Raw genomic sequence first — 241,295 nt, 5'->3', positions numbered from 1 at the left:
CATAATACTTCTGTCAGTGGGGGAGTGGCCATTTTATTTGCAAAGAATTTTAGTCCTGTGTCTTACGTAGTTGATGAAATTGTTAAAGGTAGGCTCTTGAAAGTTAGAGCAGTTTTTGAAAATTATGTGTTTGTCTTTATTTGTGTGTATGTTCCTGCTGTACCAGTTGAACGATTAGTTTTTTTAGACACATTGTGCTCGACTTTGCAAAATTGTTGCACTGAAGATTTTTTTATTTCTAGGTGGAGATTTTAATTGTACTGAGCTCAATTTACACAGAAATCACATTGGGCCTCATTTATTTTCTCGTAACCGTCTTATTCATATTATAAAAAAATATGAATTATGTGATATCTGGAGATCTTTGAATGGCAATGAAAGGCAGTACACTTGGGTTCACACACGTGATAATGTTATTTATTTGGCCAGACTGGATAGATTTTATAGCTTTAATTTTCATCTTAACATTTTTAGTAAGTGTTATATTACACCAGTAAGTTTTTCGGATCACAGTATGGTGCAATGTAAATTTATTCTAAGCTCAATTAAACCCAAAAGTGCATATTGGCATTTTAACATTAATCTACTAAATGATAATTTTTTTAAAGAATCATTAAAGTCTTTTTGGGAAGTCTATAAAACATATAGTCTATAAAAGTCTATAAAAGTCTTCTTTTCATTCATTACAACAATGGTGGGATTTTGGTAAGATCCAGATAAAGCAGTTTACACAACAGTACACTCACAATGTCACTAAGGAGTTGGCTCGGTCATTAGAACTTTTGGAAAGAGAAATACTTGAATCTCAGAACTTAGCTCACTCTACTGGTGAAACTAGACACATGGAAGATTGCTCTAAGAAGAAAGCACAGTTAGCAGATCTACTGGGGTATAAAACGCAGGGGGCTCTGGTTCGTTCACGCTTTCAAAGCCTTGACCAGATGGATGCACCATCCAAATACTTCTTCAGCTTGGAAAAAAAAAGAATGGGCAGAGGCGTTTTATTTATTCACTGCGTTCTGAAAATGGCGTTTTGTTATCTGACTCTGCTAAAATTCGGAGGAGAGCAGTTCTTTTTTTATCAAAATCTGTACAGAAGCGAGCTTGATTCAGGGTGCTGTGTGGAAAGTGTCTTCTTTGAAAGCTTACCTAAAGTCTCTGTGGAGGCTAATGTGGAGCTTTCAGGAGTGTTGACACTGGGAGAACTTTTTAAGGCTCTTCAAAGCATGGAGTCTGGGAGGGCTCCAGGAGTGGATGGCCTCCCAGTTGACTTTTATAAGGCTTTTTGGGTGGAACTGGGAGAGGATCTGCTTGAGGTACTCAGTGCCAGCTTGTTAGAGGGTAGGTTGCCGCTGAGTTGCCGGAGGGCAGTTATCACCCTTATTCCAAAAAAAGGAGACCTTACTGACATTAAGAACTGGCGCCCTGTCTCGCTTCTTTGCAGTGACTACAAACTGCTTTCCAAGGTTTTGGCTAATAGGTTGGTTGGAGTGTTGGATCAGGTCATCCAGCCGGACCAGATGTATTGTATCCCAGGTAGATCTATTTTTGATAATGTTTCGTTAATTCGTGATATTTTTCATGTTTCTAAATTGTTAAATCTAGATTGTGGACACATTAGCTGCTTTTGGTTTCTGTAAAGAAATTATAAATCTGATCAAAGTACTCTATTGTGACGTTGAGAGTGCACTGAAAATAAATGGTGGCTTATGTGCTCCTTTTCGGGTTCTTAGGGGTGTCAGACAAGGTTGTTCCTTGTCTGGAATGTTGTACTCTTTGGCTATTGAGCCTCTTCTCCAACAGATAAGAATAAATTTAAGTGGTTTGTGTCTACCAGGTTGTAATAATAATATTCACCTGTCAGCTTATGCTGATGATGATGTGGTGTTCATTTGTGAACAAAGAGATGTAAATTTTTTACTTAACTTAATCAAAGATTTTAGAAAATTGTCTTCTGCTAAGGTAAACTGGCAAAAAAGTAATACTTTATTGTTGGGTCAGTGATCTAATGGGATACCTTGTCTGCCTGATGGGTTGTGTTGGGGCAGGGGAGGCTTAAAATATTTAGGAATTTATTTAGGAGATGATAGTTTTTCACAGAAAAATTGGGAGGGGGTATGGGAAAAAGTAAAAGGGCGTTTGGATAAATGGAAATGGTTACTTCCAAATATGTCCTACAGAGGGCGGGCTCTTATTGTCAACAATCTAGGTGCTTCCTCACTTTGGCATAGATTGGCCTGTGTAGACCCTTCTTCACAGTTTTTATCTGTAGTTCAAGCCACTCTTGTGAATTTTTATTGGGATAAACTACATTGGGTTCCACAGAGTATTTTATACCTTCCCAAAGAAGAAGGTGGACAAGGGTTAATCCATTTACAAAGTAGAGTTGCTGCTTTTCGGTTGATCTATCCGCTTGCTCGCACAGTTTTTAACAAAGTTAAGACTCTGTTTTACAGTTGAGGAAGAACATATGTTGAAGGATTTTTTTTGCAGGGGTTAGTGTTCCTGATACTGAGGATCCTTTTCCTTGTTTATTCGTGCAACCCATTCTTGATGAGAATATAAGCCTTAATTTTCTGTTAAAATCATATGAATCTTTGGTTTTAGATTTCTTATCATGTGAAGGTAAAAAACTGTATAGAGCTTGTGTTTTGGTTTTTAACAAGAAGTCTTTGGTCAGCAGAATTGATACACCATGGCGTTCTGTTTTCAGTTTGGAAAATGATGTAAAACCCGAATGGAGATCTTTGTATAAGCCACCATCGTCAAAGAGGGTAGGTGATATACAATGGCGAGTTTTGCATGGTGCCATTGCTGTTAATTCTTTTATCTCCGTGATGAACCCAGAAGTTGATCCTGGATGCCCTTTTTGTCTCCAAAGAGAGACTATTTTTCATGCGTTCATGCACTGTTTTAGATTACAGCCTTTATTTGTGAAGCTAAAAGAATTGTTTGGTAGGTTTAATGTAAATTTTTCAATTGAGACTTTTATTTGGGGTTTTAAGTATTTCCAGAAAAAACGGTTTGTTTGTCAATTGTTGAATTTCATATTAGGACAAGCAAAGCTGGCTGTGTACATTAGCCGGAAGAATAAGATTCTGCAAAGGTCTGGTAATGATGTTTATGTGTGTTTTCTGACTTTGGTCAAATCGAGGGTATTGATTGACTTTAATTTTTATAGAGCCATGGATGATCTTTCAACGTTTGAACAAATTTGGTGTAGTCATGGTGCTTTGTGCACATTATCCGAAGATGAGTTGGTTTTTTACTTATAATCCCATAGTGTTTTCTTGTCTTTAATGTGCTTGCTGTATGTTTTTGTTTTAAGTCATTTGTGCAGTGTGTTTTGAGTATTTGTAAATAAAGCTTTTTTTTCAAAATCAAATCAATCTCTCTCTCTCTCTCTCTCTCTCTCTCTCTCTCTTACACACACACGCACACACACACACACACACACACACACACAGACACAGACACAGACACATACACATTATATTTGTGTATATAAATCATTTTTTTTACTTACCATGCTTTTAATGTCCTATAAGGTATTTGATTGGCTTAGAATGAAACAAATTGTTCCACTCTTTCCAATTACAGTGATTGCTGTCCTATTTAAGTGGCGGTTAGAATGCTGGTTTTAATGGGATTATACAAGGGACAAGAAACAGACATGGGAGCGTATAGCACAAACTATTAACGGTTCTTTCCCCCTGTTTGTGCGCACATATAAGCCTGCTAAATTCATAAATGCAGTTTTTTGAGCCTGTAAGGTGGGAATGTCCAGTGGAAACTAAATGAACTGCAACACAATAAGATGTTCTGAAAGTGCTTTAATTGTTTGTGTGATCACTCTGCTTACAGAAGGTTGTGACAGACCCAAATCATCACTATTGCATTGTTGCATTTTCCCAGTTGCTAAATATCATAATGTAGTGATCACTTATATAATCTATACCGTCTTATTAACTCACTTTCATCCATTGTCTGCAACACATTTCTTCTGCCTCTTATCTTTCTGCCATTTTCTCATCTGCTAAAGAAACTCTTAAGCCTCTTAAAAGTCCTTGTCTATGCTTATAACAAGTTTGACCTTAAGACCTCTTTTAAGGGTTAAGATGCTTTCTGAATTAATTTTTTTTCTTTACTAGGATTTTTACATTAATTTTAAGAGTAAACGCCTGCATTTCTAAGAATTTTCTTAGAAATTTGTCTTACTTTTTGCTTTAAGATTCTTTATGAATACTTTCTACTATAAAAGATAAGAGTAAAAAATCTGTAGATCTTTCTTTGTAAATATTCATGTATTCATATAGTATCCAACTTTACCAATTTTTTTTTTCTCTATAAGCAATTCATTCTAATTCCTAATTTATTTAGGAATAAATTATTCCTAAAAAACTCCTAATTTATTTTATGATTCTTCAAAAAATTTACTATTATATTGAGTCTGAAGGGTATTGTACTTGTGGTTTTCTCACTCATGACTCATGTCACTTTTCTTAATACTGTGTTGATTGCCAGAAGCTGCTCTGTACCTTACCCATTATACTCTGCAAAAATATCATTATGATTGTGTACAAAAATGTATATATTTTGTTTATGAAGATGAAATTATTAAAATAATACCAATTAAAATGTTCTCAAAAACTAAAAAATCCATCCATCATCTCAAATCTAGAACCAGTGGTACTGACAGCAGACAGCAGAAGTGACTGAATGCAGTTCTGTTTGATTGACACAGATCATATATTCCACCTTAAACATGATGATCATATTAAAACACTGAATCATTCTCTTGAGAAATACAAGATATTATGAACTTACATTAACATCAGATGTAGACTTTTGCTTGAGTCTGCTGCTTCTCAGATTTTCCTGCTGAGACAAAAACTCTAATACTCTCACATTTATCTACTCTAAAGTTTAGAAGAAATCTCAAAAGCTTTACAAAGTGTTCACCAATTCAAATGTCTCAATAGGAAATCAAACATTTCTTATTTATCATATAAGATATGTATTTACAATCAAATAAATACTCTATTCTCATAATGTAGGTAATAATTTGTGTCTACTTGTATTTCTTCTATGGGATTCTAGGAAAACATCTGAAATGCTGTTGACATGAGCAGCATTTCAGAGAGACATGTTAATAGATAAGTCACATGGATAAGTTTTTTAAGTGTATTTATGCTTTGGTTTGAAAGACAACAGCACAGAGCGGCTGACACAGAAGAGGAATGATTTGGAGAGACACAGAGGAGAGGAATTATTGAATAAAGTCATTATTTTTGTTTTCTTAATATACAAATAGTATTCTCGCCGTTTTGTAACGTTACAATTGAATCACAGATGGGAGATACCATACCTACACAATATCTTCAATTGTGTTCTGAAGAGGAACAAAGCTTTTATGGGTTTGGAACGACATGGGGGTAAGTGACTAATGACCCAATTTGCATTTTGGGATGGAGTATCCCTTTAAGAAAACCAACCACTGTGCAATTAATTTAAGTTCATATGAATGGAGTGAAAGGTAAAAGCAGGGTTTCTCAAATATGGTCCTCAAAATCCACTTTTCCTGCTGAGTTTAGGTTTGGAGCTAAACTCTCGAGTCAATGTGATGAAACAGGACCTGGAAATCACAACTGTCAAACCTGTGAAACTGCTGTTAAAAACAAATCAGACCAATCCATACATTGTTATTATTATTATGTACGTTATATTTAATAAATGATCAGTTAATGACCCCTCCTCCTGAGATACAGATGGAGTTTGATACATTTATTTACATTTATAAATTTATTCAGACAAAAGACTGAGAATGTCTCCACCTAGAAGTGAATGTGCATCATTTCATTGTGAAGCGCTTCAGTACAATTTGGAGAATCTTATCTCCCTGATAAGTGCCCAAGAGTGTGTCTATGTTCCCTTTGAAAAATAATTACTTTTTTGTTTCTAAACGCCCACCTTGTTGGCAGAGGCTATGTTCTGTACAATAACTAACTAAAAACACACTTGTTCTTCAACAGCAAATAATAATAATAATAATAATAATACATCAAACTTGTATAGCGCTTTTTTGGACACTCAAAGACGCTTCACATGGGGAAACAAACAAAACAAAACAAAACAAAACAACAAGGGTTTAGGGAAAAGCTAGTTTGAACAGGTGGGTTTTGAGTACTGATTTGAAGTTTGGCAGTGAGTCCGAGTTTCTGATGGATGTAGGGAGTGAGTTCCAGAGGGTGGGGGCAGTGATAGCGAAGGCTCGATCCCCCAAAGTCCGTCGGTTAGTGCGGACGATCGGAGCAAGGCGGTTTGTGCCAGCTGAACGGAGGTGGCGGGTGGGTTGGTGCTGTTCCAGGAGCTCAGTGAGGTAGAGTGGGGCCAGGTTATGGAGGGACTTATAGGTGAGGAGAAGGAGCTTATATTGAATGCGATAGTGAACAGGTAGCCAATGGAGCTGACGGAGAACGGGGGTGATGTGTTCTCTTGACCGGGTGTGGGTTAGGAGGCGGGCAGCTGAGTTTTGGATGTATTGCAGTTTTTGTAGTTGATTGGTAGGAAGTCCGTATAGAAGGCTATTGCAATAGTCAAGTCTTGAAGTTATGAATGCATGAATGAGAATTTCAGCTGTTGCCAAGGTAAGGGAGGGGCGAATGCGAGCAATATTGCGGAGGTGGAAAAAGGATAGTTTAGTGATATGGTTGATGTGTGTTCGGTATGAGAGGGTGGGGTCCATTATGATGCCAAGGTTTCGGACAGAGAGGGAGGGGGTGACAATATGTCCGTCGATAAGGAGAGTAAAGTTCTGAATAGAGGAGAGGAGAGATTTTGGGCCCGTGATAAGGAGTTCTGTTTTACTGCTGTTGAGTTTAAGAAAATTATTGTCCATCCAGGTTTTAATGTCAGAAATGCAATCGGTGATGGTGGAGAGAATAGCCGGGGAGATGGATTTGGTGGAAAAGTAGATTTGGGTATCATCTGCGTAGCAGTGAAAATGGAGTCCATGGTTGCGGATGATCTGACCGAGGGGAAGCATGTAGATGGTGAAGAGGAGGGGGCCGAGAACGGAACCTTGGGGGACGCCATGGGTGACAGGGGAGGTGTGGGAGTTGCAGTTATTAACAGAGACAAAATGGTGACGATCAGAGAGGTAAGATGTGAGCCAGCGAAGTGCTGTACCAGAGATGCCAATAGATTGAAGACGATGGAGAAGGACAGTATGGTCAATAGTGTCAAATGCAGCGGAGAGGTCGAGGAGAAGGAGGATGGATATGAAACCAAAGTCGGCAGCAATGAGGAGATCATTTGTGACTTTAAGAAGGGCTGTTTCTGTGCTGTGGTGTGGACGGAATCCGGATTGAAATGTTTCGAAGAGTTGAGAGGAGTGGAGATATAGATGGAGTTGTGTGTTTACGGCGCGTTCCAGAATTTTTGAAAGTAACGGAATATTGGAGATGGGTCTGAAGTTATCCAAATTATCAGGGTTGAGGCCAGGTTTTTTCAGGAGGGGTGTGATGGATGCAAGTTTTAGCGGGGATGGAACAGATCCAGACGTAAGGGAAGTGTTGATGATGATGGTGATGAGAGGAATAAGGGTTTCTTGACAGCTTTTGAAGAGAGGAGAAGGGATCGGGTCAAGCTGGCAGTTTGAGAATTTCATGGTCGAAAGGAGTTTGGAGGTGTCAGAGGGAGACAGTGGAGAGAAGGAGGAAAAGCTGTGGTGTGTGAGCAGAGGGAGTTGATATTCAAAAGGAGGAGAAGCGGAGGAAGTGGATGCTAGTGAACAGTGTATTGTATGGATTTTGGTATGGTAGGATGACAGAAAGTTATTGCATTTGTCTATAGTGAATGTGGAGGTTATATTGTCCTTGGGTTTGGTCAGTTTTGCAAATGTGGAGAATAATGTGCGGGGGTTAGAAGAATTTGAGTGGATGAGTTGTGAGTAGAAATTGGACCGGGCAGTTTTGAGAGCAGAATTGTATGTGGTTATGGCGTGTTTGTAGGCTTGTGCATGGACAGTGAGACCGGATTTTTTATGGATCCTTTCAAGTTGTCTTTTTTGTCTTTTGAGAATGTGAAGATCTGGGGTGTACCAAGGAGCAGAGGTGGAGAAGGAGACTGAGGCAGTTTTAAGAGGGGCTATTTGGTTGAGACAGGTGGAGAGTGTGTGGTTGTAGAAATTGACTAGATCAGAGGCAATCGGATCAGAGGGAAGTGAAGAAGTAGAGATGGCATGGGATATGGATGAGTTGAGAGAGATGGGACTAATAGATTTCAGGTTTCGAAATGTAATTGTTCTTGTGTGTTTGATGGTAGGAGAGGGGGTAATGACATCCAAGGTGATGGCCAGATGATCAGAAATTGTGAGGTCAGTCAATGAAAGGTTATGTATGGTGAGGGAGGGTGTGGAACAGACCAGGTCCAAGATATGTCCATGATTATGTGTGGGTGAGGTGACATGCTGGGTAAGGTTGAGGCAGTTTAAAATGTCCAAAAAGTCAGATGTGAATTTTGCTGTCGGAGAGTCGATATGAATGTTGAAGTCACCAATGAGGAGAACGGACGGAGAAATGGAAGACAGCTGAGTTACGAAGTCTGTGAAATCAGAAAGAAATGATGGACAAAGTTTGGGAGGGCGGTAGATGACTGCAGCAGTGAGTGATTGGGAACCAGGAAGTCTGAAAGCCAAGTGTTCAAATGAGGATACAGCCGGGATGGGGATGGGGCGGATGGAGATATCGCTGCGGTGAATAACTGCGATGCCACCACCTCGCCGGTCCAGACGGGGGTTGTCAATGAAGGAGTATCCAGGTGGGGTGGTCTGATTTAATGCAAAATAATCCATAGGTTTATGCCAGGTTTCGGTAAGACAGAGAAAATCCAGTTTATTGTCAGTAATGAATTCACAGAGGAGCAGGCTTTTATTGTTGAGTGATCTTGTATTGAATAGCGCTGTCTTAAGAGGCTTTTGTTTTGAAATCCAAATGGCGGAAGTTGAGACGGGCAGGAGGTTAGATGAAGTCGCGTGAAGAGTGCGCGGATGACGTATGCGGATGTTGTTGTTGCGCCAGTTTCCAGGCTGGAGTGAACTTCGGCCGGACCAGAAAGATGGAATACTGTTTTCGGCACTGAAGTAGTAGTGAAGATTACGACGGGAGCCTCGGTGGATATAAGGGCGACGACGAAGAAGACAGTGTTGTTGCAGAGTAGAGATGATGTCCAGTGAAGGAGGTGCGCGGTGGTTAAATCTGAGAAGCTGCAAGGTCGTGTATCGAAGTGCCATGGTCAGAGCCGTAGATGACAGAAAGGCCAGCAGGAAAGTCATAAACAGTAGTAGCCGCATAGCTGACAGGCTGCTCCGGAGTGCAGGCCGGCCAGTAACCGGGCTGTAATCCACTGCTCGAGCAGAAAATAGCGGGGATGGGCCGAAGGCAACCCCGGGGGCTAGCTTGTTGATGGTCACAGCAGAATCACAACGTGACGGGCAGCAGATGCGGCGACCAGGCAAAGACACAATCCTGATCTTGAGGTAGGAACAGATACCACCGGTACTAAACAAAGTCAGTAGGTAAAACCGTTTTTGTTACAAACAAACTTTTTCGTCCGGAGTGAGAAGCGGCAGCCAAAACGCGCCAGCGTCCTCTCAGCGTCACATCCGGAAATGTAGCGTATGAGATAAGATGCCGAACTATAGTCAACCCAAGTTCAATCCACCTTTTTGCCAAACATAGTTTCTACTTTTCCCATCACATATCAGATTAAAAAGGCATTCCCTTTCAATAGAAATAAAGGAAATACTCCAAACGTGGAAATAAAGCACCTCACTGGTATTTAATAATAAAGTGTTTATCTGGTGTTAGTAGGTGTAGGGATCCCCGTAGGAAAAATGTGTTGCTCAGTGGTTGCTTTTCCTAAGAACACGAGACTCAGATGAGATCCTCAAATAACTCTCATTTTAGTATCAACAGCATTTCAGATGTTTCTCCTAAAATTCCTTAATTGAGACATGAGAAATATTTGAGAAAACAAAAGGTCAAAACTGAGAATGTGGTGGAGGAAACATAGAATATCTCTTTGTTGTATTTCTGTAATCTCTATCCAGACTCCATTATAGGAATATTTTATTGCTCAGTGGTTTCTCTTTCTATCCTCAGGAGAATTAGTTGTGATTCTCATGTATTTCTCATTTTAGCCTCCACAGTGTCTCAGATGTTTCTCCTAAAAATCCTTAGGAGAAATAAAAGTAGACACAACTGAGACATGAGAACGTTCTGAGAGAAAGGAATCCAAAAATACAATGGGAGAGAAACGTGTGAGAAACAAGAGAGATCTCTCTAATCTCTTGCTAGACTCAATTATAAAACGTTTTACAACTCAGAGGTTTATTTTTCTATTGCAATGGGGGTTTTCACTTTTAATAGTCAGAACAATAGAAGTGGAGACAGGAAATAATAGGACAGGTGAGAACTGAACAGGAGCAGGAATGTTACTTTAGTTGGGACTTGAACCAAAGGCCTAGGCTACATACACAAGTTACCTGTTAGGGCCTCGGCCTGGGGTAGAGCTCAAGGCTTAGAATCAGGAAAGATTCCTTTAAAGGGATACGGCAAAGAGCCTCGCATTTTATACTAAGTCTTGCCTGTCACACAGGGGCTAACACTTGCACTTGCATAAGCTTTCTGAAGGAGCTGTCATCTCTCAACAGATCTCTCGTAGCAACACCCTGTTTAGAAAGGTATCCGAGGATACAAAGGTGGTGCCCAAGTAGAAGGGGCTTTTACCAACTGAAGAAAGGCAAGAAGCAAACGCGCAAAGCCCTCAACATATATGATTTTAGAAAGAATGCAGAGCACTAGTGTGCGAACTTACCACAGTGTGGATTTCAGAAACTGTGCAAAGACTTCTCGTGCACAATTACCATAGCATGGATTTTAAATACTGTTCTAATGAGGGGCTCTCGTGGCACTCTGATAGAGCAACTCATAGATGGAATGGTGCACCTCAAAACAATATTTTGAGAGTCATCAACTCGATCAATAGTAATAATGCTTGAGCACTTTTGACTCCATTTCACATTGCCATTCCCGTAAATACAGGGGTAAAGTGTTCCTGCAATTATTCCCAGGTCACTAGATTTTGCACTTTCACACTGCCAGTGATGATATGTGCGTGCTTTCACACACAACCCTTGAAGATCCCGTAACGACACGTGACATCAGCGCGTGACGTGTAATGTACGAGTCGACAACGCTAGGCACGTTATACTTTCACTGAAGCAGGCAAACGATCTCTGCGTCAGCGCGGAAAGTGATCTCTGCTTCATTACAGTTTGCACATATGTTTTCATCGCGAACGTTGATCTTCCTTCAAAACAGCCGGTAAAAGAGTCACGCAATAACACGCTTCATCACTTCGACACGGAATTAGATCTGGCTTTTGTTCACACAGCGCTCGTCCCAGGTTGAACCCCGCAATATTACTAGGTCCCCGACCCGGGTTCAATTCGGTAATCAATCCCGGGACGTGGTTGCTCTCACACAGAAGGCGACCCGGCAATGTTCCGGAAATATTGCGGGTCCGACGTGCAGTGTGAAAGGGGCTTTGGGGAAAAACAGAGAACTCAATCTCATATGAGAGGAGAACTCCGAATTCAGGAAAAGAGTTGCGCACTCATAGGTGACCCTTCATAGTAAAGGGGAGGGCTACTAAACTACCACTAGAATTGCCCAAATAGCCCCTCATGTTGAGGGAAGCAATGCTTGAAGTGTATAAATAAAGACACACTGGCTGAGTGGAGCCCAGGAACCAAAGTCTAATCATCTCAAAGAAAGGGAACAAGGAAGAGCGCGTAACCCTTACTGTACAGGATTTAAGAAAGTGTGCAGAGTCTTGCGTGCACACTTACCACTTACTTGGATTTTAGAAAGTACACAGAGATTAGTGTCTGTACTTAAAGTTTCCTAAGCATTGCAAAGGTGTTGAACCACACAGGAGAGGCAAGCTCAAATTTTACAAACCTCTGGCGAGGGGAGCATCACCTGAGGCAGAATATACAAGAAGATTCCTGCAACTGCCACCTTCACTTCCCCCTGGATGTGTCAGCAAGAAGGGATATCCAAGCGACCAGGAAGCCCCTCAGTGTTACAAAGCAATGAGACTGTACTTCACATTTTTTAAATGTTACTGTTCGCTTATTGCTGAGAGGAATAAGACATAATTCACCTCAATAAGACAGATGAGAGGAATAAGACTTAGATCACCTGAAAAAGAAGAAGTGATCCAGCAGAGATCATAAACAATTTTTTTTATTATTACTATTATGAATCTATTTGTACTAGTTTTCATTTAACTTGAACACATTTTACAAGTTAGACTTTTCCAAAACTATAAATCCTGACTAAATGTATAATTAAGTGAATCATTATAAAGTTTCATTTACATCATATCAATGTTTCACGATGCCAGGAAGGTTTTTATTTTTTATTTTTGTATGTTCTATAACAGACAACAATATGATATAAAAGTAATATGAGTTATAATTAGTTTTTGGCGTTAACGTGCTGCGTTAACATGAGACTCTTATTGGGCGATAAAAATATATCGCCGTTAATCTATTCTCAAAGTTGGGTTGGGAGCTGGGTAATACTAAGCAATAATACTAAGCATTAATACTAAGCAAGCTATGATGACTTTCACCTTGATATATTATATAACCGACTGGCTGAGGCCAGCTTAAAAAGATGCTCAGGACAGTTGACAGGCCACTGCTGCGCATCGTCACTAAAGCTCATCTTTCTCACGTGTTTTAAGCCTTAGCGCTTGTCAATTTAAACATTAAAGCATCCAAACACAGTTACTCGCGCGCTGTGTTCGGTGAGGAGAGAGAGAGAGAGCCGCATATCACGGACAGTGACACTGAACCGAGCTCTGTTCTGCGAAGTTCTCCTCAAAGTCCCTCCTGCACCTGAACGAACAAATACAAACCGCAGTTTGAACAAACAAAAAGATGTGAAAGAGCCCAATTCAGTACTCGCGGTGATCTGGTGTTCAGGGCTCGCAGAGAAAGGCGTCTCTTGAACATCGAATTTGCTTATTTTTGCTCTTGTGCCGACAAAAAATAATACAAAATATGTAAAAATATCCACCTTGTAAATCATGCTCCAAAAACTGTCAGTTATTTCTTAAGTGAAAGTAAACAGTTGAGGAAAAAAATGGGATGTGTATTATATTGGATGTGTTCATCGTCTCTTAAAGTGACAGCGCCTAATTTAGCTACTGGCTGCTGTAATGTTAATCCAAGAAACTGAAAAAAAATCACTCACTGCTCTTGACTGAATTACTTGGTTTTAACAGTCAAACCAAAAATTATTCAGACACCAGATATATATTTATATATATAGCAAAACTGTAATAATGTGAGAAATGTTAAAGGTTTGCAGTCCGCTGCGTAAACGCAAACGATCACTGCACTGCTGCAGACGCAACGCTCGTGGAACGCAACTGGAATCTGTTAAAATATATGCAACGCATACGCACTGCAGACAGAGTATGTGTGAAACAGGCGTATGGTTGTTTGCACTTCGTGCAATGTGGAATTAGTTTACAGCTTTTTCAAGCACTTTGTGATGCATTTTGGAAACAGGAGATGAGACCCTTTTCTAATGCACCACCTAGCTTGATAAACCCCTTCTCAAAGACTTACTGTTTGTCAATTTTATTTGGGTAACACACATATTCTGAATGCCGTCGGCAGAATTCGAATGAGCCATTTTAATCTTGATTAAAAAAAAATTATCTATGCCCACCTCTAGTTATAATATTGCTAACTTAAAATGTCAGTAAGAATGATTAAAATCATTAAAAAAACTTTACTGTGAACTTCGCTATTCTATGTTCACGAATGTATCCATATATGTTTATAACTATATATAGTATAGACCCACATACAAAGCATGCTTGTGTTTTTAAGAATGGAATTAAGCTTCTCTTCATGAATATCTACTCGGGTGTAAATATTTTGAATGTGTTATACCCCATCACTGGTGTTTGAAATCATCTGAGGTAAATACCATAGATAATAAATTTGCTTTGTGGTAATTGCGTAATTTTTTTCCTATTATTAGTGACGAACGCAATAATGTTAATAATGCAGTTTATTTGTGTAAACAGTATGCTTACTTTTGTATTTTAGATATAAAGGATAACCTTTTACAAAGCGAGCCAGTGCAAATAAACAGCCCACTCAGGAACCTGGAACACAGCTTAGACCAAACGAGGCACACACACACACACACACACACACACACACACACACACACACACACACACATCTCTTCAAAATCTCAGTTATACACCTGACTGAAAGGCTCATTATGCAGCTCATTATGTGGGCTTTTGTCTTCTCGGGTGTAAATCACACTAATATTCTTGGCAATCACACCTAATGACATATGCACTTTATAAACCAAAAGTATCTTAGAAAATTTAAATCAATCTACTGTTTTCTGTGAGTGAGTAAACAAGATGATTTTCACATAATTTTCACATTATCTCAACAACCTGGAGCTTAACACCCTCAAAACAGTGGAGATAATGGTGGACTTCAGGAGAAACCCCCCTGCACTCCCCCCACTCACCATCATGAACAGCACAGTGACTGCAGTGGAGTCATTCAGGTTCCTGGGAACCACCATCTCTCAGGACCTGAAGTGGGACATTCACATTGACTCCATTGTGAAAAAGGCCCAGCAAAGGTTGAACTTCCTTCGCCAGCTGAGGAAGTTTAACCTGCATAGGATCTGCTGAAACAGTTCTACTCCACCATCATTGAATCCATCCTCTGCACTTCAGTAACTGTCTGGTTCAGCTCAGCTTCTAAATATGACCTCAGAAGACTACAGAGAGTAGTCCGGACTGCTGAGGGAATCATCGGTTCAACTCTCCCATCTATTCAAGAACTGTACTTGTCCAGAGTGAGAAAAAGGGCTGTCAAAATCACCTTGGACCCCTCACATCCAGCACACTCCCTCTTTGAACTGTTGCCATCTGGTCGACGCTACAGAGCACTGAGCACTAGAACGACCAGACACAGGACCAGTTTCTTCCCTCAGGCAATCCATCTTATGAACAGCTGATAATAACGGCGAACACACTACACTTTATATTTATATACACACACACTTTATTTATCTAACACACATACTTAGTATACACTTAAATTTTGCACGTAATATATATGTACATACATAACTGCATTTTGTAATATACCTGCCTACAATTGTCAATTTGTATATTGTCATTCACTATCGACTTATTTGTATTTTTTTATTCTTTTATTATGTGTTTTATGTTCTGTCGCCGTCATTCTGTTGTACTGTGGAGCTTATGTCACGAAAACAAATTCCTCGTATGTGTAAACATACCTGGCAATAAAGCTAATTCTGATTCTGATTCTGATTTAAAAAGAAAATGTCTAGGCTACAAGATCCAGTTCTCAACAGTGCGTTGAACAAATGTGCTATATGTGTTTTATGTTATTATTCAAGTGATTTAAAATGTTTAGTTTATGTGCATATCACAGAAATTTTCAGAAAAATTAATACAAGACGTAGTCCACCAGATGATGAACATTATTAACAGCAGTTATTATATGATACAGTCAGACCTGTAGCAATATTAGGTGGTTCTGTATGTTTTAGGGTTGGCATGTAAAACTGGACAGGATTTATAACAGCTTGACCTGCTACCTAATTAAATGATCTTCTTATTAAATGATGAATAAAAATTTTATGTGAACTCTTCCTTTTAATGTAAAAATAAAATGAATTATGTAAATGCTGTAAGTTAACATCTGATCATAAGGAGAAGTAGTATGAATATTAGTCCATCTGAAGACACTTTCCAGGTCAAAGAGGTCTCTTCGTTCTTTTTGATAGAAACCCAACATTCTTCAAAATATCTGCTCCGATAATAGAACATACAGAATTAATTCAACATCTATAAAGTTAGATAATATAAAAATACATCTTGATATTTCTGTATAGGGGGGGGGGGGGAATAGACCTGGTCATGTGGAGACTGACAACAACAGCAACAAAGTTATTTGACTGTTTAATTTAAGTTTAATTTTCACTCATACTGTGTGTTTCAGTCTTTGAAACCAGCCTAAAGCACAGCTGCTCTCCCAGAAGAAAGAGGAACTGAAAATGGGATATCGTTGACATCTCAAATATTTCTTCTAGTATAAAATGAGTTTACATGAACACCAAATGTAAACTTTTGGTTTAGTCTGTTGCTTCTCACATTTTCCTGCTGAGACAAAAACTCTAATACTCTCATAGTCTCCTCTAAAGTTTAGAAGAAATCTTAACAGCTTTACAAAGTGTGCACCAATTCAAAAGCCTTAATATGAACGAAAATGTCTTATTTTCCTAAATAATGTTGTTCAGTTGCTTTGACACAGTCAGTTTTGTATAAAGTGCTGTATAAATAAAGGTGACTTGTCTTGACTGTAATGAGTCTAATTTTCATTGTTTGATTTCACTTAAAAACATCAACTGCTTTGAGACCGTGCTGAGGTTGTGATGATGCTCTGCACCACTAGAGGCAGACGAAGACAAGACAAAACCAAGAGTCACCTTGACCAGCTGAGTAAATGAAAGTAAAAGAAGGGAGAACATTCTGAGGTTTCAATCTATACCTGGACTCTTAAGTGGCAGCTGATTGTGGTAAGTGCTGAACATATTCTTATGTAATAATCATGTAGATAATTAAACAAAAATTACTTAGTAAAGGTGATTGTAACTGTAAGTTGTTGCGAGTCTGAAGTTATTTCACTGTCAGAACAATTGTACTAATTTACTATACAGTAAAAAGACTGGAAACAATATCAGTGAAGAATTTTTCACTTTATCAAAATTTATATCTAACTCAATAGTGAGAAATGATTATGAACCTTATATATAAACAAGGTACAATAAAACTTAATATGTTTGAAATTTACTGAAAAAATATATCTTACAGCTCAGCACCATTTTCATTATACTATTGCAATATGCCACATATATCTACTAAATTATTAAAAATCTATTTGTACTAATATGAATTAATATTCTCTTTGGATTCACACTGTAAATGCTGTATGGTAAAGTTCCTAGCTCATGCTGATCTTGAGTTAGTTTTGAGTTTAAGTTCACCAGTAGTTAGGGGTTTTAGTAAGCTTTGTCTGTGTGCAGTCTCAGAACAGAACTGAATGGAGTGAGTTGATTTGAGTAAAAGCTCAAAACATTTGTCATTGTGCAGAACAAAATCAATATACACCAGACTTCACTTAAAGGATGAACATGCAAAGCTGCTAAACTGTATATAATTATTTTTATATGTCTATTTAACTTGTTTTTAACTTTCTTTTCCATTGTTGTGTTTCCACAAAGATCTGCAGTCATACTTTTGAGACACGGGAGCAGGAAGGCAGTGCTTCAAACATGAGCTTCCATGAGGAAAGAGACAATGAAGACACTATGTCTGAAATGAGATCTCCTTCTCCCAGATCAAGCAGTACATCTTTGTCTAATAATTCCATAAACATTCTGCCCCCTGACATCAGTGATGAAACAGAGACCTCCAGTGACTCCAGGTATGACTTTAGCAGTTTTGTAACATTTTATCAGAGTGACTTATATCTCTGAAGTTCAAAAAGTAGAGCACAACTCTCACTCACTAAACTATGTGAGTTTGATTTTTATTGGCTTTTTCACACTACATTAACAGATGTTGACCAGCACTGACGCTATTTGTTGGATTTTGTCAGATCAGTGTGTTACCAATGCCGGCGTCTGTCATGTTCAGTCTGTATTTATTGGGTTGTGGAATTTCTGAGAAGTGATAAACTGTAATCTGTTGATTGATAGTTATTTGTATTTCTATCTGAATTGAGACAAAACCAAATGTTGGCAGGGCTTAAACCAGAAGTTTGTATATACTAAATAAAAAGCCCAATTTAAATTAAATTTTGTTGGTAATGTAGTTTGCACATAACAAATGTACCATGTATAATACACAAAATTGCTTATTCTTGTTTTCTACTAAATGTATGTACTGTAAATATATTTAATAACTAATTACAAAAATAATTCAGCTTTTAATAACTGCCTGAATGTTTAATAAAATGGAAAAGTTATATATTAAGAAAATATTTGTCTGTTACATATCAAATAGTAGAAATGTGTATTATACAGTATCTTAATATACAATAATACTGTGTATATGTGTGTGTATAATATACAAACTTGTTTATCTTTTGTCAGAAACAACAGGAAGAAAAGATCAAAATCTCCAGAACCCAGCGGTGTCTCTGTGAATAGCACAAGATCCATGCATTTTCCCATTCAATTCAGTGATGGAACAGTGACTTCTGCCCCACTGTTAGTATAAATATTTAGTTGCTGATTTACTGTAATTTACCTTGATTAAATAATGTTTTAAGAAACCCAATGAATACCAAATGTTCTCCAAAATATACAACATACAGTATACAATCCATATTGTTATGTTTCTTAAAATGTTAAACAAACATTGTAATTACTGTTATTGCCATTTTTGCTATTCTTTATTTTAATTCCAGCATTGAGGAGATAGATGACACAATTGCATCCTACGATCAGACCCACATCAAGCAGAAAAGAACTGAAGCAGTCCTGCAGAGAGTCAAAGACCAGCACAAAACCAGCATGAAAAACAAGTTTGGCTGCTTATTTGAGGGAAACAAACTACAAGAGAATGAAACCCTCTTGAACAGGATCTTCACACAGCTCTACATCATAGAAGGAGAGAGAGAAGGAGTGAATGAAGAACATGAGGTTTTACAGATGGAGAAATCATCCAGAACACAACACTCACAACAAAATCCAATAAACTGTAATGACATCTTCAAAGCCTTATCTAAACCAGGATATGAGGAGAAAGACAAAATCAAGACTGTTCTTACTAAAGGCATCGCTGGAATTGGAAAAACAGTCTCTGTGCAGAAGTTCATTCTAGACTGGGCAGAGGGAGAAGCCAATCAGGATGTGGATTTCATGTTTGTGTTTCCATTTCGAGAGCTGAACTTGATTCAAGATCGTCAGTACAGTCTTCACAGACTTCTGCTGGACTTCCATCCTGAGCTTCAAGATCTGGACTCAAAGATTTATGAGGAGTGTAAAGTTGTGTTTATTCTAGATGGTCTGGATGAAAGCAGAATGTCACTGTTTTCAGATGATGAGAACGTTTGTGATGTGAATAAGTCTTCATCAGTGGGTGTGTTGATGTCAAACCTCATCAGAGGAAATCTGCTTCCCTCTGCTCTCATCTGGATCACCTCTAGACCAGCAGCATCCAATCAGATCCCCTCCAAATGCATCAACCGTGTGACAGAAATTCAAGGTTTCAATGACCCTCAGAAAGAGGAATATTTCAGGAAAAGAATCAGTGATAAGCATCAAACCAGCAGAATCATCTCACACATCAGAAGAGCAAGAAGCCTCCACATCATGTGCCACATCCCCGTCTTCTGCTGGATCTCATCCACTGTGATTGAGAAGCTCCTGGAAGAAGATCTGAGAGCAGAAATCCCTCAAACTTTTACTGAAATGTACATCCACTTTCTGCTGATTCAAATGAGTAAGTATGAAGAGAGAGATCCACAGAAACTCCTAAAGACCAAAAGAGAAGTGATTGTGAAACTTGCTGAAGTGGCTTTCAAGCAGCTGATGAAGGGCAATGTGATGTTCTATGAGGAGGACCTGAGAGAGAGCGACTTAGACATCCCTGATGCGTATTGTGGTATTTGTACTGAGATCTTTAAGGAAGAATCAGTGATTCATCAGAGAAAAGTCTACTGCTTCATTCATCTGAGTGTTCAGGAGTTTCTCGCTGCTTTCTATGTGTTTTACTGTTATTTAAGCAGCAACATGGAAGCCCTTAAGACCTTTGATTCAATGCACAATTTGCATAAAGGTGCAATAGATAAAGCCTTAGAAAGTAAAAATGGGCATCTGGATCTGTTCCTGCGGTTCCTGCTGGGCATCTCAATGGAGTCCAATCAGAGACTCTTACAGGATCTACTGACAAACACAGAGAACAGCTCAGAGAGCATCAGGAGAACCACACAGTATATTAAAGAAAAGATCAAATATGAACAAGGACTCTTAACTGAAAGATATATCAATCTGTTCCTCTGTCTGCTGGAAGTCAAAGATCAATCTCTGTCCAGAGAAATTCAGGAGTTTGTGAAATCAGAGAAACACAAAGAAAAAAAACTCTCTCCATCTCACTGCTCAGCAATCGCCTACATGCTTCAGATATCAGAGGAGGTGCTAGATGAGCTGGATCTCAAGAAATACAACACATCAGATGAGGGCAGAAGAAGACTGATACCAGCTGTGATCAACTGCAGAAAAGCTCTGTGAGTGTTTAATCATGTGTCACAATAAAAAGTTTCTTCTGAATGGAATTGCACTGTTTCTGTTTTACTTATTTTACAATGTACAGATTTTTTTTACAAGAATTAAACAGATATAATTTAAATGATAATTGTAGAATAAGAGTAATTATTTAATTAGTTTGTGTTCTGTTCTGTTTCAGTCTTGCTGGCTGTAATCTCACTGGTCAGTCCTATGAAATTGTGTCATCAGCTTTACAATCCTCAAACTCTGTCCTGAGAGAGCTAGACCTGAGTAACAATGACCTGCAGGATTCAGGAGTGAAGCTACTCTCTGATGGGCTGAAGAGTCAAAACTGTCAGCTGGAGATATTAAGGTATTTTGGAACATTATACATTTATAATTTCTCAGGTTTCTCTATGTTGTCAAGGCAACAGATATGTCATTACTATCAGTTATTGCCAACTACTCTTCCCCTCTTTCTTTTTTTATTTTTATTAGGAGTGCAAAAACATACAATATAGGGTGAACACAAAACACAACAAAACACAAAAACATCAATAAAACAACAATGATTGTAACAGCAATGAAAAATTAGCAGAAATGACAAATGAGTAATATAAGTAATAGTAAAAAGTATTTAAATAGTAATAACATGTATAATAATAATAATAATTATTATTATTATTATTATATTTTGTGATTGTGGCAACAGTAATAATAATAACAATAGTGATACTAAAGATGGTGCTGAATAGTTGTGTAGATGGAAATAGTCAAATAAATAATAAATAATAATAATAGATAATATTGATAAAAATATGAATAACATTAGTGATACTAATACTAAAGATGGTGATGATAATATTTTGTGTTGACGGAAATAGTTATATCAATACTACTAATAATAATATTTTTATATTAATTATAATAGTAACAACAGTAATATTAAATATGGTGATGATATAATACTTTTTTTTATTGACAGCAGTAGTAATATCAATAATAATATAATAACATTAATAGCAACATCAAGAATAATAATAATAATATTAATAATAAAATGGTAGTAATAACAATAGTTATGCTAAAGATGGCGATTATGATAATATTTTGTGATGACGGCAACAGTAATATCAATCATGACAGTAATAATAATTATAATAATGATAAAATTACAATAGTAATAGTAGTAATGAAATAGTGACAGATATCTAAAACTTACCACTCCTCTCCTAGCTTCTGTGTCAGTTTTTTCCCTCCTTCTCATTCACAGTACAGTTACTATTGTATGCATGCCTAAGCTGAGGTGGTGCATTAAAAGAAGGGTGTGGTGCATTAAAATAAATATCTTTCCCTCTTTCTGCTGAGTTAAATCTATGAAATCCAGTAGGAAGGCCAGTATGAGGGGTTTACCTGAAAACTTGATGTCTGACTCAACACCTCAGAAAGCCCAACTTTTTGCAATGTCTGCAGATTACACCAATATAATAATAAGTGAACAAACTATTTTCCTTAGCATGACCAAAGTTCAGCACTCAGCGTTGTGTTTTTAATGTGCTGTATCAAGTAAAAAATAGTTATTTTAAAAGAGCCTGTTGCGAGATGTTGTGTTGCATTTTACTCCTGTCTTAAACTCACTTTAGAGTGAATGTCCTGTATCTGTCTGTGTGATGAATGATCATGACTGATTATCATTTCGTGATCTCTGGTGTCACTTTCAGTGTATTAATGCATAAACAGTACCTTGATGTAATGAGGACGCCAGTAAGGACATGCATAATTGATTTTAAACTGAGATCAACAATGATTGCTCAAGTGTTCGAGAGTTGAGGGCTTCACAGATGATGTAATCTTCACTGTTGTGTCTATCTGTAGGTTGTCTGGCTGTATGGTGACAGAGGAAGGCTGTCATTATCTGTCTTCAGCTCTGAGTTCAAACCCCTCACACCTGAGAGAGCTGGATCTGAGCTACAATCACCCAGGACAAGCAGGAGTCCAGCTGCTTTCTGACAAACTAAAGGATCCAAACTGCTCACTAAAAATACTCAAGTATGTTGGATACAATTTAAGAAATATTGATGTCTTCAGCACAAAACAAAATATTGCTTCGAAATCAAAATAATAACTTATTTTTCTGATACTTCTCATCTCTGCATGTACTACCTTAGATCCCTATGTTATCTCAGAAATGTAGTTCTGTCATGACAGCTCTCAGAGGGATGGTAATGTACATGACAATATCAATGTATTTGGTCTTGGTGGAATAGTTCTGCTACGCTGTTGCTGCTAGTGCTGCGTTAGATACAGTATAGAGACTTGCTACTGCCATGCCAATACATCCACAACATACTGCTTTGAGCATGAAAGAAATACTGTCCTGCAAATATAACATACATGAAACAACCTCACAGTATACATGAATCACCTCGTAACAGACGTATACATGTGGAGCTGTGAAAGGTGGAGGGTTTCTGAAGCAAGCTGCACTTCTTACAGCAAACTCTAGTCATATATTTAAATGCTGAGCTGCGAGCTCATTGGCTACCGATTCAGGAATGTACCAATCAGCTGTGCCATGTGATGATGTCATTACGTCAGATTGAATTAGACCTATTAGACTCCACAATCAGAGTTTCATGCCAGAACTCTGTGGTCCTATTGCCATTTGTAGAAAGTCATGCGCTCCAAGTAAGAAACAACCAATCAGAGCTGCGGTCCGTAACTTTGTTTGTGTTCAAAATGTAGAAAAATGAACATAATAAGCGAGTACACCATGAATCCATTTTCCAAAAAGTGTTTTTGGCTTGTCCTGAATCACTAGGGTGCACCTATAATAAGTGTTTATATTCGGACTATTTTAGATTGCTTCGGGGGTACCGCGGCGGAGTAACCCAGTACCTTTGTGATTCTTCATAGACATAAACAGAGAGAAGTAGTTCCGGCTACAATGTTCTTCCGCAAGACGCAAGCAGTTCTGTTTATTAACCGCTAGAGCGTCAAAAGTTCCCTACCGCAGCTTTAATGAGTTAAGAAAAAAAATGAAGATAAACGTGTGTGTGTGTGTGTGTGTGCGTTTATGCGTGTGTGTGTGTGTGTGTGTGTGTGTGTGTGTGTGTGTGTGTGTGTGTGTCTCATTGTAGTTTGGACCATGGAGAGCCTTTCAGGATCCGACCAGGTCTACAGAAATGTAGGTTCTTTCTCTGACACTCTTTAAGATTTAGTGACAACAAACAAAAATGTACAACTGTTTTTCCTCTCTTCTTGTGTTCAGATTTCTGTGATCTCACACTGGATCCAAACACAGCAAACACTCAACTCATTCTGTCTGAGAACGGAGAGGTGAAATATGTGGAACAGCCGCAGCCGTATCCTGATCATCCAGAGAGATTTAAAGATATTCCTCAGGTTCTGTGTCGAGAGAGTCTGACTGGACGTCATTACTGGGAGGTTGAGCGGACTGGCTGGGCTCGTGTATCAGTGGCCTACAAAACAATCAGCAGAGAAGGGACTGTAGGTAAGTTTGGATACAATAACAAGTCCTGGTGTCTCTTCTGTATTAGTGATGGATTTGTTTTCTGGCACAACAATCGGAACAAAAACATTCCTGCTCCTTCAGCCTTCTATAAAAGAGTAGGAGTGTATCTGGACTGGCCGGCCGGCATTCTGTCCTTCTACAGTGTCTGTGACAAACACACACTCACACACTTACACACATTCAGCACCACATTCACTGAACCCGTCTATGCTGGATTTAAGGTTTTTGATTGCTCACTCTCACTTTGTAAAATTACACAACAGACAAACAACTGACTTCTTCTTCTACTTATTTCCTAATCATGGTCACATGTCCCTTTATGAAAAGATTCATTGTATGAGGTATATAATGTATTAATCTAAGGGTGTACTCACACTAGCCAGTTTGAACTGTGCCCGAGTGCGTTTGACCACCAAAGCGCGGTTCGTTTGACTAGTGTGAGTGCTCCGAATCGTGCCCGGGCGCGGCTCGATTAGCCGGCCCTGGCCAGCTTGAAAGAGGTGGGCCAGGGCACGGTTCAGTTGGACTCGGGCGCGGTTCGCATGCAGTGTGAGCGCTAACCGTGCCGGAGCACGGAGAAGGACACGTTGCGTCACGGTTTTGCAACGCTCCAAAACCAACATGGCAGGGAAAGGGTCGCTTTGGTCTACGGCAGAAGTGCAAAACGCATAAAAACAAACGTACTCGGGTCCAGTTCATGGCAACCGTGCCTAGTGTGAGTATACCCTAACTGAAATAGTACATGAATATTGTACTTTCAAATATTCTTAAACATGTGTAAAATTACTATGTACTGTATATTCAGTCCCACTTTATATTAAATGACTTTAGATTACTACTTATGTTAAAAAAATAAAAAAACCTTACTGTGTTGATGTTGTATTGCAAAACAGTTTCTGCTATTGATGTGCGATACGGGTGAGGTTAAGGACAGGTTTTGTGGTATGGTTAAATTTGAATTATAGACATAACTACAGAAATTAGAAACAGAAGTAATATTTATGATTAATAAGAGAGCATATTTAAGAGAGCAAATACACATTTTTGTTGTACATCATTCAAGTTATTTCTTTATCTCTTCCACATTACTTCCTACATGTATATAACATATATGCACTGCAGTCATTTCAATCATTAGTGTTATTTTTCTCTTACTGTAATCCTAACTGTATGTTGGGTATAATAACACTTGTTGCATTTATTTTAATCAGACAATGTTTAACTGAACACGAAAAGAGATGCAACTAAGATGACTCAATAAAATATCTACTATATAACTAACTACTATCACTTCATCTCCTGAATTCTGAACGCACCAGCTGCTTCCTGCTTTAGGGCTGACAGAATTATTATTTATTTTTATTTTTTCAGCAAATTGATATGTGTGGTATTTTGAACTGCAGAGTCACTGAGATCCTTCTGTCTTCTCAGACTCGAATATGAGACAAATGTGAATGAACCGGTTTCTCCAGATGAATGATCTATTCCTGCAGTGTGTTCACTGTAAATCTGCAGGGTGTTTACTGTGTATTTTACAATGATCAACTTGTCCCTTTTCTACCCACAGAGTCCAGTCTAACACAATACAGATCATGTACCTTCAGTGTCTTCATTAATTAATGAACTTTCATTTGGGTTTATTTAATCTTTGAAATGGCAAGTCAAAACAGAACGAAAAGTTATCACTTCAAAATTAAGCAAATTAGTAATTCAGTAAACTGCATTAAACTGCACTTAATTAAATTATTATTCTCAGTACAATTAATCTTAGAATCACACGGGGAGAGATTGTAAAAGAAATACAATGCAATAATATCACATTTTAATATTCTGTATTAGGTCTGGGCTATTTAATGCTCAGGTGTTGCTGATCGGGGATTCTGGTTTACTTGTGGCTGAAAATAGATACCAATGCTAAAACCTATTAAGGCCCAGTGTAGGGCCACTTATGGGCTATTAATTGGCTGAGATTCGGGCCAGTTATGAACCATGTGTAGCCCTTGTCTTTAATCCAGATCTGGGCCACTCCAGGGCCGTCATTCTTTGTGGTATGTGGGCCAAGAGAAATGGTTTGTGTAGACCAGAGCTGGGACAGAAAAAATATTGCTATGCGGGCTGCATGAGACTGGACGTTTTATGGTGATTTGGATTAGAGCCTGAGCACTCTTCTATCTTTGGTGAACATGTAGCGCCCCCTTCTGGAAAGAGAAAGAACAATCTCTTTTTTTTTTTTTTTTTTTTTTTTTTTTTTTAGAATGAAATTTAAATGTTTGAATTTGAATTTAATTCATGGACAGGAAACCTTTATAATCATATTATATAATTATGTAATTATAATATAATTATAACTATGTAATTATAATAAAATAAATGCAGATATTGTGCATGCTAAGCATATTTTAAATATAATATTTATACAAAGTCTTACAAAACATTAGCTGTTTACTTTCTACTTTAAAAGAGAAGTGTAAAAAAAATCTTTCTTTGTGAATATTCATGTTTTCATGTAGTCTCTCACTTTTCTCATTGATTCTCTATTTAAAAGTCTATAAGCATTTAATTCAAATTCCTAATTTATTTAGGGATAAATTACTCCTAAAAACTCCTAATTTATTTCATTGTTCTGCAAAAATGTACTATTATATTGAGTCTGGAGGGTATTGTACTTGTGGTTTTCTCATGACTCATGTCACTTTTCTTAATACTGTGTGATTGCCAGAAGCTGCTCTGTACCTTACCCATGATACATTTTTATTTTGGGATGGAGTATCCCTTTAAGAAAAGCAACCACTCAGCAGTTAATGTAATTTCAGATGAATGGAGTGAAAGGTAAAAGCAGGGTTTCTCAACTCTGGTCCTTGAGATTCACTTTTTCTGCTGAGTTTAGGTTTGGAGCTAAACTCTCGAGTCAATGTGCTGAAACAGGATCTGGAAAACACAACTGTCAAACCTGTGAAACTGCTGTTAAAAACAAATCAGATCAGTTCATAAATTATTATTATTATTATGTACATCATATTTAATAAATGATCAGTTAATGACCCCTCCTCCTGACTCTAGATACGGACGGAGTTTGATACATTTATTTACATTTATACATTTATTCAGACAAAAGACTGAGAATGTCTTCATCTAGAGGTGAATGTGCATCACGACACAGAGACATTTCATTGTGAAGCACTTCAGTACAATTTGGAGAATCTTAACTCCCTGACAAGTGTCCAAGAGTGTGACTATGTTCCCTTTGAAAAATAATTACTTTTTATTTACATTTTATTTACAATAAAAATTAAAATATATTGTAGTTGAAATGTTATATTAAAGGCAATTGGTTGATCTTTAGGATGTTTCTGACCAACTTCCATAGTACTTAAGTACATCTGTAGTTTCAGAATTTCAGGCCTAGGGGGTTGCCGTCCACTCCCTACACTCCATGACACCAAAATACACATAACTTGCTAAAGATCCTCTTAATTGTTGTGTTTTTCTTCTTACTTGTGTATATTATAATATGTAATATTTATAAATGAAATAATTATTTACATTAAGTGTAAAAGCCCACCTTGTTGGCAGAGTCTATTTTCTGTACACTAACTAACTAAAAACACAGTTGTTCTTCAACAGCGAATGTGGTGTAGGAGATAAGATGCTGAACTACAGCTTTTGACCCAAGTTCAATCCACCTTTTTGCCAAACATATTTTCTCCTTTTCCCATCACATATCAGATTGAAAAGGCATTCCCTTTCAATACAGATAAAGGAAATACTCCAAAAGTGGAAATAAAGCACCTCACTGGTATTTAATAATAACGTGTTTATCTGGTGTTAGTAAGTGTAGAGATCCCCATAGGAAAAATGTGTTGCTCAGTGGTTGCTTTTCCTAAGAACAGGAGACTCAGATGAGATCCTCAAATATCTCTCATTTTCAGATGTTTCTCCTAAAATTCCTTAATTGAGACATGAGAAATATTTGAAAAAAAAAAAAAAAAACGTCAAAACTGAGAATGTGGTGGAGGAAACATAGAATATCTCTGTTGTATTTCTGCAATCTCTATCCAGACTCCATCATAGGAATATTTTATTGCTCAGTGGTTTCTCTTTCTATCCTCAGGAGAATTAGTTGTGATTCTCTTGTATTTCTCATTTTAGTCTCTACAGTGTCTCAGATGTTTCTCCTAAAAAATCCTTAGGAGAAATAAAAGTAGACACAACTGAGACATGAGAACGTTCTGAGAGAAAGGAATCCAAAAAGACAGTAGGAGAGAAACGTGTGAGAAACAAGTGAGATCTCTCTAATCTCTTGCTAGACTCAATTATAAAACGTTTTACAACTCAGAGGTTTATTTTTCTATTGCAATGGGGTTTTTCACGTTTAAAGGTCAGAACAATAGGAGTTGAGACAGGAAACAATAGTATAGGTGAAAACTGAACAAGAGCAGGAATGTAACTTTAGTTGGGACTTGAACAAAGGCCTAGGCTACATACACAAGTTACCTGTTAGGGCCTCGGCCTGGGGTAGAGCTCAAGGCTTAGAATCAGGAAAGATTCCTTTAAAGGGATACGGCAAAGAGCCTCGCATTTTATACTAAGTCTTGCCTGTCACACAGGGGCTAACACTTGCTCTTGCATAAGCTTTCTGAAGGAGCTGTCATCTCTCAACAGATCTCTCGTAGCAACACCCTGTTTAGAAAGGTATCCATGGATACATAGGTGACCAAGTAGAAGGGGCTTTTACCAACTGAAGAAAGGGCACGAAACAACCGCGCAAAGCCCTCAACATATAGGATTTTACAAAGAATGCTGAATGAGAGGCATCAACATGATCAATAGTAATAATGCTGGAGCACTCTTGGGGAAAACAGAGTACTAAACCTCCTGAGACCCTATAGATTGCCTGTTGTGCATTTTAGAATTGTTCTTGCTATTTGGGATATGTAGGACCTAATAAGTATAATACCAAAAATTTGTTTTTGTACAGGAAGTAGTTTTCGCAGAAAAATATGTCCTCATGTGAGGACAGTGGGTCTATCTTAATGTGAAATGATGCAAAGCAGTTTCGTTCACTTTGCAAGCACAGATGCAAATTGCATGTCATGCATCGCACACAGGATTTTCCAGTGCAGCCTTGTGCTCTGCATTCATGTATTTCACTCATAAGTTATGTTATGTCCTCCGTATAGGACATCGGGACTTAATGTCTTTAAAAAAAAAGGAAAAGACATGAATGGAAATGCATAGGCAAAAACAATTTTTTAAAATCACGAATACATTTTTAATGTTCAAGATTTTTTATTTTATTTTTTTTAACCAAACTTTGTATAAAGATCATTCTCAACTATGGTATAACATAATGATTCAATATACTATTTTTCTTTCTGCAAAATGTGTGTTAAATTACAATTAATGGGTTTTCTCATTGTATACAATGTATCTATAAACTAAATCTAATTTGCATATTAATGTGTTTTTGGGGCAACATGTAATGAAAAAAGAAGTGTAATAATGGGAGTAATAATTGACAAGATTTTCATAATAATATATAATATTTCATAGAATATTGAAATATTATTTCTTTCTCTATTCATTTGTTATGTCTCCAAAAATGCCTAATAAGCATGCGTTTAGTCCCGGTGTCCTCATCTGAGGACATGTATGAAATCAATGTCCTGTTTAGTAACAGAAAGTCATATTTTGATTTGAAACCCCATAACATATTTCTGAGATGTTGATTTATGACACAGAATTTAAAAATTAGACAGATTTAAATGATAACTTCAATATATTATAGAAATATTATCATAGTGTCACTAAATTAATTTCAGACATTTTGATGACCAAGGAGAGGGAGTGGTCATGTGAAACATCCAATCATTTGGTATCTCTGAAAAGCCCTGAATGTGCTCTGTACAGGACATCCAGATCTAAAACTGTGGCATGAACAGACTCAGAGAAATTCACAAAAATATAATGTCCTCATATGAGGCCAAAGGGTCTCAAGAGGAATAAGAGGAGAACTCCGAATTCAGGAAAAGAGTTGCGCAGTCATAGGTGACCCTTCTTAGTAAAGGGGAGCGCTGCTAAACTACCACGAGAATCCCCCAAATAGCCCCTCATGTTGAGGGAAGCGATGCTTGAAGTTTATAAATAAAGACAGACTGGCTGAGTGGAGCCCAGGAACCAAAGTCTAATCATCTCAAAGAAAGGGAACAAGGAAGAGCGCGTAACCCTTACTGTACAGGATTTAAGAAAGTGTGAAGTCTTGCATGCACATTTACGAAAGTGTGCAGAGTGTTAAAGGTGCATACTCACCACCATATGGTTTTCAGAAAGTACACAGAGATTAGTGTCTGTACTTAAAGTTTCCTAAGCATTGCAAAGGTGTTGAACCACACAGGAGAGGCAAGCTCAAATTTGACAAACCTCTGGTGAGGGGAGCATCACCTGAGGCAGAATATACAAGAAGATTCCTGCAACTGCCCCCTTCACTTCCCCCTGGACGCGTCAGGAAGAAGGGATATCCAAGCGACCAGGAAGCCCCTCAGTGTTACAAAGCAATGAGACTGTACTTCACATTTTTTAAATGTTGCTGTTCGCTTGATGCTGAGAGGAATAAGACATAATTCACCTCAATAAGACAGATGAGAGGAATAAGACTTAGATCACCTGAAAAAGAAGTGATCCAGCAGAGATCATAAACAAGTCTTTTATTATTATTATTATTATTATTAATCTACTTGTATTAGTTTTCATATAACTTGAACACATTTTACAAGTTAGACTTTTCCAAACTATAATTCCTGACTAAATGTATAATTAAGTGAATCATTATAAAGTATCATTTACATCATATCAATGTTTCACGATGCCAGGAAGGGTTTTTTATGTTCTATAATATAGACAGCAATACAATATAAAAGTAATATGAGTTATTATGTTGCTAGCTTAATGTCAGTAAGAATGATTAGACAAAACTTTACTGTGAACTTTGCTATTCTATGTTCACGAATATATCCATATATGTTTATAACTATAGATAGTATAGACCCACATACAAAGTAAACAAGATGCAATAAGAGCTGGGGGTGAAAACTTTTGAACACGATGAAGATGGCCAAATTTGTCTTATTTTGTTGAAATATAATTTTTTTCTATTTAGTTCTGCCCTTCGTAAGCAACAGAAGATACTTGTATGTTTCCCGGTACACAAATTAAGTACAATTTACCTTGATCTTCAAATTCCAAAAGTTTTCACCCCCCAGCTCTTAATGCATCTTGTTTCCTTCTGGAGCATCAGTGAATGTTTGAATCTTTTTAAATAGTTGTGTTTGAGTCCCTCAAATGTCCTCAGTCTGAAAAGATGCATCTCAAAATTATACAGTCACTGCTGGAAAGGGTTCAAATATGCAAAGATGCTAGAAAACTGGACAATCTGCTGGACCTTAAAGATTTTTCTGAAGAACGCTGCTCAGTTTAACTGTTCAGAACAAACAAGGGACTCATGCTCAACCATCACAAAACAGAAAGACAGTCGAGGATCATCAGGTAACAAAACACAGTACTAAGAACCAAGGGTTCCCAAACTTTTGAGTGGGGTTATTTTAATAATTTCAGCTATTTTTTTGTCTGGTGGACTAAATGTTAATATCTTTTATATACAATTTCTTACTCAGGACAGTACTAAATAAAAAATAAAATGCATTTAGTATGATCTCTCTTATTTTTTGAAAATTACTCATATTTTCACAGATTCTGCAAGGGGTGCCCAAACTTTCGAGCCCCACTGTATATATGTGATTTTCAAATATATTGTTATTTTGTAAAGAATCAAAGTATATGAATAAATACATTAAGGATATTTTACACTAGATGAGGTAATAACATTATTTCAACACACAAAAGTTAACTGTATCAGACTGGAAGATTTATGATGGATTGGATTAGAGTCTGAGCACTCTTCTATGATGAACATAGCGCCCCTTTCTGGAAAGAGAGAGAGAACAGTCTATTTAATTTAGTTTTGTTTAATTAAGTTTTATGTCCACCATTCAGAATTAAACTGAATTGTTTTGTACTTTTTAATTTTATTTAAGAAAAGGAAACAATCTGGATTCAGAATAAAATAATACTTATTTGTTTGTTTTTTAAAATTATTAAAAAAATTATAAAAATTCAGATTTTGCACATGCTCAGTAGGGTTGCTCTTCCTATCTGTATATGCCAAAGAAATTGCATGCTTTAAATATAATATTTATAAAAACCAGTCTCACAAAACATTAGATGTTAGCTTTCTGCTTCAAATGATAAGTGCAAAAATCTGTAGATGTTTCTTTGTAGTGATTCATATAGAATCTCACTTTTCTCATTGATCCTCTGTTTAAAGGACTATAAACTATAAATTAATGTGAACCATTATAAAAAAATTACCTTTGCTGTAATTGTGGTTTTCTCACTCTCATGATTCACTTGTCTTAAAATGTTGTTTACCTGTCACGTTCGATGATACAGGAAACACAGGAGAGATCCAAGTGCAGGTAAGAGGTTTATTGAGGGGCAATCCAAAAGGGTAAACAGTCCAGGCAGGGTCAAAACCAGAATATACAATAAACATTAAAAAACAAAACAAGAACACACGGCAAGAGCAGACTATGGATAGTATCACACATAAGACAAGGACTCCATGACACAGACTCAGACAGACCGGGTATAAATACATAGAAGGATGATGAGGGAACTGGAGACTGGTGGGGAACAATCAATTAACTCAAACAAGGAGGAAGGTGACCAAATAAGGGAACAGGAATTGATAAGGTGACAGACACCGTGGAAAAGGAGGACACCTAGTGGAAACCCAGGGAACACAACCCAGACACTGTGACAGTACCCCCCCTCTACGGAGCGGCTCCCAGGCGCTCCACGACAGACACAAAACAGAGACCAGGAGGGAGGCGGACAGGTGGAGGCTCAGGAGGAGGGACGGAGGGCCAGAAAAGAAAAACATGGGGGACAGGCACCAGAATGTAAACACAAAACAGGGAGACCAGGAGGGAGGAGGACTGGAGGAGTTTCAGGGGGAGGGACGGAGGGCCAGACTAACAGAGAGGAATGCCGATGCCGATTCCCCCAGGGCGGAGCAGAAGACCACCACACCCCTGTGGTTGAGGCCAGAGTCCCCCAGGGCTGAGCAGAAGACCACCACAGCCATGTGGTCAAGGCGGAAGCCCTCCAGGGCGGATCAAACCTCTGTGCGGCTGGACCAGCGGAACGACGAAGCTCTGGTAATCCCCTGGTGTTTTTACTGGACTCCAGAAGATCAGTGCTGGACTGACTCTGCTCTCAAAGATCATTGGTGACTGGCACTTGTTCATGAAAATCACCGGTGACGTGACTCAGTCCTTGAAGATCACCTGTGACTTGACTTGACTCTGAAAGGTCAACGGTGACCAGCCTTGTCTCTGTAAAGTCCATGGTACCTAGCCCTGACTCTGGAAGGTCCTCGGTGACTAGCCCTGACTCTGGAAGGTCAGCAGTGACTAGCCCTGACTTTGGAGGGTCAGCGGTGACTAGCCCTGACTCTGGAGGGTCAGCGGTGACTAGCCCTGACTCTGGAGGGTCCACGAACACCTGACTTGACTCTGGAGGGTCAACTGGAACCTGACTCGACTCTGGAGGGTCAACTGGAACCTGACTCGACTCTCTGGAGGGTCAACTGGAACCTGACTCGACTCCAGAGGGTCAGCTGTGACTGTCATCCTGTGCAGCTGCATTGGGCTGGCGGCCATCTTGGGTTGTGGTGCTGGACAGGTGGCCATCTTGTGCTGTAGCGCTGGACCGATGGCCAATTTGGGCATTGACGCTGGGTTAGCTACCATCTTGTACTGTGGCGCTGGGCTGACAGCCATCTTGTGCTGTGGCGCTGGACTGGCAGCCATCTTGTGCTGTGGCGCTGGACTGGCAGCCATCTTGTGCTGTGGCTCTGGACCAGTGGCCATATTGGGCATTGGCGCTGGGTTAGCGGCAATCTTGTGCTGTGGTACTGGGCTGGCGGCCATCTTGGGTTGTGGTGCTGGACCGGTGGCCATCTTGGGCATTGGCGCTGGGTTAGCGGCCATCTTGTGCTGTGGTGCTGGGCTGGCGACCACCCGGTGCTGTGGCGCTTGGCTGGCAGCCATCTTGGGCTGTGGCACTGGCTCAGCAGCCATGATGTGAACCGTCTTGGGAATCTCTAGGATCTTTGACAGCATATTGAAGTAATCGAGAAATGTGTCAGCGGCCATCTTGGGCATTGGCACTGAGCTGGCAGCCATCTTGCACCGTGGCGCTGGACTGGTGACCACTTTGTGCTGTGACGTTGTGCTGGCGTCCATATTGCCTCGTGGCGCTGGGTTGGTGGCCATGCACCGCAGCGGCGCTGGATTGGCGGCCATCTTGTGCTGTGGCGCTGGACCTGCGGTCATCATGGGCAGTGGCGCTGGCTTTCTCCTTCTGCCATGGTGAGACGGCGGCTCTGGTCCCTCCCACATGAGCCCCGAGTCGAAGGGGGGCCATGGTGGAGAGCGATGCTGAGCTTCCTCTCGCCCACCTCCTCCTCGGCAACCTCTCTTGGTCCTGCGAAACACGACCAGGCGGGTTCCCTCAAACCGATTGCTTCTCTCCCGCTCGGTGGCTAGAGAAGAAGCGTCAACCGACATACCGCTGGATCTCAGGGTGACGGAGTCCTTCTGTCCATTCGGTGATACAGGAAACACAGGAGAGATCCAAGTGCAGGTAAGAGGTTTATTGAGGGGCAATCCAAAAAGGTAAACAGTCCAGGCAGGGTCAAAACCAGAATATCCAATAAACATGAAAACAAAACAAGAACACACGGCAAGAGCAGACTATGGATAGTATCACACATAAGACAAGGACTCCATGACACAGACTCAGACAGACCGGGCATAAATACACAGAAGAATGATGAGGGAACTGGAGACAGGTGGGGAACAATAATATACTCAAACAAGGAGGAAGGTTACCAAATAAGGGAACAGTAAGTGATAAGGTGACAGACACCGTGGAAAAGGAGGACACCTAGTGGAAACCCAGGGAACACAACCCAGACACTGTGACAATACCAGAAGCTGCTCTGTACCTTACCCATGATACTCTAAATAATAATGATGTCTATACATAGCAATCTGTAAAAAATATATATATTTTGTTTATGAAGATGAAATTATCACAAATAATACCAATTAAAATGTTATCAAAAACAAAAACCAAATCCATGATCTCAAATCCAGAACCTGCCGTTCTGACAGTCCAGACAGCAGAAGTGACTGAATGCATTATGTTCTGTTTGATAGACACAGATCATATATTAATTCAATTCAGGTATTTCAATTCAAGTTTATTTGTATAGCACTTTTTATGATACAAATAATTGCAATGCAACTTACAGAAAATTACAATTCTACAATATTTAGTAGTAGCTTATCAGTGGTGATTCTCAGTTTATGTGCATATGACAGAAATTTCTGAAAAAATAATACAAAATGTAGTCCCCCAGACCATGAACATTATTAACAGCAGTTATTATATGATACAGTCAGGCTTATTTTGGGAATATTTGGTAGTTCTGTATGTTTTAGGGTTGGCATGAAAAACTGGACAGGATTTATAACAGCTTGACCTGCTTCCTAATTAAATGATCTTCTTATTAAATGATGAAATACATTTTTATGTGAACTATTCATTTTAATGTAAAAATAAAATAAATTATGTACATGCTGTAAGTTAACACCTGATCATAAGGAGAAGTAGTATGAATATTAGTCCATCTGAAGACACTTCCCAGCTCAAAGAGGTCTCTTCGTTCTTTTTGATAGAAACCCAAGATTCTTCAAAATATCTGCTCTGATAATAGAACATTCAGAATTAATTCAACAGCTATAAAGTTAGATAATATGAAATACATCTGACTTGACTCAGTCCTTGACAATCACCGGTGACTTGACTTGACTCTGAAAGGTCAACGGTGACCAGCCTTGTCTCTGGAAAGTCCATGCTAACTAGCCCTGACTCTCGAGTCAATGTGCTGAAACAGGATCTGGAAAACACAACTGTCAAACCTTTGAAACTGTTGTTAAAAACCAATCAGATCAGTTCATACATTGTTATTATTATTATTTAGATGTTATTTTTAATAAATTATCAATTAATAGTTGTGACTCTAGATACAGATGGAGGAGTTTGAGTTCCTGGAAGAGGAGCAGACAGGAGTCTAAACACTATCCACAGTGCTGACAACAAAAAAGCTCTTATTTGTCTTATGAAACAAACACCATGAGCATATCATGATAGCTAGTTCCTTTCCTGAACTTCCACTTCATTCACAGTGATATCATTGATTTAAAATGATTTCACAGATACTATTTAAACTGAACTCATCTGAATGATGACATCACTGAATTCATTAATGAACTGCCTTTAACTGTCATTTTGCATTATTGACACACTTGTTTCCTAAATGATGTTGTTCAGTTGCTTTGACACAGTCAGTTTTGTATAAAAAGCTATATACACTAAATAAAGGAGACTTGACTGTAATGAGTCTAATTTTCATTGTTTGATTTCACTTAAAAACAGCAACTGCTTTGAGACCGTGCTGAGGTTGTGATGATCCTCTGCACCACTAGAGGCAGAAGAAGACAAGACAAAACCAAGAGTCACCTTGACCAGCTGAGTAAATGAAAGTAAAAGAAGGGAGAACATTCTGAGGTTTCAATCTATGCCTGGACTCTTAAGTGGCAGCATATTGTGGTAAGTACTGAACATTTTCTTATGATTACATATGTGTGTGTATATATATATATATATATATGTATATATATATATATATATATATGTATATATATATATATATATATATATGTATATATATATATATGTATATATATATATATATATATATATATATGTATATATATATATATATATATATATATATATATGTATATATATATATATGTATATATATATATATATATATATATATATATATATATATATATGTATATATATATATATATATATATATATATATATATATATATATATGTATATATATATATGTATATATATATATATATGTATATATATATATATATATATATATATATATATGTATATATATATATATATATATGTATATATATATATATATATATATTACATGTAGATAATCATACAAAAAATACTTAGTAAAGTTGAATGTAACTGTAAGTTGTTGCGAGTCTAAAGTAATTTCACTGTCAGAACAATTGTACTAATATACTAAATATACTATCCAGTAAAAAGACTGGAAACAATATCAGTGAAGAATGTTTCACTTTATCAATATTAATAATATCTGAATCAACATTGAGAAATTATTATGAACCTTAGTATAATAAAACATTGAAAACAATTTCTTATGTTTGAAATGTATGGAAAAATATTTCTTACAAATTATACAATGACAATATGCCACATATATCTACTAAATTATTAAAAATCTATTTGTACTAATATGAATAGATATTGTCTGTGGATTCACACTGCAAATGCTGTATGGAAAAGTTCCTCACAAATGCTGATCTTAAGTTAGTTTTGAGTTTAAGTTCACCAGTAGTTAGGGGTTTTAGTAAGCTTTGTCTGTGTGCAGTCTCAGAACGCACTGAATGGAGTGAGTTGATTTGAGTAAAAGCTCAAAACATTTGTCATTGTGCAGAACAAAATCAATATACACCAGACTTCACTTAAAGGATGAACATGCAAAGCTGCTAATGTGTATTTAATTATTTGTATATGTCTATTTTACTTGTTTTAAACTATCTTTTCTATTTTTGTGTTTCCACAAAGGTCTGAGGTCATACTTTTTGAGACACGGGAGCAGGAAGGCAGCGCTTCAAACATGAGCTTCCATGAGGAAAAAGAGAATAAAGACACAATGTCTGAAATGAGATCTCCTTCTCCCAGATCAAGCTGTGCATCTTTGTCTGATAAATCCATACACATTCTGCCCCCTGACATCAGTGATGCAACAGAGACCTCCAGTGACTCCAGGTATGACTTTAGCAGTTTTGTAACATTATATCAGAGTTACTTATATCTCTGAAGTTCAAACAGTAGAGCACAACTCTCACTCACTAAACTATGTGGGTTTGATTTTTATAGGCTTTTTCACACAACATTAATAGATGTTGACCAGCACTGACGCTATTTGTTGGATTTTGTCAGATCAGTGTGTAACCAATGCCGGCGTCTGTCATGTTCAGTCTGTATTTATTGGGTTATGGGATTTCTGAGAAGTGATAAACTGTAATCTGTTGATTGATAGTTATTTGTATTTCATCTGTATTGAGACAAAACCAAATGTGGGCAGGGCTTAAACCAGAAGTTTGTCTATACTAAATAAAAAGCCCATTTTATTTTTTTTTATTTTTTTGCCAATGTAGTTTGCACGTAACAAATGTACCATGTATAATTCACAAAATTGCTTATTCTTGTTTTCTGCTAAATGTATGTAAATATCTTTAATAACTAATTACAAAAATAATTCAGCTTTTAATAACTGCCTGAATGTTTAATAAAATGGAAAAGTTATTTATTAAGAAAATATTTGTCTTTTTGACATATCATATAGTAGAAATGTGTATTATACAGTATCTTAATATACAATAATACTGTGCATGTATATGTGTGTGTATAATATACAAACTTGTTTATCTTTTGTCAGAAACAACAGGAAGAAAAGACCAAAATCTCCAGAACCCAGCGGTGTCTCTGTGAATAGTACAAGATCCATGCATTTTCCCTTTTCATTCAGTGATGGAACAGTGACTTCTGCCCCACTGTTAGTATAAATATTTAGTTACTGATTTTATGTAAGTTACCTTGATTAAATAATGTTATAAGAAACCTAACAAACACTAAATGTTCTCCAAAATATACAACATACAGTATACAATACATAATGTTATGTTTCTTAAAATGTTAAACAAACATTGTAATTACTGTTATTGCCATTTTTGCTATTCGGTATTTTAATTCCAGCATTGAGGAGATAGATGATAAAATTGCATCCTACGATCAGACCCACATCAAGCAGAAAAGAACTGAAGCAGTCCTGCAGAGAGTCAAAGATCAGCACAAAACCAGCATGAAGAACAAGTTTGGCTTCTTATTTGAGGGAAACAAACTACAAGAGAATGAAACCCTCTTGAACAGGATCTACACACAGCTCTACATCATAGAAGGAGAGAGAGAAGGAGTGAATGAAGAACATGAGGTTTTACAGATGGAGAAAACATCCAGAACACAACACTCACAACAAAATCCAATAAACTGTAATGACATCTTCAAATCCTTATCTAAACCAGGTTATGAGGAGAAAGACAAAATCAAGACTGTTCTTACTAAAGGCATCGCTGGAATTGGAAAAACTGTCTCTGTGCAGAAGTTCATTCTAGACTGGGCAGAGGGAGAAGCCAATCAGGATGTAGATTTCATGTTTGTGTTTCCATTTCGAGAGCTGAACTTGATTCAAGATCGTCAGTACAGTCTTCACAGACTTCTGCTGGACTTCCATCCTGAGCTTCAAGATCTGGACTCAAAGATTTATGAGGAGTGTAAAGTTGTGTTTATTCTAGATGGTCTGGATGAAAGCAGAATGTCACTGTTTTCAGATGATGAGAACGTTTGTGATGTGAATAAGTCTTCATCAGTGGCTGTGTTGATGTCAAACCTCATCAGAGGAGATCTGCTTCCCTCTGCTCTCATCTGGATCACCTCCAGACCAGCAGCATCCAATCAGATCCTCTCCAAATACATCAACCGTGTGACAGAAATTCAAGGTTTCAATGACCCTCAAAAAGAGGAATATTTTAGGAAGAGAATCAGTGATAAGCACCAAGCCATCAGAATCATCTCACACATCAGAAGAGCAAGAAGCCTCCATGTGATGTGCCACATCCCCGTCTTCTGCTGGATCTCATCCACTGTGATTGAGAAGCTCCTGAAAGAAGATCTGAGTGCAGAAATACCTCAAACTTTTACTGAAATGTACATCCACCTTCTGCTGACTCAAATGAGCAAGTATGAAGAGAGAGATCCACAGAAACTCCTAAAGACCAAAAGAGAAGTGATTGTGAAACTTGCTGAAGTGGCTTTCAAGCAGCTGATGAAGGGCAATGTGATGTTCTATGAGGAGGACCTGAGAGAGAGTGGCTTAGACATTACTGACGCCTCAGTGTATTCTGGGATTTGTACTGAGATCTTTAAGGAAGAATCTGTGATTCATCAGAGGAAGGTCTACTGCTTCATTCATCTTAGCGTTCAGGAGTTTCTCGCTGCTTTCTATGTGTTTTACTGTTATTTAAGCAGCACCATGGAAGCCCTTAAGACCTTTGATTCAATGCACAATTTGCATAAAGGTGCAATAGATAAAGCCTTAGAAAGTAAAAATGGGCATCTGGATCTGTTCCTGCGGTTCCTGCTGGGCATCTCACTGGAGTCCAATCAGAGACTATTACAGGATCTACTGACAAACACAGAGGACAGCTCAGAGAGCATCAGGAGAACCACACAGTATATTAAAGAAAAGATCAAAGATGGACATGCACTGTTCATTGAAAGATCTATCAATCTGTTCCTCTGTCTTCTGGAAGTCAAAGATCAGACTCTGTCCAGAGAAATTCAGGAGTTTGTGAAATCAGAGAAACACAAAGAAAAAAAACTCTCTCCATCTCACTGCTCAGCAATCGCCTACATGCTTCAGATATCAGAGGAGGTGCTAGATGAGCTGGATCTCAAGAAATACAACACATCAGATGAGGGGAGAAGAAGACTGATACCAGCTGTGATCAACTGCAGAAAAGCTCTGTGAGTGTTTAATCATGTGTCACAATGAAGAGTCTCTCGGAATTGGAATTGCACTTTCTGTTTTGCTCATTTTTATAATGTTCTGATCTGTTTTACAAGAATTAAACAGATGTAATTGGAATTATAATTTAAGAATAAGAGTAATTATGTAATTAGTTTGTGTTCTGTTCTGTTTCAGTCTTGCTGGCTGTAATCTCACTGGTCAATCCTCTGAAATTGTGTCATCAGCTTTACAATCCTCAAACTCTGTTCTGAGAGAGCTGGACCTGAGTAACAATGACCTGCAGGATTCAGGAGTGAAGCTACTCTCTGATGGGCTGAAGAGTCCAAAATGTCAGCTTAAGATATTAAGGTATTTTAAAATATTATGCATTTCTAATTTCTCAAGATGTTGTCAAGGCTGCAGATCCGTACTAACTATCAGTTGTCGCCAACTACTCTATGTCTTCCCCTCTTTCTTTCTTTTTATTAGGAGTGCAAAAGTAAAAAAAAATATATTAATACTAACAATAGTGATACCAAAGACGGAGCTGAAAATAAGTTGTGTAGATGTCATTAATGATATCAATAATAATAATAGATAACATTGATAATAATATCAATAAAATTATTGATACTAATATTAAAGATGGTGATGATAATATTTTGGATGGAAATAGTAATAATAATAATAATAATAATAACATTTATATCAATAATAACAGTAACAGTGATAATAATAATAATTATAACAATAGTAATACTTAATATGGTAATGATGATAATATTTTGTATTGACAGCAATAGTAATATCAATAATAATATAATAACATTAATTACAACAACAATAATAATAATAACAACAATATGAATGCTAAATATGGTGATGATTTTAATATTTTGTGATGACGGCAACAGTAATATCAATAATAATAACCGTACGTATAATAATAATAATAATAATAATAATCATAATAATGATAAAATGAAAATAGTAATAGTAGTAATGACAGATATCTAACACTTACCACTCCTCTCCTTGCTTCTGTGTCAGTTTTGTTTCCTCCTTCTCATTCACAGTACAGTTACTATTGTATGCATGCCTAAGCTGAGGTGGTGCATTAAATGAAGGGTGTGATGCATCTTTCCCTCTTTCCGGCCAGTATGCATATTATGATTTTAAGGATATGCATAGTTGATTTTAAACTGAGATCAGGAATGATTGCTCAGGTGTTTGAGAGTTGAGGGCTTCACAGATGATGTAATCTTCACCCTTGTGTGTCTGTAGGTTGTCTGGCTGTATGGTGACAGAGGAAGGCTGTCATTATCTGTCTTCAGCTCTGAGTTCAAACCCCTCACACCTGAGAGAGCTGGATCTGAGCTACAATCACCCAGGACAAGCAGGAGTCCAGCTGCTTTCTGACAAACTGAAGGATCCAAACTGCTCACTAAAAATACTCAAGTATGTTGGGTACAATTTAAGAAATATTAATGTCTGTAACACTAAACAAAACACTGCTTACAAATCAAAATCATAATTAATTAATAGATCCCTATGATAATAGATTAATAGATCCCTATGCTATCTCAGAAATGTAGTTCTGTCATGACAGCTCTCAGAGGGATGGTAATGTAAATGACAATGTCAATATATTTGGTCTTGGTGGAATAGTTCTGCTACGCTGTTGCTGCTAGTGCTGTGGCAGAGAAAGTATAGAGACTTGCTACTGCAATGCCAATACATCCTCAACATACTGCTGTGAGCATGTAAGAAATACTGTTCTGCAAATATAACATACATGAAACAACCTCACAGTATACATGAATCACCTCGTAGCAGACGTATACATGTGGAGCTGTGGAAGGTGGAGGGTTTCTGAAGCAAGCTGCACTTCTTACAGCAAACTCTAGTCATATATTTAAATGCTGAGCAGCGAGCTCATTGGCTACCAATACAGGAAAGCACCAATCAGCTGTGCCGTGTGATGATGTCATTACGTCAGATTGAATTAGACCGATTAGACTCCACAATCAGAGTTTCATGCCAAATCTCTGTACTTGTACCATATTCTTTAATGTTGTGTTCATATTTAAAAAGTGTTTACTGAGATTAAAACTGTAAAAGGCAATTAATGAATAAAGAAAAAACAATGAAGATAGAGATAATGTGTGTGTGTGCGTGTGTGTGTGTGTGTGTGTGTGTGTGTGTGTGTGTGTGTCATTGTAGTTTGGACCATGGAGAGCCTTTCAGGATCCGACCAGGTCTACAGAAATGTAGGTTCTTTCTCTGACACTCTTTAAGATTTAGTGACAACAAACAAAAGTATACAACTGTTGTTCCTCTCTTCTTGTTCAGATTTCTGTGATCTCACACTGGATCCAAACACAGCAAACACTCAACTCATTCTGTCTGAGAACGGAGAGGTGAAATATGTGGAACAGCCGCAGCCGTATCCTGATCATCCAGAGAGATTTAAAGATATTCCTCAGGTTCTGTGTCGAGAGAGTCTGACTGGACGTCATTACTGGGAGGTTGAGCGGACTGGCTGGGCTTGTATAGCAGTGGCCTACAAAACAATCAGCAGAGAAGGCACTGTTGGTAAGTTTGGATACAATAACAAGTCCTGGTGTCTCTTCTGCCTTAATGATGGATTTGTTTTCTGGCACAACAATGAGAACAAAAACATTACTGCTCCTTCACCCTTCTCTGAAAGAGTAGGAGTGTATCTGGACTGGCCGGCCGGCATTCTGTCCTTCTACAGTGTCTCTGACACACACACACTCACACACTTACACACATTCAGCACCACATTCACTGAACCCCTCTATGCTGGATTTAAGGTTTTTGATTCCTCACTGTCACTGTGTAAGATTACACAACAGACAAACTACTGACTTTTACTTATTTTACTTATTACTTATTTTTACTTTTATTAATCATTGTCACATGTCCGTTTATGAAAAGATTTGTTTTTGAGGGATAGCATTTATGAATTTAACTGAAATAGTAAATGCATGTTGTACTTTCAAATGTAGTTAAACACAAATGTGTAACATTACAATGTATAATTAGTGCCACTTTATATTAGATGACTTTAACTACTACTTAACTACTTAACTAAAAAAAAAAGAGATGCAACTAAGATGACTAAAATATCTACTATAAGTAACTACTATCACTTCATCTCCTGCATTCTGAACGCACCAGCCACTTCCTGCTTTAGGGCTGACAGAATTATTATTATTTTTATGTTTTTAGCAATTTGATATGTGTGGTATTTTGAACTGCAGAGTCACTGAGATCCTCCTGTCTTCTCAGACTCGAATATGAGACAAAAGTGAATGAACCGGTTTCTCCAGATGAATGATCTATTCCTGCAGTGTGTTCACTGTAAATCTGCAGTGTTTAATGTAAATCTGCAGGGTGTTTCTGTTTACTGTATATTTTATAATGAACAACTTGTCCCTTTTCTACCCACAGAGTCCAGTCTAACACAATACAGATCATGTACTTTCAGTGTGCTCATTAATTAATGAACTTTCATTTGGGTTTATTTAAACTTTGAAATTGCAAGTCAAAACAGAATGAAAAGTTTAAAATTAGGCAACATTGTAAATCAGTAAACTGCATTAAACTGCAATTAATTAAATTATTATTCTCAGTACAATTAATCTTAGAATCACACGGGGAGAGATTGTAAAAGAAATACAATGCAATACTATCACATTTTAATATTCTGTATTGGGTCTGGGCTATTTAAGACTCAGGTGTGGCTCAGTTTTGGGGCTTCTGGTTTACTCTGCTGAAAATCGATACCAATGCTAATTGCTTTGCGGTATGTGGGCCAAGGGAAAACGGTTTGTGTAGACCAGAGCTGGGACAGAAAAAAAAAATAATAATAATAATATTGCTATGTGGGCTGCACCAGAATGGAAGTTTTATGGTGATTTGGATTAGAGCCTGATCACTCTTCTATCTTTGATGAACATGTAGCGCCCCCTTCTGGAAACAGAAAGCGCAATCTCTTTATTTATTTATTTAATGTCCACCATTTAGAAGTGTGAAAAGGAAACATTACAGGATTCAGAATTCAGAATAAAATATTATTTGTTTTTTTATATAATTATAATAAAATAAGTGCAGATATTGTGCATGCTAAGCATATTTTAAATATATTATTTATACAAAGTCTTACAAAACATTAGATGTTTACTTTCTACTTTAAAAGTGTAAAAAATCTGTAGATCTTTCTTTGTGAATATTAATGTATTCATGCAGTCTCTCACCCTTCTCATTTTTTATTCTCTATAACCATTTAATTCAAATTCCTAATTTATTTCATGATTCTGCAAAAAATTTACTATTATATTGAGTCTGAAGGGTGTTGTACTTGTGGTTTTCTCACTAATATCTCATGACTCATGTCATGTTTTCTTTTCTGCTGTATGTTGATTGCCAGAAGCTGCTCTGTACCTTACCCATGATACTCTACAAAAAATATCTTTATGATTATCCACAGAAATGTATAAAAATGTATATATTTATCATGATTATGAAGATGAAATTATCAAAACAAATACCAATTAAAAAGTTTAGAACTAAATCAAATCTAGAACCAGTGGTTCTGACAGCAGACAGCAGAAGTGACTGAATGCAGTCTGTTCTGTTTGATTATCACTGATCATATATTACACCTAAAACATGATGATCATATTAAAACACTGAATCATTCTCTTCAGAAATACAAGATATTATGAACTTACATGAACATCAGATGTAGACGTTTACTTGAGTCTGCTGCTTCTCAGATTTTTTTGCTGAAACAAAAACTCTAATACTCTCACATTTATCTACTCTAAAGTTTAGAAGAAATCTCAAAAGCTTTACAAAAGTGTTCACCAATTCAAATGTCTCAATAGGAAATCAAACATGTCTTACTTCTTGTATAGGATATGTATTAATAATCTAATTAATACTCTATTCTCATAATTTAGGTAAGAATTTGTGTCTACTTGTATTTCTTCTAATGGCTTCTAGGAAAACATCTGAAATGCTGTTGATATGTGGAGCATTTCAGAGAGACATGTGAAAATCAAAACTAAGCCTTCTGAACTTAAAGGGATACTCCATCCCAAAATAATTTTTTTGTCATTATTCACTTACCCCCATGTTGTTCCAACCCGTAAAAGCTTCTATGTCAACCACGCCACAAGGATATGTTTTTTACGTGTATTTACGCTTTGGTTTCAAAGACAACAGTGCAACAGCACAGAGCGGCTGACACAGAAGAGGAATGATTTGGAGAGACACAGAGGAGAGGAATTGTTGAATAAAGTAGTTATTTTTGCTTTCTTCACAAAAAGTAATACTTTGTCACTTCATAATGTTACGGTTGAATCACTGATGGCAGATGGACCATTCCTACCTGTTTACATCCAAAAAACCTTTAATTGTATTCTGAAGATGAACAAAGCTTTTATGGGTTTGGAACGACATGGGGGTAAGTGATTAATGACCCAATTTGCATTTTGGTATGGAGAATCCCTTTAAGAGAAGCAACCACTCAGCAGTTCATTTACAGTTATTTACTATCTGTATTTTTTCAATACCTGTAACAAGTTTCCTAAACTCTTAACACAGTTAGCACAACATCTGTCTTTTAAGGCTATACAATTAACACATTTCTTTTTGCTTTGATACAAAATGCATAGAGTTAACCCAAATGTAAAAGTCTTGAACTTATTTTACACACAAGCTCAACCGAGACCAAAACAATGTAATTTTACAGTCAAATTTACAAATGCTTTCACACTGTATGTCAGAACAGATAAAATCATGTTCTAAGACTAACTTACAACTAACTTGCAAACGTAGAAGTTTGGGCAGATTAGATCACATTTATTTATTTACTTTTTATTCTACTGTGTCTTTTTCTGTTCTGTAAATTTAGTATTTTAACATTATGACATAAATTATAAATAAATCAGAGCTATATTGCATTTTTTACTTGTATTTTTGTTTTCTTTCCTTTTCTAATGTCCTGTTGCAAATAAAGTATTTACTGCAGCAATTCTGTGCCTGTATTTTTTTTTTTTTTTACATAAACTGTGCATTGTATAAAGCTACTCTGAGATGGTCATTAATTTTTTGTATTGAATTTCTGCAGCAAAAGAAACAAAATGCACACATTTACTAAACCCAACAAAACAAAAATGTTGAGAGGCTTCAAAAGACAACTACAGTGCAAAACAATACAATTACAATACAATATACTGTCTACTGTATAAGGGCAGACCTGACACATAAAATAATGCAGTTTCTGTAATTTCAGCTGATGATAGTGTTTTTTTGTCATTGTGTTATGATTGACTAAATATTCCTGTTGGAAGAAAACGTGTGTTAGTGTTTTGAATAATTATTTGATTTTGAAACATGTTTGAAATGTTTTGTTAGACATAGTGTTTTGTTTTAGTTTATTATTGTATTTTGAAAATTAGTTTTGGGGTTTAGTTTACAATGTGTGATTTTGAGCATGAAATTAACCGTTTTGCCAGTTGTGTGTTTTAGGTGTGTTGGTGCAGTTTAGAGTTTAGAAAACTTGTTAAATGTATTGAGAAAACTGTCATAGCGATTGTAAAAAACTGTAGTGAGGGGGGCACTTTTCCACACAAGATTTTCCACACAAGATCAGGCCAAATAGGTCCTCTTTTACTGTATACCGTATGATTATGCGAGAATCTTAACACCTGAGTATTTTTCCTAGATGGGAATCAGCTTATATATTTTCAAAACTTTAATCAGCTGTTTATCATTACAGTTTTTTACAATCACTATAACAGTTTTTTCAGCATTTGTCTAAAATCTTATAATGTCTTGTTTTGTCTTTAACATACTGTTCATATCCAGAGAGAGCAGACTCCATTTTACAATGATTGAAATCGCCGGGAATAAAAACAGGTGTATGTTGAAGATGGATATCTCTTATGATGCTCACTGCGTTTCCTGCTTTGCCCGACGGAAGGACATACACAACACAGATCAAAATATTCCCAAACTCTCTAGATAGAAAGGTCTCAAACTTAAACATAAAAGTTAAATGTCCGAACTACATACTGTGGATTCGTATGGCTACAGTGGTCATTTACGAACAAACAGAGGCATCCGCCGCCTCTGCTCTTCCCCGAGGTGACAGATCTATCTGCCCGAATAAGAGAAAAACTTTTGTACCTCTATCAACGAGCTGAGCATCTCAGGGCGAGGCCAGGTTTCAGTTAGCACCAGAAGATCTGCATCCAGGTGTTGTACCCAATTTCGTCCCCCCTGCCGAAATATTACATAATTGGGCACAACATCAAAACTCAAAATAAGCTTTAGATTTATTGTTAAGTTCTTCTATCTTCTGTTGTAAAGATCTAAAGTTGCTCAAGATTATTGCTGGTAATGGCGGTTTGCTCCTCCTGGACGCCATCATGTGCGAATAATTGACTGATATCTGGTGAGCAATAATCAACCCAGTAAAGAGCCATATAAGTATCGCCATTTCGACAACTTACTTAAAAAAATTAACCAAACTTAAAAAAAGAAAAAACATAAACATAAAACTGAACATAAAAAGTTCAGACTTTATCAGATTTGTGAGATAAATTCACAATTGCAAGAAATAAATGTCAGAACTGTGAGATAAAAAAAAAGTCATAATTTCCAATTACCTTTTATATTCGAGGACAGAAATAAGCTTTTATAGGATCCACATGTGTAAGAGGGAAAATAAACAAAAAAAAACATAAAAATGCACAGTACAAGCACACATTTTTAACCCTCGCTTACATCTCCCTTTTTGTGATCCAACTACTCCTCTCCCTCTCCCAGGCTTTATTTTTCTCTCTCTGATTCTTGGTGTTGTTTTGCATCCACTAAACCATTTTACATTTTACTCTATGTTGATGTTATGGAAAGAGCATCAACACCTGACTATTCCTCGAATAAATAGGCTGGAATCAGCTGTTTCTAAATATTTTAGAGATCTTTTTCTTAAAAATGCTTATTAGTTGTTAAAATATTTTATATAGAGCAATTTTTTTCAATAATTTTGAGTTGCTGTTGTTGCAGAAGTAGAGGCTTTACACTATATTTAAAGTTTGGAACATTAGGTCATTTCTGTCATGCTGTGTTTAAAAGGTTACTTCACCGCAAAATGAAAATTCACTTACCCCCATGTCTCTCCAAGCCTGTAAAAGCTTGTTTGTCTTCGAAACACAATTTAAGATATTTTGGTTGAAAACTGGTAGGCTTGAGACTGTCCCATTGACTGCCAAATAAATAACACTGTAAAGGTCAGTGTTGGTCATCTTACTTAAGTAATTAGTTGCAGTTACAAATTACTTCTCCCAAAATGTAATTGAGTTAGTAACTCAGTTACCACATTGTAAAAGTAATTAGTTACTCAGCAAAGTAACTGTGACGTTATTTTTTATGTTCTATAACGCTATTATGTCCTTTAACATCTTAAATATATAAGATGTTTATATTAACTTGAAGAATAAAAACACTAAGTATTTTAGAAAATGCTGTATTTATTTGAACTCAATAGATTGCAGCCTACCATATGATATGCATAGAAATAAAAACATATAAAAAATATATTGAAAATAAAATTCAAATGCAAAATTAAGACAAACCAATTTAAACGTGGGTAAAAAGAAACAAAGGGAAACCTGGCCATAAGTGCAAATCTCTGTAACTGTATATTAGGCCCAAGTTACTGCTAGTGATGGGAAGTTCGGATCATTTTACCGACTCTGACTTTTGAGTCACGTTCAGCAAAATGAACAAATCTTTTTTCGATTCATTTGGTTCATTTCGTTCATTTTAGCAAAATGAAATTAAAATGTTATGTGTTACTTCCCCAACAGATCTCTAGTACTTATGCAAATGTTGATCACACTACAAACAATACAAAATTAAAATGCTATAAGATACAGAAAATGTTAATTCATTGTTTACCTGGGTCTTCAGTCTGTGATTAGCTCACCTCACCTCTAATCTGACAAGTCTTCGGGTTCAAGTCATTCCTTAATAACGTGACAGACCCATACGCTACCAACGCAGTCTTGAGTCAGAAAGAGAATTGATTAGTTCATCTCATGAATCTTTGGGTCGAGTCAATCCTTAATCAAGTGACAAACCCATACGCTATTTCTGACATTTCTATCACTGTGTTTTGTTACCATTTCTTCAGGATCTGTGGTGTGTTATTATTTAATAAATAAATAAAACCCTGTTATAAATAAAATATTGATTACTTTGTCTTTTTGACTGTCTATCAGTAAATAAACAGTAGGTTAAATAATAATATATTAATACAAGCCTACAATACAAAGTATTTATAGCCTAGTTTGTTCATTTTTAATCAAATTTTGAGTTTGCTGGTATAATAATTGCTTTTCCTAGGCAAACTTGACATTTTGGTCTAATATATGTACAAGAAGATTGCTCAAAAAGGACATAATGACATAAATAAAAAGCAAATATCAACAAAAATATCATACAACAAGGTAATTTTTGAAGATTAGAATCCACTGTAAAAAAGGGATTTCGCCATCATATGGACAACATTTAAAGCATAATTATTATAAAAAGAATAATAAGTACTATGCTCCCATTTGTAAGGAAGGTTGTAAATTAACTAATTACTCTAGCCAATGATGTCACGTCACGTGACAAAAGAACGAACAACCTGAAGACCCGAAAGATTAACTAATCAATTCTCTTTCAGGCTCAATACTGCATTCTTTTGCTGTCTATGGTTTTAGCGTATGGGTCTGTCACGTGATTGAGGTATGATTCGACCCGAAGACTCATGAGATTAACTAATCAATTCTGTTTCCGGCTCAGATTGCATTGGGTTTAGCCTATGGGTCTGTCATGTGATTAAGGAACGAGTCAAAAACCTGATAGACCCGAACTATGAACTAATCCATTCTCTTTCCGGCTCAAGACTGCATTGACTGACACAGGTGAATTACTCATAGACAGTAAAAGAAATGGACACAGCGACCCCATTGGATTCAACGGAGATAAGTGAAGTCAATTAGAAGCACGGACTTCCTGGGGATCGAGCGTACTGCGCAGACACAAACTGAGGTTGATGACGTAGATGTCACGTGAGCAACCTGTAATTCTTCTAATCGCTGTGCCAAGAGAAATCTGAATCACCCACCGAATCTTGCAGAGAAGGCGAGCGTGAACAGCAGCAAATTTTGGTAAGTATTTTAATGAATTATCTCCATTGACTTTATGCCTCCACGTCCCACCGAAAGCCTCATAGACAGTAAAAGATTGCCTGCGAGCTTCTCCTCCTGTCCATACAGTAATTTCTCTACTGTGCGACAGAGAGTTGCTGGTTATGACGCAATCGTTAACCTATTTTTTACAAAAACTGATTCTACGGGACCATAACGTAAAATACAAGGTAATGGAGCCATTTACATTTTTGTGTTTCTTTAGAAATAATTAATGGAAAAATGTAGTCTTTAAACACCTCAGATGTAAAGTTTTTCGCTGTCAAAGTGACGCAATAATGAATGGGAGTCAATGGAATGCTAACAGCAGGTGGGGGTCCGCAAGCCAAATGCTTCAAAAAAATATGAAACCCTGCCCTCCTGGAAATACTACTAGCAGAACAGAACCGATAGAATATTGCACATGCGCGACTGAATGAATCATCCCCTGAGACGACTGGTTCTTCCCGAGTCACATTAAAGATTCGCTCAAAATGAACGAATCGTTCAAGAATGACACATCACTAGTTACTTTACATTATGAACTGAACACTATCCAACTCTTATGGTGCATGAATAGAGCATCTGGCACGAGTGATTTCAATGTTAAGTCAATGCAATGACGCGAATAGACAACCTCCAAAAATCACCGAAAAACATTTTTAAATAGATGCTGTCTTTATAAATAAATAAAGGTCAGTTAATTCTCAGCACATAGAGACTCTTTCACCTAGATACCACACTATAGAGACTGTGTCTGTTCCCCGAACTAGAAAATACAAAAAACGTCCAAACCAAGTTAAGGCTAACAATTTAATTGAGGTTCAACAAATAAAAAACAAATGCAATATGGATAAACAAATGATAAAGATTGGCTTATTGAATATCAGATCCATTTCTACGAAAACACTTTTTGTAAATAATATGATAACTGATCATAATATAGATGTGCTCTGTTTGACAGAAACCTGGCTAAAACCTGATGATTACATTATTTTAAATGAGTCCACCCCCCAAGATTATTGTTATAAACATGAGCCGCGTCTAAAAGGCAAAGGGGGAGGAGTTGCTTCAATTTATAATAACGTTTTCAGGATTTCTCAGAGGGCAGGCTTCAAGTATAACTCGTTTGAAGTAATGGTGCTTCATATAACATTATCCAGAGAAACAAATGTTAATGATAAATCCCCTGTTATGTTTGTACTGACCAGGGCACCATACAGACTTTATTAAAGAGTTTGGTGATTTTACATCTGAGTTAGTTCTGGCTGCAGATAAAGTCTTAATAGTTGGTGATTTTAATATCCATGTCGATAATGAAAAAGATGCATTGGGATCAGCATTTATAGACATTCTGAACTCTATTGGTGTTAGACAACACGTTTCAGGACCTACTCATTGTCGAAATCATACTCTAGATTTAATACTGTCCCATGGAATTGATGTTGATAGTGTTGAAATCATTCAGCCAAGTGATGATATCTCAGATCATTATTTAGTTCTGTGTAAACTTCATATAGCCAAAATTGTAAATTCTACTTCTTGTTACAAGTATCGAAGAACCATCACTTCTACCACAAAAGACTGCTTTTTAAGTTATCTTCCTGATGTATCCAAATTCCTTAGCATATACAAAACCTCAGAACAACTTGATGATGTAACAGAAACTATGGACTCTCTCTTTTCTAGCACTTTAAATACAGTTGCTCCTTTACACTTAAGAAAGGTTAAGGAAAACTGTTTGACACCATGGTATAATGAGCATACTCGCACCCTAAAGAGAGCAGCCCGAAAAATGGAGCGCAGCTGGAGGAAAACAAAACTAGAGGTATTTCGTATTGCTTGGCGGGAAAGTAGCATATCCTACAGAAAAGCATTAAAAACTGCTAGATCTGATTACTTTTCTTCTCTTTTAGAAGAAAACAAACATAACCCCAGGTATTTATTCAATACAGTGGCTAAATTAACGAAAAATAAAGCCTCAACAAGTGTTGACATTTCCCAACACCACAGCAGTAATGACTTTATGAACTACTTTACTTCTAAAATCGATACTATTAGAGATAAAATTGCAACCATTCAGCCGTCAGCTACAGTATCAAAGTCAGTGCACTATAGACCCCCTGAGGAACAGTTCCACTCATTCTCTACTATAGGAGAGGAAGAATTTTATAAACTTGTTAAATCATCTAAATTTTACAACATGTATGTTAGACCCTATACCATCTAAGCTCTTAAAAAAGGTGCTTCCAGAAGTCATAGGTCCTCTTCTGACTATTATTAATTCCTCATTGTCATTAGGATATGTCCCCAAAACCTTCAAACTGGCTGTTATTAAGCCTCTCATAAAAAAGCCACAACTTGACCCCAGAAAACTAGTTAATTGTAGACCAATCTCGAATCTCCCTTTTCTGTCCAAGATACTAGAAAAGGTGGTATCCTCACAATTATATTCCTTATTAGAGAATAATGGTATATGTGAGGATTTCCAGTCAGGATTTAGACCGTATCATAGTACTGAGACTGCTCTCCTTCGAGTTACAAATGATCTGCTCTTATCATCTGATCGTGGGTGTATCTCTCTATTAGTTTTATTGGATCTTAGTGCTGCATTTGACACAATTTACCACAACATTCTTTTGCATAGACTTGAACACTTTGTTGGCATCAGTGGAAGTGCATTAGCATGGTTTAAATCGTACTTATATGACCGCCATCAGTTCGTAGCAGTGAATGAAGATGTATCATATCGATCACAAGTGCAGTATGGAGTACCTCAAGGCTCAGTTCTAGGGCCGCTACTCTTCACGCTTTATATGTTACCCTTGGGAGATATCATCAGGAAACATGGTGTTAGCTTTCACTGTTATGCTGATGATACGCAGCTCTATATTTCCTCGCAGCCCGGTGAAACACACCAATTTGAAAAACTAATGGAATGCATAGTCGATATAAAAAATTGGATGACGAGTAATTTCTTACTACTAAATTCAGAAAAAACAGAGGTGTTAATCATAGGGCCTAAAAATTCTACTTGTAATAACCTAGAACACTGTCTAAGACTAGATGGTTGCTCTTTCAATTCTTCGTCATCAGTTAGGAACCTAGGTGTGCTACTTGATCGCAATCTTTCCTTAGAAAGCCACGTTTCTAGCATTTGTAAAACTGCATTTTTCCATCTAAAAAATATATCTAAATTACGGCCTATGCTCTCAATGTCAAATGCAGAAATGTTAATCCATGCATTTATGACTTCAAGGTTAGACTATTGTAATGCTTTATTGGGTGGTTGTTCTGCACGCTTGGTAAACAAACTACAGCTTGTCCAAAATGCAGCAGCAAGAGTTCTTACTAGAACCAGGAAGTATGACCATATTAGCCCGGTCCTGTCCACACTGCACTGGCTCCCTATCAAACATCGTATAGATTTTAAAATATTGCTTATTACTTATAAAGCCCTGAATGGTTTAGCACCTCAGTATTTGAATGAGCTCCTTTTACATTATACTCCTCTACGTCCGCTACGTTCTCAAAACTCAGGCAATTTGATAATACCTAGAATATCAAAATCAACTACGGGCGGCAGATCCTTTTCCTATTTGGCGCCTAAACTCTGGAATGACCTACCTAACATTGTTCGGGAGGCAGACACACTCTTGCAGTTTAAATCTAGATTAAAGACCCATCTCTTTAACCTGGCATACACATAACATACTAATATGCTTTTAATATCCAAATCCTTTAAAGGATTTTTAGGCTGCATTAATTAGGTAAACTGGAACCGGAACACTTCACATAACACCGTACTTTCTACATCATTAGAAGAATGGCATCTACGCTAATATTTGTCTGTTTCTCTCTTGTTCCGAGGTCACCGTGGCCACCAGATCCAGTCTGTGTCCAGATCAGAGGGTCACTGCAGTCACCCGGATCCAGTACGTATCCAGACCAGATGGTGGATCAGCACCTAGAAAGGACCTCTACTGCCCTGAAAGACAGCGGAGACCAGGACAACTATAGCCCAGATACAGATCCCCTGTAAAGACCTTGTCTCAGAGGAGCACCAGGACAAGACCACAGGAAACAGATGATTCTTCTGCACAATCTGACTTTGCTGCATTCTGGAATTGAACTACTGGTTTCGTCTGGTCAGAGGAGAACTGACCCCCCAACTGAGCCTGGTTTCTCCCAAGGTTTTTTCTCCAATCTGTCACCGATGGAGTTTCGGTTCCTTGCTATTTCAACTGAACAGAGATGACATAACTGAATTCAATGATGAACTGCCTTTAACTATCATTTTACATTATTGAGACACTGTTTTCCAAATGAATGTTGTTCAGTGCTTTGGCGCAATGTATTTTGTTTAAAGCACTATATAAATAAAGGTGATTGAAACCGCATATTTGAGTTTAAGACAACTTTATTCTAGTATGAAATACTTTTAAAACTACATTTCATGACACGATAACAGTAATATTTAGCCCCCCCATGACGCATTTGTTGTGAAGTTAATTTCACGCGCGAATGAAGCGAATGATCTCAAAATATTCAAGCGTCCAACTACGCATGAATATCGCAATTTATTCATGAAAGTCGCATCTGATGTGAACACAGCATTAAATATTCAGTACAGTAACCTTTTAGCATTTGTTGATGTGAGGTTGTTCATAAGATTTGAGTTGCTTGAGGCAGATGTGGATAAGGCATTCTCAGTAAAGATAACGACGTTGCAACAATGGGAAAAGTAATTAATTAGATTACTCCGTTACTGAAAATTAAACTCCGTTAGTAACACCATTATACTCCCAACACTGGTGAAGGTCACTGTCAAAATATGAAAAGCATCTTCAGAATAGTCCATCTGCCATCAGTGGTTCAACCGTAACATTATGAAGCTTTTTTTACATGAAGAAAACGCCTCTAGCTTACGAATGTAACCCTAGTTCCTCAAAGGAACGAGACGCTTCAGCTTCGAGTAGGGAAGCAAGCGCCAGCAGAGGTGCCGAGAGTATGGCGATGCGACGCAGTGTCTTGTTCCTTGGAGGAACTAGGGTTACATTCATAACCTAGAGCTGTTCCTCTTCAGGAACTCGAGCTGCATCAAACGCATTGGGGAACGATGTGCGTGGACCATCCCGCAGCATTGCAGATGTCCAAGAGGGACACACCTGCTAAGAAGGCCTTAGAGGCCGCCATACCCTGTGTAAAGCGAGCCTTGGCTCCCAACGGCAGGGGAAGACCAGAGGATCCATAGGTAATGTTGATAGTTTCAACTACGCAACGACACCAGACACCAGAAGGGACGTGGTAAGCTACAATGGCCGCCACGTAAACCTTTAGGTGAAGTGGGTTAACCATGCAGAGAGCCTGGCTTGTAGAAACTACAGAACTATACCAACTGGGCAGTTAACAGGGTCAAGCTAGCGATCTCTGCACCATGAGGTGAAGAGTTTCTACCTCAGGGCGTACAGTTTCCTCGTTGACGGGAGCTCTGGATTGGAGAAAGGTCTCAACAACCTCGGTTGAGAGACCAGATGCTGTGAGTTGTGCCCCCTCAAGGGCCACACCCACAGTTTACACAACTCCGGGGCAAGGGTGAATTAATTTGCCCTGCGCCTGAGAGAGTAGATCTGTCCTGATCGGAATCTCCCACGGAGAGCCGTCAAGAATAGAAATCAGATCTGCGAGCCATACTGGGCCCGGTCAGTGACTTGCCTTTTCTGACTCTCTTGACTGAGGTAAGGATTGACTCGATCCGAGCTTGAGACAGATTTGCATGCATCGTGATCGAATCCCACACTACGCCTAGATAGTTGGTTCTTTGAACTGGAGAAAGTACACTCTTCTTGGCATTCAGTCTCAATCCCAGCTCCCCCATATGTGCGAGAACAACATCTCGATGTCGAACCACCATCTGCTCTGATTGAGCTAAAAATCAACCAATCATCGATATAGTTCAGAATGCGGATGCCCTGCATACGGAGGGCACAGCCGCATCTACACATTTTGTGAACGTGCGGGGTGAGAGTGCAAGGCCGAAGGGAAGTACTCGATATTGGTAGGCTTTGCCCCCGAAAGCGAACCCCAGAAACTTCCTGTGTTGTGGAAGGATGGATATATAGAAGTATGCATCTTCGAGATCTATTGTGACAAACCAGTCCTCGGATCTGATTTGAGCTACAACCTGTTTGACGGAGAGCATTTTGAACTTCAGTGACATTACTGAGAGGTTTAGATGACGTAAGTCTAAGATCGGATGCAACCCCCCATCCTACTCCCTGTCTTGAGGAGGGACCACCTCGATGGCCTCCTTCCTTAATAGGGTATTCACTTCTTGTTCCATCACCAGAGCCTGCTCGGTGCCGACTAATGTCGGTGTAACCCCATTGAATGTCGGTGGTGGATGGCCGAACTGAATGCAATAGCCTCTTTCTATTGTGTGCAGGACCTATTGAGATACATTTGGCAGTAGTTTCCACGCTGCTAAATAATGTACTAAGGGAATCAGTCTCTCGAGACTGACCTCTGGTGTAAGAGGTCCTCGAAGGGGCGGCGAGGGTCCCAGCTCCGCTACGCTCGCGGGCGGAAATAACTGGGAGTAGCGCTCGCTGGAGACAGCTGTGCCCTGAAACTCTGGCAGGGTTTGGCAGACCGGCCTCCAGAGGGCACTGAAGTTTGTGCATTTTTGACCTTTGGGTTTCCATAGACCAACCATGATTGAGGGTGTACTCACACTAGGCACGGTTGCCATGAACCGGGCCCGAGTACGATTGTCCCCCCTCCCCACTCCCCCTCTGGCCTGCACTCACATATAGCGTTTCAGCATTCGTGCCGGAGCACGCTTACGTCATTATGGTGCGACGGTTTCGGGATAAACAGGAAGAGCGGCGCTCTCTGAACGCAATGGAGTACATCGCTCTGTTTTCTTTGTGGATAATTTTGTGTCGTTTGGTCCACAGCCCTCTCACAGCCTGTTGTTAAACAGATGTGTCGCCCTAGTTGCGCGAAAATTTTCACATAATCGCGCTGCTTGTATGAGGATGTTTGCAATGTACCAGCTGAAGTGCAGCAAGGACTTTGCAGACTTTGCAGGACAACGCGTCCTTTTCGGTGCTCCGGCACGGTTAGCGCTCACACTGCATGCGAACCGCGCCCGAGTCCAACTGAACCGTGCCCTGGCCCACCTCTTCCAAGCGGGCCAGGACCGGCCAATCGAGCCGCGCCCGGGCACGATTCGGATTACTCACACTAGTCAAACGAACCGCGCTTTGGTGGTCAAACGCACCCGGGCACGGTTCAAACTGGCTAGTGTGAGTACACCCTGAGACACTAGGCTGGTTTGAAATCTGCGCAGAACCGATCACCATTGATCCAAAATGCATGCTGGTTAGAAATTTCAGAGGGCTGTCTGCCTTACTCTGATATCATGCTGACATGAGCCAAATATCTCTCACAACAGCGAGTCAGCCGTGTAGTCAAGCGCAGTTGGCAGATGTTGTAAACTGAATTCAGTGACTTCTCTGGCAAATTTTCCATTTTACTTTTTCCAATACATTTGTGCAACGTTTGGTGCAAAATAAAAAATAAAATAAAATTACATAATTTTAATTTGCCATTTCATACACTAGTTTTAATATGTAAAATAAATACTAATTTTAACACTTTATAAGTTGCAAAATTAAAATTAAAATGTATTACAGAAATGATTAGATATGTGTAACATGATCAAGTAAAAACTTATAATTCAAATGGTATTTTTCTTAATTGCATTAACACTTACGACTGCATTTTCATTCAATGTCCCACAATGAATGTAGCAAAATTCAATGTGCACATTGAAAATGCATTCCGAGCCGATCACGTCTCCGCCTCCTCGCGCCACGTCAATCACTGCGTGAACAAGGCGGGGCTTGCAGAAGCTCAAGAGACTGAAGACTTAAGAAGATTCAAGTGAGAGAACATGGACAAGACAGTTGGTCCGTCTACGTTTTAATCATTTTGGTTTATGGCTTCAATATTTCATTCCGCTTGTGGGCGGAGATGAAACGTTGCTTTCATCTGATTGGTTGAATCACTCCGCCTTCAGCTCGGTCTTTTCATTCTTTCAGGCAGAATAAGAGTCAGTGCGAGTGAAGCACTGTAATGTCTGAAACCACCGCTCACTGTTAATTAGCATAATATTTGAATCAGATGTGGCTGGACACATAATTTGTGCTGCTGAGACCTGCAAATTATTTCTATGTTGTAGTATTGTATGAATATTGTCCCACTGATAAAAACAGTGCAACTTTTCAATGTGCACATTGAATTTTGCTACATTCATTGTGGGACATTGAATGAAAATGCAATCGTAAGTGTCTTGACAGTGAGTGTTAATGCAATTAAGAAAAAAAGCATTTGAAAGATAATTTTGCCACAGTTTTTGCTTGAACATGTTATACATATATAGTCATTTCTGTAATACATTTTCAAATTATGTATTTAATTTTAATTTTAATTTTGCACCAAACGTTGCACAAATGTATTTGAAAATGTAAATGTAAATGCAGAAATGCATTGCCATTTTACATATTGCATTGTCATTTTGCATATTTAATTCCAAATTGAATATTGCTACCCATAAGCTTCCATAAAAACGTGTGTAAACTCAAAAAATAGTTCAAACCAAAAGTATTGTATAGTGTAAAACGTGTTGAAGATTATCCGATAGGCTGTCAATTCATTCAATTATAATCTTTTTCCTCTAAAAAGCTGTTTATTCAGTATAGTGAAACTCCTCCTCCATTAAAATCCATTTAAAAAAATATATCAGTCATTGTCTTTTTGTGGTTATTAAGGCACACGTGATCCAAGATCCGTTATGCTTTCTCCAATAGTAAGTAATACCAACATCCCCTTAAGGCAAATCACGTAACTTGGTGGTCATCTTGGGAATGCAAGTGCAGCTCTTATCTCTTTGAATGGGGAAACTTCTCCAAAATGGTTAAGCTTAAGATTAAATTTCATGTTTAAAATCACCAATGGAATCTAAAAAACAAATGTAATAAATGTTGTTTCATATTGATTATTGCATTTTGCCCATTCAAGACTATAAGAGTGACTTGTCTTGGGTATTCTATAGTATTTGGTTATACAGAACCTCATATCTCCCAATAGCAGGAGACCTTTTCATATTACATCAAAGTACCATGAGAGTGAATCAAAAGGGGTCATTGCATGCTACAGTACTTGAACTTTTACAAGTTATTGAGGTGTTCTGTTGCTGGATGTTATAATGAACACAGCAGTTGTCATTTACTCCCAACATCTGAGCCACTGAAAACGCAGTGGATTAGGTTTTTTTTTTTTTCTTGAAGGGAATGTGCCACAAGTCTACCTAAATGCATATATGTTCGTGTGAACAATTTGTGTTCCAGCTTTACCCACAGGAGAAGTGAGTATAAGCTTTTTTAATGAATCTTTTCGAATCGCCTTTCATAATAATGTGCTACTTAGCAAGTTTCATGATGAATGCTGCTGATGTAAACAGTCCCTCGGAGAGCAGCTAGGAAAAAGGAGTGGGGTCAGCAGAGCCAACTGTTTTTTTGAAGGTAAAAAAGTGTTTTTTACAGTACCATTGAGAAATTTCAATCAAACTATGTTACAGACTTTTCATTAAGACCCTAAGGAATCATAACAACTTGTGGAAAATGGGCATCCGATGACCCTTTTAAAGATTCTGCTCTCATCTCGCTCTTAGAAGGGAGCTGACTCATTCGAGTTTCAAAAAGGAAGCTGCACATAAAGCTAGTGAAGAAGTAGAAGGAGGAGCCATCAGTCACTCAGACCTGCTGTTTTCACATTTCCATGTCAGACTTCGCCAATTCAGAAAGGATAAAGTAATAAATTAACAGAAGTAAGTACTATCAGTTATGTCGTTACATATAGTGCATCTTGATTCAGAATTATGTCATATGCCATAACCATAATTAATTTACTTCTATATTCATTTACTTCTGTAATAATTATGTTTGCTATAATTATATGTCAATAATTATGTAATCTTTAAAATATCTGTGATGTCTGATTTGACTGGACGTTTCAAACTGACAATATTTTGCAGTATTTGTGAGAAAAGTTGGGTTTTACTATAGTATTGCAAGTAGTAGCAGTTCTATGAGCTTGCGAAAGATTACCAGGTCAAAGTAAACCTTTTTAAGACAATTACTTCATTAAAATGTTTAATTACAAAGGAGACATGATTTTTAGCTTATAATGTGTTGTAAACACAGCAGCAAGCTCAAGATGGAAGGAGATTTCACAATGAATTTCCTGTTTATAGTTTCCGATTAAGCTGATTGTGAAAGTAACTTTGGGTGACTTGGAATTCTTCCAGAGAGGAAGTCTAAAATTAACATGTCATAATAATATTTAATTTTCTGCAATTATTTGTGGTATCCTTTTCGTCAGAATATTTTATTATTATTATTAACATTATAATTTTGTTATTATTATTTAGCATTTTAAATCATGTTCCAACCAGAACATTGGTTTTAGCAGGAATGAGGAAATGCTTGCTTTGGTTTGATGGCATAACTTTCAGTTCCACTTTTTATTTTTATTTTGCACTACTGACACATTGTTCTCCTAATTAATATTGTTCAATCTTATAAATAATATAATATATATAAATATACATATAAAGGTGACTTGACTTTTATTATAATGCAGGCTATGTGTGAGGAATACATGCCATAAAACTTTTTACAATTTCAACATGACTTATTGCCAGTATTTCAGCTGATCTGTTTTTCCATTATTGCATTCAGAAGTTTCTACACACACACACCACACACACACACCACACACACCACACACACACACACACACACACACACATACAGTTATGAAATTTAAGTCACTGTATTACCTTGCATTGACATATTTCTGCTAATCTCTACATTTTTTATGACATCCATAATTTTGAGAGATAAAATGCAATACAGGAAACCATTTCAATTATGTTTTTTTAATAGATTTAAATAATCAAATAATGTTAACCAACGTAAACCTTGAACCCTGAGAGGAGGGAATGAGACATTTTATATAATACTTTTACAGACGCTGAAGCCTGATTGAATCAGAATCACTCTATTGTACCGCAGTAGTAATGGCGTTCAAGCATTCACCTGATTGGCGATGTCAGGCACAAATTCATCTTTTTCACGTGATGTCACACTCTTACAGGAACGCCCACGTTTTTCCCTTCACTGACCGCCATTTATTTTTACAAGGTTTGCATTAAGTAGTAATGTATTAAGACAATCAATTAGGCAATCAGATGAACCCAGAATATATAGACAATGTGCAAAGTTTCACATTAAATGTTTTCCCATAGCAAACTGTTATAAAGAAAACGTTTAACCATTTAGTGCATTGCATTCATTTCCCAAGCTGCGTTCCTGCAGGAAGGTCCAAATAGTGGGGATATCACAACTCACCAGGTCCTCTTGTCTGCTAACACACCAGTTCACAAACATTTCCCATCTCAAACCATATAGATGCCTCCCTCAAAGGGGCTTCAGGTTAGATTACCGTGTACAGTACTCGCTGTGCAACAATAAGCTGGTTTACTTCACACTGACTTGCCACACATGCAGGTCCCACAGCTCCGGCTTGAGAAGCCAGATGGTGTGAAACTATTTTGACCGGAGGAAATGCTTATTCCCACCCCTTGGGCCAGTGGCTCAACAACATGTGCACTTCCAAGGGCACCTTTGTTGGCGAGAAAAATAATGGGCAGTGGGCTTTCTCCTCTGAAGTGAAGAGGTCGATCTGCTTTGCCAAAGAGGCTCCAGATCATCTTTACTGTCTGAGGATTTAGTCTCCACTCTCTGTATAGAAATACCTTGAGTGCTAAGTGAACAGCTTCCATTGCCAGCCAGTTTATATGCCGCTGAGTCTCAGGGGGCAAAAGCGCTGGATTCATGTACATCTTGACCAGAGCCAGCCTGATCGGTAACACTTTGAATTGATATGCAACACCGTCAAATGTAAATAACAGGATTTGCATAATGATTTGTGTTTCACTGTAATAATTTTGAATGTGTGTTTCGCCAGTTCTTTGTTTAGTGGTCGTAAATCCAATATTAGGCAAATGCCCCTGTCCTTTTATTGGGGTGGGTGGGGGGGCAAGGAAGTAGTGGCTTTATAGCCTGTATAGCACGACCTGTGCTCCTCAGGTACTCTACTGCCTGTCTGGCTAAGAGAGAGGAGATTTCTGCTCATAACAGTGGAGCACTCTGTTCTGACACTTCTGACCTAATCTGTGAGTGAAATGAAGTATATAGCTGTACTTTACAGTGTTCTCCCAATCTGACACTACAGGGAGTGCTGCCTATATGCACTGCCTAAGTGAATGACAGGTGATGGGTCTGCGGCTAGCTGTATGGGGACACATGAGCGCCTCACTGAGACAGGAGGCTGCTTGTGCCACATGAGTTAAAGAGTAGCCAAAGTGCATCTGTAGACTGTGCACAGCTGACCACTGCTCCAAGGCAGAGGCCACTTATAACACGTGACTAATCGAGTGACTGGAACTTCTCTGTTTTCTATACAAGGTTGGCCACTGTTCAGAGGAAAGGGGCTACTGATATCCTGTGAATTAGTGAGCAATTGGAACTCCTCTATGCTCTGCACACAGATGGCCACTGCTTTGAGGCAAGGGGTTGCTAATATTGAAATTGTCTCTGAATGAGCAACCGAGCAACTGGAACATCTCCGTGCTCAGCACATGGCGGGCCACTGCCGTTTTCCCGCAAATGAGTGAGTGCCTGGAACTTTTCTGTGCTCTGCACACATCTGGAAGCTGTTTTGAGGCAAGGGGCTGCTGGTATTGTGCGAATGAGTGATCAAGTGACTTGAACTTCTCTGTGCTCTGTACATGTCAGGCCACGTCAGGCCACTGCTCTGAGGTAGGGGGGTGCTTGAATCATGCAAATGAGGGTCTTTGATCCCTTGTAAACCTTCTCTCATAGACAGCATTGTCAGTGACATGGCTATTTTTCCGGCAACTTCAGGTCCTGACTTAGGGAGGAAGGATGAAAACGTGGGAACTGGGCCCATGTGGCTCTTTACAGAAGTCCTTGGGGCCTCGTTTACTGGAGCGTAGACAAACTCAGGGTGCACTGCATCAAAAATAGGGGCCGCCCTGCTATGGATGGCAATCAGGGCACCTTCCACTGAAAAGCATATAATGGTGAGTGATAAGAGACTTCTTGGAAACAGCATTGTTAAGTGAAAGAGAAAGATTCTGAGGTAAATTGGATCCCAGCATCATATAGCAGCTGAGCCTCCCAATCAGGTAATTGCTTGAATATTAATGGCTATTGCAGATCAGTAGTGATTAAATCAGGCTTCAGCATCTCGGAGGGAAAGGGTATCCCCATACATGTCAAGACACCAACTTGAGTTTTATCACTGAGGTGCCATATACATTTATTTTTACAGATATCCACATGAGAAACAATTACAGTCTAAATAAGAATGAGATTAATATTGATATTTTTTCATTTTGCCTTTTCCATTTGTTTCACAAATTGGTTTGTATTTATGTTTTAAAAACAGTGCATTTTATGTTTCAGAATCAGATCATTTTTTGAAAATCATCAAAAGATCATAATGCTTCAGTCATTCAGGATAATGAATCTGAGAAATATTTATTTTTTTAATTGTTTTCATTCTCAGCTGCAATGGATATCATAGAACCAATCCTAGCCATTGCAGAAAAGCTGTACAGCCTATGTGAGGAAGTGAAGGCCAACAAGAAGCGCTGCAGACGTCTGGCTCACCGCGTGTCTACTCTGGCTGAGCTGGTGAAATCCGTGAAGGTTCATGGCTTTGGGACTGAGCCTCAACAGGTTATAAATGGACTTGAAAATCTTAAACTCACTCTGGAGTCAGCAGAGAAGATAGTGAAGAAATACACTTGCTTCAGCTATTTGAGACGCGTCGCCAAAGCGTATGACCTCGGCGAGGAGTTCAGCTGCCTAAATGAGAGGCTAAACGATGCAGCTCAGCTGCTTTCTCTAGCACTTCATTTCGAGCACAGAGTGTGTATCGATAAAGTGTTTCAAGAAGCAACGAGGCGGCGGGAAGATGAAGAGGACAGGCAGAGTGACTCTTTGGAACTTCGAGAATGTAAGATGTATGGATTAGAATTGGAATAAACTGGCTACTTCCAGGAAACAACTGAAAGCTTTAGACCAGGGCTGTCCAAACCTGTTCCTGAAGGGCTCCAACCCTTATTAAACACACCTGAACCAAAAAAATCAAGATCATCAGACTCTCTAGAAACTTTCAAGGAAAGTGAATGTTAGCTGGTTGGAGCTAAACTCCAGGAGCAGGATTGGACACCCTTGCTTTAGACGAAGTATTCACACAGTATAAATTTATCTCCTATAGTGCTCCAGTCTTTAGCTCAGGAGAGCAAAGGAACGAACACGATGGTGGACGCCGTGCAAAAGACAGTTGACCAAACTCAAAAAGATGTGCAGGACATTAAAGAGATCCTGGAATCAAGTAAGTACAAATAAATGAAGAAAAAAAGTATAATAATACAATATAATAATAATAATAATAATAATAATATTAATAATAATATACAAATATTTATATATATAAAGTTACCAATGCATTATAACACAGGCTCAATAAAAATCATAATCAGATCAGATCAGTTAATAATTGCAAACAAGAGAAACTGAGAGTCAAGATCTGAGCGATTGCGAAAGGGTATAAATATGAAGAAGATCAGTAAGGTATGGAGGAATGAGATTATTAATAGCCTTGAATGAAAGAAGGAGATTATTAAAACCAATAAACAATACTTCACCAGAAGCCAGTGCAGTCACAGAAGAACTGGGGAAATTTGCTCGATAACTAAGATTCTGAACCAACTTAATTTTTTAAAAGAAGTTTAAAGGTGAGACCAGAGAGGAGAGCATTACAGTAATCAATGTGTGTAGTAACCAGTGCATGTATAAGGACTGCAATATTCACTGAGACAACTGATATTACATTGATGGAAGTATAAAGTACTCATGATATTATTAGCATGACCTTCAAAAGATAGAGTGCTTTTAATAAATAAGTGTATATTTAAATAGATACTGTAATAATAAAGGGTCCCCGTTTGTCAAGAATTTCATTATTATAGTGAGGCTTTTATAAAGTAATGTTTAGTTTAGCATTGTTGAAGTAATGTTTTAAATGTTGTCTCAACTTTGGTTGGCAGTGAAAAAGCCCCGTCTTCATCTTCAAGACATTAGAGAGATTAAACCAGAGGAACTGACCTACAGTTTCCCTGGCAAAGCCTTCATGAAGTGCAGCCATTCTGAGATTTACAAAGGAACATACAACAAGTTCACTGTGGCTATCAAGAGATACTTATGCCCGCTCAGCACCAGCCCCAGGTAGATGATAAAAATAATTGTGGTCAAATGTTAGCTTTTAGTCTGAGTGAAATCAGTCCGTCCCAAAGCAATGATTTTCTTGACTGATTTAAAAAACTAAACTTTTCCTTGTTGCATTTATTCATTCTCTCCAGTCAGCTGAGGAGTGTTTTTAACAAGGAGGTGGAGACCATGAAGCGCTTTGAGTCACCCAGTATCTTAAGAATGTTTGGGATCTGTGTCGAGGATGAGAATGGTGTGCTAATCTTTAATCAATCTCTAACCAAAGAATAATCTCAGTTTGAGAAAATCAGCATATCTGAACTTGTTTAACATGCATCTGATTGTCATTGTGTCCTTCTCATACAGGACCAAATCCAAGACACCTTATAGTCATGGAGTACTGTGAGAAGGGGAGTCTTCGACAAGTCCTGGACAGTAACTGCAATCTGCCCTGGGAGAGAAAGACTCAGATGTGTCTGGATGCGGCGCAGGGACTCTACAGGTCCAACCAACAACACACTGTTATTTTATTTATGAATCACTTATTCTTCTTCCTCTGTGACAAAAGATTCGGACTTTAACTCCTCCTAGACTCCTCCTAGAGCATGCATAAAGCATGTCTCGTGCAACTTTTTTATCTAGTTCATTTATTCACATACAGACAATGTTTGCATATAAACTATACTGAAGGTATATTTGTCATCTTGATCTCATTGTTTTTGCACAGTACAGGCTGCATCAGTCGGAGGAGAAGTTTAAAGTGCATGGCTCCATCAGAAGCTGCATTTTTCTAGTGGCTGCTGGCTACAGAGTAAAGGTAATAGATATTCACTTTCACAATTTCAGCATCGTTTCAGCACCAAAACAGCCACAACATGTTTTTGTAGTTCCAAAATCTCAAACATCCCAATTTAACAGATGGATGTACCTTTTTTTTCACAAAATGCCTTTTCTTTCTAAAGACTGTTTAGTGGTCTGTTTTGAATAGCTAGATATTAAAATAATAATAATAATATTTTAAAGATTTATAATTATAGAAAAAAGATTTGCCAACATTACAGAAAATAAAGTTTGCGGACAATACTTTTTTTAATTTGCTAACAGTTTGGAATTATTTAATTTAATAAAGTATAAAATCAAAATGTTAAACATTAAATATATTTTATTTTCTGTATACATAAGAAATTGCTTGCTTTATATTTTATAAGTATATATATTGCTGTTACTAAACCAATTTTGTCTAAGAAAGAAAGAAATGTGCTGGACACTAATTAAACCCAGGAAATGTTACTTGTTGGGGTTTGATCTTAATTTTTATGTTGTGTATTTGTTCATTTGTATGTTCTGAAAGTTGGGAGGCTTTGAGTTGGCAAAAACCGAAACTTCTCTTCAGAAGAATAAATCCAAAATGAACAGTGTTTTACATTACAACTCCCCACAACAGCTTCAGAATATCAACTATACTTATGACAAGGCATGTGAGATCTACAGGTACGGCAGTCAAAATCTATATCATACACACATATCTTAATCAAATTAAGGATGGTCACTGACTGTACATGCTCTTTTAGTTTTGGCATTGTCTTGTGGGAAATTGCCACACGAGATGTTCCTTTTAAAGGTGTGTATCACCACCACAATCAGTTTTCACAGACTGTTGTTAATCTCTTACATATATTTGTGTTTGCGCTGAATATTACTTACATTTGAACTAAATACACGCCACACTCTTTCTGTGCCATGCTTTTAGACTGTACGACCCCCCGTCAGATCTACCAAAAAGTGTGTGTAGAGAAGATCATGGAGGCACTTCCAGAAGACTGTCCTAAACAACTAAAACAGCTCATCAATGCCTGTCGATCATTTGAGCCCTTCCTACGACCAACAGCAGGAGGTAAGACTCTGACACTCAGGTGAAGTTACAGTACACAAGCGGGTAGTCAAGTTTTCTTCTGTGATTAGTAATGCGTTTCAGGTTACATTATAAACAGATTGCTTTTTGGAAGTAGTGACAAAGCAACCTCTCTTTATACGTTTGTCACATAATCACATGGTCCAACACAAGCATAGCTGAGGTGTGCACAAAAGTAACACAAATGTATTCATTACATACCATAAAAAAAGTTAAAATGTAATTTTGATCAAGTAAAATATCATGTTTTTTTTAAGCAGTAACATCATTATTTTGCGAAGAACTTTAAAAATATGGGATATTTTCATTTCATTGAGACTTCCGATGCTATTCTGTGGTCCTCGTTTTCTGTGCAGCTACACAAATAATTTTTTACTTTACTTTTCTCTGTACCATTGCAATAAGTTAAATCAACAGTGATGTCAAGGTTCTTGCCTTTATGTCGGAGTAAGATGGTTGTGATTGTTGCAAATAGAGAATAAAAGTGGGCCGAATACAGAGCCTTGTGGAACACAAGTGGTATCACCTCTGCCTCATTTACTTATATATGATATATAAATATATATTAATCATGTGTTTATTTATTTATTTGAGTTACAAAACTTTTAACAAAAAAAAAATATTGCTTAACTAAAGATAGGGCAAACATACTGGCTATGAATAATTGCTAACTGATAAATAATGAAACTGAAAAAACAAAAAACAAAAAAAAAAACAGGTAGGGTAAATGATGATGAGAGACTTTCCAAAATAAAATGCATGATTAACCTGAACTGATAAAAATTAAATGAACAAATGTTTTATACTTGCACAAATTTTGGTCAGATAATTCAAGAAATGACAGGCTTGGATGGACCCAAATAAGGCACAATGTTACAGCTAATCTTTGCTCTTATTAACAAAACACCAAACTGACTTTAATTATAAATGAGATTTCACAAACAGATTATGTGACACATGAACTTGTCATGAATTGATATATTTTTAAGTATCAGTTATTGTCTTTTTTTTGTTTTGTTTTGTTTTTTTTTAGTATTGGTCGACAGGCTCTTTAACATGGTGGAAGACGACTGATTCCTGCATCTCTAACCACTGCTGCTGGCAATCCATGTCCATATCTGATTCTGATGATGTAGGATACAGGAAAGAAAGCAGGACAAACTTGCATCACATAAACCCTGGACTCTCAGTTTATTAACCCAAACCTTGATAAATGTAGGTACATGTTGCATATACATGGTGCATAACATTTTTTATCTTATTGGGAATGATGATCCATCCATTCACATTGTTTAGACATTTTGCATTCACATTTCTGATAAGATGCAACACGTATGTATATGAGTTTCAAAGTTTTTTTATTATTATTATTATTTTTTTTTCTAAGTTGTATAGCAAACATCCTGTTTCATAAAAGACTTCGGATTGTAGATCAGTGATGTGTGAGATGAGAAAATGTTGCTTTTAATATTTGTAAGGTAAAATAAACATTTATTTGATATAATGCTTTATAATTATATAACTTTATAATACAATATTGTGTAATCTGTGTCATCAAAAATAAAAACTCACAGCTGCATAGTAAATGTCTGTCTGTCTTTTTGCTAAACATTACATTAAAAGTTATTGTTGGTACTGTTTTTGTTGTTGTTGTTATGTAACTAACTAAATTTACTGACAGTTAAAAAGACAGAAAAAAGGAGTAAAGATAAATTTAAGTGATGTGATGTCAGAGTTTAAATAAAGTGATATTTCGTCAGGTGATGATCATGTGAAAGTGGTACGCTATCCAATAGGATAAATATGGTTACATTTATTATTGCTTCATAATTTTACATATTTATAGGTATAGTTATACATTTATTTACATATACAGTCAAAAGATTTAAAAAAAAAAAAAAAAAAAAAAAAAAAACATTTCCTTGTTGGTGGTTGTTTTTATTATAGGTTTTTCTCTATTTTTTTTTTTTTTGTAGTTACTAATTAATAATGTTTGTACAGACAAATAATATATAAAATGTTGTATTACATAAAAGTAGTTTCATTGCTTTCCTACCGAGTCCATTCAGAACAACAAGCTCTTATGGGACTAATGTAGGACTTAAAAAACATTCAGAGATGGGGATTTTCCCCCAGTTGTTGTTCGGGTAAGGCCATTCACCAGTCGTGTATCTTGATCAGAGCCATATAGAGTGAGAGTTGCGACAACTCCATTGACTCCAATGGAACGCTTTTTTTACAGCAATGGCGGCTCGTGGAGCCTCTCAATAGTTCCCGGAAGTAGCAGCAAACCTATGCCGCGCCGTAGAGATGCAGCAGAACAAACCGTTTGCGACGCACTTTTAACAGGTAAGACGTTTAAATAATAAGATTGAATATTATCAGTACATCTTAATAACAATAAATTGCAAATTAAAACCTTCTAGCAGATAATCACTCATTAAATGAGTAGATTTAAGGTTTGTTATCAGATAACTAACAGATTAGGCTAGGACTGGAGCTGAATAAAGTTAGTAACGAACACCCTAATAATTGTAAAATCTGTTCTCATAATTCAGTTTCATCCATCGTGTTTGCAATTAGAAAAAAAGGAGTATAAACATTTTTTTGCAGGGTGGGGAAAGTTAGCTAACGTTACATAGCCTATTACGTTAGTTCAATATAACGTGTGACAGCGGTGAGTGGAAGTGGTAAAAATGAGGTTATAAAGTTTGTTCCTTATTACACGTATTAAATCACTTAATAATAAAATGCACCCTATTGATATACATTTAGAGTGAATTGAGTTTGCAAAAACATGGGTGGAGTGTTTTTAGTCATTGTGATTCATTTATTATTACCTGTCTATATTATATAATAATACTGTATTATATACTTAAACTTGTTAGTGTATAAAAGTAACATACTGTAACATTCTGTGGGTTCTGGTGGGTGGAGGATTAGTGGTGCCACTGCACTGTTCTGTGATGGAGCATCAGTGAGGATGCAGGTCAGGAGAGCTGAGGGGACCTTTTTTTTTTTTGATAGCTGAATTTTCATTATTTTTCTTAGTGCTGCCTTTGCATTGCTTGATCTTTATTTTTTTTTTCTTGTCTCTTAAATTTTTTTAATAGACCCAGGTAACTGGCTGATGGTTCACAGGAATGCTGACTGGCTGCTGGTTGACTGGGCAGTGTCACCTGTCCCTGTCTCTCCTCTCTAGCCATGTCCTTTTTCTTCACTCTCACTTTACCTTCTCTGAGTGTCCTCGTTCTTTTTTCCTCAACCTTTGAAACTGATAGAGGTAGAATACATGGTTTTGCTAATTTTAAATATTGAAAATATCACATCACTTTACTTCAACTAGTACGAGTTTGTACTTATTATATATGAATCACCTGAAATAACATAGCTATAATCAGTAGCCATTTCTTGTATGTTCACAGGTCTAGGGGTGCATCGTGGAGCAGGGCCCTCCTCTTTTTGACCACAGGACGATGTACAAAGATTGTGGGAATAGCATCTGGTCTCAGCCTACTCTTGATTTTTTTGGTCATGACAAATTGCTTTGCCGCAATTTGTCTGCATACTGACTTCAGTTTAGTTTCCACACACACCTTTTTTTTTGTCTACCCACATACAGTACATATCACATGGTGGTTAAATGCACAGTTATAGGTAACACTGATGACTCCCTGCAATGTCTCACCATGAGTCTCAGCTCCCTGGGTTTTGCAAGGCTTTGCTTGTTCCTTATTTCTAGTAAAACATTGTCAATGTAAAAAAGTGCAAATAAATGTAAGTATAATTACCTAACAATTTTTTGTTGTTGTAATTTTTATTTGTATTTAGATTGCTCCTGCTGACTATAGCCAACCATTATTTTCTCCTCTCTATGTCAGCGGGGAAGCCATACATTCGCACACCTTTCTCTGACTGAGTGGAGCATCCCCATGCAGCACAGTAAACCATGGTGGAGACTATGCAAGGACAACATTAAAGAAAGGACACATACAAAATGCTTGTCATGCTATTAAATTTAATAGAAATGTATTCATGAATTGCTGTAAATAGTTAATTGTATAATTACAACTTAAAATAACTGTTTTCTGTTTTAAAATGGAATATACTCCTGTGATGCCAACCTGAATTTTCAGCATCATTACTTTTGAATGGCAGTGTACATGTTTATATACGAGTATGCTTAAGTTGTTTTAAACCTGAATATATTGTATACATGAATAAGTATTGTAATAATTATACTAGATATAATAGGTATATTATTTATAATACATAATTATATTACTATATGTAATTGTAAGAATTATAAACAGTAAGCTTCATTTTACATTTATTTAACATGCTAATTACTGCTGGTAACAGTTAATTGACCCATAGTGCGGTCCCAGCTGAAAATCACCTGTCACCAGCCTGTCTCTGTACTACCTGAAAGTCATCAATATGACATGAGTTAACATTAGATCAGTGAAAAAATGGACAATATGTAACGTAAAAAGGCAACAGTAACCCGTGTTTATAAAACTTAACGTTAGCCTGAAATACGTTTTTAAAATAACGGTAATTGAACACTAATCCTCAAATATTACCCGATTTGATATTTTAAAAGCAACATCGCTGTAACTACATACTCATGCTACATACATATGTCAGTGTGTTGTATAAACATATAAAATAAATGCATTTATTGACTCCTTATTACCAGAAATCGCAGTTCTGTCACTCTACTCTTATCAGTTTGAATGGCCGCCAACGCACTTCCTGGAACTATTTGAAGTCTACACGAATCACGTGACAACCAAACATTTCGAACTTCCGTTGTCGCAACTCTCTCTCTATATGGCTCTGATCTTGATGTACTACAAATCCCACTTAGCCCCGTATCCAGGAAGTAGTCGCGTTGCTAAGCAAACTCAAACCGCTGTGAGGCAGAAGAGAAACGCTGGATCCTGAGTGATATTGTTTATAAAACTCAGAAGGTAAGGCGAGTAATTATACCGGTCAGAGAATAAAACTTGAATAAGATACAAAACATATAATAAAGTTTAACAAATTAGAAAATAAATAAACTTTTTTTTCCCACTAAGGTGTCGTAAGCATTGCTGTAAAACATAATACATACATATTAATTTGAGGGCAGAGTGAACAATTATTTTGCAGATGTCGGGTGAGTCCTCGCTGAAGAAGAGAGCGGGCTCGGCTGAGTTCAGTGGATCTGCTTTATTAAACCCCAAACCTGCTGCTGAAGAGCTGCTGCTCGATCAGAGTCTGTCTCCGGAGAAACTGGTACGAGACCCGAACACATCCACATCTTCACACACATCTCAGATAAACAGTGTTTCTCTTTCTTCTGCAGAAAATCATCTCAGGAGCAGAGGATCTACACGAAGTGACGTCACTGGAGATGTGTGTGGACACCCGAGAGGAGACTCTGGACAACTTCGGTCAGATTTAATACAGTTACTCTTTATTCATTTCATATTCGTTTAATTTGAGAGAAGCAAATGTTTGCTTGTCATTAAACTGTAACTTTCAGATTGTGAGGAACAGTGATGTGATTTGAAGTGGTTTGGATTATGACTGAGATATCTCCATCAGAAAGATGATGAATCTGAGTGTTTTCTGTCTCGTCTCACAGGAATCTACTTGCCCAAACTCACACAGCTGAAGATGAACAACAGTCTGCTCTCATCTGTGCGGTACGAGCTCCTTTACCTTTATTACATCCATAAAGAGATAATAGTTCACCCGAAAATGAACAGGTGTGATCATTCACTCGCTCCAAACCCTCTTCTGTGGACCACGACAGAAGATATTTAGTGTAATATTAATGCTGCTCTTTTCTGTTCAATGATAGTGGACGGGGACTTATATCTCATGATTTAAAAAAAGCAAAATTATTTTCAATCCAAATTCATAAAAGTCAAATTACGCAGGTGTCAGCATGAACAGCTTGTGTTGCAGACCTCAAGAACAAACAGAATCAATGAAAGAACACATTTGACAGAAGATGCTTTGAATCTAATAACAGATGTTCTCCGTGTGTCCTCAGGGATCTGGGAACCAGTCTCTCTCTCCTGCAGGTCTTATGTGTGGCTCGATGTGGTCTGACCGACCTGGAGGGCATCTCTGCTCTTTCCTCCTTAAAGGTGTCCAACAACATTTCGACTGAACCGATCAAACTCTGGTGTTTTCCTGATGTCAAAGTGTTTTCAGATCAAACTGATTTCTCTATCACTCCTCATGAACTACAGTGTGTCTAAATAAAGCGAATGAGTGTTTTCTTCCTCAGGAGCTGTATGCGGCGTTCAACAGCGTCTCGGACCTGAGTCCAGTCAGTTTGCTGGAGGATCTGGAGCTGCTGGATCTGGAGGAGAACGAGGTTGAAGATCCAGCTCAGTTGTGGTATTTGGGCCGCTGTGTGAAGCTCAGGACACTTTCACTGGAAGGAAACCCTGTGTGCACCCGCCGCGCTCCAGGAGCCTCTGAGGTACATGAAGATCACCATCTTTCTTCTGTTTTTCTTCTTTAATGATGAGTTTAGTTTGTTACACACAGTCATACTCAGATGGATTCCTCACGTGTGGTTTGTTGCAGGACTCGGGCTCCAGCTTCAGGGCCACGGTGCGAGAGCTGATCCCGCAGCTGATCTTCCTCGATGATGTTCCTGTTGAAGAGGACACAGCTCCACGCTGCAGAGCTTCACTGCAGGACTGGACTCTTCTCAGAGAATCCATCAGAGACGCTTCGCTCACAGATGCAGACAGACAGCAGCGTCTGGAGACGGACTCAGCAGCACTCGAGGTGTTTCAGAAGCAGAGACCTGGAGATCTGAGGGTCTCCTCCACGAGTCTCTCCAGACCTCTCACTTCCTGCAGCGGATCAAGACCAGCATCGACTCGCTCCGACATCGCCGTCCTGAACCACGAGGCCAGTGATCTGACGAACGGTAAACTCCTGCCCTCCGCTGATCGAGACGCACTTCTGTTCTGACACGTCCACACTATATATATATATATATATATATATATATATATATATATATATATATATATATATATAATTACTACTAATAATAATACTTTTATAATATTATAATCGTAATACGAATTGTTTTTTCCATATTTTTATTTAGTAACAATAAAATAATATGTATTGTTATTATCAATGAATTGATCATATTATCATAGTAATAGTTCTCTTTTTTATGTTTTAATAATAAAAAAATATATATTTTAATGTTTTATTCAATAATAATAATACAATTAATACAATAATTATTATTAAATGAATAGTATTACACTTCTTTTTTGTTCAGTGTTTTTAGTAGTAATAATACTAATATTACTTTTAATAAAATATCTATATTTATTTTTGTCTTTTAATACAATTATTGTTATTATATTATTATAGTCATACTGATATAGAATAAACAATTATTAGTAATATTTCTTATTTGTTTTTTCTTAATAATATATCATCATCATCATCATTATCATTGATATTGTTATTATTATATTTTAAATGAGTAATCATGACAGTTATCATTATAAGTAATAATACATAAATATATATATTACTACTACTACTACTAGTTTATTATAATTTATTAGAATTAATTTTTAAATAGCAGTAATTTAGTTTTTCAGTTAGTGTAATTTTCATCAGAAAAATCTAATTAGATTGTGAAGCTCTATTGGCTGACGTAAACTGTTATAGATGTGATGTTTATGCTACAGTAACTACAGTATTAAGAGTAATATCAGATCTTTAGTGGTTTGTGTGTGTGTCGGGGAGTAATGTGTGACGTCTGCTCAGGTGTCGGTCGAGTTCTCTGTGGAAATCCACTACAAGCTGCTCGAGCTCGAAGACAGAAGATAAAGGTGAATCTCATCAAACTGATCCATGTCACCAATTTCACTATATTATATTATATATCACCCCATGAAAACAAAATGTTTCCATCTGTCCAGCTCCAAAACTCTGTGTCTCAAACTCGTCCCAGCACACGGAGCAGCTTCACTCCTGAACACACGCTTGAGCTTGAAGAGAGCAGCAGCCGCGAGCACAGAGATGTTTTTACTCAACTCAGAAGCTGGAGGATTGAGCACAACAAGTACTGAACCCCCTCTCATATATCACACACACACACACACACACACACACAAACACACACAGACACACACACACACACACTCTCAAACACACACACACACACACACACACACACACACACACTCTCAAACACACACACACTCACACAAACAAACACAGACGCTCAGACACACACACACACACACACACACACACACACGCACACACACACACACAAACACACACACACGCACACACACACACACACACACACGCACACACACACACACACACACAGTCTCTCAAGCACACACACACTCTCTCAAACACACACACACTCACACAAACACATACACACACACTCAGACACTCACACACACACACTCACATAAAACACTCACACACACACAGACACTCTCAAACAAACAAACACTCACATACTCTCTATCTCAAACACGCGCGCACACACACACACACACAGTCTCTCAAACACACTCACACAAACAAACACAGACGCTCTCTCTCACACACACACACACTCTCAAACACACACACACTCACACAAACAAACACAGACGCTCACACACACACACTCAGACACTCTCACACACACACACACAGAGACAGAGACACACACACACAAACACACACTCTCAAACACACACACACACACACACTCACACAAACAAACACAGACACAGACACACTCAAACAAACACAAACACACTCAAACTCACACACACAATCTCTCAAACACAAACACACACACGCATGCACTCAAACACACACACACACACACACACACACACACACAGTCTCTCAAACACACACACACTAACACAAACAAACACATACACACACACTCAGACACTCACACACACACACACTCACATAAAACACTCACACACACACATACACACAGACACTCTCAAACACACAAACACTCACATACTCTCTATCTCAAACACGCGCACACACACACACACATACACACACTCAGACACTCACACACTTCCGGTTAAAACATGCTTTTCTTCTGACAGACGTCTGCTGGTGATTGAGGAGCGGCAGTCTCAGGTGATGAAGATCCACCACAGCGATGATGATGATGATGAAGATGATGATGAAGGCAGTCACAGCCAAAGTTTCAGCAGCGATGACATCACTAGAGACACGAGCTCTCCTGATTGGTCCGTTCAGTGTCCCTCCACAGGTGCGTCAGGTTCTTTCTCTCGTCTATAAATGATGCTCGTGAGTGTCTTCATGATTGAATCTTGAGCTTCTCTCTATCTGAATCTCTATCAGAGACGCTGAGACTCAGCTCTTCATCAGGCTGTTCGATGTCTCCCTCTCCTCCACCCAGAGCAGCAGCAGCGCCCCCTGCTGGCCGGAGGATCACACAGATCCGCTCTCGGAGACTCAGAGCTCGTAATGCCAGAGCATCAGAGGAGACTCATGGGACTGAGAGCATCATGACTGTAAGATCTCAGACTGCGTGTCCTCAAATCATCCACAAACCTCACAGACCCTCCAGCAGTCCTCTTAGAGCACAATGGTGCGTCCTGTCCTTCCTGTCAAAGCTGATTTGGGGTGAATTATTACTTAAACACATTTCTAACTACAGAATATTCTCCTAATTCAGGTCAGAAGCCTCTGAGGATCCTCAGCACTCAGACACCCAACATAAACCAGTAATAGTCTCTGAAAAACTGACGCCCAGACGTCCACAAACAGCCAGAGCTGCACTGCAGAGACTTCTGAAGTGATGCATTGTGGGTCAGAATAGATCATACATCTTCACTGCAGGTCCACACACTTTCAGAAACACTTTAAAGTTGTCACTGAATCACTGTTTGTCTCGGCTTTATTTCAGAAGTAGTTCAGGTTTGATTGACAGGAGAGTCTCAGCACAGATGTGATCATGTGATCACTGACACAGACTGATGATAATGTCCGGTGACTGTGAACTCTGTTCTCCTGCGGTGGATCTCCAGCAGCACAGCTTCATCTGTGACGGATCACGTCTGCTCTCACAGGTTCAGTGTTTGCAGACGCAGGTGCAGGACTGTTATTCTACGCGTCTCTGAAAGATCTTCCACAGATGAGAGTCAGATAACAGTGTTGTTCTGACAAACACCGCATCATTGAGTCTTTTAACCTTTCTGTGCATATCCAGATTTATGTTGTTAATATTTGGAAAATGGAGGATGGAAAATTATTAATAAAGTCAAGTGGAGAATGAAAAACATTTTATTATTATTATTTTTTTTTTTTTTACAATATTTAATCTTAAACTTCATCAACAAGTAATATTTACAAATTATGTAATCTGGAATATTTTTTGTATCATAATAAAGAACACATTTACACTATATTTAAAAGTTTGAAGCCATTAATATTAAAACAAAATAATAATAATAATAATAATTCTTTTATCATGCAAGGATGCATTAAATTGCAGCCTTAACATAAAAGAGTTAGTTTAAAAAAATGCAATTCAGACCCCAACTTTTGAACATTACATTAGTTTTGATTTATAAAGTATTTTATATATAATTAAATTACAGATATTTGATTGGACATATTATAAGTTCATCAGTCTTAAAATCACTCTGTGTGTGTGTGTGTGTGTGTGTGTGTGTGTGTGTGAACTTTCGCAAAAAACACCCTTTGATAATCCTGAATATACTGTGTATAAAAATTCAGTCAGTAATCACACAGTCCTGTATATGTTCAAACAGGCATCAGTCTGTACAGGCAGCTAGTGGCTACATTACATATGATTTTATAATCTGCAACATATCAGTGGATTTTAAGTCCTTTTGCTCAATTAACTGCTGCAATAATTCCAAAAAAAGTATAAAACACGTTTGTGTTTGTATAATTATTTGCTTTTTTATATACAAAAAATATATGAATATTTTTAGTAACATGAAATGTTTTTTGAAGTACCAAATATTAAAGAAATAACATTTAGATAAAATATGGTACGTGCCCCAAATTAAAAAAAAAATATGGTGAATGTGTTAATGACAGCGAGTTATTTTATTTTAAAAAAATCTAAATCTGAACACAAATCTATGGTTCTGCTTGCAAAATGCACACAAATGAGTGATAACTGAAATCTGATCATGTTTTGTACAAATAAACATTATTTAGTACATATTTCTTTCAGAGGGATTTAGCAGGCCATCTAAATGGTTGCTATGACAACTTCACGCTCTGGCTGCTGCTCTCGGTCTTTGCTGTCCTAAAGGTGCATGAATATTATTATTTTTTTTAAATTCAGTTTATAATTTTAGCTACTATTTTAAATTATATCTTTTGTGTGTGTGTGTTTGTGGTAATTGTAATATTTAAAGCAGATGTGTTGTTTTAAGACAATTTTCCGCCAATGAGATCAGTGGATGGTCCATTGTTTACGTCATAATGATCGCTGCATTCCATTAGAACGTTCGGTGAGTCCTCTATAAATATGAGTGCAGACGAATCAGGCATTCTGTAGCGAGTTGTGGCGAGTGATGTGAGTATCCTCTTTATAATTTGGACATCAAAAGTTATCAATATTTTATAAAACTTGGAGAAAAATCACTGAGATAAATAAACGGGAATGCTACACAGAGGAGGACCGTGTGGAAAGTTTCAGATATGTAAATTAGTAATGATCAAAGCAATAACTTTTTATACATTTACTATTAAATACAGCCTCCTTCCACCACTCTTTGATTTAAGATTCATTCTGAAAAGCTGATACTGAAAGCTTTGATAGTTTAATATTGCCTTTTACATTGATTAGATATTAATGTAAAAAGAGTAGGCTATATACTTTTCCATTATAAGCATATGAGTTATGCACATTAGTTGGAAAACTGATAAAAACTGAGCTGATAGATCTCCTCTAGGCATTCATAAAAATAAAAAAAACACTTAAGACACCAGCTTGCAGGCTCTTATATGTTTACTCAACTCAACTGTTTCCTTTCTGTTTTCTGTCACATATTTTACAGATAGAAAGACAAAGTCAGTGTATTGTTCACATATTTGGATCTTCTTTTACCTTCACATCGAACATCAACATGAGTTTGTCAACCATCCTCCCCAGTTTTTCCGAGAGCGCAGTGCAGTCCTCATCTCCTGAACTCTCAGATGAGCTCACCGCTGCCCTCGCCGCAGGCCGCTGGTGGGCAATAATGGAGGTTTCTTCTCCTATATCTGAAGAGCCTGAGTATGGAGACCTCACCTCAGTGCAGTGGCGGGGAACAATGGAGGCAGGAGAAACTTTGTGCCCCAAGTCTGTGGTCTTCAGTGATGAATGTGAGAAGACTGAGTCCCTGCACTCAAGCTTCCCAGCTGCAACACTGAAGACCAAAGAGCTGTGGAGGAAGAAGAAGACACAGGGTGCACCGGTGCCTCCCAGGTCCCAACATTGTGCATCTGTGCCTACAAATACCAAGAAGAGGGACCACAACTCATCCCTGGTCTTCAACTATGAATCTAAGAAGGCTGAGTCTCCGCGCTCAGGCTTTACAGATGCAGCACTGAAGACCAAGGAGCTGTGGAGGCAGAAGAAGCCTCAGGGAGCACCTGTGTTTGCTGGATCTGAGTTCACTAATGAAATACTGAAGACCACTAAGCAGGGGAAGCAACAGCAAAGAAAGTGGACCGAGATGAAGCCTCAGGTAGCACCTGAACCTGCTGGGTCCCCGCAAAGACCACCTGTGACCACTGGCTCTCAGCGAAGAGGAAAGCTCATGATCCCCGAGAATCTGAGGCAACATCTGCTAAAGGCTGCTTCTGAACTGGAATCACCTGTGTCTGCTAGATCCCCACAGAGAGCACCAGTGCCCACAGTGTCTCCTCAAAACACAGCCATGCACACCAAGTCTCTACAGAGAGAAGCTATGCCTGCCCCAGAGGTGCCAAAACCAAAGATACCTGAGCCGCTGAGACAGGAGCTGCTGCAGCAGAAGCCCAACAAGATCCAAGAGAAGCAAAGGCTGAAGATACCTGAGCCGCTGAGACAGGAGCTGCTGCAGCTGTCGGCTCGAGCCTCTTCTGTTCAAGGAGCACCTGTGCCTCAAAAGACCACAGAGAGGCAAAACCTTAAACTCCCTCAGTCACTGAGGCAGGAGCTGCTGCAGGTTTCATCTTGTGCCTCTTCTGAGAAGGGAGCACCTGGACCCAACAAGACCCCAGAGAGACAAAAGCTCAAGATACCTGAGCATCTGAGGAAGGAGTTTCTGCAGCAGAAGCCTCAAGCCTGTCCTGTACAGGGTGATCCCATGCCTTTCAAGTCCCCACAGGAAGCACCTTTACCTGACAGGAGCCCTGTGTATGTTGGGACCCCACAGGGAGCAGGAGTGTTTGCCAGGTCTCCACCGGCAGAGGCAGTGCCCGCTGAGCCTCCGAAAGTAGAGACAGTTCCCTCCAGAACCACGAAGACAAGAAAACGGAGAATTGCTGAGCATCAGAGCATTCCTGTCTCTGCCACCCAGGCATTACCCATGTCCTCCAGGACCTCAAGCGTGGTGCCTGTGCATTCTGGGACCCTACAGGGAGCACTTGTGACCAAAAGTTCCCCACAACAGGGATCAAATCCCAGAATGACTGAGCAGCAGAAGAAGAAGCGCAGGGAGCAGTGGAGACAGCAGCAGAGACAGCGGAGGCAGCAGAAAGCAGCAGTAAGTCCCTTCCATCTCTCGTTTTTACTTATTTTCAGATTTATTCTAAAATATAAACTCTTCCTTCACCTAAGATACTATGTTGTCTAAGTTGTCTATCTGAACTTGTATTACATCATATTTCAAAATGATAAAAAGCTGTAAGAAAGTACTCCACAAACCTGCCCAGCTTTACATTATTATGTCTGTTCCTTCAACAGAACAACGGCGAAGTGTGTGAGCCACCTCCACAAAAAAAGCTGGGTGTGGAAATGGAAAAGGTGCAGCTGAAGCTCAAACTGGGGAACCATCAAGCCCCAAAGACCAGGTCCCAGCTCACCCTGATGATGGTTAGTCCCTTCTCTCTCTCTTTTACTTAGACATTTAAAAACTGAAACGCTAAAGATAAAGTTTTCTAAACATATATATTTTAAACAATATTTAAGTTAATCTGGGATGAGGATCATATCCTTTTCGATTCATAAACCCCGCTCATGACAGAAGCAATATATCTTTAGACTTTCTCTAAGAATGGCTCATTAAATCTGCTCAGTGTTTCATCATCATGTCTGTTTCTTCAACAGGATCATGCAGCTGTGGGTCGGCAGTCACCTCCAGAAAAAAAGCAGCGCATGGCAAACGAAATCAAACGCCAGCAGTTGGGACCAAGCCGCTTAAAGCATTTATGTGGCATATTCATATGTTTAATGGAATATTTGTAATTATTTATTATTTGAATATATTATGTTTGTGCATACTGTATTTAATATGATTGTATGCATAATAAAAAGTAAAATATAAACTATTCATCTATCAAAGACAGCACACATCTAACACCATAAGCTAATATAAATCACATGTTTGGGTGTAGGTCATACATCACTGCTGATTTAGAGTGTTTCAGACAGTTAAAGAGGAGTGTTTCTTAAACCGTACATATGAGAACAGGGGTTGAACATTTTTATATTTTTGGATGGTGCAAAGAGAGACCATCCATATATATATACATGTGTATATATATATATATATATATATATATATATATATATATATATATATATATATATATACACACACACACACAGCTGTTCAATTTCTCATTAATGCAATTATCTAATCAACCAATCAGAAAACAGTTGCTTCAATGCATTTAGGAGTGTGGTCTTGGTCAAGACAATCTCCTGAACTAGAAAATACAAAAAAACTCCAAACCAAGTTAAGATTAACAATTTAATTGAGGTTCAACAGATAAAAAACAGATGCAATATGGATAAACAAATGATAAAGCTTGGCTTATTGAATATCAGATCCCTTTCTACGAAAACACTTTTTGTAAATAATATGATCACTGATCATAATATAGATGTGCTCTGTTTGACAGAAACCTGGCTAAAACCTGATGATTACATTATTTTAAATGAGTCCACCCCCCAAGATTACTGTTATAAACATGAGCCACGTCTAAAAGAAAAAGGGGGAGGTGTTGCTTCAATTTATAACAACGTTTTCAGGATTTCTCAGAGGGCAGGCTTCAAGTATAACTCGTTTGAAGTATTGGTGCTTCATATAACATTATCCAGAAAAACAAATGTTAATGATAAATCCCCTGTTATGTTTGTACTGGCTACTGTATACAGGCCACCAGGCCACCATACAGACTTTATTAAAGAGTTTGGTGATTTTTAAAGTTTTAATAGTTGGTGATGTTAATATCCATGTTGATAATGAAAAAGATGCATTGGGATCAGCATTTATAGACATTCTGAACTCTATTGGGGTTAGACAACACGTTTCAGGACCTACTCATTGTCGAAATAATACTCTAGATTTAATACTGTCTCATGGAAATGATGTTGATAGTGTTGAAATTATTCAGCCAAGTGATGATATCTCAGATCATTTAGTTTTGTGCAAACTTTTATCATTCATCTAAACCAACAACATGTATGTTAGAACCTATACCATCTAAGCTCCTAAAAGAGGTGCTTCAAGAAGTCATAGATCCTCTTCTGACTATTATTAATTCCTCATTGTCATTAGGATATGGCCCCAAAACCTTCAAACTGGCTGTTATTAAGCCTCTCGTCAAAAAAACACAACTTGACCACAAAGAACTAGTTAATTATAGACCAATCTCTAGTCTCCCTTTTCTGTCCAAGATACTAGTAAAGGAGGTATCCTCACAATTACATTCCTTCTTAGAGAAAAATGGTATATGTGAGGATTTCCAGTCAGGACCGTATAGACCGTATCATAGTACTGAGACTGCTCTCCTCAGAGTTACAAATGTAACAGATATGCAGGTCATCGATTGATGGGTTGAATTCAGGCATATAAAATGAAAATTTTTACACTAAATGCCTGGCGCCAGCCTGGCTGGATTTAAATTATTTACGACAAGAAATTCCAGAGTCACGTGAGCAACCTCGAAGGAGACACAACACCCCCACATTCCTAAGCACACACACACAAACTTTTATTTAAGCTCTTTATGTAAGTCCTTAATAATATGTATTTTGAATATGTTTGTGCGTTGCACAAAATGGTTAATCCTTGTTATGTGAGGAGTATAAGTTGCTAACTTATTAATTGGAAGTGTTTATCCTAATATTAATGTTCTCAAATAAGAGTCATGATTCTGTAACCCTACCCCTGACCAGCTCATAAAGCTTTATGATCCCACTGTGAAAAAGGACGGGAAAAAGCCAGTTCACCGGTACCTTTTTCTCAATGTATACTAAACTATTACTTTTTCAATGTATTCTTAAGGTATTAAGTATTGCTTTTTGGTGCATTAGATGTTCCCCATATAAATTGGAGTATCTGCAGTTTTATCATGTGTTAATCAAACTTTAAATGTGTTTAATTCTGCATTGGAATGTAACTTCATGTTTTGATCATTTATATATGTTATTTTTGGTATCGGTTTAATCGTCATGCTTTGACGGACTCACTTATATAAAGGAAATTAATGAAAAATTATTAATCTGGAATTACGAACTGGCTGGAATATCACTACTGAAATGCTATAAGCCAGAGTGGGTGTTTCCCCAGGGACAAAGGAACTTTTTCCCGCTTCAGATCGCGGACGTTCATTGGTTGTTCACGCGAACAGAGGCGTGAACCATTTCAAGCCATAAGATCTGACCCAGGAAGTTCCTCCCCTCTCTTGCTCTTGACCCTCTTGCTCTTGCCCCTTCTTCTCTTCTGCTCGTCCCTCTGCGCGGCCTTGGTCCGCTCTCCTATCGCTGTCCCTCTCAGCATGGTGGCTGAGAGGACAGCCGTTCTCAGGGCTCATTCGGGAGCTTCCATTTCCGTTGTTTTTGTTTCTTTACTAAGTTTATTCGCCTCTCCACACGAGGAAGACGAATTGTGAAACATTGCTTTGTTGGACCTTTCAAATACCGCGCGATTCTGCAGCAGCCCCGGAAGCCACGAGAGAACCTGGCTAGCCACAGAGACCACGCTCACGCTGCTCAAGCGCACAAAGCATCACAAGAGACACGTGCAAGTATCATTCTCTATGGAGATTTAAATGCTGCTTAAAGTTTGTCTATGATTTGATTTGTTGTTGTCTTTCAGGGGTTACTGTCTGTGAGATTGCATAACTCAAGGCTCAGTACTAGGGCCGCTACTCTTCATGCTTTATATGTTACCCTTGGGAGATATCAGGAAACATGGTGTTAGCTTTCACTGTTATGCTGATGATACTCAGCTCTATATTTCTTCATGGCCCGGTGAAACACACCAATTTGAAAAACTAATGGAATGCATAGTCGATATAAAAAACTGGATGACAAGTAATTTCTTACTGCTAAATTCTGAAAAAACAGAGGTGTTAATTATAGGACCTAAAAACTCTGCTTGTAATAACCTAGAACACTGTCTAAGACTTGCGGATGGTTTGGGATATAATGATGCGGCCCTAAAGGATATGTTCAACACCGGGCTGGATGACCTGGTTCCTAGACTTGAAATGGAGCTGTTGGAAGCCCATCATTTCGGTCTCCGTGGAATACCCCAGCCACATCTGTCTCTCCCGGCTGGGATGGCCGATTCTAGACCGGGGTCTACAGACAGGAGGACTGCCAGCCCAGCGCCATGATGCAAGATGGCCATCAGCCCAGCGCCACAGCACAAGATGGTCGCCAGCCCAGTGCCACAACACAAGATGACCTTCCAGGGTCGAGTCAGGTTCCCGTTGACCCTCCAGAGTCGAGTCAGGTTCCCGTTGACCCTCCAGAGTCGAGTCAGGTTCCCGTGGACCCGCCAGAGTTGAGTCAGGTTCCCGTGGACCCGCCAGAGTCGAGTCAGGTGCTCAGTGACCCTCCAGAGTCAGGGCTAGTCACAGTTGACCTTCCAGAGTCAGGGCTAGTCACCATTGACCTTCCAGAGTCAGGGCTAGTCACCGTTGACCTTCCAAAGTCAAGTCAAGTCACCGGTGATATTCATGGACAAAGGCAAGTCACCTATGATCTTCATGGGCAAAGTCCAGTCACCAGTGTTCTTCATGGGCAAAGGCAAGTCACCATTGATCTTCAAGAACAAATGCAAGTCACCAATGATCTTAATGAGAAGCATCAGGCCAACAATGATCTTCATGAGCAGTGTCAAGTCAGCATTGATCTTCTTGAATCCAGTCTAAACACAATGGAATTACCAGAGTCTCCCCACGTCTCTGCTTAACTACCAGAGCCTCTCCACATCTCTGCTGAACTACCAGAGCCTCTCCACATCTCTGCTGAACTACTAGAGCCTCTTCTCGTCTTGGCTGAACTACCAGAGTCTCTCCTCACCTCTGCGGAATTTCCAGAGCCTCGTCACATCTCAGCCGAACTCTCTGAGCCCTCGACTGATCCTGTTGTGGCCACGGAGGCCACCCTTAACTTGTTCATGTTCTCTGTTTCAGACTTGCCTAACCAGACTTGCTCTTCTGTGTCATCGATCCCACTGTTGTGGTCTTCTGCGCCGCCTTGGTGGGCTTCTGTCTCGACCGCATGGATGTGGTGGTCTTCTGCACCACCCGGGTGGGCTTTTGTCTCGACCGCATGGATGTGGTGGTCTTCTGCGCCGCCCTAGTGGGCTTTTGTCTTTTTTTGTGCTTCATGACTTGCTTGAGGGAATTGTTCCATTTGAATTGGCGCTTTGCTTGGATGTATTGATCAGGAAAAAATATTTCACTCTTGTTGAGCTAAACCATCAAATCAAAACATTCCCATATAAATGGAGTGACAGAACAAACTCACCTCAAGTTGTTGCACCAAACTTTGCTTCTAAATCCAGCATCGGTGGCAACGCCCATGAAAACTGGTGTTTATTGAGGTTGCTGTCACTAATGGTTGGACATAAAATACCAGAGGATGAGAAAGCATGGCAGTTAATAATGTGTCTTAAAGATGTTGTCGATCTTGCTCTGTCTCCTGTCTTTTCTGATGCAAGCATCGGTTTTCTTGACAGCAAGATATCCGAACATCGACACCGGTTCCTTGAACTTTTTCCATAACGGAGGCTGCTCCCTAAACATCACTTTGTATCAATTCTAGAAATTGGATATCTTTTGATCAGTATTGATTATTAGAAATACATCTCTTCACAGTGCAATACCATTGAAAAATGACGAGATGGTGTGATCCGCAGTCTCATTGAATATCTTGGGGAGGGGGCAGAGAATCTTTTCAAAGATGGCAATGTAAGTCCGAGACATGTTACGCTAAACATTTTTATCTAGTCTATTAAATTATCCTGACCATTTTTGAACTGTTTATACAACAGTATAGCTTATGATGTTATTAACACTTGAAATTGTTTTTCCCCATCATCCTCCTGGATCACATAAGGATGGCACTCACAGAAGATGTCATGATGATTCTTGTCCATGGAAATCGAAATGGAGAGCCAGTGGTTTCCATTGTTCTTGAAGGAAGCAAGGTTCTAAGTAAATGTGAAAATACTGCTAAAGCTTGTGCTCTCCTGATGGGACTGATTTATGCCTTAAATCTACAGTATCCCTCAAAGCTCAAGTACACTTCTGAGGTTTTTCAGAAGCTGTTTCTGGATCTGGATGGACTTAAGCTCTCTCCTAAAGTTCGGTCTTTGAAAAATTCCTTTGGCCAAGGAGTTTTCTTGTTTGTGGGGTGGGGTCAGGGGCTTAGTTAACAGGTTTTATTTAACTGCAATCTGTTAGTTATGTTTTGATACAGAGATTAAGAAGCTGTCATATCTATGCATAGAACTGCTAATGTAGGAGTTGAAATGTGTTTAATATGCCATTAAAGATGGATGTTTACTGTTGCTTAAGCTTTTTAAAGTGATCTTAAGCATCATATATTTATTTGTGCTGGCTATTTCTTGCATTATTTGTTCCTAATAAAAGACTCTTAACTACATTTTGTCATGGTATTATTTTGTGACATTATAACAGTAAAATAAAATTTTAAGTAATTACCAACACTGCATAAAACAAGTAAAATGTATTTAAAAGAACAACTGATTTTACTTAATTATATCAGATTTGTAAGTGAAACTTACTCAATAAAATTTAACAGGTCAAGTTACATGTACTTATTCAGTTTTTTTTTTTTTTTTTTTTTACTTAACTTAGTGAAGTAGATTTACTTAATTTCCAAATGATTTAAATTTACTAGAAAAATGCTCGTGCAAAAACTTGCCAAATAAAAATTAAGTAAATTTACTTATTGTTTTTTTCAGTGTAGAACTGTATTTATGTACTCTATATTTGTTTATAGTTGTTACATCATACATTATAGTTATTTTAGTAACACTTCAAAACATTTTATGTAGTCTCCAAAAAACGGCAATAAACATTAAAATGTAAGTAATTATTGAATTTAAAGAGCCAGTAAGATGAAAATTCTAAGCTTCCTATCACTGTTTATAAGTCCTGTACACTAGGTTTAAATCCATCCAAGGTTAAAAAACATTGTCATTTTGTCAAAATACCATTTTAAAATTACCTCAATTCTCAGAGATCCCCAAACGGTTCGCGCGAAGCTGTTCAAAAGATTCAGTTTCCTTAAACCCCACCTTTCGGTAGCATACTGTGTTCTGATTGGTCAACTGACATAGTCAGGTTTGATTGGTTGTTCCGCACACAACTTCATGGTAAACAATGCGTTAGCATCTGTTTGGGGTGAATTATGTCTTATTCCTCTCATCGAGAAGCAAACGGTAAAATAAAAAACTTGAACAGTCTCGCTGCTTTTTCTTCTGTGTGGGTGTATTCAAACCGCGTGCTTCAGTTTGAATCTGAATAGCGCGTTCAGCGCGGGGGTGTGGTCACATTAGATATAATGAAGGGAGATGTGAGACATCGCGTTGTTTTCATATGGATTACTTTACCACAGAATATCTGTTTTCGGCAGCACTTGTTTAGTTTTAAAGTAGACATGTCAAGCTTTCTATAGATATCCCTCTCATGTCTCTTCGTTGAGTATTCACGGAGTTACACTTCATTTTAATGACGTGTTTGTACATGACGATCAGCACAAACAAAGGCTGCAGACAGCACACATACTGATAAGACGCTTGGGAGAAAACAAACACATAACTTCATAATCATACTTTGCGTTGTGATTCGGAGATGCTCGTTGGTCTAAATAAAGTTGGTAATGAACCCTCTTTTATGACCAAACGCTTTGAAAATCCTCCTTGTACTCATCAAGATTAGAAAAGCAGTCATCAGAGAAATGTTGTGAACACAACAAAAGGGATTTGTTGTACTGCTCTGGTATTGTGGTGAAAATTAATTTTAGCCATTGGTTCTTCTGATCTTCATTCTTTGGCAGTGAAAAAAAAAAGAAAACTTGCCTTTACAATTAAAAACACACTGTCTCCTCGACATGATGCTCTCACACCAACCAGAGCGTCTGTGTGTGTGTGGGGGGTGGGGCAGGTCAGAGATCCGTTTCTCTCAAGACGGTAGGTGGAGATTATTATGCAAAGTGCTCCTAGTGACGTACATAGAGATGGGCAAAAGATTTGAAATCTATAACGACTTGTTTCAGCGATTCAGAGTCGACTCCTTACTTTAGAAGCCAATAACTTTATAAATCGTGTACTTTTTGGTTTAATTACTTTCCACATTGTTTACACTGATGGACAGCTACATCATACACTGTAATACAGGTAATTTTTGATTTCCCATCTGTGTGGCTCTTTAAAATCATCAAAACTGTTAAAAAAAAAAGAATGAAAAGTATGTTAACAAACTTTATCTAATTGCTTTAATAGCTTCTTAAGGAGGTATTTTCCTATTGTTTGACGTCTGTGTCCTACGGTATGACAGGTCAAAGTGTCACACCAAAGGACCAGGGCCGGATTAACCATATGGGCAACTGGGCAATTGCCCAGGGGCCCAAGACCTCTAAAGGGCCCAGGGCATCAAGGCCACGAGCAAAATACTGTATCTGGTAATCTCCCGCTTTATATTAAACGAACTGTCAACACGGCTTTTGCGCTGCACAGAGACACGCTGGGCTGCCTATGACTTTGAACGTGAGTTGAGAGCGGTTGAGAGTCACTCTCATGCGGACTGACCAATGAAGAGAAGGCCTCAAGTTAAGGCCTTCTCCTCATTGGTCAGTTCGCATGAGGCGGGTCAAATGTTATGCCGAGCGGATTACGTCAGGCGTTGCTACAACAGAAAAAAATCTGACATGGAGAAGTTGAGTGGAAGCGCGAAGCAGAAATTAAAAAAGGAAAAGGACATCAGAAACGCAGAAAATTTTAACTATATACCTAAAATAGGTAATTTCTTCACTCCTGTTAATGTTGCCGACAGTTCTGTTAAGTCAGCTTCCGTCAACGACGAGGACAACTCAGCTAGCCCGGACTTTTCTACACCGCCAGCTTACGTTTACAGACCGGAGAGCGAAGAGCGTTTCAAATTCAAACATGCACTTCATCATTATTTAGGACTAAAAATGTGTGTTTTGCCAGATTATCTAGCATTTATTTATGTCTTGTCTTCTTCAGAGAAATTGACAGATTTCTAAATGTTTATGTAGCACTAAAATGTTTAACTGGTTAATTGTGCTGTGAAATGTTGTTGTTCTATTTTAAAACAAGTTAAAATAAGCATAGGATAAAAAAAAAATATGAGCAGATAATAGTGATACTGCATTTTATTTATTTATTTTTTGGTGGAGGTGCCAGCTTCATTAAAATGCTGTAAATTGTTGTGGAGGGATAACTGGCAGATTTCAAATTGTTTGTGTTGGACTAATAACTTGATTGCCTTGTTGAATTCTGGGGAAACAGGGTCACCTTGTTTCCCCAAATCACACAACAGGGTGATTTCTGCTTAAAATGAGCTGAGGACCAAATTGTTTCTTGATGTGTTGTCTGTGGTCTTCTGTTATAGCTCTATCAATTCAATACATTTCTTTTGGGAATAAATGTTGTTAAATAAACAATGGTTTGAAAGTGGTTGCTTATTTATTCATTTTTGTTAAAATGGAGGATATTTCCCTCCCTCTCAATGTAGTGGTCAATTTTACCAGATTATACAGATGCTGATGTGTTTTGTTTTCATAGCATCATGTGAGTGAATGTCTTTGATAGGGGACATAGTAGTGCATTTGTAGTTCTATGAGCATTTAAATATTTGTAAATCAAAACACACCTGATGACAGTTAGAATTTGAAGTATTGAGTATATTTACTGTATATTACAGTAATATATTCTGTATATGACCATATTATGGTGATCCTGGGGTTGTGATGATGGGGCCCTTGAATATTGTTGCCCAGGGTACAACAAAGTGTTAATCTGGCCCTGCAAAAGGACATTTGAGCTTTTGTGGATGTTAAAACAATGCTAATACTAGATGAATTATCATTAGTAATTAGCATGATACATTTGCATAATATTACATAGTCATGCTGTTTAAAATACAAATTTGAATTAAAAAAGGAAATTTAGGGGTGTCACACCAAAGGACAAAAAAAACTTTACAATTTCAGTGGTCTGAAAACAGTTAAATATTTTAACAATTCTGAGAGAAATACTCGTGCACTGCTCAAGGCCTTCATAGGGGTCTTCAGTCACATGAGCTTGAAAGGGGGCTTTCAACTAAATGAAGTTGTCAGTGATATTGCACTTAACTTAATATCAGTTTTTTGCATAACACCAAAGGACTTTTTTTTTTCTTTGACAAATGTAATGAAATTCCTACACTTTTAGAAATTTATGTATAGGAAAAGTGATGGCCACTTAGTGAAATAGACACTTGCACAATTATGCCAGGAGTGTTCATTAAGATTTTTCAACACTATTTTCTTTATTTATAAAAGTTAATATTTATGAAATAATGTTGTCTACTGTCACACCATAGGACGATTTTGAGATTTGGCTCAAAGTTGTAAAAAAAATTAAATATAACTGGTATTAAAACGACAAATTAATGTAAAACATGAAAATGTTTAACCATTTACAGTATTCTAAATGAAAATGTGAAATTAATTATTTTTATCTCCTCATGGAAATCAACAAAATTCTGGATCTTCAACTAGTTCAGGTTAGTAATTTCCTTAGCATTTAAAAAAATGTTATACTTTCTTTAATCTGTTATTGTTTATACTCTTACATTTGAAATGTTGTGTACTCACTTTAAAAGTGTAAAAGTAAACTTAGAAAACGAGCAACATAAGCTTCAGAAGGGGGAAAAGCCAAAACAAATAACAAAACAGAGCCAACTCATTTTAAAGATACTAACCTAGAATTAAAATAAAAAGAAAAGCCATGAAAGCTTGGAGCCATAGATCCATGGTTCAGGAGACTTAAATACAGCGCCAGTCACTCCAGTCACCAATCAGGTCACTCGTTACTCGTTACAGCTCCACCTGTGAGTCATTAAAGTGAGAGCAGCAAAAGAGAAAGAAAGAACACACCAGGGAAAACTGGACCAGGAATACACATCTTCCCCATGAACCACACAAAATACCACACGCACGTAACATTGATATTAATGATCTTTCCCTATAGTAAATAATGGTCTTTCCTAATAAGGCAGAAAAAGGTTCAATTGGTTCGGAGCCTTGCCTGTGGCCCAATGTTATCTATGTCAAGAGTAGCAGAGATTTAGGGTGTACTCACATTAGGCACGGTTGCCATGAACCGGACCCGAGTACGTTTGTCCCCCCTCCCCACTCCCCCTCTGGGCTGCACTCACATATAGGGTTTCAGCATTCGTGCCGGAGCACGCTTACATCATTATGGTGCGACGGTTTCGGGATAAACAGGAAGAGCGGCGCTCTCTGAACACAATGGAGTGCATCGCTCTGTTTTTTTTTGTGGATAATTTTGTGTCGTTTGGTCCACAGCCCTCTCACAGCTTGTTGTTAAACAGATGTGTCGCCTTAGTGGTGCGAAAATTTTCACGTAATTATGCTGCTCGTATGAGGATGTTTGCAAGGTACCAGCTGAAGTGCAGCAAGGACTTTGCAGTTTTTAGTTTTTATGCGTTTTGCACCTCTGAAGTAGACCAAAGCGACCCTTTCCCTGCCATGTTGGTTTTGGAGCGTCGCAAAACCATGACGCAACGCGTCCTTTTCCGTGCTCCGGTACGCTTAGCGCTCACACTGCATGTGAACCGCGCCCGAGTCCAACTGAACCATGCCCTGGCCCACCTCTTCCAAGGGGGCCAGGGCCGGCCAATCGAGCCGCGCCCGGGCACGATTCGGAGCACTCACACTAGTCAAACGAACCGCGCTTTGGTGGTCAAACGCACTCGGGCACGGTTCAAACTGGCTAGTGTGAGTACACCCATAAAGAGATCGAGATCAAACAAGAGGTGATTGCCCACCGTGTGTCACGATTCAGTCGAGGGGTGGCCAGAACCCAAAATACTGTCCCGCTGGATCAGGAAACTGTAGGAGGATCCGGCTAACAACACATGATGGGATGACGACCCTCACACTACGTCCTAGATAGCCCCAGCACCAGCTGACAAAGCTGCGATAGGCCAGATAACGGAAACGCCTATGACAGGAATAGAAAACCTCAATATTGTATATAAAACCAGTGGTGTATTGGAAAACCAGCTTGCAGGCTCTTATATGTTTTCTCAACTCAACTGTTTCCTTTCTGTTTTTCTGTCAAATATTTTACAGATAGAAAGACAAAGTCAGTGTATTGTTCACATATTTGGATCTTCTTTTACCTTCACATCGAACATCAACATGAGTTTGTCAACCATCCTCCCCAGTTTTTCCGAGAGCGCAGTGCAGTCCTCATCTCCTGAACTCTCAGATGAGCTCACCGCTGCCCTCGCCGCAGGCCGCTGGTGGGCAATAATGGAGGTTTCTTCTCCTATATCTGAAGAGCCTGAGTATGGAGACCTCACCTCAGTGCAGTGGCAGGGAACAATGGAGGCAGGAGAAACTTTGTGCCCCAAGTCTGTGGTCTTCAGTGATGAATGTGAGAAGACTGAGTCCCTGCACTCAAGCTTCCCAGCTGCAACACTGAAGACCAAAGAGCTGTGGAGGAAGAAGAAGACATAGGGTGCACCGGTGCCTCCCAGGTCCCAACACGGTTCATCTGTGCCTACAAATACCAAGAAGAGGGACCACAACTCATCCCTGATCTTCAACTATGAATCTAAGAAGGCTGAGTCTCCGCGCTCAGGCTTTACAGATGCAAACAGGAAGACCAAGGAGCTGTGGAAGCAGAAGAAGCCTCAGGGAGCACCTGTGTTTGCTGGATCTGAGTTCACTAATGAAATACTGAAGACCACTAAGCAGGGGAGGCAACAGCAAAGAAAGTGGACCGAGATGAAGCCTCAGGTAGCACCTGAGCCTGCCGGGTCCCCACAAAGACCACCTGTGACCACTGGCTCTCAGCGAAGAGGAAAGCTCATGATCCCCGAGAATCTGAGGCAACATCTGCTAAAGGCTGCTTCTGAACTGGAATCACCTGTGTCTGCTAGATCCCCACAGAGAGCACCAGTGCCCACAGCATCTCCTCAAAACACAGCCATGCACACCAAGTCTCTACAGAGAGAAACTATGCCTGCCCCAGAGGTGCAAAAACCAAAGATACCTGAGCCGCTGAGACAGGAGCTGCTGCAGCTGAAGCCCAACAAGATCCAAGAGAAGCAAAGGCTGAAGATACCTGAGCCGCTGAGACAGGAGCTGCTGCAGCTGTCGACTCGAGCATCTTCTGTTCAAGGAGCACCTGTGCCTCAAAAGACCCCAGAGAGGCAAAACCTTAAAATCCCTCAGTCGCTGAGGCAGGAGCTGCTGCAGGTTTCATCTTGTGCCTCTTCTGAGAAGGGAGCACCTGGACCCAACAAGACCCCGGAGAGACAAAAGCTCAAGATACCATGGGGATCGTTTAAATGTTACGGCCTACCTGAGCATTGTTTCTGACCAGTGTTTGGTGTAATGCATTACAAAGTAACTGTAATTAAAATACTTATCCACTGAAAAGGTGGAGTAAGGTATTCCTTTTCATTTTTAGATAATTTAATTACAGTTACTTATAATGTACTTGCATTACATACTGTAAATTAATTTGGTTTGCGTAAATCGATATTGAATTTAAAATCTAAATGTTCAGCCAAAGGTAAAAGTGAACGCTGCCTCTTTAAAATCGTTAGCTTCTAAAATCAGTAACACTTCCAGGTTTCACATTACACCGTGCCGATAGATCACCCAAACTATCACACAAGTCTAAAGGCGGTGGTATTTGCATAATGATCAATGAACGCTGGTGTACAAATTCTACAGAACTAACCCATGTATGCTCACCTCACCTGGAATACCTCACTGTTAAATGCAGACCATCATTTCTCCCACGGGAGTTCATGTCAGTAATCTTGATCTGCGTGTACATTCCACCTGTGGCTAACGCTATCACCACAATAGCCGAGTTAGCTAACTACGTCTCCTCAGTGGAAAATGTACACTCGGATGCAGCAGTCATTGTCCTCTGGGACTTTAACCAGACTAATTTGTCGTCTGAGCTCCCCGGCTACCATCAGCAGGTAGCCTACCCTAGCAGTGGGACCAACACGCTGGACCACTGCTATATTACCATCAAAGAGGCTTACCGTGCTTTCCCAAGGGCTCCGCTGGGCAGGTCCGACCACGCAATGCTGCTGCTAATTCCACAATACAGACAAAAAGTTAAATCCTCCAAGTCTCCATCAAAATTTGTCCGGTGCTGGTCCCCAGAGGCCATCGACAAACTTGTGGTTATTTCGCGTGCACAGACTGGGAAGTTTTCCATGCTGCAGGCGATCTCCATGACGTCACCGACGTAATAACGTCAGGGTTGAGCAGGTACCGGCTACACCACCATCTCCTCCCAGCTTGGCTGTGTGGTCATTAAATTAAAATCAAATCAAAAATAAAAAAAGCTGTGGTGCAGTTGCGCGTGACGAGTTAGCGGCGTGCTAACGTTAGTTGGTTACGTTGTCTGAAGTGGAAGATGACGGCAGAAGCGAGTGGCTGTTTTAGTAAATGGAAATATTCCAATTATTCATATTTTTTGACACAGGTAGACAAGAACATTTACGATACAATGTAAGCTACAGTATGTCCTGGGGAGGAAAAACTATCGGCCACTCTCAATAGCACAAGTAATCTACTGAAGCACCTGACAAGGCAGCATCGATGAACACTTTTGAGTGATCCATGTTCGTCGACAGATAACGCTAGGGGCCATTCACATATCGCGTCTTTTGCGCGCGCAAGTTAGTTATTTCCAATGTAGGCACGCGGTATGCACGCTCAATGGAAGCGACCCGTTTTTTCCAGGTGCGTCCGCACCGCATCGAGTTAAAAACATCTAAACTTTTCAGAATGCCGCTAGCGCACCGCGGGTCACGTGACAAGAACTAACCAATCAGCTTCATCCTTTCCCGTAACAATGCTGAAAGCTCAGCCAAGATGAAGGAATAGCTAACCATAGCTATATATGGATTGCCATTTTTAAATAAATTTAGTAGCAGAGCCACTGCAAGAGATTTTTAGTGCTGCAAATCCATTTTTCCTTTGCTGAAATTTCTGCGTCTTCACGGAGAGAGCGGGTCATGGTTGCTTAGCAACAGACAGACGCCTCAGGGGCGCAACTGCCCCAGTGCTTGGAAAGAAGGGGAAAGCGCCGTTTTTAGGCGCGATATGTGAACGGCTCATTAAGCTGCCAAAACGTGATTTTACACAGGTGGTACATAAAGTGTCTGAAGGTGAGCTTTAAAAAAAATTATTGCAGGCTATGTGGTGGAACAGATGCTACCTCTGCGTACTGTAGAATCTCCATCTTTTAGGCGCATACTAAACAAAATACCTGTGTGTGGCAAAAAAAAGCAGTCCTGCCGATCGAAAAACGTTTTCATCTTACTTAGATAAGTGTTACACTGACATGGAAATTTAGCTAAAAATGACATTAAAGAGTTTGGAATATATTTCAATGACTGCCGACATTTGACAACTGTGACAGACACCGGATCCAATTTTGTCAAAGCATTTAGAATGTTCGAGCAATCAGATTCTGATGAGGAGTCAGAGGAAGATGAAGAAGTGACATTTACTGATGTTGCACAGACTCTGATGGACAGTTTTCTCTCCCTCCACACTTAAGGTGTGCATCACACACACTGAACTTAATTTTTCATGATGTTGAGAAATGGCTAACAGCAAATAAGTCCAAAGTCATCTACAGAAGTGCTATTTCAAAGTGTTCTGCACTGTAGACAAAGCGAATCGTTCTTCTGTGGCTTCAGAGTTAGTAGATACTTTTTTCAAGAAAAAAACTAGTGCCTTCTTCAACACGATGGGATTTATTTCACAATGCCCTGTCCAGGATCAATGACATTCCAGTTGCTGAGTTAAATACTGTTTGCGCTCAGTTTGGAATAAATTGCTTCAATGTTCGGGAGTATCTGTTCCTAAAGGAATATTGTATTGTGTTGAAGCCACTCACTGTAGCGCTAGGCATACAGCAAGGAGAAGATAACTGATATTTTGGAACCCTTCTTCCAACTCTCGAGACTCCAGGACACTGGCACTGCACGATGAGTTTAGGATGACAGCATCTCTCCCTGATTTCATTGTTCAGGTAATCTGATATTCATACAATTACTAGATTTTTGGTTTTAAATCCATTTGAATATTATCTGTCATACTCTTGTATAATGTGGAGTGTCTGATGTATTTATTTATTTATTTTTTTTGGGAAATTAGACAAGTATTTTAAATACAATATTGATTATGTAATTAATAACCTTTTTGAAGTAACTTACCCAACACTGAGACGTGGGGTGCATTCTTGTGATTGGCTAAAACAAGGGAGATATCTGATTGGTTGCAGATCATTCCCTGTTTAAAAAAAGGCATTTGTGTGTCGAGCCAAGTCAGGGGAGTCTCAAAATTCACACACAAATGCAGTGAAGTTCACAGACCGCAAGCAGTTTTTAAATCAAGATATATGTGTGTGTGCATCAGAAATACATTTGGGAATCTTGTCCTGTGCATTTGTGAATCTTGAGTGCATTTGTAAATGTTGTTTGCATTTCTGAATTGTGTATTTCTATATTTTGTATGCATTTGTGAATCTTCTGTGCTTTTTAAATGTTGTGTGTGCATTTGTGAATTTTGTGCGCATTTGTGTATCCTGTGTGTGTATTTATGAATGATGTGTGTGCATTTATCTTTATTGAGACTCTTTTGGCTCCATATATGACCACCATGTACCCATCCTCTGATGGCTACTTCCAGCATGATAATGCACCATGTCACAAAGCTCGAATCATTTCAAATTGGTTTCTTGAACATGATAATGAGTTCATTTTACTAAAATGGCCTTCACAGACACCATATCCCAACCCAATAGAGCATCTTTGGGATGTGGTGGAACGGGAGCTTCGTGCCCTGGATGTGCATCCCACAAATCTCCACTGCACATGTGTATATATATATATATATATATAGGTAGTTGACAAATGGCCAAGAAAAAGTGCTTTTTTTGGAAAACATAAAACTGTTTGAAATATGTATATTTTTCTGTTGTTTTATGTTTGTCACACCATAGGACAAAATGTCACACCAAAGGACAAAGATAGTCATTGAAGTGAAGTGAAGTGAAGTGAAAGCGACATACAGCCAAGTATGGTGACCCATACTCAGAGTTCGTGCTCTGCATTTAACCCATCCAAAGTGCACACACACAGAGCAGTGAACACACACACACACACACACACACTGTGAACACACACCCAGAGCAGTGGGCAGCCATTTATGCTGCGGCATCCAGGGAGCAGTTTTGGGGTTCAGTACCTTGCTCAAGGGCACCTAAGTCCCTAAAAACATTGCATAACATTCATGAACACCATTCCATCTAAAACATATTCTTTTTTGTTTTATTAATACGTTTGTCTCTTCCTTTCTAGTGCTTTAAAGTTGAATGTATCCAATTCCCCAAGAACCTTTGTGTCATGATATCTGTTTGAAATAATTCTAGAATATAGATGAAAATAACAAACTGTAATAACAAGCTTATTATGTAACTATTGCTGAACCTGAACCTCACACAGGTCTATTCTGATACTGAATAATAAGCAGTAATTCAGTCACGCAGTAATTTTGAGATTTGGCTCAAAGTTGTAAAATTTTTTTAAAAATAACTCTGGTATTAAAACTACAAATTAATGTAAAACACGAAAATGTTTAACCATTTACAGCATTCTAAATGATGAAAATGTGAAATAAATTATTTTTATCTCCTCATGGATATCAACAAAATCCTGGAATCTAACTAGTTCAGGTTAGTAATTCTGAAGCATTTTTAAAAATTGTTACACTTTCTTTAATCTGTTATTGTTTATACTCTTACATTTGAAATGTTGTGTAAGCAACAACAGAGCAACGAGGTTGGTGGCAGTTATCATATGGAAGAGGAGGGACTGAAGCTCTGTCTCAATAAGCTGGAGTCTAATGGTTTAGCTGTTGACTACATAGTCACCGATCGTCATCCGCAGATTCAGAAGTACCTGAGGGACCACAATATCACTCAGTTCTATGATGGTTGGCACTTTGAGAAAGGTAATTATTTATCTTTGTGTTTTTAATCAAATACAAAGTTGATTTTTGTTCAATTAATTGTTCAACCTAACTTATTAATTTTTCTTTTTGGCGTAATTTGATTATCTTTAAATATTGATTGTATTGAAGTATTGATTGAAAATGGTTTCAACCAGGTATGACTGCATAGAGACTAAATAAAATCCCAGTAAACTGCAAAAAAAAATTCCTTCATATTTTTTGTATCTGTTTGGTTACAGAATGAATAGCCCTACATAAAGTGGGAAAGCTATTATTCAAGAGTTCTCAAGGATATAGAAAAGCTCAGCCACCACTTTCAGACGTCATCACTGGAGGCATTCCACAGTCTGATTTGGTGTTTTGCCCCAAAGAACGTGATTCTTCCCTTTCATAGGAATGTTGTGCAGATAATAATCTTTGACATGTTCGGTAATATTTCTAAACATTGTTTCTAACGGTTATGGAATTTTTTATTCATTATTTTATCAATGGTTATGAATGAAGGTCAAATCTCTATCAAAGAGTATTTCACAGAAAACCCATTCATAACAATAAACAGGGAGCCAATCAACAGACTCCCTGGAGTCCCCGCTCTCATTCCCAAGGCTTCAAAACAAAACAAAACTAGTAATATATATATATATATATATATATATATATATATATATATATATATATATATATATATATATATATATATATATATATAAAAGGCACCCACCTCCCTACCATGCAATTAGATAAGGATTTAACAAAAAGAATCCTAACCAAGCAAAATACATTGGTTTACCTCAAAGGTCTCATAGCAATCATTTCACAAACACTATGGGCATCATGCTACATAAACACCACATCTGTCTTTAAATCAAGGAAGCCATGAGAGCTTGGAGCCATAGATCCATGGTTCAGGAGACTTAAATACAGCGCCAATCACTCCAGTCACCAATCAGGTCACTCGTTACTCGTTACAGCTCCACCTGTGAGTCATTAAAGTGAGAGCAGCAAAAGAGAAAGAAAGAACACACCAGGGAAAACTGGACCACGAATACACATCTTCCCCATGAACCACACAAAATACCACACGCACGTAACATTGATATTAATGATCTTTCCCTATAATAAATAATGATCTTTCCTAATAAGGCAGAAAAAGGTTCAATTGGTTCGGAGCCTTGCCTGTGGCCCAATGTTATCTATGTCAAGAGTAGCAGAGATTTAAAGAGATCGAGATCCTCCCACATTCTCTTGACTGACTGTGCGACTATGAGCCTTGCTTTCCTCTAGGAGGGTCTGGAACCTCCATCTTTCGTTTTACAACCTAAACAGTAATGTAAGACAATGAGAACATACTGTACAATTAACCTATGTTCGTCTTTTAAATATGAAAAAAGGATTATACATAACTATTAACACATTATGCATAATTTTGGTACTAGCTTATTACACTACCTTCTGTTTTTCTTTACAGCAGATGTTTTCCACTAAAGTTGGCATTTTTGCACAATTATTACAATTATTACAATTATTAATTATTACAATTATTACTTCTTATTGTTATAAATTAAACAAACTATTATAATTAGTACAATTAAATAACAACGTATCTAAAAAGTATGAGACAACAACAACAACAAAAAACACACCATTCTTAAACGTCGTTTAATGTGATTACTGATATCAAAAGTTAAGGTCTTTACTAGTAAGAATTGTATTTCTGATATATGAAAACAGAATTTCAACTAGTAAGAAAGCAATTCTTGATATCAAAAATTACATTTGAATGGCAGCCTATGGTGACATTTAACTAGTGAAAATACAATTACAGATATCAAGAATGATCATACCACTCCATAACAGTTCTCTTTTATCAAGATTTTTGTAATCGCTGTCGCGTTTGTCATATAGTTCTTTGTGTTCCGACACCAACGAGACCAGCAACTCTACATTCATCTTGCCTTGCATCTTCTTCGTCTTATTTCTTCAAGGCAGTGTAGATATATGCTACTTGGCGTATATCTTCTTCGCCGTTACGTATGCTCACAGCAAGACAGTTTTGTGTTTGAGCGCCCCCAAGTTGTGTTTTAGTGTAACTTCAGAAGCTCCAGACACGTGTGCAAAAGCGCCATTCTCATTGGTCGTATAGTTTTTGACGCGGTGCGTCAAACCAAAAAAACGAACCCAAGGTTCATTAAAAAATGACTATTTTACACGTGGCGTTTTTCACGTCGGTGTGCACTCTCACATTGGCGCCCTTTGTTTAGTCACGAGGCGTTAAACGTCGGCAAATATTGCGCGCGAAATTCGTCCCGGTGTGAACAGGCCTTAAGAAAGCAATTCTTGATATCAACAATTAAATTTGAATGGCAGCCAATGGTGACCGTTCTTGAACAGGTTCTGGTCGATCATCTTCGCTAAAATTTTCTGGGTCTGATTTGTGCTCAAATTGGTAAGGATTTTATTGACAACATTGTTTCTATTACCACAAAACACAGATTACCGCTAAAGGAAAGGGACGTGACGTTTCCGATAAACATGCACTAGGCGGTTAGCGCATCACAACACACTGGGCCAGCTAACCAATCGGATTCCATTGAGTATTTTTGAAGGACTGGCTTAATAGGACCCAGAAATAGGACCGTTTTTACAAGGAGGAACAGAGCAGTGTAGAATAAAGGTAAAATATATTGAAAATAATGCAATTTATTTTCAAGCAAAGCATGAACACAGTTACAGTGCACCCAACAAACACAATCAAGCCTTCAAAAAAACATGTTTTACCACCCCTTTAATCTTCACCAACAAGTAATATTTACAAATTATGTAATCTGGAATATTCTATGTCATTATAAAGAATAATAAATTTAAAAGTTTGAAGCTATTAATATTAAAACAAAATAGTAATAATGCTTTTATTCTGCAAGGATGCATTCAATTGTATTAAATGGCAGCATAAACATAAAAGAGTAAAAAAAAATTCAGCACACAACTTGTGAACATTAGTTACATTTTATATCTACTTTGATTTATATAGTACTTTATGTATAATTAAATTACAGATATGAACCTAAATCTATGGTTCTGAACGCAATGATTGTGAAATGCACACAAATGAGTGAGGTCTGAAATCTGATAATGTTTTGTACAAATAAACATTATTTCGTACATATTTCTTTCAGAGGGATTTAGCGGGCCATCAAAATGGTTGCTATGACAACTTAATGCTCTGGCTGCTGCTCTAGGTCTTTGCTGTCATAAAGGTGCATGCATATTATTATTTTTTTAAAATTCAGTTTATAATTTTAGCTACTATTTTAAATTGTATCTTTTGTGTGTGTGTGTTTGTGGTAATTGTAATATTTAAAGCAGATGTGTTGTTTTAAGGCAATTTTCCACCAATGAGATCAGTGGATGGTCCATTGTTTACGTCATAATGATCGCTGCATTCCATTAGAACGTTCGGTGAGTCCTCTATAAATATGAGTGCAGACGAATCAGGCATTCTGTAGCGAGTTGTGGCGAGTGATGTGAGTATCCTCTTTATAATTTGGACATCAAAAGTTATCAATATTTTCAAAACTTGGAGAAAAATCACTGAGAAATAAACAGGCATGCTACACAGAGGAGGACCGTTTTGAAAGTTTTAGATATGCAAATTAGGCATGATCAAAGGAATAACAGATTTCAGCATTTTTAAATGTATAATTTAATTGTTGATAATTATACACAGATTATATTCTTCAATATTCTTGATTTACTATTAAATATAGAGTCTCCTTCCGCCACTCTTTGATTACGATTATTTCTGAAAACTGATACTGAAAGCTTTGATAGTTTAATATTACCTCTTACAATGATTAGATATGCATGTAAAAAAAGGTATATACTTTTACATTATAAGCACTTGAGTTATGCACATTAGTTGGTAAATTGATAAAAACTCAGCTGATGGACATACACTTAAAAAAAAAAAAACATTCAAGACAACCAACTTGCAGGCTCTTATATGTTTACTCAACTCAGCTGTGTCCTTGCTGTTTTTCTGTCACATATTTTACAGATAGAAAGACAAAGTCAGTGTGTTGTTCACATATTTGGATCTTCTTTTACCTTCACATCGAACATCAACATGAGTTTGTCAACCATCCTCCCCAGTTTTTCCGAGAGCGCAGTGCAGTCCTCATCTCCTGAACTCTCAGATGAGCTCACCGCTGCCCTCGCCGCAGGCCGCTGGTGGGCAATAATGGAGGTTTCTTCTCCTATATCTGAAGAGCCTGAGTATGGAGACCTCACCTCAGTGCAGTGGCGGGGAACAATGGAGGCAGGAGAAACTTTGTGCCCCAAGTCTGTGGTCTTCAGTGATGAATGTGAGAAGACTGAGTCCCTGCACTCAAGCTTCCCAGCTGCAACACTGAAGACCAAAGAGCTGTGGAGGAAGAAGAAGACACAGGGTGCACCGGTGCCTCCCAGGTCCCAACACGGTGCACCTGTGCCTACAAATACCAAGAAGAGGGACCACAACTCATCCCTGGTCTTCAACTATGAATCTAAGAAGGCTGAGTCTCCGCGCTCAGGCTTTACAGATGCAACACTGAAGACCAAGGAGCTGTGGAGGCAGAAGAAGCCTCAGGGAGCACCTGTGTTTGCTGGATCTGAGTTCACTAATGAAATACTGAAGACCACTAAGCAGGGGAGGCAACAGCAAAGAAAGTGGACCGAGATGAAGCCTCAGGCAGCACCTGAACCTGCTGGATCCCCACAAAGACCACCTGTGACCACTGGCTCTCAGCGAAGAGGAAAGCTCATGATCCCCGAGAATCTGAGGCAGCATCTGCTAAAGGCTGCTTCTGAACTGGAATCACCTGTGTCTGCTAGATCCCCACAGAGAGCACCAGTGCCCACAGTGTCTCCTCAAAACACAGCCATGCACACCAAGTCTCTACAGAGAGAAGCTATGCCTGCCCCAGAGGTGCCAAAACCAAAGATACCTGAGCCGCTGAGACAGGAGCTGCTGCAGCAGAAGCCCAACAAGATCCAAGAGAAGCAAAGGCTGAAGATACCTGAGCCGCTGAGACAGGAGCTGCTGCAGCTGTCGGCTCGAGCCTCTTCTGTTCAAGGAGCACCTGTGCCTCAAAAGACCACAGAGAGGCAAAACCTTAAAATCCCTCAGTCGCTGAGACAGGAGCTCCTGCAGGTTTCATCTTGTGCCTCTTCTGAGAAGGGAGCACCTGGACCCAACAAGACCCCAGAGAGACAAAAGCTCAAGATTCCTGAGCGTCTGAGGAAGGAGTTTCTGCAGCAGAAGCCTCAAGCCTGTCCTGTACAGGGTGATCCCATGGCTTTCAAGTCCCCACAGGAAGCACCTTTACCTGACAGGAGCCCTGTGTATGTTGGGACCCCACAGGGAGCAGGAGTGTTTGCCAGGTCTCCACCGGCAGAGGCAGTGCCCGCTGAGCCTCCGAAAGTAGAGACAGTTCCCTCCAAAACCACAAAGACAAGAAAACGGAGACTTGCTGAGTATCAGAGCATTCCTGTCTCTGGCACCCAGGCACTACCCATGTCCTCCAGGACCTCAAGCGTGGTGCCTGTGCATTCTGGGACCCTACAGGGAGCACTTGTGACCAAAAGTTCCCCACAACAGGGATCAAATCCCAGAATGACTGAGCAGCAGAAGAAGAAGCGCAGGGAGCAGTGGAGACAGCAGAAGAGACAGCGGAGGCAGCAGAAAGCAGCAGTAAGTCCCTTCCATCTCTCGTTTTTACTTATTTTCAGATTTATTCTAAAATATAAACCCTTCCTTCACCTAAGATACTATGTTGTAAAAAGATTTAGTTATATTTATATTTAAGAAGTATTCCTCAAACCTGTCCAGCTTTACATGATTATGTCTGTTCCTTCAACAGAACAACGTTGAAGTGTGTGAGCCGCCTCCACAAAAAAAGCTGGGTGTGGAAATGGAAAAGGTGCAGCTGAAGCTCAAACTGAGGAACCATCAAGCCCCAAAGCCCAGGTCCCAGCTCACCCTGATGATGGTTAGTCCCTTCTCTCTCTCTTTTACTTGGACATATTTAAAAACTGAACGTAACATATATAAACTAAACATATATTTCAATATGTAAGTTAATCTGGAATGAGTATTATATATTTTCCATTCATAAACCCCGCTCATGACAGAAGCAATTTATCTTTAGACTTTCTCTAAGAATGGCTCATTAAATCTGCTCAGGGTTTCATCATCATGTCTGTTTCTTCAACAGGATCATGCAGCTGTGGGTCGGCAGTCACCTCCAGAAAAAAAGCAGCGCATGGCAAACGAAATCAAAGGCCAGCAGTTGGGACCAAGCCGCTTAAAGCATTGTAAAGCATGTTTAATGGAATATTTGTAATTATTTATTATTTGAATATATTATGTTTGTGCATATTTAATATGATTGTATGCATAATTAAATAATAAAATATAAACTTTGTATTATTGATTGATTGATTGATTTAGACAGCACATATATTAACACTTGAAGCCAATATGTCTCTAAATATGTATTTATTATTATATTTTTTTTATAGATTACACTATAAAATAAACTTACAATCTGTTTGTTCAGTCAGCAAACTGTATGCACAAAATAGCACAGGAACATTTGTAAAATCTCCTCTTTTGAGTTTGTCTGTTCAAAGCTGCTTGATTTAGAGCTGCTCTTAGAGCTTCTCTCTTGAAAGGATGTTGAACTTTGACCCGGATCCTTCATTTGTTCGGCTTCAGGTTTTTTGGTTTCTGCTGCTTGATGCTGACAGAGACCTCTTTCATCTGATTTACAATAGGCCCAGTCAAATTTTTATGTTAATATTTTGAGCATATGACAGTAATGTTTTTAACATAATCTTATATGCAAAAAAAAATATTGATATTTTGTCCTGAAGAGTAGAGCACAGGGTTTGATTGTTGGTAGCTATAAGGTAAATACTACATACTTATTTGTTTATTTAATTTACATGCATGTTACATTTAGTATGTGCTATTTTAGCTGTTTATTATAACTGAAAAAAACTTTGTTTTGAAACAACATAATTGGTTCCAAAGCCGCACATCAAATTATGTTTTTGAGTAATAAAAATAAAGTCCTCAGTGTAGTTAATTTTTTGTTGTTGTCATTGTTGTTGACCCAACTCATTATTTTTTAATTTGCATGCTGCTCATTGTCTGTGTTTTTACCACAGAAGTGTACAGATTAATAATTAAAGTGCTTGCTGAATAATGTGCACTAATGTAAATTAAACATCTTAATCTCTAACCACAGAATCTTTTAAACAGTTTCCAAAGGGTTTCAAAAGATTGGGATCAGCAAGAAATGCCACTGTTATGTTCTAATATTAAAATGATCATATACATGTCACAGCAGGAGCTGTGTATAAAGGCTCTTACTAAAAAATATAAAATGATTGCTGTTGTTTGCAAAGTTATAAAGGAATCATGTCATAAGCCAATTTGTGTGTGTGTGTGTGTGTGTGTGCCTGTGTATATGTATTATCCTTCCTTTTATAGTTTTTACTACAATAAAAAAAACTATAAAAGGTATAAAATATCCAATGAGTTAAGAAATAAATTATATGTTGTTGTAATTTTTATTTATTGATAACAGATTCAAATTTCACCTTAATAAGCAGCAGTTATAGAAAATGAATTAATTAAACTTCTATATTTTAAATTTACACCAAACAGAAAAAAACGATTTATTATAATGATTGACACATTTAGCTTGGGAACAGATAATGCTTCTTCATTTGCACACCTTGACTTTCCCACAGTTTAAACAACACAAATGCAGACATGGTTTTATGTTTACGCAGCGCGAAACGCAACACAACACGCAAAAGGACAGTATAAGTCATTAAAATCAGATGTCCCCACTGGATGCAACAAATGTCTTGTGGGTTTTATTGGTTTTGTCTAGTCCTGGACACAGCCTCACAGTAGGGGCGAAACATTTCCGTCACACGCTTGAGGTACTCCTAAATCACAATGCACTGCTGGCCAATCAGAACACACCCTGCTTTTCAGAACGATGAGCTTTTTAAAAATCGACACATTTCAGGAAGGCGGGGCATAGAGGAGCAACAATAATGTAAATTATGTGGAATATATATATATATATATATATATATATATATATATATATATATATATATATATATATATATATATATATATATATATATATACCTTAAACCGCATAAACACATTGTATTACACCAAATACACAAAATATTGTTCTTTTTTTTTTTAGCAACGTCATATGACCCCTTTAAGATGAATTAAAGCAACTCACGCGACACCGATATCGACGCGACGCACGCGCAAGCTAAGTCTATGATTGGTCAACTGGTGTCGACGTCACTCGGGCGTCTCGTTCATTCTCAGCGCAGGCTGGTTGCGTGTCGCTTGTTTAGAGTACATATACGGACGGAATTGCGTGCCAAAAAGTGCGAAGAAATGAAGTGCGTTAGTGGTAAGTGTGAATGCTCATTCTTAATTTGGTAAAATATATGGTTTATGTTTTTTACGTCTTACAAATCTACAGCTAAACGCTTCTTCGCACGCTTAGTGTGAACACTTGCCAGGAAACTGAATATCCACTTCATACAGCCACTAAATTCTACTTGACATCAGTTGGGTAAAAAAATACAAAAAAAAAAAAAAAAAATTGGCTCAGAAAGGTGCAAATCCAGTTCTGAGAAAAGCTGCGGTATTTGTTTGATTTTATATTTTGTTATAATGCAGTGGCAATCATTATTATTATTATTATTATTATTAGTAGTAGTAGTAGTAGTAGTAGTAGTATGTATGTATGTATGTATGTATGTATGTATGTATTAATTGTTTAGGAAATGAAACCCATATGTTAATAGATTGATCTGGACTAAACCATCCTCTGCTCACCATCCTCTTAATGCATTTTAGTTTTATACAACAGACTAAGTGTAGTGACTTGTATCCAGTTGCTGAGGTGAGCAAGAAAGGCACGTTAACTAGAAAAACTGAGTTCATATGTCTGTTATGTGCTTACAGATGACCGTCACTGTCATTCAGCTCATGTGTGCTAATGACAACAGTGCCATGCTGGAGTTGTGATCTGATATTTTGTGTCATTTCAGATGCGCAGTCATTATTTGCATATGTGGCAAGTGATTGATGCAGAAATGACATCTTTGAAAGACTGACGGAATAGTAATTTTGACAGATATGTTTGAAATGATGTACACTGTATATATATATATATATATATATATATATATATATATATATATATATATATATATATATATACATATATATATATATATATATATATATATATATATATATATATATATATATATATATATAATTGGGGTTCTTTTATATAAAGTTTTACTTCTAATTGGCTGTGCAAATCCTAATTTGGTATTGGCAAAAAAAAAAAAAAGATATAACCAGTTTGAAAATCTCATTATGCTTTATCACCAAATCCCAAGTTGGCACAGGAGTATACAGGAAATTTACACAGTGTGTGCTCCTATATACTGCAGAAATACTACAATCAGTATGCTATTCCAAACTTAGCCTTAAGGTGTGGTTATATTTACCATTGTTTGGTGAAGTTTTGCTGACAAAACCAGTTGTTTCCATAAGAATACACATGAAAAGGAATTTCGAGTGATGGCAAAAACATTTGCCCATGAAGATTTTGCAATGGGTTCATTTAGGCATGCGATTTCTGTGTGAGCTGGGCTTCATACATCGCTATACTAGCTTTTTTTGCCCTAGAAAGTTTGCTGAAATTATGCAAATTTGACATTACCATGAGTGCATCTTTAAATAAATAATTGACCTGAAAATGTATGTACACATGTACACATCCTCAGTCATCCAAGATATAGATTTGTTTTTTTATTTGGAGAAATGTAGCATTGCATGACTGTCTCACCAGTGGATGCTCTACAGTGAATGGGTGCCGTCAGAATGAGAGTCTAAACATATATTAAACTTATAAATGTCTATTAATGCTTTATAAATGATGAATTAACTGTTTCCTAATGCTTAACTAATGATTAATAGCATGCAGTTATTATAAAGTGTTACCGATTTTGTTTTTAAATACCCTCAAATGTCTACTAAAAATAGTTATTAGTTAATTCTGAATGATATAACAAGAAAATGTAGTTATAAGTCCATAGAAATCCGTAAAATGTGATTAAAAATAAAAAGAGTAACATTTCTATGAAAAAGCTCATGCAAAAACCTTCCAACTGTTTGAAAACATAAGAGGGGTAGAAGTACAAACTGTAGCGAGATTGAATTTATTTTCAGATGGTTTGATATTCTTTATGTAATGCATTTTGGAGGCAACAATTGAACCTGCACTGAAAAAGGAAAGAAGAAAAAACTCGCTAAACTATCATCATTCCTCATTCAAAGCTTCAATGAACACAAAAACTCTCCGGAGTGTTTCCTGCACATTTCTTAAATTCACCTATTCTCCCTGAATCACATTACCGCGGCATCACAAAGAACAGCTAAAAATCCAGCTTATTTGTTCCAACTGTCTTGCAAATCTAACCTTTTTACACCCTACAAGTTTGCATGAACTCCAAGACTTTAAAAAACGAAGCCCTGTATGCCAATAAAACAGGTTACTTACCTTTAACGCTGTCTTTAGAAAGCGCGAGACTGGTCTGAGCGCGAGAGACCGTCGCAGGCACCTGATCCTGTCCGTGAGAGTCCCTGTGAAACGTTAGGAGACGATCTGAAGTGGAGCCGCCATTCCGTTACCTGGGAAACCGATGCTTTTTCAAAGCAACCGACCAATGGCGAGGAGCCTCGATTGTGCTGGGACAGAAGTCACATGACCAGGGTTTGAGCAGCACACAAAAACTGAAGAGTGCATGGGGCTGGGGTGGGCAGGAGTTGTCGGGGTGTTTGGGGGAGGAATGGACGCTTGGAAGAGTCACAAAAGAAATCAAACGGCAAGCGATCCCACCGTGGAGAGGCACCAACTTTATGCTTGTTTGGGGGCCGCTCGTTCACCCAAACGAGTCCAGTGACCTTTAACCATCTCTGAGAATCTGAAAAAGCACATTCCTTTTCTATTGAATGCTGTTACTTTCCAAACCAGACTCTAGGAAAAGGGTTAAAAATGCACTTTGGGATCGGATCATAAAGCTGAACCAACATTCCCTCCAAATATTAAACAGATCTTGTTTCGAATGAGTTCGTGTTTTTCATCAGGTTCGTCATCTTTTAAGTGCCCTACAAACACTGCACTGACTCTGATGTAATCATGAAGCAATAAGACGCTCCGTGCAACTGAACAACAGTTCATCTGGGAGCTAAATTGTCAGTTTGATCCATTGAAATGGACTATTTTTTTCTTGATTGATCTGTCTGTGACTGGAATGCTAATGGCTCGGACACAAAACATGCAACCGTGAAGATTTCAAGCAGAACAGGACAGAAAGATTCAGACTAGCAATACTGATTTAAACCATGGAGATTAACAAGAAGCAAAAGCAAAGGGCGAAGCTCTATTACAATTAAATAAGGCAATTACTAGTTCACTTAAGCTGAAATATTCTCTGATTATTTACCAAATCTCACTTCGTTTCAAACCTGTATGCCTTTCTTAAAGAGGAAAAAACTAAAGAAGACAATTAGAAAAATGTCCATGCTGCTCTGTTCTATACAACAAAAGTAGACAATGACCAGGGTATTAAAACATTTGTAAAGGGATAGTTTCCCCAAATATATCATTTCTGTCATCATTTACCAACCCTCACCCTTGAAGATATTTTTTAATTTGCGCACACAACTTCCATGCATTAAAAAGTACAAAAGGACATCATAAAAGTAAACTACATGAATTGTCCAAATCCAAATCTTCTGAAGTGCTCTATAATGAACAGCTGAAAGTATCATACAGGTATTTAACACAATACATAGTCACGAGGGTCTGTAGGTGAGCTTTCTATGACATCATTTCCTGTTGGTGGTGTTTTTTTCCAACCCCTAGTTCTACACATTTGTTGCACCACATGACCGTAATTTGACAAACTAAACAACAACAAAACGGCTTCACTGCTTATTTTCCTAAATTATTATATATACTAAATTACTTGGGGGTCTTTCACACAGAACACATTCTGGCATAAAAAAAAAAAAAAGGATGATCTTTTAACCTGAGCGCAGCAAATGCAACAGTCCAAGACGTCCGTCTAATAGGGTTTACATAGAAACTATTGGAAAAGCCGCACCGTGGAATTCAAAAACCCCTTAAGGGCCGTTCACACAGAATGTGTTTTTGTGGTTAAAAAGCAAGATGCGGAGCAAATACAATGCTAAATATGTGATACGTGTGCAGTGGTTCAGTAAATCTTGTTATGCGGTGGAACACAAAAGTGAGTTTTTTTGCACATGAAACTCATCCTTTTAATGAAACAACTGTTCTTCATTATTATATCATTCATCACTCTGCCATTTTTATTTTATACTCCTAAAAAATAGCAAAATATATTTGTAGAAGAGGTTATAAGTATGCTTTCCATGGAAGAAAAGTCACCTCGGTTTGGAATGACATGAGGGTAAATTATGAAAGACTTGTTCTTTTTGGTGAATTATTCCTTTAAATGGTGTTTTTTTTTTCTTTTTCTTTTCTTTTTTTTAAATAGTAGATATACCAAAGACTCCCTTATATGAAGCTCTGTAAACCGAAACTGATTTGATAAGGACAGAATACCACTTCAAATTATTTTGCAATGCTTGTTATTTCTTCTGAACTGTCCAGAACATATGAATCAAAGCAGTAACCAAAGATTGCGTTTCAGGAATCTTAATGAGGAAATTCCCAACATATTTCTCTCATGGGAAATGTAAAGCGGAAGCATAACTCATGCGTGTGTATGTGATGTGAAGCTGGTGCCCGTGAAGAAGTATGCGCTGTCTCCAGCTGGTACAGAAGCGCTTTTTGTTCTCGGTCCGTCCTGCAGCTGGACAGATGAGTCACTGTGAAGAGCTTTGGGAGGAGGGAGAGACCGAAACCATTTGATTCCCACCAAAGCCAAAAACTAGCCCCATGTCATCCAGAAAGAACACAGTAAATCAAGGAATTCATCATGGAGATCGCGAAACACTATGTTATGAATGGAATTGTGAAGAAATACTGCAAAATGACTTAATAGTCCGCCAAAAAATAAAATATGACTCCCACTCAGGACATGATGTAGTTGAGTTTGTTTCTTCATCAGATTTAGAGAAATGCAGTATTGCATCACTGTCTCAGCTATGTATCCTCTGCAGTGAATGGGTGCCGTCACACAGCTTTTCACATAACAAGATGTTAACTGATGGACTGGAGTGGTGTGGTTAATTGGATAGTTTTTGTCAGCTGTTTAGACTCTCATTCTGACGGCACCCATTCACTGTAGAGCATCCACTGGTGAGACAGTCATGCAATGCTACATTTCTCCAAATAAAAAAACAAATCTATATCTTGGATGACTGAGGATGTGTACATGTGTACATACATTTTCAGGTCAATTATTTATTTAAAGATGCACTCATGGTAATGTCAAATTTGCATAATTTCAGCAAACTTTCTAGGGCAAAAAAAGCTAGTATAGCGATGTATGAAGCCCAGCTCACGCAGAAATCGCATGCCTAAATGAACCCATTGCAAAATCTTCATGGGCAAATGTTTTTGCCATCACTCGAAATTCCTTTTCATGTGTATTCTTATGGAAACAACTGGTTTTGTCAGCAAAACTTCACCAAACAATGGTAAATATAACCACACCTTAAGGCTAAGTTTGGAATAGCATACTGATTGTAGTATTTCTGCAGTATATAGGAGCACACACTGTGTAAATTTCCTGTATACTCCTGTGCCAACTTGGGATTTGGTGATAAAGCATAATGAGATTTTCAAACTGGTTATATCTTTTTTTTTTTTTTGCCAATACCAAATTAGGATTTGCACAGCCAATTAGAAGTAAAACTTTATATAAAAGAACCCCAATTATATATATATATATATATATATATATATATATATATATATATATATATATATATATATATATATATAATTGGGGTTCTTTTATATAAAGTTTTACTTCTAATTGGCTGTGCAAATCCTAATTTGGTATTGGCAAAAAAAAAAAAAAGATATAACCAGTTTGAAAATCTCATTATGCTTTATCACCAAATCCCAAGTTGGCACAGGAGTATACAGGAAATTTACACAGTGTGTGCTCCTATATACTGCAGAAATACTACAATCAGTATGCTATTCCAAACTTAGCCTTAAGGTGTGGTTATATTTACCATTGTTTGGTGAAGTTTTGCTGACAAAACCAGTTGTTTCCATAAGAATACACATGAAAAGGAATTTCGAGTGATGGCAAAAACATTTGCCCATGAAGATTTTGCAATGGGTTCATTTAGGCATGCGATTTCTGTGTGAGCTGGGCTTCATACATCGCTATACTAGCTTTTTTTGCCCTAGAAAGTTTGCTGAAATTATGCAAATTTGACATTACCATGAGTGCATCTTTAAATAAATAATTGACCTGAAAATGTATGTACACATGTACACATCCTCAGTCATCCAAGATATAGATTTGTTTTTTTATTTGGAGAAATGTAGCATTGCATGACTGTCTCACCAGTGGATGCTCTACAGTGAATGGGTGCCGTCAGAATGAGAGTCTAAACAGCTGACAAAAACTATCCAATTAACCACACCACTCCAGTCCATCAGTTAACATCTTGTTATGTGAAAAGCTGTGTGACGGCACCCATTCACTGCAGAGGATACATAGCTGAGACAGTGATGCAATACTGCATTTCTCTAAATCTGATGAAGAAACAAACTCAACTACATCATGTCCTGAGTGGGAGTCATATTTTATTTTTTGGCGGACTATTAAGTCATTTTGCAGTATTTCTTCACAATTCCATTCATAACATAGTGTTTCGCGATCTCCATGATGAATTCCTTGATTTACTGTGTTCTTTCTGGATGACATGGGGCTAGTTTTTGGCTTTGGTGGGAATCAAATGGTTTCGGTCTCTCCCTCCTCCCAAAGCTCTTCACAGTGACTCATCTGTCCAGCTGCAGGACGGACCGAGAACAAAAAGCGCTTCTGTACCAGCTGGAGACAGCGCATACTTCTTCACGGGCACCAGCTTCACATCACATACACACGCATGAGTTATGCTTCCGCTTTACATTTCCCATGAGAGAAATATGTTGGGAATTTCCTCATTAAGATTCCTGAAACGCAATCTTTGGTTACTGCTTTGATTCATATGTTCTGGACAGTTCAGAAGAAATAACAAGCATTGCAAAATAATTTGAAGTGGTATTCTGTCCTTATCAAATCAGTTTCGGTTTACAGAGCTTCATATAAGGGAGTCTTTGGTATATCTACTATTTAAAAAAAAGAAAAGAAAAAGAAAAAAAAAACACCATTTAAAGGAATAATTCACCAAAAAGAACAAGTCTTTCATAATTTACCCTCATGTCATTCCAAACCGAGGTGACTTTTCTTCCATGGAAAGCATACTTATAACCTCTTCTACAAATATATTTTGCTATTTTTTAGGAGTATAAAATAAAAATGGCAGAGTGATGAATGATATAATAATGAAGAACAGTTGTTTCATTAAAAGGATGAGTTTCATGTGCAAAAAAACTCACTTTTGTGTTCCACCGCATAACAAGATTTACTGAACCACTGCACACGTATCACATATTTAGCATTGTATTTGCTCCGCATCTTGCTTTTTAACCACAAAAACACATTCTGTGTGAACGGCCCTTAAGGGGTTTTTGAATTCCACGGTGCGGCTTTTCCAATAGTTTCTATGTAAACCCTATTAGACGGACGTCTTGGACTGTTGCATTTGCTGCGCTCAGGTTAAAAGATCATCCTTTTTTTTTTTTTTATGCCAGAATGTGTTCTGTGTGAAAGACCCCCAAGTAATTTAGTATATATAATAATTTAGGAAAATAAGCAGTGAAGCCGTTTTGTTGTTGTTTAGTTTGTCAAATTACGGTCATGTGGTGCAACAAATGTGTAGAACTAGGGGTTGGAAAAAAACACCACCAACAGGAAATGATGTCATAGAAAGCTCACCTACAGACCCTCGTGACTATGTATTGTGTTAAATACCTGTATGATACTTTCAGCTGTTCATTATAGAGCACTTCAGAAGATTTGGATTTGGACAATTCATGTAGTTTACTTTTATGATGTCCTTTTGTACTTTTTAATGCATGGAAGTTGTGTGCGCAAATTAAAAAATATCTTCAAGGGTGAGGGTTGGTAAATGATGACAGAAATGATATATTTGGGGAAACTATCCCTTTACAAATGTTTTAATACCCTGGTCATTGTCTACTTTTGTTGTATAGAACAGAGCAGCATGGACATTTTTCTAATTGTCTTCTTTAGTTTTTTCCTCTTTAAGAAAGGCATACAGGTTTGAAACGAAGTGAGATTTGGTAAATAATCAGAGAATATTTCAGCTTAAGTGAACTAGTAATTGCCTTATTTAATTGTAATAGAGCTTCGCCCTTTGCTTTTGCTTCTTGTTAATCTCCATGGTTTAAATCAGTATTGCTAGTCTGAATCTTTCTGTCCTGTTCTGCTTGAAATCTTCACGGTTGCATGTTTTGTGTCCGAGCCATTAGCATTCCAGTCACAGACAGATCAATCAAGAAAAAAATAGTCCATTTCAATGGATCAAACTGACAATTTAGCTCCCAGATGAACTGTTGTTCAGTTGCACGGAGCGTCTTATTGCTTCATGATTACATCAGAGTCAGTGCAGTGTTTGTAGGGCACTTAAAAGATGACGAACCTGATGAAAAACACGAACTCATTCGAAACAAGATCTGTTTAATATTTGGAGGGAATGTTGGTTCAGCTTTATGATCCGATCCCAAAGTGCATTTTTAACCCTTTTCCTAGAGTCTGGTTTGGAAAGTAACAGCATTCAATAGAAAAGGAATGTGCTTTTTCAGATTCTCAGAGATGGTTAAAGGTCACTGGACTCGTTTGGGTGAACGAGCGGCCCCCAAACAAGCATAAAGTTGGTGCCTCTCCACGGTGGGATCGCTTGCCGTTTGATTTCTTTTGTGACTCTTCCAAGCGTCCATTCCTCCCCCAAACACCCCGACAACTCCTGCCCACCCCAGCCCCATGCACTCTTCAGTTTTTGTGTGCTGCTCAAACCCTGGTCATGTGACTTCTGTCCCAGCACAATCGAGGCTCCTCGCCATTGGTCGGTTGCTTTGAAAAAGCATCGGTTTCCCAGGTAACGGAATGGCGGCTCCACTTCAGATCGTCTCCTAACGTTTCACAGGGACTCTCACGGACAGGATCAGGTGCCTGCGACGGTCTCTCGCGCTCAGACCAGTCTCGCGCTTTCTAAAGACAGCGTTAAAGGTAAGTAACCTGTTTTATTGGCATACAGGGCTTCGTTTTTTAAAGTCTTGGAGTTCATGCAAACTTGTAGGGTGTAAAAAGGTTAGATTTGCAAGACAGTTGGAACAAATAAGCTGGATTTTTAGCTGTTCTTTGTGATGCCGCGGTAATGTGATTCAGGGAGAATAGGTGAATTTAAGAAATGTGCAGGAAACACTCCGGAGAGTTTTTGTGTTCATTGAAGCTTTGAATGAGGAATGATGATAGTTTAGCGAGTTTTTTCTTCTTTCCTTTTTCAGTGCAGGTTCAATTGTTGCCTCCAAAATGCATTACATAAAGAATATCAAACCATCTGAAAATAAATTCAATCTCGCTACAGTTTGTACTTCTACCCCTCTTATGTTTTCATACAGTTGGAAGGTTTTTGCATGAGCTTTTTCATAGAAATGTTACTCTTTTTATTTTTAATCACATTTTACGGATTTCTATGGACTTATAACTACATTTTCTTGTTATATCATTCAGAATTAACTAATAACTATTTTTAGTAGACATTTGAGGGTATTTAAAAACAAAATCGGTAACACTTTATAATAACTGCATGCTATTAATCATTAGTTAAGCATTAGGAAACAGTTAATTCATCATTTATAAAGCATTAATAGACATTTATAAGCGGTTTATAAATACGGATATAAATGCTTTATACCTGATTTAAAAGCATATCTATAATGTATTTAATGATTGTTTTTTCATACTTTATTAATGATCAATTTATCATTTCTAAAGTAAGTATAGCATTATTTACACAACAGTTATTAAGGAGTTGTCAGTGGTTCATAAGATCACTTAGAAATTGTAAGTAAATGATTAATAAACTATTTAAATGTGCATTCATACATCTTTTTATTCAGACATATAGTAATAGTTACTTAGAGTGTTAATGAATGGTTTATTAACATGTATTTCTACTGTAATTCAAGGTTAATTCAGGTAGTTATAAAACATGTAGTTGTTAACTATTTTTGTGAGCTCATCTAAAGTGAGGACTATTTATGCCTTGTAAAGCTTTTACAAATTAGATTTAAAGGCTGTTGATATTTCCGTTTGTTTCCGTTTTTTGTTTAGAAGATAACTGAGCCTTTAAATATCCTTTATAAATGCTTTACAAGGCATAACTAGACTCAATTTAGATGAGCTCACATAAATAGTTAACTGACCACTACTAAATGCTTTATAACTACCTGAATTTACTACATTTCTTGTGATCTTATGAATCACTGGCAACTCCTAAATAACTGGTTTGTAAATAGTGCTATACTTCATTCAGAAATGATAAATTGATCATGAATAAAGTATGAAAATACAATTATTAAACACATTATAGATATGCTTTTAAATCAAGAATAAACCATTTATATCTCTATTTATAAACTGCTTATTACTGTCTATTAATGCTTTATAAATTATGAATTATCTGTTTACTAATGCTTAATTAATGATTAATAGTGTGCAGTTATTATAAAGTGTTACCACAAAATCAAATGTATGTGTATGTACGTGTATATATATATATATATATATATATATATATATATATATATATATATATAGTGTGTGTGTATGTATGTATATGTGATTCAAGTGTCAGTTTCTGCTGAAGATGTAATGCTTGTTGAATGACAGTGTGTCGTTAGTTGTTGCTTCAACAATCCTGAAATTCGTCTTGCCCTGTTGCCCTCGGGAATGATTCCCTGTCTGGAATCCACCCATGTACTGTCATTTACACAAACCTGCTTTATTATCCTCATCTCCTGAAGCCGAACAAAGCCTCATTCATACTGAAGATCTGCTGGCTCAGATTCAGTAACATCTGTTGGATATGTTCTGAAACTGTAGTGACATTTGGTTATCGGGCTCAGATGGATCAACAAGACTAATTCCTGTGAAATGGAGGAAGACTCTCTTTCTGTGCATTTGCTGCGCTGTCTGAAGCTCTTTGATGGCGATGAAGGATGGAAGTGAAATGTTTTGAAAGCGTCTTTGTTCTCTGTGTTTGGATGTCTGTCAGTCGGCAGTGCCGGGGGCCTTTGAAGGATGAGTTCACATGGCTTTTGTTTCTCGTGCCCCATGACCCTCAGGCACATGACAGGTGATTTTGTTCATACCCCTCTTCCTGAGCTTTTAAAAGCCTTTCTGACGGAAAGAAAAACAACCGTCCCACCCAAAACCACCCCTCTGACTCTTCCACCTCTCTCTGGAGATGAGATCTTGAAATGCTCACAGTCTCACAGATCTCCAGGTGCACAGTTAGTTGTGTTTGGCACAGCAGGCATCACTATCATCATCATCTCTTTTACTTACCTTTGGGGATTTAGTGGTCTGAGCTGGTGTAGTTGGTCTCCCAGTTTGGCCAAGCTGGTGTTTATCTGGTTTCTCTGGAAAGCAGCTGGTCTCCCAACGTGACAAATACCCAAAGGCTCTCTAAAACCAACAAACAGCACAGCTTGACCAAGATTGACCCCCTGCTAACCATCTTAAGATAGAGATGTGCAGAACTACACATTCTCATAATTGACTTGTTAATGTGTAGATGATCTTTATCAATTTTTTTAGAGGTACAATACACTAGTGTTTAAAGGTTTGGGCTTAGGGTTTGTGTGAGTGTGTGAGAGAGTGAGTGTGTGTGTGTGTGTGTGTGTGTGTTAGAGAGAGAGAGAGAGAGAGAGTGTGTGTGTGAGAGAGAGAGAGAGAGAGAGAGTATGTGTGTGTGTGTGTGTGTGTGAGAGAGAGTGTGTGTGTGTGTGTGTGTGTGTGTGTGTGTGTGTGTGTGTGTGTGTGTGTGTGTGTGTGTGTGTGTGTGAGAGAGAGAGTGTGTGTGTGTGTGAGAGAGAGAGAGAGAGAGAGAGAGAGTGTGTGTGAGAGAGAGAGAGAGAGTGAGTGTGTGTGTGTGTGTGTTTTAAAGACTCATTGCTGCTCGAGGCTGAATTTGTTTGAGGAAAAATACATATAAAAACAGTAATATTTTGAAATAGTATTTCCATTTTAAATAGCTGTTTCCTGATTTAATATACTTTATACTTTAACCTTTAACATGTAATTTATTAATGTAATGAAAAGCTGAATTTTCAGCATCATATTCAGAAACTTTTCTGATTATCATCAATGTTGAAAACATTTCCGCTGCTTCACACACAAACACAATTTAGTTTAATTTTTTTTAATTTTTTTTATTTAATATAAAGTCCACCTTTTTATGTTATAAATATTTTTTTATCAACTTAATGCATCCTTGCTAAATATTTTTTTCTCAAAAAAAATAAATCAAAGAAAAATCTCTGACCTCAATCCTTTGAAAAACATATTGTATATGAACACTTAGTGCAGTAAAGGATATATACAGCTGATGCTAATCTGAAAAGCTAATGCTAATCTGATAAAAGCTTACAGATATTCAACAAATACATAATAATTAAAAAAAAATTACTAATAATTATTTTTGTTATGGTATATTAACAATTAATGAACAATAATAACATTTTACTACTATTGTTTTTATTTATTGTTTTCTAAATAAAACAATACAAACTAAAACCATTCATTTTATGTGCTATAAGTAAATAATAAAAAAAAAAACATTTAGCAGTGGTATTAAAATTGTGTTTTTAAATATTATCTTTAAGTGATGGCAAATGTCATTTAAATGTCAGAAATACGGGACTTAAGCATCTGTAAATTATAAAATTTATTTTAAAAAGATTGACTTATGGGGCACAGATGCATCCTCAACTTTCAAAGGCAGGTTCGAGGTTCATTTAGAAACAAACAAACATTGATCTTTCAGGTGCATCTTTATTCATCACATATTAAATATACTATAAGATAATTTAGGAGAAAAATGCAATTGAATGAGCTGAGCTGCACATAATCACAAAACCTCTGCCCATTTGTTCCTTTGCAGAGACAATGAGTTTACATTGTCTCATTCTGAATGGACACTTTTCTCAGAAAATCATCAGAAGTATAATTAATGTCTAACAGCAGTGTTGTCAACTTTGCTTTGATGAAATTATCTAAACAGAGGCATGAAAGATCAGCTTCTTTCTCTGGCTATTATAGACCTGGGTGTTTTTAGTGCAAGCTTATCTTCTATTGAACGATGAACGTTTCTTTAAAATCTCAGATGCTTCAGGACTGCGTTTAAAATAGACCTGGAACTCAAGCCGTTCTGAATTGTCTCGAGCCTGAGGAGAAAGGAGAAAGCTTTCATTGTTGACACTGTGATTTGGGGCTGTGCTTTATTGAGTTATGGGAGTTGAACTACAGAATGAGGAGTGTAAGTTGCACTGCACACAAATCCCAGCGAACGACAAAGAGCTCTGTCATCATGTGGCGACCGTAATGACAGAGTCGGGCTATATTTAACCACGCCGCCTATAAACAACAATCAAGCAGCGCTACCTTGTTTTGTTCCTGCTTTCACTTCATCCTGCACTTGACCCCGAAGCTACTCATCTTATTGAGAAGCTTGATGTGTGTATAAATCAGTCTGTTACTACCTACATAGAATGCATTTTTAAAGCATCATGTGTGCTCGTGTGACACAAAGGTTTTGCATTGTAAAATGTGATAATGCAAAAAGACAACAACCAAAAAACAACTTGAGAGTTTGATGTTAAAAACTAAATCAGTTGTTGGTCCCCACTGACTTCCATGGGGGGGAATTATTGTGGAAGTCCATGGCTTCAATCAACTCATTGCTCAACTAACATTCTTCAAAACATCATCTTTTGTGCTCAAAAAAACAAAAACAAAAACAACAACTTGTAAGGTCAACTTGGTCAACTGGAACAACTTGGAGCGAGGTCAAATTGTTTTATCAAGCAAAAATGTTTCACTTCCCACTTGAAGAAGCATTTTGCTGGTTATCTGTAACAAGAAAGGTTCATAGCCTTGACAAAAACAGTCATCAGAGGTCATTAGATGTGTAACCCTAACCCTAACCTAACCATCACCATCATGTTGTTCAGTGATTCTTCTGTGAGTTGTGAAGGGGAGTTTGAGTGTTTCGATGATCCAGTTAATCGTAGTGAAGTGCTGGTGTGTGATGTTGCGTCAGTGTTGTGTGTTGTTAATGAAGTCTGCATCTTTGGCATTGCTCTGTTTTGAGCACCTGTCCATGACTCCAGTGTCTCCGGATGCTTTAAAGTGCACCTGCGCTTTGAAAACATGAGGAAATCTGTTTGGGGGAAACGAATGGATGGCATCTGTTCACGTTTAATGTTAAAACAAGTTTAACTGCTGGGTGGCCTTTCTTTATTGGAGCATTTATTATTTTACAATGCACCGAGCGGCTTTGTTTGCCAGTAGAAATACAGTGACGAAAGGTAAGGAAGCAGTCATGTTCATATTCAGGCCAATTCTTTCACTGATTTCTACATCAGTTAGCTACAATGCATTGTTCTGTGGTAGCTAATGTGTTATGTTGTTATTTGGGAAGCACCCCCCAATGCGACGCTACATCCACACCAGTAGGTGGCAATATAAACTCCAGGATCGCTGAAGTAATGCCCAGCATTTATATACACACACAAAAAAAATTGTTTTAAATGAAATCCACACATTTTGAAAGAGGATTGTAACCTGATACTGAGGGAATGTAGACTCGCCCCGGGCCCCGGGACGGCTGTAGAGAGTGTGGGGGGTCTGAGGTCCCGCGGGGGAAGGGCTGAGATTACAGGTTTAGGGAGTTTCCCTCAGGAATGCCCGTCTCAATGGGACGTAAAACAGACAAAAGCAAGGTTTATAATCACCTTAATCCCTTAATGTTGGCCTGGTTCACACCGTAAACTGACCGTGTCGATCATGGACCGCTGCTGTTATGTTATGAAGCACTGGTGCAGAAGCTGATGGTTTTGATGGAGTATGAAGTAAGAGGACGCATTAATAATTGACTGCTGGTTTTGTTGTGTGTACATGTTTGTGTGTGTCGTGTGGACAAACATGCAAACAGACTGTGTTCATCCTGACTGTGTTGTAGACACCAGAAGCTTACGTTGACAGTATATAGCTGTTGCTTCTATGTATATACGCTTGAATTACACAAACGTCTATATAGGCCACGTTTCCCAAATTCAAAAGACATACAATAGGATTACATTGTATTGTGCGTGAATAAAATGATGTCCATGTATTTATTTACATGGTGATTATTATTATTATTATTTTTTTTTTTTTACAATAAATCACTTTACCACATTCTCATTACCACAAAGTATTAAAAAAAATTTATATTATGTGGAAGTTTTATATATCATGCTAGTATTTGAACTGCATTTAATTTGATAAATAATTAAATATGTAAATACATACATTAAAATTTATATATTTGTCCCTATCTTTATTTCTTTGATTCATTTTACATATATGAAGAAAGAAATGATTAAATGTAAACAAAGATATATATAAAATCGAATTGTGATATTGACAAGATCATTATGAATAATATGAATCCTAAACTCGTGAGTAAAAAATATTGACACGTTAAGGAAATTAGCTTAAGTGTCAAAGATAAATCAATAAATACAAATCTTTCTGGGTTTAGGCTGGGTGTTCTTTATGTAAAATGTAATTGATTTCTTTGAGTTGTTTGTGTGCTGTTATATGACACAGACATCTTTCACCACATGACCATCATCTTCTGTGATGGAGCTGTTGGTCTATTTGAGTTCTGCTGGGTGTTGGTTTCTATGGGTCCGCTTTCAGTGTTCGACAACAGAAAACAAGCGAGATGAGGGATTTTGTATGTAATACTAATATATATATATATATATATATATATATATATATATATATATATATATATATATATATATAATGTTTTTTTTTTCAATGAGAACAGCATTTAGGAAATAAATATTTCATTTAAAAAATGTGATATGCCTCACATCAGTGCAGAGACTCAAGTCAATGCAATACAATACAATAGAGTAATTGAAAAAATATTTGTATAATATTTTATGTATAATATTTTGAATAGTGAATGAACTAATGTAGAATAAATATTGCATAGTCACATTATTGTTTGCATGAAGTCAGGATATTAAACTTAATTTAGAGAAAAAGATACAGTAAATAAATGAACTATAAAAAGAACATTTAGAACATTGAAATGTTAATTTTAGAAGTATTTGATGAGTTTGTGATATGTTTAATTGCAAACCAGTGTCTTGGAAAATCTGAGCACAATTTGACACGCTGAGACTCATTTGAGATTATATGTAATTATTTATTTAGTAGGTTGTCTTTATTTTAAAAAATATGTAATGCATTTAATGTACTTTTAATAGTAGATCCCCCCCCCCCACATCTTAAAACTGCTCTAAGTACTGTACTCTATTCCCATCTGCATATGGATGGGCGTCGATAGAGAGGGACAGAAACTGAAGAAAACAAAACAAGACACTCCTCCTACCTGGAGATGTGGGCGGAGCTTTGCCATGTCAGCAGATTAGAGAGAGAGAGAGCGAGAGAGATGTAGCTGTGAGTGGGAAGTGCTGTCAGATGCCAGAGCGTTCAAGAGCAGAACACACACTCTCTCTCTCTCTCTCTCTCACACACACACACACACACACACACACTGCGCTACAAGATCTGCACATCTGTCTCATGCTCACTGAAGAGCTGTGTGCGTCTCTGAGGAGCTACAGGAGATTTCTGCTTCTGTGTGAAAGCCAGGAGGAGCTGTGTGTTTAATGAGGTAAGAGAGCGGTGTTCTCTGTGTGTTCAGTCGCAGCTGAAAATCAACCTGTGGCTTCAGATCAATCTGTGAGGGTCAGGAAAACTGCTGCTCTTTAACAGTTCACGAGACGCAATAGAGGTTATAGTTCAAAATACGAGATATGAAATAAATATGAAACAAATATGAGATGAGAATGAGAATCATACATGACGGAGTAATTTCTTCTAAAAAATAATCCGAGCAGAACACTTGAGCAAAACTACTTGGCTGTCCATTGAATCTAATTTTGGTCTAGAGAAAACATTGATTTGTGAACTTCTTTGGGGAAATAAAAAGGCAGCATGTAAAGGAGCCATAAAAGGAAATAAGATTTATGCATTTACAGACTTTAAAATGCAACCTCTGCTATCTTCATAATCAGAGCAAAGTTTGAGACATAGTTGTGATTTCTTCTGAAACTCCAGACGGGTTTTTCTCAGACTTAAGTCTCCATTTGATCTCCATTTAGTCCCACCGTGATGTAGTTTTGATTATTTGAAGGTGTAATTCTTAAAAAATTAAATGTCTTCAAGAAATCATTTAATAACATTTTTAGGGAACACACTCATGTGGCCTGAAATGTGATGGCTAATGGATCATAGCATGGAGCTTGGATTTGATGATGTATCCATCTGTTTAGATCTACATTAATCATGTTTCTTTAACAGGCCGCTTCTCACTAAGTCCTGTTTGCTGTGTTAACCACAGTCGGCCTGCTAATGACCAGACTGCATGCTTGAAAGTCCAGCACGGCCACCAAATCTGTTTAATACATCATTAGGAGTCCTGTGATATCATTATCTTATTCCAAACACAAAACCTTCCCAAGCATTTATGACTCCAGGCGAATACTGCAAATGCAGCACTTGTGGAATACGGGTCACGTGACGTTTACTCATGACTAATCAAAGCAAATCTGGTGACGTCAAGTCACAGGCAGCAGGTCATCTGGTGAAGCGCTCAGCTCGGCTCTGGTTAAAGTGACCGTTCAGCACTTGTTAAGATGATCAGGGCGATGCTGATGTGATGTACTGTCAGGCTGTTACTGTTGAGAAGCAGCAGGTCTGAGAACACAGCTGGCTTTAGAGATGCGGTGCTAAAACATTGATCGAGAGAGAGTGACTGTGGCTGCGCTGGAAATTATTGCATTGTACTGGAGAGTGGTGCTTGGAGTCCAGACTCTAAGGGTATGTCTGCACGACAACAAAGTGCTAAAATAGATTTTTTTTTCTTTGCATTAATCCAAAAAAGTTTAGCGTTCACACAGATCCGCAAAAATGGCTCAAAGCGCTGTGTTTTGCATGCCAGGCCAGTAGATGGCGATGCCACTTGTGCATGAATTAGTGTTTTTGTAGTTTACACTGAGATGATAACGATATTGTTTTGAGGCCCTCTAAAATACTGTTGACATAAAAGAACGGCCAAAACGCATGCAGTTTTTAGTTGAAAACTTGTCGCTTAAATGCTGACGACTGTTGCTATATGTAATACAATATGTGTTGTAAAGGTTCAATATTTGTGTTTATTACACTGCTCTGTGGAATACTTGATTCTGATTGGTCAGCTGCGACACTTATCCCTCGATAAAAGCCGGAAAAAAATAAAAACACAGACTCATCCGGGTAACTGTACTCTTCTGTTTTTTCTTGGTGGTAGCTTTACGTTTGTTTAACTAACAAAATTTAAAAATTCGATTTAAAATGGTGTACAATTATTTAATTGTATCATCATGGTATCTCGTACTCGCTCTCTTGTTTCATACAAACGCAGCTGCTGCCGTTTTGCGACGATTGTTTTGTACGCTGTAATGGATTATAAGAGAACTAAAAAAACTGGTAAGATTTTAAAACATTTAAGTCTTAAATCAAATATAATTATTGCCTAAATTCATTTTGTGGTGAAATGCCTTAAATGTCATCTAGTTTAAATTCGCTGCTTGCTGGAAACTGCTGTGTTCACAGAAGCTTTGCGTTCAAATATTTCAACTCAAATCAATAATTTGTGTCTAATTATTCACTTATGTGGAAAGTAGCCGTGTAATAAGTGAGATAATGTACATCCAGCCGCTTTCCCCAGAAAGAATATTCCCAGTCGGGGAATATTCTTCGATAACCGTCGGCTGGATGTAAATTATCGCTTAATTAAAATGTCAGTCTTCTGTGTTTGTTTTGTTTCTGGTCATTCCGAAGTCACCCCAAAAATAAAGAATAGAAATAAAAAATGAATGGCTAATATTTTATTGTAATTTTTGTGCATTGTAACATAATTTTTTTGCCCAAAGTTGAGATATTAGGTTATCTCCTTTGTGACTTTTTTGTCAAAAAAATAAAAAATACTGTATGGATACTGATATTGAGCTATTAAAGCAATGTGAAAAGCATAGAAAAAATACCTCTAATAATTTGTTGAGAAATATTTGAGTTTATAATGAGATGTTGGACTTATAATTACAAGCGTGTATTTTGGAAAATCTGAGCACAGTTTAAGACACTGTTGAGATCAAAATACAGTAATACATAAATGTAATGTGGATTTTAGAAGAATCTGAATTATCTAGAGAAGCAGTTAAGATATTAAGCATCTCCTTTGTGTTTGTTCAAAACTTGTACTTACTTAAAATCGATTGGAAAGACATCACGGTGGAAAGTGGGGTTCATTGACTCTTGTGCTGACCACTAAAGCTTCACTGAGTTATCTGGATCAATGTGCAGAAACACAAACTTTCTTTAGGGTTTGTGAACGCTCCTTTGCTTTAGATGGACAGTTTCACCTTGCATGCAAATACTTCACTAGCTTTGTAAGTATTCGATAAAACCTCTCTGTTTCTCTGTCGTTATCTGTGGATCCTTCTATAGTTCTCTGCATCTCTGTAGTCTCTCATGACGTGTGAGCTTCTGTCTTTCACACCCCGTTGACAAAACTCAGAAAGGTGTAAAATGTGTTAGAAAGCGTGAAGATTCCCGGATAACACAATAAAAAGCATTTGATTTGAGGTCAGAGTTTCTAGACAAATCAAACCCACATCCATTTACTGTGTATGTGTTTAAATGTAAAAAGTTTTCCTAATACAAGTAGAATTTTGGCATAGCGTTTCTTGAAATGTCTCCTTAGTTTTTTTTTTTTCTTACTTTAAAATATTAAATAGAGAGTTTTTGAATATGTAAACAACAAAGGGCTTTACCATCTACGATAAAGTTTACAGACATTTATTGTGGGAACTATGCAAAAGCTTTTTTACTGTATTTAGGTGGTTGTTTCTGAGACAATTTCTTAACGTAATTTTTTTAACATCTTCAAAACACTGATTTATAATTATCCCAAAGTATAAAATCTATACAAATAGGAATACTCTAAAATTGTCAAAAAATTGTTAAAAACGTTTTTCTTAGTGTGAACAATGTTAATGTTCTGACTAATATTTTTCCACTATAAAGAACCTCTTGTGAAGTGAAAAGGTTCCATGGATTTTAAAGGTTCTTCATGGAACCATCAAAGCCATTTTTGAAGAGTGTTCTAATTTATCAGACCAGTTATTGTGTGATTAGTGTGTCATTTAATGTATTAAGGCTGGCAAAATGTTCCTAAAATACAAAGATTTGTATTAACATTCTTGGAGAATAGATTTTTAATGCTCCAGTATTATCAGTTTCAATATTTTTTAAATTCTATCTCATTTAAGCAGTTTACCATCCACATTTTTTCAACATGTGACCCTGGATCACAAAACCAGTCTTAAATCAATTTGTTTATAAATGTAGATATATACATTGCGATTTATGAAAGCTGAATAAATACACTTTCCACTGATGTATGGTTTGTTAGGATCAGACAATATTTGGCCGAGATAAAATTATTTGGGTGCACAGAAATAAAAATACGGAGAAAATCGCATTTGAAGCTGTCCAAATGAATACATATTATTAATGAAAAATTAAGTTTTTATATATTTATGGTAGAAAATTTACAAAATATCTTCAAGGAACATGATCTTTACTTAATATCTTGATGATTTTTGGCATAAAAGAAACATATATAATTTTGACCGATACAATGTTTTTTTTTTTTGCTATTGCTACAAATAAACCCCAGCGACTCGGTTTTGTGCTCCAGGGTCACATATAGGATCCGTTGTTGTTGGAGAAAAAATTCTAATGCATTTCCCATAGCCGGTTTTTGTTATTTATCTTGATGTAACAATAGAAAATTTAATGTTTCAAAAGTGTATTGCTGAATATATCCTCTGGCAGGAACAGAGATCTTTACCTACGAGAGCAGGTGCAGTTATTCTCCTGCTGCTTTAGTGATTATTGAACAGCACATAGGAAAGATTAACCAAAACCATAGTGTCTGTATGTGGACCTTCCCTTGGCTTTGTGTGTTTGAGCAATCCTAGAAAGAATTAACATAAAATTTAAATGCTTGTTAGATATGCATCATCTCCCCCATACTCGATGAGGGAAGTGCTTACCATTGACTTCTACAACAGCTCCTGTCTGATGTGAGCAAGAGATGGATAAGCATAGCAACCACTGCCTGCCTGCTTACTCAACACACAACGACCGCTGATAGCATCCTCAAAGCAATTATCATCTGTCACAGTCTGCAAGAACACGCAACATTTTGTCTTTTGAGTTGAAATATGCCCCAAGTCAAAGACATGAAATGTTTTTTTGAATTGATTTGTAAATACATAAAATTACATTTCATACATGCACGTGTTCTATGATAAATGTGTAGGTTTATGTAATTTTTGTATGAAAATTATTATTATTATTATTTTGGTAAGCATAAAAAAATGTCAGGGTGATATCATAATAAAAGAGCCTCATTGGGATTAATTGATTAATTGATTGATTGATTTTCATTTATTTGTGGGGGAGGAAGCAGCAAAGCAAAAACATTTCTGCCAAAGCGAAGTCATTTGTTGCAACCATCATGCAGAAACTTGAAGAGTCAAATCTCTTAAAATATCAGATAGTTTTAATTTTCTATGACAAAACAAGAGTAGTTCAGGTTGTAAAATGTCATATTGTACAACCTCTTCCAATACTGAATATCATAAAGTGATATTTATGATTTAATCATTTATGACATTTGTAGGAAATGGAGTACTTTTATATCTCGAAAATATATTAAAATAACTTTTTTGAATGTCATAATTAATGTTTACAATATTCAAGATGACCATGTTATTAGACTAAGATATGGGATATAAAACTCAATCTAGAATACAAAGATTACAATTTCTAAGAACTTGTCACATGCATTTCAAACAAGATTTTGAATATATTTTAATCATCGTGAATGCTGTTTATTGTAAATGTTGGATATTCTCAGATTCCGTTGTTTGGTTCCTCACTCCAAACTGAAATATTTATTAAATCTCACAAAGTGTGAATTTGCAAGAAAGAAAATGAGGTTATTTTTAGGGAAGCACAGTCTTAATGTTTTTGAAGGCGAGAGATGCTTCTATTTTCTTCCCTGTCTCAACATCTGCTGTTAATTATATTCCGCGCAATCAAAGTTCAGAGAAAGGTTCAGTCTCATTTTCTCATGTTTCATCCTGACACCCTTTCCAGTTTTTCTCACAAAGCTCAGTTGTTTGCTAATCTTTGATAATCTGAAAGATCTTAGATCTCAATCCTGTAGTTATAACTTTGTTTCATCCTCCGTTCCCATGTCTTGACTGAAGAATCAATCTCATATGGGACTCAGATTTGCATCCATACTAATTGAAATGCTTGTCTGTTCTGGGACACCAGCATAGACAATACCTTTCTGCAAGGAGACTCGTAATTATGTGAAAACTCTGAGTGTTGACGCTTTCCATGTCCCAAGGCTGTCTGAGTAATTATTTAGCAAAGCTCACATAATGAGAGAGTGAGTTGGCTATGCTTCGGCAGGCTTCACCCATATAAATATCCTCCCTTGGAAACCACAATCTGTTCACCACTGTTGCTTAGAGCCGTTGCCCCAAAGTTCCCATCTGTGCCGCTGCTTGACTGCATAAGTAGACCAGCCATTGATTGGCAGTTTAATGCATTACCAACAACACCATGAGCAAAACCAACTCCCATTTTCTCATTGACTTTCTTAAAGACTTCTGCACAAGCATACTATATATCATGACTTGACCTTAAAAGTCATGATAGATCTGTATTGAAATGTTTATTTTCACATAAAAAGTATGTGCAAAGCTCATTGCGATTTATTGGATGGGAGGTGCTCAACAAATAATGTTTAGTGAAGTTTATGCATCAATTTAAAACAATCTAGACTAAAAGATTTTTGGATTTAAATTAAATGTCAATGTCAGATTCTTGGAGTCAATGATGGTTTATCCAAATGAAAATCGATTCAAATCGAGAAATCTGTATTTCTAATGCACCCTGGTTTTTACAGTATTACTAAAATTTCTAAATTATTTGATGGCGAATATGAATGGGATTTGTATGGTGACATTTTTGACCATACTCTGTATTTTTGTTTCACAACTGTTGAGTTTTGTTGGTGATAGAAACACTTTGTCGTGGCTTTTCAGCTTCATTACACTTGCTGGAATAGAGCAGATGGGGGGATGTCAAGAATGCACACACTTCTCAATGCTCCCACACCAGGAATGTGATGTTTCGTAACACATGCATACTTTGACTGTGAATCAACAGAGAGGTTTCCCGCCACTTGGACTGGATGTGTCACCTGAAATTGCACATTCCAGACCTTTTCCAAACATTTTCTGAAACTTAAAAGGGCCGAATACAGACCTCTGACCTTCACCAGTGGAGTTATGTGGAAAAGTGATGAACTGCTACATTGCTGGGGGTTGAATTCAACATGGTTTTTGAACTAATCTTACTCCTATGTAGAATGTAGATTAACTTTCGAATCAACCTCACTTACTGACTAGTTAAGTAAGAAATGTGGTGTGTAAGTTTACGGTGCTACCATTTAATCTCTCAATGTATTCACTTTAAAAAACCACCTATACCTATAGCACCATCAACTATTTATTAACTAAAATAAAACCACAGTTTCCTAATCTACCCCACTAAAGGACTGTCAAATGCATATATATATATATATATATATATATATATATATATATATATATATATATATACAGTGGGGATCGAAAGTTTGGGCACCCTTTGCAGAATCTGTGAAAATATGAGTAATTTTCAAAAAATAAGAGAGATCATACTAAATGCATGTTATTTTTTATTTAGTAGTGTCCTGAGTAAGATATTGTACATAAAAGATATTAACATTTAGTCCACAAGACAAAGAAATTGCTGAAATTATTAAAATAACCCCACTCAAAAGTTTGGGAACCCTTGGTTCTTAGTACTGTGTTCTGTTACCTGATGACCCTCGACTGTCTTTCTGTTTTGTGATGGTTGTGCATGAGTCCCTTGTTTGTTCTGAACAGTTAAACTGAGCAGCGTTCTTCAGAAAAATCTTTAAGGTCCTGCAGATTCTTCAGTTTTCCAGCATCTTTGCATATTTGAACCCTTTCCATCAGTGACTGTATGATTTTGAGATACATCTTATCACACTGAGGACATTTGAGGGACTCAAACACAACTATTTAAAAAGATTCAAACATTCACTGATGCTCCAGAAGGAAACAAGATGCATTAAGAGCTGGGGGTGAAAACTTTTGGAATTTGAAGATCAATGTAAATTGTACTTAATTTGTGTACCGGGAAACATACAAGTATCTTCTGTTGCTTACGAAGGGCAGAACTGAATGGAAAAAAATATATATTTCAACAAAATAAGAAAAATTTGGCCATGTTCATCGTGTTCAAAAGTTTTCACCCCCCAGCTCTTAATGCATCTTGTTTCCTTCTGGAGCATCAGTGAATGTTTGAATCTTTTTAAATAGTTGTGTTTGAGTCCCTCAAATGTCCTCAGTGTGATAAGATGTATCTCAAAATCATACAGTCACTGATGGAAAGGGTTCAAATATGCAAAGATGCTGGAAAACTGAAGAAGCAAATATTGATAGTTTGGAATACAAAAAAAGATAAAGATAATTTAAATGACTACATGGCTAAATATAAAATATGGATTATATAAAAATTACTGGCATTTCATCTATTCATTTTTGAAGCACCACCTACATTTTAAGCTAAATAAAGCTAAATAAATAAATAAATAATTAACTCGTCAGTCGACTTGTAACTGACTAGTTTGTTAACATCACATAAAAATGAAATTACATTTAGGAATAATTATAATAATTCATCTTTTAAGCACAACCCATTTTTAAGATAAATAAAATTACCAAAAAATAAAAGATAAACTCGCCTCTGAGTTACTAGTTGACTAGTCAACCATCCTGACCCATCATAGTAAAATGTCATCACTTATAGATTACAAAGACAAATTTTTTATATTAAAAATAACCTGCTTCATTGAATCCTGCCCAATGAAACTATTATTTTAAAGTAAACTAGGTCAACTTTGATTTCACGCTGACTTCAAGAAGTTTCACTTCAGAAGGAATTTGATGATGGATGTACAGTTTGTGCACCTGTAAAAAAAAATCCACTTCTATACAATTTGACCACGAGGGAGTTTGGTCTTGTTTTAATATAGCCACACACAGTAGGTGCATCTGTTCCCTCTTCCATTGAAAATAGGCCAATGCCTCAGGACTTCCTTTGTTGGCTATCTGTCTTTTACACCTCAGGCTTTGATATTCATCATTTCGGTAATTTTGGAACTGAATGCAACATTATAAGAAGTGCAGAACACAGTTTTAAAATATTTAGCACAGCCAGCGTGCTAAAAGAGTACTGAATAACTCATGAACCTGAAGTCTCACGCTGCATGCAAGCAAATTTGCAGAATAGAGACGGTCTGGAAGTGAAGACGACACATACATGGGCTAAAATTGGTACGGTTGTTTAGTAATGTCAGTAAACGGATACTCCTGATTTAATTTCCTCGGTGGAAAAACACATTTAGTTGGTTATGATGAACAGCAAAGCTCCACACAAGAGAAATTAATGTTTCAAAGCTCTTCTAGGGCTTGTTGTACATGGCTAATGTTATTTTCCATCTGCTTACACCTGGATGGTTCATCTAACGAGAAGTGAAAACCGCCCACCTGTCTTTAAATCTAAGGAATTACAGCCCATGCTTTATACTCAAAGACTAACAGATTATTGCGGTTGCTCTCAGAATTGGTTTTCCAGATGGTGTCGGACTCAAGATTGGCCTTAATTTGTGATGTTTTTGCAATGGTCATTTAGAAGCCCAAAATGCTACTTCCCATTGGAGGCTTGACAAAAATGCTTGCCCACACACTTGCAGTCTCTCTCACACTGTGTTTATCCCACTTGTTGAAGCCAAGATTGGGATTTCTGGGCAGCGAGTGGAGACAGCCTCTATTGTTTTCCCAGGCTGCCTTTGTTTGGGTTAGGGGTGAAGCCTGGTCACTTTTGGTGCCCTCGGCATTCCTCTGTCTAAAGGCAAAGGCTCAGTGCTGAATTCATGCGGTCAGAGAAGGATATATAAGAGTTTGTGCATTGTAAAAAGTGAAAAGGAAGGCAATAATTTGAATAATTTGGGCTTAATTCTAATTGGACAGGCTACAGTTAGACTAATTAACATTGTTTTATGATATACAAATTATTAAGAATTATAACAATGTATTAAAAAATGTATTCTACTATTTCTATTATCAACATTTTTCATAGTGAATGGGGTTTCGGACAGTTGTAAATGATTGAATGAATTTATATATTATTTATATATATTTATATTTATTTTTTACACGATGAGAACAGCATTTCTCAGACTCAAAACCTAGAAAACTGAATATTGCACTTAAACAACAACAACAACAACAACAAAAAAAAAACATAATATAACTCACAGCAAAACAACTTCAGAATTGACCAAATAATTTTTTTTTAAATATAATTATCTAAATTAAAGTAATTTGGTAATTTAACTAATTTGCTCAAATGTATTGGACTCACCAACTACATTTATTAGGGAGAACCTTTACACATTTTCGTTACTATACAGTATTGTTATGTTCCACTCAAACAGATTGCAGTTCCGTTCAGTACCACTAGTAGTGCAGAAATGACACGCTTCACAATTTATAGCGTTACTATTTCTACTTAGCTCGTTCACAAGCTGGATAGAACTGTGATGGATCAGATTTATTATGAAACTACATCTTGTTTTGGTGTCTGTGATGTTAACTTTGTGTATCCTTCGTGGTTTGTAGTGTTGGGATACGTGTTTAGAATTGGTCTCAAAATAATATCTGCTACATTAATGTACAGTAAAATTTTTATTTCTATGAAACATGACTGACTACGTGCAAACCTTGGAGAGCGATTGTTTGAAGGGGTTAAGAGAAACACGCAACTCTAGTTTAAAAGAATACAAAGAAATTTATCGGTCATAATGACAGGAGTGAAACAGCACAAACACTGGAAAGGATGAAATTTTCTAGTGTGCATGTGTTGAGCGCGCACATTATCAAATAAAGTATATTTTGAAAGACTATGCATTCAACTATACGCATATGCTAAGTGTTCGCGTCAAAACTCAAGTACACTTTAGTTTATACGTTAAAGACCCAATCATATGGCTTGACGAGCACAGTTTTCCTTTCATCGTTGACATATTTCCCACTGAACCAAGAATTTGGGGAAGAACCACTAGCCATTCAGTTTAAATCAAGCTTATGAACCATGATTAACTGCTTGTTATTGCCAGTCAGTTACAGATGGTATTGGGGTAGTAACATGGTCACTCTAGCATTTTTATTGGTCAAAAGTTGGCACACGCCCATGAGTGCAAGGTGATGTCAACGTTTTTTTTTTGTTTTAAGAGGAGAAAGATTAGATTTTAAATGTGTGTTTGCCTTGTTATATTTTAGGTGTACATTAATGTCTTGACCTATGTAATTCAATGAGAACAGAAAATATTCTTAATAATTACAATTACAAACCCAAAAAAAGATGATCCAAACATGGCCAGAATCAGCGTTTTTGTTTAAGGCCATGTGTTTGTGTCAGAGTAGGACACAGATGTGTTCTCATTTGGGTATTTTTTAAGAAAGAGCAGTTGTTGTGTATATATGGGGGCTGAAGATGACATGCACCATGGGATATATACACCTCAACAACTGCGACAGAAAACAGTGTCTGAACTGCATGTGATAGGCTACAAATGGCTTTTTGCGTGGGTTCATATTGTATAAATCGAGAAAAAACATTGATTTATATAGTGAAGAACAGACAGAACTGTCAATCACAAGCTATTCAAAGAACATACATTTGAGGAATTTATTCCACCTTCTGAGTTTAGGCATTATATTGTGGCTAATATTTGGCTGAACACCAAGCTAGGTGATTGCTAAGGTGTTGCTCGACATTTGTTGGTTTTGCTAAGAAGTTATGTCTTGCTTGGTCTCTCATAGCTAGACCCTCAGACTGAGCTTTGAATGGACAAGGCCCGCCCAAGAGGACATATGACTGACAGATGAAGCAACCAATCACGTTTCACTTTGTCATGTTTTGGGGTGTGGAAATGTCCCAGAATAACAAACCTGGGTTTGTGGGTAGTTGAAAGAGTGTTGTTATACAGTTTTGGGTTTCTGGTAACATGGTTGAAAGGGTGTTTTGGATAGTTGCTCGGGTGGTTTGTCTTTAGCCCAAGTTTAGTACTTCAGTAGATTAAGCAATAGACAAAGCTGTCGAGTGTAATTTCAGCATTGGCTTATGAATCATTTACATTTCTGCACTTGTGTATTAAAAAGCTGAATTGCTAACAGAGAGTGTATCTCTCCTCCTCTGAAGTGCAAGATGACGTTTTCATGCTACATTCTACAGATGTGTGCTCATGTGAAAACTCCTCTATCTGTCACTAGACGTTCACTCCTCTTACTGTTTACTACATTTGCAATGATTTATTAACGGCAATGTTGCACAGTAGTAGTTTCAATAAAAAAAAAATTTTTTAAACTGGCTAGTGCTTGCTCCACAGGACATATTCCCAACAGCCCGCAAAACACAAAGAGGATGATGAGAGAGAGGAATGGGATCATTTCAGTAATCATAGCTTTTGGAGGACGCGCTCAGAAGGGAGGAGGACAGGGAAGTTATAGATGTGTCTGGGGTGGGTCTGCGTTTCTGAAGCGGTGGGTCTGGACATGTGCGAGTGTTTGTGAGAGATGGGAGTCAACAGATCCAAGCGTGTGACAGCGATCCACCCTAATCTCAAACGCAAGCCTGCTGTGAGTCAAGTCGCAATGCTAGAATATATCTTTTTCTGTTCTAACATGAATGCAATGAACTTAAAGTGTTAGTTCACCCAAAAATGAAAATGATGTCATTAATAACTCACCCTTATGCTGTTCCAAACATGTAAGACCTCCTTTTATCTTCGGGACACAGTTTAAGATATTTTAGATTTAGTCCGAGAGCTCTCAGTCCCTCCATTGAAGCTGTGTGTACGGTATACTGTCCATGTCCAGAAAGGTAAGAAAAACATCATCAAAGTAGTCCATGTGACATCAGAGGGTCAGTTAGAATTTTTTGAAGCATCGAAAATACATTTTGGTCCAAAAATAGCAAAAACGACGACTTTATTCAGCATTGTCTTCTCTTCCGTGTCTGTGTGAGAGAGAGTTCAGATCAAAGCAGTCTGGATATCTGGTTCGTGAACTAATCATTCAGTTCACCAAATCGAACTGAATCATTTTAAACGGTTCACATCTCTAATACGCATTAATCCACAAATGACTTAAGCTGTTAACTTTTTTAATGTGGCTGACACTCCCTCTGAGTTAAAACAAACCAATATCCCGGAGTAATTAATTTACTCAAACAGTAGACTGACTGAACTGCTGTGAAGAGAGAATTGAAGATGAACACCGAGACGAGCCAGATAATGAACAAAACATTGACTCGTTCACGAGTCAAGAACCGTTTCTGTCAGACGCGTCCGATTCGTGAACCGAGGAGCTGATGATACTGCACATGTGTGATTCAGTGTGAAGCAGACCGACACACAGAGCGTCTGAACTGAACTGATTCTTTTGGTGATTGATTCTGAACTGATTCTGTGCTAGTGTTATGGGTGCGGGTAAACCGAAGGCTTGAATCAAGGGCAATTATCGCCTATGACGCCATTACGTCGAGCGCAAAAGAACTGGTGAACCGTTTTCTTCAACCAGTTTATTGAATCGAACTGTCCGAAAGAACTACTGGTGATCCGAACACCGATGCAACCGGTTCTTCACTCGTGAACGAGTCAGTCTATTGTTCGTTATCTGGCTCGGCTCGGTGTTCATCACAGCAGTTCAGTCAATGTACTGTTTGAGTAAATGAATTACACCGGGATATTGGTTTGTTTGAACTCAGAGGGAGTGTCAGCCACATTAAAAAAGTTAACAGCTTAAGTCATTTGTGGATTAATGCGCATTAGAGACGCGAACCGTTTAAAATGATTCAGTTCGATTTGGTGAACTGAATGATTCGTTCACGAACCGGATATCCAGACTGCTTTGATTTGAACTCTCTCTCACACAGACACGGAAGAGAAGACAATGCTGAATAAAGTCATCGTTTTTGCTATTTTTGGACCAAAATGTATTTTCGATGCTTCAAAAAATTCTAACTGACCCTCTGATGTCACATGGACTACTTTGATGATGTTTTTCTTACCTTTCTGGACATGGACAGTACACCATACACACAGCTTCAATGGAGGGACTGAGAGCTCTCGGACTAAATCTAAAATATCTTAAACTGTGTCCTGAAGATTAAAGGAGGTCTTACATGTTTGGAACAGCATAAGGGTGAGTTATTAATGACATAATTTTCATTTTTGGGCGAGCTAACCCTTTAAGCCAGACTAGCCCGGTGCGTCTGGCACCTGTTGATTCCTCTGCGATTCATCTTTCATGTCTAGTACTCTGTTTTCATGGCAACCGCGGGCTGCGTTGAGAAGTGTACCCTGAGGCCACGGACTCGATTTGGGGAGATCAAGCCTGGTCGAGGTACAGGAGACAAAAGAAGATTTGTTTTACTCTCCGCTCTCTACACGCAGGCCAACAAGGTAGCATTCCTCCGCTTCAGTACGAATGGGAACGGGGAGGAAGAATGCTTTCAGAGTTGGCCAGCACTGTCTGAGAGTTTTTGAAGAACAGAAAAACAGTAGATCAAGAGGATTACAAGAGCAGGTGAAAACGGATCTCAAACTTTAGAAAATAAAAGGCTGGGACTTCACTTCTTTGTGTTTTATGTCCTGTGCCACTAGGTTTTGTAATCTATGTTGCTGTTGGAAAATGTACACATTACAAACTCTTGCAAGTTGGTGTTCTCAGGGTGGTTTCGAATTATTTATTTAGACGACTCAAATGCCATGTGGCTTTTTTCAGAAACGTACATCTCACTTTACTCTGTCTCTGGGTGTTAAAAAATAGTTGTGTATGTGAATGTTATGAAAATGTTCATTTCACCCCTAAAATCAAAATGAAAAAGTATTCGAAATAACTAAGATGTTTTAGAAGATGTTTTACTTGCAGAAATGTATATTTGCAGTGCAATATTGACAGTTTGAGAAGCCATTGTGCATTGACCATTAGTCGTATGAAAATAACACAATTGAAATGCATACAAAACTCTCTATTTAGATTTTGATGCCGAATATGACCCTGACACGCTCCTTTCACTTTAAAGGGGTCATGAACAGTTTTTTTATTGTTTTGTACTGTTCTCTGAGGTCCACTTATAATGTTATCAAGATTTTCACCTAGAAAAACATCATTTAGAAGTAATATTTTCGGTCCTGTTTGGACCCCCTCATCAGATTGCTCTGTTTGAATAGGAGTGAAGGATTGTAGATATGCTGTGATTGGCTAACAATTGTTTGACAGACATCCTTCATAGATCACTGCTGTGTTTTAAGGTTAAAAATGTATGAATATTTAGTACATATCAAAGGATCTATAACGAGAGACAAAGCAATAGTGACCACGTAATAAAACACTTTACTCACACTTGTGTGCTGGGGCATTACTGTCAGATCCAATATATTCACAGCATCGTAGACTCAATCTTTCTATAAATCCTGCGTTGATTTGCGTTGAAACTTACAGGATGTTTTTATAGTACAATGACCTCTTATATGTTAAAACATCAAAGGAATTTTGATTTCTCAGTTCATGACCCCTTTAATTGTATTCATTCTCTGTTAAACTTGTCTTTAAGGCCTGGAGATGGAGCATCCATCACTGGGTATTTGGCAGCTGCTAAATGCTCTTAATGCTGCTATTAAATGTTTTCATAAGTTAATGCGGTAGACTTTACCATAGAATTTCCTCATAAAGGGTGTAATATGCAACAGTCAAAGTGCACCGAACCAACATGTCTCACTTATATTAATCTCCCAGACAGCGGTTCATTCAATATTTGCATGACTGAAGCATTTGGATACTACACCTTACCTTAGCAGCGCCATCTGTTCCTGCTGTGGGGCTTCAAAGTGGAGTCAGACACACATGCAAGCACATGCAGTCTCAGAACAACAACGTTCTGCCTGTCTGTTCCTTTAAGCATTCATCTGCTGAAATGTCTTTGAAGAGAGCCAGCAGTGCATTTAATTGGAGCAGAGCTATGAGTCTATCAACCTCCTGCTAATAATAACTCTTGAAATTTGCTTACACGCTGGACCTGATGTTCAATCACAATTTCATGTCTCATGGCTGGGTTGGAGCAATAAGGTAGAAACCATTAACGTAGAAAATAACTTGCGTTTTCTTTATGGATGTATTTTGGAGTTTAGACTCAGATGAGCCACTCAAGTTCTGAATTCCATATATGATTTTTTAACTATTTCAGAGTAAAAAAAAAATCACACACACACACACACACAAAAACAATTTAATCAAAAGTCAGACCTGCAGTGTATCACAGAAAATTAGTGGGTTTTAATTATCCTCATTCTTCGCTCTATGTTGTAATGTAGTCTCTTTCAGACTGTGAAGAAACATTGCACTAACTTGTCACTATTGCGGTTTTGTCGTTTCAGAATCCAGACGTTATCATGCATTGCTGATGTAAGCTGATCTGGGTTCATTGTCTCTGATGGAGCTGAAAGTTTGGGTGGATGGAGTTGTACGAGTGGTTTGCGGCCTGTCAGAGGAGACATCATGCCAGGACGTGGTCATTGCACTCGCCCAAGCCATTGGTAAGTACCTCTAGGTCTGGAAGGTTTAGAAGTTCCTTCTCGATCAAAAACACCTGACCTCCTGAAAAGCCTTTTAAAGATCTGGGGTAGTAACTAGTTGTTTGGAAGTTGGATGCACACAACGTGGTGGTTCACGAGCCCTTGCCAAAATGGCCTTCAGCAAGACACTTGAAGTAACCTTAGGATAGTTCCCCTAGATCCAGTGGGATTGTCCGCATAATAATACTACAGATTGTTGGACTCTAACTACTGTACCCCTGTGATGTCTCTACAGGCCAAACGGGTCGTTATGTTCTCATTCAGAGACTGAGGGACACCGAACGCCAACTTCTGGCCAATGAGCGCCCACTGGAGTCCCTGGCCAAACTGGGCCAACACAGCAGCGAGGTGCAGTTCTTCCTGCGGCGGACTGGACCCAGTAGCAATGAAGAGCAGAGTCTGCACAACCGCACCCTCCCTCACTCCAAGCCTCCCACATCAGAACCCAAACGGGGATTGCCAAAGAAATCTTACACCTTCAACTTGGGCCCCTCCAGTTCTCCCCGTGTAAAAACTAAGGACTCTCGTACAACACCGTCTCCTGAACAGAGGGCGTCCCCAGTTCCACACGCGCAGTACCTTCCGGCGCCTTCTAAAGAGGAGGTGCTCCAGCATGTTCTCCAGCAGCGGGAGCAGCTACGTGCCCTCGAGTCTCGGCTGTTGGCAGTCGACAAGGAATTCAAGACTTGGGAAGAGTCGTCTGCTGAGGAGTCATCCCTGCAGGCAGAGATGGGAGTTTTGGAGAAGACCCTGTGGAGGAACCAGCAGGAGTTGGTGGACGAGGAGTCCTGGGAGGAGGAACTAAGGATAGAGACCGAAAGGGAGCGCGGGATGAAGCTCCGTTTAGGAGAGCTGCATGCTAAACTGGATGATTGCGGGCAAAAGTTGCACGAATTCAACACACGCGCCATGCAGCTTGAGGAGGAAATTCAGAGAGAAATGCTACAGGCGGACATCTTGCCCACCCAGTCCGATTCAAAAGACTCTTTGGGGGCAGTCGAGGCAGATCTTCAAAGTCGACAAAAGCAGGGGGAGGAATCGAAGGCGGAGCTTTTAGAGCTTGAGAAGGCTTTGGGGAGGGCGGAGACTCTGCTGAAGGTAAGCAGAGAGGGCGTGGCCCTAGAGAGAGGTTTGTAGCCATTGGCTGCAAATGCAGGAGGGTATTACGGTCCCCTCTGCGGAGGTGCATGATCAATGAACGAAAACATTTGAAAGTGAACTAAGGTACCCATCTTTTGAAATTATTCTTGGATTGGGTATGGATTCTGACTTTTCTTGTGCACAGAAACAAATGTTTTTATTCGGACACACATGCAACTGTGCATTTTATGCATTGAAAGGACAAAATAAAGGTGTACACCTATTTAATGAGTTTCTTTTCCTGCTCTGCATGCATATATTTTGAACTGTACGTAATTATGAACCAGCCTCAGTTTTATAACAGCATTTCAGTATTCCAGTGACTTAAATCAAATACTTGCAAGTCTGTGAAGATGATCTAAACTACTTCACACCACAGTGGCACTCAGAAGCCTGCCTTTGTGTGTTCTGCCAGAAAGCAATCAACCATGACGGACCGGATCTTACATAATCAGAATCTATTCCTCTTAGACAAGTCATGCATGCAAATTAGGTTGATCCTTCAACAGAACATGGTGAATTATCATAGTTTTCAAATAGCAACTCAGTCGTCACATACTTTGTGGTTACCATTGACTTGTCTGTATTTGAATTTGGCTTGTCTTGTTAAACAAATGAAAACTACAGCCGGAAAGGTGTCAGACGTACCCATAGAGAACAAATCATAAGATTACTGTAATCAGAGCCACAGGGCACATATTACTGCCTTGACTGTTATTGCTGTTAGAAAATACGCCCTCTTGTGACTACGGGTTGAATTACAATTACGGAAAAATCAAAAACAACACAAACAATGAAATGTGTACAGGGATTGATTAAAGTTAATTGACTAAATTTAAAAACAAAATATAAATAAATAAAAAAAACATTTAAAAATGCTAAATTAATACAAATATATTCTAAAATGTATCTGATAGGAAGTTGTTGGCCACATACTACAATGCAAAAAAAAAAAGTGAGTTTTTAATAACTCGTATTCATAATTGTTATTCTAGTAAGCAGGCTGTTTGTGATTGTCTGTTCTCTCTGAGTGTAGGCTAAGCAGGAGGAAGTGGAGGAGTTGAATAAGGAGCTGAGACAGTGTAATTTACAACAGTTTATCCAGCAGGCCGGAGCCCTGCCTACTCCAACTCAACCCCGCACAGACCTCGGTGAACACCCAGAACAACTGGACCTGACTCAACAACAGCACGACACACACAAAGACAGTGGTATGGCATACACACACACACACACACACACACACACATTCAATCTACTGCAGGTGCATATACCTAACTGAACAGAGAAAATCAATGTATAATGGAATACTAGCAAACTGTTTACTGCATAGTACACATTATTTACTGTATACTGCCAACTAATTGTAGTTTTGTTTTAATTGCATACTTTAATTGTAAAGTGTTTATGCACACATACAGTATTTTTAGTATACTCCGAGCAATCAAGTGTTTTAATACATTTACCATAATGTGCAGTTTACAGAATACACTCAGTGGTATACTATATCCCACAATGCAGTGTGCTCAACCTGAGCCTACAGTTTTGACATAACAACTGAACTGCAAACATATGATGTGTGGTTTTAAACGGTTGACTTTAAAACCGCGTGCTGTCATACTACTCTTACTGTTTCTAGTAGTATGCTACAGTATAACCTGCACATCTGACGATTTTTACAACAAAATTGCACTACAAATGAATGCTAATCACCTGATACCCCCCAGACAGCAACATAGTGTTGGCCCAGATCCGGCCCACGTCTGGCCCGCATAAAATCCATGTGGGCCAGATGTGGGCCAGACCTGGGCAGAAACTGCTTGCTGTCTGGGCCAGATGATGTTTGCTAAATTAAAAGGAAACATTTGATGGTAAGAGATAAAGTGAACCTTAGTTATGCAGCACACAATGCTCAATCTCTGCACTTTATCACTTGACCTCATTATGTTTGTTTAAGCATATTTATTCAGAACATAGCATCCAGTCTTCTTGAAGTTGTGCCGAAGTTTCAATTTAATGTGAATATGTCTTGTGGAAAATGCATTGCATTGTGGGTTACAACATTCCTTGTATTGATTTCTGGTTGTATACTGAACAAATAATACGGTCATATTGTGGTTCATGTTAATATGGACTGATGTTGTTGTATATTTTACTCCGTACTTCCCCCAGATTCGCCCCCACGTCCCACTGCCAAGCAGTTCCTGGGTCACCCGCGCAACCTGCAGCACCCCCTGGTGTCCAGCCTGAACCCTGAGGGTGTGTATGTGTGATAGACGCCCGTGGTGCAGCCCTTTCTGGGTGAAGGTGCCTGCATGGTGGCCCTCCTAACCTGCCCTCTTCTGATCAACTGGCCGGATTATTGTAGCACTTTAGCTGAAAGGCATTGCATCAACTAATTTACGCAACATAACCGTAGTTAAATCCAAAACCGATATATTTCCATTGCTACTAATGTACAGTAAATGCTAATTCTGTCTGTAAATATAGATGTTACATATGCTATGAAGTCAGTATGTAGTGCCTTTCAAAAAGAAGTGTTACCACAAGCTGTGCTCTTCAACACTTTAGTTTAAACGGATAGTGGGTTGGTTTTAAATTACATCTTGACAAGCTGCTAAAAAACGTTTGTTGAAGTCGAGATATTCTTGCTTACGGAGATGTAATTTGACTTCATATCTGATGCGAACTAAAGTGTTTCTGCCATGTTCCCTTGAGCTCTACACTCTTTTTCTTCCTTACGCTCTTCTGTCCCAGTTCGGTGTCCTTACGTTTCGAGTCCTACCAGCTGTTCTGTTGATTTATCGTGCAGCTGTGTGTGTGTGTGTGTGTGTGTGTGTGTGTGTGTGTTATTAAAGGGATATTTCATCCGAAAAAGGAAAATTTCAGTCGTCATACTTTACTTGGTGTTCCAGACTTATATGTAAGAGATTTTAAAGAATGTTCACGTTGCTCTTTTCCAACCAGGAATGTTTTCCCAGACTTGAGCTGGACTAGCTTCGACACAATAATGTAAAACTAAGGCGCCATCAATGTGAGAAGTTTAAATATGCATAAGTGCGTGTAGATTATCATTTAATAATGACTTCAGCTTGGGTCTCTTTCTCACACCAATATATCATGTGACTTCAGAAGACTTATAAACGTGAAATATAGTGCAAAAGTCACATTTGACACTTTTATGATACTTTAATGGATTGTTTTTTGACCTCGACAGCCTCAGGAAGTCTACATTTCAAAATAATCTTTTTGAGAAGAAAACGTCAGGTGATATTTCAATTATATGGTTGGATTTGTTGAACACGTTGAAAAATCAAAATCATCTCTAATAATGTATTATATGTAGCTAGTCTTATGTTGTAATGCTTAATGTTCAAATAACCCAATAAACTGATTAAACGTCCAACCTTTGTGGATTTTGGTAAGTTTTAGTCGAAGGAATTTTAAGAATATTGTTTTCAGGATTTCAAATACAGCTTCTGTTTAGTCTTTTAAAAAAAAGATAAAAACATTCTTAAGAAATGTTTGAATTAAAAAAAAATATGTATTTTATTCATAAGAATAAAAGAGCACGTTTACATTGCTTCTGAATAGAAAAGCAGTAGCTTGAACATTCTGTTAATCATCTCCTTTTGTGTTTTATGTAATTAGGGATGTCATATGATTTTGGACATCACGAGAGTGAGTAAATGATAAAAAATCTTCATTTTTGGGGGGGTGATCTATCCCTTTAGGATGGCTTCCATGTGTGAGCTCTTTTCTCCTGAAAGAACAAGGATCCAAACCGTCTGAATGTTAGTGCAAAGATTGTGAACACTACAGAAAACAGTTGTATTTAAAGCATCTATGGCTTATGATCGTGAACCACAAGTACTGATATGTACTGTTTCTGTACTCATAGACTTTGAAAAAGTTACAAAACGGAGACTTTTTGAAAGTCGGACTAGTTGAAATATTGTAAAGGGAAACTTTCCCATAATGACTTTGTCTTTGTATAAACAACATATTAATTACAAAACTTCATATTTGTGTAGATGTTTATCCAGTGATCGATTGTTTTTCTGCTCTGTACCTGTTCCTTTTTTGTGTATTTGCTGTTTCCAAAGAACAAATGAGGTTAAATTCATGCCTCCCTCACATTATCAATGCCTTGGGCTGTACTGCACATTCATATACGACTGAGGCAGTATGTTTCCGGTTTAGCGAGAGCTGAGACTCAGGGTTCATACACTGACGTTTCTCTGGGTCTTTCTGTTCTCTCTCGGCTGCTGTGTGCATGGGAATGTGTCTGAAAGCCCGCAGATGCCGTATTTTTCTACTTCTCATGATTGAACATCACTCAGTTTACTCTTCTATGTGTCTTACAGTCCTGACATCCAGAGATTCGTCTTGGCGGTAATAAAGCTGAAGCACAGGGCTAAGGATTTATAATGACTCTCTGCTTATATTCAACTCTGCTGTCGGCTCTATAACCATTCATGTTATATATTCACTGTATATATGAAATATATATTTACTACTTTTTGGTACCATTCAAAACATGTATTTACTGTAAAATACCACCAGAGTTTATCTCGAGAACTTATACTTTTGTGTACATATTTAAGAACAATAAAGACTGTGCATTGTGTCTCAGATGATTCCCGTTTAATGGAAAGACAAGCTTTTATAAAGGGATTTCTGATTGCTGATGCTCATGTCACCACAAAGGCGTTCAATTAACTGCGGCCATCTTTTTCTGAAAGTCTTCTTTGAATATGACTGAGCACTGTGATACAGTAAAAGCCCAGTGAGTTTAGGATGTTTGTCTGAGCTGCTCGGCTGTTGAGATCTCGTGATTAACTGTATGAGAGTGGATTGTGAGGATCAGATCAAGAGCAGAGTGAGATTAGACCCGATCCTCATCAGCACTCGCTGACAGACGCTATACGATACATCCATACTGATAAACACAAAAACAGCCGTACCTCACGCGTCTACATTAATCATGAGAGTGACATGTTTTAATTCATTTCACTGAAGGCGATAATCACAACTGAAGGCCGTTCAGAAGAGATCAGATCAGATCAGATCAGTAATCTGTGATGATTTCCTTTATGGGGGCCAGAGCCATTAACATTCGTTACACTGACTGTTATCAGCCATACATTAGAATAGATTTGCTTTTTAAATATACATATTACCCCAAATGTAACTATAAACCACTTTAAATGTCTGAAATCAGAGAGATCTATATTTTATGAAGTGGCATTTGTCAAAATAATATGATTGTTGACTGTTAAACATTTCTTTCACAAAATCACACCACAACTTTTAATATTTTGGTGCTGAAAGTATGTTTGTATTGTGAAACATTAGGATTTATTTGATCTATATATATATATAGGATTTTTAATATGATTATGATATAATACATTTTAACTAAAAAATTCTGATTTATTTTGTATGTGATATAATTTAATGAAAACAGTGAAAATTATTAATAATTGTTATATATATATATATATATATATATATATATATATATATATATATGTATATATATATATATTTTTTTTTTTTAACCAAATGTAACCTTTCTTTATTGTTTTTTTTATTATTATTATTGTTAATGCACCACTCATTTCTTTAGCAAAATCCTACAACTTTTAATATTTTGTTGCTAAAAGCACATTATCATAATTAAAAATTGTTTTATTTATTTTCTATATTTTTAGATTTTATAAAATATATTTGATATAATGTACACGGAAACATTGGGATTTATTTGAATCTTTTTGATTTATTTGACTAATTTTCACAATATAATATAATTCTTTAACCAAAAGTGAAAATGCTGATCAGAATGAACGTTGAGTTATTACTGTGATTAATTAAAGGAGAGGACAGCTAACTCAGTCCAGCTCAGACACTCCCACAGCTACTGTATTTTCATTACTGTACAAGTTCAACAGTTTGGAAAACAAGATTATTGTTAAATATAAAGTATGAGTGAGTGAAGCAGCTTCATCTAGAGATGCAAGTTAAATCAGGAGCACATGTCTGTGACACGCTGCACGTATGCACTGATGTCAGACCACATCTCCATTGATCATAGCACACGATGCGTGGGACGGGGGACCCTAAAGCGTCTCTCCAGTGACCGTGTCCGCCTCGACCCCTTCAGGAGTCTCTGGTGGGACGTCCCCAAGGCTGCTGGAGTCAGGCACACATCCAAAAGCTGGTTAGCCGCTGTCACACGCACAGTGGAGTGGAGAACAGGCGCAATGTGCGTTAGTCAGTGGCTTACCTGCTTTCAGAAATCACAGGATCGGATGCCACTGGATCCCTGTAAACATCTGAATACATACAACAGAGTTTAGATGACAGGTCTGCAACTCTGCGAGATGACGAGCACGGGCAAATATCTTCTTTATAATTCATTTGCATAATTATATCAATATATGATAAGTATATGCTAATCATATGAAGTACAAAAAAAAAAAGAAAAAAAAAAGATATATTCTTCGACAATGTGGCCTGGATGAAACACGGTGTTTAATTTAATAAAAATAAAATTGTTTTGTTAAAATAGGTCTCAATTTTTAATTTAGCACTAATATATATGAAATATTAATGATAGTACAATACATCCATATTTCGCTATACAAGTGTCTAATACAAGGAAAACGAAGCAGATATATTAAAGGATAAAATTATGTAAGCATATCTGCCTGTCACTTTCAAATAAAGCGATTAATATAATTTGTATTATTTTGATAGACAACTGAAGCAAAAAGCCACACTTACCTTAACTTCCCGATAAACCCGTTAATTACTGGATGAAGAGCAAATCCAACAGTTCTCAATGGAGATGATAAAAACACACAAGGCTACAGCAGTTTTCGTCAAATAAAATAATTTCTGAAATAAAGTATTAAACTGATGATAGTACACTACAGCAGCAGAAGTTCAGCTCACTGGCGCTATCTATCCCAACCCTGCCCACTCCCCTGCAACTGCAACCTGACCTGCTAATTCAAATCAGCACTTGATTGACGTGACCGTCAGCCAATAGCTGGCCGATCTTTCCACTGAAAGCCCGCCTATTAAATGGAACTATCGAATTACAGCGTCGCAGGGGCTTGACTGGGAGCATCATCCGTTCGGTGGATTTTCTCAGAGTTATAGCGGGGTGCGGCGCGTTCGGTTTTGCACGTCGTACTTTAGGAATGAACCATTTTCAGCGCACTAATTTCCCGCTTTTGTGGTACGTCTCTAGAAAGTTACACATCATACTTTGCGTTTTGGTTATTGCAAGCGGAATCTGGTTTCAAATTGCTCGGTCGATACAATTATGTATTGACTTTACGTGTTTTAGAAAAAAAGAGCTCCCCCCGCGTCCTGAAAGTGGTTGGACTTTGTTCGCCCGTGTATAGTAAAGCCATGAAGCTAGTGTGGATGTGCACGTACGAAGAGAGAGAGAGAGAGAGAGAGAGAGAGAGAGAGAGAGAGAGAGAGAGAGGGAGAGGGAGAATGGCGCGAAAAGTCATTTTGAAAGTTAGAACGGCTTTTGATTTACATTTTTTTTAAGTTAATACATGCATTTTAGGATTCTGAAATAAAGATAAATAAATATATAGATATAATGATGTAGGGAGGGCATGGCGTTTAAAATAAACGTTTGATTTAGAAAAATGAAAATATGATAAATAAGGGCGACTATATTTTAATTTTCCAAAAAGAAGACAGTGTAGGCGGGGTTTCTCCTAAAGTATATGTAGCAAGGGTTGTGTGTTTGTGTGTGTGTGTGTGTGTGTGTGTGTGTGTGTTTGCTTGTTTTGTGTTTATAATAAATGAAAAGAAAACAAGTAGATAGAATAGAAAAAGAACAAGTAATGCTAGTGTTAGAGGGTCATTTTAAAATAAAAACATAACAAGTCAATAGAACAGAAAAATAATAGATAATTTGTTGTTGTGTTAGAAGGTCATTGCTAATAATAAAAAAAATATATATAAATAAGTAGAAAGAATAGAGAGTGCTATAGTGTCAAAGGCTCTTTTTTCTTATTAAATAAAACAAGTAGAATAGAAATAGAATATAGAGTGTAAATGTTAGAGGTCAATTTTGTAATAATAAAAAACAAGCAGATAACATTAGAATTAGCATTATAATAGAGAGTGATAGAGTTAATGAAAGAGATGTTTTCAGCTGTTTCTTGAAAATGATTAAAGTCTGCATGAAATCAAAATTGACTTTATTTACTTTACTAGCGCACATTACTATTTTTGATGTAAACAATTAATCCATGCAAGTTAAAGGGGGGGGGGGGGGGGGGTGAAATGCTATTTCATGCATACTGAGTTTTTTTACACTGTTAAAGAGTTGGATTCCCATGTTAAACATGGACAAAGTTTCAAAAATTAAGTTGTACGTTTGAAGGAGTATTTTTGTTCCCAAAATACTTTTACAAACAAGGCCCAGTTTGACGACGGATTTGCGTATCATTTATTTCTTAAGTATGATGCAATCCCAACGAAAAGGTCACGATTGTGTGTTGGAACCGCAGGCGGTGAGTAAAACTGCTTAAAATATCTCTGCCTCCTTGTTAGTGCGTCCCCTCCCATGCCAGAGACCCGGGTTAATAAAAAAATAATATTCCATGGCTTTGACATTCACTAGCAAAACTTTAACATTCTCTCACAGCGTTCCTCCAAGAAACTTTGCATTTACTAGCATGTGGGTGACACACACATACACACACACACACACACATATATATATATATATATATATATATATATATATATATATATATATATATATATATATATATATATATATTCACTCTAAAAAAAACTTATTGGCTAACATTACCTCATTATTTTCAACACAAAAGCGAATAGAAAATTTTTAGAGGAAGAATTCTTGGAGGAATGTAGTTGTTTTGTGAGAAGAAGATGCAGAAGTTTTGTGATTAAATGCGGGGTTTCTCCGGGGAACTTTATTTTTGTGAGAGAACGCAAAAGTTTTAATAGGGAACACAAAGTTTCGCGGGGAAACGCAATTGTTTAGCAAGAAAATGCTAAACTTTTGCAGGCGAATGCAAAAGATTTGCGAGAAAACTGAAAATGTTCGGGGGAACGTGACAGTTTTGTGAGAGATTTTAATATACATTTTCTTCCTGTGTTATTTTCATCTCACCATGTCTCATTGGGGCCTCCATACTGACCAATCAATTTAAAACATTTTTCATGCTCACATTGCTTGTCTAAATAAATTATTAAATACCGCAACTAAAATAAATTAATAATTTAATAGGGACAGCAACCCTATCAGAATGTATAGTAAATTTTGAAAATGCATTTTGACCAGCAGGTGAAAAACAATATAGTGTAAATATATAAACAATATTTTATGAAACGATCATGAATGCTAGTGAATTAAAAAGGTCATATGATGCGATTAAAATTTTTCCTTTCTCTTTGGAGTGTTACAAGCTCTAGATAAGAAAGAGCTGAAACTGAAGCTGACTAAAGTCTCAAACCCAAAGAGATATTCTTTATAAAAGTTAAGAGTCAACCACGCCCCCCCTCAAAACGCTTCATTCTAACACGCCCCCACATGTCTACATCACTGTGTAGGAAGATTTGCATAACACTTCCCAAATGTTCACACAAAGAAAGAAGGCGTAACTTTTATTCTCGCTGTAGTATTGTTGTTGCCGCTATGTTGTGAAGATGCTGTGTGTTTTGTTGTGAAAGAGAAACTACTTTGTTTGGTCTCCCAAAAGGACAATATCTGCTTCGTCAGGCCTGGAGCTGATCCGTGCTGGTCACTGAGGAAATACATCAACTTCGTGCTGTGGATCGCAGCATTGGCTTTCACTGTGGCCGAAGCAGAGTCCAGCCTGGGGTCATCACATGTGCCCTTCGTCGAATCTGCAGGCCGTTCCTCACTCAAGCCTGTGATGCTGTGTGACGCATTTTATGGAGGACTGTTTCCTGAGTTTGCAGAGTAGCCTACAATGGATCTGTGCTCAAAGGCTGTTTTAATAAAGTTGGGCAGTTCAGACGTTGCCGGGACAGTCTGGCGCTTCTGACTCACAGCCTGTAAGTACATTTTTTATATTTAAAGAATTTGCCACTGATGATTCAAACCCAAGTTTTGAGCAGTGTAGAGTAGCACTTGTTTTTTGTTTCTACGATCACAAATGCAGGCATGGTTTTATGTCTATGTGGCGCAATATGCAACGCAACGCAATGCCTAAAAACACAGTACAGTATAAGTCATTATGATCAGTAATTGTGTCCCTACTGGATGCAACAAATGTCTCGTTTGTAATGGGTTTTATTGGTTTTGTCTAGTCCTGGACACAGCATCACAGTATGGTGAGGGGAGTAACATTTCCGTCACATGCTTGAGGTATCCGTCCAATCACAGTGTACTGGATAGCTGGCCAATCAGAGCACACCTCGCTTTTCAGATGAATGAGCTTTATGTGTTTAGGAAAGGCGGAGTATAGAGGAGCATAATGACATAAGATACATAAAATAATTGTGTTTTTTTAAACCTTAAACTGCATAAACACATTGCATTACACCAAATACACAACATAATGTTCTTTTTAGTAACGTCATTAAGCAACAAAAAAAAAAAAACTACAATTAATAAATAAAAATGTAAACAGATTACTTGAAGACTGCTCGAAAGGGCTGTGCCTGTTGCTATGGTCTTCAACAGCTGAACGTTTAGTTCATTAATATTAATCTAGTCATGCTAAATTTACCTGGTCATCTTGCTCATTAATATTTAATATTTAAATATTTCATAATTAATATTCATGAGAAGCTCCTCGTAGGATTTGTAGTTTTTCCAGCCGGTGTTCTGAAATATTCAGTTTCTGAAATTTTTGGTGAAACTGGACAGAGCATACGTGAATATTCAAGAGTTTCCTGTTTCACGTTAAAGCGTGAAACTTAATAAAGTAAATAAAATGAAAACATGCATGTTTTAATGCTAGTGAATAAACGATCCACTCACAAGCCTCTGCTCTTCATGACAGTACCTGGATCAGTGAGCTGTGTCTCGGCCGATGATGTCACTTCCAGTGTTGTACACGCCCCTGTCCCTTGACTCCACCCCCTCGTCAAAACAGTGCCACAAAGCGAGACATGCAGAAAAGTGAAGCGCAAAGGAAAAACGGCATCGCAAGCTCAAACTAGACTGACATGCAAAATAAAAGCAGTGTTGCAAATAAATTAATAGATATGACCATGGAAAATATGTATTGCAAAATCATTGCTTTTGCAATGCTTCATTTGCTTTGTAATTCTTTATTTTTGTATGCAACACTTCATTTTTTTCTCCCAATACTTTTTCTTTTGCAATTCTTAATTTTTTTCAATACTTTAATTTTCATTTGCAAAACTTTATTTTATTTTGCAAAACTTAATTTTTTGCATATATATATATATATATATATATATATATATATATATATATATATATATATATATATATATATCGAACCATTTATTATTATTATTATAAGAAACATTTTATTATTATTATCAATGTTTAAAACAGTTGTGCTGCTTCATAAATTTGTGGAAAATGTGACCCCACCTCCCGATATTCTTTGATACATAGAAAATGCAAAGAACAGCTTTTATTTAAGTATAAATCATTTGTAAATGTCAATACTGTCACTTTTGATCAATTCAATGTGCCCACTTCTGGTTCTCTTTGTTGTTTCTGTCTGATCCGAATGGGGTTATATTACTTGTTTGTACAGTTAAAAGGAGGAAAACCGAAAGCAAATCTTCAGCCGCCTCGGGGAAGATCAAACATGGGAGCGAAGAGATGTGAAAGTGAGGAAGTCAAAATCAAGAAGAAAACTGGTGAGCACTCTGCAAATGTAAAACCACAACATTAGAACTTTTGTGTTCTTTATTGATGTTTCTCTGTAGGAATGGAACAAGCCATTATTTTGATAATCAATTAATCTACTGATGATTATAGCGATTAATCGACTGATTAATTGACTTTTGCAATTAGTAAAAATATTGAGTTAGACATATTCTAACAAATAAATAAAGGTAACCACTCCAGATTTTGAAAGTCATTATGTAATTACAATTCATTTCTACAAATATATTTGGTACACACCAGATCTGCTGGGCAGCATCCTCAGTGGTCAAAGCATGCTCCTCATGGACAGATCAGATGTGGTCATCAACAGAGACGGTTCCCTTAAAGCAACTAAACCTGGTCTTAGTTTGGAGATTTTTGTATCAATTCTTTACTACTGGTAACTCGAGCAATGCATGTTGTTATTTATCCTTAACCCTCTGGAGTCTGGGTATTTTTGGGGCCTGGAGAAGTTTTGTCATGCCATGACATTTGTGTTTTTTTCAGTTTCTTATAAATATCTAAATGGGTAAAGTCTAGTCTCACTGTAATCATCACAAACTGGGCTATAATAATATGTGAGCATCATGTATGTACATGATTGTGTTTTTGAGAAAAAAAAAATGTTATGCGTGATTAGTGAAAAACTAAAAATGTTAAATCACTTGAATAAGGCCATAAAACACATACATAACATTGGTTCCCGGGATTTTTGAGAACTGGAGCTTGTAGCCTAGAATTTTTCTTTATAAATTATGTGAAAATCATCTTGTTTACTCACTCACAGAAAACAATATATTTATTTAAATTGTCTAAGACACTTTTTGTTGGTAAGTCATATGCGAGTAGGCGTCAACTATAATGAATATCATTGTGATTTACACCTGAGAAGACAAAGGCCTGCACAATGAGCCGCATATTGAGCTGCATAATGAATCTTTCAGTCAGGTGTGTGACTGAGAGGGAAGATTAACAAGAAAGAATGTGAGGACAAAATAAAAGTATATAATTTTATGTTTGTAGTTTATTAAGAATATATTTAATTATCCCACAAAATAATTTAATATCCACTTGCGAGTGCAGTTAAACAGTTTATTAGGGACAGTCAAAGCTCACGTTTAAAGCTGATTTTTTTTGCATCATTACTCCAGTCACACAATCCTTCAGAAATCCTTTTTAACAATCCCGATTTTCTACAAAAAACACATATTATTATTATTATAAGTAGTATTATTATTAGTATTATTAATAATGTTAAAAGAGCTGAGAATATTTTTTTTTCAGGATTTTGATCCTGATAAATTGAAAAGAACATCATTGCTTGTTACATTTGTTTCAGTTACATTTATATTATTTACATCAAGCTTTTGAATGGTATAGTAGTGTAAATTGTTATTGAAACTTCATAATGTTTCACTTGATTATACATTTAGTCAGGAATTTGAAATAAGTCTACTTAGTAAAATGTTAGTACAAGTACAAGTTAGTACTAGTACAAGTTTGTATATTATATATATATATATATATTACTCATTTTTCTCTGCTGATAAAGCGCTTCATTCTTTTTTTTCTGAGGTAATCCAAATCACATCTTTTTGGGGTGAATTATGTCTTATTCCTCTCATTACGAAGCAAACAGTAAAATGAAAACGCGTTAATCGACTCCAGAGGGTTAAATAGTGTGAAATTATATCTTTGTTTGCTCTCGACTTTCTAAAATATTGGCTTTAGCCATCATAAAATCCATATTAGTTGACCTCACAACAATAGTTACTTATGTATGACACTATTAGGTAGTGGTTAATTGACATTTTTTATTGGCCTCATCTGTCTTCACTTTATACATATTATGTAGCGGAGACCAGGGACTGTTTACTTTTCACATGTTGTCTGTAACGGTTTTATTTTGCACTATGAATCTCAAACTTTGATTGAAGTATTCCCATATTTATTTGCTTGTAATTAGTTTCAGTCTATTTATCCTAAAATGGTAAAAAAAACTGTCATCTTTTTAAAAAGCAAATGTTTCTTCGCTCCTTTCAGTGTCTCTGTCCTTGCCGAGAAATACTACCCCAAGATGTTCAAGCTCAGGGGAAACAGGAGACACGCCAAACTCAGAAACAAGACTCATTCAACCCTTTGGAGGGGCTGGTCCTTCCTCCAGTCTATTGAGGAGATCCCCAACAGCACCCAGTTCCCTTGGGTCCTGTTCCACACCGCAGAATTCCACATCTCCACCTATGCCCTCTCCACGTCTTCCTCACTCTCATTCATCTCCCTTATGACATCCTCATTTGCTTGTGGTAGCTCCTCAAAGGCTGATCACCCTAAACCCACCAAGACCTGGAAATAGTCACTTGAGCACCAATAGGATTAGAAGTCAACCTCATGGGCCCTCTGACTCTTCCCTTCAAGACAAGGAAGGTCCTGTCCGACAACCACCTGTCAGAAAGCCCCCTCGCAAGCCTGTATGGGTGGATGTTTCTGTATTGCCAAAGATAGTAGCAGTACTTTGCCTGGGCCTTCTGTGACCAGCTTAGCAGGTGATAGGGACTGTACCGTTGAACAGCAAGGTACGGGTGCAAGTCAGCAAAACAGGATAGTGGATGTTCAGAGGCAAAGAGAAGACAAGACTGGTACTTCATCTTCATTTTCTAGCACTTTCACTTCCACTACATCATCTTTTAGTGCCTCTTCAAACTCACGCGCTTCCTCTTCATCCATCAGTTTACATATAAACTCTATCGGAAACCCCTGGTAATCTCAGCAACTGCATCAGGAGGGACTCTGCCAGGAGTTGATGAGGAAGCAATTAAGAGGAAAAATAGAAGTAAACCGATGCTGTTGTCATTAAGAGCAAAAGAAGAGAAGAGTGAGGTCTATGATCCCTTTAATCCTACCGGGTCTGATTCCTCTGATAATGAACCAGAAAATGAGGGTCCTGATATTAGCATCCAAAATACTGCACCTCGGGTGCCAATTGGATTCAGTGAGAATGGCTGTCATCAAATCAAATATAAGCGTCTGGATGTACACTCAGATGCAGAGAGAGGCTTGGAAATGTGTGCAGAAGTTAAAACAGAGCCAGAGTCTTCATAGGACAGACCATGCAAAGAATCACCCCATCATTCAGACACCATGCATAGTCAAGCTCCTTCAGGAGGTCCTTCTTTGGACTCTACTTGTTGCGAAGAGGGCATGGACACTGGAAGTGGTGGAAGCCCTTTTCAGAAAACTGAAGAGCACTCCAGATCAAGCTGGTCATGCAGTGAAATAAATGTTAAGGTGGAGGTAAAGTCTGAACCTGAGACGTGAACTCTACCCATCAGACCCCAATCAAAGTCGCTAGAAGAGTCTCTAGCCAATCTACAACAAGCTTCTAAAGAGAATAGAGTTTGTAAAGAGCTGTCCTCAGTCAGTTGTGCTTTTGGTGGTTTTAAAATAGCTAAGGACAAGGAGGAAAAACTTCACCAGTCCCAAAGGAAGCGATCACCATTGAACGCGCAAAGCCTTTCATCTAAAGACTCTCATAAAAAGAAACACTCAAAGTTGAAAGAAAAGAGGAGGTCAAGGTCAAGAGATCAGCAGAGATCTTATTAAAAATTGAAAGAGAGGCAGCGCTCCCGTTCAAGATCGAAAGAAAGGTGACGTCCGCGAACAAAAGACCGGAGGTGTTCCTCGAGTTCCAGCAGCAGAGAAAGGAAGACGAGTGGAAGAAGAGCAAGTCATAAGAGGAATGACACAACCGAGGGAGAGAAAGACCTAGGAAGAGGTCAAAAGAAAGAAGGTGCTCCTGATCCCGTTCATTGTCTACATCTAGAGAAAGGAGAAGAACAAAGTTTCAGGATGAGACAAAGTTAAAGAGGCAAAAGTCAAGATCAAACTCTAGAGAGCATAAATGGCGGGAAGAACTATCAGAGACTTCTCTGCATACTGAAAGGAGCTCCCATAAGTCTGCAGAGCCCATGTCCACTGAAATACATGAGCCTGCTCTTCATGCAAACAAGACTAGCACGCCTGTGAAGACAGAGCGAGATGCAAGACCACAGGAGTGTGAGACGACTCGTGCATTACCATCAGTTAAACGAGAGAACCAGTCAGTTGAGATCACAGCTCATGGACTTGGGTCATCAAGACACGATGACCTGACCAGAACTATTCAAGAAAGCGAGGATGATGTTTTTCTTGAGCTGCTGAAGCCTAATAAATTTATACAGAATGAACTTTGTCCCAATGGTTCTGGCAAAGAGTTGAAAGACATCAAAAGAGAGGAAGAAGTCAGTCTCAACTTGTGTGGAGAATTAGATGGCGTTAAAAAGATGAAGAAAGAAGACAAGACATCTTTAGGCATCTTCAGCCAGAAATAATCATATGTTAATGAAATTGAATCAGGAAGTACCGATTTAGAAAAGAGCCACACTGGCTTACAGGATGAGATAAAAGTACAAGAAATGGTGGGTGAGCCAAAAAAGATAAAAATTGAAAAAATATGGCCTGATGAGGATGATTCACCAATTTGCAGTGACAACCCTCTTGAATACGCCTGCCATAGATGGAGTGAACTTTAAAAAGGAGTCATATCAGTCGCCACCTTTAGAGGAGGACATGGAGATGTCACCTCTCCAACCACCAGACCCACCAATAAAACAAGAACTTGGTATTTCCTCAGATGAAGATATCAGTGTTGATTACTTGATTGATAATTTGGACTTCGTTAAGAAGGAAATGAGTGAGAGCAATGTGGCCGACCCAACAGAAGCTGTCGACCCCAAGTGTGCCGTTCAAGAGACTCCAGCAGGGAACAAGCAAACTACGGAAACGATTACGGCTGGTGCAAAGTCTAAATCACAGGGAAAACAAGTGACTTGGAGTTTGCAGGAACCAGCAGAACCGCAGTCTGAGAAATTAAGCAGTGAGTATTTATTCACTGTGCTGCTACTTACTTTCAGTAGGTGCAGAGTTCATTACAGACCAGGGGTGTCCAATCCAGTGTCCCACAGAGTTCAGCTCCAACACACTAGGTGTTTCTCAATGTCAAGGAAGGATCCTCGGAAGCCAGTATTTCCAGGATGCTACGTCATCGAGATCCGTTGAAGGACTGTTCCAATGACGAGGATCCTCGGAATTTCGGAAGGACTGAGTCCTTCGTTCGAAGAATATCCCATACACAGAAAAGGATGCATAAGTGTATCCTTCGCGCTCTTCGTGCTCTCAAATCACCCACAATCCTATGCGCGCAGCTTTGCTATCTAACGCTAGTTCGAAAATGCAAAAATGTCGGAGCGTTAACGGTTTTTATTTACGTTACCAAACATTTGTTATAACAGTAGTAAATATAAGTAAAGTTTGACATTAAAATGCCAGTACAAATTACTACCGTATTGATATTGTAAATTATACAAATACAAATGGTAAACTGAACCGGACCTGTCATTTAACAATTGGTTGCGTCATCGGCTTTTCTTTTATAAATAACTAGTTAAGTTGTCCAAAGTAATTTAATGATACCATTCACAGCGTTATTCAGACGGACCTTTTCACTGACATAATGGTGCACTTGCTAGCCTGTTCCATTTACGTGTTCTCCGAATGCGAAGAGGAGTCTCGCCTAGCCTCTGAAGGAAGTGACTTGGAAGGATCAGTCCTACCAAGGAAGCATCCTTGACATTGAGAAACGCCTACTTTCTGAATGTTTCTTGTGAATCTGAGGACCTTGATTAGCTGATTCAGGTGTGTTTTATTAGGGTTGTATGATAGTGGTTCTCCAGGAGCAGGTTCGGACACCACTGGTTATGCTCCAACTTGCCCCAGCACACTTGTCTGGGAATTTTAGCCTCCTGACAAGTTCAGCCTTTTAAAAGAGAGCCAGCATTTGAGGTTTAACACAAGCTCAGGTGTGTTTAATTGGGTTTAGTATTGAGATGATAAATAAATTACTTAAATCACCTCAGATTTGGTGTGAAGCATTCAGGCAATATGAAGCTAAAATGATTTTGAAAACTAGTACAATGTTTTGAATGTCTTCCCGTGCCTGTTTTAGAACTTGCACTCTTCAAATTAAAACTCAAACTCAAGGGTCGCGAAGGTCTGCTACTACCCCAAAAAATCAGGTACAGACCCTTATACTTGCAATGTTTTAAAGGGAAAGATAGGCCCCCCACCCAAATAAATTTGTCAATTTTCTTAATCTTGTTTTTGTTGAATTTGAGGCTCACTTGCTTGACTTTATTCTTTGGAAGAAAGCAGATCCCTTGAAGAACATTGATGTCCAATGTAAACCACATTGACTTTTCATTGTGTTTTAACGAAACTGACATTTTTACATTCATACAGACATGCAGTTTTAGGACAATTGTAGTAAATAATTGCAACTCTTTCTAACTGAAGAAACTAATGTGGGTTGCATAAATCAAGCCTCATGAACAAACATAAAAATGTTATAACACAGAGATCAATATGAGGTTGTCATTTGAAATTTCTCCACTCTTAATAAAAATGTTTTTAGATACCAGTGACCATCATAATTATTTCCCGTCATATGTAGTTGCTTCAAACAACCAGAGGGTGTCATTATATCACTCTTTACATTCACAATTCGCAGCTCGCTTTCTCGAGGAGGTGAAAATAATGCTGATGCAATTTCTATTGTACCCATGTGATCGAAACTGAAAGCAGCCAAATAAGGCTTCACTTCAGAAGAAATGAAAGTTAGCATTACCCTTGGAAATTGCATCCTCCTTTCACAAGGAGCCTCCCTGACAAAAACAAGTTTCACAAATCACAAATAATCAGGGACACTATGTTGGGAATTTTAAGTGGCTGACACTTAATGTTTCCATGATGTTTTGCATTCATCAGCTAGAGTATAACTGCTTAAAAATAACATATAAAAAATCATTTAGGTGCAGCAAATTGTTTTGCATTCCATTCGACAAAGGGAAATCCCAGAGAATGACAGGAAGTTGAGAGACCTCATAAAATCTTTTAAACATTTTATGGGAATTTTCATCATCGTGGGCAGTCAGACTGCTGTTTATGGTGCTTCAGTACTACAAAAAAAAATGCAATATGATTTCATATTAAAGGATAAAGATTCATCTCCAGTTGAACCAAAACTCAATCAAACTCAAGCAAACCAAAATCCCACAAAGAAGTTTTACAGGACCCCGATCAAAAAGACAAGTTGACTAGAGCACGATTACATCATATCATTATTTAATAACTCATGGCATTGTCTTGATGTCATGAATTTTTAAAGTGTTTTTCTTTCTGTAGTACATGAAGAAACTTTATATGCAAAAGCAAGCGATAGAGGAGGTCAAACTGGCCATAAACCCCTTTTACAAGAAGAGAGACATCACAAAGGAAGAGTACAAGGAGATTCTGAGGAAAGCTGTTCAGAAGATAATTGCTAGACGTCAGGTGTTTTCTTTTGTGGTTGTTTTTCATATCCACTTCCTTGTAATGGCATGTTAGACCCAAGGTAAACACCCGTGACCAGCACATTTGTGTATGTAAATCCACTCCAATGAGCCCTTTTCTTCAATAAATTATGAAAGTATTGTCATGTTTCTAAAATGACCCCATGCATGTCTTGTTTCGCCCCATTCACAAGGAGTGTCATAGCAAAAGCGGTGAGATTAACCCAGTGAAAGTATCCAACCTGGTCAAAGCCTACGTGGATATTTACAAACATGCCAAAAAAAACAGAAGAAAGAGGAAACTGTGCAAAGCCAACACAAAGACTCCCAAACTCCAGTGTGAGGCTGGGGGTAACGGCTGCATTTCATATGGGATCTTATAGCGATCAACTCTAGATTTGATTGTTTTTTTTTTAATCTGTGCATTTTTACAATGATGTTGGGAAACTCTTAAGGGCTCATCATCTTGTCATCAGTTGTCAAATTAACCTGTTTGTATGCTTTCTTCTGAATGTAAAGACCATTTGAAAGTATCTGGGAGTGTCCGGATAGACAATGGGTTGAAAAATCTTTACGTTTGCAATTGTTCAAAGCAGCTCCCTCTTCGTGTTGAATGCCATGCTATTTAAGATTATGATCCAGCAGGAAGTATAAGTTGTTAAACAGGCTCTTGCATTGTCAGACTAAAAAATATGACGCACGTTTGTATGTATGCATCATATACACTCTTTAACCAGTCGTTCCACCATGAATAATTGACGCTGGAGAGCACCGTACATTTTTTTTTTTTTTTTTTTTTTTTTTGTGGTTAATGAGAATATAAGCATTATGCTGAGGAACATTCTCAGGGTCGTACATGAGACGTTCTGTGTCTCAGAAAACTCACAAAGAGTATTTATGTGAATAAAAATATCGTTCTGATATCTGATATCACCCTCATTGAAATAGTTTTTATAGTCCACATGACACGTGGTCGGCGGTAATGTACCGTTTATGTTCAGTTGAAATTACCGTTTTCATTTTAAAACCTGTCAGCTGTGAGTTTGCCCACTGCTTTTCCTCATTGGCATTGTTTTTTGTTTGTTTTTATGAATGATGACATACAGCCTACAAAATAATGAATCTTTTTTTTATGCACTCCTAAAGTTTCAATGAAAAGTATGCGTAAGAAATTTAGTAGCTAAAAGTGTATTTCAAAAGGTTTTTTCTGAACCCTTTTCAGGTCGATTCTGACCTCTTAACCTGAATGAACTTTATTATATGAATCCAAGCAGTCAGAGAATACATGGTTTATCATGTGAATTGAAGCGTCCATGTTGCTTAACTGAAAACTTTATTTAATAAAAAAAGGGCTACGTTTGTTTTACAGTTAAAAATGGTTGAATATTGAATGATTCATGTACAATAAATCATATGTTCTGATAAGTGTTTAATACAGTAGGTATATGAAAATGTTTAGTCATGAAATGTGCTGTATAATTGTATTATTGTCTTGAAATTGAAATACAGTCACAAAAATACACATGTATATTTAAAAGTATTACCACTGTGCATTGACACAATATTTTATTATATATAGTTTATTACATTTTCTGTAACATTTTTATACATAGTCCATCTTTAGATATTGGTGTCAGCGTCATTCCATAAAACAATACACATAAAAGTCAAACAGTAGTTTTTTTTAAATAATAGTACATTTAATGATGCCAAACTTTCTAGACATCACATTCATAAAGCAACAGACAAGAAGCAATACAAGTGCAGCCCTTTGGGCGAGAGGTGAGAGATTCTTCACTAGAAGACAGAATATTAACATGAGGCTTTAGCACTCATTAGAAAAGATTAACAGAAAGACCATGTTTCAGGTAATCTGATTATTTGGTTATTTGAGATTGCTTTGCATGGTAGAGTGACCGAGACCTCTCTGAACGCCCCACGGAAATCACCTCTGGAAAGTTTGCACTATAAATATAACAGTAACAAATTGAAATTCTCTCTCTCTCTCTCTCTCTCTCTCTCTCTCTCACTAGATTTATTTATAGGCTATATGTGGAAAGGCATGTCTTCATACTTTAGGCCACTGAAGGCAGACCCAAAGAATTTATGAGGTCAAAAAGGCTGTTGTGGGAGATCTGCAGGCTAACGTTTTCATTGAGAAGAGAGGATGCTCCCTCCATTTGAGCTCTTTCATGAAGTTCACGGCAAATCAGAGGTACAACCTGTGGAAAAAAAGATAATTATAAGACTGAAACAAAAACAAAACAGCTCAAAATGCATTTCTGTTTTGTTCAAGGTGTTTACTTTGACAGTAATAAGTTTCTTCTCCAGTGGTTTTCCATCTGGGAGCTTCTCTCCAAAGCACAGATAGATGGTGTAATCCGGAGAACCCCGTCTGTTCTCCTTAAAATCCATCAGATCTGGAAAAAAGTTGATATTTGAATCAAAATGGAAACGCATACCGCATCACAATACAGTTGAGGTTGCTGGGCTATTTTTAACTGAACATCACGACCGCATGTAACACTTACAAGTGGACAGGTAGCTTTAAAAGCATTAATGTGATGCTTGCTAAGCATTTGATAAGTAATTTTGTCACTTTTTCCACAAGAAATTAATGGAAAGGCTTTTTTCTCCCACACATGGTAACAGGGTAGAAGGCTAAGCAGTCAATCGTGCATTTAAAAAAAATACTTTTCTTCTAGCTATGCTAAAGGAGAACAATAGTAACAGGGTTGCAAACGCAAGGTCTTTTTCTTTATTTTTAAGCAATTTGTTTTTGAAAGGGGGTGCATCACAATTACTTTTAATTTTTAAAGTCTGGTTTTGTGGTTCCTGATAAACATGTTTGCCGCAATTTTTCCATAATAACTAGGGTAACAGGGTTGAAGGCTGAGTAGTCAATTCTGCTATTTGTTAAAAAAAAAGTAAAAAAAAAAAATGATATTAGATTTAGTCTGGTCTTCCAGCCATGCTGTAGAAAGGGCCCAATGATGTAACTTCCTAAAAGTCACAATTTTAGTGAATATTTTGTTTTTGCAATGAGGAACAATCATGGTAACAGAGTTGCAAATCCAAGTAATCTTTTGTTGACAATTTGTCAGCGAAAGTGGATGTTTAACAGTTGTTTTAAATGCTTACATAAATTTATAATATACAATTTCAAAATGAATGTCGAACTGAGTAACACGGTTGCATACAATGCTTTCTCATAAATAAATCGGTCATTCAGTACGTGTTGGCTAGTTTGGGACCAAACGCTTTTTAAGTTAGTGATAAATATATTTTCCATAAATAATGAAGAAAATTCCATATTTTTTAATAGTCTTCCTGCCATACTGTAGAAAAGGACTCAATGATGTCACTTCCTGTGTGTTGCAATTAAAAAAAAAAAAATGGACTTACAGTACATTCAGGCTATCAGTTTTTACCTATCGTGTTTTCGGGGAATCGAACCCAAAACCTTGCGCTTGATAGAGCAATGGTCTACCAATTGAGCTAAAGGAACACTTTAATTTGATTTAAATTTAATGGGGAAAAATCATGGTAACAGTGTTATAAATGGTGAACCCAACTGAAAACTGTGTTTGTGGTAATTAAAGTAGTTGATCAAATAAATTGGATATTAATTTGATATTAATTAATAAATGATTCCTATAATATTAGAGATTATTCTCATCGTTCATACCTCTTAAGTACTTATCAAAGCTGAGCAGTTGCTCTCTGGTGTTCTGGTGCAGTTTCCTGGGCTCTGGGTTCTGGATCTCAGACGGCTCGCTGGTGCTGACGAACACTTTACACTGGTCCTGACGGAAGCCGTAGATGCCGTACTGGTTCACCTCCAGCTGCAGACCTCTCTGAATGCTGTCCAGGATGCGTTTAGTGAACTGGATCTGTTTTTGGTCAATCAGACCTTCGGTGGATGGGAAGCGTATTGGCTCCCCTCTCAGCTCCGATGGGTCGCACTGGTAGTGAAACTGAACGAGCGGCGAACACAGGCGAGTTTTCAAAACTTCTGTTTTTCTGTAGTTGATTGAGATCTCCAGGTCACAGAAAGCTGGAAGGTTACATTGCTGCCCTAGAAATAAGTGGATGGAAAAAAGAAGTGTTTTGAAGTGATGTTTAGCCAAGTATGGTGACCCATACTTATACACCAGTGTTCCCATTAATAACATTATAGGACAAAGATAGTTTTTGAACAGCACAGATAAAAATTGAACGGCACAGAGAAACTATATCATTGGAATCATACAGAGCTTGAGCGTTTAAAGTGGTAGACAAGAATATTTTTCTGCATGCGTAAAATAAACAATGTTATTGGGTCGACGCTGATATAGTTGTTGCTATAATTAGCATTCTTGATGTGAGAACGATATGGCCTTTAGAGATGTGATATTACAATGTTATACATACAATGTCAGTGGTTTAAATACAACCAACATCTTCGCAAGGCTATTCGTAACTATTTTATGTTTTAGGGAACTTGAGTTTATATGAAATCATATGATCTCATGTATGTTCTGCGCAATTATGGCCTTCTGATCAATAGATTATTTGTCCAGTGTCCAGGTGTGGCTCTCTCATAACCCCCTCACACAAGCGCTTCTCTGCCATTTTGTTGTTGTTCCCTCTTTTAAGTTTCGTTTTCGACTGTGAAACAACGGCCCGGTACGATTTTGTCACCTTGTGGAACAACTGATAAGTGCAAAACAAATACAATGCACGGGTGCGACCTACAACGTATGAGCAGTTAAAATAGGGAAAAAATGGTGTGCGTATTATGGTGACGAAATTTGCGTCATGCACAGCCAAAATCAAAGTATACTTTGAACTTGAGGTTAAAGGGTGAACCCTAATGCTTGCTTTTTTCCTTCAAAAGTGCACATCGTACGAATAAATGCGAAAGCCAACTCGTAAAATAGTTATGATTTTTTATGATTTTTCAGGGTTGAATAAACTGTTTCGGCATCTGCAACAGCCTGTCGTGTTACCTGTGGTGTAGGGCTGCTGGTCTGGGGGAGGAGTGTTATTCGGCATGCATGGGACATCGGAGTAGAGAGTCTCATAGAAGTTGCTTGAGCTGGTCGGAATGATTTGTTGGGAACAGGTGTTCCATGCTTGGGAATCTGTGAATTTAAATTATATCGTAAATTAGTATATTGTGAATGGCAAAACAAAACCCTATCCATCTACCTCACTTCCTGCCACTGAACGAAACTTGCTAATATAATGTTGTGTGAGCTGATTGGTGTTTGCATGTGCAGAGTGTTATGGCTAGTTGCCATGGTGTTGCTAAAGTTTTCGGGTTGATTACTTTTGTTCCTGTGTGGATTTGAAAGGTGTGGCCACATTGGCGAAATTTACAATTGCAAAACTCTGATCAATGCATGAAGCGCCAGTCACAAGGAAAACACTTTCTTTTTTCTTTTTTTTTTAAACATAGCAACCTTCTGTTTTTATTGCTAGGATTCAAAGCGAAATAACTGGTTTTCACAAGGGCTGCACAATAAATCGCGTGTGATATTGTAATGCGCACCTTGTCAGTAAAGAGCTGTTGTTCACTGACAAGCTGCGCAAAACCACAATCATATTTTGCCCATGAACAATGGCTCTGTGTAGTAAATGCTGCTCCATGTGAAAGCATGCAAGTGATCGTGATTTACCGCTGATTACAGAAGATGCGCATTAAATGTTGCATGAGATTTATCGTGCAGCCCTAGTTTTTACACACAAATATTTAAATAGAACTGTAAAAGTGATGCTACAACAATAACAATACCATCACAAAGAAACAGTATTATTGGTATCACTTGACAGCACATAGGATCGAGCAGATTCTTATTGAAATGACTGGATTTAACATTTGGAAATTAACAGAGCAACAGTAAATGTGATGGTTGCAAAATCATAGTTTGTTTGAATCGCTAACCCTAAATATAGCCATCATAGTGATTCTACCTGCATGTTGTTCATTTAGATCCATTGTCCCCACCTGGTTGAGCAAATCCTGCTGTATTAGACATAATTCAGATTTAAAATATATATTTGTACATTATTTTTTAACAAAATGAACATTTTAAAATGTTTAATATATAAAAAAAAAAAACATTATTTTTATGATATAATTATGATCATGTCTACGGCCAATCATAAATCTGGGCCTTACCTCCATTTCTTCAGATATGTAATTAGATGCACTGTAAAGATGAGGAATGAATGGAAGTTGAACTGGTTCTACGTTCTGGATCTCTTGGTGGTCTGAAGAACGAGATTAGCCAGGGTTTTATAAATCAACTAAATTTCCCTTGACAAGTGCAGACTGAGCAGTTTAACTCACTTTGAGGACGGATGATCCGATAGACCTTGTGTTGGTCGTCCGGATCTTTGGAGTGATCCTCTAACATCTCAAAGTTTTTGAGACTATGAAGCGCACAACGGAAATTTGTCTTCCATTTCGCTTTGTCGTTAGGGTGCTCGTTGATCTTCCCACTGACCACAGCCCATGCCTATAAAACACCAAAATTGCACAAAAGTCCAGGTATATTTTAAAGTCAGTATAATTAAAATCCATCAGGTGTAAATGGATTGCAACATCAAACATTAAAGTCAAAGGGGCGTGGCTTCCACTCAATGGTTAGACCCTCCTTTGGGAATCCCGCCCCTCTTCCAGTTCTATCCCTCATGAATCATTAATACAGAAGTGAAAAGATGCCAAAAGTGACTGTGGCACAAAGAGGAAGTTACCTTAAATATTTTAACGTCGTCGTCCCCGAGGTCTCTTCGCGAGTTGTGCTTCCAGGGGATCCGAAATATGTCATTGCCTATCATGCGCAATCCCTCATATTTCCCACTTTCCACCTGCTCTATGAGCCATGGGCCAAACTGAGGTTTGCCAATTGCACTTCTTTAGAAACAACAACAACAACAAAAAAAGGGGGGGGGGGGGGTATCCACTTAATGACGTCATCACATGCTGTCACATTGCTGCTGCACTGAAAGTTTTTATTCTTATCGAAATGTAAGCTTATATTCATGTTCAATTTGTACAGTATGACACCTTTTCTAAAATAATAAATACATTTTAATGTAACATTATATTACATCACCATATCTGCGTCTCAAAACCTAGTCTGCTGCCTAACTAGAACGCACTTAGTTATGCCGAATTAGTTCAGCTGATAGTCAAAAGCACAGACATGTCAGCTGTTGAACTTTGTACACATGCAGCAAACAGACGTTTATGTTTTGTTTGTTAGTTGTACAGAGAGCCTGCGCGCGGCGCGTCAGGTTCAGACTCTTCTCGCGCTTCGCTCAGCGTCATGGTTTTGAGACACAGCCTATATTTTATAACAATGACAATCATTTCATCATCTTACCCTTGCATCGCTGCCATGATCCCAGTAGTTTAAGCTGTTCCACTGCTTGGTAGTTTCCAGCGGTCTGGAGTTTATCTACTCTTTTATACCCACGGACGCGTCACGGACGCGTCACACAGGAGGAGGAGCGTTTGATCACGTTCAGTGAATTCCGAAAGCAATGGTTGTTATCGAAAATAAAAGTGACGTGCCACTAATTCGTCTTCTTGCATCATCATATCCGATTTAAGGTAAAGGCTGCTGATGCAATACCTTTAAATATAGTGATCTATTGGTCTTAAATTACATTTCGTGAGCAAATCAGCATACTAGAATGATTTCTGAAGGATATGTGACACTGAAAACTGAGGATGTTGAAAATTCAGTTTTGAACCACAGAGGGGGGGGGGGGCAGTTGTCTTACATTGTTATAATTACTGTTACAATTCTCCCGGTTTAAAAAGCCATGCCTATTGCATTTCAGTGTTGTTGTAGAGATTTGTGTTATGTGAACGTAACAAAAAAAAAAAAAAAAAAAAAAAAAGAAGAAAATTTTAGCATTAAACAAATTACATATGATATTATATAAGCATTTAACATTCAAACTAGCATTTTTGTTACTGAATGTTATCTTAAGAGACAAGGTCTGGTTTATTGTTATCGTAATAAAAATGTGCGTCAGACGTTGTGTACATATATAAAGAGGAAAGTCCTTGAGATGCATGGCCTGAAGCATGTTGTATAATTACTATAATAAATAGAAAGGTGCGTTCACATAGTAGTTTGGCGAAATCCAGTCATCCCTACAGATATCAGTTTCACGTGGGCGAGAAAAACGCCCCCACGCAGATTTCGCTCAAGATCAAGCTGTGCATTCATCTCATAGATTAGATTTCTGTGTGAGATGTGCTTTATACATCACGACACTATTGACAAAAGACAACAGAACTGTTATTGCACGCAAATTTTATGTATTAATTTTCAGATTTCGCGAATGTGACCTCATCTCAACACTCAGATCACAATGGGATGACTTTATTACTACATCCACCCTTCTGTGTAACCATGAGTTTCTAAATCAGGCCACACACTGATTTACCTAAACGCCTGCACACAAATATGCTTTGGGCCTTGACTCATGTGTTACTTTGGTTAGTGATTTCTTTTTTCCCCCAAGTATGTTTTAAACCTAGTCAAATAACTCTGATTGTACTGTTTAAATATTAACAGTAATTTCATTTATTGGACCCCATTGGCTTTTACAGTATGAAGAAAAACAAATTTTCTCAAAATATCGCTTTTGTGATCAGATGAGCAATGTAAATGCTAAATAAATTAAAGTGTGATCAAGTTGTCCAATAGCCTATACATCAAAATACAAATTTTAGCTTGATTTTATTGAATACCATGATTAAACTGCAATCATTAGTGGAAAAATAGTCGAGTGGGACTGTGGTCACGAGCAGTTTCATTGATAATGATTTCTTCAACAGGTGTTGAGTTTCTGCACTCGATCTGTCCTTTATTTCTCACGGCAGCTGTACGAGAGGAAACCATGACAGTGCTGTTATAAATATTACACGTTCACTGCTCTTTCCCCTGAAGCTGGAGGTGCATGTGTGTGTTGTTTAGCAGTGGAAAGGGGAAATGAATCTGAGGGTAACTGGAGCACTTCTCTCTGTGGACTCCTCAGAAGAGCCGTCCTCCGGGCTGGGGTTGTTCCCCAGTACCTCTCCTGATCCGATTCAGCTGACAGACTGCTCGCCTACATCCAGCGATACACTGTTTTCATTTCCCTTTTTTCGCGATTTCATGAAAAACAGAGAAAGTGTTAGAAACCTGTGGCTGCACGGAAATAAAAACCTATTTATTCAGTAGGCCATCGCTGAAATCACAGCTGGACAAAACCACAGCCCAAATTTGTGCACTACTCTCCCAAAACTACTTTACGGTTTTTGTTAATGTACCTTTTAACAGATGCAAATCTGTAATATGGTACCAACTGCATAAAACTAATTTGGGCTTAAGTTATGCATATGTTGAATTATTGAACTGGTAACTGAAGGTTTACGATTAATCATTATTTTTCTTATCCATTACTGCCCTCTGGTGGGGATTAAAACACTACACAAAAACAAACTGTAGATCTATCTGCAGAACATAGTAACTCACCGAAAACATTGAGTTCATCCTTCAAGACCTAGTTATTTAACACCAATTTATTATTTTAATTTATTTTTCAATCATGGAAATCCCAATATCTCAATTTTCTCAATTTTGTTCCACTTATTTGTCAACACTGACTGCTTACTATATACTGTACAATAATCTCATTTTGTCTAGCTGAGGTTCTTAGATCACAGATTTCATCAGTAGGTAAACATCTACTATAAAAAAGTCTATTGTGTACAGCACAGAAAAATCATCGCAATATTTATTCAAACAGTGCAGTTATTTGTGAAATGTTACATTGAAACTGGAAATTCACCATTGCTTTTGCATTTTTAGATATTTCTTACATTTAAAGCCATATATAGTGAACATAAATTTGAAGAAAACTGTACAATGTACTGTCTGTCTGTCTGTCTTTCAATTCATTAACATTTGTTAATGCATCAGGTATCATGTACTAATAAATTAACAACACCTTATATATATATATATATATATATATATATATATATATATAATATTAGGTAAAAAATTTTAGCCTGAATGCACTGTAAGTGGCTTTGGAAAAAAGCATCTGCTAAATACACACATACATATATATATATATATTAATGGTAACTTCCACATAAACATTAAATTCAACACTGTAAACAGTTGTCCATTGTTAGTGTAACTAGTGTATTAACAAGCTGATCCTTATGATAATATGATAGCGATTAATTAGTTGATGAATTTCCAGGAGATGGAGCTAAATACATATCCAACAAGATTTGAAAAATGTTTTGGAAAGTAATGGCACTCCTTACCACTAGAGGGAGTGAGAGTTCAGCCACGAAATAAAACTGCAGACTCCCTCGATCTCTTTTGAATGTATTTTGTGTTCACTTTCAAGCAATGCATTTGTATTTCTTTAAATAGAAAACTTGCGCTAAATAGATAGATAAACGATATTCAGAAATGGCTTTTTATCCTGAGTGACACACACTAGGTTGCAGGGCAGCCGCTGCATCTCTTTAAAGAACACTTACTAAATAACTCGATTTCCAACATATATTTCGAAATTTGTACGTGACAAAGACATATTTTCTCATGAGACTTTTTTAAATAAGAGAAAAACTAAGGTCTGAGACCACACTGTTTATTATTATTATTATTATTATTATTATTATTATTATTATTGTTAAAGTATTTTGAAAACCAAAATCAAAGAAAAGTGATGTAAAATGAGTAAGACATATTTAAGATTCCTAACTTGATCTTCTGCTAGGTCACTAGGCAAATGTAAGCAAATCAGTGAGTTTGAGTCTGACCAGATGAACTCGGTCAGGCTTTCTGTTTTCTCCTCTCACATCATGAAAATACAATCATCAGGGTTAGCAGTCTGAGGGCTGAAATCTCAATTCATGCATTTCTTTTCTTTCCTGTTTGTTATAAATCAAAGTCAGGAACAGCATGTTCAATACACTTTTGAATCATGCGGGTTATTCATGATCCAAATGCTTTTTGCATGCTTCTTAATACATGTGGTGTATGACACTTCTGTTGGTATTTTTGTTAGTGAATCTATATTGGGTTTAGCAGACCAAAAGAGGACAAATCTAAACTGAACTCTTTCAGAGAATCATTGTTATATTCAAAAGCATCTATAAAACCATTCGCCTTTTATTCCGCGCATTTCGTGGCCTCTCATTCAGTTTAAACGCGTTCGAATCCACCAATGGGCTTTGAGGCTGCAGACATTGGGATGTAAATGAGGGCACAGCGCGTGCTGGCTCAGTGAAAGCGTCCGCTTGTTTATTGAGCTCGCGGAGCCACGCGCCCGGCTCGCGGAGCGTCACCCTGAAAGGGGCGGAGTCTCGCGCAAGAAGCGTGCGTCTTCAAAGGGGGGTGGGGTGTCGGACGCGTGTTGAAAAAGCCCAGAGCTGCCAAAGTTTGTATCAGATCCGAGGGACAGCAAGACTCGGACCACAATACTCGCGACCGAGCACGCGAAAGGCACGAGAGTCGCTCGTCGCTAGTTTTCTCTTCCTTTTTTTTTTTTTTAAGTGACAGTGGATTTGTTGTTCGAGACGATTTGGATGCAAACATGGATACTGCTCAAAGTTCGTGCAACGCGTCCGTCATCCTGCAAGAGTGCGCGCTCCCGAGCGCGAGCCAATCCAAGGTGCTGAAAAGACAGCGCTCGAGCTCACCGGAGCTGTTGCGCTGCAAGCGGAGACTCACGTTCAACGGGCTGAGCTACTCCATCCCGCAGCAGCAGCCCGTCGCGGTGGCGCGACGCAACGAGCGCGAGAGGAACCGCGTCAAACAGGTCAATATGGGATTCCAGACGCTGCGCCAGCACGTCCCCAACGGCGCAGCAAATAAGAAGATGAGCAAAGTGGAGACGCTCCGCTCCGCGGTGGAGTACATCCGCGCGTTGCAGCAGCTGTTGGACGAACACGACGCGATTTCAGCCGCGTTCCAGCGCGGAGTTCCGTCACCGACGCTCTCGAACGCGTACTCGGCCGATCCCGAGTCGCCACACTCCTCGTATTCATCCGATGAAGGGAGTTACGAGCACCTGAGCTCCGAGGACCAAGAGCTGCTGGACTTCACAACCTGGTTCGATCGCTACTGATGAGATCTTACAATCCTCACCTAAACATTCCGAGGGAGCTTCACGAGACCGCTGGAAAAGCCCGTTCATGTGCTCTGGAACCTGGTTGCTGGTTTATTGCTGGCATGGGGATTTGTTACTGGTCCAAGATGATCTTAGACCTGCTAGAATCCAGCTACTGCATTCCCAAATATACATGGACCCTTGTAAACTTCACAGATGCTGCTTTGTTGACTCTATGGGCAGCAGTCTGGGACGCTGTGGCTTAGTGGTTAAGCTGGAAAAGGTTGTAGGTTCAAAGCCCAGTGGGGGTCGATGAGTTTCTATAGTTGTGATAGAAGTCACGACTGCTGGATGAACACATTTCATAAGTGCAATTGTGGGCATGATATGTTGACGCAACTGATGCTGTTTCAACTTCTCTAAGAATGTCATGTTTTTGGGAATATTTATTATTACCTACAACCAACTACCAGGTCTGCTTAAGGACCTATGTTGAAATTTGTACAATAACTTTTTGTGTTGTTAAAGATGAAGATATATTTTTGTAAGTGGAGCGCAACAGCCTCTTTGTGACAATGAACGCTGTTAGTTTGTTGTAATAATAATAATAACCGTTCCGTTTAGATCGAAGTTGCTTTAACACTGGAGAAGAGTTGATCTGTCGATCTGTATTTATCAAAAGTTTATCGTCTATAGATGTAGTTCTTCCTGTTATACATGACAGACTTTTTCAATGCACTTGTCCATTTTTAGTAGTGTACATAAATGATTTTAACAATATATTTTGTGGAAATGTTTTTATAAATAAATCTGCTCTATTTATACATACGTCAGTGTTTCTGGTTGATTTTCGAACCCAACTCCAGATGCTCCACTCTTAAAAATAAAGGTCCTTTAATTGCATCGATGGTTCCTTGAAGAACCTGCACAGAACCTTTTCAAAACACAAAAGGTTCTTTAAAGTGGGAAGATGTTTTTCACAGTAAGAATCACTTGATGGTTCTTTTAGGAACTCAAAATGGTTATTCTATGGCTTTGCCTCTTTATTTTTAAGATTGGGGTGATTTAACATCCTTGTGCATGTGGAAGAATCACAAAATGCCCCTTTTGACTCTTTACAAAAACCTCCAGAAGACACTATACAGAGATGGGCTATTTCCACCCTTTCTAGGGGTCATTTTGCAATGACAAAGTTGGGTCAGAATTCTCATCCGAGGGCGATTGGTCTGTTTTTATTCTCAGTCTATGACCCCAGCTGAGTTTTTCAGCCCTGGCCAACCAAAGCAAAAAAAGCCATTTTCCCATTTTGCCTACCCACAGGTGCCTTTATGCATTTCTCTGTGTAATGACACTCCTTATTGTTGATAATTGAAATAATGACTTGAATTTCACCAGCAGGCTAATAAAAACTCAGATACCCCATTTAATGATCTCTCAGTAGGCGGCCCATGGATGCAGCTCATGCATAAAAACTTAGTAATTAGATTTAGTGGTTGTAAAAGGCAAGATAAAGATCCATTAAGGTCCTTTAAAAACATGCACATACTGATGCCCCTTATCCCATGCAAGGGGGTCACTGATGCCCCCTCGGCCCCCATAAAGAGTTTTTCTTAGCAGGTGTGAGCCACGTGCCTGTGTTTGGTGGGACACATCTGCTCAACCCCATTGGTTAGCTGACGAACCCTCATGGTTTGTAGTTTAAAAACAATAAGGGAGTGATTTATGACAGTAATTATTCATATCTGTATGGATTCTTCTATATCTTTTAGAGCACCAAAAGAAAAATATACTCAGCATGAAACACCTACTGGTGGGGTATTGTTTAATTCTGAAATATAGTTGATCTTCGTTGATCTTCACGGGGTCTGAAATGACACGTCACAGTGTTTTACGCCGGGCCGACTTTAGTTTCTAAGAGACGGAACACCTGAAGTGTGATTTATGTCATGTTAGTGAACCGTGACTGCTGGATAGTCAAGTCCACCCCCAGGAAATTAGAAGACATACATGATTTTTCAAAAGAAAATGATTTCATCCAGATTAAGTATGAATAACTTGGAAAAAAAAATTTTTCTCACAAACATAATTTGCATAATTAGATCTAATCAACCAATGATTTGAATGTAGGCACAACTATTTACCTGCATGCAATATAATATAATACACTAAACAAAAATCTATCCATCCATCCATCACTTCTGGTAAAAAGACAATTCACAAAGGATGCATTTATTTCATGAAATACAGCAACTAATATTATGAAATAATTGCAATTTAAAATAACCGTCCTATTTGAATACATTTGAAAATGTAATTTATTCCTGTGATCAAAGATGTATTTTCAGCATCATTCCTCCAGTCTTCAGTGTCACGTGATCCTTCAGAAATCACAATAATATACTGATTTGACCAAGAAACATTTATCATAAATGTTGAAAACAGTTGTCCTGCTTCATTTATGGAAACTTTGATTAATTTGTTCATTTTTTTCTTCAGGATTCTTTGATAGGTCAAATTGAAAGTTGAACAAAAATGAATTAGAAATCTTTTGTAACATAAAAAATGTTTATTTTTGATCAATTTAATTGATCCATGCCGAATAAAAGTATATATATTTTTATATGAAAATAAAACTGACAGATTTTTGAACGGTAGTATATATATAGTTTTATTTGGAGGTCGTTCAGCCACACTCTGCAGCACCTGTGTGGGCGGAGCCTGACCATAAACAAAACTGAGTGCGATAAGAATCCAGCCACTGTTGCTTGTAAAGTGATGAAAGTGGACTTTGTCTTGGCATGCAGTGGCTTTTCTCAGAAGGTAATCCCACCTGGGTCTGTTTTAATGGCCCTTTGAGCTATGTTTGATTTCAAAGCCTGGAGAAAGAACAAAATCTGTCAGGAAAAGGAAGATGAAAACTTGCAGGGAGGGTGTAGCTATGGGATGCTGTTCATCAGATATTTTTTATTTTATTATTATTATTATCATTATTATTTTGGCTAAGTAAAACTCAGAATGAATGTAGATTTTGTAACAATTTGATGACCATTATTGAAATACACAAATCACCTGTTGTTTCAGACATACATTCATTCATACATTCATATTTAACTCAATTCTGTTGCTATTCTTTCCATTCCATGAATATGATAACATAGAGGAATAAATCCCATGTTTCTGTATTGAGAACTGTTAGCTATATTGGATAAACTAGATTTAGACACATTAAATATCTGTGTTAATTGCAGTATGGAACTATTTAACTATAATATTTCTCTGTGTCCCATATTATGAACACATCCCTGTTACTGCTTGATTTCCATTTGATCATCTAATAGTTCTTAAAGCCAAAATACACGGAAAGTGACAGCACTGTACACTTTTTAAAGCATAGTGAGAAGACAGTAAATCATTTTATTGCATTTTCAAATTTTTTATGCAAATTGTAGCTTAATCGCTTTCATCAGGATCAACCTTTCAGCCCCGTTACCTTAACCCTCCTACAGCAGCTCCAGTCAGACCATGCCACAGTACATGGATTTTTTTTTATACGCCAGATGCCTTTCACACTGTTACAAAAAAAAAAAATGAATTTAAAGGTACAACTTGTAAGATATTTGCAGTAAAATATCCAAAAAACACTAGGCTAGTGTTATATGTTTTGTTGAGCTGATACTAACAATATCTCTAATGTTTTCAACCACTTGTAAATCATGAGAAAATTCCCATTTTAAACAGTGACACGGGGCAGCAGTCGCCTGTCAATGACGTTATCCCTTTGTTACCGCCTTTACTGATGTAGAAACCACATGACAACAGTGTCGTGGACAAATGTGTAAGTAGTGTCTAGCGTCCAGCAAACCATTAGCTTGCTTCAAGCAGTTCTTATTTACTTCTTCTTGCACGTTTTATGGTGGATTGTGTTACTTATTTATGGAACATAATTACTGTTTACCATCTGCCAATGGTTCTGTCGACAAGGACAGCTCCAGTAAACGTAAGCGTACAGGCCAACCAAACGACCCAAGAAGAGTTTGGGACAAGAGGAGAGAAAGAGCAAGGATCAATATCTGTGTTGTATTTTCTAAGTAGCGATTTCTTCGGGACAAACTTCAACTAGAAAGAGATGCCAATCTCGCTTGTGTTTTACTTGACAGGTGAGTTGTTTTGATTCGTATCTTTACAGAAAACGTATGCTATTATAACCATAAACAAGATTAGTATTATGGGGCATAAACGCCAAACGCGGGGCATTGCGTCTAATCCATAGTCTGATCACGTCTTTGCATTGACTTTGTATGTAATATACTTGCACAAATCGTTGAACTTGCGTTTGCTATGTATGTCCAATTATTGTGTTTGAATGTACACGAGTGTATATATTTGTTGAACAATTGGTAATTGTTTTCATATACGCTGACTAAACAGCAATCAATTACATCCATGATTTATCTTTCCGTCTGATCCGTCAGCGGTTGGGTAGAAGACAACAAATCCCATCATTCAACACTACTTCTTATTAGCATCATCAAACCACACGATTGTTATTGTTTTGGTAGTGCGCCATCTAGTGGCAAGTCCTACAACCTGTACCTTTAATGGGTAAGTATAAACTCATATCATGGTGCATATCACAAGCTCAAAACAACCATACTGAGTGAGAACTTAATTTATTTTACAGTGCTCTCTTCCACCCTCAATTCTTACCCTCAACCTAATAGAAAGTGGATAAAAAATGTGTTGATATAGTACTTATTTTGAACTGCTTATGGTCAGTATTTTGTATACCTGTAACTCTGTTACTGTATGATTTCAAGGATCTAATATTTCTTAAAGTATTAGATCATCGAACACTTTCTACAACATGGCAGAAAGAAATGTAAACTTTTCAAAAAAAAAATTTGGCAAACTGTATCATTCACTGCTTTCAACCCTGTTACTAAAGTAAAAAAAAAAAAAAAAAACCTTTAATAAATTAACTGTATTAGCTAATCAATATCTACAAACTAGTATTAGATCACAAACTGATTAACCCCTGCTGAGAAAGAGCTCACTGTAGGCTAAATTTGCAACCCTGTTACTAGTAACCCTGTTTCCAAATCTGCTTTAGTTTTTGTTGTTCATGTTATACTCTGTGTCTACTTTTTGTCTGTTTAATGTTTACTGCTTAATTAGACACAACTTTAAAACTTTTTTTTAAAACTTTATTCAGATGTGAAACAATGTTTAGAAACAGGGTTGAAAATTATATATTTTCAATTTTATATATATATATATATATATATATATATATATTCTAAAGGCACCCATGTTTCACATAAATAAATACATTTGGTATTTAACTTTTTTTTTTTAGTGTCTGTTACTATAGCTCCAGAAATAGCAAATTTTTCTGTCAGAAGCTTTTGTTTTCTTCTCTTTTCTTGCATGTTAACATCAGGGGCTCACAGCAGCGTCCCGCCATTCCATTCATGGATAAAACTCCTCTGCTTTCTGCAAAAGCCTCAGGATGCCTATAAATCCCAACAAAAACTCACAAGACTTCTGTCTTTAAGCAGGAGGGAGATAAAACTTGCTTGTCACTCAGAAAAAAAGTTTGAAAACGCCATGCCAACACTTTGACAGTGCTAAGCCGTCTAAACTTCAGACGACCTAACCGTGTCTCACAGAGCTGTGGACAGGGGGTTTGCTGTCATTTGCATGGACCATTGTACCACGCAAGTTTGGCTTCTCTCTCTTTTTTTTTTTCTGATGAGAGCCTTTTGGCCATTTACTTCCACCCTGGCTGGTTGTTTGGAGCTGTGAATGGCCTTCACTCCAGGCCCTCACAAAGAAGCCTTTGTGCCACAGCCGCACCATATTCATCATGTAATGCCTGTTAGACAAATCTGATTGGACGCTCCTGTCACTTTGATGTGTGTCCAGGGGGTGAGCGGTTTGGTAGTGGTGAATCTCTCTCTCTCATCCTTTCGGGCTAATATAGATGGGAGGTTTGGGTGGGGAGCCCCTCATTATGTGCCAGAGCAATTTCATAACAATTTCTTAAGCCCCACAAAAAAAAAATGGTTGAGATGATTGACGTTACTTTACTCCGGCTCAAACAAAACCCAGATTTGTGCCTAATAACGGATGAATGTGCAGAGAGTGGACTCAATTCAAACTATTTTAATCCATTCCCCCGCCTCCTACAACACACACACACTTTATTCACCCCTTTTCTCCCTCTTTGTGGCTCTCTTACTCCTTTCAGCTTTCTATCCAGTTTTTTTCCACCCAGCATTCCTGATTTTCGGGGTAATTCTACAACGACGGCGCTGCTAATTAAGGTTCATTAAAGCAGGGGGCTGCTAGACTTCTGATAGTGAGCTTATATGTGGAACTGGATCCTCGTTGGGTTTGTTGTTCGCTGGATAAAGGACAAACTCGGTCTGGTTGTCAGTGTGCTGCTTTCAATTTATTTCTTTTATGCCACAGACTCCGAGTTTTCAGATGGCCTTCACACAAAAGTATAATGTTTTGCTGTACACTAATCTAGTGGTATCACCATAGTAGTACTACTTTTTTGGACATGATACCATGGTCGCTGCTTACTGGCGCAAGTCAAAAGAAAGTGTCCAGATCTGTTCATTCATTTAAAAGTACATGTAAATTACACACTTTACATAGACTGAATCTGCTTCTATGAAGAATATATGTTTAAATTCTGAATTAAATACATGAGGTCAAAAATGTCAGGGTGGTACAAATATGCAAAAACCCAACTCACCTAACTCACTCAATTTTTAAATATAAAATATACTGTAAAAACTTTATATAAAAAGATAGAATATTTATATCATGTTATATATCAAAATGTAATGTCTTAATTTTTATTTAAAAATTTAGAATTTTTAACAGTATTCTGACTCTTTTATATAGTATCTCTATAGTATAGACTTAGTATCTCACATTTTTTTAAATCTTATAATAGAATTAAAATATCTATAATAATGTAGACTTTTAGAGTCTTTTTTAGAGTCTACTGCAGTGAAATCTGTTTTTGCGACATGATTTGTTATATGAAACTGTGAATGTCAAATGTCAAAGTATTTCAACCTACTTTGGTTGTCAACTTTATTTTTCCTCTCCCTGCTGAAGTGCCATATAATAAATGTCCAAATAAATCTCCTCACGTGTCCGAACATGCTCAGAATAATTCACAAGTCAACCTGCTTATTAGCGTGGCTTTTTTACAAAACACTATATTGTAGTTATATTCACCATGACATAAATTTATCAGTAAGGTGATCATCTGTGTACAGCCACTGAAATAAATATTTATTCTCAATCGTGTTTACATTCTGTTGCACAGAAACATAAATACATGCTACTTTTAATGTATATCATTTATCTGTATGAATTAAAAACCTTAGATCATATGGTAAATTTGGCTATATTCTTAAAATGCCATTCTTTCTTACGGATAATGCCCCACATTGCTCTTTTCCCTTTTCTGTTCTTGGCTTTTTGAATAATGTCTCAGCAAATAGGATTAGTGAGGACCATTTTGTGGGACTCTTTTCATTTCATTAGATTGTGACCCCTCCAGTTAATTATCTTGATCTGGCCAAAGACCTGGCTTACTTTAACTGCCCTGAGTGACACACTGGCCAGAAACACACACATGCACAAACAAATACACACAATAGTTAACACACCAAGGGTGAATGAATGGAAAGGCGAGAGAATGAGAGAGAGAGATTGAGTGTGGCGTTGGTTGCTACAAAAATCGGGTTGAATTGAATCTTTTTTTTTTTTTTTGGAAGGAAGTGAAATACCTTAATAAGCCTTTTGTTGAAATATGCAATTGTTGCAGATTGATGGAGTGCTCTTACTGACAAGGCAAAATGGCATTAAGCTGATTTTGGTGGAAAGAAAGAGAAAGGAATTAGTGGTTACTCCCTTGAAAAGGCAGAAAAAAGCATTAAGCCATATGTTACCTGAACATAGGAAGCCCCTTTTTTGATTTTCACAAAAAAAATTCTGGTTAAACTGAATTTTCATAAAACTGTCTGCACTTTTTCTAGGTTTAACTGTATTTTAAGCATTTGTTTTATAGCTTTAGTTTTAGAGTCAGTTGAACAAGTTTTAGCTTTAGCCTAAGTTTTAGCCTTTATTTTAGCTCTGGTTTTAGAATTAGCTTTAATTAGTTCAAGCTTAGTTTTAGCTGTAGTTTCAGATTTAACTTCAGTTTCACTTTAGTTTTAGCTTTAACTTAAGTTTTAATCTACCTTTTAGTTTTAGGATTTGCTTTAGTTTATGCCTAGTTTTAGATTTAACTTTAAATTTTAGTTTAATTTTAGTTTTGGGTTTAATCTACATTTTAACATTAGCTTTAGGCTATTTTTAGCCATTATTTTAGTTTTTTGTTATAGCTTTGGATTTCAAACTAGCTAAAGCTTATTTTTATATTTATCTTTATTTAAACTATAGTTTTAGCTTGAGCCTAAATTTGAGTAATTCATATTAACTTTGGTTTTAGAATTTACTTTAATTCAATTACTTTAATTCAAGCTTTTAGCTGTAGTTTCAGATTATCTTTGGTTTAACTGTAGTTTAAGCTTCAGTCTAAGCATTAACTTTTATTTTATCTTTAGTTTTAGGGTTAAAGTAGCTTTAGTTAAACTTAGTTTAGGTTGTAGTTGTAGATTTAACTTCAGTAATGCTAAATTGAAATTAAATCTACAACTACAGCCTAAACTAAGTTTAAACTAATGCTATCCCAAATCTAAAGCTAAAATTAAAAGTTAATCTTTAGATTGAATCTTAAACTACAGTTAAACCAAAGATAAATCTGAAAATACAGCTAGATATAAGTTTCATTTTTTAGCTTTTTTTATTTATCTTTAGTTTCAGTTTACTTATCAATTTTTGCTGCCTTTAAGTGGCAGAATAAATGTATTTATGAACAAATTGCAAAAAACGCAATGTTGTATAGGAACGCGACTAAGTTTATGAACAGACAGGCATGCTTTACAAAATGCTATGATTTTCCATCATTTTCTAAAGCAGTTTGAGGACTGAGAATGAAAAATACAAACTTTGCATCCAAAATTACAAAGAGTACTTACAGTACTTAACATTTTTGTTGTTTTATGTTTACCTTTATTTTTAGCTTTAGGTTAGTCTTAGTGGTAATTTTAGATTTAGTTTTAGGTTAGCTTTAGTTTTAGCTTTAGGTTAGCCTTATTGTTAGTTTTAACATTACCTTAACTTTAGCTTTAGGTTCAGCTTTAGGTTAGCGTTGGTGTTAGTTTTAGCTTAAGGTTAGCTTTATTAAAAGTTTTAGCTTTACCTTAGCTTAAGGTTAGCTTTAGTGTTAGTTTTAGCTTAAGGTTAGCTTTATTAAAAGTTTTAGCTTTACCTTTGTTTCAGCTTTATGTTCGCTTTAATGTTAGTTTCAGCTTTACCTTTAGCTTTATCTTTTGGTTAGCTTTATAGTGTTAGTTTTAGCTTTACTTTAGTATTAACTTTAGCTTCAGCTTTAGGCTAGCTTAAGTGTTAGTTTTAGCTTCAGCTTTAGGTTAGCTTAAGTGTAAGTTTTAACTTTAAGTAAGCTTTAGATTTAGCTTTACCTTTAGGTAAGGTTTATAGTGTTAGTTTAAGCTTTACCTTAGCATGAGCTTCAGATTTAGGTTAACTTTAGTGTTAGTTTTACCTTTAGGTTAACTTTAGCTTTAGCTTACCATTCACAGACAAACAAAGCAACGCAAAATAAAACAAAAAAATTTTGTAGTCAGTTTTTAAATATAGGTGAATTTATAACATATAAAACTGCATAAAAAATGTTTTTGTCACTCTACTTCAAATTTTCCCAAAATACTTGCTGTTTCTTTGTAATTGTTTAAAATAAATTTGAAGTAAATTCTATGCTTTTTTTTAGTGTGCTAAAACCTCAATGAACACTGAATGAATGCTGGTTTAAAGCTTTTCAAATGAAGGGTTTTTCTATTTCTCTGTCTCTCTTTCTCTTCTGCACCTGTCTCTTCGATTCTTAGATATACAAATCCTCTCTTATTTATTCACTCTATTGATGTTTGCAGAGAGATGACTTGAGTTTGCTCCCTGCCTCATATGCAATATTAAAAACAAATGCAATCAAATCCAGTCCATTTGCATACTGTGACCTCTTTTGTGGCCACTGAACATTTTGTATAGAAAGAGGAGTGGAAATCTCTTAAAATGGTTTAGGAGAAAATACTAAAATGGTCTATTTTTCGATTTTTATTTTTTATTTTTTACTGGAAGACAGAATAGTCTAGTCTGTCTGGCTATGGATATAAAGAAAGTAGACTTTTTGTTCAAACTGTGGCTGAGAGCCAAAGTCTTCAAACATATCCACTCAGCGCCCTCCACAAACCAACATCCAGCAGCCTCCACCCCTCACCCCATCCAGCCAAGACCACCGAGTTGAAAAAGTGCTTCAACACAGGAGATGGCCATCATTTAAAAAGCAGGTGTTTTGTGTTTTAAAGGCATTTCCAAATGGACATCCTTTCACCCATGAGCTGCCGCTGGTTGAAGTAGTCAGTTGGCCAATCAGCACATGAACAATGGCCAACGTGATCTCATGAGAATATGTGTGTATTTTTACGTTAATTGTGGTTCTACCACACGTACATTTACTTACGTTTTCATGCACATAAAAACGTACAATTCTGACGTATTTATAGCAGTAAAACGTACAAATAGTTACGTGTTAGCAGCGAAAAAAATTAAATAATCTAACGTAAAGTGTGAATGTATATGAATTTCCATGTATTAATATTAAAATCGTGGCTTTAATGATTTAAATCTGTTGTATTTAATTGTCATATCAATACATGTTTTTATTGAAAGCAGTTTACTCATCTACTTAATAGGAAATAACATTTCTGTGCAATACAACCATAGATACACAAAAGCACAGCATAAAATTACAAATAACGTCCATTTTATTTGTTTGCTGTACTCCATATTTTTAGAAGCCAGATGTTTGCAAGGAACATATCCAAATTCAGCCCTTTATCAATCGATCTTCATCTTCATTCTCAGCAACAGCGACTGTCGCAGTCAAAGCCCGCGCTCGTTATGATTCGAATTTGAAAATAGCACCAGTGCTCCATGACTTGGTTTACGGCACTGATATCAAACGCTCATTGGTTCTCACCACTGATCTATAATATATAGATCAGTGGTTCTCACCTAATTCGTCACAGATTGTGACATGTCGTCTTTTGAAACATTTGAAATCAGTACTGGTACTGCGCTAGTGCGCCTTCACGGAGAGAAGACGGATACATAATTTCACAGATTAATAAATTAAATTCTGCTCTGTACCCTATAAAAACTATTACCTCCAGAGAGGACTGCGACTGGAACTCATTATCATTTGAACTACTTTTGGTACCACTTTTGATATTTTCGCAAAAAATAAATGATTAACGTTACGTTTGTTTGTCTGTTATTTGTTTATTTATAACAGTAACGTTATGTAGTTTTAAGAAATGGTTATGGGTAGGTTTAGGGGTAGGTGTAGGATTAACGTTAGTGGCACAAAATAACGTTTTAATGTTATATTTTTACTAAAAGTGTTTTATTATGTTTTATTCTTTTAACATTCTGTATAAAATGGGTAGGTTTAGGTTCGGGTGGGGTATAGGGATCTTACATTTATCAAAAGAAAATTATAAAAAGGGAAAATATACATAAATATAAAAAAAAATAATCAGATACGCATTGAAAAGCAGCTTCATGAGCAAATTTCTATGGATAACTGACTGGTTAGAGAACACGTTCTATCTGTACGTATTTGAGGTTGTTTTTACGTAATTATAGATACGTATCGAACCTGTAATTATGTCCAGATAATACGTAAACGACACTATAAATACGTAAAGGCAAATACGTATGGGACAGTTTTAATTTATGTCTATGTAAGTTTTGATTGTGAGATCAGGCTGCAAGGGCACACTAGCTCTTAGAATAATGCTGGCCATTTGGCTGGATTGTGCCTCATTTAGGACTGATGTGTGGCCCTCTTTCAGATTACGGTCAGGCCACATCATTGTTAATCTGTGAAAAGTGTTCATTAAATATGACAGTGAGAGTCTACAAAGAAAGAATTATGCCTATTAGTCCTGCAAGTATTGAAGAAATGCGCACTCAGCACATTTATTTTTGAGGGTTTGATTAGATATTGGTGAGCTTTTGTATGTCAACACTAAGACAGGGGTCAAGTCCATCTCCAGGGGGTTATGATAAATAAAAGATAAAACACCATTTTCCCTCTAAGTTCGCTCTTTATTGCTCCATTTTTACTGGATATAGTCCAAAACATCTAAGTCAATCTTAGCCAATGTTAACTTCATTCAGGGTTGGGGTATAAACAGCATTATATGTTTTTTAAGTGGTATGATTGTTTGGTTAAGCTATAGATGAGTGTTTTAGGTATTACTTTTCGTTTATTTTCTTGATGGATGGGCTTAGAAACCATTAACTGACATTTTTCTGTTGATCCTGGATAATTGTTACTTTTCAAAGATCCACACCTTCCAATCCTCCGCCTCGGGACGAATTCCACCCGTTTGATTGTGGTTGGAGTTGGAGGAAGTTGTTGTCTGTTGTCAGTGGCTGTCTAACAATCAACATTAAACTGAATTATCCGTTGTAATTCCAGGAACCCATCCCAGAAATCCAGAACATCCTTAACAACGTTATTTATAAAGCACATTTCATACACAATGCTAATTCAAAGTGTGTTAAAGGAACAGTTGACCCAAAACTGAAAATAGGCTGAAAATCTGCTCACCGTTAGGCCACCCAAGATGTAGATGGGTTTGTTTCTTCATGGAGAAATGTAGCATTATATCACTTGCACACCAGTGAATCCTCTGCAGTGAATGGGTTATATTTTGTTATGTTATATTATAGACTCGGATTTTGTCCAAAAGCAACAGTTTCAAGTTAAAAAATGTTTTAATGATAGATTTGTTTCTTACAAACTCACAGCATTTTGCTTCAAAAAACATTATTTGATGAACTGGAGTGGTGTGGTATCCTCACAATTATATTCCTTCTTAGAGAAAAATGGTATATGTGAGGATTTGCAGTCAGGATTTAGACCATATTATAGTACTGAGACTGCTCTCCTTAGAGTTACAAATGATCTGCTCTTATCATCTGATCGTGGGTGTATCTCTCTATTAGTTTTATTGGATCTTAGTGCTGCGTTTGACACAATTAACCACAACATTATTTTGCATAGACTTGAACACTTTGTTGGCATCAATGGAAGTGCATTAGCATGGTTTAAATCTTACTTTTATGACCGCCATCAGTTTGTTGCAGTGAATAAAGATGTATCATATCGATCACAAGTGCAGTATGGAGTACCTCAAGGCTCAGTACTCGGGCTGGTACTCTTCACGCTTTATATGTTACCCTTGGGAGATATCATCAGGAAACATGGTGTCAGCTGTTATGCTGATGATACTCAGCTCTATATTTCTTCGCGGCCCGGTGAAACAAACCAATTTGAAAAACTAATGGAATGCATAGTCGATATAAAAAACTGGATGATGAGTAATTTCTTACTGCTAAATTCTGAAAAAACAGAGGTGTTAATTATAGGACCTAAAAACTCTGCTTGTAATAACCTAGAACGCTGTCTAAAACTTGATGGTTGCTCTGTCAATTCTTCGTCATCAGTTAGGAACCTAGGTGTGCTATTTGATCGCAATCTTTCCTTAGAAAGCCACGTTTCTAGCATTTGTAAAACTGCATTTTTCCATCTCAAAAATATATCTAAATTACGGCCTATCCTCTCAATGTCAAATGCAGAAATGTTAATCCATGCATTTATGACATCAAGGTTAGATTATTGTAATGCTTTATTGGGTGGTTGTTCTGCACGCTTAGTAAACAAACTACAGCTAGTCCAAAATGCAGCAGCAAGAGTTCTTACTAGAACCAGGAAGTATGACCATATTAGCCAGGTCCTGTCAATACATTATACTCCTCTACGTCCGCTACGTTCTCAAAACTCAGGCAATTTGATAATACCTAGAATATCAAAATCAACTGCAGGCGGCAGATACTTTTCCTATTTGGCACCTAAACTCTGGAATAACCTACCTAACAATGTTCGGGAGGCAAACACACTCTTGCAGTTTAAATCTAGATTAAAGACCCATCTCTTTAACCTGGCTTACACATAACATACTAATATGCTTTGAATATCCAAATCCGTTAAAGGATTTTTAGGCTGCATTAATTAGGTAAACCGGAACCGGAAACACTTCCCATAACACCCGATGTACTTGCTACATCATTAGAAGAATGGCATCTAGGCTAATATTTGTCTGTTTCTCTCTTAGTCCGAGGTCACCGTAGCCACCAGATCCAGTCTGTATCCAGATCAGAGGGTCACTGCAGTCGCCCGGATCCAGTACGTATCCAGACTAGATGGTGGTCCTAGAAAGGACCTCTACTGCATTGAAAGACAGCGAAGACCAGGACAACTAGAGCCCCAGATACAGATCCCCTGTAAAGACCTTGTCTCAGATGACCACCAGGACAAGACCACAGGAACCAGATGAGTCCTCTGCACAATCTGACTTTGCTGCAGCCTGGAACTGAACTACTGGTTTCGTCTGGTCAGAGGAGAACTTGCCCCCAAACTGAGCCTGGTTTCTCCCAAGGTTTTTTCCTCCATTCTGTCACCAATGGAGTTTTTGTTCCTTGCCGCTGTCGCCTCTGGCTTGCTTAGTTGGGGTCACTTCATCTACAGTGATATCGTTGACTTGATTGCAAATAAATGCACAGACACTATTTAAACTGAACAGAGATGACATAACTGAATTCAATGATGAACTGCCTTTAACTATCATTTTGCATTATTTACATACTGTTTTCCTAATGAATGTTGTTCAGTTGCTTTGACGCAATGTATTTTGTTTAAAGAGCTATATAAATAAAGGTGACTTGTGTATAACTTGTGAATTATTGTGATTTTTATATCATCCGTCTGGACTCTCATTCTGACATCAATTTCCACTGTCTAAAAATACTATGGATGTGTTTGTCATGTTTGTAGACCACTGTTAATTTTCAGACATTTTAAATATTCATTCAAAAATGTGATATTTAAAAATGAATGTATATTTATATATATACAGGTGCTGGTCATATAATTTGAATATCATCAAAAAGTTGATTTAGTTCACTAATTCCATTCAAAAAGTGAAACTTGTATATTATATTAATTCACTATAAACACACTGATATATTTCAAATGTTTATTTCTTTTAATTTTGATGATTATAACTGACAACTAAGGAAAGTCCCAAATTCAGTATCTCAGAAAATTAGAATATTACTTAAGACCAATACAAAGAAGGGATTTTTAGAAATCTTGGCCAACTGGAAAGTTTGAACATGAAAAGTATGAGCATATACAGCACTCAATATTTAGTTGTGGCTCCTTCTGCTGTTGCGTGGACCTTGGACCTCAGAAAACACAGTGGACCAACACCAGCAGATGACATGGCACAAATTTACTCTCATCAGAGAACATAACTTTGGACCACTCAGCAGCAGACTAGGCCTTTTTTAAGCGAGACGCTTCTGACACAGTCTGTTGTTCAAGAGTGGCTTGACACAAGGAATGCGAAGCTGAAACACATGTCTTGCATACGTCTGTGTGTAGTGGTTCTTGAAGCACTGACTCCAGCTGCAGTCCACTCTTTGTGAATCTCTCCCACATTTTTGAACGGGTTTTGTTTCACAATCCTCTCCAGGGTGCAGTTATCCCTATTGCTTGTACACTTTTTTCTACCACATCTTTTCCTTCCCTTCGCCTCTCTATTAATGTGCTTGAACACAGAGCTCTGTGAACAGCAAGCCTCTTTTGCAATGACTTTTTGTGTCTTCCCCTCCTTGTGCAAAGTGTAAATGATCGTCTTTTGGACAACTGTCAAGTCAACAGTCTTCCCCAAGATTGTGCAGCCTACAGAACTAGACTGAGATTATATGACTAGCACCTGTATATAAATGATAATATAAATATAAATATATTGAATGTGAAATATAATATATTAAATATAATAATCAAATAGTTAAATTGGGCATATTTGGTTTCTCATATTGAGACTCTGTCTGGTATTTCCTGCATGTGTAAGTGTTTGTGCACTCAGAGGTTCAGTAATCTGATTGAGGTCTGAGGAATATTAGATCTGTCCCTCTGTTCTTCCAGAAGGTCCTCAGTCAGATGTTCAGGGCGTGAGAACCGAAGCACTAGTCTGAGACTGTACTCAGTCAAACCTGTCACAGCAGGAGCAGAACGTTCAGTTACAGAAGTTTGTTCTTCTCATAACTGTCACTGTGCTGTGATGAAGTAAATGTGATCAGTCAGATCAGAGTCAGACCTGAGCTGCTCATTGTATTCTAAGATGACGACAGGCTTACTTTCCTACTGTAGTTTAGAAAAGGATTTGAACATTGTGTTTTATAAGCATTAACACTTATAGGTTCAAAGACACCCTGGAAACCACTAAAATCTGTCTGATATAGTAATTATCCAAAGCAACTTACAAATGAGGACAGTGAAAGCAATCAAAAACAACAAAAGAGCAATGATATTCAAGTACTATAACAAGTCTCAGTTATCTTAAATGCAGTACACGTAGCAAGGGCTTTTAAATAATATAATACATAAAAAGAAAACAGATCAAGCTAGTGTTGTAGTGTAGAGTTTTTTTGTTTTTTTGTTTGTTTGTTTGTTTAGTTTTTTTAGAAAAAAATTAGATGCAGAATTAGAATAGTGAGTGCTAAAGTTAGAGGGTCAAATAAAGATGGAAGAGATGGGTTTTAAGCCCATTCTTGAAGATGGCTAAGGACTCAGATGCTCGGATTGAGTTGGGCAGGTCATTCCACCAGGAGGGAACATTTAATTTAAAAGTCTGTAAAAGTGACTCTGTGCTTCTTTGGGATGGCACAATCAAATGAGATTCTAGAGGGCACATAAATCTGAAGAATGAATTTATGTAAAGGTCTGCAGAGCCAGAGGGGGTTTTGTAAGCAAACATCAATGCCTTGAATTTTATGTGAACAGCTATTGGTAGCCAGTGCAAATTGATAAACAGAGGTGAGACGTGTATTCTTTTCAGCTCATTAAAAAAAAAAATCTTGCTGCCCTGTTCTGGATTAATTGTAAAGGTTTGATAGAACTGGCTGGAAGACCTGCCAAGAGGGCATTTTCTATAGTCTGGACAGAACAAGAGCTTGAACAAGGAGTTGTGCAGCATGTTCCAAGAGAAAGGGCTTGATCTTCTTGATGTTGAATAAAGCAAATCTGCAGGACCAGGCAGTTTTAGAAATGTAGTCTGAGAAAGCTGATCATCAATCATAACTACAAGGTTTCTTTTGAAATAGTTAATATTGATGTGTCTAAATGGATGGAAAAATTTTAATGAAATGATGGGTTTGCTGGAATCACAAGCAGTTCTGTTTTGGCAAGGTTGAGTTGAAGGTGATGGTCCATCATCCAGGAAGAAATTGACTGAGATGCGAGTAGCTACCGTCGGATCATCAGGATGGAATGAGAGGTAGAGTTGAGTGTCATCAGCATAGCAGTGGTATGAAAAGCCATGTTTCTGAATGACAGAACCTGATGATCCGATGTAGACAAGTCATCCCAAGAGAAGTTGTCCAAGAACTGTGCCCTGAGGCACCCCAGTAGTTAAATGTTGCGACTTGGGCACCTCACGTCTCCAAGATACTTTGAAGTACCTATCTGATAGGTAAGACTCAAACCACTGGAGTGTGGTTCCTGAGATGCTCTTTGCCAGTAGAGTTGACAGGAGGATCTGGTGGTTAACTGTGTTCTTGGTTGAACACAGCTCGTTCAAGTGTTTTTGCAATGAAATGAGGAATGGGAAACTGATCTGTTCTCTAAAATAGATGGGTTAAGGGTGGGTTTCTTAAGTAGTGGCATTATAAGAGCCTGTCTAAATATTGAGGGTAAAACACCAGTGTGGAGGAATGTGTTAATGATGTGAGTGAGTGCAGGTACAACTGCAGGGGAAATGGCTTGAAGGAGATGAGATGGAATAGGATCAAGCAGACAAGTAGTAGGATGATTAGAAAGGATGAGTTTGGAGACTTCTGTTTCAGAGAGTGAAGAGAAGGATGTGAATGAGTGTATGTTTGCCGGTGAGATATGCTTGACGGATTGTGCTGTGGAAAATTGTGCACTGATGTTTTTAATTTTATCCATGAAAACAAGGCAAAGTCGTCAGCTCTTAGAGTTGATTCAGCAAGGGGAGGAGGAGGACCAAGGAGCGAGGAAAATGTTCAAAAAGAATGCAAGGGTTAGACTAATTGTTAATTTTGTTATGGTAATATGTCCTTTTAGCAGTGGAGACATTAGCAGAGAAGGAAGAGAGCTGATACACATTAAGGTCAGTAGTATTTCTGGATTTGCGCCACACCCTTTCAGTAGGTCTAAGCTTAGAACATCAGATAACCAAGGGGCAGAAGGGGTGTTACAGGCTGGCCTGGAAGACAAGGGGCGAACAGTGTTGAATCAAGATGTAAGAGTGGAGCAGAAAGTATCAGTAGCCCTGTTACAGTTTAGGGGAAGGAAGTGAAGATGAAACCATTGCAGATAGCTGTGAGGGTGAGAGTGAGCGTAGGTTATGTCGAAAGATGACATGTGGAGGGGTAAGTGATGTGTCAGGGACCATGTTGAGGTTAAGAGTGAGGAGGAAGGGATCCGACGTGTGCAGTGGAGTAACCAGTGCATGGTCAGTAGTGTCGTGTATAAATAAGGTCCAGTTGGTTGCCTGATTTGTGAGTAGCAGTAGTTGACACTCGGTTGAGATCAAAAGAGGCAAGCAGAGTCTAGAAGTCTGCAGATAGAGGTTTATCTAAGTGGAAGTTGAAATCTCCAAGCATAACTAGGGGAGTACCATCCTCAGGAAAGGTTGAGAGCAGCACATCTAATTCATCCAAGAAGTTACCCAGTGGTCCTGGGGGTCGATAGACAACTACAAAATGTATTTTAAGAGGGAAGGTAACAGTAACTGGATGAAATTCAAAGGAGCTGTTGATACCCAAAGATGGTAAAGGATTAAATTTCCAATGATTAGAGATGAGCAGACCAGTACCTCCGCCTCTTCCAATCAAACGGGGAGAGTGGGAAAATGAGAAATTATTTGAGAGTGCTGCAGGTGTAGCAGTGTCCTCTGGTTTGATCCAGGTCTCTGTCAGGGCCATGAGATTTAGCTTTGACTAATAATCAAAGTATTATTATATATTATTAATATAGAAGTATTATTACTTATTATGTTATTATTATCAGCTCACAAAATTCACCAGATTGGTTGAGCCAGGATCCGCGAGTAAGGCGGCTAAAACTTTTGCTTGTTTTTGTCACTGCACATTAGCTGAGCTAGAAAAAATATATTTTAACACACACCCACAAAAAATAAATAAAATAAAATAACTTCACCTTTAAGTGTATGGCAGCAAGAAGCATGTTATCAGTGCAATCACCTCAAAGGACACTGAATACAAATATTTGCATATTCCTATGTGGATCGTGTAAATGAATAAAGCAGCAATCAGCAAATCCTTTTGTATGCTAATATTGACTGACTTTCTCTATTTTTGTGGAGTTGGGCAAACATGAAAAATAGCGAGAGGAATTCCAGACCTGCAGATTAACAGCCCGTTTGTTTCTTGCATTATTCAATTACCCACACTTTAGTTTAATTAGGTTTTCATAATTGAAATCACATTTTTGGACGCTCTTGAGCAAAGCAAATTATGCTAATGTCTTGAATGTGGATCATGGCCCAGAATTTATTAGGAAGCCATATTGCGTGTGTGTCTGCGTTTGTCAAAGAGAGATCACACTGATGCTAGATGCTGTGTGTGTGTGTGTGTGTGTGTGTGTGTGTGTGTGGCTACTTAATCATATTTTGAGGACAACTTTGTACCCAAAAGTGAGCTAACCCTGACAAAATCACCAAAACCTCCCTTTCGGGACGTCCTCATTTGTAAAACTGGTTTAAAAATGAAGAAGTTTTTTTTTTTGAGATTGTAAAAATGCAGTAAGTTTTCTGTAAGCTGTAAGTAGATTTAGGTGTAGGGCGACACAATATACAGTCTGTACAGTATAGAAAACCATTAGGCTTATGGAATGTCCTCATTTAGATAGCTAAGTAAACGTGTGTGTGTGTGTGTGTGTGTGTGTGTGTGTGTGTGTGTGTGTGTGTGTGTGTGTGTGTGTGTGTGTGCGTGTGCGTGTGTGTGTGTGTGTGTGTGAAAGGCACCATCTGCTTGCTGTGACAGTAATGAAGTGAGGGAGATTGCAGGACAATGGCTCAGTCTCTGTGAGTGAAGCGGTGGGCGGCTCAGCCCTATTTCTCCTGCTCTGCTCGGGATGGGATGGCTTTACTCTCTATGTGCTGGAATCTCTTAAACACATCCAGCTACAGGTAATACAACACACACACACACACACACACACATGCTGTGTATGGGGATGTACCATTGACTTCTATTGTTTTATATAAATTAGCTATAATTGCTTCTAAAATCATTTATTTTGTTTATTTATTTAGATATTACCAAAACCTTCCTTACTGCTAAAATAATAATAAAAGTGTGTTTACTTCACACTTTACAATGATTTAAATCATTACGTTATTATTAATTTAAATATAAAAAATAATTAATTAAATAAAATGTAATTAATTAAGTGTAATGTCATCTAAATGTAATAATGTATTGGAAAACTACAAATAAAATATTTTATAATATAACATAAAGAAAGAGATAAAGCCACTCATGTGATTCTATAATTATTTAAGAACTACTAATTCATTTGTTTTGTTTTAATTCCTATATTCATGTCCAAAACCTCAAAAATCACTAAATCTCTAAAAGGGCTTTTCTTTGTGAATAATATTTAAAAAATGTACTTTACAAATTCTGCAGACAAAAAAAAAAGAAAATATAGATCATATATAATATAATATAATATAATATAATATAATATAATATAATATAATATAATATAATATAATATAATATAATATAATATAATATAATATAATCATTAAGGTATACATTGTCTCTCAGTAAAAAATTAGATCATACAAAATTCTTAATATTTAATACATATCTGGATTAATAAAATTGTTAATAAAATTGTCAATGAAAAGCCTTTACTTTATGAACCAAGCTTAAATTGATTTCAATAAAAAACTGAAAAAAAAAAAAAAAAAAAATTATTAATTAATTGAAAAAAATATCATAATAAAAGATAAATGTAAAAAGGAAAGCATCTATAAATATAAAGGTCATTAAAACTGCATATGCCATTAAATTCTCTTAAATAAATGTAAATGTAAATGTAAATGTTCCCTCCTATCATATATGGGATCTTTTGAAACTTTTTATCCACAGGGTGAAAATCGTGATGCTGCTCATTTAGGAAAATGACCACACAAGCCACACGGTTAGTGGATTCATTCCTTGATGCTTCTAAAAGAAAGACCAGGTCATGTAATGTAATGTCAACTGCACTTTTGCTTTTCTCATTCAGAACTCATTCAGGGAGTGAAGCACGATGTGAACTGACTGTCAAAATCCAGCAAACCGAATGCTCAGGATATCATTTCTGACAAGAGAGGTGCTGAGTGACACCTGGGGTGTTACTGTAACAACCTGGCCTGAAGCAAAACAAACAGGTACACTGGTTCTTTATTGCCAATATAATAACAGCCTATAAGAGTCAAAGCAATGGCTGTCTGTGCCAAATCCACAGTAAAGAGAAATTTACATAAAGATCCCAACTGCTTCATGTGTAATGCGATTCTGTTAGTTCACAAGAAAGGGGAACAATCACTTCTGGCAGAAGTTGACAGCACGAGCAGTTTGCATCAGTCAGCAGTTCAGGTAAATGAAGAAGACAATTGCAAATATTATTCATAAATATGCAAAGTACCTTTGAGTGACAGTTATTTTTATATGTAGAGGGCTGTTTATAAGTTTTTGAGGGTTTATTTATTTATTTATTTATTTATACATACATTACATAGTTTAAAAGTAACACATTTTATAAATTTTTTAAAAGTTTGGGCTCAGTAAGACCTTTAATACATCATAAATTAATAATTTGATTAGGCAAGAATGCATTAAATTGATCAAAAGTGACAGTAAAGGTATTTATAATTTTACAAAAGTTTACTATTTCAAATAAATGCTTTTGTATTTATCAAAGAATCCTGAAAAAAATATTACAATTAAGTGTTAAATTATTAGCAATATTAATAAAACATTACTTTGTTGTTTAATGTTATTATTATTGTGAATAAATATTAAGCCTATGATATTAAGCATTATTCCACAAAAATTTAAAGCAAAAGAATAATATGATTATTATGACATTATGACATGATTTAGCACACATTGCTAACATTTTGCTGGCATATTTAGCATGTTGTCAACATGTTTCTAGAAAAATTAGCATGTTGCTAGCATGTTTCAGCATGATTAACATGTTGTTAGCATTATTAACACATTGTTAACATGTTTTAGTATGTTGTTGATATATTTAGCATATTGTTTGCATGTTGCTACCATGTTTCTAGAGTAATTAACATCTTGCTATCATGTTTTTAGCCTTTTTAACATGTTAACATAATTATCACTTTGCTAAAATGTTTCAGTGTGCTTTTTAACATTATTAACATTTTGTTAAAATGATAAGCACATTGATAACGTTGTTGTGTTGTTGTTGACATATTTAACATTTGTTATCATGTTTGTTAACATGTTTCAAGAATAATTAGCATGTTGCTAGCATGTTTTAGCATGATTAACATGATGTTAACACAATTAACACAATTAACACATTGCTAACATATTTTAATATGTTTAATATGATGTAAGAGTGGAGCAGAAAGTATCTGTAGCCCTGTTACAGTTTAGGGGAAGGAAGTGAAGATGAAACCATTGCTGTGAGGGTGAGAGTGAGCGTAGGTTATGTCGAAAGATGACATGTGGAGGGGTAAGTGATGTGTCAGGGACCATGTTGAGGTTAAGAGTGAGGAGGAAGTGATACGACGTGTGCAGTGGAGTAACCAGTGCATGGTCAGTAGTGTCGTGTATAAATAAGGTCCAGTTGGTTGCCTGATTTGTGAGTAGCAGTAGTTATGTTGTCAACATGTTTCTAGAAAAATTAGCATGTTGCTAGCATGTTTCAGCATGATTAACATGTTGTTAGCATTATTAACACATTGTTAACATGTTTTAGTATGTTGTTGATATATTTAGCATATTGTTTGCATGTTGCTACCATGTTTCTAGAGTAATTAACATCTTGCTATCATGTTTTTAGCCTTTTTAACATGTTAACATAATTATCACTTTGCTAAAATGTTTCAGTGTGCTTTTTAACATTAACATTTTGTTAAAATGATAAGCACATTGATAACGTTGTTGTGTTGTTGTTGACATATTTAACATTTGTTATCATGTTTGTTAACATGTTTCAAGAATAATTAGCATGTTGCTAGCATGTTTTAGCATGATTAACATGATGTTAACACAATTAACACATTGCTAACATATTTTAATATGTTTTTAGCATGGTTATCATGTTGTTACAAATGACTAGCACTTTGCTAACATGTTTTAGTATATTGTTGACATATTAAGCATGTTGTTTGCATGTTTGTTAACATTTTTCATGAATAATTAGCATATTGTTATCATGTTTTAGCATGATTAACATGCTGTTACCATTATTAACACATTAACATGTTTTAGTATGTTGTTGACATATTAAGCATGTTTTAGCATGTTTCTAACATGTTTCATGAATAATTAGCATGTTGCTATCATGTTTTAGCATGATTAACATGCTGTTAGCATGATTAACGCATTGTTAACATGTTTTAGTACGTTGTTGATTTTAAGCATGTTTGCTAACATGTTTCTAGAATAATTAGCGTTTTGCTATCTTGTTTTCAGCATGATTAACATGCTGTTAGCATGATTAATAAATCACTAACATGTTTAAGTATGTTATTAGTATGATTAGCATGTTGCTAACATGTTTTAGTAGTTGTTAGCATGATTTAACAAGTTGTCAGTCGAGAGTCATTAAGCTTTTCTAGTACTAGACATCTTAAACAATGTATAAGTCTCATTGTACAAAAGTTTGATCCCCTTAATGAAAGTCTACGTGACTTTTTGTAGATTTAATCGTCTGTTTAGTGAAAATTGTAAGTCGGATCAGTTAGAAAAGACATAACTCAAGTCAGACCAGTCTAAAGGTCAGACCCGAGGTTGTTGGTTGTGGCTTGAAAGCTCTAGGAGGAGATACAGCTTTGATCACAGCAATAAATGATATTTCAACATAAATTCATACAGAAAGCAGTTATTTGAAATTCTATTAATATTTAACAATATTACAGTTTTTACTGTATTTTTGAACCAATAATAGCATCCTCAAAATGTTTAAAAGCACTAAATAAATTTCTAGAACATTAAAAAAGCTAAAAACTTTTGAACAGTAATCTGTATTATACTTTAGCATAAATGTCAAAACCCCATCTATTTAGTCTAATTTGCCCATAAGTCTATCCAAATCTATAGTTGTACTCTTTAATGATTGTTTAACATGAACTAAAAGTTAACTTGCTGTTAATCTCCACATCCCTGTACACACAAGCATAGGTCAGTCAGGCCTTGCTTAACAATCTCATGCATCCAGATTGCTCAGCTGCCGTGGCGTTTGTCCTCACGCAGACAGCCACGCTAACCTCCCTTTACATTCTCCCTCTGCTTTTAGAGGCACAGCGCTACTTATTAGCTCTCCTCGCCTCCCAAAGACCTTTTTTCCGAGAGATTTGAGACAGCGTCTCTCTCTTGAGCCGAAGGATAAGGCTTCTGTCATGCAAATGACGAGTCCTGCTACTAATAGGGTCTTTACACCAAAGATTTTAATTCCCTTTTTCAGTAAATGGGTGCAAGTAGAAGTTTTCTCTTTTTTTTCAATGGCTAAACAGGATAAAAACATCAGTCTTTTGCGCCGAGAGAGAGAGAGAGGTTTGAAGGTGGCAGGGCTTGCGCACTGTAGAGTGCAAATCTGGACTCTTTTGAGTTTGTTTAGGGGGGCATCTGCGTTTTGCGACAAAGACATAATGAGCTTATTCATTGGAGGCTGTTTTCAAGAAGAGAGACAATGTAGATGTCTAATATGATACAAGAAACATCTCATATAGGTTCCTGGTCTATTATGAGTAATACGTGCAGAATATAAAGAATAATATAAAACATCTTGCAGGAAAATACTGTGATGGTACCATGGTACAGAAGTTAATGATATGGTATGTACATGATATATTACAGAAATAACATACTTGAGTGTGAACCGAATGGAAAGCTTTCAGATGCAATTAAATGAAAAATGTATTATAGTTTAAATTTATATTAAAAGCAGTTATTTGAACTTATTTGAATTTGAATTTGACTCAATTAAGCAGGACTAAAGTACATCTTTATATGTAATTTCATAACGACTTCTATTGTCTTTGAAATATGACTGTACTGCTGAATGAACTGACAAGCATTTATGATGAAATAAAAGATATGTTAATGTCATTTCTATTGAAACTTATATTTAAATAAACGTACAATGTAATTTAGTACATTTAAATTATATAATCTTCACATTATCATCAGTACTTCACATGTGACACATCAAAATGGCTAGTAATTGTTACTTATTACTTTTTAAGAGACATAGTCATGAAAGCGTACTTTAAATAAAAATACTTTTAATACAATTAAACACACTTCTTTTTCCCAAGGGAGTACCAAAATATTACTTCCAAAATAGACGAAAGAAAGAAAGAGGATACCATGGCATTTTACCCAAACACTGCAAAAGTACTGAAATTATAAAATAAATTAAGATACATACATAAATATATTTGGTAGTACCATGGTATGCCCATAAAACATTCACTATTGTGGTATATATATATATATATATATATATATATATATATATATATATTGACATAAGTTTAAATCCAGCTTGCTTCTTCTGCAGTATTGTTTCCTTCTCTTTTTCCCATAATTTGAGTAACTTAGATCAGTGCTGAGCGAGTTGAGAATGGTGAACTGGTTCATCAAATTTTGCGTTGCCAGATATGCTTTTTTATTCTCAAAAACAAGCGGGCCCTGACTTGCATTTTATGAATTACCAAGGAGCACGGTTTCAGCTAAAAGTCCTCTTTACTGTTCTGCTGAAGATAAAAAAAAGTCACCTTCATCTCGGTTGAATAAATGAACAGTAGTTGTTCAGTTTTGAGAGAAATATCCCTTTAAGTCCATACGTCATAATGACAAGAAACTGTGCTTCTAACCGCAGGCTGAGGTCAAATTAGTGATGCTAGTTTTTTAAATGTTCGTTGGAAATATTGACGAAACATGAAACACCAAATCACTGAGCGGTGTTGGTAAGGACAGGACTTGTGACTGTGGCTGGCTGAGGAAGATGCTTTAGGATGCTTTAGAGAGATGCTTTTAGTCACAGAGTTGTGTGAATTCACCTAGTACTGTAGGGAAGCATTGAAACATCTAGTGTAAGAATAACCGAGCCAGCTAATAGACATGAAAAACATCGGCAGGCTTAAGCTATTAGCACGCTTCTCCTCACTGGAGCATGCTAACGTGGATGTGGTGGGCAGGTTGGCTCATGTCTCGTGCGAAGCGTTACAGACGGGGATTTCTGGGTGGAGAAAGTTCCCGGGGTCCTGCTTTCGTGACTGCAGGGTTTCGTTGAAATTCCTTTGCGCGGTGTCTCGCTGGAGGGAGGAATCTCGCTTGAGAACGGTAAATAATTCAGATTAAGGCCAGGTAAAGGATTTTACTGACCTTGTTATAATGTAAAGCAATATTACCACATAAAGAGCAGGACATAATTCGATTCTTGGATGATGCTGGTTAGTTGTTTGTGTGCTGGTTTGCCCAGAGCTGTGTTAAAGCGTGACTAAACTAAAGAACAGCTCACTGCACATGAGAAAATGATGCACCTTAGCTGTCCCCTCTTTCCTTTAGGTAGGAATTTACGCCCTCCGTCCTTACTTAGGATTTCTCTGTATGATGATATCTGACAGCTTTGTCAAGCAAAAGAAAGCTCTCGGCTAGCATGACTAGCTGCTTCACAAGCCTAGCATGGTGACAAAACAGTTAGCAAGGCCCGTTTAACAGTTTAACATGAAATGGATGAAAGGGAATTAAAAAAAGAAATAATACTTAAACATTGCGGCAAAGTTCTACCAATAATCATTCTGAAGAATTTCATTGTTTTAAAGAGGCTTTATTTTTCGTCATTATGATATCATGATAGCTGTACTGTGCTACCCTAAATAAATATTTAATCAGAAATTGTACACATTATGTACACATCTGTCATTACACATTAAGCCATTACATGTATGTCTTGCATTTTAATTTAATTAAAAACAATATAAATGTCACTGACCCAGAAGAGAGGTAAAATACACATGCATAAACTCATACACATTCATAACAAAACCCGTTAAAAAAAGTGCTTGAGTGAATCACCTATAGTTTTTTTTTATTATTAAACTTGCAGATTATATAATAATGATAAAAGGCCATTTAAGTGCACTTAAAGAAAGACACATTCATGACTATGCTTCTTAAAGTTTTTTAAGGTGCACTTTGTAATAATTCAAAATTAAAAGTTTTGCTGTAAAGTACATTTTAATAACTGTTTTTTTGTACTCTTTACAAATATTCACTTACTTTGGTGTGTTAACTAACATACTAAATATAGCATTTGTTAAGTACTTCATAATATTATAATATTTTAACTGTAGTCTGTTATTCAATGCTACATTTAACGTTTATACATTTAAAATGTACTAAATTGCAATTTTATCACTTCAAATGTGTAATTACAAATACATTTAAAAACATGAAACAAGTTTCAGTAGAAAACACATTAAATATATTTCAGGTTACTAATGTTGCTAATTTTCATTTCATTGCACTTAAAAGACACTTAAGTGTCAGAAAACATTGCATTCAGTTCACACTTCAGAATACTCTTCTTAAGTGCATTATTTCCTTAGTACAGTAAGTGTTTTTCTCTCTCCAGTTTTTTAAGAGTGTGTTACAAGCAATCAACGGTTCACTGACTCTCACGGCTGACAGCACTTATACCTTCAGGACTGCTACAGTGAGAGGTTTTCAGAGAAGCTGAAGGGCACGATCCATCCCTGGACTCTGCGCTGTGGGCTCAACCTCCTCCTCTCCACACACTGTGAAACATCAACATCCTCAAACATTTTGGCCATTTAAATAGCTATTGCGGGGAAGTGTCTGCTTGATACTTAACATGCAATGAATAATTCTATGATAATGTATGTGCTGCTTGCATCAAAGTCACTCATCAAGAGTCCCACACATATCAATAAAGTGAGTATCTGAATCTCCATGCATCCCTGCATCTCCTCCTGATTTCATCATGAAGTCAAAGCTCATTTCTCAAACATAGCTGAGGGCCGTTGGCTGTTTAACACTGACAGCGACTCTGCCGTCCTGTATTTATTACTACACACACGCGAACTCTGCTGCGCTGCATTGTGTGTGACGTTGAAGTAGTTTCAGGCCTAGAGCTACAGTCTCTTCCACACTGCTTTCTGCTCTTACAACAAGCCGACAGCTTTTATTCACGAAGCAAAACATAAATGAAAAACATATTCTTATGATCACTAATATCTAGGGCGCTTTGAGTCTCTAACATATTCTGGTCTCTATGACATGAAGCAGTTTTGTTGACTGCGGACTTTAGGTCTCTGTCTAAAGGCAGTGACTGTGCTGATGTCTGTTTGATAAGAGAGCAGATCATATTTCTACAGTAGCTCATTGCTGTCCAAAAGTGACAAGACAGTGAATGAGACGTGACCTGGAGGCCTGGACAGAGGCACAGGAATGAGTTAATGAAGACATGTCAAGGAAAATGGGAAACAAACAACATATACATACAATTTACTGTGGTTTTCAGTTGATATGAACACTAGCGGCAGGAAAACACAATCGGTTTTATTACTTTGCACACAAATCATGAGGCAGATTAGCCATTAATAAAGATCCCCAATACTATGTTATGACCTCAAAACCCGGTACAGCAACACTCAGCTTTCATTACCGTGAAACACAATAAAAGAGCTGAAAGACTAAAGCTAAAATGGCATCATTGATTCAGCAAATGCATTCTTATCTCTTTTGTTAAAACTATTGGTTGGGTTGAGGGTAAGGAATCATAGAGCATTAACCTTTTAGCACCACTCACTTGAAAATTCATAATATAACGGTAATATAATTTTGTAGAAGTTTTGCCACATGTACGTACTTCCAATTATCCTAGTCTGGAAATAAAATCAATACTGTAAATGTGAAACACACACACACACACACACACACACACATATAAATATATATATATATACCACTGTGTATATATATTAAATGAACAGGTCACCCTTAAATGAAAATTCAGTCTCATTTACTCACCCTGATTTTATTTTTAAACCTGTATGATTTTTTCTTCTGAGTAACACAAAAAGACCTTATTTTGCAGAATTTCCTGTCTGCTCATTTCTATACAATGAAAGTGAATGGGGACCAAAAAGCAACATAAAAGTAGCACAGAAGTGGTCTGTATAAGTCTTCGTAGACCGTAAGCCATTCAAACATTGGGAAAAAGACACTGTTGTACTAAGTACGACATCCATCACACGTCACTGGTTCTCACTTCTCACATCTTCCCCAATCAACACTGATGTAAAAACTGACATGAATGAGAACTGAGAGCAATGGTGAATAACAGCGAATAACAATGTAACTGTCGGGTATGTTTGTCACGCAGTTCTTTAGAAGACTTGGAATATAGCCAAACCAGGCTTATTTGGAAAATTACACAAATGATAACTTACTCTGCAAAAATGCAAATTTGTGAGATGAAAGCACATTTGCTGAATCCGCCATGCCATATTATTAGCTTACTTCTATAAGTTTTTGGGCTCTTTAATAAAGACTTGTGCCCGAGCGCTCTGATTTGCTAGTTCTGCTGATGTATCAGGTGTGCTACCGAGCAAGTTTACTACCTCAGAAAAGCCATGCAAATGTTATGTGATGCAAATGTGATTTTTTTTTTTTTTGAGGTTATAGCATAAAATTGGACAATAGGGGTGTGGGAAAATATCGATTCACATAGAAATCTTGATTTTATCTTTTAACGTTTTCTAATCAATTCACAAATATTAATTTTTTGGCCCGGATCGCAATCTACGAATCTCCCCTACTGAGCAATGACAGCGGTGTCTCAGCCTAGAGTAAAATAATAATGCCATTACAAGTTTTGTATAATTTAAACTACTTTATTAACTAATAGTAGCTGCCAGTCAGTTTACAATCTTCTACTCTTTATTGAACTCTTCCCTCTCTTCATTAAATCTCAAGGTGGAGGGTTGCCAGATTTCACACAAAAAAAGCAAGACAAGTTCCTTTGATTTGTTTTTTGAATCATGACCCCAAGAATCGATTTGAATCAAATCATGAGATTCCAAAAGAATCCCACCCTTACTGGCCAAGGGACTGTATAAAAGTGAATCTTTTGTATCTTGACAGCCTCGATGTTCTGAAATAGAATCTTTTTAATCTTGTTGTCACTGAGGAAAAAAAAAGGTTATGGCGGTTTGGAACAACAGGGGATGAGTAAATGACAGTATTTCAATTTTTTAGGTGTATTATGCATTTCAAACATGTCTTTTTCCATTAACTGATTGGCAAGTGTAATTTTAGACAAGTCTCTGTCAAGGTTTTGGCTGTCTGAAAAGAATGCTCCTGAAATTTCAATCAGATACACTGATAACTTATCTTTGAACCTAAATAACTGTAATGGGGCACGCATAGATCTGGGGTCAAACTCTGATCTTTGTTACCCTAGAGATGTGCCAAATTCCTTGTTAGAGTAAAGATCAAATGCGCCAGCTTTAGTTATGACTCCCCCAGGCATCTACTCAACTGTAGTTATCAATCAGTGAGAGCATGTCAAAGAGAAATGACTTTTGATGGATGGCTCTCTCCTCTGCACATACATTAATACTCAGATTCGGTTGATTTATGTTGCGGTCAGGAAGTGCAGGTTTCTGATGCATAAACATACATTGTATATGTGAATAATATTATTATGTTTAAAGTCATTCAGACAGGTAGATATGATCTGAATCCAATAGTCTTCATGACCATAATGAAAACAAAATTGTTCAAAGCAGTTTCTACAGGTTGAACTCATGACCCCGTGAAACTTAATCCAGTACAAGAAATAGGTTCAGGATTAGTGTGCTGACAGAAGTTTTCATTACACGTCTTAACTCCGAGGAACCGCTTTTACTGACAAATTTCTCAATCAGTTTTCAGTGTTAAAAACAACGTGTTGGGAAAAATATTAAATTATTTTTGCAAACAGTAGAAATAAAGAAACTTTAAAATTGTAATTAAAAAATGTATAAAAATAAAATAAAACAAATGCCAGTAGGGTAATTATTAAATAAAACCATAGAAAAATCTTAACTTGAAATAAAATATATAAAAAATAGTTAAACTTTAAAATGATGTACTACAGTTTAATTTGATGTCCTAAAATAACTCAAATAAACATGAATAAAAAAAAAATAAAGACAAAAATATAACAAAATTACTAGAGCATGAAATAGAAAATAAAACATGAAAATAAAAATTTTAAACAAAATGTCACACTACACAAGGAAGCCAGGAACGACTAGATGAGGAATTTACTAAACAACCATTTTTTTATAATTCAAATGAGAAACATGTAAGACATTCAAGAACCACAAACACTAACAGAACGGACCGGGGTTTTTAAACTTATGATAACGAGACAAATAAAGAGACACACATGGAATCAAATTAACAATCAAACTGATCAGACTGCGGAGAAACCGGCTCACTTCAACTTCCTGGCCAGCCTGGCATAGTAACATCTGCTCAGCCAATAGTGTGAGTTTTGGGTATGGTCATTTGTTTGCCAGCCAATGGCAGATGAGGAGAGTGTTCAGGAAACATGTCTGGAAACAGTCATTCTCTTGTTCTGTGACACACTACACTTTCGATCCTGAAAATGTTCTCTTCTCTGAACTCTTCCTCAAGACACACTGGAAAATGATTTATTAGGAATATGCACAGGGTGAGGATGGAGAATGCACATGAGAACGCTCTTGTGAAAGAGTTAGGGCTACTTTTGTGCACCACTGCTCATAACATTCAACCCTCTGGCCATCCTCTGGCAGACAGACAGCTGGGTGGAGACGGAGCTGTACACGTGTGCGAGCATTTCAAATTGCACTGTCTATTAAAGAGAATGGTTTTTAATAGGCGTCTGTTATAAAGAATGAAGTACTGGGGGCAAATACCTCAGAAAAAAAAATAATATTGCATTTTTCAGGATGACCTTTGTGAAAATCAGCCCTAGGCCTGTTTCTGTCACGAGGTGTAACATATTTGGACCTTTGAATGATTTCTCAGCTTGACTGTGCTGCCTTTAATGACTTTGTTTAGATTGCGTGTTTGCTGTGAGTTTAGAGCAAATTATAGAGTACATCAGTAACAAAACAAAGTTAGCAGATCTGTGGATTTTTAATCAGTGTTAAAGGTGTACACATCCAAAATAAAAAAAAACATCTTTTACAGTGTGTTTGTTGACTTTTGGCACATAAAACACTACTGTCACACAAATATATGAGACAAATGCATAGTTTGCTCATAATTGAACTACAGTCAAGCTACTCTTATGTTAGCAAACACTACACTGGGCACTTTTAAATGTATAACTGTTTAAATCCATAGTCATATATATATATATATATATATATATATATATGTGTGTGTGTGTGTGTGTGTGTGTGTGTGTGTGTGTGTGTGTGTGTGTGTGTTTTTGAAAGAATCAACATGAGAGACTGTATTTATATTTAGCTAAATATTTTTCGGTAACAAGAAGACGTAGAAGTTTCAATGAATCAATCACATATAAGAGAGAGAGCTGTTGATGATGAACTGATTCAACAGAATGAATCAGACTTTCCTGACCATTTAAAATGAATTGATTCACAGGAATGAATGGGCATTTCAGACCGTTTAGGATGAACTGATTCACTAGACCTCATATGAGAATCAGAGGACTGTTTAGGATGAACAAGTCACTAAAATGTGTTGGACAGAGAATTAATGAATCAACATGAAAGACATAATTTATCTAAATATAACAAGAAGATGTAAAAGATTCAATGAATCAATCACATATAAGAGAGAGAGAGAGAGGCCTGTTGAAGATTGAAGAATGAATGAGACTTTCCAAACCGTTTAGGATGAACTGATCCTAGGATGAATGAGACTTGTCAGGCAGTTTAGGATGAACTGATTCAGTTGAATATATATGAGAATCAGAGGACCGAAGTCAGAATGTTTTGGAAAGAGAGTGAGAGGACCGTTTAGGACAGACAGATTCACTAGAATGAATCAGATTTGTTTTCCTACTGACGAATGATAAAAACGTTGACAACCAATCAGAATCCAACCGACTTTAAAGAGTCTGATCATTTAAAGTGACAGTGCGCACTTATAATAAACAGAATGTTATTGTCCACTGGTGTTTGAGTTAAAGTAGTTACAGTTATCTTTGTAGCCATCATCCATGGTGTGAACAGGCCTTTAGGCTCTTTTTCTTTAATGCAGGATAAGAATGCATCTGTCAAGTGCAGCTATGCAAAGAAACTTACCCACAAACCCAGAAGTTCTTCAGTACGCACAGATCAATTTGTTTTGCATCATGTCACAGGAGGAACACATTGTGCATGTCAGCGAGCACTTTGTCGGCGATGACCTTTGAGTGCAGTCAAAGCCAGAGAAGGTCACGCAGTCAGCAGGGGGCGGAGCTGATCGTTGCTCCTCCCCTTTGCTGTGGGTGGGTGGATGGATGGTGGTCCTGATGTGGAATTGGACAGATGGGCTCGGCAGAAAAGACAAGTGACCTCTCTCCACTCCCCCTCTGGCCCTGAGCTGTGCCTGGGAAGAACGGATCTAAAGTTTGCCTCCATTAAATGTCGATTATGGGAGACAGACTGCACGGATGGCAGCTTGTAACAAAAGCTCCCTTTGACCTCTGAAGATCAAGCTCAAGAGAGAGAGAAAAAACAATAAAGCCAATTCAAATACTATACACAAGGCATTTAAAAAAGCAGTGTTGGCACAAAAAATGTATAGGACATAAGGAGAGTCAGTTATTAATGGTGTAGTGCAACGAGAAGTAAAATATTGTAGATACACTACATGCTTGGTATAATGAGTTTTTACTGTATTTGAAAGAAGTATCTTCTGCTCACCAAGGCTGCGTTTAAAATACAAATCCAAAATACAGTAATATTGTGAAATAGTATTTAAGTTTAAATGATGTGATGATGTTTGATATTTGAAAATTGTTTTAAATGTAATTTGTTAATTTATTAATTTTTTCTAAAGAAATTTATACTTTTGTATACAATAAATTGTAACATGGTTTCCACAAACATATTAAGCAGCAAAAACTTTATCAACAATGATGATAATAATAACTATTTTTATAACTGAGCACCAATAATAATTGATGAAAATTGAGCAGCAAATCTGCAGATTACCGAATGATTTCTGAAGGATCATGTGACACTGAAGACTGGAGTAATGATGCTGAAAATACAGCTTTTATTACAGGAATAAAATATATAAAAACAGTATTTTGATCAAATAAGTGCAGAAAAATACTTTGTAAAAAGTATTATTCCACACCTTTGACTGGTCGGGTACTATATTCCAGCGTACGCACCGCAAAGCTTTCAGATTGACAATTACATTTAAACTGATTACATTTAGAAGTGAATCCACTATTATTATTTAGCGTGTGACTGAAAACAGGAGCGACTCTAGAATGTGAGTGGTTCACAGTGATATCTAATGTGAATATGTTTTGGAAATATGGATCCAAGCAGTTTAGCAGTTTAATTTTACAAAAAAATTTACTTTGAGACTTTAAGAAGACTTCTGAACTTCTGAGAAATTATTTCTAATGTGAAACATAACTGAGACATCCATGACGTCTCTTGAGCTATGAAAGAGCAACCGCTATATAAGTACCATTAGTGACCAGAGATGTATTAAAATGCAGGAGTTAGTAAACCCATTGTTTTGTTCATACGTGTGATGGTTGAGCATGTGTGTGTGTGCATATATAACACAGGCTTGTTTTATTGTGTGTGGAATCACTGTGTTGGTTCTTGACTCAACAGATGGTCCAGACACATAAAGGAATCGCCTCCTGGTGTGTCTCTACTGGCGCTTATGGAATATTAACGTTCCCTGAGACCGTTTCCACACTCATCTGTGGGGAAATACAAAGGGAAAGGTGATAGGTAAAAATTGATAGCCTGAATGCACTGTAGGTCGATTTTGGATAAAAGCGTCTGCTAAATGCATTAATTTAATTTAACTAAATTACTTTTAAATTATGTCAAATTAATTTGTATTTAAAGTGCATGTTGCTGTCATGCTTTAAAGAAGTACACTTATTTTGATAACTATTTTCCACTTGTTTGTTGTGATCAGATTTATGCAGGATCTTTTTGTGCTAGTTGTGCTAATATTACCCACAAGTCCTTGTACAACAGAAAAAGCAGTTTGTGACAGTTCACTTTCAACATTCCATTGGAACAGAAAAATGAAACGAATGCAAGTCTGAAGCAGTTTCCATATGCGTGAACCTTTGTCGAATTATAGGATAGCTGAATTTAGCTAGATGCTAATGCATATGCTAACAGTATGTGGTAAAAGGAGTCATTGACATGACATTGTAGTATGTTCCAATGCTGCTATTAATCTCACATCTATCTCCTCCCCAATTCAGACAAGATCTCAGTAATGGCTAAAACTGTGCTCAGATTTGCCAGCAAAAGTCAGAAAAACCAACCGTAGTAGAAACTTCTACACAAAACTGATTCTTAAACATATCAACAGAGATGTCCGAAGTCTTGTGAGCTCTGAAAGATCAACCTCCAAGCAATAAAAGCTTCCTTTAGGCTATTGTTGAATGGATGTTATAAGCGGCCATAAGTTTTAAAGTATTTCCCACTCACCCATCTGTTGGCTACATATGGCCTAGAGATGTGTGTGTGTGTGTGTGTGTGGGGGTGCATTATCTACACTCCAGAAATCAAGTTCAGCATGTAGACAATCATTCAGCCCATCCAGCTATGCCTGTTGGCCCCCATCCCCTGGAAGAGACCTTCATTGGGCCGGCCGTCTCATGCTCCTCTGCCAAGAGATTGAGAGAACATGTAGTCTAGATGGTACCCAGCCAGGCCCGGCCCCTGAGGACCCCCTCTCCTTTGGGTTTAATCAATTGTTTGGCCCCATTGATCCCTGACTGGCCATATTGTGGCTCTGTGGGATGTCACATGCACAAAAGCAGCAGGCCGCATTGTCTCACACTCCAAATGAAGAAGTTCACTGGAAAGCAAAACAGTCTGAGCTTCAGGATGTCAGAGGTCAGCGTGTGTGTGTGTGTGTGTGTGTGTGTGTGTGTTTCTAGCCTAGACATACTTTTGAGAACATAATTGCTGAAAAATGTCTCCAAAAGTGTACTTTTTATATAAGGATGTGGTTGATGAAATGTTCAATCTAATTATATCTGGTAACACTTTATTTTAAGGTATACTTGTTACACATGTTACATGAACTTAATATTATAATAACCATTAAATATTAGAGTAATTAAGTTACGTCTTTTAGTATTTAATGAGGTCATATAAATGCATTTTGTTAGCGGAGTTATCTTGAATCCACATTGCTAATTCAGTAAACATTGCTTTACAAACGACTTGCGCAAATTCTTCACTGCAGACCTCGGAAATTAGCATTTACAGCGCACATGGGGTGTAGTTATAAGTCTTGTACTTCCACCACAAATCCACTATCTTTAAACCAAACGACTCCACAACACAAACTGCTATCCAAGCCTTGTTTTCACTCCCTAAAACAACAGCTTTTAAGCCCTTTTCGCCAGAAGTGTCCTTTGGATTCACTTCAACTGTTGAGTTTCTTCAGGAATTTCACTTCACAACTTTAGCTTACTTTAGCGTTTATTGTACTGGCTGGACAACTGGAACCTTCCTCAAATAAATTCAGATTAATATTGCATGTCTCATTATAGCGTCGTTACAAACATAGGATTCCCAGTTTTATCAAGTTCATGAAACGAATCTAAGGTTTGCATGCATAGTTTGACTTCCAAATAGTACTATTTTACATATTTGATCTCACCAGCCCTTACGATAAAGAACATTATTCTATTAGTATACTTTTAAACTAATAAAAGGTCTGTGTAGTTCCTGTGATTAATGTATACGATACAATTCTGAGTATACAGAAAAGTCTACACTCAATTATTGATTAAGAAATGCTTAAGAAAAGTATAATTATATGTAAAATTTAATTGGTTTCTAGTTGTCTTTACCATTTTGATAACAATAAAACACAATTATATATAAGCCCTTTAGGCTAACCCTGTTGAAAAACCCAGAATATGCTGGTTAGGTGTGTTTTGAAACACGGCTGCTGGTTTAAGATGCTCCTAAGCTGGTCCTGAGCAGGAGCTAGTTGCTTAGGACCAGCTTAAACCACCAGCCATGCTTCAAAACCACCTAACCAGTGTATGCTGTTATTTTCAACAGGGAAATTAGCCTTTACATAGCATTAAGCTAATAAGAAGCTAAGTGCTAAGTAAGGGATAAAGCATATAGTGTTCCTGTGACTCAAGTGGTAGAGCATTTTGTTAGCAGCGCAAGGTTGTGAGTTCAATTCCCAGAAAACACACGTTAGGTAAAAAATGTTAGCTTGAATGCTAACAAGTTGCTTTGGATAAAAGCGTCTGCTAAATACATTAGTTTAATTTAATAATGCACAGTCAGCCACTCATTTATTTACAATAATGTTTTTTTTTTTTCTTAAAAACATTGAAGTTAATTCAAAATCTTCACAAACATTCCCAAAGAATGCTAATATGGATTAGATGTAAAGAAAGTGCAATAAAACAATACACTGTTCTCATACACAGCAGCATAACCTACAAACAAAGAGTTAAAACTCATATCATCCCTCCAAGCTACCTTGAGTTCACCTCACACTGGAATGTTCCACACACACACACACACACACACACACACACACACACACACACACACACACACACAGCCTTGCAAAACACTGTCTGATTAATCTTTTTGCCCTTAAATATCCAAGCAATGAGTCTTTTATGATTTATGTTATTACTCTTTGAAAAGAAAACGATGAAACTGTAGTTGGCAAATATCCAGGATGATAAAAAATAAAATAAAAATAATAAAACTTGCTGAAGGGGTTCAGGTGGGATATATGGAGCTAATGATATATCTTCAGATCAGTTTACGTTTCAGTCTTTGACTAGCCTAGCTTAGCCTAGCCTAGGGTTGAAGTAATTATGTTCATTTTCAAAGACAACATCATGGATATAAAGGAAGAAACTTGTCTGTTTGACACATAAATGTTAACTGACAGCTCATTTGCTCTAAACTGAGGCGGCAAGCTACAAAGCTAATGAGCATGTGTTGATATCAAACAAAGAATCAACATTTTTGTTTTGACATATATTTCACATTCCTTTGCATACACACTTCTCCCTGCTGTCCGTTTCTTCCTTATGTATTTATGCTAAACCCATTATAGTTGTTTAGTCACGGACAAAAACAATACAACTTACACTACACTCCTCTGAAGAACATATTCAGTGATAAGAGCACAAATCACTGCCATGATGTCATTGTGTTATGAAGATGGGCTCCTTTGGTGGCAATGCTAGATGGTTGCCAGGGTGTTCAGGGTGGTTGCTAGGTAGTTACACAAGTCAGAAGAGCCCAACTTCAATATTAGATGGTGCAAGTGCGAGTATACATTCAGTGTAGACTGAAAATTGACGAGGACGTTGTAAATTAACTTTTTTGGTGTTAGTTTACAAGAAAATATAAAAATTTTCAAAGAAACTACTATTTCAAGCTTTAAGTTTCTGAGTTAAAATTGTAAAAAAAAAAAAAATATCAGTGTAAAATTACTCATATGCAAAAAAATAAATAAAAATAAAATAAAAATAAATAAATAAATAATATATATTAAAAATAACATAGCTGAAAATTAAAAAAATACATAATAAAATACTATTAAAATTATATATATATAGTTTAAGGCTACTTGACAATATTATTATTGCATATGTTCTTATATTTTTTATTTAAAATACACATTTAGGGAAGTAAATATGTAAATTATATATATATATATATATATATATATATATATATATATATATATATATATATATATATATTAAAAAAAAAACATATACAGCCATTTTTTTATTTGTTTAATCAGTATTGTATATTGCAAAAGACATCCCAAAAAATTCAAATAAATAATAATATTACAATTATTTTGCCATTTAATTCATATTTTGGGGTACAGTACTGCATGATTGAATCATTTAATCAGATATATAATCAAACTTTTTATTTTTTACAACAATTGTAACCTGTCATAAAAAAAAAAATAGACAAGACTTTATTTTATCCGTATTTTGTCTTTTATAAATGACTGATCATTTCTGCACTTGTTTATCTGTAAGATCTCGAGGGAAAGTCAGACTTTGACTCTGTGGCTAATGCTTCACATCACAATACGCGGCTCAAGAAAAGAGAGTGTATCCCAGAAAGAGTAAGACTTGTCGAACAAAGTGCTGCGTTATCCTCCTAAACTCTCAGACACATATGCATAATGCCACGGAGCTGAAAACACGACAACAAATTCCCTTATCTTGTCCTTTCAGTGGTGCGAAGCAGAAAGAGGTGCCTGTGCTTTTCGTGTGTCCCACAGCGCCCCAGTGTTATTCCACCAAAGTGTTTTTGTGGATGGCTTGACACCCCCTCTTTCCCCCCACGCCAGTCCTCCAGTCTTCCACCCACCATTGTCTTCTCTATCTTTTATTCCCTAACCAGATTGGTCATGTATGTTCTTCTAGGTTTGGGGGAGGATGTTTGTGGTGTCCCATTAAAACAACAAACATCCAGGGTGCCATATGGAGCCGCGGCTCAATCGAATCACTCTCCTTGATCTTGCTTCATTTCCTCCAAACAAGTTTTCAGTGAGCTTGAAGGAATAATGGTGTCCTATAAAGAGGTCTCGGGGTGACCGGATTATGTCACTGCTCTAATTAACTAATGAAATTATGAGCTGGGCTCTTGGCTCATCTATCACCCCGCTGCTCTTTGGCATCTGAGACCAAAAGGGCAATTCCTGCAAGCCTTCAGCTTTTCTTCCTGCTTTCATTTAATCTAATAAACTAAGAGGATGCCTGAGACGCTCTGAGACCTCCAACCATGCAAAATCACTCCGATTTGGTCTTAAAATGTTGTCATTAAAGCATAATATTTTTGTGTTAGAGAGATTGAGATTGAAAAAAAATATTGATGCCTGCCTTGTAAAACTCTTTAAAAAACTCTTTAAAAAAGCTTTAAGTTTCAAGTGGGTTACAGAATGCTTCGGTGTGATTTTTAGGGTATTTTGAGTGTTTGCAAGCATGTTGAGGAAAAGAAGTGTGTTTAATTGTACTGAATGTGCAACTGATGTACTTAAAAGTGTATTTTAAAAAATGTACTTGCAGGGAATATTAATGAAATAAAGGGAAAGTTCACACAAAAATGAAAATGCGGTCATCATTTACTCATCCTCCAATTGTTTCAAATCTGTTTCTTTGTTCTGTTGAACATAATAGAAATTATTTGGAGGAATATTGGTAACAAACAGTTGATGGCAGCCATTGACTTCAATAGTATGAAAAAAATAAATAAAAAAATACATTGGAAATCAATGGCTATACCGTCAGCTGTTCAGTGATTAACATTCTTCAAAATATCTTCTTTTGAGTGAACTCTGTTTCTTAACACACTTAAGTACAGTTTTATTAAAGTGTAAATTAAAGTACAACTTGAATACAAAACCACATACAAATGACTGTTTTATTGATCTTTTTTGTGCTTTAAAAAAGTACACATATCAAGATGTGTTGACTAAAATACTTAAGCATGAAGTACTTGTTATGAATTTTAATTGTGTGCTATTTCATATTACAGTGCATTTAAAGTTGTCTAAATTGCAACTTAAAGATCTCACTAGAGATGTGTGGATACATTCAATACATACACGTTTAAATATAAATTACATTAAAGTACTTTTTGTACTCTTATTTTATCATAAATGCCCGTCAGTACATTCAACAGTATACATATATATATATAAAGATGTATTTTAGGGGGTGTACTTTTAAGATGTACTTTTTGGGGTGTCAAAAAAAAGCTCCATTAACTAATTGAATTTAAGTTGCATATAACCTACAATACATTTTCATCTAGACATTCAATTAAATGTAAGGAGAAAATATTACACTTAGTTTATCTTTAAGTATATACTTTTAAAGTATATTTTACCATAATAAATACTTTTTTTCATAATAATTGCATTATTGCATAATTCTGCTCTAGCACTGTCAGCATATTTATTTTACGTTTTATTTGGTCCCTTAGTTTGTCCCGCCAAGTTGAATGAAAATCAAATTAATATTTATTTTTCGTAATTTTATTGTAAATACTTTTACTGCATACCTTTAACATGGTTAGTTAATTGTGTAAGTCATTCCATTATAGTTGCCAAAATAAATTGATGCCAACAGCAGTGTATATAAAATGCATGTAGAAAACTCAATGAACCTTCCCTGATTAACTAATTATCATCTAATTAACAAACCTGTGAGAGCTTGTGGAGTTACTGAGCATTGTAGGGCTGAGAGGAAAAGACTGGATCTGCTCTGATGCCAAACACACAGAACATGTCAGAGAATAAACAAGAGATATGATGAGTATTAAATGTGTGTCTCAGTCTCTGAGAGAGGTTCTCCTTGATAGCTCACTTTCTGGAGGTTTAGTTTTGTTTCAAGGATCTACTTTACCTCAGTCATTTCTTCTGGAAGTCTTTGTGAGAAGCAACAATGGAGACCAATGGGACAGTTGTTCCAGCGAAACAGTCTCTTGAACACCAATCTGAGCTCAGTTTGAGAGACTGGTGAGATCTCTGTTCATGAAGTATGTGAGATTATTGATGAGATTTCATCAAAAGTCTCCATAAAGGAAAAACAAAACCAAATGGTATTAATTTAATGAGAACTCTCAGTGTTGGTATTGAGATCTTTGTTGTATCTTCACAGATCTGAGCTCAGTTTGAGACGTTGTTGAGATCTCTTTTGGAGGTGTGTGAGATTCCAGTATTGGGGATTTCTGTATCAATTTGCTCACTAGTGTCAACAGTCTATGAGAAACAAATCCGATATTGGAAAAGATCTCCTTTGGAATTTTATGGGTTATGATGCAACATCTCTAAGATAATTATCATTGTTCAGGATAAGGAATTGATGTCTCAGATTAATTACACTTTTAACAGTACTGGAGCTTTGCAGGAAGGATTCTTCAGGTGTCTTGGAGACATTGGCACAGTTCTCCTGGATTGAGTCTGTCTCAGTTTGGTCTGTTTCTTCATGTTCCTCCAGACAGTATGACGATGATTAGATAAGATCTCTGTGGAGGACTGGCTGCTGTAAGACTCCTTGTGCATACAAAAATTTCACTGGATTATACAAATAGTGGCAAACTGATATCTCTACTGACACACTGCAGCAAATGCTAGAAAGAATTGACTTAAAACCATTTCATATTCGTGAAAATACTAACGGCCTAAGACTTTTGGCATCATGGGATGCCTTAACATATCAGCGTCCGGATCTGTTTCATGCATTGCCATAACAAGCTCTTCAAAACGGGACCCATTTGGTTGCATCTCACGCTGGCGCTTGGGCAGTCACTTTTAACGAGCGAGGGGCCTCTTCCCTGTGAGTGCTGGATTGTGCCTGACTAATTTGTGTGTGGAGGGACATGCGTGCGCCAGGAATCTTTGTGTCTGAGACGGAGGATGGGGTCGACCTCGTGGGGCTCTGCTAGGGGCTGGAACAAAAGCCATGGCAAGATAATCCACCCTGGGACAAAGTGTGTGATTAACATGAGAAAGCCGTTCGGTTTGGCATCGCCGGCTTGGGCGGAGAGGGAGAGGAGTGAGTGCTGGTCTACCAGCATTTGCGGCAAGAGACTTTGGAGGCATGGATTAATGCACCGATGCGCAAACAACAAGGCCTTGGAGGTGGTTCTGTTGATCTAAGATGTTTTCGGATGGTTGTCGGAGAAATCGGCCCTCTTGGTGTCCAAACAGAAAGTGGATTGATGCGGTTTGGTGTTGCTGATTGAGAGACTCAGATATATGTAAAAAAAAAAAAAAAATACTTAGTCATCCCTGCTGGCATGACTAAATTGGTCCATTGAGTGGCCGCTGTCCTAAGCCTAGGCCTTTTCACAAACTTTCTTGGTTCTGCAAATTAAGAGGATGAGCCGAGCTCTGCTATGTAAACCCCCTCCACCTCCTGGGTCCCTGGTTTAGAGAGTCACATGTAGCATTTGTTTTGTCTGGGAAGAAATATCCTCTCAGAAAATCTCTTATCCTCTTGGTTTTGTCTGAGAGCATTTGATGTGCTGAAGCACCCTATCAGATTGCCTAGCAGATGCTGCCATTTCAGTTTCTTCAGTAGGTCTTTTCTCCCAGTACTGTCCTTATTCACATGCATAAGTTTGCACAAATGATTGGTCAATACATTTCAGAAGGAAAAATTCATCCAAAAATTACAGAAATTCAATTTTTGTTGGAAATGTTATTTTAATGTATGTTCTTTATGCTAAAAAACAGGGTGGTAGAGTTCAAATGCTCTTCAAAAGCCTGCACCAATAAATTTGAGAATCATTATTTAGATAACTGTGACTTTACCTAAATTTAGATCACTATGAAAGGTAACCGCGATTCCTTATCACAGATTTCAGACTTTTTTCTTCAAAGTCTGCATGGGAATTCAGTCATGTGTCACAAAAATTGGGAGATGTAAACTCAGAATTATGAGGGAAAAATTCAGAATGGCAAGATGTAAATTTGGAATTCTGAAAGGAAATTCAGATATGAGAGATGTAATCTTAGAATTCCAAGAAAAAAAGTTAGAATTGCAAAATGTAAACTTATAATTCCAAGAAAAATAGTCAGAATAGCAAGATGTATACTTCGAATTCTGAGGAAAAAAAAGACAGAATTGCAAGATGTAAACTTAGAATTCCAAGAAAAAAATTTAGAATTGTGAGATGTAAACTTAGAATTCCAAATAAAAATGTCAGAATTGCAAAATTTAAATGGATAATTCCAAGAAAAACGTCAGAATTTTCAGATGTAAACACAGAATTCCAGAAAAATGTCAGAATTGCATTAGGTAAACTTAGAATTCCAAGAAAAAAGTCAGAATTGCGAGATGTAAACTTAGAATTCCAACAAAAAAATCTGAATTGGGAGATGTAAGCTTAGAATTCCAAGGAAAAAGTGAGAATTTTTAGATGTAAACTTAGAATTCCAAAAAACATTCTGAACTACAAGCAGTAAACTTAGAATTCCAAAAAGAAAAGTCAGAATTGCAAGATGTAAACTTAGAATTCCAAGAAAAAAAAAAAATCTGAATTGTGAGAGTTAAGCTTACAATAATAAAAAAAAGAAGTCAGAATAATCATTTTCATGTGTAAACTTAGAATTCCGGAGAAAAAAGAATTGAAAGATGTAAACTCGGAATACAGAAAAAAACAGAACTATCAAATATAAATTTGCAATAAAATCTTTTATATATTCCATGCTTCCATACCTATCTATAAACATGTTTATAAGAATGGACTTTCTCTGCAAGATTCTCTTCAAAACATTTTTTCACGTAGTTGACAGAGGACTGTAGAGGCAGCTTGTGTTTGCGTTAGCATTTATCTGAATTAGTGACTAGCATTAGCGTCTAGTTAAATAACACTAGGTTCATGCACAGAATAACTGTTATTGTAGCTTCGCTCTTACATTCCTTGCCAAGTTTCTTCAACTGACAAAGCCAAAAGAGAGCGATTGCAAGCTACTCCTTTTCCATGAGGCAACGTTAGCAAAATTAGCTAACAATTTTTTTGAAAATCCCACCATCATCCAGGCAATCTGACTCATGTACTATGATTTCAGATGCACTAATTTGTGGATAGCAAGCGAATTGGAACACAGGGTGAGTCACTGTGTTCGTAATGCGTCAGTAAAATGCAAATAATGACCAAATTGTGTTTAATCACTGACGTCTGGGGTTATCCAAAGGGTCAAAAGTTCAGCATGCTGCCGCCTTGACCAGCAATATTTACAAATGCTTGCTTTTTGTCTGGGGCTGCCACTTTGTTTTGGTGCATGTGTAATACACCGTCATATTTTACGACTCTATTGTGTTCAGCCTTGTGTCTGCAGGCACTGTCTCTTCCTCTTTGGGGTAGAAAGCAGGTCAAAGCTTAAGCAAGACATATCTGTTGAGTGAAGCATTGTTCTGCCTTTGTCTGTAGGAAATAGCTGCTGAGATCACTATAGAAACCTTTGCCTGAAGTACAGTTACAGGAAGGCAACCAAATTCAGAGTGACAAAGAACCATCGGGCAAAGAAACAAAGCTTTTTATGAACTTTAGATCTCACAAAAGCTGCCGGCTGATCAGAGTAACTTAGAAAGAGAAAGCATGTCTGGATGTGACTCATACATTCACTCATTGTTTGAAACATGCAAACTGGAGAACTGGAAGCTGAGATACTTAACACAAGCAAAAGAAACTTTAATTGCCTTCTATAATACAAAGTCAAAAGACAAGAAATTGCTGAATGTAACGAGCAGGATTCGACAACAACAAAAGCATGTGTACTGCACCACAAATCTCAAAGATACATGCTATACTATCTTTTTATTTATTTATTTATTTGCATATTTATTCATGTCTGCAGTGTTAAACGAGTCTGCTTTCGCTGGTCACAAATCAGAAACAAGGTCTAGGCTAAAAATATCCCCCCCAGTTCCCCTTTGTCTCTCTTTTTTCATCGGTGTGTATTCATCCCCATACCTGTGGGGAAAAGGGCAGAATAGTTGATTTATTGAACGAGGACGAGTATATTTCTGCTTTTTGGAGTAAGTTAACAAAGTTTGGCCTAAAATAAATGGCATGATTCAGCAATAGATTTGAAATTAAGCAGTCTGCAATGAAGTTATAAAACTCTAGTGCGAGCTGACTACAGAGAAGTATATGGTAATTGCATCAAATTGCAGTGGTATACATTTTAATGTGACGCAAATTCTGATATTGTGCTAAATATGACCTGGTATTCATGGTTTGGAGGAATAGTGAAATGTGTGGGAATTTATCTTCAGAAATGAGTGAAAAGTTGCCAGTTTGCCAGACAAGTTTCTTATAATCACTCTTGAATTATTTAATTAAAAAAAACACTAGTAATAACAAATTATATTAATAATAATAAATTATTTTACACATTTTAAATAACATAAATACTTAAATATTTAATACATGTAATTATCCAACAAATGTGAAATTATTATTATTAATAATTAATAATATTTTACATTTTTAGGCTGCATTAATTAGGTAAACCGGAACTGGGAACACTTCCCATAACACCCGATGTACTTGCTACATCATTAGAAGAATGGCATCTACGCTAATATTTGTCTGTTTCTCTCTTAGTCCGAGGTCACCGTAGCCACCAGATCCAGTCTGTATCCAGATCAGAGGGTCACTGCAGTTACCCGGATCCAGTACGTATCCAGAGCAGATGGTGGATCAGCACCTAGAAAGGACCTCTACTGCCCTGAAAGACAGCGGAGACCAGGACAACTAGAGCCCCAGATACAGATCCCCTGTAAAGACCTTGTCTCAGAGGAGCACCAGGACAAGACCACAGGAATATTCAGAAGCGAACAGACATGTCGAGAGCAGTCTGCTGATAAAGCGCTGTTTTTGATAAATGCGTCTGCATGAGCTCAAGCACATACACAAGAGTATTCATCGAATGCACACACAGCACATTACATTTATTACTGATACGGAAACTCATATATCACCGGGAGACAGGCACAGGGCCTTGATAAAGTGTAACGCTGGTCGTTTGAGACCACACACACGTTGTGATTATACTGCTGCATAATGTCTCGTCCTGTAATGTGCTTTACAATCAGTCTCGCTGACCCTTCCACTGCCCTCCATTGTGCAAGCGCCCATCACAGCATCATTTTTGTCTTTTCCAGTCCGTTTCCACCTTGCAACCTGGAATGTACAGGACAAAAAGTGACATTCCCTACTCCTTTGTGTGTTTGTGAATTGACATGTATTATTGCATCACTTGTTCAGCAGTGGATCCTCTGCAGTGAGTGGGTGCCGTGAGTGGGAGTCCAAACAGCTGATAAAACATCACAATAATCCACAGCACTCCAGTCCATCAGTTAATGGCTTGTGAAAAGATGTGAGAAACAAATCCATCATTAAGATGTTTTAACCTTAAACCTTCTGGCCAAAATGTAGTCCGTAATCCATAATAATCCTTCCTCCGGTGAAAAAGTCCATCTCCTGTTGTCTCTCGAATCAAAATGCACATATTTGTTAAGAGCTGTTTTACTGGTAAACGGTGCTTGATTTGTGCAGATTTCGCTCTTGATTCAGAACAGATGACTTTTTCACTGAAGGAAGCAGAATCATGGATCATGGACTCGCACTCGCACACGCATCCTTTCTTTTCTCAAGACAATAACTGATGGACTGGAGTGGTGTGGATTATTGTGATGTTTTTATCAGCTGTTCAGACTCTCGTTCTGACGGCACCCATTCACTGCAGAGCATCCACAGGTGAGCAAGTGATGTGATGATACTTTTCTCCAGATCTGTTGAAGAAACAAACTCATCTACATCTTGGATGAGCTGAGGGGGAGTACATTTTCATTTTTATATTCTTTCCAACATCTGAACTCTACAAGGAAAACAATGCCCCTTTCTGTGCTTTTGGAGGAAAACATTGCTTCTGAGAAAAGGGAGTTTGCTTGTTTTATCACGAAGGACACAGATAGAAAGATTTTACATTACAGGGGAATTTCCAACACACAAACCAAACTAAAAACTACTTTATTTTATTTTAAATCAACATCAAGGTTATCATGTTCAAACACGTTTTCTTTATTTTTATCAATATTTCAGATCAGAGGTTTTATTTCTAGAGTCTTTATGTACAAATATGATTATAAAAAAAATAAAAAACAAAGAAAACCTTTATGGATCAATAATATATGTGTATAAATATATATATACATATATAGAGTTTTCTTTGTTTTTTAACCTATACTTGTTTGAATGCAATAACCTTGATGTTGATTTAAAATATATCAATTGAAAAATAAAATAAAGTAGTCTTTGGTTGGTATAAATACACTTTTTTTTAATAAAAATTTATAAAATTACCTCTGGTTGTCTACGAGAAAAAAATTATATATATACACAGTGTATATATATATATGTGTGTGTGTGTTTGTGAATTATCATCAACCTTTTAAATTTAAGTTTGAAAGGTTAAAATAAGAAACCAAAACGATGTGGGTCACCGAAACATTAACTATGCAAACACTATGCAAAAGTGCGATAACAAGAGCAAAGTGAGCAAAGACTTCTTCTTCAGCTGCTCTGAACGATTCTTTCTGTGTGTACTTGTCTGTGTGTGCTCTGATAATGCCACAGTGGGGATTTCTCTGTTTGTAGATGTGTCAGTGTGTGAGTTCCCACCCTGCTCAGAGTCTGCTCTCTCTGTGTTCACGCGGGACACGGCCAGCTGTGCTGTTCTCTGAGCGACCTGAGCCCGCCACCGTCCCGGACCCAGAGCGGCAGGGCCTGCACAGCATCAGATAACACCCCAGGAGACCTCAGAGCCTCTCTGTGCTAACAACACGGCTGTCATTTACATCTGAAAACACTGGGCCTTATCTTGAGTTCACTGGAGCTTCAGAACAAGAGGACTCCACGTGCTTGTGTGGGGATACAGATCTGCAACAGGTAGATGAAAAACCACCCGAATCACACAAAGATGCAGGAAAGAGAAAAAGCTTTTAGTTGTATATTATTTAGTTGTATTATAATAAACTGAGGTGCGCAATCACACTTAAAGTGAAAGCATTCAAAGAAACATATCATTCAATGATGAAATATGAAATACTACACCAAAATATAGACCCAAATCTAATTCTGAAGTATTCCTAAAATTCCCATCTAACAAAGTGAATAATGGGGATCACTTTCAGTTGTGTGGATTCCTGCTGCCACCTACTGGACAAACGACTAAAGCACTAGCTACAGTTTTAAGGATAAAAAGGGCACAAAAGCTGTCACTGGGACATACCTTTTTAAAAGGGAAACATTTGCACCTTATTCATCCCTAAAGGATGCATGTTAGTAGTGTAAACGCACATATTCGTGTCATATTAGTACCAAAATGGTACACATTTGTACCTTTTGAAAAGGTTCTGCCCCAGTGACAGCTTTTGTAAAAAAAAAAAAAATTGTGTGGCTGTTTGAAATAGCATTCTGCGCAGTATATACTGCATACTGAATAAAAAAAAAAAAAATTGTATAGCATAGAGTTGTGCAGTGTTAAAAATATTCCAGTAATCAGGTGAGACCAGAGAAGGTGACCCACACACCTTTTTTTTTTTATCTCAACAAAATCTCATCTCAGAAAAATATAATACTTATCTTCGCTTTGATTAAAACTTATATGCTACTTGAATTCAATTGTTGAATTTGCACTCTATTTTGAATCGAACAGTTGATTTAGTATTTTACATCAAAGAAACTTTTGAAAATATGAGTAAGAAGAAGAATAATATTTCAAAAGAGTCAAAAGTAAAAGTTAAGCCACCCCAGGTAGAGACATTAAGCTAATTCTTCTAGTAATTTCCCTTAATAAGACATTAGCTGATGAATAATCGTCTACAACATGATAAACTTGTTTCTAAAAATGTTACAATATCTTCCCCCATCTAATTTTGTGTAAAAATGTGAACAATGAGTCAAGGAGATGTTCTGATTTAATTTTATTTCATGTCATAACTGAGAACAATGTTATATACAATAGGACCTTAAGTTCTTCAAAGAGTGAAAATGTGCTTTGGTTTTCATAAACAGGTGGCAAATACTGTAGTATCATCATTTCTGAACAAAGTACTTGACATTTCAAAAAGCATTTGAAAACCACATCAAAACCATACACACACACACACACACACTAAACCCGTCCTGCAAATGCAAAGAGCTGCCGAACCTCCTGAAGGCGCATCGTTTCAGTTGTGGAGAATATTGAAACTCTTTAAAAATGAAAATAAAAAAATAGCTGCAAAAACATTGGTTAATGGCGCTTCTGTGGTTCAAAAAGTGAACTGGGACGTGTCCCTAAAACGTTCCCTGAGGTTTGCGGAGGATGCAAATGGAAGTGTTGTCACAGTTTTGAAGTTCAGTTTCAAGTCCCATCATGTATTAAAAAGTTCCTGAATATTCTAGAATCCCATTGATTTACAGACAGTGTCAAATAATCATCTCAATATAAAGCAAAGAGAGAGAGAGAGAGAGAGAAAAGCAAGCACTACATGACCAAAGAGTGCCAGGAAAAGTCAATACAGCGAATCAAATCTTAGGCTAGTTGATCTATTATTTAAAGTACCACTTTTGATATTACTAGATCAGACAAGCAGCGACTAAACTAATTAATACAACCTCAAAATTAGGTATTGTTTAAAAAAGCAGCCCTCCAGCATGATGAAAATCCATGTAAAACGTACAAAATACCCAACTAGAGAGGTAGGTTAAAACGAACACGGTGTAAAGAAATTAAAACACAGTAAGAAAACGATTTCATCTCTGAACACGTACACGTTTCAGTAATATATCAACTGATAGAAATCACGTCAATTACATTAAGATACCCAAAGATATTTACAGTAGGTTTTGATTTTACGCTTTTGGTCTCGTTTCAACACTAAATGCATGAATGCCTAACCTTACATTCCTTTAAATTCATAAGAATAATGCACATGCCACAAGAAAATATGGACAACATGCTGTATAAATTAAGCCATTGGTTGAAGCATTGAAATAAAATTTCAAAAAGGAAAGAAAAACCCCAAAAGAAAATCCCTGAAAAAAAAAGAAGCAATATTAAAATAAACCGAAATTGAAAGAAGCATAAATTAGATTTAAATATTTAGCAAGAATATAGATTTGGTTATAGTTTTACAGTATTTCTTAAGCATTTCCACATTCAATATTTCTTTGGAACTGTACATCAACGCACCCTAAAACGCTCGAGCGATACAACTTCACGAGCTCAGATCGCAACCCTACAGTGAAGTATTACCTGACCCCCTGAAAAGTGTGTTTTCCTCGGTTCTGAATCAGATGTCAGTTTAAGCTCATTAATTCAACTAGACAGAGTGACTGTGATATGGAAGACGGCGTGTAATATTCGAATCTAATATGTAATAATCTTAATCTCATACAGGCTTATCAGAGGGTTTGGTTTAATCTGAGGTAGCAAGTTTGTGTATTCAAGTAAACAACCCAGATAGCTTTATTACAGCGGTCTGTTTCTGAAGCATAAACTCCTAGTTTACATTCGAGAGATATCGCAAGTGACTGCTGTAAAACAACTGGTATCACCAGGAACATTCGGCTGTTTCCGTTCTGAGAGGATTATTAGCTATTTGAGGTAATTCTCGTTTTAAACTACATCGCTAAGTAGATAAACTTTATGTTTTTTTTAGCTACACACTAACAATAACAAACAATTCATGCACAAGAACAATAAGAAGGTATGAAGAAAGGTATAACAGCAGGTATTGGCCGAAGTTGGCATTTTTATGCTTATCAGTGAATCATCGTCAATACTTTTTTTTTCGGAGATCTAGATCATTCTTTATAGCTTTCTAGAGGATTTGCGAGGGAAACTGAACTCTAGATTATCTTTAAAAGAAAAAGAAAAGTCAACTCTGTACAGGAACCCTACTGAACAGTATTTGCAATAGTCTAGTTTTGAAAGAATGCCATAGATAGAAGGCTTTGGATCTTTTCTACAGAAGTTTCCTTCTGAACTAGAGGAAATATTTGTAGAATTCGTGAATGAAAATGAATCCTTGTGAAATCGGTATATAGAAGATCTAAAAAAAAAGATTTATAGAATTCTAAATGTAATCCAAATGGAATCTTAGATAAGCTTAAAAGGTAAAGTCTTTAGAAAAGATATAAATTAATCTTTATGTCATTCTAGAGAAACTGTGGCCAAACCTTAAAGTTTACCCTGGAATAGATTACAAGGGTTTTCTTTTTGAGACAATCTAGGGTTCCATTTTGGAGAGAATTCTTCATATAATTCTAAATGACTTCGGATTCCAAAGTTAGCTCAAAACGTAGAGTGTTTATAGAAGATCTAAAATCATCTTTATAGAATTCTAGAGGATCTGTGGCCAAATTTGATCCCAAGAATAGATTTCAGAAAATGTAGGCTTTAGTTTTTACCCCAAATCTTCAGAATTTGAATTCTAGATCAGGGTTCCTCAAATCACGAACCCTGATTTTAAGAGTTTATCTTCAACCCTAATCAAAGACACCTGAAGAAGCTACTCAAGGTCTTCAGAGATACAGGTAGGTGAGTTTGATAGCATAACTTCTGCAGGGCCTCCAGGGTTGGATCTGAGGAACCCTGCAGAGTTTAGCTCCAGCCCTAACTAAACACAGTTGGGACTGAAGTCAGCAGGAAGGTGGCCCTCCAGGCTTGGCTTGGCTACCAATGACCTTGATCAGTGCTGGTCAAACTTGTCCACCACTGCACATTTTGGATGTCCTCCTCATCTAACACACCTTCTTCAACTCATCGACTCCTCAGCTCATCGGAAGAGACTGCAAGACTTCAATTGGGTCTGACCGATGAAGGAAAATGTGCAATGGTGCAAGTTTGAGAAGAGATCTTCAGAGGCTTTCATGTTGAGCTAGAAGAATCTCTGTAATATTTCCAAGGATTTGTGGGTGAAAGTGAATCCAAGATCTGCTCAAAAAGGAAATCGCTGTAGAGAAGGTCTAACAGATTTTTGTAGCATTCTAGAGGAGTTGTGGCCTGAACTGAGTCTTAAATTAACCCAATAGGTAAACTGTGGAGAAAATCTAAAGCAGGGGTAGGCAACATAGGTCCTGGAGTGCTGATGCCCCACAAGAGTCTAGCTCTTACCCTGAAAAAAAACTCACTTGTCTGTAGCCTTAGTGAACCCTGAAGACCTTGATTAGGTTTTTCAGGTAGGTTTGATTAGGGTAAGATGTTGCCTAGCCCTGAACGAGTGGAATCTTTGTAGAATTTGTTACCAAAATAGTACCCTAGATTAGGGGTGTCAAATTAGTTCCTGGAGGGCCACTGTTCTGCAGAGTTTAGCTCCAACCCTAATCAAACACACCTGAACAAGCTAATCAAGGTATTCGAGATTGCTAGAAACTTCCAGGCAGGTGTTTTGGAGCTACACTCTGCAGGACAGTGGCCTTCCAAGACCGGAGTTTGACACATGAGCCCTCAATTATACTAGTGAGTTTCCTTTTTAACCTAGATGACTCTTTGTAGAATTGTAGAAGATTTGTGGGTGAAACTAAACCCTTCGCTTGCTCAAAAAAGGATCCCTTGTAAAGAAGACCTAAAGGAATTTGTATAGTGTTCTGGGAAACTGAACCCTAGATAAAAGAACCTGAACCAAAGCACTATGGAGAACTGTGGGTACCTGTATTATCCTAGTGCAGTGCTCTTTGACCTGTTCTAAGATACTGAGGTATGCATCCGCATATGACTAATGAGGTTTCTTTGTTGCGTAAATTTCCCACCACAGACCTGGCACTTATAGGGTTTCTCCCCTGAATGGACACGCATGTGCTCAGTGAGACGGTACTGCCTGGTGAAGCGCATGCCACACTCCTCACACGCAAATGGCTTTAGACCGAGGTGGCTGCGCATGTGGCGGGTCATAGTGCCACGCTGCGTGAACATCTTGCCACAAATGTTGCAAGGGAAGGGACGCACAGTGTCGACATCTTTGAGGGACTTCACCGGACTCTGCTCCAAGCTCTCGGGAGCTTCTGGTGAGACTCTGGTGACTCCAGGCTCTCCGTCACGTTCCTCTTCCTCCTCATCCTCAACCTTCACATCCACATCCAAATGGCTTTCCACATGGGATTTAAGACTCTCAGAGGAGGGAAAACCCTTTTCACATGGGATACAAACATAAGGGTTGTCCCCTTCAGCTTCTTTGAGAAAGGTCTCCTTTTGATAAACAAAATTGGTGCTGCCATTGTTTGGTTTTTGGCCATCAATTTCATCTGTTTTCCCTCCAATTCCTTTCTCTTTCTTCACAGATAACTGTAAAGTGAAGGTCTGATTCTGACTTAGTTGGCTTCCAGGAATGTAACCACTGACCTTGGATTTTCTTCGGGATCCCTGCCTTTTTCTTTCCTGAGCTCCGTCCAAAGGAATTATCCACTTTTCTTCCTTTGGAACACAGTTCCCATTTATTCCCAGCGGCATATTGTTGGAGATGTTTCTGGATAGAAGAGCCTCGTCATTAACTGAAGTTTTCCTGGACAAATCCAACCCCAAGTCCTGCTTTTTTCTCTGAAATCTACTTTCAGCACTATGCCGTTTTTTGGGAGGAGTCATGCACATGTATGTTTCCGTGTCTGATGAGTGGTCTTCGTACAGGCGAACTGATGAGTTGGAGCTTCCACGAGCCCCGCTACCGAGGGACCCATTTTGGTTGATCTTACTGGAGCACAGGTTTGCGAGGTCATTGAGCTGGAGAAAGTTAGCTGTGGTGAGCACAGAGCTTAAATCCACTCCCTCAAAGGTCTCATCTGCCAACTTGCCGGTGTAAATGAAATCCAGAATTTGTTCGAAAACAACTGGATCCACCATGTCAGGGTCGAGGTGGATGAGGTTATCATGGAGGACAAGGGACTTGAAGTAGTGGCTGGTGGCAGCGAGGACACTTTTGTGGGCCCGGAAGAGCGTGTTCTCGACCATGATAATGACATCGCACAGGAAGCCCTTGGAGCGCTGCTGATTGAGCTGGAGAAGCAGTTGACTGGCGTAGTTGGGGAGCTCCATCACCTACCCTTGATGTTTTGCATTGGTGTCACTGTAAGAAAGGACAAGATTCCTTGTTTTTAGAATGCAACATCACTTTGCATTGACTATGGTTTCATCATATTATGGCATAATTATAAATGTACAATCAATAAATAATTTTGTCATTGCTATAAATAAAATCAAGTTTAAAAGTGACCACCCATTTTTTAGTACCCTTGTGTGCGTGTCTATATATATATATATATATATTTATATATATATATATATAGCTTTGACATACCCCAGTACTCAAACTTTGGTTTAAAGCAAAAAGGTATTTGACAACTTAAAGGTACACGACTGTGTACTTATGGTTCAACAGAAATGTACTGATGTTTAATCACTGATTAAGTCTGTTACTGATTATGAAACTTGTCAGTAATCTAGGTTACTCATTTTAAGCAATGTATTCTGACTTTTTAGATTACACACATATATATATATATATATATATATATATATATATATATATATATATATATATATGTGTGTGTGTGTGTGTGTGTGTGTGTATGTGTGTATGTATGTATATATATATTAGGGGTGTAACGATACGCATATTCGTATTGAACCATTTGGTACGAGGCTTTCGGTTCGGTACGCGGTACGCATTATGTACCGAACGGTTCGTTGGACTAATTAATTATATTTGATTAAAAAAAAAGAGAAATATAATGATATGCGTTCAACAAGGTAGCCCAAAAACCCAAACGACGTACAGGCAATGCCTCTGACACCCCCGAAGAAGAAAAAAACACCAACTTATATGTTTATGTTAGGCTACTCAGCAGGCGCTCGCTCACTCAGTACGCGCTGAAGGCTCGTTGCAAAATGGCCAATGCGTTTAACAGACCAGAAATAGTAGATCCAATAACCAACAGGTCTGGTGTTTGGGTTCACTTTGGATTCCCTGTAAGCTATAATGGTGATGGCAAGAGAGTGGTGGATAAAAAAACAACGGTATGTCGCATCTGCTACATGACAATAGGGTACACCAGCGAAAAAAAAAAAAAAAAAAAAAAAACACCAGCGGGAATACTTGAAACATGTCAACTCATTTACGCCGACATCACCTTAGTGTATCTGGGAAAAGATGAAAAAAAGGAGAAACATACGCAACAAACTATGCCCGCATCATTTAGAGAGACATTTCCAATGGATTCAAACAGGGCAAAAGACATCACCGCGGCGATCGGTAGGCTTCATTTACGTTACATTTACATTATAGGCACGAATATGAGACCTCACTATTTACCATTCATTCTATCATCACCATTATAAGCTTACAGGGAATCCAAAGTGCACCCAAACAGACCTGTTGGTTATTGGAGGATCTTCTATTTCTGGTCTGTTAAATGCATTAGACATTTTGCAACGAGCCTTCAGCGCGTACTGAGGGAGCGAGCGCCTTAGGGGCTGTTCACATATCGCGCCTAAAAACGCGTGGAAAACGCTAGGCGCGTCTTTCTCCTCCTTTCCAAAGCGCTCGGGCCGAAGCGCTCATGAGGCGTCTGTCTTTGCTAAGCAACAATGACCTGCTCTCTCCATGAAGACGCGGACATTTCAGCAAAGGATAAATGGATTTGCAGCTCTAAAAATCGCTTGCAGTAGCTCTGCTACTAAATTTATTTCAAAATTGCAATCCATATACAACTATGATCAGCTGTTCCTTCATCTTGGCTGAGCTTTCAACGTTGTTACGGGAAAGGATGAAGCTGATTGGTTAGTTCTTGTCACATGACCCGCGGTGCCCTTGCGGCATTCTGAAAAGTTGAGATGTTTTTACATTTTGTCGTATCTAAGGGTGTACTCACACTAGGCACGGTTGCCATGAACCGGGCCCGAGTACGATTGTCCCCCCTCCCCACTCCCCCTCTGGCCTGCACTCACATATAGGGTTTCAGCATTCGTGCCGGAGCACGCTTACGTCATTATGGTGCGACGGATTCGGGATAAACAGGAAGAGCGGCGCTCTATGAACACAATGGAGTGCATCGCTCTGTTTTCTTTGTGGATAATTTTGTGTTGTTTGGTCCACAGCCTGCTGTTAAACAGATGTGTCGCCTTAGTGGCGCGAACATTTTCACGTAATCGTGCTGCTCGTATGAGGATGTTTGCAAGATACCAGCTGAAGTGCAGCAAGGACTTTGCAGTTTTTAGTTTTTTTATGCGTTTTGCACCTCTGAAGTAGACCAAAGCGACCCTTTCCCTGCCATGTTGGTTTTGGAGCGTCGCAAAACCGTGATGCAAAGCGTCCTTTTCCGTGCCCCGGCACGGTTAGCGCTCACACTGCATGCGAACCGCGCCCGAGTCCAACTGAACCATGCCCCGGCCCACCTCTTCCAAGGGGGCCAGGGCCGGCCAATCGAGCCGCGCCCGGGCACGATTCGGAGCACTCACACTAGTCAAACGAACCGCACTTTGGTGGTCAAACGCACTCGGGCACGGTTCAAACTGGCAGTGTGAGTACACCCTAAAACGTACCGAACCGAACCGTGACGTCAGTGTATCGTATCGAACCGAACCGTGAATTTTGTGAACCGTTACACCCCTAATATATATATATATATATAAAATCAAACCTGTTTTAAACTCATCATACTGATATAAAAAAGCAAAGAGATAAAAAAAAATAAAAAAAATTTATATCCTAAAATGCATTAAACATTACATTACACCAGGGCTTCCCCAAACTGGGCTTAATGTAAGAACTGCAATGGGTTTGTAAACTGATAAAAAGCTAATAATTAAATAATAGAAAATGTAAAATAAAACTAATTGAAACACTAAAAAAAATAAAAGTTGTTTACCTGCATGTCATTGTGACAATTAACTGACATCAGAGAAACGTGAATGTGTTGTTAAATTATTTGAAAAACAAACTTTCTCAGAGATATGTCAAGTACATATTCTATTTAAGGGGTTTTGCTGATTTTTTTTTTTGTTTGTTTCAATTTTTAAAAACAAAACGGACACTCAATAAATAATTTACTCCCATTGTGTGAATAATATGTAATCATGTAATGCATAAAAAAGAAACCGCAATCTGAGCATTTTAAAATGTAATCTGATTGCGTCATCCAGACTACACGTGATTAGCAGCACTCTTCTTCACAAAATCCCATCTGAGTTGCTTGTGGGTGTACAGTAATCGACTAGGACTGATTACAATGCTTATAAATGCTACTATTAAATATTTCTCTATGAATAACAAATGTGATTTTTTTTTATTTGTGTGTGTGTGTTCTATTACCAAAAAAGTAACCATTTCTATACCTGTTTAAGTTATTGTTACTATTACAATAAAACAGCTGGTACTTTATATCCCAAACAAAATGAAATCGACTCCTAAAGCTTACACTACGGTTTTATTATGATTTCTGCAGAAACAACAGCATTTTAGAAGGAGCTCCGGTACCACGATTACGATAACTTACGATAATTTTCACTTCGTTATTGTGCTTTACTGAGCCTCAAGCAATAATGAAGCGCAAATAATGACTACAGATGAACATTTAAAGACCCTGAAGAGCGACTGCGCATGTGCTAATTAATCGGGGCTGGTCTTTGATCAAAATTGCGAAACGACATGCGTTTTAAAATCGTGTTTTGGTTACATTTCTAAATGTTATGGAAATGAATAACAGCTTACGCTCGTCGAAAACAGCATAAGTCCGGGTTTGTTAAAGCACACGGTGGCTCTGAAACAGAAATACACGCATTTAAATGCGGAACTGCTCGTTTACAGACGTCTATGCGCGTGTAAATGAACAATGTATGGTTTTATACTCCCTCCCACGCCTGAATCAGACGATATGGGTGTTTGCTAAGAGGTAAACGATGAACAATTTACAGATCGTTTTAAAATAAAAAAAAAAACAAAAAGCAGGAAATGATACCTTGCCAGGCAGTCGTGGGTTAGGTAAACGGATCACGCAATGCATTAAAGCCGCAGATTTCGTTAATAATCCCCACCAGCTCCTCAGCTCAGCACAGCGCCTTTGTTTGAATCATATTTCTATGCGACAACAAACACAAATACATTGTATTTTCAAATACCTTGTAAACAAGGGCAGGGGTCCTCACTTCTCCCGTCGTCATCAAAACGCCATCTTAGGAGCTTGTGACGTAGGCAGTGTGACCCCTGACCCAGTGGAGATCAGTCTCACCCCCTACCTGTCCTGCTGCAGCCTCATTACCATAGTATTACCTCAGTATTACCTTTCTCGGAGTGACACATAAGGCTCGATAATACTGAGCCTGATAGGTGACGGCACAAGAAAATATCCAAAATCATATCTTTTTTTTTCTTTTCTTTTTTAACAACCCACATTCTAAAATGACAAAATATTGAAATGAAATAGTATAAAAATAAATTTATTGAATGTAACTTCCTAAATACAGTGTATTTGCCATTAAGCGTAAATATAACGGCATCATAAAAGGATTTGTAGTGTTTTATTGCTAATGCATGATCAGATATGTTATGGAGAAATATTTCATAACATTGATTTCACAATTTCACAGTAACTAAACGTGCAGATGTCGATTTCATCAGATTGAATGTATGAAGGTCTGTTCTGGAGGGTTAGAGAACCATGGCTTCCTGGATCGCTTCAATCCATCTAGGAGGAGAAACGTATATGCAATGATTATGAGACTGAAACGGCCAAAAACATCCAAAGCATGGAGTGTTTCATGAGCGAATGCTGTTTTATACAGATCCCCTCACCGGTCACAGATCTGGCTGTCACTCGCTCTGAAAATGTAGTGCAGAGTGCTTTTGTGATAAAGTTTAAAATGCAGGGAAGATTCGGGTTTCTCTGTTTGGACAGAAAATCCCAGAAGAGGTTGACTTTCCAAAGCTGCTACGTCCTGCATACAATAAATAAAAGTAGTGTAAAAATGCTAAATAGATCAAATTGTGTATAAAATACATCAAGAGCATTGAGCTGGTTACAATTGGAAAAAAAAATAAAAAGCGTGGTTCTAAAGTAGAAATATAACAGCAGCACAACATGCAAGTTTATATATATATATATATATATATATATATATATATATATATATAGACATAAAGAGACATTCAAATCTACCTTTTATCTTTTGATGAGCAAAAATTATGCACTCTATATACTTATTTTAAGTCACCCTGTTCATACCTCACTGGCAGCATAAGTGGACAAAACTTTGTTCATGATGACAAACCAGAGCCGTTTCCACTGCTTCCTGTTGGCCTTGGCCCTCTCCAGGTAGCCACTCATCGAGGGTCCGTCCGTGTTAGCCGAAACCTAAAATTAACGAATAGATTCAATTTACTGACATCTACAACAGTGTTGGGGGTAATGCATTACAAGTAACACGAGTTACTAAATCACATAACTTTATTTCCAATTTATTGATTGACAATTTATTGATTGACAACTCTCCTTTCCCCATGTTGAGAGAAATCTATTAATTCGTCTCACTCAAATAAAAACAAACAAAACAGATTCAGTATTCCATTCTATAAACCATTCTACTGTACGGGCGTAAATTTATTTTCCCTACAGCCTGAGACTTATTCATTTCACTTTGTAAAATGTCTGCTCAACTGAGATCCTTCTTGCAGAAAAATGATCTGTATGAAGAATTTCAGTCAGGTTTCAGGCCCCACCATAGCACAGAAACTGCACTTGTTAAAATTACAAATGACCTGTTTCTTGCGTCAGATCAAGGCTGCATCTCATTTCTAGTTTTACTTGATCTTAGTGCTGCGTTCGACACCATAGATCATGACATACTCATAGATCAATTACAAAACTATACAGGTATTCAAGGGCAGGCTCGAAGATGGTTTAGATCCTACCTGTCCGATCGCTACCATTTTGTTTATTTAAATGGGGAGTCATCCCATTTATCACCAGTAAAATATGGAGTGCCACAAGGATCCGTCCTAGGTCCCCTTCTATTTTCAATATACATGTTGCCCCTTGGTAATATTATTAGAAAATACGGAATTAGCTTCCACTGTTATGCTGATGATACTCCACTATATATCTCAACGAGACCAGATGAAACTTCCCAATTATCTAAGCTAATAGAGTGTGTTAAAAATTTAAAAGATTGGATGACCAATAATTTTCTCTAATTAAATTCAGATAAGACAAAGATACTAATTATTGGACCAAAAAGACTACACAGAATCTTGTAGATTACAATCTGCAACTAGATGGATGTACTGTTACTTCCTCTACAGTCAGAAATCTGGGTGTTATATTAGACAGCAATTTGTCTTTTGAAAATCATATTTCCAATGTTACAAAAACTGCATTCTTCCATCTTAGAAACATTGCCAAGCTACGAAACATGTTTCCTGTTTCTGATGCAGAAAGCTAGTTCATGCATTCATGACCTCTAGACTGGACTATTGTAATGCACTTCTAGGTGGTTGTCGTGCATCTTCAATAAACAAGCTACAGGTAGTCCAAAATGCAGCAGCTAGAGTCCTTACGAGGTCAAGAAAATATGATCATATTACCCTAATTTTACAGTCTCTGCACTGGCTACCTATTAAGTTCCGTATCAGTTACAAATTATCATTACTTACCTATAAGGCCCTAAATGGTTTAGCTCCTGCGTACCTAACTAGCCTTCTACCACGCACCCTAAGGTGACAAAACGCTGGACTTTTGGTAGTTCCTAGGATAGCAAAGTCCACTAAAGGAGGTAGAGCTTTTTCACATTTGGATCCCAAACTCTGGAATAGCCTTCCTGATAATGTTCGGGGTTCAGACACACACTCTCTGTTTAAATGTAGATTAAAAACACATCTCTTTCGCCAAGCATTCCAATAATGTATCTCATAATTTGTGACTGCAGTTGTATCTGATCAAATGCACATTTTTATTCTTTAGCTTGGGTTAAACTAATTAATTTTACTTTGTTGGATCAGCAGCTATGCTAATGATGTCTCTATGTGTTTCTCTGTTTTGCCACAGGATGTAACTAGGATTTACACAAGCTCCAGTCTGGATCCAGAAAACCTGAGAAAAGATGATGCCAACCCCCCAGAGGACCTCAGATGATGCTAACCCTGAATCAACAACAGAACTAACAAATATTGCTACAAGTGTGACTGCATCATATAATAATTGCTGTTAATAATGTTCATCGTCTGGCTGACTTACGTCTTGTATTAATTTTTCAGAAAAATCCTGTCATACGTGCACAAACTGACAGTCACCATTTATAAGCTACTACTAAATATTATGCATTACGTTACTTTTTCTCATCTGGGCTAAGCTTGCGAAAGTGAAACGAATAAGCCTCAGGCTGAAGGAAATGTAAATTCACATCTGTACAGCTCAAACTGATTGCATGCAGAATATGATTACATTCTTCAGCAAGAAAAAATGAAGAAAAAAAAATGGTTAATCAAAGTTCATTTTTGCTTATTAGTATGCTTGAACTGGATCATTGAAGATGAGCAGTAAAGACATATCTGTGTTATTTAACATGTTTAATTACTGCAGGTTTGCATCGTATTCTGAGTTTGATTTGACTGTTTTTATTCATTTTGAGGAAGACTGAATCTGTTTTTGTGCAGGTGAGACGAGTAGATGTGTTCACACTGAGTCCAGAACTACAGTATCATTATGTTCACACAACGCCTCTGAACTCACTCCTGATCTCTCTCAACATGGGGACAGGAGAGCTGTGAGGCAATGCATAGCTAGTGCATTTTCTCATCCAAGTTTGTGGACAATTTTCTTTCTGCCATCTCAGTAAAAACACCCCTCGTTATTCAGGTTTTTCAGATGCTTCAGCAACCACAAAAAACGTAATTATACATTGATCAGAGCGCATTTTTCACCTTCCGAAAATGCTTGTAAAAAGACACAACGTTTGCATTGATAAAAACACTAAAATGATGGATTTCCATATCACACATATCACTGCTCTTTTAGATCGTTTGATTATGTAAGGGAAACAGGTCAATTTAGCTCAAAGGGAATCATTTAAGATTTTAAAGGGAATTTGAACAGAATCACTGTTTCACGGCTGTTCGTGGAGACGCGCCTGCGGTTCAGTGAACGAGCCGTTTAACATCAAATCTGCGCTGGATACTAATATCCAAACTATAGTGAAACCACTATCAATTAGCACAGTAACAAGATCGGCAGTTTAAGACATTAACTTGTAAGCACAAAACACAAGATACTTCTCTTTTCAATATGAATAAGGCTTTATTGGATAAATCTAAGACATATAAACTAATCTAACACATAAACGCACGCACACATACATTCACACAAGTTGCAGGGAGGTCGAAAGTTAAGGAAAGATGAGTTTAAGAGAATGGACATATGGAATCCCAAGTTTACAGCAATACGTTAAATTGCATAAACATGAACAACCATCAATCACGTAATTAGCGCTCGCATTGAGTTCCTCAATGAGGTTAAAATTATATTAGATACACCAGTAAAGGTCACAGTCTGGAGGTAAAGTTACTTGCATCTCCTGTGAAGAAGGAGCCTCGGTGAAAGGGCTATCCCGAGGTCGTTGATTGGCTGGAAGTTCAGTCTCTGAAGTGACGTCTTGGGAAGCCCGTGGTTGTTGGGCGTTGGCTGAAAGTGCAGAGTCGTGTTCGCTGGTTGAAGTTGAATGGACGTTACAAAACTTAACTCAGAACACGAAACTCTCAAACGGAAAAGAAAAGAAATAAAGTTTGACGAGACTAGGTTGTGTTCCTTCTCATAGTAGCAGCAGGCAGGCACGCTGGAACCGCGCTCAAAGAACCATGATGACTAACCACATGGCTAGATGCTACAAGCTAAAGCTAGGTAGCAAAGCTACAAGCTAAGAGCAGGCATGACTGATAGCACGAGCAAGGCTGGAACTAAAAGCAGACTAAAAGCAAGGCATGACTAAAAGCAAAATTTCATGGGGTCCAAAGTATTTAAAACTTCCTTGTTGGCCACCCCTCAAATGTTGCCTTGACCAATCAGATATGTTCTTTGGGTGGGTATCATAAATCATTTGTTTATCTTACCAAGCATGTGGTTCTTGCCTCACAGGGTCTAATTTTGGACATGATTCCTATAACATGATTATGATATATTTTACAAATAAATGATTGTCAGGACAATATCAAGCAAGAAAATGCGATTATTTGAATACTAGACATGACTAGGTATCCTATAGTTATCAAAAGACATACACAATAAGTGATTATACATGATAGTCAAATGTGTGGGTTACACGTAAATGAATATGGAGTTAAGCAATGGAATGATTCATTCATAAGTCTTTTTTGAGTTCATTCTGGTCCATATATAATGTATAAAAAGGGTTTCTTTGCCATTCTCTGGCAAAGGACTTTTCTGTGAAGACAAAGGTTTAAAGCCCTTCCCCCTTAGGAATTTCAGTCTGGTTTCACTGGCTGGGGGGGAAGTCAATGCAAGTATTTAACTTGATCTCCTGGGTTTACATGTGATGTCCAGCGTTGCATTCCAATCACGAACAATAAATTTGACAATCTCTTCTTCGAATTAAAATTGTCAATAATTGTTCTATTGGTGTTAATGTTGAAAGCTGTTGTGTGAACAAGTTGGTTGGTTGGTTATCTTGCTTGGTTCCTGTGGCACTAGAACTGATTTATGACTTCCTTGAGGAATTCAGCTCATGTTTCAATGCACACAGCTCTGATAGACTCTTTGATTTGTCTGATTTGACTCATTTCTGCTACATATATCCCCCTTTCGATCGGCGAGGTGTTTAGGTGAAGACATCGTCGATCGCTGGAGAAACAAAGGCAGAAGAAGCAGACAAACACAGCAAACAGCAAGACAACACCTCCATGACAGTTACTGTACTGGTGCAGGCATCAGGTTATTTAGGTACACATGGTTAAGTTCAATTAGTCAATGTAGTTTAGCACATTGAGGATAGTTTAGATCGTCTTGGAAATTGTTTTTATTTTGATTCATCAATCAAATTTGTGGTTAACTTTGTTTGGTTCTTCTAGGTTGTCTTACTTTACATGTTTACCATTAGTTTTCTAGTAATTTCATTTTCAATTCAATGGATTGACCTATCATGCATGGAGCTCTCTGGCGTCCATTCAGTTTAGAGTGGCTGGCGGATATTAGGTGTTGCGAGTCAATCCTAATATCAGAACTTCGACCCTCGCAGGGTGTCTAGGCGTTTCACCTACTCAGGAAAGAGGGGAAGGAGAAGGATAGGTAAAAGAAGAACAAAACAAAACAAGGCTGCTGTGGGTTTTCCTAGCATGTGTTACAACTACTATTGAGCTAGGATGTCAGGTGCAGCTAGTGTGTCGTGAACCTTAACTTAGTGTCAGGTGTTCTACCTATTGTGAGGATGGCTGCACGTTTCTTCATGGTGGGTATGTGTAACTTTGTTATGCTAAAAGTTGGATATTCTACCTGTGGGAAGAATATGTTTGTTGACTGTGTTATCAGTAGATGTGTTTACCTCTGGGTGTAGGTAATGTTGTGTATTACTGGTGTAGTGCATGTGTGGTCAGATCTGTTCAAGTCTGTGTTGTCTCCCCCTTTTTCTAGCATGTCACTTAAGACGGGCTCTCAGCATCCTTGGCTTGGATGAGGGCGTGTCCATGGTCTAATGAGGGGTCAGTCCAGCAAGGCAGGAAGTTCTTTAGCAGACAGTCGGAGGCAGTTTGGCATGGCTGTGTGAAGCTGAGTTGCAAAACTTGTCTTCTATGTTGCATTCTTCTTGTGATGCCTTCTGGCTGTAGCAGACTTTCTGACCTTCTGTGCTCTGGTGGTTGCTGTTGCACAGACAGGGAATTTGGAACTTGGAGTAGGAGTTCATTTGACAGTTTGTTAGTGACTGAGGTGATGTCCTTTAGTACCTCAGATTTTTCATCAACAGTTGGCCGTTAAAGACTTGTTCATTCTGGGTTGTTGTTGAACAGGTGCTTGTCATCTCTGATGTGGTGCACCAGGGGATCACCGGCCTTCCGTTCTGTCGCTGGTCACAGCGAGCATGACTCAACTTTGTGGTCATATGCATGTAAATTGTCTTGAAGGAACTCTCTTAGTTGTTCCATGACTTGTTCCGTGTCTTCTAATGGTAAGCGGTCATGTTCTTGTGCATACTCAGCACTGTGCATGTCTGAGTGGTGCTGAGGTGGGTTTTGTTGTCGCTTACCCACACGAGTTGCTCTTGGATGAGTCAGGTGATTACCTTTGGATATCTGGTTAGGTTTCCAGATGTTATCCTTTTGGTTTCTTGAGAAGAGTGGCTGGTCCCATGGATTTTTCCAGCAGTTGGGCTGAAAGCAGTCGTGGATATGGGCTTCACGTTCTCTGTGCTCTTGATGGAAGACTCTGGTGTTGTGATGCCACTGGGTGTCGTCCAGTGCAAGGCTTGAGTCTTTGTTGACAGAGTTCAAGAGTGTGGAGGTTTTGT

The 241,295-nt window shown here is 37.5% G+C and overlaps 10 protein-coding genes, 4 long non-coding RNA genes and 1 pseudogene across 24 annotated transcripts; 10 read left to right on the top strand and 5 right to left on the bottom strand.

Annotated features, from left to right (window-relative positions):
* The first annotated feature begins 18,234 nt into the window (after window positions 1-18,234).
* On the top strand, window positions 18,235-24,403 carry LOC113067122 (NLR family CARD domain-containing protein 3-like). The gene is made up of 6 exons (XM_026239393.1): window positions 18,235-18,431; window positions 18,632-20,452; window positions 20,632-20,805; window positions 22,308-22,481; window positions 23,573-23,619; window positions 23,704-24,403. Exons 1-6 carry the CDS (start codon window positions 18,274-18,276, stop codon window positions 24,240-24,242), a joined length of 2,913 nt encoding a protein of 970 aa, XP_026095178.1. The 5' UTR covers window positions 18,235-18,273; the 3' UTR covers window positions 24,243-24,403.
* Window positions 24,404-34,442: 10,039 nt separating this feature from the next.
* LOC113067124 (NLR family CARD domain-containing protein 3-like) lies at window positions 34,443-44,879 on the top strand. Its single transcript, XM_026239395.1, has 6 exons — window positions 34,443-36,765; window positions 37,846-40,866; window positions 41,045-41,218; window positions 42,134-42,307; window positions 43,073-43,119; window positions 43,202-44,879. The coding sequence occupies exons 2-6, from the start codon at window positions 39,146-39,148 to the stop codon at window positions 43,738-43,740; spliced, it is 2,655 nt and encodes an 884-aa protein (XP_026095180.1). The 5' UTR covers window positions 34,443-36,765; window positions 37,846-39,145; the 3' UTR covers window positions 43,741-44,879.
* Window positions 43,281-113,599, bottom strand: LOC113067129 (uncharacterized). The gene is made up of 3 exons (XR_003279275.1): window positions 110,959-113,599; window positions 48,074-48,166; window positions 43,281-43,412 (listed from the first exon to the last, which is right to left on the bottom strand). It is a non-coding gene; the product is annotated as an uncharacterized LOC113067129 (long non-coding RNA).
* On the top strand, window positions 60,892-70,283 carry LOC113067127 (mixed lineage kinase domain-like protein). Of its 2 annotated transcripts, XM_026239404.1 has the most exons (12): window positions 60,966-61,021; window positions 64,185-64,363; window positions 64,852-65,304; window positions 65,569-65,685; window positions 66,401-66,578; window positions 66,713-66,813; window positions 66,927-67,062; window positions 67,293-67,377; window positions 67,912-68,051; window positions 68,132-68,181; window positions 68,311-68,454; window positions 69,506-70,283. In XM_026239404.1, exons 3-12 carry the CDS (start codon window positions 64,857-64,859, stop codon window positions 69,544-69,546), a joined length of 1,440 nt encoding a protein of 479 aa, XP_026095189.1. In that variant the 5' UTR covers window positions 60,966-61,021; window positions 64,185-64,363; window positions 64,852-64,856; the 3' UTR covers window positions 69,547-70,283. The 2 variants fall into 2 exon arrangements, with proteins under 2 accessions (XP_026095188.1, XP_026095189.1); XM_026239403.1 differs by lacking the exon at window positions 64,185-64,363 and having other exon boundaries at window positions 60,892-61,021; window positions 69,506-70,282.
* Window positions 70,413-71,929, top strand: LOC113067130 (uncharacterized). Its single transcript, XR_003279276.1, has 3 exons — window positions 70,413-70,821; window positions 71,586-71,591; window positions 71,898-71,929. It is a non-coding gene; the product is annotated as an uncharacterized LOC113067130 (long non-coding RNA).
* Window positions 73,202-78,809, top strand: LOC113067126 (leucine-rich repeat-containing protein 56-like). 4 transcript variants are annotated; one of them, XM_026239402.1, is made up of 13 exons: window positions 73,203-73,448; window positions 73,630-73,755; window positions 73,826-73,913; window positions 74,108-74,168; window positions 74,522-74,618; window positions 74,762-74,959; window positions 75,067-75,418; window positions 76,288-76,352; window positions 76,443-76,585; window positions 77,607-77,776; window positions 77,869-78,118; window positions 78,206-78,335; window positions 78,437-78,809. In XM_026239402.1, exons 2-12 carry the CDS (start codon window positions 73,630-73,632, stop codon window positions 78,327-78,329), a joined length of 1,674 nt encoding a protein of 557 aa, XP_026095187.1. In that variant the 5' UTR covers window positions 73,203-73,448; the 3' UTR covers window positions 78,330-78,335; window positions 78,437-78,809. The 4 variants fall into 4 exon arrangements, with proteins under 4 accessions (XP_026095185.1, XP_026095187.1, XP_026095186.1 ...); XM_026239401.1 differs by having other exon boundaries at window positions 78,206-78,339; XM_026239400.1 differs by having other exon boundaries at window positions 73,202-73,448; window positions 73,610-73,755; window positions 78,206-78,809.
* On the top strand, window positions 79,072-106,730 carry LOC113067125 (fibrous sheath CABYR-binding protein-like). 3 transcript variants are annotated; one of them, XM_026239398.1, is made up of 3 exons: window positions 79,072-82,244; window positions 106,186-106,314; window positions 106,540-106,717. In XM_026239398.1, exons 1-3 carry the CDS (start codon window positions 80,640-80,642, stop codon window positions 106,666-106,668), a joined length of 1,863 nt encoding a protein of 620 aa, XP_026095183.1. In that variant the 5' UTR covers window positions 79,072-80,639; the 3' UTR covers window positions 106,669-106,717. The 3 variants fall into 3 exon arrangements, 2 of the variants coding, with proteins under 2 accessions (XP_026095183.1, XP_026095182.1); XM_026239397.1 differs by lacking the exon at window positions 79,072-82,244 and adding an exon at window positions 101,858-106,016 and having other exon boundaries at window positions 106,540-106,730; XR_003279274.1 differs by lacking the exons at window positions 106,186-106,314; window positions 106,540-106,717 and adding an exon at window positions 82,808-83,179 and having other exon boundaries at window positions 79,072-82,573.
* Window positions 108,669-147,569, top strand: LOC113067128 (ras association domain-containing protein 8-like). 4 transcript variants are annotated; one of them, XM_026239408.1, is made up of 6 exons: window positions 108,669-108,786; window positions 141,597-141,755; window positions 142,030-142,892; window positions 143,971-144,145; window positions 145,107-145,193; window positions 147,302-147,569. In XM_026239408.1, exons 2-6 carry the CDS (start codon window positions 141,653-141,655, stop codon window positions 147,331-147,333), a joined length of 1,260 nt encoding a protein of 419 aa, XP_026095193.1. In that variant the 5' UTR covers window positions 108,669-108,786; window positions 141,597-141,652; the 3' UTR covers window positions 147,334-147,569. The 4 variants fall into 4 exon arrangements, with proteins under 4 accessions (XP_026095193.1, XP_026095191.1, XP_026095192.1 ...); XM_026239406.1 differs by lacking the exon at window positions 108,669-108,786 and adding an exon at window positions 117,569-117,766; XM_026239407.1 differs by lacking the exon at window positions 108,669-108,786 and adding an exon at window positions 125,293-125,504.
* Window positions 147,570-148,700: 1,131 nt separating this feature from the next.
* LOC113067121 (uncharacterized) lies at window positions 148,701-150,263 on the bottom strand. The gene is made up of 3 exons (XR_003279273.1): window positions 149,724-150,263; window positions 149,224-149,272; window positions 148,701-149,129 (listed from the first exon to the last, which is right to left on the bottom strand). It is a non-coding gene; the product is annotated as an uncharacterized LOC113067121 (long non-coding RNA).
* A 2,322-nt stretch (window positions 150,264-152,585) lies between these two features.
* Window positions 152,586-163,635, top strand: LOC113067119 (PHD and RING finger domain-containing protein 1-like; annotated as a pseudogene).
* A 164-nt stretch (window positions 163,636-163,799) lies between these two features.
* On the bottom strand, window positions 163,800-169,747 carry LOC113067120 (interferon regulatory factor 7-like). The gene is made up of 9 exons (XM_026239392.1): window positions 169,625-169,747; window positions 168,993-169,152; window positions 168,586-168,754; window positions 168,415-168,506; window positions 168,207-168,258; window positions 167,240-167,374; window positions 165,937-166,326; window positions 164,553-164,668; window positions 163,800-164,470 (listed from the first exon to the last, which is right to left on the bottom strand). Exons 1-9 carry the CDS (start codon window positions 169,639-169,641, stop codon window positions 164,324-164,326), a joined length of 1,278 nt encoding a protein of 425 aa, XP_026095177.1. The 5' UTR covers window positions 169,642-169,747; the 3' UTR covers window positions 163,800-164,323.
* A 3,673-nt stretch (window positions 169,748-173,420) lies between these two features.
* LOC113067118 (achaete-scute homolog 1b-like) lies at window positions 173,421-175,205 on the top strand. Its single transcript, XM_026239391.1, has one exon. The coding sequence runs from the start codon at window positions 173,862-173,864 to the stop codon at window positions 174,393-174,395; it is 534 nt and encodes a 177-aa protein (XP_026095176.1). The 5' UTR covers window positions 173,421-173,861; the 3' UTR covers window positions 174,396-175,205.
* A 19,524-nt stretch (window positions 175,206-194,729) lies between these two features.
* LOC113066488 (uncharacterized) lies at window positions 194,730-196,150 on the top strand. Its single transcript, XR_003279180.1, has 3 exons — window positions 194,730-194,899; window positions 195,873-195,924; window positions 196,012-196,150. It is a non-coding gene; the product is annotated as an uncharacterized LOC113066488 (long non-coding RNA).
* A 28,575-nt stretch (window positions 196,151-224,725) lies between these two features.
* LOC113067116 (hypermethylated in cancer 2 protein-like) lies at window positions 224,726-234,058 on the bottom strand. 2 transcript variants are annotated; one of them, XM_026239387.1, is made up of 2 exons: window positions 233,913-234,058; window positions 224,726-229,863 (listed from the first exon to the last, which is right to left on the bottom strand). In XM_026239387.1, the coding sequence occupies exon 2, from the start codon at window positions 229,830-229,832 to the stop codon at window positions 228,492-228,494; it is 1,341 nt and encodes a 446-aa protein (XP_026095172.1). In that variant the 5' UTR covers window positions 229,833-229,863; window positions 233,913-234,058; the 3' UTR covers window positions 224,726-228,491. The 2 variants fall into 2 exon arrangements, with proteins under 2 accessions (XP_026095172.1, XP_026095173.1); XM_026239388.1 differs by lacking the exon at window positions 233,913-234,058 and adding an exon at window positions 233,753-233,887.
* Window positions 234,059-234,214: 156 nt separating this feature from the next.
* Window positions 234,215-238,394, bottom strand: LOC113067117 (FYVE, RhoGEF and PH domain-containing protein 6-like). Its single transcript, XM_026239389.1, has 4 exons — window positions 238,350-238,394; window positions 235,016-235,144; window positions 234,586-234,728; window positions 234,215-234,478 (listed from the first exon to the last, which is right to left on the bottom strand). Exons 1-4 carry the CDS (start codon window positions 238,353-238,355, stop codon window positions 234,442-234,444), a joined length of 315 nt encoding a protein of 104 aa, XP_026095174.1. The 5' UTR covers window positions 238,356-238,394; the 3' UTR covers window positions 234,215-234,441.
* Window positions 238,395-241,295: the final 2,901 nt, after the last annotated feature.

Source organism: Carassius auratus, chromosome 50, assembly GCF_003368295.1.
Source record: "Carassius auratus strain Wakin chromosome 50, ASM336829v1, whole genome shotgun sequence".
Classification (NCBI taxonomy): domain Eukaryota; kingdom Metazoa; phylum Chordata; class Actinopteri; order Cypriniformes; family Cyprinidae; genus Carassius; species Carassius auratus.
The sequence above is the reverse complement of the archived record's forward strand: the minus strand, read 5'-3'. Positions and strand labels throughout refer to the sequence as shown.

What these genes read in the sequence shown, in the direction of transcription:
- LOC113067124 (XM_026239395.1), top strand. Translation starts at nt 39,146, where the DNA reads ATGAAGAACAAGTTTGGCTTCTTATTTGAGGGAAACAAACTACAAGAG. An exon ending in TGTCAGCTTAAGATATTAAG is followed by an intron (nt 41,219 to 42,133) that starts GTATTTTAAAAT and finishes GTGTGTCTGTAG; the next exon opens with GTTGTCTGGCTGTATGGTGA. An exon ending in CCGACCAGGTCTACAGAAAT is followed by an intron (nt 43,120 to 43,201) that starts GTAGGTTCTTTC and finishes CTTCTTGTTCAG; the next exon opens with ATTTCTGTGATCTCACACTG.
- LOC113067120 (XM_026239392.1), bottom strand. An exon ending in ACGACGTTAAAATATTTAAG is followed by an intron (nt 168,755 to 168,992) that starts GTAACTTCCTCT and finishes GGTGTTTTATAG; the next exon opens with GCATGGGCTGTGGTCAGTGG. An exon ending in TCTAAATGAACAACATGCAG is followed by an intron (nt 167,375 to 168,206) that starts GTAGAATCACTA and finishes TTAAATTCACAG; the next exon opens with ATTCCCAAGCATGGAACACC.
- LOC113067128 (XM_026239408.1), top strand. Translation starts at nt 141,653, where the DNA reads ATGGAGCTGAAAGTTTGGGTGGATGGAGTTGTACGAGTGGTTTGCGGC. An exon ending in GGGCGGAGACTCTGCTGAAG is followed by an intron (nt 142,893 to 143,970) that starts GTAAGCAGAGAG and finishes CTCTGAGTGTAG; the next exon opens with GCTAAGCAGGAGGAAGTGGA. An exon ending in CGACACACACAAAGACAGTG is followed by an intron (nt 144,146 to 145,106) that starts GTATGGCATACA and finishes TACTTCCCCCAG; the next exon opens with ATTCGCCCCCACGTCCCACT.
- LOC113067117 (XM_026239389.1), bottom strand. An exon ending in CCACTTATGCTGCCAGTGAG is followed by an intron (nt 234,729 to 235,015) that starts GTATGAACAGGG and finishes TATTGTATGCAG; the next exon opens with GACGTAGCAGCTTTGGAAAG. An exon ending in GACAGCCAGATCTGTGACCG is followed by an intron (nt 234,479 to 234,585) that starts GTGAGGGGATCT and finishes TTCTCCTCCTAG; the next exon opens with ATGGATTGAAGCGATCCAGG.
- LOC113067116 (XM_026239387.1), bottom strand. Translation starts at nt 229,832, where the DNA reads ATGGAGCTCCCCAACTACGCCAGTCAACTGCTTCTCCAGCTCAATCAG.
- LOC113067122 (XM_026239393.1), top strand. Translation starts at nt 18,274, where the DNA reads ATGTGTGTGTATAATATACAAACTTGTTTATCTTTTGTCAGAAACAAC. An exon ending in ACAGTGACTTCTGCCCCACT is followed by an intron (nt 18,432 to 18,631) that starts GTTAGTATAAAT and finishes TTTTAATTCCAG; the next exon opens with CATTGAGGAGATAGATGACA. An exon ending in ATCAACTGCAGAAAAGCTCT is followed by an intron (nt 20,453 to 20,631) that starts GTGAGTGTTTAA and finishes GTTCTGTTTCAG; the next exon opens with TCTTGCTGGCTGTAATCTCA.
- LOC113067125 (XM_026239397.1), top strand. Translation starts at nt 104,289, where the DNA reads ATGTTTACTCAACTCAGCTGTGTCCTTGCTGTTTTTCTGTCACATATT. An exon ending in GGAGGCAGCAGAAAGCAGCA is followed by an intron (nt 106,017 to 106,185) that starts GTAAGTCCCTTC and finishes TTCCTTCAACAG; the next exon opens with AACAACGTTGAAGTGTGTGA. An exon ending in CCCAGCTCACCCTGATGATG is followed by an intron (nt 106,315 to 106,539) that starts GTTAGTCCCTTC and finishes TTTCTTCAACAG; the next exon opens with GATCATGCAGCTGTGGGTCG.
- LOC113067127 (XM_026239404.1), top strand. Translation starts at nt 64,857, where the DNA reads ATGGATATCATAGAACCAATCCTAGCCATTGCAGAAAAGCTGTACAGC. An exon ending in TAAAGAGATCCTGGAATCAA is followed by an intron (nt 65,686 to 66,400) that starts GTAAGTACAAAT and finishes TTTGGTTGGCAG; the next exon opens with TGAAAAAGCCCCGTCTTCAT. An exon ending in GCGGCGCAGGGACTCTACAG is followed by an intron (nt 67,063 to 67,292) that starts GTCCAACCAACA and finishes TGCACAGTACAG; the next exon opens with GCTGCATCAGTCGGAGGAGA.
- LOC113067126 (XM_026239400.1), top strand. Translation starts at nt 73,630, where the DNA reads ATGTCGGGTGAGTCCTCGCTGAAGAAGAGAGCGGGCTCGGCTGAGTTC. An exon ending in GCGCTCCAGGAGCCTCTGAG is followed by an intron (nt 74,960 to 75,066) that starts GTACATGAAGAT and finishes GGTTTGTTGCAG; the next exon opens with GACTCGGGCTCCAGCTTCAG. An exon ending in CTCGAAGACAGAAGATAAAG is followed by an intron (nt 76,353 to 76,442) that starts GTGAATCTCATC and finishes CCATCTGTCCAG; the next exon opens with CTCCAAAACTCTGTGTCTCA.
- LOC113067118 (XM_026239391.1), top strand. Translation starts at nt 173,862, where the DNA reads ATGGATACTGCTCAAAGTTCGTGCAACGCGTCCGTCATCCTGCAAGAG.